The 217,067-nt window shown below is 32.7% G+C and overlaps 2 protein-coding genes across 11 annotated transcripts; one reads left to right on the top strand and one right to left on the bottom strand.

Annotated features, from left to right (window-relative positions):
* Window positions 1-18,291: 18,291 nt before the first annotated feature.
* On the bottom strand, window positions 18,292-93,891 carry LOC139520870 (mRNA-decapping enzyme 1B-like). 2 transcript variants are annotated; one of them, XM_071313883.1, is made up of 11 exons: window positions 93,736-93,891; window positions 84,618-84,658; window positions 58,803-58,930; window positions 54,074-54,137; window positions 52,010-52,166; window positions 32,385-32,496; window positions 31,702-31,855; window positions 29,935-30,439; window positions 25,689-25,809; window positions 25,077-25,201; window positions 18,292-24,774 (listed from the first exon to the last, which is right to left on the bottom strand). In XM_071313883.1, exons 1-11 carry the CDS (start codon window positions 93,853-93,855, stop codon window positions 24,703-24,705), a joined length of 1,599 nt encoding a protein of 532 aa, XP_071169984.1. In that variant the 5' UTR covers window positions 93,856-93,891; the 3' UTR covers window positions 18,292-24,702. The 2 variants fall into 2 exon arrangements, with proteins under 2 accessions (XP_071169984.1, XP_071169995.1); XM_071313894.1 differs by lacking the exons at window positions 84,618-84,658; window positions 93,736-93,891 and adding an exon at window positions 68,575-68,759.
* Window positions 68,714-215,459, top strand: LOC139520827 (muscle calcium channel subunit alpha-1-like). Of its 9 annotated transcripts, none has more exons than XM_071313853.1 (47): window positions 68,714-69,080; window positions 110,359-110,662; window positions 111,669-111,774; window positions 127,776-127,915; window positions 132,090-132,196; window positions 136,630-136,782; window positions 137,970-138,163; window positions 139,101-139,204; window positions 139,508-139,680; window positions 143,612-143,693; window positions 144,366-144,526; window positions 145,211-145,436; window positions 146,194-146,401; window positions 147,035-147,155; window positions 148,733-148,887; window positions 150,032-150,141; window positions 151,459-151,553; window positions 152,211-152,379; window positions 152,687-152,816; window positions 153,393-153,452; window positions 154,487-154,593; window positions 155,092-155,179; window positions 156,203-156,310; window positions 166,295-166,347; window positions 167,496-167,642; window positions 172,593-172,794; window positions 173,007-173,165; window positions 173,759-173,869; window positions 174,397-174,480; window positions 186,404-186,526; window positions 187,214-187,279; window positions 189,812-189,906; window positions 190,772-190,967; window positions 191,710-191,837; window positions 192,371-192,467; window positions 193,000-193,204; window positions 197,899-198,029; window positions 198,466-198,576; window positions 199,550-199,603; window positions 200,531-200,832; window positions 201,015-201,203; window positions 201,434-201,608; window positions 202,193-202,307; window positions 202,733-202,777; window positions 208,499-208,755; window positions 209,541-209,783; window positions 211,587-215,459. In XM_071313853.1, exons 2-47 carry the CDS (start codon window positions 110,538-110,540, stop codon window positions 211,626-211,628), a joined length of 6,252 nt encoding a protein of 2,083 aa, XP_071169954.1. In that variant the 5' UTR covers window positions 68,714-69,080; window positions 110,359-110,537; the 3' UTR covers window positions 211,629-215,459. The 9 variants fall into 9 exon arrangements, with proteins under 9 accessions (XP_071169954.1, XP_071169911.1, XP_071169904.1 ...); XM_071313810.1 differs by lacking the exon at window positions 68,714-69,080 and adding an exon at window positions 93,885-94,355 and having other exon boundaries at window positions 150,029-150,141; window positions 151,459-151,559; window positions 193,000-193,201; XM_071313803.1 differs by lacking the exon at window positions 68,714-69,080 and adding an exon at window positions 93,885-94,355 and having other exon boundaries at window positions 150,029-150,141; window positions 151,459-151,559.
* The last annotated feature ends 1,608 nt before the right edge of the window (window positions 215,460-217,067 follow it).

Genomic DNA, 217,067 nt, shown 5'->3' with positions numbered 1-217,067 from the left:
TACATTGTCTAAGTAACCCTACTGTCGATTTATAATAGAATAATATTGTCCTTGTATTGAGTGTTACCTATAATCATTATTGCTGTTTAAATGCCACAACAGTTTCTTATAGTGCATGTACAATGTTTTTGACATCATATTCCATTTAATTTTCTTAGTATAACGTTTTATGTTTTATCTTTAATATAATCCAAATCAATTCTTCAGGTGAATTCATTTATGTTTATTTTAACAGACTTTTGTCCATTTGAATTCTGTATATTTCCGTTAAAAAATCTTAAAAATTCATTTTTATAAATTAATATTTTTTTCCTTGATGTATGTTAATATATGATATATACGAACTCTGACTATTAATTTCATAATTTTTGGTCAATAGTTAAAAAAAGTTTCCCATTAGTTCTCTATGTTACTTTTATTTTTTGAAGTGTTGATTACCTGATGAAGTAAGTATAAGTAGTGTAACGGCCTTCCAAAACAAAAATAACATACATGTGCTTTTAATGTTTGTTTATTTGTACCATGTCACTATACCAATTTGAATATTAAAGGACACCAATGAAAATGATCATTGCTTTATAGTTTTGATTATTGATTTTATATCATTATACAAGTTAACTTACTATACCCAAGCTTTTCATGCTTTTAGCATGGGGAGTTGTATAACAATACAAAGAGGCTCTGAAAAGTTTATTAAAAAAAAAAACTAAAGTTAATATCATTCAGTTATTTATTAATGTGCAAAATGCACATCTTGGAAGCAAACAATCTAGGAAAATAAAACAAAATGTTTTTATAGCTGGTAAATTCTGTCATAAGTCATGTCTACTAACATAACATATGAAGGTAAACATATAAAACAATATTCATTTTCATATCCTTTGCCTATAAAGTACTATTTAACTAGTTTATACTATATCTAATATTTGTTATAAACAGAAAATGGAAATTGCAGTTTCCTATCATACATAGAACAATTATTACAATAACATGACATGAAATCTAAGTTTGTTTTATGGTCAGTTGAGGTCATCTTAACATTTAAATATACAAAGTCACATGGTACAAATAAACAAACATTAAAAACACATGTATGTTGTTTTTGTTTTGGTTGGGAGGCTGTTGCACTATTTATACGTACTCAATCAGATAATCAACACTTCAAAAAAATAAAATACAACCTAATGGGATTTTATTTTAATTATTGACCAAAAATTATGAAATTGATAGTCAGAGTTCGTATATATCATATATTAAAGATATACCATAGCTCTAACAATCCTAATCTTTCAACGACTCTCCGTAGACAAAAAGAAGACTACTGGATTAGACAATTGGGAACTGCAACACCTTATGGCTGCAATGACAAAATTGATGGTATAGGTATTCTATCTAGTCCTTCGTGTAACTCGGTGAATGTGATGAATATTTTCAACTCGACTCCTCGACGTAGACGCAGTCATGGTCATCGTCATTATACATCACCTTCTCTGCATGATGTCTCTATTAATGACTTGCTGCCATTCATACAAAAGCCGTTAGGTATTCATCACATTCGCACGAAACTTTATTCATTACCCCTTTCGAAACTTCATTCTCTGTTCAATTTATGTTTGGAATCCACTGTTACAAACCCCCATTCAAACCAATACAAACTTGAAGCTATAATTTCGGATATTGCAAGTCACAGACTTTTCAAGCCAGTTCGCATTGGAAAAGATGAAAAAGAGAAAAGATCTTTTCTTAATCTTTCCTTTGCCAACAAAGGTCTCGATGGCGTCAACCTAGGCAATATCCTTCATCATAAATTAGTGCAATCGAAAATACCTCCTTATTTCAAAGACCAGTCTGTACCAATAATTTCTTATACCTATACCAAACCTATTGCAACTAAAATTTTCAATTACAAACGCGTTTTGCAGGATCTCGATATTGACGACTTCAAGTCTAAACCTCCTGATTGCACTTGTGCTAGTTCCAAATTCACATATAATCCTGCTGGCCACGTTATTACCGGTGACCTTAACATTGTTAATAACACTTCTCTACGAAATGTGTTATCGAAAGGTCCCAAATATCGTGAGCCTAAATCCATCAATTGGAAATACAACTTTAAAATTTTGATGGATTCAGTCGAGGATTATGCCAGGCAATGGGCTAAGCGCGAGAAGGAAGACGTAGACACTCTTTCCGAATGGATTAAGGCAGTGAGGTCGTTGATACAAATCAGAATTAAGAAACTGAATGGGTCCATCAATGCCCATGCTACGTCAATCTTTAAAGACCCAAATGTTGCAAAACACCTATCCGACCTCCATGACAAATATGTTGTTGTCCCTGCAGATAAAGCCCCAAATAACATCGTTTTTGTGTGTAAAAGTCACTACATCAACTGCTTGATAAACGAATTAGGTATTGACAATTCACTTGGTAACTCAACATATACCCTCACGACACTTACCAAAGAGGAAATCCTGGATAATCATAGGTCTGTTCTATGTTCCTTTGGAATTTCAACCAAAGATGAAGAACTGGATCTTCCATCACTGTATTGGATACCTAAACTACATAAGTGTCCTTACAAACAACGGTATATTGCTGGGTCTTCCAAGTGCTCCACGAAACCTCTTTCTAAATTATTAACATCTATTTTATCAGCAATCAAAGACGGGCTTCAAAGTTATTGTGAAACTGCCTATTCTAGAGGTGGCGTGAATCAGATGTGGATACTTAAAAATTCAAAAGATCTTTTAGAGTACATACAATCTAACTCTCTTTCATCTTGTAACAGTATTAAAACATTTGACTTTTCTACCCTGTACACAAGTATTCCACATTCCAAACTAAAAGACAAATTGAAAGAGTTGATATTACTTTGCTTCATAAAAAAGAATGGCCAACGTAGATACAAGTATCTTGTCTTAGGGAGGGATAAATCCTACTTTGTAAAGAATCACTCTGATTCAAACAAAAAATTCTCTGAAACTGATATTATCAAGATGCTTGATTTCTTGATTGACAACATATTTGTTACGTTCGGAGGACGTGTTTTTCAACAGACTGTCGGCATTCCAATGGGAACAAACTGTGCCCCTCTACTCGCCGACTTGTTTCTTTATTATTATGAGGCTGACTTCATGCAGGAACTTCTTAGGAAGAAAGATAAGAAGTTAGCAATATCCTTTAACTCTACTTTCCGCTATATAGATGATGTTCTTTCACTAAACAATTCAAAATTTGGTGACTATGTGGAACGCATCTATCCAATCGAACTAGAGATAAAGGATACTACAGATACAGTTAAGTCGGCTTCATATCTTGACTTACATCTAGAAATTGACAATGAGGGTCGGTTGAAAACAAAACTTTACGACAAAAGAGATGATTTCAGCTTTCCAATTGTGAACTTTCCATTTCTAAGTAGCAACATTCCAGCAGCACCTGCATACGGGGTATATATCTCCCAATTGATACGATATTCCCGTGCTTGCATTTCCTATCATGATTTTCTTGATAGAGGTTTGCTGCTCACAAGGAAGCTATTAAACCAAGAGTTCCAAATGGTGAAGTTGAAATCATCCCTTCGTAAATTTTACGGACGCCATCACGAGTTGGTTGACCGTTATGGAATAACCGTTTCACAAATGATATCGGATATGTTCCTTATGTCTTAACTACAATCCCCTTCCCTTTCATGAATATGACCTACCGAATTAGACTATTTACCGGATTTGTAATCACTTAAGCAACACGACGGGTGCCACATGTGGAGCAGGATCTGCTTACCCTTCCGGAGCACCTGAGATCACCCCTAGTTTTTGGTGGGGTTCGTGTTGTTTATTCTTTAGTTTTCTATGTTGTGTCGTGTGTACTATTGTTTTTCTGTTTGTCTTTTTTATTTTTAGCCATGGCGTTGTCAGTTTGTTTTAGATTTATGAGTTTGACTGTCCCTTTGGTATCTTTCGTCCCTCTTTTATTACCACTGGGTCGATGTCTCTGCTGGTGGACATTTTGTCCCCGAGGACATCATCCGCCCAGTAGCAAAACTACAATTGCATGAACTTACGAAGATTAAACAGGAAACTGGCTCGGACGTCGCCCAGTATAAAAAGGTCCGAAACAGACGTCACCATGGACACGGTGTCGTCTGATACGGCAGGTGTCCCCTCATCACCAGACATGACAAATATCTCAAACACGACTCATTCAGATCATCGTCCTAGTGACAATAGCAATATTACACATATACAGCCATGTTCAGTTCTCCTTAAAGACATTTTGGTGTTTGATGACACAGTACAACACTGTCGCATTTCAAAATGTGAGACCAAAGGCTGCAAAACTTGTGCTATTTTAATTACAGATGCTGAATTCACTAGCAATTTGACCAAGAAGTCATATTTTACCAGAAGTTACGATGATCTGAATTGTAAATCGATAAATGTCGTCTACGGATTAGAGTGCAACCTTTGCGGATTGGTATACGTCGGTGAAACGAAAGGAAGGCTTAACAAACGTATGTGCGGTCATAGATCAGACATTAACCTTAATGCTAACGACATTCTATACCAGCATTTCAATCAGCCCGATCATTCCATCGTTTCTATGACAGTTCGCATTATCGAAAAGATATACCATAGCTCTAACAATCCTAATCTTTCAACGACTCTCCGTAGACAAAAAGAAGACTACTGGATTAGACAATTGGGAACTGCAACACCTTATGGCTGCAATGACAAAATTGATGGTATAGGTATTCTATCTAGTCCTTCGTGTAACTCGGTGAATGTGATGAATATTTTCAACTCGACTCCTCGACGTAGACGCAGTCATGGTCATCGTCATTATACATCACCTTCTCTGCATGATGTCTCTATTAATGACTTGCTGCCATTCATACAAAAGCCGTTAGGTATTCATCACATTCGCACGAAACTTTATTCATTACCCCTTTCGAAACTTCATTCTCTGTTCAATTTATGTTTGGAATCCACTGTTACAAACCCCCATTCAAACCAATACAAACTTGAAGCTATAATTTCGGATATTGCAAGTCACAGACTTTTCAAGCCAGTTCGCATTGGAAAAGATGAAAAAGAGAAAAGATCTTTTCTTAATCTTTCCTTTGCCAACAAAGGTCTCGATGGCGTCAACCTAGGCAATATCCTTCATCATAAATTAGTGCAATCGAAAATACCTCCTTATTTCAAAGACCAGTCTGTACCAATAATTTCTTATACCTATACCAAACCTATTGCAACTAAAATTTTCAATTACAAACGCGTTTTGCAGGATCTCGATATTGACGACTTCAAGTCTAAACCTCCTGATTGCACTTGTGCTAGTTCCAAATTCACATATAATCCTGCTGGCCACGTTATTACCGGTGACCTTAACATTGTTAATAACACTTCTCTACGAAATGTGTTATCGAAAGGTCCCAAATATCGTGAGCCTAAATCCATCAATTGGAAATACAACTTTAAAATTTTGATGGATTCAGTCGAGGATTATGCCAGGCAATGGGCTAAGCGCGAGAAGGAAGACGTAGACACTCTTTCCGAATGGATTAAGGCAGTGAGGTCGTTGATACAAATCAGAATTAAGAAACTGAATGGGTCCATCAATGCCCATGCTACGTCAATCTTTAAAGACCCAAATGTTGCAAAACACCTATCCGACCTCCATGACAAATATGTTGTTGTCCCTGCAGATAAAGCCCCAAATAACATCGTTTTTGTGTGTAAAAGTCACTACATCAACTGCTTGATAAACGAATTAGGTATTGACAATTCACTTGGTAACTCAACATATACCCTCACGACACTTACCAAAGAGGAAATCCTGGATAATCATAGGTCTGTTCTATGTTCCTTTGGAATTTCAACCAAAGATGAAGAACTGGATCTTCCATCACTGTATTGGATACCTAAACTACATAAGTGTCCTTACAAACAACGGTATATTGCTGGGTCTTCCAAGTGCTCCACGAAACCTCTTTCTAAATTATTAACATCTATTTTATCAGCAATCAAAGACGGGCTTCAAAGTTATTGTGAAACTGCCTATTCTAGAGGTGGCGTGAATCAGATGTGGATACTTAAAAATTCAAAAGATCTTTTAGAGTACATACAATCTAACTCTCTTTCATCTTGTAACAGTATTAAAACATTTGACTTTTCTACCCTGTACACAAGTATTCCACATTCCAAACTAAAAGACAAATTGAAAGAGTTGATATTACTTTGCTTCATAAAAAAGAATGGCCAACGTAGATACAAGTATCTTGTCTTAGGGAGGGATAAATCCTACTTTGTAAAGAATCACTCTGATTCAAACAAAAAATTCTCTGAAACTGATATTATCAAGATGCTTGATTTCTTGATTGACAACATATTTGTTACGTTCGGAGGACGTGTTTTTCAACAGACTGTCGGCATTCCAATGGGAACAAACTGTGCCCCTCTACTCGCCGACTTGTTTCTTTATTATTATGAGGCTGACTTCATGCAGGAACTTCTTAGGAAGAAAGATAAGAAGTTAGCAATATCCTTTAACTCTACTTTCCGCTATATAGATGATGTTCTTTCACTAAACAATTCAAAATTTGGTGACTATGTGGAACGCATCTATCCAATCGAACTAGAGATAAAGGATACTACAGATACAGTTAAGTCGGCTTCATATCTTGACTTACATCTAGAAATTGACAATGAGGGTCGGTTGAAAACAAAACTTTACGACAAAAGAGATGATTTCAGCTTTCCAATTGTGAACTTTCCATTTCTAAGTAGCAACATTCCAGCAGCACCTGCATACGGGGTATATATCTCCCAATTGATACGATATTCCCGTGCTTGCATTTCCTATCATGATTTTCTTGATAGAGGTTTGCTGCTCACAAGGAAGCTATTAAACCAAGAGTTCCAAATGGTGAAGTTGAAATCATCCCTTCGTAAATTTTACGGACGCCATCACGAGTTGGTTGACCGTTATGGAATAACCGTTTCACAAATGATATCGGATATGTTCCTTATGTCTTAACTACAATCCCCTTCCCTTTCATGAATATGACCTACCGAATTAGACTATTTACCGGATTTGTAATCACTTAAGCAACACGACGGGTGCCACATGTGGAGCAGGATCTGCTTACCCTTCCGGAGCACCTGAGATCACCCCTAGTTTTTGGTGGGGTTCGTGTTGTTTATTCTTTAGTTTTCTATGTTGTGTCGTGTGTACTATTGTTTTTCTGTTTGTCTTTTTTATTTTTAGCCATGGCGTTGTCAGTTTGTTTTAGATTTATGAGTTTGACTGTCCCTTTGGTATCTTTCGTCCCTCTTTTATTACCACTGGGTCGATGTCTCTGCTGGTGGACATTTTGTCCCCGAGGACATCATCCGCCCAGTAGCAAAACTACAATTGCATGAACTTACGAAGATTAAACAGGAAACTGGCTCGGACGTCGCCCAGTATAAAAAGGTCCGAAACAGACGTCACCATGGACACGGTGTCGTCTGATACGGCAGGTGTCCCCTCATCACCAGACATGACAAATATCTCAAACACGACTCATTCAGATCATCGTCCTAGTGACAATAGCAATATTACACATATACAGCCATGTTCAGTTCTCCTTAAAGACATTTTGGTGTTTGATGACACAGTACAACACTGTCGCATTTCAAAATGTGAGACCAAAGGCTGCAAAACTTGTGCTATTTTAATTACAGATGCTGAATTCACTAGCAATTTGACCAAGAAGTCATATTTTACCAGAAGTTACGATGATCTGAATTGTAAATCGATAAATGTCGTCTACGGATTAGAGTGCAACCTTTGCGGATTGGTATACGTCGGTGAAACGAAAGGAAGGCTTAACAAACGTATGTGCGGTCATAGATCAGACATTAACCTTAATGCTAACGACATTCTATACCAGCATTTCAATCAGCCCGATCATTCCATCGTTTCTATGACAGTTCGCATTATCGAAAAGATATACCATAGCTCTAACAATCCTAATCTTTCAACGACTCTCCGTAGACAAAAAGAAGACTACTGGATTAGACAATTGGGAACTGCAACACCTTATGGCTGCAATGACAAAATTGATGGTATAGGTATTCTATCTAGTCCTTCGTGTAACTCGGTGAATGTGATGAATATTTTCAACTCGACTCCTCGACGTAGACGCAGTCATGGTCATCGTCATTATACATCACCTTCTCTGCATGATGTCTCTATTAATGACTTGCTGCCATTCATACAAAAGCCGTTAGGTATTCATCACATTCGCACGAAACTTTATTCATTACCCCTTTCGAAACTTCATTCTCTGTTCAATTTATGTTTGGAATCCACTGTTACAAACCCCCATTCAAACCAATACAAACTTGAAGCTATAATTTCGGATATTGCAAGTCACAGACTTTTCAAGCCAGTTCGCATTGGAAAAGATGAAAAAGAGAAAAGATCTTTTCTTAATCTTTCCTTTGCCAACAAAGGTCTCGATGGCGTCAACCTAGGCAATATCCTTCATCATAAATTAGTGCAATCGAAAATACCTCCTTATTTCAAAGACCAGTCTGTACCAATAATTTCTTATACCTATACCAAACCTATTGCAACTAAAATTTTCAATTACAAACGCGTTTTGCAGGATCTAGATATTGACGACTTCAAGTCTACACCTCCTGATTGCACTTGTGCTAGTTCCAAATTCACATATAATCCTGCTGGCCACGTTATTACCGGTGACCTTAACATTGTTAATAACACTTCTCTACGAAATGTGTTATCGAAAGGTCCCAAATATCGTGAGCCTAAATCCATCAATTGGAAATACAACTTTAAAATTTTGATGGATTCAGTCGAGGATTATGCCAGGCAATGGGCTAAGCGCGAGAAGGAAGACGTAGACACTCTTTCCGAATGGATTAAGGCAGTGAGGTCGTTGATACAAATCAGAATTAAGAAACTGAATGGGTCCATCAATGCCCATGCTACGTCAATCTTTAAAGACCCAAATGTTGCAAAACACCTATCCGACCTCCATGACAAATATGTTGTTGTCCCTGCAGATAAAGCCCCAAATAACATCGTTTTTGTGTGTAAAAGTCACTACATCAACTGCTTGATAAACGAATTAGGTATTGACAATTCACTTGGTAACTCAACATATACCCTCACGACACTTACCAAAGAGGAAATCCTGGATAATCATAGGTCTGTTCTATGTTCCTTTGGAATTTCAACCAAAGATGAAGAACTGGATCTTCCATCACTGTATTGGATACCTAAACTACATAAGTGTCCTTACAAACAACGGTATATTGCTGGGTCTTCCAAGTGCTCCACGAAACCTCTTTCTAAATTATTAACATCTATTTTATCAGCAATCAAAGACGGGCTTCAAAGTTATTGTGAAACTGCCTATTCTAGAGGTGGCGTGAATCAGATGTGGATACTTAAAAATTCAAAAGATCTTTTAGAGTACATACAATCTAACTCTCTTTCATCTTGTAACAGTATTAAAACATTTGACTTTTCTACCCTGTACACAAGTATTCCACATTCCAAACTAAAAGACAAATTGAAAGAGTTGATATTACTTTGCTTCATAAAAAAGAATGGCCAACGTAGATACAAGTATCTTGTCTTAGGGAGGGATAAATCCTACTTTGTAAAGAATCACTCTGATTCAAACAAAAAATTCTCTGAAACTGATATTATCAAGATGCTTGATTTCTTGATTGACAACATATTTGTTACGTTCGGAGGACGTGTTTTTCAACAGACTGTCGGCATTCCAATGGGAACAAACTGTGCCCCTCTACTCGCCGACTTGTTTCTTTATTATTATGAGGCTGACTTCATGCAGGAACTTCTTAGGAAGAAAGATAAGAAGTTAGCAATATCCTTTAACTCTACTTTCCGCTATATAGATGATGTTCTTTCACTAAACAATTCAAAATTTGGTGACTATGTGGAACGCATCTATCCAATCGAACTAGAGATAAAGGATACTACAGATACAGTTAAGTCGGCTTCATATCTTGACTTACATCTAGAAATTGACAATGAGGGTCGGTTGAAAACAAAACTTTACGACAAAAGAGATGATTTCAGCTTTCCAATTGTGAACTTTCCATTTCTAAGTAGCAACATTCCAGCAGCACCTGCATACGGGGTATATATCTCCCAATTGATACGATATTCCCGTGCTTGCATTTCCTATCATGATTTTCTTGATAGAGGTTTGCTGCTCACAAGGAAGCTATTAAACCAAGAGTTCCAAATGGTGAAGTTGAAATCATCCCTTCGTAAATTTTACGGACGCCATCACGAGTTGGTTGACCGTTATGGAATAACCGTTTCACAAATGATATCGGATATGTTCCTTATGTCTTAACTACAATCCCCTTCCCTTTCATGAATATGACCTACCGAATTAGACTATTTACCGGATTTGTAATCACTTAAGCAACACGACGGGTGCCACATGTGGAGCAGGATCTGCTTACCCTTCCGGAGCACCTGAGATCACCCCTAGTTTTTGGTGGGGTTCGTGTTGTTTATTCTTTAGTTTTCTATGTTGTGTCGTGTGTACTATTGTTTTTCTGTTTGTCTTTTTTATTTTTAGCCATGGCGTTGTCAGTTTGTTTTAGATTTATGAGTTTGACTGTCCCTTTGGTATCTTTCGTCCCTCTTTTTTTAACATACGTTGAGGAAAAAAATATTAATTTATAAAAATTAATTTTTAAGAATTTTTTCTGCAAGCATATAATAGTCAAATGGACAATAAGAAGGTATATAGTTACGATAAGGTTGTCAGGTCATTAAAGATTGCATATTTTGGCTTTAATATAACTTCACTTACATGGTCTTTGCATCGGAATTAAACACATTTATTTCAAAGGCACTGGCTACGGTTACATGGAAATGTAACAATAATAACAAATTTATTGTTACATCGGAGACTAATTGCTGGAATGCAAAGTTGTGTAAGGAACCGATTAATTACGAATGTAACAATAATTATTGAGGCTACGGTTACATTGTGTTATTATTACATGAACAACAGCAATGTACGCTAGATTTATTAAATTTAAACCTTCTATGGTTGTGTTGCTTAATTCTTTCATATGTACTAAATAATAATTGTAATAATGATAGATAATATAGGGTTATTGCATGAATATTAGGGAATATTGTCCAGAGTAGAATTTTATATTGCACGAGCTTGCGAGTGCAATATATGTTCTACGAGAGACAATATGCCCTCTTCTAAAAGGAATATCGCAGAATGGATTTGCACAGTATGCGATGCAGACGTTCACAACGCGACATCACTGGTGTGTGATGACTGCTTGGAGTGGTTTCATCAAAAATGTGTCAGACTCTGAAAAATAAAATAAATGTCTTAACTTTTATTATTTAATGACGGCGTGCACAAAGCTGAGTCCACAAACGTAACGTCTTCAAATTACGAAAACCATTTACGACGTCGGCATTTTCCCCCAGAAAACAAGCGCGTCATAAAAACACTGGACACCTTGTTTATCACATAACTTTAAATATTTACGTTCAACATATTTCTTTTTTCTTTCGAACAAAAAAGTGCAGCAAATGCACATTCTGGAAATATAAATAAATATATGCTAAGAGCAGTGAAATGGCAATAGTTAGCGACTATGTCGTGGACCCTTTTCAGAAAATAGCGTTAAAACGTCAATTCTTTAGATTGTAACATAATAGCTGGACATTAAAAAAAATCAGGAGTTCAGTCTGGACTATCGAATCCTTCATATTTTGCAGATTATTTTAAACCTCTGGTTATGCACATTTGGAATTCCAAGTTATTTTGAAAATAAAAAGATTGCAATTACATATTTTTCTTGCCGATTCTTCCACTTCGATTATTAGTCCTTCCAAATTACTTCTTCTTACACATAACGAAGATCATTCCAAACTTATCTACCATGATCGTTTTTGATTTTTTTGCGATGAATTTCGTGATATGTCCGAGTCCGAATCCTAAAAATTCTATTATACGAAAATGCTGGAAAACATGTTGAATTTGTAAAAGTTTTAGGTCAAAACTTTAATTTATGCATTTTTAATGTTACAAGTTACAACGTATTTTTGCCGTTTTCTATATGTCCGTTTCATGCTTTATAGATTAAATTTTAATTTACTTTACTGTTATTGTGGATTTTAATGGCATGCATTCATCATTTTATCATAAAGAAATTCTTATTCTTATTCTTATCCAAAAATATTTTAAACACGTTTGTATAAAACTATTTAAAAAGTGCATTTTACAATTGCCGTCAACTTTGTGCACGCCGTCAGTACATTCGTAGTGCTGTTTTTCGTGTAACAATAACGCTATGGAAACGTAGCTTCAATAGTTATTGTTACATTCGTAATTAATCAGGTCCTTATCCAACCATGCATTCCGGCATTTAGTCTCCAATGTAACAATTATATTTTTTATTATTGTTACATTTCCATGTAACCGTAGCCAGTGCCTATTTCAAAACCAGTTGTTGGCATGACACGGGTTATGTTCTTCTCTATATTTTATGATGGTATAATAATAACACCCTATCAGGAGGGATTGTGTCTGATATTCATAGGATGAAGTTATAATCTTTCAATCAGTTTAATTGAGGTTTTGAGCTGGCATGTCAGTAACTGCTAGTAGTCAGTTGTTATTATGTATTATTGTCATTTTGATTATTTTCTTTTGTTACCTCTTCTGACCTCGGACTTTTTTTAAACTGAATTTTACTGTGTGTATTGTTATGCGTTTACTTTTCTACCTTGACAAGTGATATAAAAAAACATGTTTAACCCTGCCGCACTTTTGCGATTGTCCCAAGTCAGGAGCGTCTGTCTCTTGTATGATTTTAAATTTTAGTTTCTTGTGTATAATTCGGAGTCAAGTATGACGTCCATTATCACTGAACTAGTATAGATATTTGTTTGGGGGCCAGGGTTACTCTCTGCATTGAAGACCTATTGGTGATCTTCTGCTGTTGTCTGGTCTATGTTCGGGTTGTTGTCTCTTTAACACATTCCAAATTTTCGTTCTCAATTTAATTTCTCTTAAAAATGAGTTTTAGTTGCTATTATTTTAGATTTTGTTAAATATCATGACAATTGACAATCATACCACATCTCTATTAGTGGACTCATTGACAATCACACCACATCTCTTTCTTTTTATATTAACTATTAGTGGATAGTGGTCTCATTGACAATCATACCACATCTCTATTAGTGGATAGTGGTCTCATTGGCAATCACACCACATCTCTTTCTTTTTATATTAACTATTAGTGGAAAGTGGTCTCATTGACAATCACACCACATCTCTTTCTTTTTATATTAACTATTAGTGGATAGTGGACTCATTGACAATCACACCACATATCTTTCTTTTTATATTAACTATTAGTGGATAGTGGTCTCATTGACAATCACACCACATCTCTTTCTTTTTATATTAACTATTAGTGGATAGTGGTCTCATTGACAATCATACCACATCTCTATTAGTGGACTCATTGACAATCACACCACATATCTTTCTTTTTATATTAACTATTAGTGGATAGTGGTCTCATTGACAATCATACCACATCTCTATTAGTGGACTCATTGACAATCATACCACATCTCTTTCTTTTTATATTAACTATTAGTGGATAGTGGTCTCATTGACAATCATACCACATCTCTATTAGTGGATAGTGGTCTCATTGGCAATCACAACACATCTCTTTCTTTTTATATTAACTATTAGTGGAAAGTTGTCTCATTGGCAATCATACCACATCTCTATTTGTGGATAGTGGTCTCATTGACAATCATACCACATCTCTATTAGTGGACTCATTGACAATCACACCACATATCTTTCTTTTTATATTAACTATTAGTGGATAGTGGTCTCATTGACAATCATACCACAGCTCTATTAGTGGACTCATTGACAATCATACCACATCTCTTTCTTTTTATATTAACTATTAGTGGATAGTGGTCTCATTGACAATCATACCACATCTCTATAAGTGAATATTGGTCTCATTGGCAATCACACCACATCTCTTTCTTTTTATATTAACTATTAGTAGATAGTGGTCTCATTGACAATCATACCACATCTCTATTAGTGGATAGTGGTCTCATTGACAATCACACCACATCTCTTTCTTTTTATATTATTTATTAGTGGATAGTGGTCTCATTGACAATCATACCACATCTCTTTCTTTTTATATTAAGTGGCAATCATACCACATCTCTTTCTTTTTATATTAAGTGGCAATCATACCACATCTCTTTCTTTTTATATTAAGTGGCAATCATACCACATCTCTTTCTTTTTATATTAAGTGGCAATCATACCACATCTCTTTCTTTTTATATTAAGTTGCAATCATACCACATCTCTTTCTTTTTATATTAAGTGGCAATCATACCACATCTCTTTCTTTTTATATTAAGTGGCAATCATACCACATCTCTTTCTTTTTATATTAAGTGGCAATCATACCACATCTCTTTCTTTTTATATTAAGTGGCAATCCTACCACATCTCTTTCTTTTTATATTAAGTGGCAATCATACCACATCTCTTTCTTTTTATGGTCTCATTGCATTCATGCCACATCTCTTTCTTTTAAAGTTAAACTGCATTTAGTTTAAATGTCCCTGCCAGACCATTAAACTTTGATAAGAGTTATGAAAGTAAATAATAAAACAAAACTTAGATTTTTCTGTTTCTTTATTAAGATCATTGTGAGATGGTCACACACATATGTTCATTAAAGAAAGGCATAGCTTAAGATTCTTTTTTTTTACAAACATATCTTTTCACTCAGATAAGAATTAAGACATCAATAAATACATATAATCAATATTGAACAGTATTTCTATGCCCAACTAAAAACTGTTTTATATCTTTTGTCAAATTTCCATACCATTCCAAGTTTTGCTCACAAGGCATGCATATGTTTATAAGAATCTAAGATGATTTCTTTTATGTCAAACTATTTTTTAACTCAGACAAAATCTTAACCAAGAAAAAGTTGCTAAACAGTGTTAGAAAAATAAAGATAAATGTCTTACAACTGATGTCAAATAAAAATATTGAAGTTTTGGAAATGCAGTATCATTTACTTTAATTCTTGAATTTAAAAACTTTTTTTTTTAATTCAATATCACATGCACAGATGGCAAGGAAAACAAAATAAAATAAGATTAGAAAATCAATGAAAATCAAATTAAAAATACAATACAAAGATTGACAGTGTTTTGTCTTTTCTAACTGTCATTTTTTATCGTCATTGTTTTATAAAGGAGAAAGGTATGGTAAACTGGAACAAAGGTAATGTATTCAAATGACTACAAGAAATCTATATCAAAAAAAGAGAAAGTTTGTTCTAATAAAATAAAGAAAAAGTAATAATATAATTACTTACAATGAAAAAGCACAAACAACTGTTAATATATGAGCTGCTTTGGATAAAAATTGACTTTGAATGATTCTGGAAATGCACTATGAAATAAAGGATGAGTTTTAGTCTGTTTTGTAGGGTTCTTATATTAACTCTATTAACAGTTACAAAGTTTGCCAGATATTTTTCAACAAAAATTAAGTGAACAGATGTATATTATTATTTGTTCCTGTTGTTTTATAATTGATGTGTTTCCCTTGGTCTTCTCTCAATCAATTTATGACATTTGAACAGCTGTATATTACTGTTTCCTTTATTTGAATAAGGTTGATATCTATCGGAGGCAGCTCATATATAGAAATAATTACAAATGCATACATAAATTAATTGAATTTCTAAACAAAAAAAAGTAATGTTTAGAGTTAACTACCACTGTTGTTTAAAGCAGAAAACTAGTTCTATAGGAGACACTAAAGATTATATAAAAGAGGTCACAGTGTAATTACTGTCTTTGTAATTATCTTCTGATTCAACCAATCACCAGTCTAACAATTTTTTCAAAAATATCTCATACAATTGAAATAAACTCAACATATTTTTTTTCCAGAATCTTTAGTACAAAGTCTATAAAAAAATTAATTGGATTACTATTTGTATGTAAATTAACACTTGGCAGGTTGAAGAATGACATGTGACAACACTGACTGTCATATACAAAGTCACATGATGCCTTTTTTACAATGTCACATGATGCATTTTAAATAGTCATACAGGCTTGATTGTTAAAATTGTCTTTAAGCCTCTTCGAGAAATCCATGAAAATCACAGCACCATTTTTCAAGAAAAATTTGAAACATAAGATAGAAACAAAATATTTGCTTCTGACAATACAGCATTATACCAATGAGGTATTACTCAAACACATATCCTGTCATCAACTTGAAGCTATTTCTATAGAAATCTTGGTAACGTAACAATAATAATCAAGAATTCTTTCAACTAAATATCTTTCTTAAAAGCAGTCTAAATATTTCTAAAACAATATTTTTAATACTAATGTGTGAAGATATTTTAATTATTATGCTTGAAGACAAGCCATTCCAGAAATGGAGCATTGAAAATTTTATAATTTATTGATATGGCTAGTCATAACTTGTACAACATAAAATAAAATATGTAAATTAAAATATTTTAAATGTTTTTGCAGGTTGCTTCAGGATTTAAATTATTTTTACATTTTCTTTTAAAATTGAGTGTAAAGTATTTTTTGTGTCCTCTTCCCATTATTTATTGACATTTACTTATAACAAAAACCAATAATACAACATAATGTTAGTAAACCTACTATAACAAACAAATGTATAAAAAATAAAAACAAAAATAAACAATCTCTTGTATGTTCGAGATCTTGTTTTCACCAGGTGTTGTCCAATAGTCCTGAACTTATGACAATGCTTATCCATAATTCACAAATTATCTTATTTAAGTAAACATTATAATTATCAAAGTCCTCTTGTACCATACAGCAGCTTTTATTTCAAAACCTTCAATATCATGACTTCATTACATTTCTCAGTAAAATAATGTCACTGGCACTAACTCTTTAACATTGATGGTAAAGTTACAGCACTATTTTTCTTAATAGCCATAAATGATAATACTTTATAGATCTAGTATTAACATATTTACTTCTTTCACCTTTATGTCTTCCCAGTTATAAAAGTGGCACAGCCAAAATGTAATGCCCATATCTATTTTTCAAATTTATAAAATTTTATCTTTTTGAAATATGTATAATTTTTTGCATCAATAGGAATTTCAATTAGAAACTTTCAAGAAAGTTAACAAAGAACTGCATTATCAACCTCTTTGAAATTAATGAATAGACATATTCGTCTAAAATATTGCCAACATCAGCAAATTAGGCTGGTTTATAGAATCAACCGGGAGGTTCTTTAGGCAAACAAAATAATAAATTATTGGTTGCTCAACATAGTTGCAGTGCAAAAAGCTATAGCGTGATTTAACAAACAAAAACAAATTCCCATTATATTGTAATCTTTCATGTAATTTTAAGTTTCAAATTTAGTCAACTATTAAAGACAAAATTTATTTGTATTCAAAATATTTTTCCTGCCCTTTATTTTAAGAATAACACAGTTGGAAATACATAAAAACAATTCTGTTTTCTCTTTAAAAAGGTACAATTCTAATCACATATTCACAACTATATCAAGTCTCCAACATAAACTTAAAATCTGAAGTTTGATTTTCAGATTTTCTTCCTATAGAATGAAATTAGTGTGCCGATCTAAAAGCACCCTTTTTTTCTAATCAAAATATAATAGATTTAACTAATTTCTTGCCATATATCACCAATTAAGAGATAACTGTATTGTATTTTAAGCTCCGACGGCATCAATTGGGGATTTGATGGTCGCAAATTAAGTTTACTGGCGACGCGTTAGCGGAGACAGTAAACGGGTATTATCGACCATCAAATCCTCAATTGATGCCGTCGGAGCTTAAAATACAATATTGTTATCTCCATTCTAATGAAACTGACAGAAAATAACGTTAAAACATGTATTTAAAATCTGTCATATGCCGTCTGCGCATGCGTGTACGTCCCATAGCATCAATTGTCAATTGATGCCATGTAAGAAAGTGACGTTATCCAATCAAAATGAACGTTACAAACGTTGTTGCATTAGAATTCACCATTAATGTTTTTTTCAGAAACAAATGCACACCTCATGGGATTTAAATTTCATTATTACTTCCTGGATCTTCTTTTCATTTCAACTTTCTGGAACAGTTCTTTTTCTTTTTTTGTTTATCATTTACTCTTTAAGAGGGCTGTTTTAGCCTGTGTGTACTGAACACACATGTGAAGCTTAACTCCACAACAAGATCTTATTAGCATGATAAGAATCATAACAAAAAATGACCAAACTGCTTTCAAAATAATTAAATAAGTTATAAAACTGTTGTTTCAATCAGTTACATATATTTACAAATAATACATGTAGTTGTTCTGAAAATAGAAATATCATTATGCAGTTCCTAACATGTTTTAAGTTTTTTATTACCAAACTTAATAAGTATCCTTTATTCAGTGAAACTGCTCTTTATCTAATGTATTTACCCTTAACAAATATAGAATCAACTTAAACATTTTCAATCCCTATCCACATAAGATGATTTTCTTTTAATCTTTGTTCATTTTCACTTGAATTGCTAGGAACAAGAAATAAGAATACAGATAATGAGATAAACAAATATTTAAGTTCTCTTTAGACTGTAAACCAAACAAACAATTGCCTTATTTACTGAAATTCACAAAAACAATTAACAAAGATTTAAACACAATTCTGTTCATGATTTGAGGACCATTTCATTATTAGTCATTAATTATCAAAAGCAGTCTGGTCATATAAACATAAATTATTAAAAACAACATACATATAACAACTTTCATAAGCAGCAACTTTCAATAACCATCAATATAGTAACCTCCCTATGAGGATTATTTTTGGTTTTTAATTTTTGTAGAACCTACTTCAGATTTATTTGTATGACTATCAATTAATCTCTAAAAATAAAAGTAAATGGGAGATTTAACCACACTTAGGAGACAAAATGTTAAAGGGAGATTTTTTGAAAAGTAAGAAATGTTGCTATATATGTAAGTTGTCATTGTATGAATGAGTATGCCATGTTTCTTTTCTCTCATTGAAATATTTCAATTTAAGCCTGGAATCTCTTTATTTAGCATATAGATTTAATCTTAAAATATTTTAATACTTTAAAATAAGTTAAAAGAAACATATCATCTCTTACAAACACTGTACATTAAACACGATGAATATAAAACTGAATGGTGGTAAATCTTACAAACTATATATAGTCTCTGGTGTAATGTAAAAAATAATGTGAAATAACTTATGTCAATAATTTGATACAAACATTTTTCCTTAATCTTCTATATCCTTTTTTCACAGTTTAATAAAGCTGGAAGCAACTCCAAATGTTTGATGTACAGTGTTTAAATATATAAAATTGAGCACCATTGATATGGCTACTATCAAAAGGTATATTGCATTGTTATAGATTGCACTATACCGGGGCAATAACAAAAACATTGAAATGAATGGATAGAAAACAAAGGTAGACAATTTAACACATTTCATATTTAATAACTGTCTGACCTCAAACAATAGTATTGATCTTGACACTTGGTCTTTGTCATAAGACAACGTTCAGTTTCTTCCTTTGTAATAGGCATTATGCTTATAATTTGATTAAATTAATAAACAATTTGCATATAATTTGTTATGTTTATACATTGTCTGTTTAATAACTTGTTAACCTGCTTGTGTTCTTAACAAACATTTCAAGATCTTAACACTTTAAAGAATATTAAAAAAATAATTGTATCAGATCACATGACCATTTGGTAAAAATGGTTTTCTTCAAACATTCAAATTACTGTTATTAATATTTTTGACCAATGACAATTCTGTCCTTGAATACATTCAAATAAATTGGTTAGTCTATTTGAGGGGTATAATTTGTCACTTGTCTGAATGTTATTTACACAGTGTCCAATAGATCTGTCAAACCTCATTCAATGTCATCTTAGAATAATCATCAATTGATACAATGTAGGAGTTTGTGGTCATTAAGATAGTTAGTTATAATTTATAAATTCTTACAGACTTTAAATATTTCTCTTACAACCTAAATTGAAGATATCAAACTCCTATATTGCAAGTTATTTCATCAAAATAGCTGTTTCAAACTTATCTGCAATCTTACATTTAGTAGAGGGGTATCTATAAGGCAAACTGACCACAAAGAATAATCAGTTATTTCTGTAACAAAAGTTTGTTCCCCACAAGTTTATGACTGTTCTGCAGGTAGGTTTGAAAATCTATAAGTAACAACATAATGTATTAACAGTAGTCCCTCCCTAGGTACATGGAGAAATATAAAGAAAAAGTTTGTGTGCAAGATGTAGTTAGAGAGGGACTTCTGCACTGCAATCATTCATCCAAAAAAAATCCACTCAACAAGACACTTACACACATCATTCAACTCAACAAGAAACTTATACACATTATTTCACTAAACAAGACACTTACACACATTATTTCACTAAATAAGACACTTATACACATTATTTTACTCAACAAGACACTTACACACATTATTTCACTCAACAAGACACTAACACACATTATTTCACTCAACAAGACACTTACACACATTATTTCACTCAACAAGACACTTACACACATTATTTCACTAAACAAGACACTTACACACATCATTCAACTCAACAAGAAACTTATACACATTATTTCACTCAACAAGACACTTACACACATTATTTCACTAAACAGCTCCATGTTTTCTGCCTCTTCTAAGCTCTATGTAAATATGCAGAGGCAGATTTATAGAGGGTCCCCCTTTTCTGGGAAAAAAAATTGGTTGATTAGATAGGGAATCACTGAGGCATGACCAGGGGTCCCCTATAAGGCAGTCACATGGGCCCCCACTTATGAAAATATATGCATCTGCCACTGATATTTATTACAATTAATACCCTACAAATCTTGTCAAATCATCTCTGCCCTTGCATCACTCCAATGTCAGAATTCCTTAAAACAATGAATTGGTTACACTGTCCAAATTTCTTAGCTGACAAATTGAGGAAGTATCGAGTAAATCACTGACTTATGTCATATTACTCAGATACAATGTAAAGCTGCCATCACTATCACATACAGTGAAACCCAGTTTGTCAAAAACATTTGAAAGATTTTGATTGGACAAGACAGAAGGACAAACTTGTTCAAAATGTGTATGATGTTGTATTTATCATAGTAACCAATATCTGGTACACACAGGGATATTGGATATGGTTTACACAAACATGAACTAGAAAGGTCACTGTACAAATCTAGTATCACCATTTACACTAAATAATCTAATGAAGTTTTTTTTTATATTTAGGGAGGCAATTTCCAGTTTTTGAAAACTGTTGCTTTTGAAAACTGTTGCTTTTGAAAACTACAAATTAAAATGGTCTTGTTATTTAAACACTATAAAAGAAATAAGGCCACAAGCCAGTTATTATCAATAATGAAAAGGAAATTCAAATGTATGATTTTCCTTGCATATATAAACTGTCAATACACAGACAAAACTATTGATATTACACATAACTTTAAACACAAACTTATACACATTCAACCATGCATGATAACCACAAATCAATATATATAAAGCATCATAATATACACAAATCAACATTTATGAAGAATACATAACTGAAAACACTATTGAATATCCAAAATGTAATGTGATTTGTGTAATTTACATTTTCCCTTCATCATTTCTGTAAATGACAACAAAGTAATAGATATATGTATCTGTATGTTATTGTCTATTCTTGACTGTCACCACCTTTTATAACACTAGCATTTAATGCCTTTTAAAAAATACACTAAATAATTTATGATAAAAAGTAAAATACACACATCTCTATGTTGACATACACACTTATCATATATGTATGTGTATGTAATGATTGAAATGTTATACAGAGATCTAGGAAATGACAACAATCAAATTATTGTTTAGAAAAAAGCATATCACTAATAATCCCTTCAGTGAACCCCTATACTTCATCATGTCTAACTTTAACTTTGTACATCACAAATATATATATGTACAAACTGGCTTCCTGCATAACAGAATATGTGGTATTCAAACAATGTAAGTTAATTCTTAGTATATTTTTAACTCTGTTTGTGACTGAATTTATATGAAAATGAAAATTTTGTGACGTGAGAATGTTATCAATGATGTCAATTATTGTTCGAACTCTAATCTCTAAACTGACACAAAAATACAGGGGCTATTTTCATAAAAAAAAACTTAATACTATACCATTTTTTTCATTAGATTTTTTGTGAAAATAGTTTTAAACCTTTTACCTTATATTCAGATTCAATAAAAAAAATAACAAAACATTTGTTGTGTTAATAAGCTTGGTCACAGTAAAAACAAAATGCTTAAGTATTAGCTAATGAATAAACAGGTCAAAGTCATACATGGAAAGGATTATCTATATTAGTAAATTTGAAATGCAGTCAACCAGAAATAATTTTACAAGTCAACATTATTCAAAAACTGATACAATATGAAAATAAGAAGATGTGGAATGATTGCCAATGAGACAATTCACCACCAGAGACAAAATGATATAGAGATTAGCAATAGTAGGTCTTGGTTCAACCTTTAACAACTAGCAAAACCCATACAGTTGAATATACTTTCTTAATAAGTTTTGCATTCATTAAATGGTTATGACCTTTGTCCAAAAATAAATCTTCCTTTCCTAACCTCACACATTTATTCTCAAGGAATAACGCTTAATAAAAATACTTAAATTGTATGAATAGCACAAGCAGGTACAGTTCATAGGACACTGTTTAATACCATAATACAAATATAACACCAAATGCCAAAATAGACCCAAGATTTTATTGCACTTGAGAAAAGAGTAATTTGATTGATTAGTTAATTGGTAATTAGCCCAACTTTTAATATTATTGTGCTATTTCCGGCAGTCAGTTTTTATTGATGTAGAAAGCCAGAGTGCATGGTGAAAACCACAACCTTTTAAAGCAAAATTTGACACAATCACTTATGTTTAAACATTCTTGCCAATAAAGTAATATTCACTTGTTACCTATCACAAAATAATAATAGAATATAGTGATAGGTTATATTTACAATGATTCTTAGAATTATACAAATTTGGCATTAAGCATTGACTAGTTTAAATGAAAAAATGTTCAAACATATGCAAATAGTTTATAGCATTTTCATTACTATTGTAGTATATGAAACACTGCAGATACACTTAGAACGCACAATGAATTTATTCTCAAAATATGACTTTTGATGGTAAATTAGGATATGTAGGCCACTTTGATCATGATTATAACATATAAGAGAAATGAACTCTCCTTATCATTGTACCTAAGGGAGATAATTTGATGCTTTCCGTAACAGAAAATTTTTGTTGTTATCTCCCTTATTTAATCAGATTTACATTTTTCAGACTTGTGAAACAAATTATCTATTTTTACAATCATGAAAGCTGAGCTTCCAATTCAGTAATAGTTCTTAGGACTCAAAAAATGACTGATGGTAAGTTATACTTCTGTGAAGCAGGAGGCATGAAAGACAACTAAAATGTAAATGACAAATACAAGTGTTTCATTACTACATATATAGAACCTAGGAGTACAATCAATGACTTCTCAAGGCCTGATCTTCTATGGTATCACATATGTAATGTAACAATCTATCAAACTATCAAAGGACCACAACCATATCATTCAGTTATATAAGTGGCCAATATATATTTTTCATATCTAAGGCATGTAAAACAAAAGCAAATTACACAGCTATTAAACCATCTCTAACACAAAAATAATCAATTAAATTTTGGCAAAATACCTTTAGTTCAAAACTATTTTAACTATATCATGTATATTTGTGGAGCAAATTTCTTCTTACACTGTAATCACATGAATTACAGCTGTTGATAATTCTTTGTATCAAGAGATATTGCACTCGAGCCATAATTTTACAGGAGTAAGCTAAAAATAGAATATTACATGGCAACTTATACACAAGGTATTTAATCTAAATAAAACATGTTCTAAAAGATATGTAAAAAGATTTGTGAAATGTATCACATACAATAATTTGTCACAATGCTGTAGCATTGTAAGTTATAACAATGTCATATCTATTTTTAGTCAACATTGCTATTCTTAAGAGATCTTCATAATATGCTTTTATACTTAGCATCAAACATTTCTTACAATTTTTTCACATGACAAATAATATGTTTACCATCATATACTAACAATTGTATTTATAACAAAATATCATAAGATATCACATTGAAACACAAATAACATATTATGTCTAATACTGATTTGTAATTATTGCTAGAACAATACAAATACCAGCATATTTTCTGTTACAACTGAGATTGTACATTGAATGATTTCACAACAATCAGATAAAACAACTGACTCAGCATTTTTCTTCAATGATTTTTCTCTCATGGTCTGTTGATTTTTTTTCGCTTGATCTTCCTGAAGGGGTAAACCAGTCAAGCATGAAGCTTGTGTTACGATTTGGACAGCTCTTTCAGACTGCTTAAATATGCTTCATGTAATGTATTTATGAAACTAGGATCTGTCTGAAATATATAAAACAATAACTGATGTAACAAAGCCAGAGTTATTCAACATCAAAATAAAAGTCTTAGAATAATGAAAATCTTACAAAAGTTTAATCAAAGTGACGATATTTTCTATATATAACTGCAATGGAAAAGTGAAAATAATCAAAATTGAGGTAAGCTTAATGTCTTTATTTGTATTTTATACAATTTCCATATTTTCTCTCACAAATACAGTTCTCAGAAATGACATGAAATGGGTAAGAAGACTTTTCAAGGGTATTTCAAGGCCATACCTTTATTTTATATGTACTATTTACCTTCATGAGATATACAATTGACTGTTGTAATTGTTCTTTAGTTAAAGCTGCAACAGGAAGTAGACTAGTGCTGCCCTCTGCCGATGAACCTGAATCATTACTTCTATTCAGTTTTCCTTGATCATCTGTTATAATGAAAGTATAGAAATTGAAAATCCGAAAATGTTACATATATATTGCATGGACAACAGTTTAAACACTTAAATTACAATTAGTTGACCAGGTGAAAAAAAGTTTTAATCTTTCACACAAGATGATCTGAAATGTGACATGCAAAATAACTTTTATGTGAGAATTTACTATAGATATTATGATGAAGTTAAAAAAATGGAACCACCTGCTAAAAGGAATAGTCCTAAATTTGGCCATGATAAAATTGTGTCTTATTCATCATTTGTGGCTTCAATGTATTCCTGTTTCTAGCCACATAATTTAATAGAACAAGCATTCTGAACAAAACCATCAGACCGGAACAAAATTCCAACTTGATCTGTAATTTGTCATGGTAAAACAATTCACCAAATATCAATCAATATCTTCAAGCCTGAACAAAAAATATGTGAAAACTGATTTGCGGGATTGACGAATGGAAAGATGAATTACTAGACATACCTGATAATGTTGATGATGGAGATTTTTGTGAACCTCTGACAAACGCCATTGGTGATAATAAGACATCCGAGTTCAGTGAGGCGGCTGCTGCTGTTAGCTGCTTTGTTGATGGAACACTGCCCTGTTAATATACGTATAAAACTTATAAGGTATATTTTTTACTCTGTATATTATAGCAAGTCTTAAGAAATCAATGCAAATTTTATTACATGACAAATGTAAAATGAACCTAAGGTTAAAGCCATATAACAACTGGCTGACTTGGTGGCTGGAGCATGAATATAAGGTTAAAGCCATATAACAACTGGCTGACTTGATGGCTGGAGCATGATTAAGGTTAAATCCATATAACAACTGGCTGACTTGATGGCTGGAGCATGAACATAAGGTTAAAGCCATATAACAACTGGCTGACTTGATAGCTGTAGCATGAACATAAGGTTAAAACCATATAACAACTGGCTGACTTGATAGCTGTAGCATGAACATAAGGTTAAAGCCATATAACAACTGGCTGACTTGATGGCTGGAGCATGAACATAAGGTTAAATCCATAAAACAACTGGCTGACTTGATGGCTGGAGCATGAACATAAGGTTAAAGCCATATAACAACTGGCTGACTTGATGGCTGGAGCATGAACATAAGGTTAAAGCCATATAACAACTGGCTGACTTGATGGCTGGAGCATGAACATAAGGTTAAAGCCATATAACAACTGGCTGACTTGATGGCTGGAGCATGAACATGAGGTTAAAGCCATACAACAACTGGCTGACTTGATGGCTGGAGCATGAACATAAGGTTAAAGCCATATAACAACTGGCTGACTTGATGGCTGGATCATGAATATAAGGTTAAAGCCATATAACAACTGGCTGACTTGATGGCTGGAGCATGAACATAAGGTTAAAGCCATACAACAACTGGCTGACTTGATGGCTGGAGCATGATTATGGCATATGAAGACAAACTCTAGATGGATTAGCCTCTAAAAACTAATTCATCCATGTCCAATTTGTTGAAGGGTTCAAATTACCTTCTGAAAATACATACATTACAAATTTTTTTTCTAATTTCAGTTACTAGTTTTATAAAGAAATTATTTTACAGTCTCTCATAATTTCCTAATAGAATGGTACTTGTAATTTATATTTGTATATTGTCTGTTTTATAATGTGTATATACTCTATATGTACTGTATGTTTATGTATTGCAAGTAGTGAAACTATAATGAAATACTGAATCTGAATCTACTATGATCTAGAACTGAGTTATTAACCTTAACCTTATTGTCCTTATGATGACCATCGATATATTTTGTTCTAATCAAAAGTAATTTGATAGTCTTCAGTTATCAAAAAATTTTGCTATAAAACTTTTCTTCAAAAATATCAATCAACTCTTACTACATGTGAATTAACTTTAGAGATATTGATTTCAAACACTATATAATTTCCTTTTTAAATAAGACCATATATCTAAATTTAGCAGCTATTTAAAATTTTAAAATTTTCTAAAAAATATCAACAAATTCATCCTATAAAAAGATTTTGTTGCTAGGTGTAAAACCTTTAAATTAACCAGGTGCTCCGCAGGGTGCAGCTTTATACGAACACAGAGGTCGAAACCCTGAACAGTTGGGGCAAGTATGGACACAACATTCAAGCTTGATACAGCTCTGCATTTGGATTGTGATCTAATTTTTGACATAAGATGAGTTTCTGACACAAAACAAATGTCAAGATCTTACAACTCTATTGTGCAAGTAAAGATTTCTACTTCCAACTTTTCAAAAATTTGGGGGAAAAAATTGAAAACTACTACCACCCCCCTCTTTTTTGCAATTAGTCCTAAACCTGACATTTCTTTATACATAATTTACAAGTAGTGTAAATCTGAACATACCTAACATTGTATGTTAAATGTTTTTGAGTTACCTCCCTTACACTGCTTTTAAATTGTTTTAATTGTCCATTGACCAAAAACCTAATTTTCCCCCTTTTTTGCCCCTTATTCCAAAACATTTTGAGCCATAACCCCCAAAAGTCAATACTAACCATCCCTTCATAGTATGGAAACTTGTGGTATAATTTCAGAGAGATTCATACATGTAAACACAAGTTATTGTTTGAAAACTACAAAAATGCTTATTTTGGGCCCCCTTTTTGGCCCCTAATTCCTAAACCTTTGAGACCATAACCCCCAAAATCAATTCAAACCTTTGACCTGTGGTATTAAACATTGTGGTACAATTTAAGAGCAATTGAAATACTATTACACAAGTTAATATCCAGAAAGTAGAAAAATACTTGTTTTGGGCCTCTTTTGGGCCCCTTATTCAAAAACGGTTGGGACCATCATCCCCAAAATCAATCCCAACCTTCCTTTTGAGGTAGTGAACCTTTTAATAAAATTTCATAGAGATCCTTTCAATTAAACTAAAGTTATGGCTGGAAACCAAATGTGTCTTCAGACGACAACGCAGACGATGACAACATCACCATTATACGAACGCAAAATTTTTGCGGTCGTATATAAACAGATTATTTATAGAAATTATGATGCATCACAGACCCTCTATCAAAAACATCTTTATTATTTAACTTTACTTTATAAAACAAATTCCTTGAAACATCTGTGTTATTGTTAATACTGTTCAAATATTACATTTGAATCAATATTCTTTTGATGTCAATAATATATGTAATTTACAGACGAGTTATATAATTACAAGTACACAAACACTTTTAATAGTTATGTAATAACCACTAGATCACACAAAACAGGCTTTCTCTCAAAAGACCAGAAAGATATGTAACAATTACTAAATCATAAGAAACAGGTTTCCACTCAAATGACAAGAAAAGTGAAATAAAAATAAAATAAAGATCATTACATAGTAGTTATGTTTCTTTGATCTTGAGTATCTTTTAAATTGATAAGTTCTTAGAAATATTAGATATATATACAGAATAATAGCATTTTTGCTTTTGATACTTACATTATCAGCAAGAATAGCAAGCGAACGTGCAAGGTAGGCCTCATATTCAAGCAAATGAAGTCAGTATCAAAAAAATTAAAATGAAATGTAAATAAACAGCTGCGCCATGAGCGCATGATACGCCCAACGTCTTGTGAGGAAGTTTTATGCAATAATCATAAATAGTTTCTGAGAAAGTTTTAAGCAATAACCATATATTGTTTTTGAGATACGGCAGGACATGTGAAACCCCCAACCCTGTTTTTTTTTACAAAAAACTAAATATCACTAAAATAAAATTTTGAATCAAAACCAAAAAGTATACAGATCTTTAGATTAATATAACAAAGAAGTGTGTAAAGTTTTAAGCAATAATCATAAATTGTTTTTGAGATACAACACAACATGTAAATAAAAACCTCCCCCTTTTTTACAAAATACTCAATAACTCAAAAATGAAATTTTGAATCATCACCAAAAAGTATACAGATCTTTAGATTAATATAACAAAGACATGTGTAAATTTTTAAGCAATAATCATAAATCGTTTTTGAGATATGGTGCGACATGTAAAAAAAACCCTCCCTCTTTTTTACAAAATACTCAATAACTCAAAAATAAAATTTTGAATCATCACCAAAAAGTATACAGATCTTTAGATTAATATAACAAAGACATGTGTAAAGTTTTAAGCAATAATCATAAATCGTTTTTGAGATATGGTGCGACATGTAAAAAAAACCCTCCCTCTTTTTTACAAAATACTCAATAACTCAAAAATAAAATTTTGAATCATCACCAAAAAGTTTACAGATATTAAGATTAATATAACTAACAAGTGTTTAAAGTTTTAAGCCATAATCAAGAATCGTTTTTGAGATACGGTGCGACATGTGGAAAAAACACACCCTTGTTTTAGTTACAAAGTGCCGTAACTCAAAAAGTTTTAATCTTATTTTCACCAAAAAGTATACAGATCATTTGACCATCATAAGAAACAACTATGTTAAGTTTTATAAATTTGGATAAGTCGTTCTCAAGTTACGGTGCGACATGTTTACGCCGGACAGACAGACGGACAGACAACGGACATTTGTATACCATAATACGTCCCGTCAAAATTTTGACGGCCGTATAAAAATGCTGGTCGGAAATTCACACTTGCAATGAAAAATTCAAAAGCTGAACCTACAAAAATGTGTGTAATTTTCAACTCAGCATACTTCAAAACATACATGGATTTATCTTCAAAGGGTTTATTACCTTTTCAGAACTTGATGAAGATGACTTTTCTAATGCTGCAGGAGTTAACAATTCTGCACTACCTACTCTCCCATTTCCTTGCAGACTACCCTGTAATTGTCTATTAGCACTTATATTTTCTGCTGGGGATGCCCTTCTCAAATTATTATCACTTAGTCTATTTATAGTAACAGCATCACCAAATCTTTCTGTCAAATCTTGCGTTACATTTTTTGTTCCAAATTGACAACTTGAGTCAGATAAAGAAAACTTTGCAGGTTCACCACTAAAGTCACTTTCTCCTTGAGACAAGTCTGATTTTGATTTAGAAAGAATTGTATATGAGCCTCCATTTGGTAATGATGAAGTAGGCGTTGTGTCCGTGAGAGATATTCCCCCCCTATGCTGTCGTTCTATATCCTCCACCATTGATCCTGAAGACATAATGTGTCTCAATAATGCTGGGACATTCTGTGTGTCCTGTCCTTCTGTAGCCATCTTAGGTGTGTCGGTCACTGACAGAGATCTGAAATACATAAACAGAGATCTGAAATACAAAAAACATCTGAAGTGTGTCTGTCACTGACAGAGATCTGAAATACACAAACATCTGAAGTGTGTCTGTTACTGACAGAGGTCTGAAATACACAAACATCTTAGGTGTGTCTGTCACTGACAGAGGTCTGAAATACAAAAACATCTTAGGTGTGTCTGTCACAGACAGAGATCTGAATTACATAGCTTTCAAGTCAATCTGGTTGCTTAAAAGAACACTTTACAGCTGAATTTCAAAAAGACATAAATCTTATGAAAAATATTATCACTCATTTTGAATAGAAGTGAGATATGGTATCAAATATTAATCTTTCATATTCATTTCATTGAAAGAATAATATAAATAATATGCGAAAAATAATTTTAAATTTTACTCTTGACTGTGTCTTACAGATGCCTTGCATTTCCTCATTATTGCTCTTTGCTGAGGTATCAGTAAATTAAGATAGCACCAGGTATCAGTAAATTAAGATAGCACCAGGCATCAGTAAATTAAGATAGCACCAGGCATCAGTAAATTAAGATAGCACCAGGCATCAGTAAATTAAGATAGCACCAGGTATCAGTAAATTAAGATAGCACCAGGCATCAGTAAATTAAGATAGCACCAGGCATCAGTAAATTAAGATAGCACCAGGCATCAGTAAATTAAGATAGCACCAGGCATCAGTAAATTAAGATAGCACCGGAATCAGTAAATTAAGATAGCACCAGGCATCAGTAAATTAAGATAGCACCAGGCATCAGTAAATTAAGATAGCACCAGGCATCAGTAAATTAAGATAGCACCAGGTATCAGTAAATTAAGATAGCACCAGGCATCAGTAAATTAAGATAGCACCAGGTATCAGTAAATTAAGATAGCACCAGGCATCAGTAAATTAAGATAGCACCAGGTATCAGTAAATTAAGATAGCACCAGACTGTTGGTTTTTCTCTCTTTCTATTGTTTTACATTTTGTTATTGTCAGGCCATTTATTGCTAACTGCGCAGTACTGGTTTTGCTCATTCTGAAAGCCATGCAATGTTTTGCTCATTCTGAAAGCCATGCAATGTTTTGCTCATTTTAAAGGTCACGTAATGTGTTGTTGTTGTTTTGAAGGCTATGCAATGGGTTTTAGTTGTTTTGAAGGCTATGCAATGGGTTTTAGTTGTTTTGTGTATTGTTTTTTTGGTCTACTGTTGATAGAATTGGTGACCAGACCTCATTTCTTTATTTCTATACTAAATACCTATGAAATGTTGGTGGAGGTTTGCTTGTTTCCACCACTGAAGTCTGACTTCTGATTCTCTGATCCTGGTTCTGTTGCATGCTAGCATTCCTAAACAAAGTTTCTAACGTCAAAGGCCCAGAGGATGGTCTAGCATTCTGTGTATTATCTACGTCTAAAATTACAAAGTGGAAATTATCAAGTTGGGTCTAAAAATCAGCTTTAATCAAAAGACACCTTTAGTGCCCAAGGTAAATATCTATAACTTGCAGGCAAACACAGAATGCTCAATTAAGACATCTGAAAATTACTGATTGAATAGCAAGATACCACTGTAAAAATTAGGCTTATACATGTTGACACAGATACTAAACTTATTGGTAAACTACTAAACTTGTTTCATGCCTGCAATTGCAGCTGTCAGTGTACTGTTGATTTAAAAGTGAGTTCATTTATCAGTAAAATACAGAATTTAAAAAAAAAACTTTTTATGTAAGTGTTCTTTCTGTGTCTTAAAGTTTAGCTTGCGTCAGAGTTTAATAACAATCCATAAAGGTTAACAAATTTATCATGTCAGAATGTGTTTATGTAAGAATTGAACTAACCTGAATCCTCTTTTCCTGCTTTAACAGGTCTGGGCCATATGAGATCTGAGGATTTAGTGACTGGTATTTAATATGTAGGTTACATTTGCAAGAACTTACCTGAATCCTCCTTTCCTGCTTTAACAGGTCTAGGCCGTATGAGATCTGAGGATTTGGTAGCCGAAGCATTAGGATTATCTATGAAAGGCTTAGGATCAGGTTTCTTCTTGGACTGAAAGAAGAAGAGAAAGCTAAAATTTATTTCATGATAAACACATTCACCAAACAATATAATTATAACATTATTATTAAGTTACTTATATTTGAAAGATGGATCTAATAGACACATTATAGACATTTCTGATTTTAATGTACATTACACTAGAGGCTTAGAGCAATGAGCTGTCACTTCAATGCTAGCTAGGGTTGCATGATTTTGTTGCATAGAATATTAGGATGAAAAAAATTCAAAAACTTCTGCACAATTTGCGTTAATTTGTTTGATGTCTAATAAGCTCTGTTTTTGATGGGGTTTGTGTTGCTCAGACTTAGTTTTGTGTACTGTTGTTTGATGTCTAATAAGCTCTGTTTTTGATGGGGTTTGTGTTGCTCAGCCTTAGTTTTGTGTACTGTTGTTTGATGTCTAATAAGCTCTGTTTTTGATGGGGTTTGTGTTGCTCAGCCTTGGTTTTGTGTACTGTTGTTTGATGTCTAATAAGCTCTGTTTAAGATGGGGTTTGTGTTGCTCAGCCTTAGTTTTGTGTACTGTTGTTTGATGTCTAATAAGCTCTGTTTTTGATGGGGTTTGTGTTGCTCAGCCTTAGTTTTGTGTACTGTTGTTTGATGTCTAATAAGCTCTGTTTTTGATGGAGTTTGTGTTGCTCAGCCTTAGTTTTGTGTACTGTTGTTTGATGTCTAATGAGCTCTGTTTTTGATGGAGTTTGTGTTGCTCAGCCTTAGTTTTGTGTACTGTTGTTTGATGTCTAATGAGCTCTGTTTTTGATGGAGTTTGTGTTGCTCAGCCTTAGTTTTGTGTACTGTTGTTTGATGTCTAATAAGCTCTGTTTTTGATGGGGTTTGTGTTGCTCAGCCTTAGTTTTGTGTACTGTTGTTTGATGTCTAATAAGCTGTTTTTGATGGGGTTTGTGTTGCTCAGCCTTAGTTTTGTGTACTGTTGTTTGATGTCTAATAAGCTCTGTTTTTGATGGAGTTTGTGTTGCTCAGCCTTAGTTTTGTGTACTGTTGTTTGATGTCTAATGAGCTCTGTTTTTGATGGAGTTTGTGTTGCTCAGCCTTGGTTTTGTGTACTGTTGTTTGATGTCTAATAAGCTCTGTTTTTGATGGAGTTTGTGTTGCTCAGCCTTAGTTTTGTGTATTGTTGTTTGATGTCTAATAAGCTCTGTTTTTGATGAAGTGTGTGTTGCTCAGCCTTAGTTTTGTGTACTGTTGTTTGATGTCTAATAAGCTCTGTTTTTGATTGGGTTTGTGTTGCTCAGCCTTAGTTTTGTGTACTGTTGTTTGATGTCTAATAAGCTCTGTTTTTGATTGGGTTTGTGTTGCTCAGCCTTAGTTTTATGTACTGTTGTTTGATGTCTAATAAGCTCTGTTTTTGATGGGGTTTGTGTTGCTCAGCCTTAGTTTTGTGTACTGTTGTTTGATGTCTAATAAGCTCTGTTTTTGATGGGGTTTGTGTTGCTCAGCCTTAGTTTTGTGTACTGTTGTTTGATGTCTAATAAGCTCTGTTTTTGATGGGGTTTGTGTTGCTCAGCCTTAGTTTTGTGTACTGTTGTTTGATGTCTAATACGCTCTGTTTTTGATGGAGTTTGTGTTGCTCAGCCTTAGTTTTGTGTACTGTTGTTTGATGTCTAATAAGCTCTGTTTAAGATGGGGTTTGTGTTGCTCAGCCTTAGTTTTGTGTACTGTTGTTTGATGTCTAATAAGCTCTGTTTTTGATGGGGTTTGTGTTGCTCAGCCTTAGTTTTGTGTACTGTTGTTTGATGTCTAATAAGCTCTGTTTTTGATTGGGTTTGTGTTGCTCAGCCTTAGTTTTGTGTACTGTTGTTTGATGTCTAATAAGCTCTGTTTTTGATGGGGTTTGTGTTGCTCAGCCTTGGTTTTGTGTACTGTTGTTTGATGTCTAATAAGCTCTGTTTTTGATGGGGTTTGTGTTGCTCAGCCTTGGTTTTGTGTACTGTTGTTTGATGTCTAATAAGCTCTGTTTTTGATTGGGTTTGTGTTGCTCAGCCTTAGTTTTGTGTACTGTTGTTTGATGTCTAATAAGCTCTGTTTTTGATGGGGTTTGTGTTGCTCAGCCTTAGTTTTGTGTACTGTTGTTTGATGTCTAATAAGCTCTGTTTTTGATGGGGTTTGTGTTGCTCAGCCTTAGTTTTGTGTACTGTTGTTTGATGTCTAATAAGCTCTGTTTTTGATGGGGTTTGTGTTGCTCAGCCTTGGTTTTGTGTACTGTTGTTTGATGTCTAATAAGCTCTGTTTTTGATGGGGTTTGTGTTGCTCAGCCTTAGTTTTGTGTACTGTTGTTTGATGTCTAATAAGCTCTGTTTTTGATGGGGTTTGTGTTGCTCAGCCTTAGTTTTGTGTACTGTTGTTTGATGTCTAATAAGCTCTGTTTTTGATTGGGTTTGTGTTGCTCAGCCTTAGTTTTGTGTACTGTTGTTTGATGTCTAATAAGCTCTGTTTTTGATTGGGTTTGTGTTGCTCAGCCTTAGTTTTGTGTACTGTTGTTTGATGTCTAATAAGCTCTGTTTTTGATGGGGTTTGTGTTGCTCAGCCTTAGTTTTGTGTACTGTTGTTTGATGTCTAATAAGCTCTGTTTTTGATGGAGTTTGTGTTGCTCAGCCTTAGTTTTGTGTACTGTTGTTTGATGTCTAATAAGCTCTGTTTTTGATGGGGTTTGTGTTGCTCAGCCTTAGTTTTGTGTACTGTTGTTTGATGTCTAATAAGCTCTGTTTTTGATGGGGTTTGTGTTGCTCAGCCTTAGTTTTGTGTACTGTTGTTTGATGTCTAATAAGCTCTGTTTTTGATGGGGTTTGTGTTGCTCAGCCTTAGTTTTGTGTACTGTTGTTTGATGTCTAATAAGCTCTGTTTTTGATGGAGTTTGTGTTGCTCAGCCTTAGTTTTGTGTACTGTTGTTTGATGTCTAATAAGCTCTGTTTTTGATGGGGTTTGTGTTGCTCAGCCTTAGTTTTGTGTACTGTTGTTTGATGTCTAATAAGCTCTGTTTTTGATTGGGGTTTGTGTTGCTCAGCCTTAGTTTTGTGTACTGTTGTTTGATGTCTAATAAGCTCTGTTTTTGATTGGGTTTGTGTTGCTCAGCCTAAGTTTTGTGTACTGTTGTTTGATGTCTAATAAGCTCTGTTTTTGATGGGGTTTGTGTTGCTCAGCCTTAGTTTTGTGTACTGTTGTTTGATGTCTAATAAGCTCTGTTTAAGATGGGGTTTGTGTTGCTCAGCCTTAGTTTTGTGTATTGTTGTTTGATGTCTAATAAGCTCTGTTTTTGATGGGGTTTGTGTTGCTCAGCCTTAGTTTTGTGTACTGTTGTTTGATGTCTAATAAGCTCTGTTTTTGATGGGGTTTGTGTTGCTCAGCCTTAGTTTTGTGTATTGTTGTTTGATGTCTAATAAGCTCTGTTTTTGATGGGGTTTGTGTTGCTCAGCCTTGGTTTTGTGTACTGTTGTTTGATGTCTAATGAGCTCTGTTTTTGATGAAGTGTGTGTTGCTCAGCCTTAGTTTTATGTACTGTTGTTTGATGTCTAATAAGCTCTGTTTTTGATGGGGTTTGTGTTGCTCAGCCTTAGTTTTGTGTACTGTTGTTTGATGTCTAATAAGCTCTGTTTAAGATGGGGTTTGTGTTGCTCAGCCTTAGTTTTGTGTACTGTTGTTTGATGTCTAATAAGCTCTGTTTTTGATTGGGTTTGTGTTGCTCAGCCTTAGTTTTGTGTACTGTTGTTTGATGTCTAATAAGCTCTGTTTTTGATGGGGTTTGTGTTGCTCAGCCTTAGTTTTGTGTATTGTTGTTTGATGTCTAATAAGCTCTGTTTTTGATGGGGTTTGTGTTGCTCAGCCTTGGTTTTGTGTACTGTTGTTTGATGTCTAATGAGCTCTGTTTTTGATGGAGTTTGTGTTGCTCAGCCTTAGTTTTGTGTACTGTTGTTTGATGTCTAATAAGCTCTGTTTTTGATGGAGTTTGTGTTGCTCAGCCTTAGTTTTGTGTACTGTTGTTTGATGTCTAATAAGCTCTGTTTAAGATGGGGTTTGTGTTGCTCAGCCTTAGTTTTGTGTACTGTTGTTTGATGTCTAATAAGCTCTGTTTTTGATGGAGTTTGTGTTGCTCAGCCTTAGTTTTGTGTACTGTTGTTTGATGTCTAATAAGCTCTGTTTTTGATGGGGTTTGTGTTGCTCAGCCTTGGTTTTGTGTACTGTTGTTTGATGTCTAATAAGCTCTGTTTTTGATGGGGTTTGTGTTGCTCAGCCTTAGTTTTGTGTACTGTTGTTTGATGTCTAATAAGCTCTGTTTAAGATGGGGTTTGTGTTGCTCAGCCTTAGTTTTGTGTACTGTTGTTTGATGTCTAATAAGCTCTGTTTTTGATGAGGTTTGTGTTGCTCAGCCTTAGTTTTGTGTACTGTTGTTTGATGTCTAATAAGCTCTGTTTTTGATTGGGTTTGTGTTGCTCAGTCTTAGTTTTGTGTACTGTTGTTTGATGTCTAATAAGCTCTGTTTTTGATGGGGTTTGTGTTGCTCAGCCTTAGTTTTGTGTACTGTTGTTTGATGTCTAATAAGCTCTGTTTAAGATGGGGTTTGTGTTGCTCAGCCTTAGTTTTGTGTACTGTTGTTTGATGTCTAATAAGCTCTGTTTTTGATGAGGTTTGTGTTGCTCAGCCTTAGTTTTGTGTACTGTTGTTTGATGTCTAATAAGCTCTGTTTTTGATTGGGTTTGTGTTGCTCAGCCTTAGTTTTGTGTACTGTTGTTTGATGTCTAATAAGCTCTGTTTAAGATGGGGTTTGTGTTGCTCAGCCTTAGTTTTGTGTACTGTTGTTTGATGTCTAATAAGCTCTGTTTTTGATGAGGTTTGTGTTGCTCAGCCTTAGTTTTGTGTACTGTTGTTTGATGTCTAATAAGCTCTGTTTAAGATGGGGTTTGTGTTGCTCAGCCTTAGTTTTGTGTACTGTTGTTTGATGTCTAATAAGCTCTGTTTTTGATGAGGTTTGTGTTGCTCAGCCTTAGTTTTGTGTACTGTTGTTTGATGTCTAATAAGCTCTGTTTTTGATTGGGTTTGTGTTGCTCAGTCTTAGTTTTGTGTACTGTTGTTTGATGTCTAATAAGCTCTGTTTTTGATGGGGTTTGTGTTGCTCAGCCTTAGTTTTGTGTACTGTTGTTTGATGTCTAATAAGCTCTGTTTTTGATTGGGTTTGTGTTGCTCAGCCTTAGTTTTGTGTACTGTTGTTTGATGTCTAATAAGCTCTGTTTTTGATGGGGTTTGTGTTGCTCAGCCTTAGTTTTGTGTACTGTTGTTTGATGTCTAATAAGCTCTGTTTTTGATGAGGTTTGTGTTGCTCAGCCTTAGTTTTGTGTACTGTTGTTTGATGTCTAATAAGCTCTGTTTTTGATTGGGTTTGTGTTGCTCAGCCTTAGTTTTGTGTACTGTTGTTTGATGTCTAATAAGCTCTGTTTTTGATGGGGTTTGTGTTGCTCAGCCTTAGTTTTGTGTACTGTTGTTTGATGTCTAATAAGCTCTGTTTTTGATGGGGTTTGTGTTGCTCAGCCTTGGTTTTGTGTACTGTTGTTTGATGTCTAATGAGCTCTGTTTTTGATGGAGTTTGTGTTGCTCAGCCTTAGTTTTGTGTACTGCTGTTTGATGTCTAATAAGCTCTGTTTTTGATGGCGTTTGTGTTGCTCAGCCTTAGTTTTGTGTACTGTTGTTTGATGTCTAATAAGCTCTGTTTAAGATGGGGTTTGTGTTGCTCAGCCTTAGTTTTATGTACTGTTGTTTGATGTCTAATAAGCTCTGTTTTTGATGGGGTTTGTGTTGCTCAGCCTTAGTTTTGTGTACTGTTGTTTGATGTCTAATAAGCTCTGTTTAAGATGGGGTTTGTGTTGCTCAGCCTTAGTTTTATGTACTGTTGTTTGATGTCTAATAAGCTCTGTTTTTGATGGGGTTTGTGTTGCTCAGCCTTAGTTTTGTGTACTGTTGTTTGATGTCTAATAAGCTCTGTTTTTGATGGGGTTTGTGTTGCTAAGCCTTAGTTTTGTGTACTGTTGTTTGATGTCTAATAAGCTCTGTTTTTGATGGGGTTTGTGTTGCTCAGCCTTAGTTTTGTGTACTGTTGTTTGATGTCTAATAAGCTCTGTTTTTGATAGGGTTTGTGTTGCTCAGCCTTAGTTTTGTGTACTGTTGTTTGATGTCTAATAAGCTCTGTTTTTGATGGGGTTTGTGTTGCTCAGCCTTAGTTTTGTGTACTGTTGTTTGATGTCTAATAAGCTCTGTTTTTGATGGGGTTTGTGTTGCTCAGCCTTAGTTTTGTGTACTGTTGTTTGATGTCTAATAAGCTCTGTTCTTGATGGGGTTTGTGTTGCTCAGCCTTAGTTTTGTGTACTGTTGTTTGATGTCTAATAAGCTCTGTTTTTGATGAGGTTTGTGTTGCTCAGCCTTAGTTTTGTGTACTGTTGTTTGATGTCTAATAAGCTCTGTTTAAGATGGGGTTTGTGTTGCTCAGCCTTAGTTTTGTGTACTGTTGTTTGATGTCTAATAAGCTCTGTTTTTGATGAGGTTTGTGTTGCTCAGCCTTAGTTTTGTGTACTGTTGTTTGATGTCTAATAAGCTCTGTTTTTGATTGGGTTTGTGTTGCTCAGCCTTAGTTTTGTGTACTGTTGTTTGATGTCTAATAAGCTCTGTTTTTGATGGGGTTTGTGTTGCTCAGCCTTAGTTTTGTGTACTGTTGTTTGATGTCTAATAAGCTCTGTTTTTGATGGGGTTTGTGTTGCTCAGCCTTGGTTTTGTGTACTGTTGTTTGATGTCTAATGAGCTCTGTTTTTGATGGAGTTTGTGTTGCTCAGCCTTAGTTTTGTGTACTGCTGTTTGATGTCTAATAAGCTCTGTTTTTGATGGCGTTTGTGTTGCTCAGCCTTAGTTTTGTGTACTGTTGTTTGATGTCTAATAAGCTCTGTTTAAGATGGGGTTTGTGTTGCTCAGCCTTAGTTTTATGTACTGTTGTTTGATGTCTAATAAGCTCTGTTTTTGATGGGGTTTGTGTTGCTCAGCCTTAGTTTTGTGTACTGTTGTTTGATGTCTAATAAGCTCTGTTTAAGATGGGGTTTGTGTTGCTCAGCCTTAGTTTTATGTACTGTTGTTTGATGTCTAATAAGCTCTGTTTTTGATGGGGTTTGTGTTGCTCAGCCTTAGTTTTGTGTACTGTTGTTTGATGTCTAATAAGCTCTGTTTTTGATGGGGTTTGTGTTGCTAAGCCTTAGTTTTGTGTACTGTTGTTTGATGTCTAATAAGCTCTGTTTTTGATGGGGTTTGTGTTGCTCAGCCTTAGTTTTGTGTACTGTTGTTTGATGTCTAATAAGCTCTGTTTTTGATAGGGTTTGTGTTGCTCAGCCTTAGTTTTGTGTACTGTTGTTTGATGTCTAATAAGCTCTGTTTTTGATGGGGTTTGTGTTGCTCAGCCTTAGTTTTGTGTACTGTTGTTTGATGTCTAATAAGCTCTGTTTTTGATGGGGTTTGTGTTGCTCAGCCTTAGTTTTGTGTACTGTTGTTTGATGTCTAATAAGCTCTGTTCTTGATGGGGTTTGTGTTGCTCAGCCTTAGTTTTGTGTACTGTTGTTTGATGTCTACTAAGCTCTGTTTAAGATGGGGTTTGTGTTGCTCAGCCTTAGTTTTGTGTACTGTTGTTTGATGTCTAATAAGCTCTGTTTTTGATTGGGTTTGTGTTGCTCAGCCTTAGTTTTGTGTACTGTTGTTTGATGTCTAATAAGCTCTGTTTTTGATGGGGTTTGTGTTGCTCAGCCTTAGTTTTGTGTACTGTTGTTTGATGTCTAATAAGCTCTGTTTTTGATGGGGTTTGTGTTGCTCAGCCTTAGTTTTGTGTACTGTTGTTTGATGTCTAATAAGCTCTGTTTTTGATGGGGTTTGTGTTGCTCAGCCTTAGTTTTGTGTACTGTTGTTTGATGTCTAATAAGCTCTGTTTTTGATGGGGTTTGTGTTGCTCAGCCTTAGTTTTGTGTACTGTTGTTTGATGTCTAATAAGCTCTGTTTTTGATTGGGTTTGTGTTGCTCAGCCTTAGTTTTGTGTACTGTTGTTTGATGTCTAATAAGCTCTGTTTTTGATTGGGTTTGTGTTGCTCAGCCTTAGTTTTGTGTACTGTTGTTTGATGTCTAATAAGCTCTGTTTTTGATGGGGTTTGTGTTGCTCAGCCTTAGTTTTGTGTACTGTTGTTTGATGTCTAATAAGCTCTGTTTTTGATGGGGTTTGTGTTGCTCAGCCTTAGTTTTGTGTACTGTTGTTTGATGTCTAATAAGCTCTGTTTTTGATGGGGTTTGTGTTGCTCAGCCTTGGTTTTGTGTACTGTTGTTTGATGTCTAATAAGCTCTGTTTTTGATGGGGTTTGTGTTGCTCAGCCCTAGTTTTGTGTACTGTTGTTTGATGTCTAATAAGCTCTGTTTTTGATTGGGTTTGTGTTGCTCAGCCTTAGTTTTGTGTACTGTTGTTTGATGTCTAATAAGCTCTGTTTTTGATGGGGTTTGTGTTGCTCAGCCCTAGTTTTGTGTACTGTTGTTTGATGTCTAATAAGCTCTGTTTTTGATGGAGTTTGTGTTGCTCAGCCTTAGTTTTGTGTACTGTTGTTTGATGTCTAATAAGCTCTGTTTTTGATGGGGTTTGTGTTGCTCAGCCCTAGTTTTGTGTACTGTTGTTTGATGTCTAATAAGCTCTGTTTTTGATGGAGTTTGTGTTGCTCAGCCTTAGTTTTGTGTACTGTTGTTTGATGTCTAATAAGCTCTGTTTTTGATGGGGTTTGTGTTGCTCAGCCTTAGTTTTGTGTACTGTTGTTTGATGTCTAATAAGCTTTGTTTTTGATGGGGTTTGTGTTGCTCAGCCTTAGTTTTGTGTACTGTTGTTTGATGTCTAATAAGCTCTGTTTAAGATGGGGTTTGTGTTGCTCAGCCTTAGTTTTGTGTACTGTTGTTTGATGTCTAATAAGCTCTGTTTTTGATGGAGTTTGTGTTGCTCAGCCTTAGTTTTGTGTACTGTTGTGTGATGTCTAATAAGCTCTGTTTAAGATGGGGTTTGTGTTGCTCAGCCTTAGTTTTGTGTACTGTTGTTTGATGTCTAATAAGCTCTGTTTTTGATGGAGTTTGTGTTGCTCAGCCTTAGTTTTGTGTACTGTTGTTTGATGTCTAATATGCTCTGTTTTTGATTGGGTTTGTGTTGCTCAGCCTTAGTTTTGTGTACTGTTGTTTGATGTCTAATAAGCTCTGTTTTTGATGGGGTTTGTGTTGCTCAGCCTTGGTTTTGTGTACTGTTGTTTGATGTCTAATAAGCTCTGTTTTTGATTGGGTTTGTGTTGCTCAGCCTTAGTTTTGTGTACTGTTGTTTGATGTCTAATAAGCTCTGTTTTTGATGGGGTTTGTGTTGCTCAGCCTTGGTTTTGTGTACTGTTGTTTGATGTCTAATAAGCTCTGTTTTTGATGGGGTTTGTGTTGCTCAGCCTTAGTTTTGTGTACTGTTGTTTGATGTCTAATAAGCTCTGTTTTTGATGGAGTTTGTGTTGCTCAGCCTTAGTTTTGTGTACTGTTGTTTGATGTCTAATAAGCTCTGTTTTTGATGGGGTTTCTGTTGCTCAGCCTTAGTTTTGTGTACTGTTGTTTGATGTCTAATAAGCTCTGTTTTTGATGGGGTTTGTGTTGCTCAGCCTTAGTTTTGTGTACTGTTGTTTGATGTCTAATAAGCTCTGTTTTTGATGGGGTTTGTGTTGCTCAGCCTTAGTTTTGTGTACTGTTGTTTGATGTCTAATAAGCTCTGTTTTTGATGGGGTTTGTGTTGCTAAGCCTTAGTTTTGTGTACTGTTGTTTGATGTCTAATAAGCTCTGTTTTTGATGGGGTTTGTGTTGCTCAGCCTTAGTTTTGTGTACTGTTGTTTGATGTCTAATAAGCTCTGTTTTTGATGGGGTTTGTGTTGCTCAGCCTTAGTTTTGTGTACTGTTGTTTGATGTCTAATAAGCTCTGTTTTTGATTGGGTTTGTGTTGCTCAGCCTTAGTTTTGTGTACTGTTGTTTGATGTCTAATAAGCTCTGTTTTTGATGGGGTTTGTGTTGCTCAGCCTTAGTTTTGTGTACTGTTGTTTGATGTCTAATAAGCTCTGGTTTTGATGGGGTTTGTGTTGCTAAGCCTTAGTTTTGTGTACTGTTGTTTGATGTCTAATAAGCTCTGTTTTTGATGGGGTTTGTGTTGCTCAGCCTTAGTTTTGTGTACTGTTGTTTGATGTCTAATACGCTCTGTTTTTGATGGGGTTTGTGTTGCTCAGCCTTAGTTTTGTGTACTGTTGTTTGATGTCTAATACGCTCTGTTTTTGATGGGGTTTGTGTTGCTCAGCCTTAGTTTTGTGTACTGTTGTTTGATGTCTAATAAGCTCTGTTTTTGATGGGGTTTGTGTTGCTCAGCCTTAGTTTTGTGTACTGTTGTTTGATGTCTAATAAGCTCTGTTTTTGATGGGGTTTGTGTTGCTCAGCCTTAGTTTTGTGTACTGTTGTTTGATGTCTAATAAGCTCTGTTTTTGATGGGGTTTGTGTTGCTAAGCCTTAGTTTTGTGTACTGTTGTTTGATGTCTAATAAGCTCTGTTTTTGATTGGGTTTGTGTTGCTCAGCCTTAGTTTTGTGTACTGTTGTTTGATGTCTAATAAGCTCTGTTTTTGATGGGGTTTGTGTTGCTCAGCCTTAGTTTTGTGTACTGTTGTTTGATGTCTAATAAGCTCTGTTTTTGATGGGGTTTGTGTTGCTAAGCCTTAGTTTTGTGTACTGTTGTTTGATGTCTAATAAGCTCTGTTTTTGATTGGGTTTGTGTTGCTCAGCCTTAGTTTTGTGTACTGTTGTTTGATGTCTAATAAGCTCTGTTTTTGATGGGGTTTGTGTTGCTCAGCCTTAGTTTTGTGTACTGTTGTTTGATGTCTAATAAGCTCTGTTTTTGATTGGGTTTGTGTTGCTCAGCCTTAGTTTTGTGTACTGTTGTTTGATGTCTAATAAGCTCTGTTTTTGATGGGGTTTGTGTTGCTCAGCCTTAGTTTTGTGTACTGTTGTTTGATGTCTAATAAGCTCTGTTTTTGATGGGGTTTGTGTTGCTAAGCCTTAGTTTTGTGTACTGTTGTTTGATGTCTAATAAGCTCTGTTTTTGATTGGGTTTGTGTTGCTCAGCCTTAGTTTTGTGTACTGTTGTTTGATGTCTAATAAGCTCTGTTTAAGATGGGGTTTGTGTTGCTCAGCCTTAGTTTTGTGTACTGTTGTTTGATGTCTAATAAGCTCTGTTTTTGATGGGGTTTGTGTTGCTCAGCCTTAGTTTTGTGTACTGTTGTTTGATGTCTAATAAGCTCTGTTTTTGATGGGGTTTGTGTTGCTCAGCCTTAGTTTTGTGTACTGTTGTTTGATGTCTAATAAGCTCTGTTTTTGATGGGGTTTGTGTTGCTCAGCCTTAGTTTTATGTACTGTTGTTTGATGTCTAATGAGCTCTGTTTTTGATGGGGTTTGTGTTGCTCAGCCTTAGTTTTGTGTACTGTTGTTTGATGTCTAATAAGCTCTGTTTTTGATGGGGTTTGTGTTGCTCAGCCTTAGTTTTGTGTACTGTTGTTTGATGTCTAATAAGCTCTGTTTTTGATGGGGTTTGTGTTGCTCAGCCTTAGTTTTATGTACTGTTGTTTGATGTCTAATGAGCTCTGTTTTTGATGGGGTTTGTGTTGCTCAGCCTTAGTTTTGTGTACTGTTGTTTGATGTCTAATAAGCTCTGTTTTTGATGGGGTTTGTGTTGCTCAGCCTTAGTTTTGTGTACTGTTGTTTGATGTCTAATAAGCTCTGTTTTTGATGGGGTTTGTGTTGCTCAGCCTTAGTTTTGTGTACTGTTGTTTGATGTCTAATGAGCTCTGTTTTTGATGGGGTTTGTGTTGCTCAGCCTTAGTTTTGTGTACTGTTGTTTGATGTCTAATAAGCTCTGTTTTTGATGGGGTTTGTGTTGCTCAGCCTTAGTTTTGTGTACTGTTGTTTGATGTCTAATAAGCTCTGTTTTTGATGGGGTTTGTGTTGCTCAGCCTTGGTTTTGTGTACTGTTGTTTGATGTCTAATAAGCTCTGTTTTTGATGGGGTTTGTGTTGCTCAGCCTTGGTTTTGTGTACTGTTGTTTGATGTCTAATAAGCTCTGTTTTTGATTGGGTTTGTGTTGCTCAGCCTTAGCTTTGTGTACTGTTGTTTGATGTCTAATAAGCTCTGTTTTTGATGGGGTTTGTGTTGCTCAGCCTTAGCTTTGTGTACTGTTGTTTGTCTTTTGGTATTTCCCCCTTTTTTTGTCTCTAGTCATTTTGAAGCCCTTTATAGCTTGCTGTTGGATGTGAGCCAAGACTCTGTGTTTAAGGCCATACTTTGACCTATAATTGTTTACTTTTTACAAATTGTGACTTGGATGGAGAGTTGTCTCATTGGCACTCATACCACATCTTCTTATTTCTTTATATATATTGTTTTTATCCATTAATTCAATTCTGGCACCTTAGTGTTTTGTTTTTTTTAAATTCCAAAATGCAAATTGTTGTCTTAAAAATGTAGGTTTGTACAGAATACAAATCACTAATTTCAAGTTTGGTTTAAATTGTATCAGAAGTCGTTATTTTTCTAATTTTGTAAAGAATATGAGGCAGATGATGGCTGCCAAACCACGCCAAAAGTTCACATGCCTCTTTGAACTTATTAGAGAGCTAATAACATTGTAAAAATTGTCTTCAGTTTTTTTAACGCCATAAAAATTCCTAATCTTACATGCATCCTAAACAACAATTACGTGGCTAATTCTCGGGCTAATCACTACTCGTTAGATAATTACTGTGTAACAATTAGTAAATCACACAAAAACTTTATTTACATTAACTGGCTGTAAAAATACCTCACATGTAGAGCTTTTTAATAGGAAATTATATAGAAAGTCAGAGTATTAATAGTGTTATTCTGTCAAGATGACTTATTTGAATCCCCAACATACTCTATGGTTTTGAAATGACATCACTTCATATTAATATCTGTACTTTTTATATAATTGAAGTTTGGTAATATAATTTTTTGTAAACCATATAATTATAGTTTCCTTAGCAATAATCACTAAATGTGAACAACCTGGTGTGAACCTGTCTTTTAATCTTAAAACCACTAAATGTGAACAACCTGGTGTGAACCTGTCTTTTAATCTTAATGTTTGGGACAAGGGATTTTTTCTATATTTGATTTTATAATGAAATTGTCTAAAATATCCCCTCTATCTGGTAAATGACGTCATTAAGGCGCGCATAATTGACGAGTTTTTTCCAGTGACAGACGAACTTGAAAGTGGTTTATTCCTCAAGCAGAGCTCTTATGATTGTATTGGTGTTTCTTATTCATAAAATGTAAAATTGAAAAGGCCTTATGATATTCTGTGTTAATTCTGGATAACAGAGATTAAGTTGTCACACTGTCTATTTAATAAAAAAAGTAAGGGAAATCAACTTTGATATCAATACAAAATTTGTCAAGAATCAGAAAAATGGAAATACATTTCTTATACAACAAAACAACTAGAAAATAAAAATGGGGCACTAAATGAACTATTTATTTCTTTTCTTTTTTTCTAGATGACAAATGAGCAATACACCTAACATTAAGACATGTTTCCTATTAGCTACAAAACATAAAGTGAATCCTTTATCATACCCTTCTGGTTATATCAAACACATCACAATAATCATAACACTTAACATACAGAACAATGGCCAGCCAGTATTGTGGGGTGGAGGTCTTGACTGGAAATCTATATGTTTGTAAACCAGTCATATATTTTGGTCAATAATGCAAAGTCAACAGTCAGTATAAAACCCAAACATTGAACTGGATGATCAGATTTGGACACCAACATTTTTTTATCAACAGCCAGTCAATTGTGCTAAATATACAGACCTCCTGTGAGTCATTATATAACAAATTCATTTCATTGAGTTTTTTTTTGTTAACTTTTGCATAAGTTGTCCTCATGTTAACATAAAACGAAATTGTTTCCCTTTTTTTTACTCTCTACTAAATGTTTGTCCCATTTCATGAAAATAAAAAAAAAGAACAGCATTTCCAAAGTGTCTACTGATTTTCTATTTATAAAAAAATGATATGGCTTAAATTCGGCTTGACAATATTGGTTGGTTATCACTCCATTCCTTACAGAATCCCCATCCCAGGTTTTAGTGCAGCCTTAATAAGTTAAAGTCTGTCTGGATAATAAAGAAATCACATGAATGTCAAGGGCTTTGTTCCTGGAACTATTTATATACAGTAATTACAACATTTATATTAAAGGATATTTAGTTAAGCGCTTCAGTATTCAACTATGAGTATAACGTAATATAATCGTGAATCAAAGAAGAGAATGAAACTGGTACTAATTACATCTGACAGAACGGTTGCTCTACTTGTCATTATATAAACAGAGAAACATTTCTCAATGTCAACATGACCTTGAAACTCACCATTTAATCCATTACAAGGAACTACATAAACTGACGAAAGTAACAATAAACAGTAATTTAATTTACAGAATCTGATGATACATAACAATGATCTGCACATGTCTGTTTGTTGTTTTGCTTTATACCTGTCAGTTATTGCAGGTTATTATATCATGATCAGATCAAGTACATACAAAACTATCTTATTCAAAGCTGTTATTTTGAAGTGACTTAAGTTCCCATTTTGGCACTATACAATAACAGAAGCTTGTAAAACTATAAGGGCTCATTATTGTATAAATACAAAATTATGCTTCTACTTCAGTAGGTTATATTCTATATATAATGGTGGCCATCTTTGTTAGAATGTAAAATGGTCAGTCTAGGATAAGAATTGAAAAATACCTGGACTTATCTGTGTTTTCTGCACAGTAGGTTTTACTGTAATATTTTCAGACTCATTTGAAACTAACAGTAGGATCAGCAAGAAATAAATGTGTTAAACCCTCGACTATAAGGGCCACTTCTACCCTCAAACAAAGATGGCTTCCATTCTGATGAATATATTGAAATCGTATGTTTTCACCGTGGTGATATAATAGTGCATTAAAGTTTTTGAAATTGGAAAAGGAAATCATCTCTTATAATATGACATAGCATCACAGATAGATGGACAGACAGACAAGCAGACAGAACCCTATGCTGTGTTACTCTTCTCCCTTCAATAATATTTAACAAACTTTGTCAATTCATCTTGAGCTTTAGACAACATTTGCATAATGTTGACCTGATGATTTACCCCAGACATATAATCATATTTAACAAACCTTGTCATATTCAACTCAAGCTTTAGACAACATTTGCATATGTTGACCTGATGATTTATCCCAGACATATAATCATATTTAACAAACCTTGTCAATTCATCTTGAGCTTTAGACAACATTTGCATAATGTTGACCTGATGATTTACCCCAGACATATAATCATATTTAACAAACCTTGTCAATTCAACTTGAACTTTAGACAACATTTGCATAATGTTGACCTGATGATTTATCCCAGACATATAATCATATTTAACAAACCTTGTCAATTCATCTTGAGCTTTAGACAACATTTGCATATGTTGACCTGATGATTTACCCCAGACATATAATCATATTTAACAAACCTTGTCAATTCATCTTGAGCTTTAGACAACATTTGCATAATGTTGACCTGATGATTTACCCCAGACATATAATCATATTTAACAAACCTTGTCAATTCAACTTGAACTTTAGACAACATTTGCATAATGTTGACCTGATGATTTATCCCAGACATATAATCATATTTAACAAACCTTGTCAATTCATCTTGAGCTTTAGACAACATTTGCATAATGTTGACCTGATGATTTACCCCAGACATATAATCATATTTAACAAACCTTGTCAATTCAACTTGAACTTTAGACAACATTTGCATAATGTTGACCTGATGATTTATCCCAGACATATAATCATATTTAACAAACCTTGTCAATTCATCTTGAGCTTTAGACAACATTTGCATATGTTGACCTGACAATTTACCCCAGACATATAATAATATTTAACAAACTTTGTCAATTCATCTTGAGCTTTAGACAACTTTTGCATAATGTTGACCTGATGATTTACCCCAGACATATAATCATATTTAACAAACCTTGTCATATTCAACTCAAGCTTTAGACAACATTTGCATATGTTGACCTGATGATTTACCCCAGACATATAATCATATTTAACAAACCTTGTCATATTCATCTTGAGTTTTAGACAACATTTGCATATGTTGACCTGATGATTTACCCCAGACATAACATAATATTTAACAAACCTTGTCATATTCATCTTGAGTTTTAGACAACATTTGCATAATGTTGACCTGATGATTTACCCCAGACATATAATCATATTTAACAAACCTTGTCATATTCAACTCAAGCTTTAGACAACATTTGCATATGTTGACCTGATGATTTACCCCAGACATATAATCATATTTAACAAACCTTGTCATATTCATCTTGAGTTTTAGACAACATTTGCATATGTTGACCTGATGATTTACTCCAGACATATAATAATATTTAACAAACCTTGTCATATTCAACTTGAGCTTTAGACAACATTTGCATAATGTTGACCTGATGATTTATCCCAGACATATAATCATATTTAACAAACCTTGTCAATTCATCTTGAGCTTTAGACAACATTTGCATATGTTGACCTGATGATTTACCCCAGACATATAATCATATTTAACAAACCTTGTCATATTCAACTCAAGCTTTAGACAACATTTGCATATGTTGACCTGATGATTTATCCCAGACATATAATCATATTTAACAAACCTTGTCAATTCATCTTGAGCTTTAGACAACATTTGCATAATGTTGACCTGATGATTTACCCCAGACATATAATCATATTTAACAAACCTTGTCAATTCAACTTGAACTTTAGACAACATTTGCATAATGTTGACCTGATGATTTATCCCAGACATATAATCATATTTAACAAACCTTGTCAATTCATCTTGAGCTTTAGACAACATTTGCATATGTTGACCTGATGATTTACCCCAGACATATAATCATATTTAACAAACCTTGTCAATTCATCTTGAGCTTTAGACAACATTTGCATAATGTTGACCTGATGATTTACCCCAGACATATAATCATATTTAACAAACCTTGTCAATTCAACTTGAACTTTAGACAACATTTGCATAATGTTGACCTGATGATTTATCCCAGACATATAATCATATTTAACAAACCTTGTCAATTCATCTTGAGCTTTAGACAACATTTGCATAATGTTGACCTGATGATTTACCCCAGACATATAATCATATTTAACAAACCTTGTCAATTCAACTTGAACTTTAGACAACATTTGCATAATGTTGACCTGATGATTTATCCCAGACATATAATCATATTTAACAAACCTTGTCAATTCATCTTGAGCTTTAGACAACATTTGCATATGTTGACCTGACAATTTACCCCAGACATATAATAATATTTAACAAACTTTGTCAATTCATCTTGAGCTTTAGACAACATTTGCATAATGTTGACCTGACAATTTACCCCAGACATATAATAATATTTAACAAACTTTGTCAATTCATCTTGAGCTTTAGACAACATTTGCATAATGTTGACCTGATGATTTACCCCAGACATATAATCATATTTAACAAACCTTGTCATATTCAACTCAAGCTTTAGACAACATTTGCATAATGTTGACCTGATGATTTACCCCAGACATATAATCATATTTAACAAACCTTGTCATATTCATCTTGAGTTTTAGACAACATTTGCATATATTGACCTGATGATTTACCCCAGACATATAATCATATTTAACAAACCTTGTCATATTCAACTCAAGCTTTAGACAACATTTGCATATGTTGACCTGATGATTTACCCCAGACATATAATCATATTTAACAAACCTTGTCATATTCATCTTGAGTTTTAGACAACATTTGCATATGTTGACCTGATGATTTACTCCAGACATATAATAATATTTAACAAACCTTGTCATATTCAACTTGAGCTTTAGACAACATTTGCATAATGTTGACCTGATGATTTATCCCAGACATATAATCATATTTAACAAACCTTGTCAATTCATCTTGAGCTTTAGACAACATTTGCATAATGTTGACCTGACAATTTACCCCAGACATAGCATCATATTTAACAAACCTTATCATATTCATCTTGAGCTTTAGACAACATTTGCATAATGTTGACCTGATGATTTACCCCAGACATATAATCATATTTAACAAACCTTGTCAATTCATCTTGAGCTTTAGACAACATTTGCATAATGTTGACCTGATGATTTACCCCAGACATATAATCATATTTAACAAACCTTGTCATATTCAACTTGAGCTTTAGACAACATTTGCATAATGTTGACCTGATGATTTACTCCAGACATATAATAATATTTAACAAACCTTGTCATATTCAACTTGAGCTTTAGACAACATTTGCATAATGTTGACCTGATGATTTACCCCAGACATATAATCATATTTAACAAACCTTGTCATATTCATCTTGAGTTTTAGACAACATTTGCATATGTTGACCTGATGATTTACCCCAGACATATAATAATATTTAACAAACCTTGTCATATTCAACTTGAGCTTTAGACAACATTTGCATAATGTTGACCTGATGATTTACTCCAGACATATAATAATATTTAACAAACCTTGTCATATTCAACTTGAGCTTTAGACAACATTTGCATAATGTTGACCTGATGATTTACCCCAGACATATAATCATATTTAACAAACCTTGTCAATTCATCTTGAGCTTTAGACAACATTTGCATAATGTTGACCTGACAATTTACCCCAGACATATAATAATATTTAACAAACCTTATCATATTCATCTTGAGCTTTAGACAACATTTGCATAATGTTGACCTGATGATTTACCCCAGACATATAATCATATTTAACAAACCTTGTCATATTCATCTTGAGTTTTAGACAACATTTGCATAATGTTGACCTGATGATTTACCCCAGACATATAATCATATTTAACAAACCTTGTCAATTCAACTTGAACTTTAGACAACATTTGCATAATGTTGACCTGATGATTTATCCCAGACATATAATCATATTTAACAAACCTTGTCAATTCATCTTGAGCTTTAGACAACATTTGCATAATGTTGACCTGACAATTTACCCCAGACATATAATCATATTTAACAAACCTTGTCAATTCATCTTGAGCTTTAGACAACATTTGCATAATGTTGACCTGATGATTTACCCCAGACATATAATCATATTTAACAAACCTTGTCAATTCATCTTGAGCTTTAGACAACATTTGCATAATGTTGACCTGACAATTTACCCCAGACATAACATCATATTTAACAAACCTTGTCATATTCATCTTGAGCTTTAGACAACATTTGCATAATGTTGACCTGACGATTGACCCCAGACATAACGTCATGCATAGTGTCACTTTCAGAAGCTCGTCTGTTTCTTAATGCTGCTTTTGAGGTATGACTTTCAATTGCCACCTGTAAATAGCTGAAAAAACAAAGTTTTCATTGCAAATATTGAACCTGTACCAAAATATTTAAGATATTCAACAATAAAAATACACATCAAAGAATGCAAACGCTGATATATCTTGCCTACTTTACTGATCATGATTGAATTGATACTGAAAGACTTAGAAATAAAGGTTATATGAGTACTACAGGACCTTAAGTTAGCCTATTGTTTATAGTACATGTATCTGAGAAACAGGCTTAACCCTTATAACTTAACATTGACCAATGATCCATGAAAATGGGGTCAAGATTTGATGAACTCTACAAGACAGGTATGAACACTAAGCAATCATTTTATATCCTTGTTTTCAAAATTCCAATAGGGAACATACTTTATATAATTGTATCAATAAACCAATTTTTCAAGACGTTTCGTTTAGAGTGCCGGATATTGTGGGTTTATTCCTGTGCTGGGTCTGAAAACTTGAAATTGTTGTTTTTTCTGCTTCTGTGCTGAGCAAGTAGTATTTAGAACAAAGACTAGTCAGCTGAGAGTCAGAGTAATGTTTCATATTAGAAACTTGAGTGTGTTGGTCTTTTACAAAGCTAGGTTTATTGAGTGTGATTGGTTATCTTTCAGACTGGTCTACTCTTAAATGAGGGTAGTTTATCTAACTTAATAATGACTTCATTGTTCAGCTAGATGTTACCTTCACCTACACAATGCAATTGGCTGTAAATGCTTATCCAACACCAGCTTCATTGTTATTCTCTTATGAGTCTCAGACATATTATTAATGAGGTATACAAACATATACATAAATGGCCACAGACCACAATTAAATTCTCTATTAGTTCTTTTATAACGTTTTGTTTCATTAAAAAAAATACACCTAATCTTTTTGTCAAATTTTTTGTGTGTGTAAAGTACAGTTCTAGTCCAAAAATATATCCAACATTCAGAAAGATTGCTCTGCTGTCTTTTACAAATTTAGCCAATACACATCCATACCCCTATGGACAAGTCAAGAGATGTTCTGAAAACTGTAAATATCACCTTTTTGCACCTGGCCTAATCACTCATTCCATATCAAAATCAGTTAAAACAAAACATCCAAAAGTTTATTTCAGATCTCTTCTTTCATTTCCACTCCAGAAAAACTAAGAAATGTATGAGGAAGGAAAAGAAAAAAGATAAAGAAAAAATACACTATAATTAAAGGGAACTATATACATGGACAACGAAAAGCGGGATCATTAATTGTGGTCTTCGGCCACATGTCATTTGTCATCTATCTGTTTTAATTTTTACAAATGTTTGAATTCAAAAAACTGATTTGTATTTCAAACAACAGACAACATTTATTTCAAAAAGATTTTACTGTGGGGATAATCTCAAATATTTCAGAAATTTTCCTTTTTTTCTTAAAGTTATTTTTTTAAACTGGTTGATGTATACTCTTAAAAATATTAAGACTGAGTAAATACAATTGCAAAATGTATCCCCCCTCTGTAACAACAGTAATCTTTTTTTAATAGGAATATCTATAAGAGCTGTACATGTTTAACATCAAAGAAGTGCTTTATAAAACCATGCCATTATCTTTGATATGCTCCTCATTAGCAGGAGGTAGTTAAAGAGGAAGATCAAATGTCTGGAGTCAAACACTGAAATCAACAGAAGCTAAAAACAGTAAAAGTCCATGGTATTACAACTTATGTCAAATTATTCAGGACAAAACAAAACCAAGAAAAGTAAATTGGCTTTTTTGCATGTTCCCATTGCTAGCATAAACTTACTGAATATTCCACGTGTTTTTAAGACTAAAGATAAAAGTAGATAAAGCTTAACATGGATACAACCTTGTTTTTAAAACAGTATTTGATGAACCCACTAAAGGTTAATATTAGGATCCATAAGATAATCTATATAATATGTACCTATTTATCATCTGTCCAATCCTGGAGCATTCATCTTTATCATAGAACCATATACCATATATTGCTAAAAAATAAAAGTTAAGATATTTATCATAGAATTGAATGCATTATTATCTGCCCTTGTTACTACTCGTATCTGCCACAATGTTAAATAATGTGTTCAATATGACCTCACTAGAGAACCAGTATTGTTTTTCTATGGAAAGTACAGTAAAACTCCTTATTCTCACTTTATCAACCTAAACTTGAACTATAGGATCAGCTTGTTTCAGCTGGCAATCTTAAGTAAATCCTGTTCCTTCAGTCAAATGACTACAGTCAGAGACTCTAAAGAGCCAGCGTCACTAAACTAAATAATTGTTGATACTCATCAATGGTCTGTCTTGAACATGTAGACTAGTTAACAATCTCTATATCTTTTTAATCATCTTTTGTAACTGGTAATTTTAATAAGGCAAATGATCTCTATAGCTTTTTTCCTAAACAACAAAAAAGTCGTAAAAATTTCATTCAAGGATAAAAATTCTTGCAAGAAATGGACTGACAATTCTCTCCATGTTTATCCTTTATGTAGATCAAGAAATTAAAATTGAAAGAGCACCAGTTAAGGAACAAAATAAGCTAAAAATATTGGTAGGTCATGGGACTTCCTTTTTGAGATATTTGAGTTTTTAAAACAGGAGGCTCTTAAGAGTCTGCGTCGCTCACCTTGGTCTATGTGCATACATGTATTAAGGACACAGATGGATTCATGACAAAATTGTGTTTTGATGATGGTGATGTGTTTGTAGATCTTACTTTACTGAACATTCTTGCTATTTACAATTGTCTCTATCTATAATAAACTTGGCCCTTTAGTTACAGAGGAAAATATTTTGTAAAAATTTACAAAAATTTACCAAATTAATGAAAATTGTTAAGAGGTCAACTGACCATTTTAGTCATGTTGAATTATTTGTAGATCTTACTTTGCTGAACATTATTGCTGTTTACAGTTCATCTCTATCTATAATAGTATTCAAGATAATAACCAAAAACGGCAAAATTTCTTTAAAAATAACCAATTGAGGGGTCGGCAACCCAACATTTGATCTGAAAATTTCAGGGCAGATAAATATTGACGTAATAACATTTGAACCCCTTGTCAGATTTGCTCTAAATGCTTTGGTTTCAGAGTTATAAGCCAAAATATACATTTAACCCCTGTGTTCTATTTTTAGCCATGGTGGCCGTCTTGGTTGGTTTGCCAGGTCACCGGACACAGTTTTTTTAAACTAGATACTCCAATGATGATTGTGGCCAAGTTTGGTTAAATTTGGCCCAGCTGTTTCAGAGGAGAAGATTTTTGTAAAAGTTAACGAGGACGGAGGACAAGTGATGAGAAAAGCTCACTTTGCCCGCTAAAAAGCGAGAAAAGGCTGACTCAGACTTTTACCTTACATTTGCATTGGTATTATTTGGGTCTCAAATCAAAAGAACAAAAATTAAGAAATTGCTTAAATTTGGGAAAATGGCCTTTTATGAGCTATTGAAGTCTTTTATACAAAGAAAAATGGGTGTTATGGGGCAAAATATTTTCCCTGTCTTGATGGAAAAATACCAAATAGTCCTAACATTTGACACCAATTTCCAAAACCTCACCTAAGTACATCCTTAAAGGCAAAATCAACACTGAAGGTTCAAGGCCAAATTATTTCAGTGAAAATGAGATATCCCCTTAAACCACACCTGTAGCCAAAGGGGATTTGTACCCAGGGGGTTTGTATGCCCCCCCCCCCCCTTTTTGAAAACAAATAAGCACTGTTAAAGTCAATGTTCTGTTTGAATTGTGACTGTTAAAGTTGAGTTTGTGAGTCCAAATTCCTGGCTACTGGCCTGTAAACTGACCTAATCAAAAGCTTAAACATTTTATATACTATGTACAAATTCCAGTCAATGAATTTTGACAGAAGGGCTAGGTGATATAATCTCTGTGAAATGTGATTTGCTAATTCTTAAACCAATACATACCATATAGCATTGCCTTACAATTAGTGGTTCCCCTTAAACTGACCTAATCACAAACTTGCAAACTATGATAAATCTGTCTGTTACAATCATATCATCTGACAGGGTTTGGGGGAGGGGGGAATAATCTCCCTGGATAAGTGCACACCAGATATCATTGAAATCCCATTAGTGGTTCACCTCAAACTGACCTAATCACAAACTTTAACATTTTAACATAGGCAGTTTATTAACTGTAAGTAATCAATCCTACTTAAAGTTAATAATATGCAAAATATATCACTTAATTCTCGATTCCCGTTAATTTACTAAAATAGTTCTAAACTATAAGATATAAGCATTTTTCACTACTTCACCAACTCTAATAATGAGGTGCAGAACATAAAATGTTTGAATTTTCATTTCAAGCACATGTATTGATACTCATTTTGACAATAAATCAAAAGGTCTGATGATAGTTTTCTAAAGTAAGTAATCTATGAAGCCAAACAATAGTTAATGTAATAACATGCTGTTATCCTAATGCACAAATATTTTTGATACGAGGAAAAAAAAGACAAAATACATTATTGTATGTTATTTTCCTCATCTTTATCTATTACAATGTCAATACATTGCCAACAAGTGACGTGGCAACCAAATCTACAACAGCATCATGTGATTTGAAATATTTCATTTTCCAATCAGTCATTGCTGATAATTAAGGTACTTTGGCAGATTCATCAAATATGCTGTTAATGATTGCTTAATAAAACTAAACATATAACTTTTTGTGCAAGAGTTGTCAATTAGAATGTTATTATTTATTTTTGGTGAAAAACAAACAGCTTGTTACACAGAAGAAATCTCTTTCAAATCATTGGCAAAAATGAGCTGCATACGTTCATGTTTTTTACAGGCCATGTTGGAAATAGATTACGCCAAATGAGTGTTAGAGGATGAGGGAGTCATCTAAGTCTATCTAAACAAAGCCAGTGATCTATTTCTATAATGAGGGGCAAATCACAGAGTCCAGTCCTTGGAATGAACTATTTATACTCATTAGAAGATATTGTACTTTTAGGATGTTTTCTTTGATTTTATGATTCTTTGGATTAATTAAACCATCAAACAAGAAAAGATAACTTAAAGATGCATATTCACTTGTAACTGGCAATAAACAGTAATGAATACATCCTTTCTCCCCATTAAACCAAATGATATCCTTAAAATTGAAAACTCCAGGGTTTAGCAGAAATTCACATAGGGTTTTATTAATTATAAGTTAGTTTTTATTATGTAGTCATTAAAACTATGGCTTGTCTCTGAAATTTATTGCTTTTATTCAATTAAGCGACTTGTAATCTAGTTTTTCATTAAAATCTATCAAAAACAAAGACTGAAAAGAGCTCTGCAGTTTGTTTGAACCAAACTTTCCCCTAAAGGCAACTAAAGTTCAGCTCTCGGTACAACCTTGGCCTTTTGATTGTGAATAATAATAGAAGCTCTCATCACCTTCTGTTTCTTAGTTTAGCATATAATCTTTAAAAACATTTATAAAGATGGAAAACTAGTTTACTCTAAGCAGTGCTCAAATTATTACCTTTGCTTTCCTGTATTTCATCTTTTATTTCATTTTTAGACTATCCAAGAATTATATTGCACTTTTAGCAAAGTTTTCATTTTATAGACTTTTAAAACCTGTATAAAGTGCTCTTAGGGTCCTTAGAGACGTGGGGTTTGTTCAGAACATATTGCCAAAGTGGGTGTGGATAAGAGGTACAACAGTTTCATATCACATACCTTTACTGTTTCTATATAAGACAAATGGATCCTGCAGTTGGAACTCTAGGTCTTTAGTGATTGATCAGAGGTACAGCAGTTACATATCATATACCTTTACTGTTTCTATATAACACAAATGGATCCTGCAGTTGGAACTCTAGGTCTTTAGTGATTGATCAGAGGTACAGCAGTTACATATCATATACCTTTACTGTTTCTATATAACACAAATGGATCCTGCAGTTGGAACTCTAGGTCTTTAGTGATTGATCAGAGGTACAGCAGTTACATATCATATACCTTTACTGTTTCTATATAACACAAATGGATCCTGCAGTTGGAAATCCAGGTCTTTAGTGATTGATCAGAGGTACAACAGTTACATATCATATACCTTTACTGTTTCTATATAACACAAATGGATCCTGCAGTTGGAACTCTAGGTCTTTAGTGATTGATCAGAGGTACAGCAGTTACATATCATATACCTTTACTGTTTCTATATAACACAAATGGATCCTGCAGTTGGAAATCCAGGTCTTTAGTGATTGATCAGAGGTACAGCAGTTACATATCATATACCTTTACTGTTTCTATATAACACAAATGGATCCTGCAGTTGGAACTCCAGGTCTTTAGTGATTGATCAGAGGTACAACAGTTACATATCACATACCTTTACTGTTTCTTTATAACACAAATGGATCCTGCAGTTGGAACTCTAGGTCTTTAGTGATTGATCAGAGGTACAACAGTTACATATCATATACCTTTACTGTTTCTATATAACACAAATGGATCCTGCAGTTGGAACTCCAGGTCTTTAGTGATTGATCAGAGGTACAACAGTTAAATATCACATACCTTTACTGTTTCTATATAAGACAAATGGATCCTGCAGTTGGAACTCCAAGTCTTTTGTGATTGATCAGAGGTACAACAGTTACATATCACATACCTTTACTGTTTCTATATAACACAAATGGATCCTGCAGTTGGAACTCTAGGTCTTTAGTGATGGGTTCTATCTGATTATTTAATCCTAATCTATTTAAGATCATGAAACCATGAGTTGGAGACGCTGATCTGAAAAGATAAAAATAAAATAGAAGTCAAACCTATGATTCCTTATTTGGTAAATGGTTAGCATATGCTAAAAATTGTTGACCTACTGCAATGAGCATCTGAGAATCAGAAAACTATTCACAAAAGGTAATGTACCGCTGTTCAATAGTAAAATCTATTTAACTGACACAAATCTGGTCACAAACTAAAACTGAGTGAAAAACATCAACTTTGAGAGGAAAACAACAGAACAACTGACCTGCTTCAAAAACAGATACATAAGTGTTGTAATGCCATTGACCTTTCAGATATAAACTCAGGTGATCTAAACCAATGTCTTATCTTGGAGAAATTGCTTTTTAATAGATTTGATTGCAAACTATACTATTTTATGTACAAATCCTGGGGAACAGTGTATTGAATGTAAAGAGGCAACTGGTATTTCAAAGCAGATGGCAATGACATAATTGTTTGTTTTGAGTGTGAACCTATGGAAAAATATTGAAGCTTGAGTGAACTTGATGCAGGATATTAAAGATACATTGGTCATATATGCAGTCAAAGTATTTGAAATTAAGTGCAATATAAACAAAATCCTGGCACATTCTTTCTAGCTGTAAGCACTTACCAACATGTGAAAGAAGGAAATTTTATTTACATTTTGATCTTATAAAGTACATACAAATCTTATCAACTTCCATCGCAATAAACAATTAAGTATCTATCGGGGAAAAGTGTTGACAATTAACAACTTTCTTTTGTAAGATTTCTTTAAGTTTTTTCCCTCACTTGTTTGGTTAACCAGACTACAGTGTAGTTCTATTAGTCAGTAATATGAAAGACAGCTGTACACACATATACACGAGTCAGGCAAAGTACAACACATAAATCTATCATTGATCCATGGAAAAAACAATTTCAGACTTTTTTTAATTAACAAGAAATGAGAAAAAAGTTGTTCAGTTGATTGTGTCACTAAGAGTATTTCATATACAAAAGTGCAGCTTAAATTAATTTGGTGGCCAAAAAATTATTGTTGATGGTACAAAGCAATGTCATAAATCTAATCAATGGACAATTGTTTTCTGTGTACTTTGTTTTGTTTTACTACTGATAATGCCAACATGAAGGCCAAGGTCTCCTGTTTCTTGAATTATTACTTATTGAACATGCAATTTAAACCAACATTTAACCAAAGGTCAAGGAAACTAAATTCATGTTTGTTAGTTAAAAATAGTTTATGAAGAAACCAACAGCTGCAAAGTCATTTATTTTTTGAATAAATTTGTACAAATTCCTTAAAAATAGTTTTTGAAAATGCTTGGCTTATATACAACTATGTTAATTTTTTTCATCTTTAATTTGTGTTTATATTATGTTAGGTGCATAAAGCCACATAATTTGTTGGTTAATATTAAGTAAGGGCAATAACTTGTTAGATTTCAATCTATTGATGATTACAGTACTTTATTCTACAGTAATAAAATGTAACATAACTCAATAAGGTAAAATCTTATATTTATAAAAATCAAAAGAAGGCAGATATCAACAATTCACTCAAGTTTCATGCAAATTGGTTGAAGTGTTTTTGAGTTATTGTATGACATGTTGTGACTATACCATACTTCGTCCAGTAAACCAGCATATAAAAACTTATGATTTTGAAAATGATTAAAAATATAATTATATATATTTTGAGATCAAGTCAATACCAAATCCCCCACCCCTACACCTCAAAATAATAAATAAATTCATATATATTTTCTTTAAATTGAACTGTTAATTCTCTCTCCAGTTCTTTCAATTATATATATTATTAATATGGAAAACCTACAATAAACAGAGAACCTTTCCACTCTTTAATTATTGTTATAAACGGTCAGTGTCAATATTTATTTTTGAAAATCTTTAGATCTGAGATCTGGAGTCTGTTAATGATGTTTATAATAAGTTTGAAAAGCAATGAGTTGTTGACCTATAGTTCCATAATTCTTAACCCTTTAGCACATATGAACACTAGTATAGAGTATTGAACCATCTGGTCATTTCAAATTCTTTTCAAAATATGTATCATCACAACATCTTAAACATAGTCCATGCTAATTTCTATATTTAAAATTGAGAATGGAAACGGGGAATGTGCCAAAGAGACAACAACCCGACAATAAAGCAGACATTGTAAGATAGTTTTCTCAAATTCTTTATTAATGTAATAACATATACCGTAATACAGTAAACATGCTAACTGGGGTGGTATAGGGCGTGGAAGTGTTTATATATATATATGGGGTGGTATAGGGCGTGGAAGAGTTTATATATATATATATATGGGGTGGTATAGGGTGTGGAAGAGTTTATATATATATATATGGGGTGGTATAGGGTGTAGAAGAGTTTATATATATATATGGGGTGGTATAGGGCGTGAAGAGTTTATACATATATATATGGGGTGGTATAGGGCGTGGAAGAGTTTATATATATATATATGGGGTGGTATAGAGCGTAGAAGAGTTTATATATATATATATGGGGTGGTATAGGGCGTGGAAGTGTTTATATATATATATGGGGTGGTATAGGGCGTGGAAGAGTGTATATATATATATATATGGAGTGGTATAGGACGTAGAAGAGTTTATATATATATATATATGGGGTGGTATAGGGCGTGGAAGAGTTTATATATATAAATTGGGTTGGTATAGGGCGTGGAAGAGTTTATACATATGTATGGGGTGGTATAGGGCGTGGAAGAGTTTATATATATATATATGGGGTGGTATAGGGCATGGAAGAGTTTATATAGAGACTGATGAAGTTTCAGTTTTTTACATGGATCAGGTTTTTTTTGGTTAATTCATATTTTTATAAATTTCTTGAAGAAAGTCTGAACACTGAGGGTGGGGGTTTCAAAGCCTCTCCCAGCTTCTCCAAACCCATTTCAAGCAAATCAGTCTTCAGAGAAGTATGCATCATACTTGTGAAAGCAACAATATCAAAACAAGAATGATCTGATGTCTGAGTATTATCAGTGGAAAGCACTAGTAGATGTTCAGATATGGCTTATTTTGAAATGTTTTATCACATGTTATATAACTTGTTACCATCCTAAGTAGTTATTAAATTAGTTTTACATCATTTATAAACATCCTTTGGGGGCTCAATAACATATTCTTTGGCTAGCATTGTGATCATTCACTGCCAAACAAAAAGCTGATGGTAAATGCTCTATAAAATATTTATACTTAATGTTGTGTCTAATGTACATTGATAAATTATAGCTGTTACATTATAAACCTCCTAAGGTAACATGCAAAACAGTAAAATTAGCTGCCATGCTTTTTATGAATGACACTTAAACAAAGTCCTAGCTTTGTATTGTTCTTGAAAAAGAAACGTTTAGAAAAGAATTTAAAGGAGCATAACTTTAAAAAGTGAATTATATTACTTTTAACCAAATCAATAATTTGCTGTAATTTTCTAATATAATAATGAGTATTGTATTGTCAAGTGAATGACATCTGTGACGTGGCAAACTAAAGAACAGTTTGAAACTAAAAACCTTTAAGCTAATGATGGATGGAGGGAAAAAGTTACAAATCATAGATTTTAAAAGTTTAGTAGTCTAACTTTCATAGGAGGTAACGTTTAGTAGTCTAACTTTCATGGGAGGTAACGTTTAGTAGTCTAACTTTCATGGGAGGTAACGTTTAGTAGTCTAACTTTCATGGGAGGTAACGTTTAGTAGTCTAACTTTCATGGGAGGTAACATTTAGTAGTCTAACTTTCATGGGAGGTAACATTTAGTAGTCTAACTTTCATAGGAGGTAACGTTTAGTAGTCTAACTTTCATGGGAGGTAACGTTTAGTAGTCTAACTTTTATGGGAGGTAAAGTTTAGTATCTAACTTTACTTTCATGGGAGGTAACGTTTAGTAGTCTAACTTTCATAGGAGGTGACGTTTAGTAGTCTAACTTTGATAGAAAGTAACATTTAGTAGTCTAACTTTCATGGGAGGTAACGTTTAGTAGTCTAACTTTGATAGAAGGTAACATTTAGTAGTCTAACTTTGATAGGAGGTAAAGTTTAGTAGTCTAACTTTCATAGGAGGTAAAGTTTAGTAGTCTAACTTTGATAGGAGGTAAAGTTTAGTAGTCTAACTTTCATAGGAGGTAGCATTTAGTAGTCTAACTTTCATAGGAGGTAAAGTTTAGTAGTCTAACTTTGATAGGAGGTAACATTAACACTATTGATTGTCAATAAGACAACTCTCCACCAGAGTCTTGTCCACCCCAGGGCCTTATATATTTTCTCTCTCTTTTTTAATAATTTCTATGTTTTGAGTGCTACTCTATAGCTGATAAAAGTAATGGAAAAATTATTTTTATTTCCTTATGCTTTATTTTTTTAATTAATTACCTCCTACTGAAACAAAAAGCCAATTTTGCAGTAAAACATAACAAGGTGAACATCTGTGTACTAATCAATGTTAATCATGCACAAACAAACTAAAGGAACTTATAATTAACCTCAGCCAAGGAAGTATTCTCTTTAGAATGCTAAACTGAAACATATTACAATTCATCTTTTTATGATTCAGGAATGAAATAAAAGAAAAAAAAATGTGCCTACAGACCCAAACCATCCACCCCCAAACTCCTAACAGATGATCATCAAAATCAGTATAGTATTTTGACATATTTAAGTATAAATATAATTTTGTTGTTGGCTTTTTTATGTTTCATCTATAACATTTAATGTTGACTTTCCATTCAATTGCATGTAACTTTCATTAAGTAAATATATAAAATGTTTTATAATACTCTTGTATCAGAGTTATCTGTCTTTTAGTGTTTTTTTCCCTGGTAAATGGATGAACTTGTTTAAATTTTATATCATTAATTATAGGACAATAACTGTAAGCTGATTCTTCTTTCATATCGTTTTTTCCACTTTTATAGTTTCCATTCTAAGCAGTTTCATAAGTTTTAAAAATATTGAATCTTTTTTTTTTTTAATTTAATTAAACTGTTGACACAGGGATATGTCTTGCCTGAAAGACATTTGATATTATATTGCTAATGTCAAAATTAAAATAGCAATATTTAAACAATGCAAAAACTTCAAAGTCATCTAGACCATGATTGAGGGAAAGGGGAGTGAAATGTGTCAATGCTAATAAAACTGAATACCAAATATCCTTGACTTATCATAGACTGAGGGAAAGGGGAGTCAATGCTAATAAAACTGCATATCAAATATCCTTGAATTATCATAAGTGGTGCCCTGGCTATAACTGACCTTATCACAATCTTTCAACAAATTGTGAACTGTGGTGTCAGTGTAAACAGCATTCTTAAGTCTGGCTTTTTGACTATTAAGGAGAGACAAAAACTGTGTTTATTTTTTTTTGATAATATAAACATTTCACTTCAAAGGATAAAAACTTATAAGATATAACTGATCATAGAGGTTGTAAGAAACAGTCATATGCAATGATCTTAACATTTCAAAATGGTCTTCAACAGGACATAAAATGTTAAGATGTAGTATTTTAATTACACAAAAACCCAAATATCTTAATATGCTTCCATGCTGCTAATGATGTTCATTTTAGAAATGACTCATTTATTAACTGTCTAATTATCAAAGGCATAATACACATTTTATTTATCATAGATTACAAAGTTTCAAGTAATGTTCAACAGGAATGTGAATTAAATCGTACATTATGTAACACATTATTAATTGCATTACAATTAAAACAATTCATTGCATTACAATCAAAACAATTCATTGCATGTTGTACATGTATAGTAAAAGTCTGTCAACTGATTTAAACAAGAGTAAGACAATGAATTCTGGAGCAAGTGAGGGCAACCATCAGTTTTGGTGTGATTTGTGTTGCTAAATTTTCAATTCTTGTGTAGAGTATGTGAACTGTTTTTTGTCAGTCTTTTATTTGGCCTTAGAGCTGTATGTTTTTGGTCAGTTTTTTATTTGGCCATGGTGTTGTATGTTTTTTGTCAGTCTTTACTCTGAATTTGTGCTATATGTTTTTGTCAGTCTTTACTTTGGCTTTTGTGCTGTATGATTTTTTCCAGTCTTTACTTCGTCCATAGATCTGCATATTTTTGTCAAGTCCTTTCTTTGACCATAGTGCTCTTGTTTTTGTCAATCTTTACATTGGCCGTAGTGCCGAAAGTTATTGTCAGTCTTTTATTTGGCCATAGTGGTGTATGTTTTTTTGTTTGTTAGTATTCTGTATGGCTGTATGTTTTTTGTCCGTCTTTTATTTGGCCATAATCCTGTATGTTTTTGTCAGTCTTTTATTTGGCCATAGTGGTGTATGTTTTTTTGTTTGTTAGTATTCTGTATGGCTGTATGTTTTTTGTCCGTCTTTTATTTGGCCATAATCCTGTATGTTTTTGTCAGTCTTTTATTTGGCCTAAGTACTGTGTTTTTTGTCAGTCTTTTATTTGGGTGTAGAGCTGTATGTTTTTTGTCAGTCTTTTATTTGGCCATAATCCTGTATGTTTTTTGTCAGTCTTTTATTAGGCCTTAGTACTGTATGTTTTTTGTCAGTCTTTTATTTGGGTGTAGAGCTGTATGTTTTTTGTCAGTCTTTTATTTGGGTGTAGAGCTGTATTTTTTTTGTCAGTCTTTTATTTGGCCATAATTCCTGTATGTTTTTTTTCAGTCTTTTATTTGGGTATAGAGCTGTATGTCTTTGGCAGTCTTTTATTTGGCCATAATCCTGTATGTTTTTTGTCAGTCTTTTATTTGGCCATACTGTAAACCAACTTATTTTCTCGAGCGATTTATTTTCACGACTTTCATGAGTAAAAGAATAACGCGAATATAAATCATCGTGAATATGTAAAGCTTGGATCTTTCCTTATTAAACTTCTTCAAGAATATTAGAAAATCGTGAAATTAAACAGCCGCGAATTAGTCAAGAAGGGGTACATCGCGAAATAAAGTATCCGCGAAAATAAATTGGTTTACAGTTATCATGTATGTTTTTGTCAGTCTTTTATTTGGGTGTAGAGCTGTATGTCTTTTGTCAGTCTTTTATTTGGCCATGATGTATTTGTCAGGCCTAAATTAAAATATTGTTTGTTTGCCCTTTTCCGACCCTATTTTTTGAAACAGGGTAGGTAGGTAGGTAAAATATTTTCTTTTTCTTTCCCATAAAATAACTTGGCTCGGTACATTTTTTGTCATGGGTAGGCAGGTAGGTATAATATTTTATTTTATAGATACAATATCTGGATGATATCTTTTTTGTCTGTATTTGCTCTTAATGATCGATTTTACTAATCTTTACTTTTATTAAAAGTTTCTGAATAGTCCCAGGAAGTTATGAAAAAACATTATCATGTATAATGTGAAGTTAATTCATATGCACTTCTATTTGTTTTCAAATATCAAAATATAGGGCTCGAGCATATTTTCAACAATTATATGCCTGGAACTTTTAAGAGTTTTAACTTGCACTGATATTCTGTACTACGTACATGTACCTTGTACGCTTAACTTGACCGAAAGATTTATTAATATCCTATATATCTCCCTAGCATGGTTTGTGAAACAGCTTTACAATGTATTAACGGGGTAGGACCTTTATCAGGACTCCGGGATCGGGTGTTGTTAAGATCGGGATTTCAGGATTTCCAGGAATTGTTTTTTTGAATTTCGGGATGCAGAATTTAAATTTATTTAAATTGGGGAGCTCAGGATTTCGTGTTTTAAAGCCCGTGATTTCAGGATCAGGACCCTCCAACCCCCATCTATAGCATGTGTTATTCCGACATTCTACCAATTTTATCAAAATTTGAACTGGAATTATCAGAGATGATATCTGTGAAATAAAAAAAAAAAATTTGACTAGAATATAAAGCCACTGCCCGGCAGTGCATTTCCAACCATCGTCATCATGCAACCAGTTACAAGAGCTAAAACTAAGCATTTATCTTACTTTATTTACAACCCTAGAGACTGGGTGTTTAAATTTTCGTGTGTCCCGGTGTTATCAATAAAAAGATAAAAGACTTGAAACTCAAATGTCACATATTTTACATCGCATTTATAAATGGTCTGCAAGGAAAACTTGGCGATTTTACTGCCATTGAATTATTCTCCAATTTACAGGACTTCAGTTCATTTCAGATATAAATAAAATGTCAAAGCTGGTAGAAGGCAGCGTGAACATAATCATCCTGATATACGAATCACTAAACGTCATCCTTATATAGGATACAACATCCGGTAGCAAAATATGTTGTACACCCGTTGATAAGGGAGCTACCATTTGATTTTTATGGGGGGCTAGGATGAAAAATTTTGTCCTGCCTTTTTTTTTAGCTGTAATCTCTGTCCTGCCTTTTTATTTTTCACTCTGTTTGGTCCTGCTTTTTTTTAAAAAGTTTATCCTGACTTTTTTTTACCTAAATTGTCGTCCTGACTTTTTTTTTGGCAATTGTCTCATCCTGCCTTTTTTTTTTTTAACTCAAAACTCCTGTCCTGCCTATTTTTTTTTCAAATTCCTAGCCCCCCCCCCCCCCCCCCCCATAAAAATCAAATGGTAGCTCCCTAATTGTGTATTGGACACAACTTTTTTGAATGAAGCCTGCTCTTCAAGTATAAAGGGCAACGTTGGTCATACTTTCAACATCGACTTCAATCAAAAACTTTGAATCTCTTAATGCAAGTGTTAATGCCAACGCTCACGTGATACAAAATGGACTTAGCGGGAAATACAAATATAAGATTTTCGGAAGGAACGAAAAAAAATAAAAATAAAATATTGCTGGTAAATACAAATAATTTTTTTTCAGTCGGAACGAATTTATATGGTCGGTCGGTAAAGGGCAAACAAACAATATTTTAATTTAAGCCTCAGTGTTTTATTGTGCCCATTATTAGGGGTTATGTTTTTTGTCAGTCTGTTATTTGGCCAGTGTTCTATAGGTAGATTGATGATTTACGCCACATCAGCACAAAAGGGAGAATATCAGCTATTCATTCATGACAAACAATGAGTACATGTACAGAAAAAAACACCAATAGCAAAGGATCAGTACTTTTATTGCTGTTCTTCACCTCAAAGTCAATTATAGGATCTAGATGTTACAATTTGCCCCAAAAATAGGATTCCAAATAGAAAGTCAAGATAACAGGGTGAACACAATTGTCTCTTCATTTAAATTAATGTCATTCTGTAGTTATAAAGAATACAACCTATCTCTTGTAACATGTATACAGCATGAAAAAAGTCCGGTCTTTAAAATAATATAAAGTGGGCAATGTTTTCAACTTTTACTAGAAATTTGATAAGTTACGAAAACTATCAAGGATAGCAGACCTACAACTACTAAAGTATATGTCAGCATGTGGCCTAATTAAAAACCTATCATTTCATTCATCAGTTATAACGAGGTTATAACAGTGAAAATTGGAATGCCTTATCCTAGAATGAAGGACAAGTCACAATTACATGTCTAAACTTATCAAATATTCATGTACACAGAAGGATGTAATGATTTTTGAACATAGGTATTTAAATAATCAATTTCACAATATGAAACTTGGCGTTTAAAATATTATAAATTAATAAAAGAGACTGGATCATTGAATGCAATAGTATGGATAGTACCTACCTTGAAAAAAAACTTAATCAAATACTCTCTGACTCTTCTGCCAATAATCAGATAACTCACTCTAACGTTACTGTTACACACAACTCCCGTTATTCCCTTTATATTTGTAAATAACAGTGTCAATACCGGCTTTCTTCACATATTTACATTAGGTTGTAGCAGCTGTACAGTGAACGAAAAATTTCTATTGTGAAAAAAGTAAGTTATGATTAAGCAGGAAGTATTTTTATACTACTTAATCTTCTGAACATTACTTTTGGAGAGAGAGTGCAGTTTGTGTGTTCAACTATCACTAGGGAATTAATCAATGTTTTCAGAAAGGAATATTAACAATATATTTATCTAAAAAGTGTTATGAAATTTGGATTTAAATTCTTATATTTACCAAGGTGATAATTGTGTATGTGATTTACCAGTTTTCTCAGCTTTTAACACAAAATAAAAGATTTCTGTATTGGAGAGGAAATTATCACTAAATTTGTTTGGACTTGTTACAGTTATGTAAGGTAGGTACAGTTAGTTAGGCTTTTATCACAATTCAAGGTCAATACAATGCTATTTTAACAAAAGGGATTTTCCTTACTTGCAAACATGCCTACCCCCTTAGGTTAACAACATTACTATCATTTCTGCTTTCGTTTGATCCTTTGGCATGACATTGTTCGTATTTGTTCTATTTATAAAAAAATCTACAATATATGCAAAATTCATCAAATGGCATATCTGTGGACCAAAGTACAAATTATTATACCATGATGAACAAAAGAATTATTTGTTTTTTCTAAATTATAACAAACATATGACTTTTGCAATAATTCACTTTTCAAAAATTGCATTTGTCATAAAAAACTGCAAACCAAAAGATTATTGGAAAAATGAAAATTTATCCCCTGATCTTTGTGACCTTATTATTATTGATCGACTGATGTTTGTTTTTCAAAACTTTTTCAAATTTGAATGCGTAATCAATATATTCCTTACATAACAACTACTCCTGCCTTCGATTACCCTTATAATTAGTTACCTAGATTATATTGTATGTAACAATACATGTACATACACGCAGGTTGAAGAGGAGAAAGGGTCTGGAATCTTTTCTCTTCAAAAGGTGTAAAAATAGTAAACAACCTAAACATGCTTACAAAATTAGTGAAACTAATTTAGGATATACTTTACAAAGATATATCAAATTAAGCTCCATATCCACTAGGGGACTACAAATTTACAGAAAATTTCAATCCATAGATCCTAAGTAAAGTCAAAAGTAGATCTCCTTAGGACAAACATGATACCTCATCTAAATCAGACTTATGCAAAATAAAATACAAAAAATCACCAAAATGAAAAACAATGCAATATATTTCTTATTTTAATAAAAGAATATGCAAGGAATTTATTTTTGTTTTAGTTTTATTTGGTCCAGAAAAAATTGAATGAGTAACTAACCATGGTTGTATATAAATTATACATATTAAATAAAAAATAATACAAATTGTAAATCAAAATTTGAAATTGATCATTTATAGGACATTGTCGTGTGCATTTATTAACCAATGTTTAACTTTAACAGAGCTTTTGCTCTATACATTAATACCTTCTTTTGATAGAGAAAGTTGAATTAGACAAAATATGGTTCCCACTAATAAGGAATCTGAGGACTTAGGCAGGGGTATTCTTCATTTTACACTCATGACTGAACTGATATCAAAATAAAATAAGGGAATAACTTTTTGTTATACTACTGTAGGGTATACAATTTTTACAATTTAATTTTTTTTTTTTATCAATTTGCCATCTCGATAAAAATTGTCAAAACAAATTTCCTTTTTGTAAATTTAATTTGAAAGGAATATAAGAATTGGGAACAAAACTCATTGAAAGTCATGAAATATATCTCTGCTGGAATACCTCTAACAGTATAACATGAGACCAACCTTTAGCTGTGTATCTACATTAAGAATTTACAATGATGCTGGAAAATGGATTTTAGAATGAATTTTTGCAAGGGTTGTAAATAGATGGTCAGCAGAAATAAGAACTATTATGTTATCTAGAACTACTTATTATACAACTAGACGCTAATAAATCTTTACAGGGATCAAACTTTTAGTGATTATAGAGGCCATGTTTCTTGCATGTTGACGTCATCTGATGAACCACAATTTATCAAGTGGATTTTAACTGTATCATTTCCAGAGTTTGGTAGCAACTGGCACTTTTACAGTCTAGTTCATGATATTTGAAAAGACTTTTTATTATCATATCTATATGATCTATTTATAGATATATTTTGATGAAGCCAAGTATAACTCTAGGTATGAAAAGTTACAAATGGACAATAGCTCATTTTGAGTGCCCAGAATATTGATTAAAACATGATAACATTTCATTCCTACCCTTAATACAACTAAAGATGTACTCTTTAGTTGAAAAAAAAACCAGGCAATGCAAATTTTAGGGCGTTAATTTCTTTAAATTTCTCTTACATTTTTGTAACTTTTGAGCATGAATGGTTGGCACATTTAAAACTGATCAGTTGGACAAATTAAGTCAGTACATCTTCTGTAAATGTAAGGGTAGTTTAGGTTGATATAATGACTGTCTTGTTTGTAAAGATATAACTAGAGTACATGAAATTCTGTTAAATTTAAATTATTTGGTAGATTAGACTTTGTAACAGATTCCTCCCCCCCCCCCCTTTTATATTCAGCAAATAAAATGTTGCCTGTGTGATACGAGAAATATATTTAAAAAAGGGACGAAAGATCTTAATTTTCAGAATCACATCTCTGGCAGGGGGTATATTCATACACTAAAAGATAAAGGCTGAAATATTAAACACCATTTACGTTATAATTTTTCAGATTTTTTTTTCTTCATCAGTTACCTCGTAATCATAAATTGATACCATTATCAATTAACTAATAAATTCCCCATCATTATCAATTATGTGCAATAATGCCAATATATATATAGTAAAGCATTCTGTAAAATACACTGAAAACAGTTTCATTTTTTTTTAAATATTGTCTTTAAAGATTTGAAGAAGAAAACAAACTATCTATTTTTTAAGGCTTGAAAATCTATTCTCTAATCACAAGCTATCTTCTTACCTATCTACCTACACATGTACCATTTCAAGTCTTATCAAACCAAAATGAGCAATTTTCAAATCTTACAAAATCAATTTGGCACCAGATGATGTTTAGTTAAGATGAAAGGAACACAATGACTAAGTAGAATCAACACAAATATTACTAAACATTCAACTGAATTTGTTGCCATAGCATTTTATACTAATTTGATATCATTTGTTTTTTTCTATATATATGATTTATTTCTATGAGATAATCACCATATTAAATGTATGTTTGGTAAAAATGTGTTTTACCTATCACCAACAGGAATACATCAAAATACACAATTACTATCAAACTATCTACGTTTTACATATCACCAACTATCAAACTATCCAATCAGAAGAATATTCACATAATAATTCATATGTTCTTCTGCAAAGTAGGTCGTTTTAACTTTCCCCTTGCCATTCTTGTTAGTTTTAACTTTAAACAAGTTTAGTTTCCATCTATAGGCTGTTCAAGATCAACAAGTATTTTACAGGAAAATTACTAAAATTTTGGCAAGATCTAATGATAATGAAAGTTCTGTGGCAACTTTAAGCATTGATAGTTTATAGGTAAACAATAAATAACTGTGTTAGAATCTGTAGACTGTGTTCCTGAATAAGAGTGGCCCCTCAGAGCTTGGTGATGTGAAATAAATTCTGGGGAATATGTCACTTTTATATTTTATTCCAGTTTGATTTATAAGCTCAATTAAACATTATTCCATGAAATCTATTTCCCATTTAACATTCTTTTTCATCTAAAATTTATGATCTTATAAGTGCTTTCACAATCTCCATCCCAAATCAATAGCTTAGTATACCCCTGGTGCCAAAAAAGAACGTTTTAACACTCAAAAGACATATATACTACCATTGAGAGCCATACAAATAACAACTGATGCTCCAAGTGCCCCCTATGGGGTGCCATATCATCGATTAATGAGTTCATACACAGGAAAAAAGCTGTATTATAAAATACATAAAATGATAAATAGGTTTTATCTCATCAAATATAGTTTATGTTAACATTAAACATAAGATTTGCATAATTTTCAGAGGAATATACAACAGTAATAAAATTCTAGGCAGGAATTCATATTGGCTGTTATCTTATTAATTAATGAGAAAAATAGCTATAAAGTTGCCAAGATTATGAATAATATTGTCATCTTTAATTATTGTAAATTCATCCATTGAACTGTCTGCTCTATACACTCTGGAAGCACATACAAGTTTGAATGCCTTTACTCTTTGGATTTGTCAGGATCAGAAGCACATACAAGTTTGAATGCCTTTACTCTGAATAATTAGCCGTAATATAAAATGTTTTGTCTTTCTTCATTGCCCGAAAAGTATTTGTGAAATCAAAATGTATTTTTAGTTAAATGTCAATCATATTAGTTATTAAAAAGATACCAAAAAGAATTATATGATGTGTAGTTTAATAAAATTATTATTATAGATTTTCATAATATTTTTCAATTCAAATGACCAAAAATCCTTGTTGGCAGATGGTTATTTTATCACCTGCTTTCAACCCCAACATCTTACAGTATCAAGACTTTACTTGATATAATTTTGTAATAAATGTGTTTCAATTTATTTACAATTACATCCCACCTGACAAAAAGAAAATTAAAGACTACCCGGTAAATCATTATGAAACTAATAGTGAAATGAACAAAAATTGCTACTAATTTCTGAATGTGTTTTGACAAAGTACTAAATTAACACAGAATCACACCTGTCTCTTCATAACATTAAGAGAGAAATAAAGATGTTCTGACGTAAAGAATGTAAGCATTGGCACTGTAGATGGCAGTATAACAATGTACTTTAACCACAATTTCTCATTAAATACAAGGAACTGCATCAATATAGACACTTATTAAAAGGTCACAACTAAAAATAAGCAACAGTTCTTTTAATTTATAATCTTAACATATTTGTTTGTAGATTCTTGATGGCAGAGAAAATAAAAAATTGTAAACAGTTGTGGCCCATAAAACTTACTACAGTTACAGAACACTTTTCTGATGGAGAAATAATCAAATTTGAAACAGTTTATCTAATTGTTGATTTGGCAAGTCTTTATGATTGCTCCAATACCAGAGATTACTTCCCGTTAGACTTTGGGAGATATTGAGTTTCTTTAAACTGGACCTTTAGGATTTGGAAGATATTGAGTTTCTTTAAACTGTACCGTTAGGCTTTGGGAGATATTGAGTTTCTTTAAACTGGACCGTTAGGCTTTGGGAGATACTGAGTTTCTTTAAACTGTACCGTTAGGCTTTGGGAGATATTGAGTTTCTTTAAACTGGACCGTTAGGCTTTGGGAGATATTGAGTTTCTTTAAACTGGACCGTTAGGCTTTGGGAGATACTGAGTTTCTTTAAACTGTACCGTTAGGCTTTGGGAGATATTGAGTTTCTTTAAACTGTACCGTTAGGCTTTGGGAGATATTGAGTTTCTTTAAACTGGACCGTTAGGCTTTGGGAGATACTGAGTTTCTTTAAACTGTACCGTTAGGCTTTGGGAGATATTGAGTTTCTTTAAACTGGACCATTAGGCTTTGGGAGGTATTGAGTTTCTTTAAACTGGACCGTTAGACTTTGGGAGATATTGAGTTTCTTTAAACTGTACCGTTAGACTTTGGGAGATATTGAGTTTCTTTAAACTGGACCATTAGGCTTTGGGAGGTATTGAGTTTCTTTAAACTGGACCATTAGGCTTTGGGAGGTATTGAGTTTCTTTAAACTGTACCGTTAGACTTTGGGAGATATTGAGTTTCTTTAAACTGGACCATTAGGCTTTGGGAGGTATTGAGTTTCTTTAAACTGGAGTACAAGATAAGATGCATATCTTCCGAAACTGAACTTTTAGGAAGGTTTCCCGTTTAGTTATTCTAAAGTCTGCCTAAATTTTGACAGTCAGGTGTTTCCTCAAAGTTAAAAATCACTGCAGACCATTTTTATCTAACTTTTAGTGAATGTTATTCTGTAGTTTTTTTAAACATGGGACCAGTTGTTCACCCAAATTTATTATATATATAAGTGTATAAAAAATCCTAAATGACATAATGTTACACAATGCAAATAAAAAAAAACATAAACAAGAAGACATTTACTCCAATGTAAAAAATGTATTACTGGTAAAAAATCAGACAAATCAATATCCCAATTGTCATCATCCTACCACCATCATAAACTTGAGAAGAAAAACACTTAGTTTGGCTCTATGATGGTTATTTTAATGAAATTGTCTCTTCATCATAAATTTATATCTATATTGCATAAAACAGACATAAAAGGAACTAGAAAATAATTTTCAATGACACAAGCCTGACACTACAGACAAGTAATGGACAAAGAATATCTCTTGATAGCCTACAGATTATAACACTGCCTTCTGAAACATTTCCGTATCATAGACAGTGTAACATTAGGATTTTTATTATTCAGGAAAACACAAATAGATTGTAAGTTATACTCAAATGTTCCTCACTTACAAGAAGTTTTACTGGCTTCAAGCTAAAATATGTTTGGCATCATTTAGAAAATCTTCTATTCAAATCATTGACTGAAAATTTATCAGAAAAAATACAAAATTTGGTATAATTTTTTCAATATAAAATTTTGTTTTATTTAATGATTTATCAATCTCTTTCTAACTTTAAGGAGGAAACAAAAATCTACAGCGTCTACTTAAATAAGATGGAAGTATGACTGAATATTTTTTAACCTACGTCAGATATTTTGAATTGAAAAAAAAAATGTTTGGCATGTTGAAGTACATGTATCAATACAAAAATGTTTGAAGGATGTTGATTGATTGTTAGTTGCTTGACGTCCAGTGGTCCAGTGGCAAATATTTCATGCATGTTCAGGACGAGGATGTTGACCATGTACGGCTAAAACTAGCTGATGAGAAAACCTGCTACTCATTTCTTGAGATCAAATCAAGCATTAAATTTTAGACAGTTGTAATTATAAGGTCTATCACAAGCAATAACTAGAATGGACCTCTTTCTGTGTGTAACAGGTTTCCATCCCTTTGAAGAAGATATAATTATATCTCCCCTCAGCTGCTGCTTGTCTCTTCCCCTCATTGAGCAATCCATAGACAATGTATCTACATGTTTTTCATCTGTCTGAGGGCAAATCCATTTACCTTGAAGAACATTGTGTAGAAACCTACCAAGTTGTTAACTATAGGTATTTCCCCAGCTGTACATATCATATTTATAAACATTGCTGCATGGTATATACATATTATACACAGAATATGATTTCAAAATTCTTCAATTAACTTCTGAAGGTACTACAGTCCATATGTTACCACACATTCTTCATAGACCAATCCTCAGCAGGGTATTCAACTCATTGATAAGTGCAAATAATTATAGAAAAAATGTGTCTCCCGAAAAAAGTTATCGGCAATCATTATGCAATAACATATTGTATCTGCAGGTATATAAAAAATAGATTTTATATTAAAAGTTTAACAAGAACATAACAAACGTGCAAGTATGAGACATGGAATCCCAATTTAAGATCATCATTACCAAACAATTGATAAAAATAGAAAAAAAGACAAAAATGTGTCCATAGTACACAGATGCCCCACTCGAACTCTAATTTTCTATGTTTAGTGAACCATGAAATTGGGGTTAAAACTCTTATAATTTGGCATGAAAATAAGAAAGATCATATCATAGAGAACAAGTTGATTGGACTTCAACTTTATCCAAAACTACCTTGACCAAAAACTTTAACCTGAAACTTGCACTATCAATATTCTATGTTCAATGGACCATGAAATTGGGGTAAAAACTCTAATTTGGCATTAAAATTAGAAAGATCATATCATAGGGAACATGTGTACTAAGTTTCAAGTTGATTGGACTTCAACTTCATCAAAAACCCATTTACAAGTTAATCAAAAGCTTTAACCTGAAGTGTGATGAACGGACGGATGGACGAACACACAGACCAGAAAACATAATGCCCTTCTACTATCGTAGGTGGTATCGTAGGTGGGGCATAAAAAATGACAAACTGCAGCAGCCATGTCTGTTTGGTTTAATCTGAATGAAATAAGTTTTTTTTATATACTAATCTTGACATCATTCTGCCAAGTAATTGCTTAAACTTTTAAAAGTTAACATTAAGAATATAACTAGAAAATGTTCATGGAAACATAAAACACTAAAGTAAGTGGACCTATGCATTAACTTTGGTTAACCAAAATCAATCAAGCATGTCATTGAATTTAAAAAATGTTTCAAGTGGTTATTCAATCAAAAGAAGATTTACCTGGTACAAGCCTGGTCATTATATACAAACATTCAATATCTAGAGAAATGATAGGGGAGAAACTCTATGCCATATTGGCCAGTAAGTGGCAAGGGCATACACAAATGGGAATTTAAAGGTTCTACAATGAACAGTACCATATATTCCAGTCAAATTTTTGTTTCCACCATTTTCTCTCTTCTTTAAGTATTCCCTTATTCTCACCTGTAATTCTGTTCACAGGTATGGTAAACAAAGAAGTGTGTGTGTTTGGGAGGGGAGGGATATGATACAACATATATTCAGATTCTATAAGAAGTGTGTGTGTTTGGGAGGGGAGGGATATGATACAACATATATTCAGATTCTATAAGAAGTGTGTGTGTTTGGGAGGGGAGGGATATGATACAACATATATTCAGATTCTATAAGAAGTGTGTGTGTTTAGGAGGGGAGGGATATGATACAGCATATATTCAGATTCTATAAGAAGTGTGTGTGTTTGGGAGGGGAGGGATATGATACAACATATATTCAGATTCTATAAGAAGTGTGTGTGTTTGGGAGGGGAGGGATATGATACAACATATATTCAGATTCTATAAGAAGTGTGTGTGTTTAGGAGGGGAGGGATATGATACAGCATATATTCAGATTCTATAAGAAGTGTGTGTGTTTGGGAGGGGAGGGATATGATACAACATATATTCACATTCTATAAGAAGTGTGTGTGTTTGGGAGGGGAGGGATATGATACAACATATATTCAGATTCTATAAGAAGTGTGTGTGTTTAGGAGGGGAGGGATATGATACAGCATATATTCAGATTCTATAAGAAGTGTGTGTGTTTGGGAGGGGAGGGATATGATACAACATATATTCAGATTCTATAAGAAGTGTGTGTGTTTGGGAGGGGAGGGATATGATACAACATATATTCAGATTCTATAAGAAGTGTGTGTGTTTGGGAGGGGAGGGATATGATACAGCATATATTCAGATTCTATAAGAAGTGTGTGTGTTTGGGAGGGGAGGGATATGATACAACATATATTCAGATTCTATAAGAAGTGTGTGTGTTTGGGAGGGGAGGGATATGATACAACATATATTCAGATTCTATAAGAAGTGTGTGTGTTTGGGAGGGGAGGGATATGATACAACATATATTCACATTCTATAAGAAGCATGTGTGTTTGGGAGGGAGGGATATAATACAACATATATTCAGATTCTATTAGAAGTGTGTGTGTTTGGGAGGGGAGGGATATGATACAACATATATTCACATTCTATAAGAAGCATGTGTGTTTGGGAGGGGAGGGATATGATACAACATATATTCACATTCTATAAGAAGTGTGTGTGTTTGGGAGGGGAGGGATATGATACAACATATATTCATTTCTATAAGAAGATATATTCAGTGAGAGAAATAATCATTACAGTACATAATCACCAAGAAAATCTGGGTGTAGATATAATATTTATTTATATTATGATCTTTTCACTCATTGAACGATCATTTATTTCTTCATACTTGTGTCTATGTAGATATAATATTTATTTATTTTATGTTCACTCATTAAACCATCATTTATTTCTTCATTCTTGTGTCTATCACCATAGGTCTCTCAATACTTAATCAAATCCTCTATACTACTGATAAGATACTTAATCTATTGGCACAGAATAGTATATAGCAATGTAAAAACTCAAATCAAGTCTTTCAAAGTTGTTTCTTTTTCTTTTTTATAACAATAAGTTAAATATACCACATCTGAGTCGTTTATCAAGCTTTAAGTACAGGAAAGTCAAAGTTATAGTTTTCTTGCTTTGTAATACAGAACTTTCAAGGAAAAAGCAAATGTATTTTAATTGAATTGGTGGTCTTAATTAGGCTAAGTAACATTGCACTCTCTCTGACATTAGAAAACTTGTGTATGACTTGAACATATAATCATGTTTAAAGGCATGATTACATGTATATGAATAAGTCGCACATTCTGGCTTTTTCTTACTGTTGGAAAAAATAGTGAACATGGATAAAATAGCAAGAACTAGATTATCTGACAAATATTAAACAAAACTAGAGGCTCTAAAGAGCCTGTGTCGCTCACCTTGGTCTATGTGAATATTAAAGGAAGCAGATAGATTCATGACAAAATTGTGTTTTGGTGATGGTGATGTGTTTGTACATCTTACTTTACTGAACATTCTTGCTGCTTAAAATTATCTCTATCTATAATGTACTTGGCCCATTAGTTTCAGTGGAAAATGTTAGTAAAAATTTACAAATTTTATGAAAATTGTTAAAAATTGACTATAAAGAACAATAACTCCTAAGGGGGTCAATTGACCATTTCGGTCATGTTGACTTGATTGTAAATCTTACTTTGCTGAACATTATTGTTGTTTACAGTTTATCTCTATCAATAATAATATTCAAGATAATGACCAAAAACAGCAAAATTTCCTTAAAACTAACAATTCAGGGTCAGCAACCCAACAATGGGTTGTCCGATTCATCTAAAAATTTCAGAGCAGATAAATGTTGACCTGATAAACAATTTTACCCCATGTCAGATTTGCTCTAAATGCTTTGGGTTTTGAGTTATAAGCCAAAAACTGCATTTTACCCCATGTTCTATTTTTAGCCATGGCGGCCATCTTGGTTTGATGGCCGGGTCATCAGACACATTTTTCAAACTACTAACCCAAAAGATGATTGTGGCCAAGTTTGGATTAATTTGGCCCAGTTGTTTCAGAGGAGAAGATTTTTGTAAAATATTACTTAGATTTACGAAAAATGGTTAAAAATTGACTATAAAGGGCAATAACTCCTAAAGGGGTCAACTGACCATTTCAGTCATGTTGACTTATTTGTAGATCTTACTTTGCTGAACATTAATGCTGTTTACTGTTTATCTCTATCTATAATAATATTCAAGATAATAACCAAAAAAACAGCAAAATTTCCTTAAAATTACTAATTCAGGGGCAGCAACCCAACAATGGGTTATCCGATTCATCTGAAAATTTCAGGGCAGATAGATCTTCACCTGTTTAACAATTCTACCCCATGTCAGATTTGCTCTAAATGCTTTGGTTTTTGAGTTATAAGCCAAAAACTGCATTTTACCCCTATGTTCTATTTTTAGCCATGGCGGCCATCTTGGATGGTTGGCCGGGTCACCGGACACATTTTTAAAACTAGACACCCCAATGATGATTGTGGCCAAGTTTGGTTTAATTTGGCCCAGTAGTTTCAGAGGAGAAGATTTTTGAAAAGTTAACGACGACGACGACGGACGCCAAGTGATGAGAAAAGCTCACTTGGCCTTTTAGGCCAGGTGAGCTAAAAACAGTGGAGGATCCAGAACTTTTCATAAGGGGGCCAGCTCAAATCATGCTTCAGTGATTCCTATATAATCAACCCAATTTTTCGCACGAAAAGGGGGGGGGGGGGGGCTGGATCCGCCTATGAAAAACATCACATCAGTACCAAAAAATAAAAATAGAATATACTATAACTCTTTTCAGATCCTACAATTTTAATAATATTTCTTGAATGTTCAATCTTTTTTTATTAGTTTCATTATTTCTGCCACACGAAGTAACAATGTAAATTTCCCTTCCTATGTTCCACCATTGACATCTGTTTCCTTCATCATAAATTATTCTATTGTAAGATTCTCAAGTTATAGTAATTGAAAATGGATTAAGAAGGAGCAATCTTAATATAGACTCTTGATAGGAAAACCTTATTCAGTTTATCAACTTTTTCAAGACAGCCTTTAAAAAATCATCAAAAAATAATAAAATGAGAACATAACATTCTGACACAGTAAAAACTGTATGTAAATCTCACTTGGGGCTAGATTTATACAGTCAATTGATTCAGAAATCAATATCCCTGTAATTTCATTGAGAAAATATGTTCCTGGATTAAGTGGAAAGCCCCAGTTCTAATCTAGAACAAAACACATGTTACCTTCTCTGAGGTAATGTAGTGTAAATTTATTAAGATAACACAAGATGTTCTGATCATGGCTCTGCCAAAGGTTTACTCAAAAGATGGCTATAGATTATAATCCTGAAAGTCATACAAGAATATAAGTACATCATTTGTATATTTAGGATTAAATTTCTTGTATAACTTCTAATAACTTGTTTTACTGAACAAACCTGCCTGCCATAAATCTTGTAAAAAGAAGATACTGAGAGCCTTATTTTAATGTGTACCAAGCAATCAGGCAACACCAAAGGAACAAAATAAACAAAATAATAGGACTTAATTTTCTAAATCAAAAACAATTCATTCTGATAAGTAGGGAAGTAACTGTATCTATCTAGATTGAGCAGGGATCACCCGAAACTATTTCAGAGATTATAAACAGATACGTTTTTGATCAGAAAAAATATCTTTTGAATTAGAAGTTTAATACAAACAAGATCAGAGTAGATTTCACATTTTAAAGAAATGATTTAAAATTCAATATTCTATGTTGTAGACACTATGTCCTCCTTAAATTCTCAATGGAGAAATAGTATTGTAAAATGATTGATTTTCCCAAAATATAACATTATCTAAGAATTGCTCCATTTAAACAGCAATGAAACATTACAAAGACAGATATCAGATTTAACTATAAACCAGTTAAGCTGTTCTGTTTTCACAACAAAATCTATTTGTGAATATATCTATTTTTCAAATTTCAGGATTTTCCTTAACCCTGAAAAAAATACCCCTTTCAAAATCTTATTTCACAATTTCTAATATTTGTATTTCATAAATAAAACAAGCTCATAGTTATTATACATACTGCTTCATCTAAACAATTTGTCTAGTTCAATAATGGACAAGTTCCTATGATAATACATGTACAGGAGTATGACAGCCAGGACAGGACAGGACATGAGTAATAGGTCAGCTGTAAATTCTGGACATTATAGAAGATATATGGCTTTTTTTTTATTATTGAAACCTCCATTCCCAATATAGCTTACAACACATACCTTCTATAACTGCTGGGATTTACTAACATATATATGACTTTTTATTAGTTTTTAAATTTAATTAAATCTCCCCTTTCCAACATTTCTTACAGCATACATCATTCATATCCATGAACCTTTTGCACTAATCAAGGAAGTCTACATAACAACTTCACCGATTTCCTTTTCAAATAAAACGTATTGAACTTCTTGTCAGTAATAAACAGAGATTCACCAGTCAAAAGACTTTTCTCTGTCAGCAATAAACAGAGATCCACCAGTCAAAAGACTTTTCTCTGCTAAGATTGTTGAAAATGCTAAATTTCCTTCACAGGACAAAGACAAAGTAATTACTTCATAAATCTATCTGTATTTCTGTATGTACACTGTGTGTTGTCTTATATACTATGACAGCTTCTTTAATCCAAGTTCAATAACTCATTCTTAATTGATTTTTTTGGGGTAATATAAAACATGTTGAGGTTGGATTCATTTCCACAGAAGATAACTAGTCATTTCCCAGGAAAGCTTCTTTGTTTTCCAAACATAAAATCTTTACCACTGGGAATTAAATAATATACTATGTCCCATTTTATACTATGATTGACACATGTGTTTATTACATGGCAAGGAAGAGCCCTGATTAGCTACAATGATTAAAGTTAAACATTTCTCCTTTTTAAGGGTGATAAACTTTCATGTCTACTTTAAGAACATAGGTTTCATTATCTGCAGAGGTCTGACAAGTGACAAATTGGTCTATTTCAGTAATGCTGTATTGATCTCTATTTTGGAAGTTAACATTAAATCTATTGAATGACATGAATTGAGCCTTGTTACTATTAGATGAAAAGAAGTATAAGTATATGTAAGAAACTACACTAAGGTTTTAACCAGAATGTTCATATACATGTGTCACTATCTGCTAGAAAGACTCACTAAGGTTTTAACCAGAATGTTCATATACATGTGTCTCTATCTGCTAGAAAGACTTACTAAGGTTTTAACCAGAATGTTCATATACATGTGTCACTATCTGCTAGAAAGACTCACTAAGGTTTTAACCAGAATGTTCATATACATGTGTCACTATCTGCTAGAAAGACTCACTAAGGTTTTAACCAGAATGTTCATATACATGTGTCACTATCTGCTAGAAAGACTCACTAAGGTTCTAACCTGAATGTTTATATACATGACATACATGTGTCACTATCTGCAACTGGAAGACAGACATCTATTCCCTTTAGTTGATTAGATATGATATCAGTTTGGATGGTAACTGTTGATGTTCAGGTGTAAGTCATGTGCATTACTGCACTACAAAATGTATATATCAGGGAATAACACCCATATGATGTAATTATTATCTGATGGAGAAGATCTTAAATTTTATTATGAGATGAAATCAGATATAAATTAATAGGCCTTTTTTTGTTTGTTTTTGAATTGATTAATTATAAGAAGTAGAACCTGCTTTGTTAACCTTGTTAAAGCAACATTTGGGATATCTCAAAACTTGATTAAAGGTTTTTTCTTTGAGATATTACTATTAATAGAAGGAAGCCAAATTTACAGGTTCCAACGTGTTAGATTACTATGTTAATCTTGAATTTTTAACAAATTACAGGTCATGAAACTTTCAGATCTAGATCCCACAAAATTTACAGAAAATTAAATTATTAGGTTTCGAAAATTGTTACTTATAAATTATTTACAAAGCTTGAACCTACTAGATTTGTACAAATTTCACTTAAAATTTGGCAAATTCAACTTCATATATAGAATTTTAAAACTTCAAACTCTCTCCCACCACAATTAAACAAAAATCCTGCAAAAATCTAAAACAAACCAAAATTTCACTTAACGATACAAACTGCAGCTAAATCACTCATTTTCAGAATAAAATCCAATTTCTAACTAAATTTGTGAAATCACATCGCAGATGAAGTCAGGAAATAAGGATAAGAAGAGAGAATCTTAGATCAAGTCAGGAAATAAGGATAAGAAGAGAGAATCTTAAAACAATCTAATTACAAAACTATGATTGGAAATGGTGTAATTAAAGTCTCATCTTTAATTCATCTCAGATTCTTAGAAGTTATATACTATAGAAGGGTTAATTGAAAGGTTTGTAAACCATAATACAACACCTAGGTGTAATTTACTTTATAGCCCCTAGTTTGACAGAATGTTGGACAAGATGAGAGGGTTTTACCCAGTTTAATTAGCATCTCATTATATTACCTATCTACCTGTCTGTGTATTCCCCTGAGAGGCTGCCAGCAAATGTAATACCTGCTGTCTACTTAAAACTAGAGAAAACACATTCACTTTAATATACAGGTATAAAAACATCAAATTCTTAATTATATTGCATTGATCAAAAGTGCTGTCTAGAAACAAAATAATTTACATTAACAGGTCTGAAATTTTTCTAAGGGGGGGCGGGGGAGGGGGGGCACAAAATGTTCCTGGATTTTTCAGGTATAGGCATACTTTGAGGAGACATCAGGTGTTGATGGATGATATAGTCTGTAGTACTCAACAATAATTTTGGTGATTATTTTAATACCTTTTACATATCATTTCATTGATTTTTTATCCTATAAGTGAACTTACCTTTTGTATACAAACAATGATCCCTCTATTTCTGTTCTTTCCTGAAAATATACAAAGAAAAGATTGAAAAACAAGTCTTTATAACTAGCAATAATATAATACAGTTCCAAAAAGAGGTCAGGGTATCAATTTTTTAAAAATTTATATCACATCATTTAGAATTCCAGCATGTGATCATGAAATCCAAGAAATAAGCAACATTAAGAGGGGATCATACCGTCATCAATGTCAATAAATATTTCCAATAACTATATGGCATACATGTGGTTTAGATGTGAGGATGATATGCTCATAAGGCTGAGAATTCTAACTGGACATTTGGACATAGACAAACTTAAATTTATCTAAATGCAGATGATTGATTCATGGAAATGAACAGGACATATTTTTATTAGTGACACTTCTCTCCTTAAAAACTGATCAGAATTTGAGGTTTTTTATAATTAGTTGTTGTTAGGTTACTGTATTTTTTAACAGCAAAAGGACACTCTGACATTTTAGGGCTGTATAATGTTAGTGCAAGTGTACTAAGAGTCCTTTGTGACATTATTAAACATCTGAACTTTCAGAATTTATAACTAACCATTTCAGACACTATCATATTCCATGTCATGTTGTATACAGACGACCATATAGAACATAAGACATACATATCACGTATTCCTCAAAACATTCCAGACATACAAAATACTATTCAATTGTTTTGGGACTCTTATACATTATAATTTAGAATAAAAATTGTTGATTAATATGTCAAATAACCTATTTTAAGTCAATTCTCACATAAAAAATAAAAGTTTCAAAAAGTGTATCCCTTGAGTATTTCTACAGCTATAAGACACACTGTTCTATCAGTGACCTTGTATGACCTCTGTATAAATAATGATGTGTACTTTACATCAGAGGTAATACTCATTGTTCATCAGCTGTTTCATGGCTTATAACTAGATCTATATTGTATTCTATTAAAAAAAACTGGCAAAAAATCAACTGCCATAAACAACTATAAAGCAATTTTCAAAACCACAAATTCATCATTGTTCAATGCCTTTGCTCAGAGTATAGATCTGACATCATTCTTTGTCCTTACACAGGGTTGTGAGGCCTTCGTTATTGAGCAAAAGCTCACACCTCACTATAATTTCAAGATAGCTGCCCCTTAGAAAAGGTTGTAAACAGAATTGTTTGCTCATTGTTGACTACACTCTATCTGTGCACTAGAGACTTGTGAACTGATGCAGGATATTAGAAAATAAAGAACTTTAACCAACAATTAATGATGTCTAACATTTATATACACGTCTTTGTCTCTAGATCTATGTATTGTAATTTATGGCATGATTAAGGCCTCTTTCTCTCTCTTTATAAACCAATTAAAAACATTCTACACAATTATCTTCCAGTTTTTAATATTCCTCCAAGGTTTATACCATCGGGACTTACTACAACAAAACACTAGGTCTACCACCAGTATTTGATAAATCATTTGTCATTTCTTGACTGTTTCCCTCATTACAGATTCTGACCTTTCATGACCTCGAATATTATATTTTGATCAGTGATATCCTTATTGACATTTCCTTTTCAATGCAAGTGTAATTAGCCATATTTTTTTCAGGAAAAGAAGCATCATTTTCATTTTAACAACATGTTTTCCAATAGCTAAGCCTTAAAACATGACATCATTTTTGAGAAAAGAAATTTTAAATGAACTAATGATGTTATATGATGTATTGGAGAAGGAAGAATTAATCATTTTAATCCAAGGCTAACTAATGGCATGACAAGATAATACACAAGCATGTTTGCTTGATCATCTATTGTATTTTCAAAAAAATAAATTAGCTGTATTGAACATAAACAAAAAATACATTTTAAAATTTAAATAGGTTATCCAATTATATTGAACTGTACGTAGTGTAGACTAAATTTATATATGTATACTAAGAGATACATTTTGTACAATGTGTACTGACTTGTATGCTTTAAAACCTGTGCTAATGTAACTATATAATCTATGTTTTAAGCATGAAATATAGCACATCAGAGCTAAGGGACATATTATCTTTCGAATATATTTGAATTTTTGATAAAAAGAAAATATTCTTATAAATAGTATATAATGTGTATGTGATGATCAAGTAAAATATTCATAATTGTTCAAATTATGTGAAGTGAATGAAAACTTTCAATCCTTATGAACCACAACCTACATACATTTGTAACTGTAAAAAATATGAGATAAAAATTAAATTTGTGTGCTGAATAATTGTATTTCTATTATCTTTAAAGAAGAAGTCTTTCAAAAGTCTCCAATAAACCGTATGTCAACCAAGGGAAATAATTTGTCAATTTGTGTATCATTTCTACAAAAACAAGTTTCCAGAAAAGGGCTTTAAAACAATGTTAAACATGGAAGTTTTACATCTATAATGGACCATGTATCATCAGTAAAATATTTATACATGTATTTTAATCAGCTTGGCTAAATTGAAAATATATTGTTTTAAAATTAATCTACATATCATTGATCAAAATCTAATTCAAACAAGAATGTGTCCAAAGTACACTCATGCACCACTCGCACTATCCTTTTCCATGTTCCATGGACCGTGAAATTGGGTAATAATCTAATTTGGCATTAAAATTAGAAAGACTATACTATAGGGAACATATGTACTAAGTTTCAAGTTGATTGGACTTCAGCTTCATCAAAAACTACCTTGACCAAAAACTTTAACCTGAACAGAAGCACAGACGGACGAACGAACAATAGGAACGGAGCCACAGACCAGAATACATAATGCCCCTCTACTATTGTAGGTGGGGCATAATAAAATTGAGCCCTGTTATAGATAACAAGAACATTTTCCAATTTTAGAAGCCTAAAGTGTATGCATCCTCAAGAACATGTTAAGCACGATGTTTGTCGCAACAAGGGTATCAAATTATTGTTGTCTCTTTGACACATTCCCCATTTCCATTCTCAATTTTATTACTTCTGAAACACCTATTTCCAATGATTTTTTTAGTATTTTTCAGAAAATTTCCCCCTTTGAATGATATTTTAGTGTATATATTCCTCCTCTTTTGTAAAAACCTGTATGTTAAATCCAGAGGATAAAGTAACAGGGTCATTTTACATTATAAAGTAAATGTTAGCATACATTGGACAAAGGGAAAGAACTCTATATAAGAAGTAAGAGATGTAGCAGAGTTATCTTTCTTGCAGTACACATTTTAATTGCCCAATACTTTAAAGCTATGAGGTACGAGAAATATTAAGTTTTGAATATTTAAAAAATACCAAGCACGTTTTATCATTGATATTGCCATGAATTTTGCGATGTTTGTGTACAAAAATGTCACAAATTTCAAAAACCACGGAGTAAGTAATGAGTATTATGGCAAAGAATACATTGATGGGAAATAAGATGTATATAAATCCAACAAAAACTACATCTATGGTTATTGGTTCTAGACAGAAATTAGCAAAAACAGACCATGTTCTTAATTTGACTGTTGGTAACTCACACATTAGAGATGTTTATTGTGAAAAGCTCCTTGGGGTTTTTATTGATGAAAATCTTGAGTGGACAGCCCAAATTGACATTTTGTGCACAAAAATCAATACCAGACTAAATCTTTTGTCTAGGATAAAGAAATCCCTCCCCCTAGAAACACGAAAGTTATACTTTAATGGTTATATTCTCCCTATTTTGGATTACTGTTGTACAATTTGGGGAAACACCAGTGACCAAAATACAAATAGATTAGATAAACTTCAAAAACGAGCAGCTAGAATTATTCTTGAACTTCCTTATGATACCCCATCTAATACAATGTTTAAAAAGTTATCATGGCTTCGATTTACTGATCGTGTAATTTACCACAAGGCCTTATATGTTCATAGATGTTTATATGGATCTGTCCCAGAATATTTGTCTAACAAAATCTCCTATGCTACAAATAAAAATGGAATGCAACTTAGATCAAATACTACCCAATTACTTAATATACCAAAGGCAAGAACAAACGCATTTAGAAGATCTTTTTCATATTCTGGCCCAACTTTATGGAATAAACTACCAGAAGCACTAAGACATATGTCAAACATAAATACTTTTAAAACAAACTGCTTTAAGTTTTTACTTGAAAATCCAGGAATTATTTAAATGACTACGTATCAATTTTGATTTATGTTTTCTTATGTTTATCTTTGTTATGAAGAAATTGTGTGAATTGCATTGTGAGTGGAGTGTGAGGGCCTCAAGGGAGAATAGTGTTTGTACTAATTGAGCATACCCTCTTGAAATAAAGATTATTATTATTATTATTATTATTATTATGCAGAATATGCGAAGAATAGATAGTGGATTTTCTTTAAAAATATTAATTCCTTACTGTCAAAACTCAGTGTTACACGGTGTGTTCAATTCGAACGTGTCAACGTCCGGTTTCATCTGTATCGGGGTTATACAGGGTGAATCTACACAATATCATGTAAAACACTGTAGGTATATTGTTTTATTGCATATATAATATAAAAAATTAAAAATTGAAAATGGGGGAATGTGTCAAAAGGACTACAACCAGACCAATGAGAATACAACAGCCAAAGGCCACCAATAGGTCTTCAATGCAGCGAGAAACTCCCACACCTGGAGGTGTTCTTCGGCTGGCCCCTAAACAAAAAAATCTACTATTTCAACTTCAGTGAAAATGGACGTCATACTAAACTTCGAAATATACACAAGAAACTACAATTGAAAAACATACAAGACTAACTACATGTATATATATAACTATATATTTATATAAAACAATGTCCTTATTGCATATAAGTCATAATGATAATAATCACAAACAAGAATGTGTCCCCAGTACACGAATGAACCACTCGCACTATCATTTTCTATGTTCAGTGGACCGTGAAATTGGGGTAAACCCTCTAATTTGGCATTAAAATTAAAAAGATCATATCATAGGGAACATGTACTAAGTTTGAAGTCGATTGGACTTCAAATTCATCAAAAACTACCTTGACCAAAAACTTTAACCTGAAGCGGAACAGACGGACGAACGAACGGACGAACGAACAGACGGACGAACGGACGCATAAACCAGAAAACATAATGCCCCTCTACTATCGTAGGTGGGGCATAAAAACAAGGCAAGGTATACAAACATAGACAAACATAAGCTCTAATGAGCTTTTAACCAACATAGATGGAATTTCACTTCTCAAAGAAGTTGACAACATCCCTGTACTCTCTCATGGAAGGAGAAGTCATTTCTCCCTCTCCAAAATATAAGATTAGACCCCGATTCATCATATTGAGCAAAGACATCAGTTATGATTGCTGATATGTTTGTGAAAAACTCCTACAGAAATATCCAGTCCAAAAATTGAAACTTGTTCATTTAAAAGAACAGGGCATTATGAAAAATGTCAAGATCACTTTCACATAATTTTGTCTAAAAAGTCAACAGTTGTAAGAAGAGATTGCACACAAGATTTACACATTTCTAGATCAAAAATCTATTATAGCAGAACTTTATTATAAAGCACAACACTGAACACTTACAAAAGTATATATGCTAATGTTTTCCTTATAAACTAGTTTTGATAAAGGAGATTGAATTGTCTCCCTTTGTACACTTAAAAATTGTGACAAGCAATGTGATGAAAATGTAAGTTAAGGATGATAATTAATACTTTTTTTAATTAATAAATGTATCTAAAAGTTATATTAACAGGCTATTATTTCAACTTGGATTTTTTTTAAATTATGGAATTTGCACAATTGCTTAATTTTTAATAAATTCCCTGTTTATTCTGTATTTAATGTTCTGTGCGGTGCACAACACTTTCTATTACAAAGACGATAGCACATTTTCAATAGAATGTCCTGCGCCACACACAACACTATCAATACGAAAAACATTGTATGAAAAGTGTAATGCACCACTCAAACATTAAAGTAGAGAACAAACATGGAATTTATCAAATATTTCAAGCACAAGAAATTATCCTAATTCCATGATTAAAAATAATTCTTAGTTGAAATAACAGCCTGTTTATTATTACTATCAATCATTAATTAACCAATCTATGGTTTCATTATAAAATTGCTGTCTTTTATCAAGTATTTTGTCCCATCTTACAATCTACAGTGATGGCATATTTTAGAGCCAGGACTATAAAAACACAAGTAGTTGTCTCCCATCTAACAGGAGAACAAATAAATTTGTATATTATCTTTTAACCAATTGAACCTTAGATAAATACATTCACCTATTGGTCAAGAGGGAGGAAAACATGTTCAATGATTAAAAAATCTTTTTGTTAAATGGCATGTTCTCAAATTACGTAATTATACCTGTTCAATTAGATATGCTGAATTATGCAATAAATTAATAATCACCTAAACAAGTTTCATGATTTACTTATTAAATCAATTAATATGCAACATATGTTCCGTCATTATATAACAAATATATTTTAGAGGAGTACATGTATTTGAAAAGTCACTATGAAACAAAGTTTATCTTTTTGCATATACCTCGTCCTGTATGTATATATAATTCGTATATATAATTAGTCTTTCCTAAATTGAGGTAAATTTTATGGCCTTCCAAAAACTGTTTGGATCCCTAACATCACAGAAGAGACATTAATTGTCGAAATCTGGATATTGTGTTCTAATTTTTGCATCTTTTGTTTGCAGTATACTATCTTTTCCCCAAGTTTTATATTGTTTTCTGTTTGGTATTTAATTCATAATAAAGACACATTTTGTTACACATTGTGATCCATTTATTTAGCAATCACCAATGTCAGTCAGCAGGGTTTAAGAACATCAGCTGTTCGACCTGTTAGTCAAATACGCTTTGTAAAACTTTTGTTAAAGTATACTTTTCACTTTTTTGGTCTTTTAGAAAATGTTATTTGTGCTGTATTTAGACCCCTCTACCAAGAAATTTGTTTTGCATCCTCATATATATATTCAAAAAGTACTATCATAGGTTTATGAGTTAAAAAAGACATTTCAATTTTAAAGCCAAAAAATGGCATTTTTCCACCAAAGGGAGATAATTTGGAACTTTTTCAATGATGTATACATTTTAAAAGTCATCTGGGGCCAACACAAATTGTTTGTATTGAATGATTTTTGTACCATATAATAAGTAACAACTACAAAAGGTAACAAATAAAATTTGAAATGAAAAACAAATGTTTATTTTTTTTCTGAAATTTTTATACCCTCGAGCCTCCTTAAGTCTTTATTGTTGGTCCTACATGTTCTGCAACATCACCTGTTAGTGCTTAGAAATCTTCACATAGGCAGTCTGGTATAGACCAATCATGGAAAAAAGACTTCTCCTTGGGTTTTAACTTTTATACACAGATACATGTAATATGAAGATTATAAGAATTTACAAAAGAGAAAAATACTCTTCTTCTATATCCAGATATTAACTATGGTCAGCAGGGTTCTCCCCAGATATTTCATTTGGCATCCTGGTAAACAGGGAAAATTTAAACTATCTTGTTTCTAAAAATTATAGCATCACATCCATAACATTTATATAATCTATAATAAAACCATTTCAAATAGCATCACATTTAAGATTATAGCATCATATTACCATGATGTTAAAAGGCCCTGGGGAGAACACTGGTCAGGTTGTTGACTTTTTGACACATTTCCCATTTCCATTCTCAATTTTATTTTGATAACATTAACAAACAAAGGGGTAACTTCCATGAGTATGATGAGGACACCAATACAAGAGAAAACATCAATAGCATAATATAAGAAAAACACAAATTACAAATCAATTTCAAACAAACTGCGCGCCGTGACAAAGTTACTGAGAATTGTCGGAAATTACGCGCTTACCACAGCGCTATCCAAAAATCTTGGGGAGAACACTGACAGAGATATCAGTTAAAGGCCGATTTTGCGCTGAAAAATGGTAAATGTGATCTGTATTAATATATATTACATCTGGCCCTATTGAAGCAAAGGGGAGGTTGGGCCAGGATGCAAGGCAGCTTAGGCTAGTAGGAAAGGGGATTAGATTGCAGTTTAATGTAAAAAAACAATCATATTTGCTACATTCCCCCCACATTATTTGGTTATTATTTTAAAGAATACTGCTACTTTAAATGCTCATCAGACTTTATCATGTTTATGTTTGTATGTTTTTCCTCTGAAGAATCAAAATAAATGTTTCTGTGCCTTAACAAAAACAACTGTCATCTCAAACAGAGATCAATAGTCAATACATACATTGCTGAACATCTATGAGGGTAGTAATGGGGTACATGAACCTTTATGACAAATTAAACAGTTAAAACTCTGCACAATGAAGTAAACGGTTTTTTGGTGCATGAGGATTATTTTGACGCATCACATTAATTGTTTCAAAAAATAATGCATACAATAATTATTTGAAACCTCTCGCAACATAATAAGGATACTGTGATCATGGTAATGAATCATGATAACATTTTTACCAACTTGACGCAAACTGTAGCCAAAAATACGTTTGAAGCCTGACAGTAAGGGGCATTACTGCCCACAGGCTCATGTATACAATGTAATAGGGCTCTTCACGGTTAGTTCGGCCATATTGGATAGGGGGCAGATTTTTTGGAAGGAGGTGGAAATGGTATGAAAGTGTGGGAAATCCTATGTGTGTTTCCAAGCAAAAGCTCTGTTTTAATGATGTTTTCCCGTATTTTTCACACCATTTTTACCTCTATTATGAAAATCTGCCCCCTATCCAATATGGCCGAACTAACCGTGAAGAGCCCTATTATATGGTTCAGTCTTCAGATAATCTAACACTATGAATTTTGTAAATTGTAGTGTTTTTACCTATTGAATTAAAGTCACACAAATAAACTAATATCAGAAGTTCAAATAATCTATAAAGACATCGTGGGTGACAGTTTCTCAAAATGTCATATAGCAATTGCAAAGAAAAACTTCTTTATTCTTAAGTTAAAAATAGAAGATTTATCATAATAATATGACAAGCAGTAAAAGTAGAGGGTGTTTTTACAGAAACATGCTAATTAATCAGTGAAATGATTAACACAAACCCATTCGCTTGACTTCGAACTAAAGGAATATAAGGCAACTTGAGACGCAGTGTCAACTATGTCCGTTATATACGGATCTCTTTGCTGCAAAGCAGCCAAATTCATTCGACCTTCCGCCATTTCCGCTGATCGATGAAGCCTCGCATTGAATATTTACTCCGTTACATTTATTATAAATAGCATTGCTTTAAAATACAAACAAATAACAACATGCAAATAAGTATAGCTCTTTACAAATGTTATATTTTAATTAATGATTTTCCATTATTCAATTAATTTTTGGTGACACACTTACTTAAATTGAAAACAGGTGCCCGAAATTTGATCAAGCGGCACACTTACGTTTCACGGTACAGCGAACACAAGTGTACCTTTACTTCAGTGTCGTATGTCGATGGATTACCGCAACATATATTTACCGTGAAAAGAAGTGAAAAATAGTTTTTCCCCGCAATTTACAAATGGAAAGATGAAAAATATACCAATAATATGGAAGAAAACCCCGGATGATGATGATACAAGAAAAAAGACAAAAATGGACGAATTTGATGATTTGTAGCAAAAATTATTTTAGGATTTTTCTCAGTTTTAAGATCCAAAAATGGACAATAAAGGTCCAGGTAAGAACTTAATATTCCGTGTGGAAACCTTTATTATAAAATCTGTGTAAGCATTCATAAATTATTGATGTTTTATCAATGGATGAGTGATAAACATGGCACCCTCCTGTTGGTTACTGATGCTTAAGTAAAGATGGAAATAAAATGTTTGCATTGTATTTTCTACAATCAAAGAGGGCTAAAGATAAACTATTTAAAACAGCTCTCCTCAATTAGAGAAAATAGTTTGCTGTAAAAAATATGTTTTTTATTTTTGATTTGAAAAAAAATTAAGGACAAAATTAGCTGTAAATTTAGGGATAGATTTTTTTTTAAATTTTGTTTTATAACATTTTTTCCAGAATATTTATCAATTTATACAAATTTGCATTTAAAAATAATAATAATATAACATGTAGCCTCCAAAGTCAATGAGTAGACATCAATAAATTGATTATGTAAAAATGTAGATTAGAAATGTTAAAGATGTTCATACATTGTAATGATGTAGGGAAATTCCCAGTTATTACAAATTTAGTGATCATGTTTCATGAGTTAGAAGTGTTCTATTATACAATGAGAAAGTGACCATTTCCTCATTTCATAATGCTTTTTGCTTTAGAATGTTATCAGAAGTGTGTATTGCCTAGTTTAAATAAAAAGACAAGATTTTCATATTTGATTTGATTTAGGAGTGCAAAACAAAAATATATTTCATTCTGATGTATATGAAATGTTTATTTAATTATTATTTTAAAATTTGGTTAAAAATTAATTCCATTTTCCTATTAAAAGTAATAGTAATATATACATTTTCTATTATTAAAATCTACCTAACCAAAAAGGCATATATACATATTATAATAAAAGAAGATGTGGTACATGTATGACTTCCAATAGGACAACTCTCCACAAGAGACCAAAATGACACAGAAATTAACAACTATAGGTCACCGTACGGCCTTCAACAATGACCAAAGCCCATGTACATATATACTACCAAGGATTTGTATCGTAAGAAGGATTGCAATGTTGTGGACTTTGGCATCTAGACTGTTTACAATGTCTTATGCAGTTCAAGATCACTATACAAATCCTTGGTACTACTTATTAGAATTCAAATAATAAGGAATAATACAGTTTGACTGTAAACTACATTGTACATGTACTGATGTAGCAGGGACGGAACCTGGCATTTGTATAATGGGGGGGTTCCAACTTTATGTCCCCATTCAAATGCATTGATTGTCAAGAAAAAGGGGGGTTCTAACCCATTTAAAGGATTATTAATATCTATCCTGGACCTTTTTTATATAGATTAGACCGTTGGTTTTCCCATTTGAATGGTTTTACACTAGTAATTTTGGGGCCCTTTATAGCTTGTTGTTCGGTGTGAGCCAAGGCTCCGTGTTGAAGGCAGTACATTGACCTATAATGGTTTACTTTTTTAAATTATTATTCGGATGGAGAGTTGTCTCATTGGCACTCACACCACATCTTCCTATATCTACTTAAAATTATATTTTATATGATATCTTGGACCTATAACAACGTTTGAAAGATAGAAATATTGCTCTTCTGTCCAATCTTCCTGCAGAGAAGTTGCACGCAGATAAAGGGGGCTCATGGGTATAAATGATTTTTTTTTTAAATATATAGGATTTTACTATTTTTTTTATATAAATGAACTTTATCATATACTAAATAGAAAAATAGAATAGAAAAATAGAATAAAAGTGGGGTCACCGTTCATTTGAGCTCACAATCTGCTATCCTAAGAAGCATGCATTTTTGTTTTAAGGTACTTTTTTCTGTTGAACTACATGTATAATAGGAGAAAAATATGTACATTGTAATATCGAAATAAAAAAAGAACTAAATTACAAAAATCCCATAAATTTTACAATTGTCTAGTTTACAAAATGTAAGTAGTTTATTTGAAAATAATGGGGAAAAAATATAGGTCAACAATGAGTTTAAAAAGATATCAGAAATGTCATTTTTGCACCAAAGGGAGATAACTTGAGCTTTTTCAATGATATACATATGTTTCAACTCATCATGGCCAAAAGGAATCAATTTTTGGGGTTGATTTTTGTGCCATATCATAAAGTAAGAATTAAGTGTAATAACTAAAATTTATAATAAAGAAAAAAAACAAGTTTAAAATTTTTCTAAAATTTTTGAACCCTCCAGCCTCCTGCTACATTTGTGTACATGTACTTCAAATTTTGTTTGTCACCACATATTTTTTGTTATATATTATACTTGACAGTGAATTCAAAGATGTTTAACAAGTTATTTCAACAGTACCATAAATATATCTGCAACAAATGTACATGTATCAATAATCTGAACACTTTTGTGACAACCCTTCAAAGGAACTAATAGGGAAGTAGTTATTTGAGAGCCTTTGGGCCCCAACTGGGAATGTGCTTTAGTCAAATTTTTATACATATATATGCATATTTTTACATAAAATTCAGAATGGAAATGGGGAATGTGTCAAAGAGAAACAACCTGACCAAAGAGCTAAAGACAGCTGGAGGCCAGCCCATCAATGCACATCTACCCTACACCCTACAGAAAATATAAGAAACTAACCAAAAACGAATAGATTAAACAAACAGATTTATTTTTAAATTTAGTTTTTAAATGTTTTAAAGAACAATTCTCTAAATAGTAATAACAAGATGTGGTATTAGTGCCTATGACACAACTCCCCATCCAAAGCCACAATTTATTAAAAGTAAACAATTATAGGTCAAAGAACGGTCTTCAACACTGAGATTTGGCTCACATCGAACAGCAAGCTATAAAGGGCCCAAAAACTAGTGAAAATTTATACCAATTCAAACATAAAAGCCAAGGTTTATAAATCTATATAAAAGATATGAGAAAGCCTGATTTCTTTTTGGCAGTTTTTTATACATGTATTTTGAAGGAAAAACAATTGAATAGCAAGCTTGTTTTTCTCATCTATAGGGTGTTTTGAGAATTAAAGAAAAAATATGATGATTATATAAACATAAAATGAGTTTTACTGTATTTACAGGAAATGATCTGTATTAATAATTAGGATTATTATGATTAGATACAAAATGTAACTTAAATGTATTGATTATTTGATGAATAGAGGAGGAATGTATGATGTAAGAAGTATGGAGGGATTGTCAGCTAGAGATAAACATTCTTAATTAGAACCATACTACACCAATTTAATGTAACGAAACAGTGGGCATCTCTGGATGATGGTCTATCATCTCAGTATCAGACACACATGCTATTTATATTAATGTTCATATATAAGAATGTAAACTCTGTGAGCAGGGGGATGTATACTTTTTGTCAGGGTGGGTTGGATGTTTACTCTGTGGTTAGAGAGTTTGTCCACTATTTAATTTATATTCGGTGGCTGCAACAAAGAAAGTATTCTTGAGACAGGGTGATGGAACACAATTGTGAAATAATCTGTTCTCTCATGTTCTCTGATACTCCTTGATAGAACTAATTTTATTTTAACACAAATGGGGTCAATTAAGGAAAGTTTGTTCTGCACAATTATTAACCTATAATTCTTAGCCAGAGTTGTTCAAGTGCAACTGAACTACATGTTTATTTGTTTCTGACAAGTAAAGAATTGCACAAATGGGGTATGACAAATTTCACCTTTCACCAATTAAAAAAATCTCAATGTTTATGAAAATCAATGGCAGTTTCCTCATTGTTCCTGTGGTAATTTGAAATTCTACCATTATTAATAGCAGCAGAGGCGGATTTAGGGGGGGGGGGGGCAAATTCATGAGCAGGCTTAAGAGGGGGCCCACTCCAGTTACGCTTCAGTGATTCCCTATATAAGCAACAAAAATTTTGGTTGCTTATATAGGGAATCACTGAAGCGTAACTGGAGCGGGCCCCCTCTTAGGCCAGTCATTGGGCCCCCACTTATAAAAATTTCTGGATCCGCCACTGAGCATAATGTGATTTTATGAACATATACATGTATATACACATTAAGATAAAACATTAAAAACTTGTAATGATAAACTTAAAGTATAGAAATAGTTTGGAAAAAAAACCTATGCACATTTTAATGACATATATACACATTTGTACATGTATTATCATTTAAAAGCATATTGTTTAGTCATATTAGTCTTTTTTTTGTCTCGACTTTTGTAAGGTGTAATTTACATTTTGATTTTATTTAAACCTACATGTACCCTTAATTTGGTTAAATAACATAAAATCTTGGAATCAGAAGTGACAGCACGATGTTAATGTTTGTATATACTTGTGACAGTTTTCTTTGTTCAATATAGAATAATTCTTTGTTCACTGTAGGTTCTGTTAATAATTGATAACTTCTGATTAGCAGGTTTATAGCTAACAACAATTAACTGGTACCTTTGTTTGTGGTTACTGAATCAGTACCAGTGGAATCCCATTACTAACAATAATGGAATTTTGGTCTTGGAATTACATTAAATAGACATAAAAACTCATTCAGCATTAAGAATATTTATTGTTCCAATTAAGGGCTCTTGACCGACAGCTTGACATAAATTTATACACAAAACATTATCCTATGCTATATATGGAGGCTGCAAGCATTTATACACAAAACATTATAATATGCTGTGGTGGCTGCAAGCATTTATACACTGCTATGGTGGCTGCAAGCATTTATACACCAAACATTATATGCTATGGTGGCTGCAAGCATTTATACACAAAACATTATCCTATGCTATGGTGGCTGCAAGCATTTATACACCAAACATTATCATATGCTATGGTGGCTGCAAGCATTTATACACCAAACATTATCATATGCTATGGTGGCTGCAAGCATTTATACACAAAACATTATAATATGCTATGGTGGCTGCAAGCATGTATACACCAAACATTATCATATGCTATGGTGACTGCAAGCATTTATACACAAAACATTATAATATGCTATGGTGGCTGCAAGCATTTATACACAAAACATTATCATATGCTATGGTGGCTGCAAGCATTTATACATAAAACATTATCCTATGCTGTGGTGGCTGCAAACATTTATACACCAAACATTATAATATGCTATGGTGGCTGCAAGCATTTATACACAAAACATTATCATATGCTGTGGTGGCTGCAAGCATTTATACACAAAACATTATAATATGCTATGGTGGCTGCAAGCATTTATACACAAAACATAATATGCTATGGTGGCTGCAAGCATTTATACACAAAACATTATCATATGCTATGGTGGCTGCAAGCATTTATACACAAAACATAATATGCTATGGTGGCTGCAAGCATTTATACACAAAACATCATATGCTATGGTGGCTGCAAGCATTTATACACCAAACATTATCCTATGTTATGGTGGCTGCAAGCATTTATACACAAAACATTACAATATGCTATGGTGGCTGCAAGCATTTATACACAAAACATTATCCTATGCTATGGTGGCTGCAAGCATTTATACACCAAACATTATAATATGCTATGGTGGCTGCAAGCATTTATACACAAAACATTATCATATGCTATGGTGGCTGCAAGCATTTATACACAAAACATTATCATATGCTATGGTGGCTGCAAGCATTTATACACAAAACATTATCATATGCTATGGTGGCTGCTGCGAAGCCTTAATACGCAAAACAATATGCTTTGATAAAGTTATTGAAAAGGGGGAAATATGTATGAGATTAGGGACAAGGTGAAAGATGACGATAGAAGAATCAAGTAGTTTTATGAAGATTCCAAAGAAATAGGTTTTGAGGTGGTAAAATTGAAAGTGTTCAGTGAATGTACCCAATTTGTCACAATTTCTCAAAGTATTTGTCTGAAAGTAAATTATTGAAAAGCCCACTAACAAAATATATACCTACCATATTATAATATACATGAAAATATACTTCTGTTTGTCATATTTAAAATGTTGTTACCAATAGTGGTCCATGTAAATACCAACTACAAGGTTATATTATATAAAGTAAAACCATGCACCATAAACCTATATACAAATGTATTCATGTAAATGCATGAAGTATTTGCCACTGAATGCTTATAGCAACCAACAATCAATCAATTGAACTGATTGCTATATTTTGAGTAATTTTGTGGTTCAGTCCCCTAGTACATTTGTGTATATCTTTTGATTGCTTATGTATATCTACTCTGTTTCTCCTTTTATTCATTGGTTTTCTACTATTTTTATATTTTATATATATATATATAATACATATTCTAGTGAGTCTTCAGAAGTGTCAGAATTAGAGAGATTCCTAAATCAATGGAAATGAAATAATGATCGACCAATGATCAACCAATGAGATGGCTAACCACAAAAAAACATAAATACCAATTCCTAATAATGTCAAATCACACATAATAAAGGCTGCATTTTTGTGGTGATTAAAATTATATGATATGAAATGACAGGGAAAGCAATGAATTTTAAAAATGTCTGATCCTTGGCTTCTGGTATATATGTTGTACACGTATATAAATTCAATCATCATTTTGTTAAACATATTAAAAAGTCTGATTCTTCTTGTTAAATGTTAAATCAATAATCACACTTTGTAAAAAAATATCTAGAATATATATATACGGTAGGTGACAAATAAGTCAACCATATTTTACTGAGAATAAACAAGTGGTTAAAGTGCAAAAAAACAAGACCATTTAAAGATGTATTCTTCCGATGTTTCAGTCTCAGTAATTATTTCCTAAAACAAGTGGAAATGAATATAAAAATATTATAATCAAACTAAATTCTGTGAAATATATTTTTCATAACGTATTAAGTTAATAAACCACCATTTTTTAGTTATTAAAATGATAAGCATTGCATTATGAATAGTTTTGTTTAATAGTAGGTAATTCTAAATTAACTCTTGTCCTGAATTTGGATGAAATATTTATATTTTCACCTTAACAAAACATAACCCAGTTGATCATTTGCTCTCTTAATGCTTTCATGTATAGCACAGATCCTTTTCATTTGGCATTAACAAGATCTGGTCCTGAATATGCATTTGAATTGCCAGTCTTGATGTAAATTAGCCATCCATCACTCTCTCTCTAAATACAATGTACATGTAGCCAAAAGTTAAATCTGGAGTATTTCAGCTGATTCTTAATATGTCAGTTGAATTATGAGAAGCATTAAAAAAATCAGTCTAAAAGTTCATAGAAATTATATAAGTAAATTGGTTGATTGTAAGGATATGCAGTCACTACATGTACATGTATTGTTTAAATTGGTTTATTGTTGAGATAATATAGACCAGACATTCTCATTATATTTACCAGTATACATTCTTTACAGCATAGTCATTAGCCAGAAAAACACAGTCAAAGCTTTTTTACCTCACCAATTTTCTTTGTTGTGAATGACTTCTTCAAAAAGCAAAATAAGAGATAAAAGGCTTATACCAGAAATTCATTTAAAACATATTTTAGTAGTAAGCTGTGTTATACAGATTTGTTTTCTCTCTAAGACTTTAGTTATCTGTATTTCTTTGTCCTGCCAGCTGAGTTATGGGCCTTGGACTAGTTATCTGTATTTCTTTGTCCTGCCAGCTGAGTTATGGGCCTTGGACTAGTTATCTGTATTTCTTTGTCCTGCCAGCTGAGTTATGGGCCTTGGACTAGTTATCTGTATTTCTTTGTCCTGCTAGCTGAGTTATGGGCCTTGGATTAGTTATCTGTATTTCTTTGTCCTGCCAGCTGAGTTATGGGCCTTGGACTAGTTATCTGTATTTCTTTGTCCTGCCAGCTGAGTTATGGGCCTTGGACTAGTTATCTGTATTTCTTTGTCCTGCCAGCTGAGTTATGGGCCTTGGACTAGTTATCTGTATTTCTTTGTCCTGCTAGCTGAGTTATGGGCCTTGGACTAGTTATCTGTATTTCTTTGTCCTGCCAGCTGAGTTATGGGCCTTGGACTTGATCCATATTCATTTTCTGTAAGTTGCAGATACTTGTCTCTTACCACATCTTATCAATTTTATTAGCAGTGAACATGGCAAAGAAGCTGCAAATACTATGTGTACCATACATGTATATATTGTAGAATTTAACTATTGCCATTTTTGCCCTGGCCTTAATGTATTATAACTAAATATTCTGTGTAAAATTTGCTGGTTTTTTGCCCTGGCCTTAATGTTTTGTAACTAAACTAAATATTCTGTGTATTAATTAAATTTGCTTGTTTTTTTGCTCTGACCTTAGCAATTTTATATATACTAAATTTGTTTGATTTTTGCCCTGGCCTTAAATGTATTGTACAGTAACTAAATATTCCGTGTAATAAATTTGCTTGTTTTTTTGCCCTGGCCTTAGCATTTTCTTCATCTTACACCAAAGTTGTAAAAAGTGACAAAAAAATAATTGAAATGTTGATTTGAGCAATAAGAACATCTTATTGATCCGATTAGCTTCTGGACAAGTACATCAATCATTGGTTAACTCTACCAATTGACATTATAAACAATACGCTGTTTTTGTCCAGAAAAAAACTGGGTGTAGATGATAAAAGACACGAGATGTGACATGTAAGGATAAATCTTTGAAGTTCTCCCGAATTTGATTAAATGAGACAAGTGAAAACAAGAATTATCTCTGAATTTGTCATACATTTGAGTGATAAACAGATTGTCAAATTACTATAGGAGTGTCCAGTTGTTCCTTGGACAGTTTTCTGCAGCGAGTAATAGGTCTTTAATAATTTAATCAATATGTAGGCATTTTTTTCACTTACCCAAATAATTCTAATTGCAATTGGGCATCAACATCTGAGAGAAGTTGTATTTTGTAACAAGAGCTTAAAATTGGTCAACATTAATAAACCGTCTGGTTTAAGAACTGTAGGAAAGCAGGCTATTAATACTTAGTCTCCATTAAATTATGGGGTCAGTCTCCCTCCTGTTAACAGGTTTGTACTGTAAAATGGTGGACAGTCTCCCATCTCAGGATTGCACTGTAAAATGGTGGACAGTCTCCCATCTCAGGATTGCACTGTAAAATGGTGGTCAATTTAATCTGCTCATACGGCATTTCGTATAAAGATAAGATGGTGTGTATTTCACAACCAATTACTGTATAAAGGAGTAGGTCCGGTAAGGGCCGATTTTGGCCTCAAATTTCAGGTTCATATAACAAATGATGTTGGACATTTTTTAAACACGTAAATGTGTATTTCAATTGATTCAATTAGTTTATGTGAAAGATTTTAACTGATTTAGTATTTAAAAGCGCTCCGATTCAAGCTTAAAATATATGTAAAATCTATCAAATATATGCCAAAAAACGTCACTTTTCAGATGGTTTTTAAAGCAATTGCTTTTATGCCGTCGCGTATGGCCATCTTTGTGACCCAGATCAGAGACTCCGCCCAGATCAAGCCATAGTATTTTGTTAAACAGGCTCCTGGTCAGTCATTCTTTAACACATATGTATGTTTTCTAATGCAATACATAGCTTGAAACTTTAAAAAAAAGTTAGTGGATTTAAGAAGTTTCAGAATATGTTCTTGTAGATGTATTTTTGTATTTAAAGGGTCAACCGTTTGACTATCAAATAACATAGAAGTCCGAGTGAAAAAAAGTACATTTTTATAAATGCGATTCCGTTTTCCGCCGTTCGTACGATGTTTCAACAAAATATGGATTCATTTCTGTTGTTGATTTAGTATTGAAAATTTAACTGAATTATCTCCCAATAAATACGTTTTTTTATGTTTAATTTGTGTTTCTTTAAGAGGTCAGGTGCTCTTGTTCATTCATAAAATTATCGTTCATTCATACATTTATCGTAAAATCAAAATCACTACACAGGTTAATGCGTAGTGTCAAATTATTACCTGTAATCTAAAAATAGACAAACTTTATTTGCGCAAATAATTTAGCGGAACGAAACCCTTGTTGAAAACACATAACAATAAGTTCGTTTTCCTTTTCTGTCAAAACTCCGTAATATTTATCGATCACCTTACTAATGAAATGGACCCGTCCAAACGTAGTAGATGCCAAGTCGGTCCAGATGAAGAGATATTTACAATTTGGAATTTTCTAGTTTATCAATACATAGATTGAAAAAAAGTACGTCTTTTTAAATATCATGATCAAAACTGGGTTTGCATAACAAATGTCAGATGAAACCATTATCCTCGTCTTTTCAGTGAACAAGTCTACTACGTTTGTTGACACTCGACGGTCCACCGTGTTAGCAATTTTATTTCACATGTTTTCGAAATATTGAAGATCATTTTTCGCAATGTTTCCTGAATATTGATAAATATCAAAGCAACGTAGAGCTGTTTGTTCTTGTTCGTATAATAAAATTGAGAATGGAAATGGGGAATTTGTCAAAGAGACAACAACCCGACCATAGAAAAACATACAACAGCAGAATTAAGGTCACCAACAGGTCTTCAATGCAGCGAAAAATTCCCGCACCCAGAGGCGTCCTTCAGCTGGCCCCTATACAATATATATACTAGTTCAGTGATAACGATTTAATGTCATGTTTGTCTGTGGTGACCCCCCCTTTTCGGGATTGCATGAGTATTGTAGTTATCTCGTACCCACATGCACTTGTTTCTATCCATAGGAAGGTCGACTATCCATATAAAACTATTTATATGGATAATCGACCTTCCTATGGATAGAAACAAGTGCCTGTGCTCGTACCGCATCAGAAGGACACATATCAACTGAGCAATAATGTTTGGAACTTAGTTTTAAAAATGATGACAAAGTAACATTATGAAAATATTTTTATTAAGCTGAAATATACATTTATTCTTTACATGTTTATGTCTTGTAAGATATTTTATTTCTTTCCCGTTTTTTAACATTTGCGTCTGGAAAGTTCAAATGTTTTAACTTAATCATTTGTGTTAATGGTTAAATATAAATTAATAATGAAAATTGTTAAAATTAAATCAATAAAGGAAATTTTTGCCAAGGAAGTTACAAACACTACCAGGAGATAATCCATGATGATTTCTTTTTGAGTTATATGTTTCAGCACATGTATATTTGACCCCAACTTTAGCCTGGTAAACGTGTTGTCTCCTTGTGAAATATAAAACATATTAAAAATGACTTTCTGCTAAAGTCTTTTATTTATATAAAGTTAAAACCTTCTTACTTTTAACTAGACAACACTCATGTCAGGTTTAATTCTTGTATATATGTGGATGAAAAATAAAAGTCCCCAAACATTAACATGGCAGCAATTGCTTTTACAGCCTTTAAGGCTTTGATTGTCAAATATGAAAGTGGCCGCATCCATGTTCATCCTCAACCTTTATATATGTTATGTATTATCATCAAATACAACTGAACTTACATTTCAATATTATGAATGAACACGAATGCAGCCACTTTTATTTTAAGACGGAAACCGTCTTAAATTTTACTAAAATGCTAAAATTGTTAAGATTTCAGTAATAGCATGACTTAATGATGCTAGTACCCGATATATGTGCATTGCATTGTCAAAAACAGCCTATATTTATGTAGAAGAAGCAGTCTACTTTCCAGTATATAGCTAAAAGATTACATTTTCACAATTTTGTAAAACTGCTATATTTTGGGGCCAAAAAGGGGTCTTACTGAACCTACTCCTTTGCTCAAGTGACCAAAATTTGTTAAAATACATTTTCCAACCTGTTTGATCTGAAGATAGTGTCTAGATTTGAGACTCATTAACACTAGACACTAAAATATGTGACCTTTACTGAAGTGACCACCATCATGTAACCATGCAATCTTGACCACCATTTTACAGTGCAATCTTGTCAGCAGATTCAATGCATGCACACTGACGCCCTGGGGACGGCATTTTACAGTACAATCCTAGAGTAGTGTTAGCTGTTTATTGGGACCAGTATTTTTTCAAGACACCAGCATTTTACCATTTAAATATTTCCTTTACAAAACAATAGAGGGATGTAGTGAGTGTAGGAATTAAAATACTTTTTAAATATCAAAACAGTGAATTAGACAGTTTTGGCTCTTGGCTTTGGTTTTGATTTTAATACTTCCAAATGTTCATGTTTTGTTTCCTGAGCTTACAAGAATGTAGGATATTTTATAAAAACAAATTGTGCACACTTTAATGAGAAGTGTATTGACTACTTTTATGATGCACCAGACTGTTGACAAGAATGCAGAAAGATTGACACAAATTCTATCTATTGATTGGTTGAATTCAGGTCATATTGATTACATGGACAGGCCTGGTTAACTCACCAATATCTTAAGGATTAAACAGATTATTAGATTAAGAAGCTACCAGGTCATGTAAATAGATTATCATATATTTACACAATATCCATACATAACACCATAAGCAAATAAACATATATTTCAATCGAATCACATCAGTTGCTGAAAATCTGTAGAACCAGATTTCTAGGAAATGCCAGATATTTATTGAAGTATCTTGAGGCCATACAAAATGGTCAATTTGATTTGACTTCCAATGATTTTTAAGCATTGCCGGTTAATTATTCTCATTCTATCATCAGAATACAGGTTTTATGTTGCCCTCTCCACATCTTTTATTAACTTTCATTGTTAAGGCCCATTTTAAACTGGATTTCAACCAGAGTATTACACTAGTTTGGATTTTTTTGTACCAATCTGGGTTATCATCAAGGGGTTGGTTCATAAGAGTTATTGCAATGTTTCTATTAGGATGGTTAAGCAATTTATTTAGAGTGAATCTGAGATGGCTGATGACATTTTTAAAGATGGTATTTACTTAATATACATTGATCTAGCTGTTGAGCTATTATTCTTTACTTGTCTGGGAAAAACTCTGTGGCTTGATTAATACTGGGCATCACTTAACCAGAAATGAAAGAGTTAAAGCTTGAGTCAAGTTTGTATTGTTAGACATGTCACACAGTCTGAGTAATACATAATGCTGTCTTAAAACAAAAGGATTGTTGTCTGTGATTAAAATAGCATCAGTTTTGTAAGAGTGGGTGTTGATATTTTTAATATTAATAACCCATGTTTTTTTCCTTACACCTGCTGCACCGAGTTAAGATTCATTAGACAGTAATTGATATTTTGACGGTTTCTGGTGTTTCTTCAGTATGTACTCAATGGCTGGTAAAGTTATTTTGTTATTCTATCAGTATTGATGATCAACTTTCAATCGTTTTTTAGTCATAGAAAAGGGTGTGCATAAGTGTATTGTGTTTTGTGATCTGGTGTTGTTTGGTACCTAGTTACTGTCTCATTCATGTTCTCCATACACATCTCTTATTCAGATTGACTGGGCAGTCTGAGTAATAGAAGGTTGATCCTCCACAATCAATCAATCCAGTTGACACATCTATAATTCCTTTTTGTTTATAATATAACTTACATGGGTCCCCATCATGTTGGATTTAAATTGGAGAATTATTAAAGTCTGCATTTTAAACTGGAATTAAAGAATGAATAGATATAGGAAGTTGTGGTGTGAGTGCCGATGAGACAACTCTCCATCCAAATAACAATTTGTAAAAGTAAACTGTTATAGGTCAATGTACGGCCTTCAACACAGAGCCTTGGCTCACACCGAAGTACATTTTGGGGACAAGTCAAATTTACATTTGTCATTTAGGGTGTTTTTATAGCTGGCTATGTGGTATGGGTTTTACTCATTGTTCAAGGCCACACACAGTGACCTATAGTTATATATAGCTATAATTTCTGTGTCATTTGGTCTCTTGTTAAGAGTTGTCTAGATGGAAATCATACCACATCTTCTTTTTTTTTTAATAAATAATCAAGATTTTTCTGTATTTTACCCATGAAAATACATAATTTTAAAACCTTAAGTGCAATATTTGATTATTTATGTACATATATGTAAATTTGAATCTGGAAATCAGAGATACTCTGAGCATAGATGAGGGTGGTAAAGGGTTATTTTCGTGCAACGTGATCGCTGTTTTTTATTTCACGTTCAACATGTTTTTACTTTTTTATTTGACGTTCAGTCGTGCAAGACGGGTGCCTCGTTCAACGTGTTCTGCTTATTTAATTTTACGTGCATCGTGATTTTCAAAGGATTATTTTGCGTGCTCGGTATTTTTCAAATAAAATTCAAACACTTGGCAGGGATCTTCAAGAAATACTTTTTTAAACGCCGTAAACCAATTATAACATTAATGTGTATACTAAATCGGGAAAAATCAAGTAAAACAAAGAGTTAATATATACATGAAGACAGTGATTCAGTCATAAAAGGTTCACATAAAAGTATTTATTTTTCGTGCAACGTTCATTACAGAAATTATTTCACGTTCAACGTGAAATTATGTCTTATTTCACGTTTTTTTCGTGCAAGCAACCCCCCTTTACCACCCTCATAGATGTTGAGCATATTTGATTTTGTAGACAATTTTACCCTGAATCTTTCTTTTAAAACCCTAACCTGAATAATGTCAGTGTTATATTCCGCCCATCTTAGTCTAATCTCTGATCTATTTCTAATCTCTGATTGATACATTTACCATGATAAGCCTCTATAGGCTTTAAGGCTGCTAGAGGGTGCAGAATTATTTGAGTTACCTTTGAAACCCAGGCTTAAACAAGGGCTCTATATCACATTGTTCTTAATTGGCCTAATGTTTGTGGTATATAACTGATTTTTAAAAGTGACTTTTTTTTTAATAATTATTCAATGTATGATGCTTTATTTAATTTTTTATGTGGAGATGATTTCTACACAACTTTCAGTCTTTTAGACTTTATATCTATTTACTCTCAATTTTTAAAGTGACTTTTTCTTTTTAATAATTATTCAATGTATGATGCTTTATTTAATTTTTTTATGAGGAGATGATTTCTACACAACTTTCAGTCTTTTAGACTTTATATCTATTTACTCTCAATTTTTATTCAGTTATGACTGAATCTTTAAAGATTTTTAATCTTTGCTGATTACCAGAAATCAAATAATTTTTCATGAATTTTATATTTCCCATAAAATCTTATTTATTGAGTAGTTCATTGTGTGGTGATCTTTGTAATTCATCAATATGGACATTAGGTTGATTTCTATTGTGTCTACTTGAGGGGCTACATCTGTCAGCCACATCCCTGTCTGATAATTGGAACCAGATTGTCTATTTAGCATGTTACACAGTGAGATACATCATTAGTGTGTCATGTGTGTAATCAATACTCATATATTGATGTTTGTATTGTCATTAGTGCTATATCAAGATGTGTTCATTAGGTCTTTTATAAAATGTATGTAATCAAGGACAATATGAGGGGGTGGATCAAATCCGCTCTAAATTGGCTAATATTAATTATATAAAGTTAGTAGAGCTCTGGAAATTGTCATATAAAATGTATATATATAAGACATTATTTACTAATCTGACATTTGCCAACAAAACCTTACATACACTAGCTAGCTGAGCTATATTGTACAATATAACATAGAAAAAGTCATTGACACTCAATACAGTTTTAAAATATAATGGGAAGATGTAAAATGTATATATATTAATTTCTAACAAAAAAGAATTGAGTTTGTGTGTTGTACCAGTCACCGATCTTGATGATACATGTACATGTAATGTAGACAAATGATTAGGTTATTATATACTGTAATCAAAACTACCAATCTGATCTACTTCACTAATTAGTTGATACTATATAATTATTATCATACTTCACAAAAGTATATTAATCAGTGTAATAAGTTTCATTTGACCTCCATTACACTCTGAAGGACCTTGAAATGACAACATTTGGTAAGCTCTGCAACATGTATTTTATTTAGTAAATTTTAAGTGGTAGATCCAGAATACTGCTCCTTCTGGTCACTGAAACAAACACACAAACACCTAGCTGTAGTTATACTGTTTAAATCCTTGAAATGTTCTGGAAAGAAGACATTCGTATGATTCAAACGTGTTATAAACCAAATAATATATAGATAACTTTCAGCTATAAGATATATGTTTTTTTTTCAGGAGAAAATTATGATAGGATCGGGGAGAGCCCTCCAGGAAAGGACTTGCCTTCCAACCAGACTGGTGAAAAGTCTGGTGGGCAGGACGGAGGATCGTCACCAAACTCTCCAGAAAAAGGTCCCGCTAAGCCTCTCAGTACGGCGTGGGAAACAGCAATAGGTGCTGCCACAGCATCAACAATGACACGAAAACGTGCTAATGCACGGAAACAACAAACTCAAAATGTGCGACCACAAAGAGCTTTATTTTGTTTGACGTTAAATAATTCTATGAGGAAACTATGTATTCGTGTAGTAGAATGGAGATATCCTTTATAATATAATGCATTCAAGGAGGAAATTCTGTTATAACCATTTAATTATTTTGAAATGGATTTTTTTATACATAAAAATGTAGTTCAGATGATTTTCTGTACGTAAGTATGTGATAAGGGAATATGCATTTATTGATTGTTGTGTTTCCTGTTATCTTTTAGGTTCAAAGAGATAAAATCTTTAAATAGTGAAGATCATCAATATATTTGTGCAATGTGTAGGGGACATATTATGGTATACTGCTGTCCTTCTGTCTGTCCGTCTGTCACCAACATGTCCGACAATCTCAAGATTTTTTAACCGATTTCAATCAAACTTTGTTAACTTCTATTACATGTATTAATATCAGCTCTCTATCAATTTCATAAATTTCAAATTTTCTTTTTCCAAGTTTAAGTTTGAGCATATTACATGGAATTCTGGTGACTGGTTTATATAGATATTAAAATAAGCTCTTTTTAGTTTTTTTTTTTTTAATAAAATTCTGGTATGGTTTTGAGGAGTTAACGAACTGTATTTGATAAAATAGTAACAGGTGTATCATGTATTCATGGCACAGCTCTTTTATATTACATTTGTCCTGCAGACTCTTCCTGTTTGCTGATAATAAAACTTGTTTGTAGGTAATATTTACTTAAGTCTGGCATTTAATTATTTTAGACTTCCGTAGCTCTGTCAAACTTTCATACAATGTTATGAAACTTGGATAGATTTGCTTATTTAAGGCCATGATTATAGAAATTTTTTAACTTTAAAATTTGGCAGAAAACTCTGATACATGTCCTTTTTGGATTGTTTGCTATGACCATACTGTACAGTCTGTACTGTTAATCTGATTCAACTGTTTTTCTTGAGATATTAAATTAAAAAAAAAAAGTTTTTACTATTGTACCGCTATGACCTTTGTGAACTAAAATCCTCTTATACCGTACACCCCACAACTCTCATTTACAATTGTTTATATATGTATAATTTGTTTTCCTTAATGATATTTACGCCTTTTGAGTTTTTAATTCTGCTGACCATCTTTGCCAACTGTATAGCACTGGCTATTTATACTCCGTATCCAAAGGGAGACTCAAATACAATCAACCAAGCTTTGGTAAGTATTATTTTTAGATGATATGTAAGCTTGGCTAGTAATCGATTATTCAGAGTAATCTCCAACTCAATATCATGATGACTATATTAATTGTTTAAAATTTTGTAATCAAACTTTCAAAACTGGAGTCTGAGGTTTTTCCCAACTTATGATAATAACATTGGAGGAAAAAGCTGTATGCATTTTTTTTCTTCCCAAGAAATATAGGACTATGGACTTTTTTAAAGGTAACTGCAGAAAATATTCAACATAAGATCTTGTAGCTGAGATATTAGATTCATTTGAAGATAATGAAGGTATCTACTAGAAAATTTGGTGACATTTCAAGATTTGTAAAATATATCTTTTTTATAATCCTATCCATGTTATCACTTGAGTATAAGGTCTTCATATGTCATGGCAGTTTCTTAAAAAAATTATGCCAGCAGGCCACTATTAGTTCTTCTCTTTTGTATGGACAGATTGTGTCATGATGTATAAAGAAACTGTAATTTATACAAGCAAACAGCTTTGATAAAGTATTGAAAATTGAATGTATTTAGCTAAAGCATATAGCGATGAACTGTTTATTTGTTAATTCTTAGTGCTTCTGCTGCTAATATTTCCTCTATTTGTATGGCCTCAATGATAAACCTAAGCTGAATCAATCATGGTGAAATAAGGTTTACAAACATCCTGATCTAAACTCATTGATTGAGTCTAATCAAATTCTCAATTAAAAGAAATTCATCAATGTGAGGGATCAAGTTTAAACATACGTGTTTGTTCACTCCGTTATAATCATCACCTGGTTGTTTGTTCTAAGAACTTTCTGTAACAGAGTTGTCTTTGGTTTGTGTACATAAGACAGATTTTGGAATGTTTTGGAAACTTTACAAGATTGAGCCATTTACATTGTGATAAACACCCTTGGCATATGTTTCTTAAAACCTTTCATTCATACAGAAGTTAGTCATTATTATCCACTGGGCAATACAGAAACTATGTTGGTAAATTCCTACTTACAAACATTAGGCAACACAAGTAAAGCAGGACTTTCCCTTATGTAGTAAATGTAAGCTTGAAAACTTCCCAAAACAGTTATATTTAGTTTATGGTAGGAACATAACAGCAAGTCTTGCAATGAATGATCAATCGGACTCTTCACAATTATTTTTTTGTCGCACTAATTGGCTTTACACAGTTTTCTCATCTGGTTATGACCCAGTCATCACTTTATGCTGCAAATAAGATGCTTCTTATCACTATGATCATCATGTTCACTATCCTCAAGGTTTTTTACAAAATGGCAAGATACTCTTTTGTAACTTTCTTTGGTGCTCATAATCTGCACTAAGATGTCCTTTTATAAATATTTTAATAATTTATATATATATGGTTCACTATATAGCTACTTGAGCTTGATTGTTTCAATGGAATTTGGGATTGAAATAGGAACATGACCCATCCATTGTTATTCAGCCTGGATCATTGTACTTACAACGGTCACTATCACACCTCTGAATCTTAACTGATATAACATTGCTCATCCCTATATTTGTTTGTCAGAAGCTGTTGATTAAGCTTCACAGTTATGTTTTTCAGTTTTGCATTTTCACAGTTTGTTCGAACATAATAAACATGATAAACATGTGTTCTTGCAAAAATTAACAGGTTTTACTAGAAATGTACTCATTAAGCACTACATGTGTATGTTTTTCCATTGAGTACCACATATATGCAAAGGTTTGCGAGGCCCCTTTACTATACTCTTTATAATACATGTTTAGGAGTTACTAGGATTACTCAACGAGTACCACATATGTTTTTTTTATGTCCCATTAAAACGTTTTTGAAAAACATCTGTAATTATTCAGCTTATCATGTGTAAAAAATTTCTATGACTACTCTTTTAAGTTACACATTTGTGAGTTTTTGCTAGGACTGTACTCTTAAGTTACACATTTGTGAGTTTTTGCTAGGACTGTACTCTTTTAAGTTACACATTTGTGAGTTTTTGCCAGGACTGTACTCTTTTAAGTTACACATTTGTGAGTTTTTGCTATGACTGTATTAAACATACTCTTTTAAGTTACACATTTGTGAGTTTTTGCTAGGACTGTACTCTTTTAAGTTACACATTTGTGAGTTTTTGCTAGGACTGTACTCTTTTAAGTTACACATTTGTGAGTTTTTGCTAGGACTGTACTCTTTTAAGTTACACATTTGTGAGTTTTTGCTAGGACTACTCTTTTAAGTTACACATTTGTGAGTTTTTGCTAGGACTGTACTCTTTTAAGTTACACATTTGTGAGTTTTTGCCAGGACTGTACTCTTTTAAGTTACACATTTGTTAGTTTTTGCTATGACTGTATTAAACATACTCTTTTAAGTTACACATTTGTGAGTTTTTGCTAGGACTGTACTCTTTTAAGTTACACATTTGTGAGTTTTTGCTAGGACTGTACTCTTTTAAGTTACACATTTGTGAGTTTTTGCTAGGACTGTACTCTTTTAAGTTACACATTTGTGAGTTTTTGCTAGGACTACTCTTTTAAGTTACACATTTGTGAGTTTTTGCTAGGACTGTACTTATTGAGTATCCTATGTCTAATGTTTTACAAGTAATAATGTCAGATTATTTTTGTTTTGTCCTTCAGGTCTAAATATATTTTTTACATAAGTTGAATTTTCACAGTTCAGCCAATATAAATATGAACTTTAGTTGTCCATCAGTAATCTTCAAAGGTCACCTTACATGTGCTTTTGAAATTGATGACATGTAAAATGTCACATTTAATTATCATCTGTCCAGACAAGTTTTAACTGATGTTTAAACCACATTAAAAAATGACCAATTGTAGTCTGTTATATTCCGAGGTTTATATTGATTTATTATGTATTTTGTTCTATGGGTCTTGGCATCAGATCACACAACTGTTTCTGTGGACTCTTCATAGTCTATATATATATAGATAGATCTGTATCTACTTGATAACACTTCAAGATCCTGTGTTTTTATTTCCACTTCTTTTGCAGGGTTTCATCTAGTAACCTATCCTGCTTTTTGTGGTCCCTCCTTGCCAAGGTCATTCATTGTCAAGTGAAACATACAGTGAGAAAGCTGCACTGGTGGTCTTACAAATAATATCTATTCCCCTGTTTGTATTTTAACCATAAATAATATCTATTCCCCTGTTTATATTTTTACCATATTTTGTAGAGTAATGTCTTGCCTTTACCAATGGTTATTGTCAATGGTCATCTAATTAAGCCATTATTGTCATTGTTTGTGACAATAGTCCTATGATAACCATCCATACACAAGGGATATTTGAAGTGGTCAGTGTTTATTAGGAGTGATTGATACATTCTGTTAATTATTGATTAGAAGTCATTGATCTCTTGCCTGATGGACAGACTTAGCTGACGTAATCAATCTATATCAAAATTATAAACCATTGACGTAAGTGTCATAGTATGGACAAGATTCAATATTATCCTGCAGTTAGTTAAAATAACATGCTTACAAGTAGATTCCATTTACTGAGATTTTTATAACATGAGGGTAAATTAGCATACTTGCTTAAATTCACATCCATCAAAATCAAACACAATACCATTTCTCTAATTTTTTTTGATAAATTTGACATCCCCCGTTAGCTTGTTATTCATATTTTAAGGAAAAATTTCTCTCAGTTTTAAGAGTCGACTTTTATTGTCAGTTAATTTTACTTTTATCTTGGGATACTTTGTCTGCTGATATATGACCATACATATTAGAATATATTGTGCATATATGTTAAGATGTTAATGGCACAATACTACAGGTGCGGGAATTTCTCGTTGCATTGAAGACGGGTTGGTGAGATTCTGCTGTTGTCTGCTCTATGGTCGGGTTGTTGTCTCTTTGGCACATTCCCTATTTTCATTCTCAATTTTAAGAGATGTCCTTAATTCTAGAAATACCAATTATTGTTTGATTTTGAGGATTTTCCTTTTCTGGAGTTATTGTCCTTGCTTGGTTGGGATCTGGCTATGTACATATTTATGTCATTTCTATGCAACTGTGCAACTTGGGAAATGTTCAACCAAGGCTTTTCAGTATCTGACATGTTGTGTCTGATGACAAATTTAAACTTGGGAAATGTTCAACCAAGGCTTTTCAGTATCTGACATGTTGTGTCTGATGACAAACTTGTGAAATGTTCAACCAAGGCTTTTCAGTATCTGACATGTTGTTTCTGATGACAAAATAAAGGTGATTATTATATAATTGATATAATGGCACTTTTCACTTTTGTCTTGTTAATTAGAAATGGTCTTTGATTGATATGAAAATGGCTTTTTATGTTAATTATGTGTAATGAATTCTTTTCTTATTTTTTACATTGACCCAAACTTTGTTTTAATGATTTTCTCTTCTGTTGTCCAGTGGTTGTATGTGGCCCTTGTTCCTTTAACAATGACACTAATAAATGTACCTGGTTTGCTGTCATTTTGTCAGTCTCTTGTATTATGCTACTCAATTTAAAATTTAATTTCAATTTGTTCTTCTTTGAACTTTAAATCAATTTGTTAACAGCTCATTTACTAAGTTTACAATAAATTATTTTAAAGAATATCCTTCCAGTAGCTAGTTTATTCTGTTTTAACCTGTATCTAATGATCTTTGTGTGTGAATACATATTGAATATTGAGGAATCCATCGTCAAGTTTTGTAAGAAAATCCATCTCCAGTCAATAAACAGTTGTATACGATTGATACCCTATTCAATGCTTCATAGACTTCTAAATATCAATTATTATTCAGTTTAAAAGTGCTGGTACAATATGTCTGGGACAATTACAGTCTTGAAATCTCAACATATGAAAGTCATCTCAATGACCTTGGAAACATATCAAAAGATAATATACAAATTAAAGTGTTGTAGAATGGTAATTCTATAATAAAAGTTTTCTTCCAAAAATTTGGTTACTTTTAACTGCTTTGAGGAGTTTAACAACATTGAATTTCAATGAGGGTCTCACACATGTTTTGTTACACTGTCTACCAATAAGGGTCTCACACACTTTTTGTTACACAGTCTACCAATGAGGGTCTAACACACTTTTTGTTACACAGTGTACCAATGAGGGTCTAACACACTTTTTGTTACACTGTCTACCAATGAGGGTCTAACACACTTTTTGTTACACTGTCTACCAATGAGGGTCTCACACACTTTTGTTACACAGTGTACCAATGAGGGTCTCACACACTTTTTGTTACACTGTCTACCAATGAGGGTCTAACACACTTTTTGTTACACTGTCTACCAATGAGGGTCTCACACACTTTTGTTACACTGTCTACCAATGAGGGTCTCACACATTTTTTGTTACACTGTCTACCAATGAGGGTCTCACACACTTTTGTTACACAGTGTACCAATTAGGGTCTCACACACTTTTTGTTACACTGTCTTCCAATGAGGGTCTCTAGTTAATAGTTGTCTTTATTGACACTCATACCAAATCTCTGGTAGAAAGTTGTATCATTGAAACTAAAGAGTATAAAATTGCTCATTGTAGAAGTCTGTACCATGAGCTAGTCTGATCTCTGGTTAATATTATTGACACTCATACCACATTTTTTAATTAAGATGTTATCTAGATATATAAAGAAAGAGACTCGACCTTTTCCTCCCTATAATAATAGCACAAAGTAAGAACCTTCAGGACTGTTTCCATTGTGATGAGAATAGAACATTGGTATGGAGCTAATAAACTACAAATGATAGACATTTGAAAGACGTATTGCTTTCTCTCTCTATGTCATGCCATGTTAGAAATCTTTTGTGTCTTTCTTTATTTACTTATAGCTAATGACAGTTTAGTCAGATCAATACGTCTAAATCCCTGGCAACATTTTATAATGAATAAAGACGCAGGTGGTTTGTAGTGAAGACATCTTGTTTAATGAAGGAGTAACATAGCTACATGATAGAGAAAGTCAGCCATATTGAGGAGGATAATGGTTTTATTTTTTCTCATATTTTTCTACTTGTGTGCCCAGAAACCATTTTTGATAAGCCTAGGCACAGACCATTCATCTTTTCTTGGAGTATATGTTGGTGTTTTTATTTCAGCACAATATTTTTTAAACTAAATCTTTTATTAAATCAAATGTTTTTATTCTTTACTAAATTTCAATAGAAACCATTTACCTTTCCATATATCCCTTCAGAAGCAAATTAATTGTTTGTCTTATCCCTTCTGGGATGAAAGACTCAAATTGCAACACAGATGGGGTCTTAATCGGGAAAATTTTCTATCAGTCACCAATCCTGATTGTCCTTGACCTAATTTTTCATGGTTCTGGCACTGTTTTGTCATGAGAACATTCTGACTTATTATGAGTTAAATCGGATAACTATGTATAATTGGTATTATAGGATCATTACATTTCCACCAGACCTTGACCTCATTTCATTGGTCAATATTATGTTTCCAAGGTCTTTTTCTCAGATACTATTAGCAAAAGCTATATATAGGTTAATTATTTTTGGTGAAGTTAAGATAGCAAGGTGTACAATTAGGAGATAACTGTATTGTATTTTAAGCTCTAACGCGTCGCCAGTAAACTGAATTTGCGACCATCAAATCCCCAATTGATGACGTCGGAGATTAAAATACAATATTGTTATCTCCATTCTAATGAAACTGACAGAAAACAACGTTAAAACATGTATTTAAAAACTTTCATATGATGTCTGCGCTTGTGCGTACGTTCCATAGCATCAATTGACATGTAGAGATAATTGACGTTATCCAATCAAAATGAACGTTACAAACGTTGTTGCATTAGAATTCTGTTTGGCTGTTTCGTCTGAACATGCTGAACTTGACTTCCTTTTAATGCTTCAAAAGTCAGTGTTATGCTTTCATGGTTAAGTTTGTAATGTTGCTTTGATAATATAAGCAAAAGGTGAATTTTTTTTGGTGTACAGAAGAACTGCGAGGCATACATGTCTGTCTGGCAGTATTTATCTGACCTTGACCTGAACTTGGTAAAAGTTTAGTTTTGATTGTTTGGACTTTTTTTCATTGTCTTTTTCTTAGATACCACACTTCTGGGAGGGTGTTCATAAAAATATTTAGGATTTCTTGTTTAGAGGTCATAATTTCCTTACGTAAGTACATCTTGGTTTGGAGCTGATGTTGCCAAGAAATACCAAATGTATCCTATTTTATTGTAAGAAAAGGGGGGATGTGATTTTAACCAGGCATAATTTTGATGAACAGGTAGAATCTCTTAAACTTGTAACTAGAAGCCATGTATATGTAGGAATAAAAGTAATAATTTGTGTATTAGACAATTATTGTATGTTCCGATCTTAGTAGTAGAGACATGACTTAGTAATTATCCATTGTTTGACTATTTACCTTGGCACATAGAAGATATATGGTACAACATTGGAAGCAGATGTGCCTTCATTGCATGTCCCTTGCTAATTTGTTCTATCTTTTTGAGTAGCTGGGGGTCTGTGAGGGGGATGTGTCTTCATTGCATGTCCCTTACTAATTTGTTCTATCTTTTTGAGTAGCTGGGGGTCTGTGAGGGGGATGTGCCTTCATTGCATGTCCCTTGCTAATTTGTTCTATCTTTTTGAGTAGCTGGGGGTCTGTGAGGGGGATGTGTCTTCATTGCATGTCCCTTACTAATTTGTTCTATCTTTTTGAGTAGCTGGGGGTCTGTGAGGGGGATGTGCCTTCATTGCATGTCCCTTGCTAATTTGTTCTATCTTTTTGAGTAGCTGTATCAGAAATTCTAAGGATCTATAGGCCTGGTGTCTTCCCTTGTCTGTTATCTGTATCAGAAATCCTAAGGGTCTATAGGCCTGGTGTCTTCCCTTGTCTGTTATCTGTCTCAGAAATCCTAAGGATCTATAGGCCTGGTGTCTTCCCTTGTCTGTTATCTGTATCAGAAATCCTAAGGGTCTATAGGCCTGGTGTCTTCCCTTGTCTGTTATCTGTATCAGAAATCCTAAGGGTCTATAGGCCTGGTGTCTTCCCTTGTCTGTTATCTGTATCAGAAATCCTAAGGGTCTATAGGCCTGGTGTCTTCCCTTGTCTGTTATCTGTATCAGAAATCCTAAGGTTCTATAGGCCTGGTGTCTTCCCTTGTCTGTTATCTGTATCAGAAATCCTAAGGGTCTATAGGCCTGGTGTCTTCCCTTGTCTGTTATCTGTATCAGAAATCCTAAGGGTCTATAGGCCTGGTGTCTTCCCTTGTCTGTATCAGAAATCCTAAGGTTCTATAGGCCTGGTGTCTTCCCTTGTCTGTTATCTGTATCAGAAATCCTAAGGGTCTATAGGCCTGGTGTCTTCCCTTGTCTGTATCAGAAATCCTAAGGTTCTATAGGCCTGGTGTCTTCCCTTGTCTGTTATCTGTATCAGAAATCCTAAGGGTCTATAGGCCTGGTGTCTTCCCTTGTCTGTATCAGAAATCCTAAGGTTCTATAGGCCTGGTGTCTTCCCTTGTCTGTATCAGAAATCATAAGGGTCTATAGGCCTGGTGTCTTCCCTTGTCTGTTATCTGTATCAGAAATCCTAAGGGTCTATAGGCCTGGTGTCTTCCCTTGTCTGTTATCTGTATCAGAAATCCTAAGGTTCTATAGGCCTGGTGTCTTCCCTTGTCTGTTATCTGTATCAGAAATCCTAAGGGTCTATAGGCCTGGTGTCTTCCCTTGTCTGTTATCTGTATCAGAAATCCTAAGGGTCTATAGGCCTGGTGTCTTCCCTTGTCTGTATCAGAAATCCTAAGGTTCTATAGGCCTGGTGTCTTCCCTTGTCTGTATCAGAAATCCTAAAGATCTATAGGCCTGGTGTTTTCCCTTGTCTGTATCAGAAATCCTAAGGTTCTATAGGCCTGGTGTCTTCCCTTGTCTGTATCAGAAATCCTAAGGGTCTATAGGCCTGGTGTCTTCCCTTGTCTGTATCAGAAATCCTAAGGTTCTATAGGCCTGGTGTCTTCCCTTGTCTGTATCAGAAATCCTAAGGGTCTATAGGCCTGGTGTCTTCCCTTGTCTGTATCAGAAATCCTAAGGATCTATAGGCCTGGTGTCTTCCTTTGTCTGTTATCTGTATTAGAAATCATAAGGGTCTATAGGCCTGGTGTCTTCCCTTGTCTGTATCAGAAATCCTAAGGTTCTATAGGCCTGGTGTCTTCCCTTGTCTGTTATCTGTATCAGAAATCCTAAGGGTCTATAGGCCTGGTGTCTTCCCTTGTCTGTTATCTGTATCAGAAATCATAATGGTCTATAGGCCTGGTGTCTTCCCTTGTCTGTTATCTGTATCAGAAATCATAAGGGTCTATAGGCCTGGTGTCTTCCCTTGTCTGTTATGTGTATCAGAAATCCTAAGGGTCTATAGGCCTGGTGTCTTCCCTTGTCTGTTATCTGTATCAGAAATCATAAGGGTCTATAGGCCTGGTGTCTTCCCTTGTCTGTATCAGAAATCCTAAGGGTCTATAGGCCTGGTGTCTTCCCTTGTCTGTATCAGAAATCCTAAGGGTCTATAGGCCTGGTGTCTTCCCTTGTCTGTTATCTGTATCAGAAATCATAAGGGTCTATAGGCCTGGTTTCTTCCCTTGTCTGTTATCTGTATCAGAAATCATAAGGGTCTATAGGCCTGGTGTCTTCCCTTGTCTGTATCAGAAATCCTAAGGTTCTATAGGCCTGGTGTCTTCCCTTGTCTGTTATCTGTATCAGAAATCATAAGGGTCTATAGGCCTGGTTTCTTCCCTTGTCTGTTATCTGTATCAGAAATCCTAAGGGTCTATAGGCCTGGTGTCTTCCCTTGTCTGTATCAGAAATCCTAATGGTCTATAGGCTTGGTGTCTTCCCTTGTCTGTATCAGAAATCCTAAGGTTCTATAGGCCTGGTGTCTTCCCTTGTATGTATCAGAAATCCTAAGGTTCTATAGGCCTGGTGTCTTCCCTTGTCTGTATCAGAAATCCTAAGGTTCTATAGGCCTGGTGTCTTCCCTTGTCTGTTATCTGTATCAGAAATCCTAAGGGTCTATAGGCCTGGTGTCTTCCCTTGTATGTATCAGAAATCCTAAGGTTCTATAGGCCTGGTGTCTTCCCTTGTCTGTATTAGATTATATAGAAAAAACTCAGTTATATGTTTAAAATGACATTTTTATAATCAATTATATTTCTGTATTATTTTTAATGGCCTTTTGTGTGTTTATACACATTAAGTTTGTTAAACAATACCATAACACAGTTATTGATGGCATCTTCATTAGTTATTATTATATAAACTCCTCCAAAGAAACCATAATTACATTTAAGATAAATGCCTACAATGACCATATTCACCACAATTAAATCAACAGGAGAAGAAAAGACACCAATAGGTTAAAGTCCTAATCCAATTGATGGCTTGTGTGAAATTTATGTTTTCCTTCTTAGCTCTAAAATCAATACTGGAAGAGATTATTTGCTGTAATTGCAGAGCAAAGTTATTTACTCTTCAGGAAAAAAAGAATTATTTTCTGTCTAGTTTGACTGTAATTGTTTCCTTTGGTTAGTCTCACTCTCACAGTTTTCAATCAGATTGAAGACTTTAATTTAATTGTTTTGATCATGATTCCATTAAATAGGTTCTTGATTGTATTTCCACTTAATTAGCAGTGACTTTAAGATGTTCTAGTTCTTTTCTGACTAAATCAATGTTTTCAGTCACTAGAAGAAACATTTTAACCTCAGACTTAGGTTTTAGAAATACATTTTTTTCACAGACTTTCATACAATTGTACATGCATGTTGTTTTGGAGGTCTTCAATGATGAATAAATGAACTATGTTGCTGGTAGTTCAAAAACTATAAGTTTGAATAGAATTTAACTCTACCAAAATTGAGGCTTATATGAAATTATGTATGTAAAACTGATTCATGCTTATAAATTTCTCTCAACATTGAGGTTGTGAGTTTGATGAATTCCTGCTCTTGTAAGGCATAGCCACATACTCAACTTTTATCTTTATTTACTAGGATTGCCGTTTTTCCCAACCAAACTTCATTTCTCTGCAGGCTCTTTGGCTTTTTCCACCAATAAAAACTGGCTGCCCCAACCAAACTTCAGTTCTCTGCAGGCTCTTTGGCTTTTTCCACCAATAAAAACTGACTGCCCTAACCAAACTTCAGTTCTCTGCAAGCTCTTTGGCTTTCTCCACCAATAAAAACTGGCTGCCCCAACCAAACTTCTGTTCTCTGCAGGCTCTATAGCCAGACATGCAAAAAATTGGTGTAAAACACAAGCAATCATCAGTTTTGTTGGACAGATTAATGCAGTGTCTGTAAAGTAACAATTCTCACTTAGTAGTGGCAACTATTTTAAACTAAGTATGAATTATTACCTTTGAGTTTAATATTTCCTGTGATATTTTACATTTAATGTGTTCATGCATATTTTGTTTTTTGGAAAGATTTCAAATGTTGTAGGAGGTACTATTAATAGAGTTTCACTACAGACTTTAACTCTATCCATGACATTATTATCAGTTATATATAATTATGTAATGCTATGATCAATAATCAACTCTTGGATTGCCAATGTTTTATGATTAATCAGGGTAGCTCAATTATTCCTCAGTTATTTGGAAAGAATTCTAAAATGATCTGCCATCAGCTTCTTATAAGGAGAGTTTGATTCATCAATCCCATAATAATATCATATGCTGAGGATGAAAAATACAAACAAAAGATTACTACTGGCAAAACAATCTGTTTCTTACATAAAATAATTATATGAGATAGATATGTTAGACCATAGAAGAATTACAACCACCTCAGTAGTGTTAAGGTGACATGCCCCTCCAGAGTTTGGGTCAACCCCTGGCCTGGTCAAGTCAAAGACTGAAAATCTGTAGTTGTTCAGATTCTCCATTGAGCACACAGAATTTAGGAGTCAGAGCTAGAAATGGAAGACTCCTTATGAGGTTGGCCTGAACTTGATTTTGAAGTATTCATCCCTCCTTTGGAGTTATGATCTTTGTCTGCGCCTTAATAGATTTTGGGGTATAATAATACTTTATTGCAATGTTGTTTTTTTAAATTCCTTCATCTCTAAATCCATAAAAACTATTAACTAAATTTTTAAATTCAACAAGTTATACAGACTTAAGATTTCATATGATTGCAAATAAAATAACTAGCAATAAATTCATAAGAACCAGTTAAGGAGACTGTTTACTGTATAAGCAACCCTCCCCAGGAATTATTCATCTCCACCTGGAGTTACTACGATCTCTCTGCTGTAGTTATTCTGATCTCTCTGCTGTAGTTATTCCACCTTCCTCTGGAGTTACGATGTTTGTCTGCATCTTAATAGATTTTGGGGTGTAAGCAACCCTCCCCAGGAGTTATTCATCTCCATCTGAAGTTATTCTGATCTCTCTGCTGTAGTTATTCGACCTTTCTCAGGATGTTTGTCTGGATCTTAATAGATTTTGGGGTATAATCAACCCTCCCCAGGAGTTATTCATCTCCATCTGGAGTTATTCTGATCTCTCTGCTGTAGTTATTCGACCTTTCTCTGGATGTTTGTCTGGATCTTAATAGATTTTGGGGTATAATCAACCCTCCCCAGGAGTTATTCATCTCCATCTGGAGTTATTCTGATCTCTCTGCTGTAGTTATTCCACCTTCCTCTGGATGTTTGTCTGGATCTTGATCAACAAGAATTGTTTGTTATTCATCTTTCATCCTTATTTATCTTAATGATTATGAATATTTGTCTTATTGACCTTTATGTGACCTTTACATGACAGCACCTTTTGTTTACAGTTGACGATTGGTTTCAGTGCTGTGTTGGCTCACACTTATTATCTAGTCTATCAATAATTCCCTGGGGTCACATCCAAACGTTTTTTATTTAAGCAGCAATAAATTGGTTTCCTACGATTATTTTAAAACTGACATTTCAAATTTGTTGTTAATTGTGTACTTTTGTGACTTTTCCTTTAAATGGTAAACAGTATGATTAGTAATGTGTCAATACGGTTTATGTAGGATTTACTACATCATAAACTTAACAGCATGTCTAAATCTACTAATGTAACTCGTCAACTCAGGCTTATATCATCAGTCATAAAAACATATTGCAATATTCCTGTGAATATTAAAGACAAATCAGATTCTGTTCCAATGTAGAATATCTCAATCCTCTCTGATTGGTAGGCTTGTCAGTAATCAAATGCAGATTAACTTTAGCTTTATTGCTTTTTATAATCTTATTTATTGATAAATTTAAAAGGTCTAAACAAAATTTAGAGACAAATGGCTAAGGATGCAATCCTTCTCCTTTAATTCAGACAACCAACATGGCTGCAATCATTAAAACTGAACATCAGGATAAGGCAGCAATATTGATTGCTTTCTATGCAATTATACAGATTTTTTAAACCCAAAGTACCTACAAAGGTTATCTAGCTATATATATATATCAAACCTTTCTCATTATTGTGTAAGGGGAACATGTTCTTTAACCTCAGTATGTTCCTTAGCTATCAAACTTTCACTATAGTGTTTGGGGAACATTTTTTTCAACCTTAGTATGTTCCTGAGCTATCAACATTTTTTAATTGTGTAAGGGGAACATGTTCTTCAACCTTTTAAGTTCCTTAGCCATCAACGTTTCTTAATTGTGTAAGGGGAACATGTTCTTCAACCTTTAGTATGTTCCTCTAAGCTAACAACCTTTCATTATAGTGTTTGGGGAACATGTTCTTCAACCTTTAGTATGTTCCTCTAAGCTATCAACCTTTCATTATAGTGTTTGGGGAACATTTTCTTCAACCTTTAGTAGGTTCCTTCTTACTATCAATCTTTCTTTATTGTGTAAAGGGAACATGCTCTTCAACGTTAGTATGTCTCCCAACTATCAACCTTTCATAATTGTGTAAAAGGAACGTTTTCATTTGCCTGTACCAAGTAAGCAGCCTAGTCATTAGTTGTAATATGTCTTAATCATAAGAAAGGTGTAGAGGGGGGATCTTTGTATGTTTCTCTTCAATTTTAAACAACTTTTATAGACTATGTGTGTCTTTTGGTTATTGTTTTACTTTTGTTGTTGTCTCATTGATAATTGTACTCTTGTTTTGCCTCAAAGGGATAAGAATAATGAGACTACTGGTATATAAGTCCACAATTATGTATATATGTCGATTCTTGGCCAGGAAGCACACAATTTCAATCAAAGGTATGGTTGTATGTTGACATCATATAAAAAATACACTACTTTGGTAATAAGAACAATAATTATACATGATTATGATAGTAATGCTTGGATATCGGTCTCCTTAATTATATATGGTATGTGATAAAATATGATGAACTTTGAGGGTAATGAAAACATCATTATTGTATATTTTGAAATAAATTAATTCATTTCTATCTTCTGATAGCCAATCTCCAATGAAACAATATAATATTTCAACTTAACATAAAAATCATAGAATTCTTATTTTATCAAAAAAGAAACTGCTAGATAATTGAAAATTGACTGTAGAGATTTTTAACATCAATGCACACACAGTCTGCTTAAACAGACACAGCAGATGATCTTATGAATGGAAAAACTGAAATTATTTTGTTACTTGGTTTCCATAGTAACTGATTATAAAAGTGTATCAATATATTACTGTGATTATTGTGTTATGGCTTACATCCAGATAAAGGTTTGGTTGTACTCGATAGGGACATCATGGATCTCATTAGCTAATAAAATAACTAGGCTTAAAGTAAAATATTCCCACAAGAAAAAGGTTCTGTTATTTTTTGGATGTGACATGTTTTATTTAGAAAACATCATTGATGTCAGAGTTGTTGATAGAGAAATATTTTACATGCTGGTTACAATGTTCAGACTTTCTTACTAAAACCCCTGTGTGGACCCCCTTGATTGCTGTTCAGTATACCAATATAGGTCTCTCTAAGATGTAAATTGAATGATATGTGACAATTATATTATCTCCTCCTCATCAAACTTCAATGATGCTGTAGACAGCCACTTCACCACAAAATAGATGATTTTCAGTCTGTATATAACCAACCACAGATATCAATAATTTAGGAGAGGGTCTTTCAATACTTTGACATTATTTATTGGTGATTTTAGCATTATAAATGCAGGATATCAAATCAGAAGCATTTATATATATACATTTATATCTTTGTGTATTTACATGCATTTATTGACATCTTTGTGTAAATTACTGTTTGAATATTGGTTATATAGGTCACCGTATATCCTTCTCGATTGAGCAAAACCAATACTGGTTAATAAGCTATAGATGTAAAACATTTCAAAAAGAACTAACTGCTTCATTTATATTCAAGACATAAAGGAAAACAAATTTGATTTGACCCTTACTTCACAGTTCACAGAACTTGGAAATGAAATGGGTCAACATTTTGATTGAAGGTAGTTTGGGGTCACATAAACTTAAAACTTAGTGTACATAGATATATGAAGATGTGGTATGAGTGCCAATGATACAACTCTCAATCCATGTCACAATTTTCAAAAAAGTAAACCATTATAGGTCTATGTACAGCCTTCAACACAGAGCCTAAGGGCAAGCTATAAAGGGCCCCAAAATGACTAGTATTAGTAGTCACTCTATATAAAAAAATTAGAAAAGAAAACCACTTATGAACCACATCAACAAACAACCACCACTGAACAACAGGTTCCTGACTTAGGACAGGACAGGTAAAACAAATGCAGCGTATTCAAATGTTTGAACAGGCGCCAACCTCATATCCTGAAACATAAATAGTTTTAAAAGTAATATGGTTAATATATATATATATATACTGAATTGGGGAATTTTGTCCAAAAAACATGTCCCAAAACATGAAAATGTGAAACTTTACCAGCTGTGAGCTGGACATGAGTCTTTGGTGGACACATATTTTTGTTTTATTTTTTTGATTATTTTTAATTATATTTTCTTTATAATTTCAGGAGCACGTAGAATATATTTTCCTTGTAATATTCACATTAGAAGCCATAATGAAGATAATAGCATATGGTTTTGCATTACATTCTGGTGCATACCTACGGAATGGCTGGAACATTCTAGATTTTATTATTGTAGTTATAGGGTGAGTAAGGGAGATAATCTGACAATAAATGTTTATTTGTTACGCTTCTGCCAAGGGAGATAATCTGACAATAAATGTTTATTTGTTACGCTTCTGCCACTTTTGCATACAATAATGTGATGCTTTCTTGTGGACAATTAATTGTATGTCTTGTCAACATTTCTAACAAATCTTTTTTCTAACTTTTTTCATCTAAAGATGCAAACTATAAAATGTTTTGTGAATTCTTTGTATTATTAACTCTGTATTTATTCTTGCCTTATCCAATCATATAATTATTTGAATTCTGTAATAAGCAGGCAATGATTAGTATTAAAGGGTTGTTCACTAACAGTGGAATCATTTATTTTGGGGGGTACCAATTTTATTGAATTGATGAATATTTAATTTCATGGCTTTAGTAAAGTGTGCATACGTTCCTTTGAAAAACTTGTAATTTGTTGAACATTTAAATTAGTGGTTCCATCAGAACCCATGAAATCAACAAGCATCCTACGAGTACTAATGAATCCACAGTATATGTATTTCCTACGAGTACTAATGAATCCACGGTACAAACAATTATATATGTATTTCCTACGAGTACTAATGAATTCACAGTATATGCATTTTTGCATGAAAATCAATCATCTGAAAGCAAAATATAACATTTAGTCATATGACAGTGTATCATAAAATTCATAAAATACATGAACAAATAACTTAATGAAAATTTTTAAAAAATTCTTGTGCTTAATATGGTGGCCATTCATAAAATGGCCTTATTATTAATGTTTTTGTAATTATTGTTTTAAAAAAAAAATAATTGGACCTTCTTTTATCTGTAATAAATAGCAATGCTTTAGCACTTACTTTGATGCTTCAGGTTCACAAGGCGAAGATGGCAACATTACGTTAAATCCTGGCATTGTCACTTATTACGTACTGTTAAAACAGAAAATTCTCTTATGTATATCTTCATATTTCATATACGTTTCCCTATAATGGTTAGCCCAAATTAATCAAAATCATCTATTTTCCTGTGTGAACTTTATTTATTTATTTATAATATTTAAATTTGTTGCAATGGTTTTGGTTGGGGGGCGACATTTTTTAAAGTTTACTCGTGAACGTGAAAAATTTAATTTCCCATTTTGATACATGTTTTTTTAAACAAAATTATTCTTCTATATTGAAAGTTAAAACGTAAAATGTTGACAAAATTATTAGGGTTGCTGTTTTAACAGTGTGTGATACAAGGATTTATTATTCATGTTGATAAAATTAGTACTAAATCAAAACTATATTTTCTTAGTCTTTTCACGGTAGTTATAATGTGAGTACAATATATGATTATTTGAGCATGCCATAAGTCATCGTAATTTTGTCGACTTCCCTGGCGCTTTTATCATTGTCGTGTAAAAGCTGTGAAACAGTTGTAAAGAGTCAGTGGATTTCCCTATAGTTTATATAGACTTACACATATAGCCTATAGGACACACGTTTGTTGATACACTAGTAAAGCACTCACTTATAGTCACCTGACAGTTCTGACAAATCATCAATAGACTTTACCTCACAATATTTGATAATAATTTTTTTCAATTTTATACAAAACTTTTTAATCTGCAATTCATTTAATGTCAAAGAATTAGTAAGTTTATTAGGTTATTTGCGTCCATACAATAGAATCCCAGACATCAGACCTTCAATTCATGATATAGATTATGTTGTACGCAGAGTGTTGTTTTTGTAGAGTAGATGTTCGGTTTTCTGCAGTGTTTTGTTTTGTATTGCTGTTAAATGAACGTAAATATGATAAAATTTTATGCTATTGATATAGTCTATTGAAATTTTACAAAACCATGTATAGTTGTAGCTCAGTTTCATGCATAAAATAATTGTATTGTTTCAGTTTTGAGTCAATACACTTATTACATATGATATTATTGAAAATGAGCATTGATCCACAAAACCAATAGCAAAAAAACCCTCACGTAGAAATTATGTAACAATTATGTAATATTGTACTGTATTATCACCAGAGTAGGTGTAGACATTGGTCTTATACTTTATACAGACAGTAATCAAGAAACATCACATTATGGTTAGCCAGAACAATCTCTCCTATTTACAGTTGTTTATTTGAGATTTGAGTTTTTATATAGGACAACATCACATTTTAGCCCAGTTAATTCATATTGTACTTCTTCATCTTTATCCTAAAAAATGTATACCTAGTCATCTAGTCTTGTCTATGCCATATTTGTCACCAAGCAGGGTCAACAGGTCATCAGACCTAAACACGGAAATATAGGTTATACTTCTGCTGTGTTAATTATCCTAACTATCTTTTAAGGAATTCTTTTATAAATCAAACGAACTTTCCTGATGTTTAAGCTGTGAATTCTAATACCCCTTGCAGATCATATATATATTGTAAAACAGACAATAAAAACCTGCACCATATTTATAAAATGTGGTATGATTACCATTAAGACAACACTCTACCAACGAACAAATAATGTAGAATTCAACAACATACAACCTTTAACATTGAGTTAAACACTCATACTGCTAAGCCTTTTAGATAAATGACCAGTTAAACACCCATACTGCTAAGCCTTTTAGATAAATGACCAGTTAAACACTCATACTGCTAAGCCTTTTAGATAAATGACCAGTTAATTGACCAAATGAAATGGATGCAAAATGTGACTTTAAAGGCAGAGATAATTGTTGAATTTATGCATCTTCTCAAGAAGAACAACACATCACATGGAAGATGTCACATATTTTTGGTAACAAAATTGTTCATTTTTGAAAAAATACTTTTTAGGCTTCTTTTAAACTGCCATTTGTGGGTTTTTACATTTATTTAAAACCGATGTGATTACTGGGTAGTCAGTAAGTTTTTTTGTGTCCTAAACATCGTTATAAAAAATGGTAAATAAGTGAGGATTCTTTTACTGGACCTAGATATTGATGTAAAAGACATTACACCTACTGTATCCATATGTTATTTCACAGAACGAGTTGATAATCGTAATGTAATGTGTACTTTTTGTTTCCTACAATGTTAGATATAGATGAATCCCTGGATGTGTTTTTGTCTCTATATTGTATACAATTATTTCAGTCCTATATATTTTTTTGTTTTATATGTGTAATAAGATTTTTGTTGACAATCATCACAAGGACCACAATGGTTTTATATCCTGTATTTAAAGCATTGTTTCTCAGGGTCAGCAATCTAAAAAAAATATCTTGTGTCTCAAAACAGCAGTATATAACTCATATAAAGCACCTTAGTTGGTAGATATCAAAGCTAAATCACATTTTGTGGAATCAGGTTGAAGTGAAGACCCTTTATCAATACTTTGTTTACAAGGATCTGACCGAGCTCAATTCTACTTTCTGTTTGATTCATCACGTCTACAAGGATCTGACAGAGCTCAATTCTACTTTCTGTTTGATTCATCACGTCTACAAGGATCTGACAGAGCTCAAATATACTTTCTGTTTGATTCAATTTGTCTACAAGAATCTGACAGAGCTCAATTTTACTTTCTGTTTGATACATCATGTCTACAAGTCTAATTATTGCATTCAAATTTTGAAAGGGTTGTACCATTCAACAAATTATCAATGGAATTCCAAAAGGTTTTTCAGAACACAAATGATCTAAGGAACCCTCTGAATTTATCTTCAGAACACAAATCAAAACATGTTAGAATCCTAAAACCAAAGTATTGACGCAGGATTTGTATTTTAATCAGATAGAGGTTTTAGTGGTGCTATTCAGAAGTGTTTGTGACGATTTTATAAACGGAAAAATTGAAATCAGGTAGAATTTTCAAAAAATAAAACCTTCCATTTCAGGTTTTGACAGCATTTTTTTCAATAAAGTGTTCGCTGGTGTTGCAATACATCTCACATTTTCAGCATTATCAACAGAACTTTCTGAATTTACAGTACTGACTGCAGGCCTATAGTTTACACCTCACCTAATTTTATAACATATGCAATTAATGTTGTACAAGTGAATGTCAGAATCAGAATAAACGGAGTGACATGCCTCTACCAGCAAAACATTCATATACATGTATATTAAAAGTAGTGTCCACAAAATGTTTGGCATCTGACTGAACATTTAAAGAAATATGCTATTGATTATTAATGTTTTTTATTTCAGTATTTTTAGTTTTGTATTTAAAGAATTAGACCTTAAGGGTTTTGACGTGAAAGCCCTACGAGCGTTTAGGGTGTTACGACCTTTACGTTTGGTATCAAGGGCACCTAGTAAGTAGGCATGCCAGGACAATTATTTACCTGCTTGTTTTGCGTCATTAATCCTGCATTGATTAAAACAGTTTGATGATCAAACATGGAAAAAATGTTATTTGCTTATAAGAGTGTTGATTGACATATAAGAAGAACTTAAATAAAGAGCTTTTTTTTACTTGAAAATTCACTCCTGAAAATATCTTTTAGGAAATCTATGAACATTTTTTCGGTGAAAAAAATATTTCATTTAATATAGGAATTAAAAGAACTTGGACACGCTTTCTGCAGCAAATAATATGTTTTTCATGAATATGGAAAGTACCTGAATTATACTGGGTAAAAATTTCATTTATTAATAACACAGGTTTGCATGTTGGTACTATACATATTTAATTTCAGTCTAATATAAATGACTAACATATGTGTTTTATAAAATATATTGTGGTGTGCATGTTATACTAATTGAGTGGACTGGTTTTCTTGCAGTATAATTAGCACTGTTTTCTCCACACTGAACTTCAATAACTTTGATGTAAAGGCCTTGCGGGCATTCAGGGTATTACGACCATTAAGACTTGTTTCTGGTGTTCCCAGTAAGTACATGTAGGTGTTGTCCATCACTGTTGTCACCTTTTTGTTTCATTGTTAGAAATGTTTTTGTATTTTTAATTTGCATTTACTTTTTAATGTTTTACTATTTAGCTTACCTGGTCCAAGGGTCTGAGTATCAGCTAGTCTCATCAGCTTGAATCCCTTGTCTATCATTGTCTATCCACTTTTACAAAAAATTAAAATGACAATTTTAATAATCCTATGTGTGTTTGGCTATGATATTGACAGGTATAACTGATGGAGAGAAACTAAAATAGAATAGTAAAATATATCATGATCTACCAATAATTCATCATAGCAAGACAATTCTTTATAAGAGTTATTGCCCTTAAATGACAATTATTTGTTATTAGTTGTTGTCTGGAAAACTATAATTGATGGATGAAATTATTAGTTGGCCCAAAAATATCCATTCAACACATATTTTCTTATTGTTTATACGAATATTCCAGATAATTGGTCAATACCAGCTCCTTGGAGCCTCTAGTTTGCATATGTTTTTCACTGTGTTTAGGTAAGGTTGATATATCCCATCATAGATAACTCTGTTGATGGTTTTTATGGAGTTCAATTTTTAACAAATAATTTATTATTTCCTTTTTAAAAGAAAGTTTGTCTAAGGAAATTGAGCTTCTTGTAAAGTTAAAGGAAAGAAGTAAAATGATTTATAATACAATAAGTAAGACAATGATTACGTTAGACTGTCTGCTGTTTCATGTCCAGTCTCAATCAATAACTGTTCTACAACCCTTTAAATACAGTATTGTAAAAGTGTATTGTCCTAGATTTAGTATCACAACACAATATTTTATCAGTTCATTATTTTTATTTTCTCAAATTTTGAATCAATAAACAATTTTACTGGATGATAAAGTACAAATTAAGACCTTTTCTGCAAAAGATTTTTATTTTCTCTACTAAAGTACAACATGATGTTAAAGTAAATGATAAACGTGTAACCTACATCACAACACATTAAACTGCATCATAACAGTTGATTAAAAAAAAAACCTCTGTTTCTTTCAAACTTCATTTATATGAGGAAATAGTCAATACACTAACAATTTCTATTTTCATGCTTCTTATAGAAGGGAAAACATTAAAACCTAAACATTCCCTTAGGGGAAATACTGTTTTCTGTGATCTAACATTATAGTTTAGAATCTTAATAACAATCAGAAAAGTACCAGTAGATATCTTGGACTTACTCAGGATAATAATACCTGCCTTATCTGTTGGAGTATTTGACCATTCCTTCTAGAATATTTAATTGTGTTGATGCCTTTTTACATATTTGACAGATTTTACTGTTAAAGTTGAAGTCTAAATTTCATTTCTGTTCAAGTTGAATGTCAACTTATTTTTGTTTGGGTCCAGGATAGTAAATGATATATCTTCATGAAGTTTGAGACACATGACATTTAATAAGAAAAGTAATATTTATCGGCAGGTGCACATGTTTCAAAAATCAGTTATATAATTTATTTACCTGTTCATTTCAGTAGATGTCAAAGGAAATAATTCTATCTGAAAGGATAAGATAAAATACTCATTTAAAGATTTTGAGACCTTGCCTTCAAAATTCTTGCTCTTCAAGTAATAATTAAAGATATGTTATCTATTTCCCTAGAAATCAAAAACTTGTTTATGCTTGTAATAATTCTAATTTGAAAAAAATGACCCTGAATTTAGTGGAAAAATTTGCAGACCTTTTTTTCTGGTGATCAAATACTATTTGAACTATGCATCTCACATTTGACTCATTTTTCTAACTTTACATATTTCCTATAGTCCTAGCTGGCAAAAATTGTGCAAATAAAGATTTGAATGATTTGGATTATACTTACATTATACATATTCTGATTATGATTGACGTAGCAATGAAAAAGGGTGCATTCAGTGTTAAGAATATGTGTAACTGACTTTGAAATTCTCCACACATAATCATTCATACAGTCCCACTGGGGTTTACAAATACAGTTGTTCATAAATTCTTATCGATCACATGACATGTTTTGACGAAGACTGACAAATAAATTAATACCTTGATATGACCATGAGGGACGTAGAACTTTATCGTGTGTGGCTTTTTACAGATGTAATGCATTGTGGGAATAAAGTGAATATGACACCCAGTTGTCTGGTACAGTGGCATATATAGATTTATATAAGCAACATAATAACTGACAGATTGATATCACTAGGGTTTCCAAGTACAGGAAAGGAATTGTACTAGCTTAAAGAAAAACAAAGAAGAAAAAAAATGCAAGGTCTAATCAACCATTTAATATATGCTTATATAGTTACATGACATTAAATTAAACAAATACCATTTTATAGATGACTGATTTGAAATGAACAGTGAGAAAATTGGAAAGTGTAGGATGTTCTGTATAACTGGAAAATTCTGAAATTTATTATAGATAAAGCTAAACACTGCAAAATTTAATTTCTAACAAATGGTTAATTATTTAGTTTATACATGTTAAAGGTCCACAATCATTTGAGACCAACTTTTACATCGATTTGTAATGATTCACTGTTGAATCTTCTCATAAAATTTACTTGACCAATCAGAAATTGAAAAATGACTTGGCCGATCAAAATTTGTATTGTCTATATGCAGACTTCTTTCAAAGTGCTGTTCTCTTCAGTTATCAAAGATGGCCACCATAACAGCTGTGTTTATAATGTTTGTTTTTTTTCATTTAGGTTTTATATAATTTCTGAGTTTTTACTGACTTGACAAAATTGTTTTTAATTTGTAAAATAATTGGTGAGTTTCAGGTTTTGACTTCTGAAATCCACATGACAGTTCCTTCACAGTAAGTGACAAAAAGGAACATTAAAGAGATCCACCCATCTTGTGTCAATACACATATTATTCCAGAGAAATTAAAGTTATATTGCATGTTGTTGGAATTTTCAGATTTTATTTTTAGCCTGTGCTTTTTTTTTATTTATACCATTAATCCAGTTTTTGGAATAACTATTTATTGTGGTGTTGGTATATAAATAACATACCTGATTTTAATGATAGTAATTACAGGCATAATACAGGTGTGAATTGCATATTGATCATCATTTTATATTCATCTATAATACTGGAATTTTCTCTATTGCTTTTTAATGAAGATGAATTGATTGAATACTATCATGTGTTATAACTCTTTGACTATTGACCTTCAAGGTTCTTTAGAAATGTATGTTTACTTTGAATATTATCTAACAGTGTTGTCCATCAAAGTTCTGAAAGAAAAAAACTATGTGTTTATAACTTTTTATGCCCCACCTACGATAGTAGAGGGACATTTAATGTTTTCTGGTCTGTACGTCTGTCTGTTCGTCCGTACGTTGTTTGTCTGTACGTCCGTTCGTCCCGCTTCAGGTTAAAGTTTTTGGTTGAGGTAGTTTTTGATGAAGTTGAAGTCCAATCAGTTTGAAATTTAGTACACATGTTCCTTATGATAAGATTTTTCTATTTTTAATGCCAAATAAGAGTATTGACCCCAATTTCACGGTCCACTGAACATAGAAAATGATAGTGCGAGTGGGGCATCTGTGTACTGGGGACACATTCTTGTTTTAAACTACTATGTTGCCAGTGAATGATAATGATGTCTCTTCAAGTCATTCAAATAAAAGTTCTGCCATTATTGAATCACTCAGATTGAACATCCTGATTCTGTTGATTTAATCTTTGGCCCTCACTCTCATCCAGTTCATTCATTTTGATTATTCAGCATTTAAACTTACTTATATTTGAATTTACTGATAGATTTATTATTTTGTTTATTTGTATGCTACTTTTACATATATTTTATCTTGTTTTTCAGGTTTACAAGTAGTTTTAAATTCAATTGTGAGAGCTATGGTGCCTTTACTTCATATAGCCCTTTTGGTGATCTTTGTAATTATTATATATGCCATTATTGGGTTAGAACTCTTCTCAGGAACATTGCACAAGACCTGTTATAAAAGGGATTCAGGTAAGTGAAGACACAATTAACATTTAATGGTTTATAAATAACTGCAGGAGGGTCAATCTGTCCTCAATCAGTAGGAGAAAATCTTAATAGTAAGCAGTGGGATAAACACCAATGAGACAGCTACCTAACAACAGAAAGAACCAGAATGACATCTTAAAGTCAGCATACAGGTCGTTAACAATAGTCAGGTGTCTCTTCATTATGTCAAAGTCTTAAGTTGTTACGTCCAACGCAACATTGTTGTAAGAAATTGAATAGAAAATATCAACTATTTCCTGGACCTGATCGTTTATCGTTAATTTCTGGTAGGTTAGAAGCCACCCCTACTTGAACTAAAAAAAGGCTATCAAAGTTGCCATATTTTCATAAAAACACATCTGGAAAAGTTAATAATTGCATGATTTAAGTCCCTGCTGTCAAGACAGTTCAGCTGGGGCAGTTCTTAAGAAGTATGGAGGGTCATTCAGGCCATCATAGAGTAGTGGTCGCCATCAAAGACTACAGGCTGGATTGGGGGAAAGTGAAGGACATGTGCAGTTGATACTTTTTTCTCTACAGGCAATCTAAGGACTAACAATTGGTGTATGAATTATACTTATCATATAAATATATACAGGTCAATGCTTAGTAGGATACTGTGGACCTTGTAAATACACTAATGGTTCCTCAAAACAATTTAGTATGAATAAATAGAGTTTGTGGGTAAATGTCAATGAGACACCAATCTAAAAACACTTTTGATCCAGGAAACACCAATCTAAAAACACATTTGATTTAGAAAACACCAATCTAAAAACACATTTGATCCAGGAAACACCAATCTAAAAACACATTTGATCCAGGAAACACCAATCTAAAAACACATTTGATCCAGGAAACACCAATCTAAAAACACATTTGATCCAGGAAACACCAATCTAAAAACACATTTGATCCAGGAAACACCAATCTAAAAACACATTTGATCCAGGAAACACCAATCTAAAAACATATTTGAACCAGAAAACTCATCCAGAAGTAGACAAAAGGTTTTGTTTTCTCATTTTAGTGTTGTGATTGTAAGCGACTCTTTTCGAAAGTTGGACTCTTTATTTTTACAGGTTTAGTAGAAATTGTGTTCCCTGTTTACATCTCTTATTTCTTTTTGAACAAATATTGTAACTGTTACTGTTTTGTGGCTATTTTAGATGAAATGATGGAAGATCCACATCCCTGTAATTCAGATGAAAAAGGATTTAATTGTGATAATGCCACCTATGAGTGTAGAGACGGGTGGATAGGCCCTAACAATGGAATAACTAACTTTGATAACTTTGGATTTGCTATGTTGACAGTATTTCAGTGTATAACTATGGAAGGTTGGACAAATGTTTTATATAATGTAAGTTTGAATGTGTTTTATACATCATTGTACATTGTAAGTTTCCTTATATCACTAGCCTGGCTACAAGATTATTGGTACAAATGTAGATGAATAATTACACACAAGATTAGGTTCAGATTAACAAATCAGGGTTGATTAGAAAAGAAAAAAAATTATGAGAAACTGTACTTTTCCTCCGGAGGAAACTTAGCAATACTGCCTTCAGAGAAAACTTCTATCGTAATTCAGAACGAGATTTTGATCTGATTACATATATTTTGAGAGGTTAAAATCACAAGTTTACATCCCAAAAATTTCCCTCTATTTTTTCGACACTTTTTTCAATAGATTGCTAGTGAACTGTAACAGTTTTGATATTTGCCACTCTCAATCTTAGATTTTACAGAAGCAAATATCCTTAATTTATGACCAAAAAAATCGGCAACAGATGTCAGCAAGTATAACAAATCAGTTCAGATATTCCTTAAAGGTTCCCTCTTGTTATCCTTAATTTTTCACTTAATTGTGACCCCCAAAAGTAAAACTTTTCATGAACTTCATGGGACCTCAAAGGTCAGAAAATTGCACTAGTTTACTGAGAGCCTCCATCATATAAATAGATTGATTGTTGCTGTTTTATCCAACATTCAGCACTCTTGGCTGTATCATGCCTGATAGTTATTATTGGTGAGGAGTATCCAGAGAGAACCACAGACCTTAGGCATAACTTCTGGCATGAGTCAGAGGGAGGTTCAAAAATACAAATGAAAAAAACAAAAAAATTAAATGAGATCAAATTTGCTCTCAACTCCTTACATGACTATATACAATGTTCTGGTAATGTAATTATGTAAATCGAATTCTTTGTTTCATCCTTAAACACATTATGTTGATGTTTTTACTTGAATAACTGATTGATTGTCTTAGAATAAGAATTTTAACTTTTTTATTTCAGATAAATGATGCGGTTGGCAATGAATGGCCATGGACATATTTTATAAGTTTAATTATTATTGGATCATTTTTTGTACTCAACTTAGTTTTAGGTGTTCTTAGTGGGTACGTATGTCATTATATCTATTGTCTCCTTGCTCCAAGTATTTTCAAGTTTATATAAAGGCAAATATTAAAGCCATCAAATTCATTGCATTTTAAATTACTCAAATGAGAGAAAGAGATGTAGTTTTTCAATTTGATAGACTAAATAAAAGTCTTAGAGTTTAGGTTGATACATTTTGTAATTAACATGAAGGATTCATATGACTAAAGTTTTCTTTCTTTGTTGGAATTTTAGAGAAAATATTTGATATGGAATATTTAGCTACTCATTTGTCAAGTCTTAATGTCAAATTACTTTAACAGAGAATTTTCCAAAGAAAGAGAAAAAGCAAAAGCGAGAGGTGATTTTCAAAAGCTTCGAGAGAAACAGCAGCTAGAGGAGGATCTGCGTGGGTATTTAGATTGGATTACCCAGGCGGAGGATATCGACCCGGAGAATGAAGATGACGGAGAAGAAGGTGCTACTCCCCGCCATAGTGAGTATCAGAGGTCCCGTAACACAATGGCCAAATATCATGTATGACTTGATGACATTAGAAAATAAACAAGTTCTTAAACAGAGGTTAATAGGAGGAGAAAATTTTACATTTATATACTAGAGTCAAACTGTAAATCAGTAGCATAAACATATGGAACTATTTTTAGAAAACTATGTCTGCCCTTCAATGCAATACATGGTTTAGTATACAGTTTTATGTGTCATTGTGTTTATTGAACTTATCTGTACAGGGGTATATATAAATAAACAGACAAGAGGCCACCATGGACCTTGGCTGAGTTTGTATAAAATGGCATGGACTTAATTAATTTGATTGTTGGGTGTTTACTGTCCTGAGAAAAATATAATACATTTTTGTACATGTATATTTAGGATAAGGATTTTTTTTACAGTATTTACAGAAACAGTTCAACAAACACACTAACAACTTAAAATGTATCTCTAACTTTGATCATTTTACATTAATAGTTGATTCTATCAAATCCGACACAGTGTAGGGAAAAAGCTTTTGATACCTGTTTAATATCCTACACAATGTAGGGAAAAGCTATTGATACCTGTTTAAAACTTTCATGCATCATGCCTTGTCAGGTCAAACAAAAACAAATTACTTTTTCATTTTCTGTTCATTTGCTTATTTACTAATTTACTGTAAAGATTGGCTTTAATTTTGTTTTGTTTATTAAATTGGTTTTATTCTTGCTTGAATTTTAAATTTGTTTTGGCTTTTAATTAAGACAGCTTGTTATATCTAATTATCTTGCACTAATCTGTATTGATGTTTTACTTGTTTTAAGTAAGAAATCAAATGTGCATTTGAAATGATGAAAGCTTATGGAAGTCCTGCAAAAGAAAGTCTTTGGTATAAGCCATTGTTTTGGCACCTCTGATTATGGTGTGTTTTTATCCCTTTTGGTAGAAGCGTTTGTGTATGGGTGTGTTTTTTACCCCTTTTGGTATAAGCCTTTGTGTATGGGTGTGTTTTAACCCCTTTTGGTAGAAGCCTTTGTGTATGGGTGTGTTTTAACCCCTTTTGGTATAAGCCTTTGTTATGGCATCTTTGATTTTAGTGTGTTTTTAACCCCTTTGGTATAAGCCATTGCTTATATGGCACCTCTGATTTTGAAGTGTTTTACCCCTTTTGGTATAAGCCATTGTGAATGTCACCTTTGGTTTTGGTGTTTTTACCACTTTTACCTGCATGTGGTCCTCTTGCTTGTTAAAACATGTCTCTATTTCATAAGATTGACGATTATTTTCACTTGATGGAAGCTGTCAATCTGTCATCAATCAAATCTGCTGTGTACTGCACAGAATACATCTGCATGTGTTTGGTATCTTTATGCATAAAGCATTCTGTCATTTAAATATGTCCAATCAAGGATTTCAAGAATATTGACTTGAAATATAAACCATGATCTGGTAGAGAGTTGTCTCATTTGGCAATCATAACACATCTTCTTTTTATTCCAATTGGAAATTTAAAATCTAAATTGTAATTTTTATTTGAAGACATTAGCTGTGATTTGAATATCTAGTTATTAATATTTCGGATCAAACTTGTCAGTTGCAGCAGTGATTTTGACAGATAATAGTAGTCTCTATGATTGATACAATATTATATAGCTATAACCTTGTGAAGTAATAAGTGTCAGCTTTTAAAGGGTAGAATTTTCCCTCTGAATAAAAGGGGGAGAAGGGGGACAATCAATTTTCATGAAATTTATACATGGCTATTAGGGGTATAACTTGTCTTGTTGATAAAAGAACTGGACAAGATTTAAAGCATACTTCACGATAAACTTCTAAATGTATAGGCCCTGGGGTCAAATTTTGGAAAATTTTAGTTAGATACTGTTTGCCTGATTTTTACATGACTGAAGTTTGACAATGGACTGCCATTCTGTTATAAAAAGAAAGTATTTTTTTAGTTTTATCTGTGCTCTTCTGTAGACGAGTGCTTTGCCTGGTTTCTAAGAAGACTACCATTTATCAGAGTTTTTATGTCAAACAAGACATATGAAGAATATAAAAGTATTTCCACTTAAACTCACATCAGCTATGTAGTCTGTGTCAATTTAGGTCACATTCAAGGGAGACAATTTGTAGAATACACATCAAATATGTAGTCTGTGTCAATTTAGGTCACATTCAAGGGAGACAATTTGTAGAACACACATAAGATGTGTAGTCTGTGTTAATATAGGTCACATTCATGGGAGACAAGTTATAGAAGTCAACATTTTTACTAAATATTCACCTTTATTTTTGTTCAGTTATTATAAATGTTTGCAAACTATAGAGGGTTACATTGTGTTGTGATGTTAATTTTTCGTCTAGAAACATACATTGTTTTCCCAATTACTGAAGATCATTATTATGTTTATACAACACACAAATATTTTGAATCAAAGCTAAGGTTGATATTTATTTTAGGGATTGTGAAAAGAAGCCTAAGTATATAGACTAATACTTTTATTGCTGAAAATTTTATGAAAAAGGAAACTAAAAAAGTGTTTTCAGATTTTAAATTGTTGAAAAGTTTTGATTACATACTTGAAATAGGTGCTTACACAAAAACACATCTATAAGTTAATAAGCAGAATCAATCTTAGTTAAACTTCAATCACGTTGTTCTTTTTGTAAAATGTTTTGTGTTTTAGTGTGGAGGACATTTTAGTGAAAAATCAGACATTATAGGGCTAAAGTACAATGCGTTGTAGCGCCAGATTAAAAACCTATTTTAGCAAACTGAAATTTTCATTATGAAAATCAAAAGATGTGATATGATCCCCAATGAGACAACAACCCCCCAAAATTTAAATGAAGTTGACACAATTACACTGCCTTCAGCAATGAGAAAAACCCATACACTATAGTCAGCTGTGAAGGGCCCTCATATGGAAAATATGAAACATTTCAACTACAGTCAGCTGTGAAGGGCCCTCATATGGAAAATATGAAACATTTCAACTATAGTCAGCTGTGAAGGGCCCTCATATGGAAAATATGAAACATTTCAACATACACTATAGTCAGCTGTGAATGGCCCTCATATGGAAAATATGAAACATTTCAACATACACTATAGTCAGCTGTGAATGGCCCTCATATGGAAAATATGAAACCTTTCAATTGAGAAAACTAGCAATCTTATTTATAACAAAACTTTTTACTTAAAAATAAATTTGATAATCATGAATTAAAGACAATCACTGAATTTCAGGCTCCTGACTTGGGACAGGCATAGCACATAAAGAATGTGGAAATGACCATTTTAGACAAAAGTTAAATTATCAATGCTCATTTTAGCAAAAAAAGTTCACAAAAATTAATTCTTTTTAGAATAAAAACATTTTGAAAATAAGAAGTCAGCACAATATAGAATAATAACATGTCCATTCAAATAATAAAGCATTAATGTACAAGTATGTTCTAACCTCTTATTTGTATTGCTCATTACCTAAAGGGCATGGAACAACTGACCATTATTTGTTCACCTTGAGTTACAAGGAACATCTGCCCAATGCCTTTGTAGAAATCAGAATTATAAAGGTATCCTTTGAGAAGGAAATCTTTTGTCATAGTAATTGTCATATTAAGAAATAAAATGCCAATAAAACCGAATAAAACAGATATTTTCATGGTTTTAATATTTTAATTGCAATAACTGTCTTTGTAAGTTTATGAAAATTATGTCGCATGTATTTATTTAAATTTTGAGATGCAGAACTTTGACTTATTTAAAATCTATTTGATAAATTTCATTAGCAAAAAAAAAGTGTTTGATAAACAAATTATTGGTAGCAGAAAAGTATTGTTTGATCAATTACAGACCTCTCTTACATAAAAATGCATAAACATATTTTGTCAGCATGATTTAATTGGATATTAATTAATTTGAACAGAAAATGCCAGTGAAACAGCTTCAGACAAAACAGAAGATGTAGAAAATGGTGAAATACAACAAACATGGTGCATAAGGAAAAGGTAGGTCATACAAATATATCTTAAGTCTTGAGTCCTAATGTTTATATTATGTTCAAGTGGTAGGTACTGACATGGCTATTACAGGAGGATAACAGTTCAGACTCCCACCATCCTGTCCACTGTCACAGTAAAGATTACAGTTGATACTATTGTGATAAGGTTAATCATTTAATTTAGATATTGTTCAGACTCAGAATTATTTTCTTTTAGAAAACATGACAAATTTTAATTTCACTAAATGGATATGTTATGCTGAGATGTTCTTATAATGATCATGTTTATCAGCTTTTCAAAAGTGCATTTTGTATTTAATAATTCATATGATGCAAAATCTTGGGTCTCTGAAGACCAAATAAAGGTCATATAAGAATGAAAAGCAGTCTTCTGAATACCAAATAAGGTCTATATACCAATGAACAACAGTTTACTCATAGTATGAGAACATTTGTATAACAATTAATTTATCATTGAAAGTTACAAACTATGTGATCTCATTGCAGTATGTTAGCCTCACATACTTGAGGTCATGAGGTCCAATGTAGGTCAAATCAAAATATTGAAACTGTTTGCTGTTTTCCACTATGAACACTGCATTTACATGTTATAGCATGTCTTCTTGTTTGAATATATCATGATTTAATTTTTGTTAATTATGTTTGATTTATTTTGCAGTCGTAGATTACGAAAGTTAAATAGACGTTGTAGAAGATTATGTAGAAAATTAGTGAAATCTCAAGTTTTTTATTGGCTTGTCATTGTGATGGTGTTCCTGAATACATGTGTTTTAACATCAGAACATTATGGACAACCTGATTGGTTGGATGATTTCCAAGGTAACGTATCTCATATCTTTTAATGTATTTACAAAATACAATTAAAAAACTGTGTGTAACAATGTTATAGATACACACATAGGCTGACATCATTGTCCTATATATATATAGATATAAGAAGATGTGGTATGAGTGCCAATGAGTCAACTCTCCATCCAAGTCGTAATGTGTAAAATGTAAACACTTATAGGTCAAAGTACAGCCTTTAATACAGGCTCACAGTGAACACAAGCTATAACCAACCCCAAAATGACCAGTATATGGAACAAAAAGCCCCCTACACAACACATTTTCGAGAGAAAAAAGTGAGTGAGGAATAGACAATGATAGACATAGATCTAATTTTGACCACACCATAACGATATTATCTGAGAAAACTTCAATGACGGCACACTACAATGTTATAAATAAAATGCGAAAAATCTGATTCTGTAGTTTTTACCACCTCAAAATTCAGCCATTTAGGAATATAGGGTGAAAAGATTAACAAAATAGAGAGATGATTTCTTTATTCCTGACATCTATGTTTGCCTTTAAGCTACAGAACAGCATTGCAAAACTAAAACCACTTTCTTGAAATTCAATAACTCATCAAACATATTTTTGTTATATTATGAATATTTGAGTGGAGAACATTTTTTGATTCTGTATATTACTAATTCCTTTTTTTCTTTTCTTTTTCAGAAGTTGCCAATTTATTTTTTGTTGTGCTATTCACATTAGAAATGTTTCTCAAAATGTACAGTTTAGGCTTCCAAGGCTATTTTGTGTCTTTATTCAACCGTTTTGACAGTTTAGTTGTGTTATTCAGTATAGTAGAAGCCATCTTAATTTTTACAAATGTAATGCCTCCATTAGGAGTGAGCGTGTTACGTTGTGCAAGGTTACTTAGGGTATTCAAAGCCACCAGGTATGTCATGATATATAGAAAATTTTCAATCTTAATTTTCTAACACTTGAGTATTTTATGATATAACAGAAGGAGATTTGGTATGATAACCAAATGAGACAACTTTCCACAAGATATCAAAATAGGTGGATGTAAGCAATTATAGTCCACCATATAACTTTCAGCAATGAGGATACACATATTGTGGATGTAAGATCTGTTTTGATATTTGAATATGATGAGCAATACATTAAAGTCTTCCACTATATTATAAAACCATTAGTGATTTCAAAGTTAGTAAATGTTGTTTTTACAATTTTAAATGCTTAAAAAGAAATTACACATATTTATGTATGTACATGGATATATGAGACAGTAAAACAAAGTTTGATGTAGACAAAAATTAAAATACAATACAATTATCTCCACTCTTACACAAAACTAACCAATATTCAGTTAGAGACATTTCGAGGTAAAATCACTTTAATCCAAAAATTTGCATAAGATTGTTCTCGTCTTTTGAACCTTACAAAAATGACATCATCTATACATCAGACATTTCGTATCTATATGCATGCTTCAGAATGAAATAAGATGAAAAAAAAAAGATAATTTTATGCGAGACAATTGCTTTTTCTGTTATAATTGAAGGAATCACATACTTAATGAATTCAAAAGACGACTATCCTAATTCACAAACTAATACCGTATTTATATATTTGATATTGACGAATCAAAAATCGCATTTGAATATAACTAAATGTTTTCTCTGCCACAGGTATTGGGCATCACTGCGTAACTTGGTAGCGTCACTGTTGAACAGTATGAGATCTATAGCCAGTTTACTCTTGTTGTTATTCCTTTTTATTGTGATATTTGCCTTATTGGGGATGCAGTTATTTGGTGGGAATTTTAACTTTGACAATGAACCTAAACCTCGCAGTAACTTTGACAGTTTCTGGCAGTCAATGTTAACAGTGTTCCAGGTAAGATTATTCTGTAGACATTCTGTGATGGCTGTTAAATTCATTTATCCTATCTGTTCATCTTTATGTCAATTAAATGCACAGTCTTGAAGGGTGAGCTGACTTGTGAACTCAGAGGGATTATAGTAATTAGAAGTATAGCCAAGTCACTCATCACATACAACGTTTTGTTTAATTTCTATACTGACAGACTGGATATTTGTAATTTTAACAATTATTAAACTGTCATAAGCATGCACTTTTTTGTTTGATTTTAATATGATGTATTCATTACATGTAAAAAGTGTTAACCTTAAAAGTTGGTGTGCAGTATAAGTATTCAGTATCCTATTGATTCAGTATTTTTTATCCATTTATTGTACGTTTATTTTCTCATTTGTTCAGATCTAATTTGAGTGATGAAGAACAATTCATTTTTTTTTTAGCAACAAAAGGATGAAAAATGTAATATAAATGTTTAAAAAAAACTCATCATAGATGCCAGGATTAAAGTTTGTATTTACGCCAGACACGTGTTTCGTCTTCAAAAGACTCATCAATGACGCACGAATCCAAAAAAGTTAAAAAGGCCAAACAAAGTACGAAGTTAAATTTTTCAGTAAATCTTAAAAGCTAATAATTTTTGTATTATAGATCCTGACAGGAGAAGATTGGAACGAAGTGATGTATAAAGGAATTGATGCTTTTGGTGGAGTGAATAAGATTGGTTTTCTTGTCTGTTTTTATTTTGTTATATTGTTTATTTGTGGTAACTGTATCCTTTGTTTTCACCATGATCATAGTATATGGGATATGACAAACAGACAGAAATCCAACAACACAAAATAACCAAAATACATCTACGGGGCTATATACAGTCTTAACCTATAGGCAATAAATTAATAACCAAAATACATCTACAGGGCTATATACAGTCTTAACCTATAGGCAATATATTAATAACCAAAATACATCTACAGGGCTATATACAGTCTTAATCTATAGGCAATATATTAATAACCAAAATACATCTACAGGGCTATATACAGTCTTAACCTATAGGCAATATATTAATAACCAAAATACATGTACAGGGCTATATACAGTCTTAACCTATAGGCAATATATTAATAACCAAAATACATCTACAGGGCTATATACAGTCTTAACCTATAGGCAATATATTAATAACCAAAATACATCTACAGGGCTATATACAGTCTTAACCTATAGGCAATATATTAATAACCAAAATACATCTACAGGGCTATATACAGTCTTAATCTATATGCAATATATTAATAACCAAAATACATCTACAGGGCTATATACAGTCTTAATCTATAGGCAATATATTAATAACCAAAATACATCTACAGGGCTATATACAGTCTTAACCTATAAGCAATATATTAATAACCAAAATACATCTACAGGGCTATATACAGTCTTAACCTATAGGCAATATATTAATAACCAAAATACATGTACAGGGCTATATACAGTCTTAATCTATAGGCAATATATTAATAACCAAAATACATCTACCAAAATACATCTACAGGGCTATATACAGTCTTAATCTATAGGCAATATATTAATAACCAAAATACATCTACAGGGCTATATACAGTCTTAATCTATAGGCAATATATTAATAACCAAAATACATCTACAGGGCTATATACAGTCTTAATCTATAGGCAATATATTAATAACCAAAATACATCTACAGGGCTATATACAGTCTTAATCTATAGGTAATATATTAATAACCAAAATACATCTACAGGGCTATATACAGTCTTAATCTATAGGTAATATATTAATAACCAAAATACATGTACAGGGCTATATACAGTCTTAATCTATAGGCAATATATTAATAACCAAAATACATCTACAGGGCTATATACAGTCTTAATCTATAGGCAATATATTAGTAACCAAAATACATCTACAGGGCTATTTACAGTCTTAATCTATAGGCAATATATTAATTTCTAAATCATTCTAAATAGAAATATTAAATTTCTACCATCAAAACCAAATTCTCCAAATACTTTATACTATGACTTTTATGATGACGCCAGGAAAAAGAGCTGTTTCTGATGAGATTAAAAAGAACAGTAAAAAAATAGAAAAGAGAGACTTATGGTATATATGTTGACCTAATGAAACTTGAAAGTTATTTATATTGTTAACATGAAGATGGAGAAAGATATTTTAAAACAAACTGTGTATACGAGACAATAAAATAAGCCCACTTTAGTGATACTCATTGGCAATAATACCACATCTTCTTTTGTTGATATTTAGTATGATATGTATTTGCCTTAACCTATATGTTAGATATATTGTTGAATGTGTTCTTGGCCATTGCTGTTGATAACTTGGCTGATGCTCAGAGTCTGACGGAGATTGAGGAAGAACAAGAGGAGGAAAAAGAAAGAATGAGATCTATACGAAGGTCAAAAAGTAGAACACCAGATGGAGAGAAAGATATGGTAAGAGTTTGGTCCTATTTGACAGTATTACAAAAAGTATATACAATAGGAATGTTATTGAGACAATGGTAAGAGTTTGATCCTATTTGACAGTATAACAAAAAGTACAATAGGAATCTTATTGAGGCAATAGTAAGAGTTTGGTCCTATTTGATAGTATAGCAAAACGTACAATAGGAATCTTATTGAGGCAATGGTAAGAGTTTGATCCTATTTGACAGTATAGCAAAACGTACAAGTACAATAGGAATGTTATTGGGGCAGCAAACTAAGTTAAAAACAAAAAAACAAAAAAGACGGACATCTTTGTACACTTTATATTTTAAAATCTCAGATAAATGAAATGTGACAATGAAATTAATGTTTTGATCTAGCCAATTAAATTAGTGGAAAAAATACTATGGCGTCTAACAAAAATTATAAGATAAGGTTAAACAAACAGCAGCCAACAAAACTCTTCACAGAAAAGTAAATATTGAGCAACATTTTCCTCTGAAAAAAACAGTAATAAAACTTAGTAGAGGGTATGAAGGTAAATGAGTTATATACAATTTGATATTTTTATTTAGCTTTATTTCTACAAATTTACAAAATTTCACTTTATTGCTGAAAAGTTGAATGTTTTCTTGTTTATTATAACCCAATGTTGATATTTTGATTATCAGCCTGATGAAGATGAGCTAGTAAAGGGGGAGGGGGGAGCTGTAGGGTTGAATGTTTTCTTGTTTATTATAACCCAATGTTGATATTTTGATTATCAGCCTGATGAAGATGAGCTAGTAAAGGGGGAGGGGGAGCTGTAGGGTTGAATATTTCCTTGTTTATTATAACCCAATGTTGATATTTTGATTATCAGCCTGATGAAAATGAGCTAGTAAAGGGGGAGGGGGGAGCTGTAGGGTTGAATGTTTTCTTGTTTATTATAACCCAATGTTGATATTTTGATTATCAGCCTGATGAAGATGAGCTAGTAAAGGGGGAGGGGGGAGCTGTAGGGTTGAATGTTTTCTTGTTTATTATAACCCAATGATGATATTTTGATTAGCAGCCTGATGAAGATGAGCTAGTAAAGGGGGAGGGGGGAGCTGTAGGGTTGAATGTTTTCTTGTTTATTATAACCCAATGATGATATTTTGATTAGCAGCCTGATGAAGATGAAGGTGTAGGAGGGATGAATGAAGAAGGTACAGTGGAATGTGAAGACTTGGGGAGACTCTCCAGGAAACCAAGTGCAAGGTCATCTAGATCTTACAGGTATATTGGATTCTAAATCTTTGTTCCTAGTCTCTTTTTCCTGGTTAACAAATTAATCTTTCTATTAAGGCCAACTAAAATTAATTAGTAGATTTTCATCCAAATTTCTGAAAAAAATGGGGCGGGTGGGAGGATTTTATTTTTTAAATTTTATTTCATATGAAACCATTTTGTGACGAGTTCTTCATGTATGCAAGTGTAATAATAAGCTTATATCATGTATACACAGGTATGAGGAATCTTACATTATTTTTCAAATCCTAAAATAAATGTCTCTAATTGCGGCTTTACTGCGAAACTAAACAACAAAGACGTGTAGAAATGCTCTCTTCAGTTGGACTTTCTACACCAAATGTATTTGGGTTCCTAATCGATTGTTTTTAGTACCCATAAAATGAAGCAAATGCATTGGTATGCAACACAATTATTATGAGTACAGAATAAAATGAAAACTCAAACAGTGTTTAAAATAATAGGGTTGGTACTTATGCATTTATGCAAGATGAAAATATAATTATGGGTAAAATCTAAGGTCTTCTGTAAATAAAAAGCGTATGTTAGTCGACTTTTTAAACTCAATAAACAAGTTCGTGTTTGTGTTTCAATATCTTTAATCCAGTCATGTTTTCTGTATCAATGGGTTCCACGATTTTTGCGCTTTGGATATCTTTCACATTTAAACTTCCTGACACAAAGTTATTATCTAAAAAAATCCAGTTTTCTAATCACAGAAATTTGTGACATACCGCGATTTGTGGTCTAGGACACAGCGTTTTTCTCGTAACACGAATATTTCACGTCATTATCGTTATCAGTTTTTACTCTCGAAAGATGATGTTGTCATAGAGCAGCAGAATATGTCGACAATCATTTTGGTTAGATTTACTCGAGGTACAAAACCGAAAATTGAAACAGGAAGTCATAAATGAAACGAAATTTTAACGGTTATTGGTAACGGAAACGAACAAAATCCGTAAATCGTAAATTTTATAAAATAAAAAAAATCGGCGGGACTATTTCAGAGGGGCGGGCGGGGATGAAAATCTATCAATTAATTTTAATTGGCCTAATAGATTGATAAGCAAAATAAAAGTGGTGAAAAATTATAAATATTTGTTTCATATAAATTAACATCGATGAACAATCCTCTCTATAATACCAATCAGTGAAACAAACTTGCTGAAATTGTGTTCAATTAGCACAGATAACAATCACTAATACTGACATTCTTATGCTGTGCTCTTTTCCCCCCATGTATAGAATTATACCTGCTCCATTATATCTATGAGAATAATTCCCAATAATTCTGTTTAACAGGAAAGATGACAGTCCTGAGCCACACAGAGTACGAATGGATAACAGCGATGGATCCCCAGGGGAGTTCCGTGACAGCCACCAGATACCCATAGAGGGTAATGGTAAACTCCTCTTTCTATGTCTCTTATACTTACATACCAAACTATTAACCATCTGAACTCAAGGTTACAATTTATAATATAACCCCAGGGGAGTTCCTTGACAGCCATCAGATACCAATAGAGGGTAATGGTAAACTCCTCTTTCTATGTCTCTTATACTTAAATACCAAACTATTAACCATCTGAAGTCAAGGTAACCATTTATAATACATGTATAACCTACTGGTTTTTGTAGATCTTGACTTTAAAGTAACCAGCTATAATTGGTTCCCTACCGACAAAGTCTAAAGGGACTATAGGTTTTCATTCTGTTTGTCAGTCTGTCTGCCTGTCTGTCTATCTGTCAGTCCTTCAAATCAGTTTTCCACATTTTTTATGTTACTGCCATAGCGGAGGGGGCATTAAGTTCGTACATACATAAATTTTCACCTATTAGCAGTGAGTAATTAGAAAACCTGCAAATTTGAAGTTGAAATAATGGTCCATATGCACCATAAATAGAATCATCAGTAAGGAAAAGGATTTTAACAACATAATTAAGAAATCAGTAATGATATAACTTAACTTTTATTTAATAATGGTGAATTAGATGGTACAAATCTTGCTAACAAAACCCTTCAGTTTATTCAGAATTATTTATATATATTTCAGAAGAAGATGAAAATCAGAATGATATGGAAGATGACGATGAAACAATTGATGAGGAAGATGAATCTCATCATTCTACAGCACGTCCTCGTCGTATCACAGAAATACCCAACGAAAAAGTCAAAATGATTCCGGAGGCTTCATCATTATTTGTCTTCTCTAAAACAAACAAGTGAGGACACACCAAGTTTTACTTTTGTTTCTTCCATGAATAATAGTCCTTGATTCATTGGATATTGACATTATCATAATAGAATAAAACATTTTGTGGGTTTTGTTATTCCATGCCCATATATAGAATACGATATTGTGTGGGTTTTTTTAAAGTCTGTACAGTGACCTGTTGTTTATATCCATATACTTGATTTAAACCAAATAGTTCTTTCAATGACAATTGTACCACAATATCTTCATTTTATAGTGTCAATTGTGAATTATTTTGTTGTTCCTTTCCTTAATTGAGGTGTTTTGTATTTCAGATTCCGTATAATATGTCACAAGATCTGTAACCATCCATACTTTGGCAATGTGGTATTAGCCTGTATAATAATCAGTAGTGGTATGTTAGCTGCTGAAGACCCGCTAGGCTTTGATAAAAAGAGAAACAGTGTAAGTATTACTATTATGTCTGTTGTTCAAACCTGTATGGTTCCTAGGGGGTCAGTAGTGAACCTTATAACAAATTTATCGCATACAGGACTTCGACTGAAGTGTTTTTTGAAAAATAAACAATGAAATACAACAACATCAATAGAAGACTTCACAATTAACAGGAGATGTGACTTTATGAACCCCCTATGAGTTTTAATAACCCACTATATACTGATGCATAGGGGTCACCAATGTTACCAATGTTACGATGTTTAACCAATCACACTTTCATAATTTACCTGCGGATTAAAATTGGCATTAAGTTGGTTTACTGTAACCTTTTCAAAATTCTTACTAGACATTGGACCATATAGATCAGGATTACTAGACATTGGACCATATAGATCAGGATTATTTCTTCCTAAAATACAAACATGTACATTAATGAAATAATTTGTTTTGAATGAATATACCATATCAAAACATTTGATCTGTTTGAATGTTAAATGTATGTCTCCATATTGTTAGGTTGTCATTATGACTCATTTTCTTCAATAAATGTTAATTTAAAAAAGTTTCTACTTTCTATTTCAGATTCTCAATAAATTTGACTATTTTTTCACCACTGTATTCACTATTGAAATTCTCATCAAAGTAAGTATTGTAGGATTACCTAGCGTAGCATGTGATAGCTTGAACATTAAATTATTAGATATATACACAAAGGGAAGTAACTCAATTGAATTTTATGTTCCACTGATACATTTTACAGTGTGCATTTGAATTTTTCTGATTTAAGCTAGAAGACACATTAATGTAAGATTAAAATTAGAATGTTGGATAAAAAACTTCAAAAGTTTCTCATCATGATTTTTCTTCCTAATGTAATTTGAGAAGTTTGGTTTAGAAATTTCTGACTGTTTTTCCAGTCATTTTGGTAACCATAAGAATGATACAGGCAATATCATCATTGTCATTCCTTGTACAAATTACAGATGAATCCCCAGAAAACAAACTTGACAATCAGTGTTGAAAAAATAGAATGACAGTTAAACAGTCCATGGTGAACAATCTTATTTTGAACTAAACTTTGTTTTGTATCTTATTTTAATACGATGTGCTTCTTTTGCTTTAAGAATGCTCTAAATCCAATAAAATGTGTTTGCACATGCGTATATTGACTACTGCAGAATAATGAATTCTATCAAATTGTCATGCATTTATTATATTTCCTTAACCTAAAACACTTCCAAACTCTTAAATGATGCACATGTTGTTACTAATTCATTTATTATGACTGTAATGTGTTGCATTGGGAAATTGACATATTTGACCTAGATGCTTGCTGTTCAACACTTCCCCCTCTGAAAAATCCCATTGCCAGTTGTTTGCTGGTTTACAAACAAAAAAAGGAGGTTTGTGGAAGAGCCTACTTTAACAAACTACACTGATAACAATCTGACCTAGAAATTGCCCTAATTGTCCTAATCAAAATTGAAATAATTGATGCAAGCTATACTTTATTGTAGTTTTAACATAGGTAGGCATTATATTCGTATAATTTTAGCCCTTACTATCGCTCGGGCAAAAATATTCACAAATATAATGCCTATCCTGACCCATGTTAGAACTACAATAAAGTATAGCTTGCATCAATTATTTCTTAAATATGTTTTTTTTCTTTTCAGATTGTAACCTATGGTCTGATATGGCACAAGGGATCATTTTGTCGTAGTTTCTTCAACATCTTAGATTTGATTGTAGTTGCTGTATCGTTGATATCTTTTATATTCCAGTAAGTAATTCAATCTATGGTCTGTCTATTGACCAATGTCAAACAGAATAAACACATTATCAGCAATGCCCTCTAAATATCTTCAGACTTATTACTTAAGACTTTAAAGTGAAAGTTGAAATCAGTTTCATGGATATATTGGCTGTAAAATATTAATCCATCATTTTCTTTTATCTGAGTTCTGGTAGCCTCAAGTATGAATATTCCTATGGCCATTTTGGGCATTTATCCCTCTAACAAACTATATTCAATCAATTAGGAAATGTAGATGTTTTTCTTGTCTTATATAAGATTGTAAATATTTTTGAATATCATTACAATTAGTTATTATGAAAAGATTTTAATTTGAAAGAGATTTATTTATAATAATAATAATAGTGTAGAGAATAGGTAACATGCTGTATACCCTTTGTTTACAGAAATTAAATAAGTTAAATGTTGTATATCTTTGTTTACAGAAATTAAACAAGTTAAATGTTGTATATCTTTTGTTTTTAGAAATGAAACCATATCTGTAGTAAAGATTCTTAGGGTGCTTAGAGTATTGAGACCATTGAGAGCTATAAACAGAGCCAAAGGATTAAAGGTAGGCAACACACTAATCAGATCACTCATTATAACAGCTTCCAAATGAGAGGTTTTCACTAAATTTACATGTTTTTGCCTCTATTTAAAAACCTGTAATTGTTAAGTAGTAGTTGTGAGAGCAAAAATGATAAAAAACAATATATGATCTATAAAAATAAAACCGAAAATGACTGAAACCATTGGAAGACACTTTATAGGAGTTATGGCTTTAAATTTAGGAAACTGATAAAAAAAAACAAGTAATTTTTTATATACAATTTTTGATTTGCATTGACAAAGTCAAAAAGCAAGAAATAGGTATGCAGCTACGTCAACCGTGTCATCAACAATGTATTAATTTGTGATTAGAATAAAAAAGAAGATGTGGTATGATTGCCAATGAGGTCTAGTTTATGGGGAACCACTAGTGGTAGGTCAATGATATTTGGTATGCAGTTATATTTGTATTGACAAATCTCATTGCCATGGAGAATATCAGAGAGTCATGGTCTATTGGTTTTGCAACTTTGACTAAGTTAACATGTATTAGTTTGTGATTAGGTTAGTTTAAGATGAACCGTTTATTGTAATTGATATTTGGTATGTAAATGTATTGGCGTTTGCAAGTCTCATTTCCATGGAAATGATATGGCCCCACCCCTTCATCATGGTTCATTGACTTTAACTTTTACAACTAAATGTCGGTGTTAAGGTTTGTTTAAAGGGTATGACTTATGATTATTAAATGGTATTTGGTATGCAGTTGTATTAGCATTGGCATACCTCATTTTCATGGAGATTGTTTAGCTATCTACCTTCAGTCATGGTTCATTGACTTTGAATATTTGCATAACTTAATTGTTAAAGTATTGTTATTTTGATTTTGAAAATTTACATTATCAAAATTACAAAAAAAGTGAGACATATCTCTGTGTTCACAGTTTTTTTTTAGTTATGGAGAACATTGTATATGAGTTATTGTGTTTAACATTTATAGTTTAAAAGTTGTACAAACTAATGTGATATTTGTTTTGTATTTTAGCATGTAGTACAGTGTGTGATAGTGGCAGTAAAAACTATCTACAACATCATGTTAGTCACATTCCTACTGACCTTCATGTTCTCCGTTATAGGGGTACAGTTGTTTAAGGTACGTATAAACTATCTACAACATCATGTAAGTCACATTCCTACTGACCTTCATGTTCTCCGTTATAGGGGTACAGTTGTTTAAGGTACGTATAAACTATCTACAACATCATGTAAGTCACATTCCTACTGACCTTCATGTTCTCCGTTATAGGGGTACAGTTGTTTAAGGTACGTATAAACTATCTACAACATCATGTAAGTCACATTCCTACTGACCTTCATGTTCTCCGTTATAGGGGTACAGTTGTTTAAGGTACGTATAAACTATCTACAACATCATGTAAGTCACATTCCTACTGACCTTCATGTTCTCCGTTATAGGGGTACAGTTGTTTAAGGTACGTATAAACTATCTACAACATCATGTAAGTCACATTCCTACTGACCTTCATGTTCTCCGTTATAGGGGTACAGTTGTTTAAGGTACGTATAAACTATCTACAACATCATGTAAGTCACATTCCTACTGACCTTCATGTTCTCCGTTATAGGGGTACAGTTGTTTAAGGTACGTATAAACTATCTACAACATCATGTAAGTCACATTCCTACTGACCTTCATGTTCTCCGTTATAGGGGTACAGTTGTTTAAGGTACGTATAAACTATCTACAACATCATGTTAGTCACATTCCTACTGACCTTCATGTTCTCCGTTATAGGGGTACAGTTGTTTAAGGTACGTATAAACTATCTACAACATCATGTTAGTCACATTCCTACTGACCTTCATGTTCTCCGTTATAGGGGTACAGTTGTTTAAGGTACGTATAAACTATCTACAACATCATGTTAGTCACATTCCTACTGACCTTCATGTTCTCCGTTATAGGGGTACAGTTGTTTAAGGTACGTATAAACTATCTACAACATCATGTTAGTCACATTCCTACTGACCTTCATGTTCTCCGTTATAGGGGTACAGTTGTTTAAGGTACGTATAAACTATCTACAACATCATGTTAGTCACATTCCTACTGACCTTCATGTTCTCCGTTATAGGGGTACAGTTGTTTAAGGTACGTATAAACTATCTACAACATCATGTTAGTCACATTCCTACTGACCTTCATGTTCTCCGTTATAGGGGTACAGTTGTTTAAGGTACGTATAAACTATCTACAACATCATGTAAGTCACATTCCTACTGACCTTCATGTTCTCCGTTATAGGGGTACAGTTGTTTAAGGTACGTATAAACTATCTACAACATCATGTAAGTCACATTCCTACTGACCTTCATGTTCTCCGTTATAGGGGTACAGTTGTTTAAGGTACGTATAAACTATCTACAACATCATGTTAGTCACATTCCTACTGACCTTCATGTTCTCCGTTATAGGGGTACAGTTGTTTAAGGTACGTATAAACTATCTACAACATCATGTTAGTCACATTCCTACTGACCTTCATGTTCTCCGTTATAGGGGTACAGTTGTTTAAGGTACGTATAAACTATCTACAACATCATGTTAGTCACATTCCTACTGACCTTCATGTTCTCCGTTATAGGGGTACAGTTGTTTAAGGTACGTATAAACTATCTACAACATCATGTTAGTCACATTCCTACTGACCTTCATGTTCTCCGTTATAGGGGTACAGTTGTTTAAGGTACGTATAAACTATCTACAACATCATGTAAGTCACATTCCTACTGACCTTCATGTTCTCCGTTATAGGGGTACAGTTGTTTAAGGTACGTATAAACTATCTACAACATCATGTAAGTCACATACCTACTGACCTTCATGTTCTCCGTTATAGGGGTACAGTTGTTTAAGGTATGTATAAACTATCTACAACATCATGTAAGTCACATTCCTACTGACCTTCATGTTCTCCGTTATAGGGGTACAGTTGTTTAAGGTACGTATAAACTATCTACAACATCATGTAAGTCACATTCCTACTGACCTTCATGTTCTCCGTTATAGGGGTACAGTTGTTTAAGGTACGTATAAACTATCTACAACATCATGTAAGTCACATTCCTACTGACCTTCATGTTCTCCGTTATAGGGGTACAGTTGTTTAAGGTACGTATAAACTATCTACAACATCATGTTAGTCACATTCCTACTGACCTTCATGTTCTCCGTTATAGGGGTACAGTTGTTTAAGGTACGTATAAACTATCTACAACATCATGTAAGTCACATTCCTACTGACCTTCATGTTCTCCGTTATAGGGGTACAGTTGTTTAAGGTACGTATAAACTATCTACAACATCATGTTAGTCACATTCCTACTGACCTTCATGTTCTCCGTTATAGGGGTACAGTTGTTTAAGGTACGTATAAACTATCTACAACATCATGTAAGTCACATTCCTACTGACCTTCATGTTCTCCGTTATAGGGGTACAGTTGTTTAAGGTACGTATAAACTATCTACAACATCATGTAAGTCACATTCCTACTGACCTTCATGTTCTCCGTTATAGGGGTACAGTTGTTTAAGGTACGTATAAACTATCTACAACATCATGTAAGTCACATTCCTACTGACCTTCATGTTCTCCGTTATAGGGGTACAGTTGTTTAAGGTACGTATAAACTATCTACAACATCATGTAAGTCACATTCCTACTGACCTTCATGTTCTCCGTTATAGGGGTACAGTTGTTTAAGGTACGTATAAATTATCTACAACATCATGTAAGTCACATACCTACTGACCTTCATGTTCTCCGTTATAGGGGTACAGTTGTTTAAGGTACGTATAAACTATCTACAACATCATGTAAGTCACATACCTACTGACCTTCATGTTCTCCGTTATAGGGGTACAGTTGTTTAAGGTACGTATAAACTATCTACAACATCATGTAAGTCACATTCCTACTGACCTTCATGTTCTCCGTTATAGGGGTACAGTTGTTTAAGGTACGTATAAACTATCTACAACATCATGTTAGTCACATTCCTACTGACCTTCATGTTCTCCGTTATAGGGGTACAGTTGTTTAAGGTACGTATAAACTATCTACAACATCATGTAAGTCACATTCCTACTGACCTTCATGTTCTCCGTTATAGGGGTACAGTTGTTTAAGGTATGTATAAACTATCTACAACATCATGTAAGTCACATTCCTACTGACCTTCATGTTCTCCGTTATAGGGGTACAGTTGTTTAAGGTACGTATAAACTATCTACAACATCATGTTAGTCACATTCCTACTGACCTTCATGTTCTCCGTTATAGGGGTACAGTTGTTTAAGGTACGTATAAACTATCTACAACATCATGTAAGTCACATTCCTACTGACCTTCATGTTCTCCGTTATAGGGGTACAGTTGTTTAAGGTACGTATAAACTATCTACAACATCATGTAAGTCACATTCCTACTGACCTTCATGTTCTCCGTTATAGGGGTACAGTTGTTTAAGGTACGTATAAACTATCTACAACATCATGTAAGTCACATTCCTACTGACCTTCATGTTCTCCGTTATAGGGGTACAGTTGTTTAAGGTACGTATAAACTATCTACAACATCATGTAAGTCACATTCCTACTGACCTTCATGTTCTCCGTTATAGGGGTACAGTTGTTTAAGGTACGTATAAACTATCTACAACATCATGTAAGTCACATTCCTACTGACCTTCATGTTCTCCGTTATAGGGGTACAGTTGTTTAAGGTACGTATAAACTATCTACAACATCATGTAAGTCACATTCCTACTGACCTTCATGTTCTCCGTTATAGGGGTACAGTTGTTTAAGGTACGTATAAACTATCTACAACATCATGTAAGTCACATTCCTACTGACCTTCATGTTCTCCGTTATAGGGGTACAGTTGTTTAAGGTACGTATAAACTATCTACAACATCATGTAAGTCACATTCCTACTGACCTTCATGTTCTCCGTTTTAGGGGTACAGTTGTTTAAGGTACGTATAAACTATCTACAACATCATGTAAGTCACATTCCTACTGACCTTCATGTTCTCCGTTATAGGGGTACAGTTGTTTAAGGTACGTATAAACTATCTACAACATCATGTTAGTCACATTCCTACTGACCTTCATGTTCTCCGTTATAGGGGTACAGTTGTTTAAGGTACGTATAAACTATCTACAACATCATGTAAGTCACATTCCTACTGACCTTCATGTTCTCCGTTATAGGGGTACAGTTGTTTAAGGTACGTATAAACTATCTACAACATCATGTAAGTCACATTCCTACTGACCTTCATGTTCTCCGTTATAGGGGTACAGTTGTTTAAGGTACGTATAAATTATCTACAACATCATGTAAGTCACATACCTACTGACCTTCATGTTCTCCGTTATAGGGGTACAGTTGTTTAAGGTACGTATAAACTATCTACAACATCATGTAAGTCACATACCTACTGACCTTCATGTTCTCCGTTATAGGGGTACAGTTGTTTAAGGTACGTATAAACTATCTACAACATCATGTAAGTCACATTCCTACTGACCTTCATGTTCTCCGTTATAGGGGTACAGTTGTTTAAGGTACGTATAAACTATCTACAACATCATGTTAGTCACATTCCTACTGACCTTCATGTTCTCCGTTATAGGGGTACAGTTGTTTAAGGTACGTATAAACTATCTACAACATCATGTAAGTCACATTCCTACTGACCTTCATGTTCTCCGTTATAGGGGTACAGTTGTTTAAGGTATGTATAAACTATCTACAACATCATGTAAGTCACATTCCTACTGACCTTCATGTTCTCCGTTATAGGGGTACAGTTGTTTAAGGTACGTATAAACTATCTACAACATCATGTTAGTCACATTCCTACTGACCTTCATGTTCTCCGTTATAGGGGTACAGTTGTTTAAGGTACGTATAAACTATCTACAACATCATGTAAGTCACATTCCTACTGACCTTCATGTTCTCCGTTATAGGGGTACAGTTGTTTAAGGTACGTATAAACTATCTACAACATCATGTAAGTCACATTCCTACTGACCTTCATGTTCTCCGTTATAGGGGTACAGTTGTTTAAGGTACGTATAAACTATCTACAACATCATGTAAGTCACATTCCTACTGACCTTCATGTTCTCCGTTATAGGGGTACAGTTGTTTAAGGTACGTATAAACTATCTACAACATCATGTAAGTCACATTCCTACTGACCTTCATGTTCTCCGTTATAGGGGTACAGTTGTTTAAGGTACGTATAAACTATCTACAACATCATGTAAGTCACATTCCTACTGACCTTCATGTTCTCCGTTATAGGGGTACAGTTGTTTAAAGTACGTATAAACTATCTACAACATCATGTAAGTCACATTCCTACTGACCTTCATGTTCTCCGTTATAGGGGTACAGTTGTTTAAGGTACGTATAAACTATCTACAACATCATGTAAGTCACATTCCTACTGACCTTCATGTTCTCCGTTATAGGGGTACAGTTGTTTAAGGTACGTATAAACTATCTACAACATCATGTAAGTCACATTCCTACTGACCTTCATGTTCTCCGTTTTAGGGGTACAGTTGTTTAAGGTACGTATAAACTATCTACAACATCATGTAAGTCACATTCCTACTGACCTTCATGTCTCCGTTATAGGGGTACAGTTGTTTAAGGTACGTATAAACTATCTACAACATCATGTTAGTCACATTCCTACTGACCTTCATGTTCTCCGTTATAGGGGTACAGTTGTTTAAGGTACGTATAAACTATCTACAACATCATGTAAGTCACATTCCTACTGACCTTCATGTTCTCCGTTATAGGGGTACAGTTGTTTAAGGTACGTATAAACTATCTACAACATCATGTAAGTCACATTCCTACTGACCTTCATGTTCTCCGTTATAGGGGTACAGTTGTTTAAGGTACGTATAAACTATCTACAACATCATGTAAGTCACATTCCTACTGACCTTCATGTTCTCCGTTATAGGGGTACAGTTGTTTAAGGTACGTATAAACTATCTACAACATCATGTTAGTCACATTCCTACTGACCTTCATGTTCTCCGTTATAGGGGTACAGTTGTTTAAGGTACGTATAAACTATCTACAACATCATGTAAGTCACATACCTACTGACCTTCATGTTCTCCGTTATAGGGGTACAGTTGTTTAAGGTACGTATAAACTATCTACAACATCATGTAAGTCACATTCCTACTGACCTTCATGTTCTCCGTTATAGGGGTACAGTTGTTTAAGGTACGTATAAACTATCTACAACATCATGTAAGTCACATACCTACTGACCTTCATGTTCTCCGTTATAGGGGTACAGTTGTTTAAGGTATGTATAAACTATCTACAACATCATGTAAGTCACATTCCTACTGACCTTCATGTTCTCCGTTATAGGGGTACAGTTGTTTAAGGTACGTATAAACTATCTACAACATCATGTTAGTCACATTCCTACTGACCTTCATGTTCTCCGTTATAGGGGTACAGTTGTTTAAGGTACGTATAAACTATCTACAACATCATGTTAGTCACATTCCTACTGACCTTCATGTTCTCCGTTATAGGGGTACAGTTGTTTAAGGTACGTATAAACTATCTACAACATCATGTTAGTCACATTCCTACTGACCTTCATGTTCTCCGTTATAGGGGTACAGTTGTTTAAGGTACGTATAAACTATCTACAACATCATGTTAGTCACATTCCTACTGACCTTCATGTTCTCCGTTATAGGGGTACAGTTGTTTAAGGTACGTATAAACTATCTACAACATCATGTTAGTCACATTCCTACTGACCTTCATGTTCTCCGTTATAGGGGTACAGTTGTTTAAGGTACGTATAAACTATCTACAACATCATGTAAGTCACATTCCTACTGACCTTCATGTTCTCCGTTATAGGGGTACAGTTGTTTAAGGTACGTATAAACTATCTACAACATCATGTAAGTCACATTCCTACTGACCTTCATGTTCTCCGTTATAGGGGTACAGTTGTTTAAGGTACGTATAAACTATCTACAACATCATGTAAGTCACATTCCTACTGACCTTCATGTTCTTCGTTATAGGGGTACAGTTGTTTAAGGTACGTATAAACTATCTACAACATCATGTAAGTCACATTCCTACTGACCTTCATGTTCTCCGTTATAGGGGTACAGTTGTTTAAGGTACGTATAAACTATCTACAACATCATGTAAGTCACATTCCTACTGACCTTCATGTTCTCCGTTATAGGGGTACAGTTGTTTAAGGTACGTATAAACTATCTACAACATCATGTTAGTCACATTCCTACTGACCTTCATGTTCTCCGTTATAGGGGTACAGTTGTTTAAGGTACGTATAAACTATCTACAACATCATGTAAGTCACATTCCTACTGACCTTTATGTTCTCCGTTATAGGGGTACAGTTGTTTAAGGTACGTATAAACTATCTACAACATCATGTTAGTCACATTCCTACTGACCTTCATGTTCTCCGTTATAGGGGTACAGTTGATTAAGGTACGTATAAACTATCTACAACATCATGTAAGTCACATTCCTACTGACCTTCATGTTCTCCGTTATAGGGGTACAGTTGTTTAAGGTACGTATAAACTATCTACAACATCATGTTAGTCACATTCCTACTGACCTTCATGTTCTCCGTTATAGGGGTACAGTTGTTTAAGGTACGTATAAACTATCTACAACATCATGTAAGTCACATTCCTACTGACCTTCATGTTCTCCGTTATAGGGGTACAGTTGTTTAAGGTACGTATAAACTATCTACAACATCATGTAAGTCACATTCCTACTGACCTTCATGTTCTCCGTTATAGGGGTACAGTTGTTTAAGGTACGTATAAACTATCTACAACATCATGTTAGTCACATTCCTACTGACCTTCATGTTCTCCGTTATAGGGGTACAGTTGTTTAAGGTACGTATAAACTATCTACAACATCATGTAAGTCACATTCCTACTGACCTTCATGTTCTCCGTTATAGGGGTACAGTTGTTTAAGGTACGTATAAACTATCTACAACATCATGTTAGTCACATTCCTACTGACCTTCATGTTCTCCGTTATAGGGGTACAGTTGTTTAAGGTACGTATAAACTATCTACAACATCATGTAAGTCACATTCCTACTGACCTTCATGTTCTCCGTTATAGGGGTACAGTTGTTTAAGGTACGTATAAACTATCTACAACATCATGTAAGTCACATTCCTACTGACCTTCATGTTCTCCGTTATAGGGGTACAGTTGTTTAAGGTACGTATAAACTATCTACAACATCATGTAAGTCACATTCCTACTGACCTTCATGTTCTCCGTTATAGGGGTACAGTTGTTTAAGGTACGTATAAACTATCTACAACATCATGTAAGTCACATTCCTACTGACCTTCATGTTCTCCGTTATAGGGGTACAGTTGTTTAAGGTACGTATAAACTATCTACAACATCATGTAAGTCACATTCCTACTGACCTTCATGTTCTCCGTTATAGGGGTACAGTTGTTTAAGGTACGTATAAACTATCTACAACATCATGTAAGTCACATTCCTACTGACCTTCATGTTCTCCGTTATAGGGGTACAGTTGTTTAAGGTACGTATAAACTATCTACAACATCATGTAAGTCACATTCCTACTGACCTTCATGTTCTCCGTTATAGGGGTACAGTTGTTTAAGGTACGTATAAACTATCTACAACATCATGTAAGTCACATTCCTACTGACCTTCATGTTCTCCGTTATAGGGGTACAGTTGTTTAAGGTACGTATAAACTATCTACAACATCATGTTAGTCACATTCCTACTGACCTTCATGTTCTCCGTTATAGGGGTACAGTTGTTTAAGGTACGTATAAACTATCTACAACATCATGTAAGTCACATTCCTACTGACCTTCATGTTCTCCGTTATAGGGGTACAGTTGTTTAAGGTACGTATAAACTATCTACAACATCATGTAAGTCACATTCCTACTGACCTTCATGTTCTCCGTTATAGGGGTACAGTTGATTAAGGTAATTATAAACTCTTGTTAGATTTACGGGGGTAGTTTTCATGAGTAAGGGTTATCCACGAAATAAAGTGCTTGACATAATTCAAATATCTTATAGGCTTGTATGCATAGCTTCCATAACGATCAATTGTCCAGACAAGACTGATGAAATATATTTCAAGTACGGTTGCGCTGAACCTGAAACGTACATATAAAATAGGTTTGCCATTTTAATATAAATTGGAAGTACAGCTACACATTTCCAGTCACAAAAGTGTCAATTTAATACAATCTTGTAAATGGTAATTGTTATGTGTGTTGTATTTTTATGTGATTACTGTTGATTTCAGATTTATTATTGCCTCTGTCTAATGTATTTGTGAGGCCCCTCATGGGGGGGTCCTAGTAATCACATAATCACCATTTTTTTGCCAATATAATCACATAATCATTAAATATTTGCTTATCTTTAGTAATCAAATAATCATAAACTAAAAATACAGTCCTAGGTAATCAAATAATCATGAAATATTTGGCTTAATAATCAAATAATCATTAAAAAAACGGCCAAGTAATCACATAATCAAAAACCCCATGAGGGCCCTCATTTGTAACTTCAGATTTCAGATTTATTATTGCCTATGTCTAATGTATTTGTAACTTCAAGCTTGACATTTATATTCCTTAAGATAGTGTGTTGAACTCGTGAGGTCTTTTGGACTTTTTGTACTGTTGGGTTAAATAGCATTGAAATATACCAACAATTTATCTTATTCCTATAAAGGATTTTAAAAACTTATTGTGTCCTTTAATACATAGATTACCTCAATTTTGCATAGATTGATTTAATTAGTTTAAAAGTTTCCTTCTGATCTGTGAGGTCAAACTTTTCTACATTTTTGCTTCCTTTGATTGTGTTTAAAAAAGGAAAAAAGTCTTCTGTTATAATCTTGTTATTTCTGTCTTTATTTATTTAAATGTATGATTTCTGTTGTAGGGGAAATTTCACAAATGTACAGATGAATCAAAAGAAATACAAAGTGAATGCCAGTAAGTCTAATATATAAACTTAATTCTCTATTCATGCTGTTTTTCAATAGAAGCCAAACAAAATATGTTTTTAGAATATACTTTATAAAAAAGTAAAAATTATAACTGAAATTACCTAAGGTATAAGATATGATACAGCAACCACCAACACAGGACTCATCAGATAGATTAGAACTACCATTACTATCAACAATAAATAACGTTTGGTCCAGCTGGCTAGACTTGGTACAGGCACAAAATGTGGGAGATAAATCGTTCTATGTGCACACAAGGGCAGATAAATCAGTGTATGTGCACACAAGGCGATATAAATCAGTTTATGTGCACATAAGGGGATATAAATTGGTTTATGTGCACACAAGGGGAGATAAATTGGTTTATGTGCACACAAGGGGAGATAAATTAGTGGGGTGCAATCAACAGTTTTTTCTATGATGTCATATTTTGAGGGACCATCTATAATTGACCCTTAGTGGTGTTAATGTTAATAAAGATACTTGTATAAAACTAGATATCATTAGAATTAGAATTTTCTCTAGTTTATAATGAAATAAAAATAAATTGTACTTTTAAAAGTATCAAAAAGTTTTATCCAGAGAAAATGGGAAAAACATCTATGCATAAAAACCCTGAAATCAGGTCATGTGCACACCCATGAAGACATGATACATGCACATTTTTCATAATCAAAACTGTATGAATTTTTACCTGGTCTTTCAAAAAATTCTTGCTTCAAGGTACGTTCGCCTGCTCCAAAAAGAGCTACAGTGGCTGCAAATAAGTTTTCAATTTTCTCTGCCAAAAAAAAAGTATGTTTACAGTGTTGTCTCCCTTCAAGACATGTATATCTAATCTATTTTTTTTAATTATTTTAATCATTCAACCTGTTTTAATTGAAGCTAATTGACTTATTTTTACAATCAAATACAAAAAAAATGATACTTTTTCACCAATTATAAAAATTGATAAAAAGGGACTTCCCTCCATGTCTATTTTTAGTCGGGGGGAATAACCCCTAGTTTTTTTATACGAAACTGTTTATAGTACCCAAAACTAGATAATAAATACATTTTAAAATTAAGATAGATCTTTAACCAGATTTACACAGTTAAATAGATAATATACATATATATATATCTTTGTTTCAGTGGTAAATTTGTAGTATTCCCTGATGGCACTATTGATAATCCAAAAGAAAGAGACAGAGTCTGGACAAATAATGAGCTGAATTTTGACAATGTACATTTAGCTATGCTGACTCTGTTTACAGTGGCTACATTTGAAGGATGGCCACAGTATGTACTTTTATATAAAAAGTAAAATCACAAAAATACTGAGGGCCCTCATGGGGTTTTTATACGACCGCAAATTTTGAAAAAATTTTCGTCGTATATTGCTATCACGTTGGCGTCGGCGTCGTCGTCGTCCGGCGTCCGAATACTTTTAGTTTTCGCACTCTAACTTTAGTAAAAGTGAATGGAAATCTATGAAATTTTAACACAAGGTTTATGACCACAAAAGGAAGGTTGGTATTGATTTTGGGAGTTTTGGTCCCAACATTTTAGGAATTAGGGGCCAAAAAGGGCCCAAATAAGCATTTTCTTGGTTTTCGCACTATAACTTTAGTTTAAGTTTATAGAAATCTATGAAATTTTGACACAAGGTTTATGACCACAAAAGAACGGTTGGGATTGATTTTGGGAGTTTTGGTCTCAACAGTTTAGGAATTAGGGGCCAAAAAAGGGCCCAAATAAGCATTATTCTTGGTTTTCGCACAATAACATTAGTTTAAGTAAATAGAAATCAATGAAATTTAAACACAATGTTAATGACTACAAAAGGAAGGTTGGTATTGATTTTGGGAGTTTAGGTCCCAACAGTTTAGGAATTAGGGGCCAAAAAGGGACCCAAATAAGCATTTTTCTTGGTTTTCGCACCATAACGTTAGTATAAGTAAATAGAAATCTATGAAATTTAAACACAAGGTTTATGACCATAAAAGAAAGGTTGGGTTTGATTTTGGGAGTTTTGGTCCCAACATAATAAGGGGCCCAAAGGGTCCAAAATTAAACTTTTGTTTGATTTCATCAAAATTGAATAATTGGGGTTCTTTGATATGCTGAATCTAACTGTCATGACTGTGTATGTAGATTCTTAACTTTTGGTCCCGTTTTCAAATTGGTCTACATTAAGGTCCAAAGGGTCCAAAATTAAACTTAGTTTGATTTTGACAAAAAATGAATCAGTTAGGTTCTTTGATATGCTGAATCTAAAAATGTACTTAGATTCTTGATTATTGGCCCAGTTTTCAAGTTGGTCCAAATCGGGGTCCAAAATTAAACTTTGTTTGATTTCATCAAAAATTGAATAAATGGGGTTCTTTGATATACCAAATCTAACTGTGTATGTAGATTCTTCATTTTTATACGACCGCAAAATTTGAAAAATTTTTCGTCGTATATTGCTATCACGTTGGCGTCGGCGTCGTCGTCGTCGTCGTCGTCGTCGTCCGGCGTCCGAATACTTTTAGTTTTCGCACTCTAACTTTAGTAAAAGTGAATGGAAATCTATGAAATTTTAACACAAGGTTTATGACCACAAAAGGAAGGTTGGTATTGATTTTGGGAGTTTTGGTCCCAACATTTTAGGAATTAGGGGCCAAAAAGGGCCCAAATAAGCATTTTCTTGGTTTTCGCACTATAACTTTAGTTTAAGTTAATAGAAATCTATGAAATTTTGACACAAGGTTTATGACCACAAAAGAAAGGTTGGGATTGATTTTGGGAGTTTTGGTTCCAACAGTTTAGGAATTAGGGGCCAAAAAAGGGCCCAAATAAGCATTATTCTAGGTTTTCGCACAATAACTTTAGTTTAAGTAAATAGAAATCAATGAAATTTAAACACAATGTTTATGACCACAAAAGGAAGGTTGGTATTGATTTTGGGAGTTTGGTCCTAACAGTTTAGGAATAAGGGGCCCAAAGGGTCCAAAATTGAACTTTGTGTGATTTCATCAAAAATTGAATAATTGGGGTTCTTTGATATGCCGAATCTAACTATGTATGTAGATTCTTAACTTTTGGTCCCGTTTTCAAATTGGTCTACATTAAGGTCCAAAGGGTCCAAAATTAAACTTAGTTTGATTTTAACAAAAATTGAATCCTTGGGGTTCTTTGATATGCTGAATTTAAAAATGTACTTAGATTTTTAATTATTGGCCTAGTTTTCAAGTTGGTCCAAATGGGGGTCTAAAATTAAACTTTGTTTGATTTCATCAAAAATTGAATAAATGGGTTCTTTGATATGCAAAATCTAACTGTGTATGTAGATTCTTAATTTTTGGTCCCGTTTTCAAATTGGTCTACATTAAGGTCCAAAGGGTCCAAAATTAAACTAAGTTTGATTTTAACAAAAATTAAATTCTTGGGCCTATTTGATATGCTTTATCTAAATATGTACTTTGATTTTTGATTATGGGCCCAGTTTTCAAGTTGGTCCAAATCAGGATTCCATATGAAATATTGTGCAATAGCAAGAAATTTTCAATTGCACAGTATTGCACAATAGCAAGAAATATCTAATTGCACAATATTGTGCAATAGCAATTAATTTTCAATTGGAGTTATCTTTCTTTGTATAGAATAGTAGTTGATAATATATGTTGGAAATTTGCCAGACATGACTATGATGTCATTTTCTATTTTTATTTGCCAATAACTTTATGTAAATGACTTCATTGGAAATTTGCCAATATAAAATGTTGCTGATGAAGCTTTTTTTCCTTATCTTATCTAAAATGTTTTTAGATAATGTATGTTGGACATTTGCCAGACATGACTATGATGTCATTTTCTATTTTTATTTGCCAATAACTTTATGTAAATAACTTCATTGGAAATTTGCCAATATAAAATGTTGCTGATGAAGTTTTTTTTATTGTTTTATACAATAAACAATGTATATTCACTTTTACTACCAACCAATCTTTACCATTCAGTGATAACAAGCACTTTATTTTACATTTTAATATTTTATGATGTATTTAAAAGAGAAGTTATTGTTGCAAACTCCATTAGAAATTTGAATTGATATCAGTTTTGGAAAAAGGGAAACGGGGATGTGAAAAAAAAGGGGGGGGGTTAAATTTTTCTCATTTCAGATTTCATAAATAAAAAGAAAATTTCTTCAAACATTTTTTTGAGAGGATTAATATTCAACAGCATAGTGAATTGCTCAAAGGCAAAAAAAAACTTTTTAAGTTCATTAGACCACATTCGTTCTGTGTCAGAAACCTATGCTGTGTCATGATCAACTATTTAATTTTAGATTTAAAAAGTTTGAAGAAGAAATCTTTAATTGATTTGTAAAATCTTGACATTTGTTTTGTGTAAAAAAAAAACATGTAATGTCAAAAATTTGATCACAATCCAAATTCAGAGCTGTATCACGCTTGAATGTTTTGTCCATACTTGCCCCAACTGTTCAGGGTTCGACCTCTGCGGTCGTATAAAGCTGCGCCCTGCGGAGCACCTGGTTGGTCCTGTTTTCAAATTGGTCTACACTAAAGTCCAAAGGGTCCAAAATTAAACTTAGTCTGATTTTAACAAAAATTGAAATCTTGAAGTTCTTTGATATGCTGAATCCAAAAATGTACTTAGATTTTTTATTATGGGCCCAGTTTTCAAGTTGGTCCAAATCAGGATCTAAAATTATTATATTAAGTATTGTGCAATAGCAAGTCTTTTCAATTGCACAGTATTGCGCAATGGCAAGAAATATCTAATTGCACAATATTGTGAAATATCAAATTTTTTTTTAATTAGAGTTATCTTTCTTTGTCCAGAATAGTAAGCAAGAAATATCTAATTGCAAATTATTGTGCAATAGCAAGATTTTTTTTTAATTGGAGTTATCTTTCTTTGTCCAGAATCAACTTAAATCTTTGTTATATACAATATACAATGTATATTCACTTTTTACTACCCACTGATAAATTAAAATAATCTTTACCATTCAGTGATAACAAGCAGTTTTTTTACATCTTAATATTTTATGATGTATTTAAATGAGTAGTTATTGTTGCAAACTCCATTAGAAATTTTAATTGAGATTAGTTTTGGAATAAGGGAAAGGGGGATGTGATTAAAAAAATTGGGTTCAATTTTTCTCATTTGAAATTTCATAAATAAAAAAGAAAATTTCTTCAAACATTTTTTTGAGAGGATTAATATTCAACAGCATAGTGAATTGCTCTAAGAGAAACAAAAATTTTAAGTTCATTAGAACACATTCATTCTGTGTCAGAAACCTATGCTGTGTCAACTATTTAATCACAATCCAAATTTAGAGCTGAATCCAGCTTGAATGTTGTGTCCATACTTGCCCTAACCGTTCAGGGTTCAACCTCTGCGGTCGTATAAAGCTACGCCCTGCGGAGCATCTGGTTGATTATGTGATTACTTGGCCGTTTTTTTAATGATTATTTGATTATTAAGCCAAATATTTCATGATTATTTGATTACCTAGGACTGTATTTTTAGTTTATGATTATTTGATTACTAAAGATAAGCAAATATTTAATGATTATGTGATTATATTGGCAAAAAAATGGTGATTATGTGATTACTAGGACCCCCCCCCCCCCTCATGAGGGGCCTCAATACTGAACTCTGAGGAAAATTTAAAACAGAAAGTCCCTAATCAAATGGCAAAATCAAAAGCTCAAACACATCAAACAAATGGATAACAACTGTTATATTCCTGACTTAGTACAGGCATTTTCTTGTGTAGAAAATGGTGGATTGAACCTGGTTTTATAGCTAGCTAAACCACTCACTGGTATGACAGTCGAATCGAATTCCAGTATATTGACAACGATGCATGCACAAAACAAACAGACACTTCAGTTAATTAATCAGAAAAATACAAAGCTTATTGAATCTTTACAGAATTCTGATCATTAAATACTGTCAACTTTTTCATACTAGAAACATATTAATATATTCAGTTCAATAGATCAAGTCTTCATTTCCTTTGGTTGAACAATATTTCTCAAATAAAATGATAGCTGTCTTTCATTTGAAGCTTGACCTTGGTAAAAAATAAACTAAGTTCACATAATTAGTGCTAACATTTTATCCTTTTTCTTTGTAGATTACTGTATATATCTATAGATTCACATTTTACCCTTTTTCTTTGTAGATTACTTTATCTATAGATTCACATTTCACCCTGTTTCTTTGTAGATTACTGTATATATCTATAGATTCACAAGAAGAAGATCTTGGTCCAAAGCACAACTTCCGTCCAATAGTAGCTGTGTTCTATTTTATCTACATCATTGTGATCGCTTTCTTCATGGTTAACATCTTCGTAGGTTTTGTCATCGTCACCTTTCAGAATGAAGGAGAGCAGGAATACAAAAATTGTGAATTAGATAAAAATCAGGTGAGAAAGAAGTTATATAACAATAAAACTCTGAGGAAAATAGAATAGTTCATTACATAACTACTTTTAAAACAAGATCTAATTATAGATGTTTATTTCTAAGTCATTTGGGCAATGGTGAATTGTAGTCTCATTGGCAATCAAACCACATCTCCTTTTTATATTGGTATGAGGATACACACAATTAATGAACTGTTTTTATACACTTGCAGAGAAAATGTATAGAGTTTGCATTAAAAGCCCGACCAATGCGTCGATACATACCAAAGGCAAGGTGGCAGTACAAGATATGGTGGTTTGTCACATCTCAAGCATTTGAATATGGAATTTTTACACTTATTATGTTAAACACTGTTATATTAGCTTTAAAGGTGAGTAAAATATATTGATAGAAATAAATTTCTCACTGTTTTCTACAATTTTGCTTTTGATCTGTTTTGGTGATAATGTATCACATCACACTACTCAAGCTGGTTTTTCTTAATAGAGTGGAAAGAGAATGAATGATGTTTTAATAAACCCATTACCAATGGTCTTTCCAACCTTACAATGGTTCTTGGCTGCATTTCATCATAGGACTTCCATCAGATGGTAACTAAGAAGCAGACCCAATAATCTATAAATCTGTGCTTGTGAATATAGTTTGAAACCATCATTAGTGCCCTGAAGTTTGTGTCACTACTAAAGCAAAATCAAAATGAATATTACAAATAATTAGAATTACTTTGTATGCTTAAAATTGATCATTGCAAGATATCATATGTAAAGTTGATATCTTCATATGAGTCACAATTTTCTTTTTATTGAGCGTGCAACTTTATTGTTTCTGTTAAAAGATTGGTACTCCTGAAAAAAGTGTATTTGAAGAAGAAAAAATGACAATGGATATAATATACTTTGACTAAGAAATTTTTAATTACTTCATTAATGAGTTATCTGTAGATGCTATATTTATCTTTTTCAGTATGACGGACAGTCAGATACTTATTCCAAAGCATTAGATTATCTGAACATGATCTTCACTGGTGTATTTACAATAGAATTTGTACTTAAACTTATGGCATTTAGATTTAAGGTAGTAACATATTTTCTATTCTTGATGAAGTAGTTCTACTATTGTAATCATTAGCTAGTCAACACTGTGGTTTTGAGTTTGTATCCTGCCCGTTCAGGTGTACTTGACTCCAATCTTAATTGACTAGGATTGTCAGTTTTCCTATTGAAAGTCTGGATTTCTTTGGCACTCATACTTCCTCCACCATTAAAAACGTGTTGCCACGAAATAGCCCAAAAGTGGTGCTAAGAGTGGCATTAAAATACCAACAATTCATCAATCTATTCTTCATGTATAAGAAGACATCATGGCTGACAGTCAGATTCCAAATAAAAATAAAACCTGAACATTAGATGACACCAAAAGATGATTTTATGAAATATTGTTTTTAAATTGTAATTGAGGAATTTGTTTTTAAATTTTAATTGAGGAATTTGTTTTGTAATTGTAATTGAGGAATTTGTTTTGTAATTGTAATTGAGGAATTTGTTTTGTAATTGTTAGTTCGTCAACTGTTTTTCTTTAAGTTTTATATGACTGCTTTTCAGAACTACTTTGGAGATCCCTGGAATGTATTTGATTTCATCATAGTCCTAGGAAGTTTTATAGATATTATATACACAGAAGTAAATGTAAGTATCAGAATGATTCAGATCTTAAAGAGTTGATGCACATCATATGAATTCATCTTGCACTTCATTTCTTGTCTTGTTGAGAGTTTTGTCTCTTGTACCTGATTTCACTCAGCCATTGTCATGCAGAGTATCTTTAGCTTACCTTTCATATTTGAATATTTTGTTTAATCCTGTTGATTTTATAATAACATACCTATCTAAAAATGTAAGTAGAAAGTTCTCGTGCAATAATTCTTTGCTTAAAAAAATCTTATCTGCTTAACTGCATTCACGTCATCAAAATATTTCTATTGTTTGATATAAGCCTGTTAATTGACATTTAATTGAGAAGACATCCCACAACTTGGAGATTGACTAGCTATGTATGATATTTATATTTTTATATGTTAAAAATTGAAAAAAAATCTTGACAAAAATAGTAAATTTTGCCTGCCTTGCCTTGTATTTAAATCTTGACAAAAGTTATAAATTTTGCCTGCCTTGCCTTGTATTTAGACTTCTAAGGTAAGTTATTTCTCTATTTCTTTTTTCTTCAAGTTTTTAATTAAATCACTAACGTATCCCAGTGAGAATGGTAGAAGGCTAGCTGCATCTTCTGCCTAGAGCAAACTACAAATCTACTCTCTATAGTTTAATAATTCTCAGCGCCACACAAATAAATTATCTCTATCAATGAATTAAAAAACTATTACAAAAAATCATGATATTAATGATAATCCTAATAGAATTTTCCATAGCCTTGATATAAGAAGAACAGTATGAAACATATAGAGGGAAACTAAACAAGTGCTTGCTATTTTACTTTTAATTGTTCAATATGAAATAGCTGATAATTACCCATATTTAAAAAGTTTTACTTATTTTGAAAAGTAGCTGTACAACATAGAAGGGAGAGAAGGTTCTTACATATGTTTATGTCAAAGAAATTATGAAATTTGATCATAAAAGGAAAGTTGGGATTGATTTTGGGAGTTTTGGTCCTAACAGTTTAGGAATTAGGTGCCAAAAAGGGCCCAAATAAGCATTTTTCTTGGTTTTCGCACAATAATTTTAGTATTAGTAAACAGAAATCTATGAAATTTTAACATCAGGTTTATGACCACAAAAGGAAGGTTGGGATTGATTTTGGGAGTTTTGGTCCCAACAGTTTAGGAATTGGGGGCCAAAAGGGTCCAAAATTAAACTTTGTTTGATTTCATCAAAAAATGAATTATTGGGGTTTTGATATGCAAAATCTAACCGTGTATTTAGATTCTTAATTTTTGGTCCTGTTTTCAAATTGTTTTACATTAAGGTCCAAAGGGTCCAAATTTAAACTTAGTTTGATTTTAACAGAAATTACATTCTTGGGGTTCTTTGATTTGCTGAATCTAAACATGTACTTAGATTTTTGATTATGGGCCCAGTTTTCAAGTTGGTACAAATCGGGGTCCAAAATTCAACTTTGTTTGATTTCAACAAAAATTGAATATATGGGGTTCTTCAATATGCTGAATCTAACCATGTATTTAGATTTTTAATATTTGGGCCTGGTTTAATATCAAATTGGTCCACATTGAGGTCTAAAGGGTCTAAAATTGAACATTATTTGATTTCATCAAAAATTGAATTCTTGGAGTTCTATGATATGCTGAATCTAACCATATATTAGATTTTGGGTATTATAGGTAAATGTCCAATTTAAAATTTTATTTTTTTTGTAAGTTTAAGTTCTTAGACCATTCAGTCTGTGTCAGAAACCTATGTTGTGTCAACTATTTTATCACAATCTAAATTCAAAGCTGTATCAAGCTTAAAAGTTGTGCCCATACTTGCCCCAACTGTTCAGGATTCAACCTCTACAGTCGTATAAAGCTGAGCCCTGCAGAGCATCTGGTTATTGCATATTATGAGTATAAAAGACATAATCCAGCAAATAATTTTGACTAATAAAATATGTGCAGTTTATTTTCCTTTGATATTATGTTTTTTAACCGGATTTTTGTGACAAAAATGTCGGTTATTGATTTGGGGATGTACGGCGGGCGGGCGGGCGGGCGGCAATCAAATGTTGTCTGTGCATTAACTCATGAACCGTTCAACCAAAGCTTTTAAAATTTGAATATGTTATTACTGACAACTATACGAAGGTCAAGTTCAATAATGGCGATTTTGACTTTTACCGTTCAGGAGTTATGGTTCTTGAAAGAATGAAAAATGGAGCTTCCAGTCTTGTCCGTGCATTTACGCATGAACTGTTCTACCAAAGCTTCCCAAATTTTAATATGTTGTTACTGATGACAGAATGGAGGTCAAGTTCAATAATGACGATTTTGACTTTTACCGTTCAGGAGTTATGGTTCTTGAAAGATTGAAAAATGGAGTTTGCAGTCGTGTCCGTGCATTTATGCATGAACTGTTCTACCAAAGCTTCCGAAATTTTAATATGTTGTTACTGATGACAGAATGGAGGTAAAGTTCAATAATGACGATTTTGACTTTTACCGTTCAGGAGTTATGGTTCTTGAAAGATTGAAAAATGGAGCTTCCAGTCTTGTCCGTGCATTTACGCATGAACTGTTCTACCAAAGCTTCCCAAATTTTAATATGTTGTTACTGATGACAGAATGGAGGTCAAGTTTAATAATGACGATTTTGACTTTTACCGTTCAGGAGTTATGGTTCTTGAAAGATTGAAAAATGGTGTTTCCCGTCGTGTCCGTGCATTTTCTCATGAACCATTCAACCAAAGCTTTTGAAATTTTAATATGTTGTTACTGATGACAAAATAGAGGTCAAGGTCAATAATGACGATTTTGACATTTACCGTTCAGGAGTAATGGTTCTTGAAAGATCGTAAAATGGCGTTTCCATTCACGTTGTTGCATTTACTCATGAACCATTCAATCTAAGCTTTTCAAATTTTAATATGTTGATACTGATGACAAAATGGAGGTCAAATTTAATATTGACGATTTTCACTTTCACCATTCATCAGTAATGGTTCTTGTGATATTGCCAGGACACAAATAAATGTTAATAAATCCGGTTTGCTGTCGTTGTGACAGCCTCTTGTATAAACATGAAGTGTTGCACAGGCCTTCAAGTGACGCTAATACAGAACTGAACATGATGTAAAAATAGCAGATTGGCTATACCTATATAAGGAATGATTTGTTTTCTTGGATCACAGTTTCAATACAATAGTTACCATGGCAATCTTTTTCATAGACTAGATAGAGAAAAAACTCTATGTCTGTTACTTGTGCAATACCTCCCTTCAACACCCCCCTTTAATTTTTTCTACATCTAATACATCTAAAAAAAAAGAATTTTACTTTGAACAGCTCATTGTAATTGGACATTAGGCAATCAACAATCAATCTTATAGATGCCACTTCTGTACAAACTTACTGTTGTGATTGTCAAACTATCACATAAGGTTGTGATTGTCAAACTATCACATAAGGTTGTGATTGTCAAACTATAGAGAGAGTAAAATGTAGATTTGACTAGGTTTTTATCCATCACTATATTTTGCTTCTTTAAGGCAGCTGCACATATATATGTATTAATAGCTCTTAGATATGATGTTGTGGTTTTTTTTCTGTCATTAGATCGACGTAAGCTTTTCAATCATTTTCTAAAACTTCATATTGTAACATTACTCTAATAATAAAAAAGTTTTATTTCAGAAGTGTTGTAGATTTTTTTAACATAGAACTGTATATATGTATTAATATTGACTTATATATTATATAAATAGTGTGTTGAATGTAAATTGTATTACTCAGAGTCTTGTTGATTTATATTCAAACTTTGTTTGATCATTTTTGTTACCACGCTACAATTTTTTCCATATCAATGATGGTATGATTTTTTTTTACAGTTTCATTAAAACATTTAAAAAAAATATTTCATGATTCTCATCTTCCTTATTTAAGACATTCCATTCAAATGAAACACAAGGTAGCCTCTGACTTGTTTAAAGAGCTACACATTATTTCAAATTCTGACTACTAAATATGAAAAATCATACTTTATTTTACATTTTCCCTGCAAAAGTAATGAATGCTGTACCATTACCTATAGGACAGGCCATTCTAAATGTTAATATGACTGTCACAGTTAAAATGTAAACTTGAATTTTTTTTACCAAGTGTTTTCTACTATTTTATTGACATCAAATTATATCAAATCTTTAATAATTATGTTTGATAGTGAAGAACTTCTTTATATAAACATGCAGTCAGTTTTACAACAAAGCGATAGAAATAATGAGTTACAACAGATAACTCAGGCTCATTATTGGAAAAATGGTTTCTTACCAAATAATAACCTTATCTTCATAATTTTAAAATCAATATTTGGTTCTTGATCAAAAGTGTTCTTGAACATTGATTTTCTGATTCACTTTTGAACATTGATATCTGATTCACTTTTGAATATTGATACCTGATTCACTCTTACTCATTTGATACCTGATTCAGGGGCTGCTGGCAGATACAATCTGAACATGGATACCTGATTCACTCTTACTCATTGATACCTGATCCACTTTTGAAAATTGATACCTGATTCACTCCTGAACATTGATTTTCTGATTCACTATTGAACATTGATACATGATTCACTTTTGTACATTGATACCTGATTCACTATTGAACATTGATACCTGATTCACTATTGAACATTGATACCTGATTCACTTTTGAACATTGATACCTGATTCACTCTTTCTCATGGATACCTGATTCACTTTTGTACATTGATACCTGATTCACTTTTGAACATTGATACATGATTCACTTTTGTACATTGATACCTGATTCACTTTTGAACATTGATACCTGATTCACTCTTTCTCATGGATACCTGATTCAGGGGCTGCTGGCAGATACAATCTGAACATGGATACCTGATTCACATCTACTCATTGATTCCTGATTCAGGGGCTGATGGCAGATGCAATTGAACATGGATACCTTATTCATTCTTACTCATTGGTACCTGATTCACCTTTGATCATTGATACATGATTCAGTTTTGAACATTGGTACCTGATTCACCTTTGATCATTGATACATGATTCAGTTTTGAACATTGGTACCTGATTTACCTTTGATCATTGATACATGATTCAGTTTTGAACATTGATACCTGATTTACCTTTGATCATTGATACATGATTTAGTTTTGAACATTGATACCTCATTCACTCTTACTCATAGATACTTGATTCACTATTCACTGCTTGTAGATTCACTCTTAAACATTGATACCTAATTCTTCATTTCAAGTATTATTGATTAGTTGTGTTTTATTGTTGATATGAGTACAAAGTTAGATATACTATTGAAAAAAGTTACCAGTTGCCCAATGTATTAAATGTGTATCTAAACAGCTGTTTGCTACTGCAATATTTAGTCAGCTGTTTATTGACTGAATTTGGTACATTTCATTCCTTTAATGTAGTATTTAAGTTTGGTATTATCTTTCATTTTCAAAATTACAACAGTTGAGTACAAATAATTATAATAATGATGTCAGCTGTTATGAAATGGCCATATCTCGAAGGAGTGGAGTCGGTTGTGAAAAATAGGTTGATCTTGTCAGTCATTATGAATAAGTACTTTCTTATTTTCTGCTGTTAAAACCTAGGGAGTTATCTTTGGGAGGTATTGATTGTGTTATTATGTCAATGGTAATTCTGCTGTTAAAACCTAAGGAGTTATCTTTGAGAGTATTTGATTGTGTTATTATGTCAATGGTAATTCTGCTGTTAAAACCTAGGGAGTTATCTTTGGGAGGTATTGATTGTGTTATTATGTCAATGGTAATTCTGCTGTTAAAACCTAGGGAGTTATCTTTGGGAGGTATTGATTGTGTTATTATGTCAATGGTAATTCTGCTGTTAAAACTTAGGGAGTTATCTTTGGGAGGTATTGATTGTGTTATTATGTCAATGGTAATTCTGCTGTTAAAACCTAAGGAGTTATCTTTGGGAGGTATTGATTGTGTTATTATGTCAATGGTAATTCTGCTGTTAAAACCTAAGGAGTTATCTTTGGGAGGTATTGATTGTGTTATTATGTCAATGGTAATTCTGCTGTTAAAACCTAAGGAGTTATCTTTGGGAGGTATTGATTGTGTTATTATGTCAATGGTAATTCTGCTGTTAAAACCTAGGGAGTTATCTTTGGGAGGTATTGATTGTGTTATTATGTCAATGGTAATTCTGCTGTTAAAACCTAGGGAGTTATCTTTGGGAGGTATTGATTGTGTTATTATGTCAATGGTAATTCTGCTGTTAAAACCTAAGGAGTTATCTTTGGGAGGTATTGATTGTGTTATTATGTCAATGGTAATTCTGCTGTTAAAACCTAGGGAGTTATCTTTGGGAGGTATTGATTGTGTTATTATGTCAATGGTAATTCTGCTGTTAAAACCTAGGGAGTTATCTTTGGGAGGTATTGATTGTGTTATTATGTCAATGGTAATTCTGCTGTTAAAACCTAGGGAGTTATCTTTGGGAGGTATTGATTGTGTTATTATGTCAATGGTAATTCTGCTGTTAAAACCTAGGGAGTTATCTTTGGGAGGTATTGATTGTGTTATTATGTCAATGGTAATTCTGCTGTTAAAACCTAGGGAGTTATCTTTGGGAGGTATTGATTGTGTTATTATGTCAATGGTAATAACTAAGTGTTATAATGTTATTGATAATAACTACCAGTGAGAGCAATCTTGTGTTAGTCATAATGACTATGTGTAATCTTGTGTTTAGTAGTTATGACTATGTGTAATCTTGTGTTTAGTGTTAATGACTATGTGTAATATTGTGTTTAGTGGTACTGACTATGTGTAATCTTGTGTTTATTGGTAATGACTATGTGTTATCTCATCAGTGGTATTAAAACTGTTTGTTATTTTGTCATTGGTAATTACTTTGTTATCTTGTCATTGATAATTACTTTGTTGTCTTGTTAGTTTCAGTTACTGTGGTATCTTGTCATTGATAATGACTTATCTGTTAAGTGGCAGTAGCTGTGTTATCTTGTTGGTGACCATTACTCTGTTATTAGTCATTGGTTATGACTGAGTTATTAGTCATTGGTTATGACTAAGTTATCTTTTCAGTGGTTATGACTGAGTAATCTTCTGTCAATAATAATTAGTAGGTTATCGTGTTGGATGTAATGCCTATAATTCAGTGGTAAAAATTGTATGCTATCTTTTCAATTTTACTGCCTATATGTTATCTTGTTCATAGTATGTGTAAAGCAATCACAAGTTATTCTATCAATCTTGTCAGTCTTAATGACTATGTGTTATCTTGTCTGTTGTAATAACTATAAAAGATTATTTAACATTTGAAGAGTTGTAAATATTAGCTGATTAATTTCTATTTGAATTCCGCTATATTTTGTTTAAAGGATACAAAATATCACAGAATAGACGTATTAACTACTTTAAAGAGAATATTGCTTTGAATTGCTTGTTGAATGCCGATGTCAGTTGTGTTAAATCATTTGCATGATTTTTCTTGGCATGAATAAAATTGGCAGGTATCCTGGGTTTTAACTGAAAAGAGAATTACATCATTGCATGTTTTGTATTTTTTTATTTTTTTTCAATGACAATTGCTTGTATCAAAGGGTTGCCTCACAGTGTGACACCTTTCACAAGAGGGCATCATGACATCATTTGTTTTCATATTTAATGCATTATTTATACAATTTTTTTCCTAATTTGGCACAAAAATAGAGGGCAAATAAGGTTTGTGATTTAATGTCTTGATGTTCTGCCATGTCTCAATGACTGGAAAAATGTCCCAGCATGCTCCCCAGTCTCCACCAATCAAAATGCTTGTTGAAGAAAAAAGCATGTATTGCCTGCTATGTTGTCATGACAATCATCAATTTTATTTTGTGTGTATTTTAGCACCTGTGTGCAGAAAACTTTTTATAACAAGATTGAAAGCAGGAATATGCATACTTTCAATGAAAACGTTTTGTAATGTTCTAAATAGAAATTTTGTTACAGGAAAAATATCCTTTTGAATGTAATCAGAAAACCTGTGTTAATAGATACAGCATGTTGGTTCATATATTAGTTATCTCACAAAATGTCCTTTTTATTTTCTTTTATGTGTTTTTGTATAGTTCCTTTTGTAACAAGACACTGACAGTAGCATATAAAAGATGCTGAGATTAAGATTGGCCAACCATTTTAATCTCAACAAAGTAGAGCAGAAATTCAACAATTTGTGCATGACCAGCCTAGTATAACTGTGGATTCATTATTTGTTTGATAAAATTTTTACTGGATTTCATGGGCAAAGATGAACCACAATTTAAATGCTCAATGAATTATATACTTTCTGTGGGCTTTATGTAGACTTTTGTGAAACACTAAAATGCAAATATCCACTATCTATAAACTATTGGTTTTCACCCAAATGAATGAATCCACAGTACCTGTTATCTCTATAACACGTCCCTGTGCACAGATGCTGTTTTATAACAATGACTACTTGTTATTTCTATAACACATCCCTGTGCACAGATGCTGTTTTATAACAAGTTATTTCTATAACACATCCCTGTGCACAGATGCTGTTTTATAAGTTATTTCTATAACACATCCCTGTGCACAGATGATGTTTTATAACAATGACTACTTGTTATTTCTATAACACATCCCTGTGCACAGATGCTGTTTTATAACAATGGCTCGGTGATTCTGTAAATTATTATGGTCTTCCTCAGGCCATGCATTTCTGTCTGACAGAAAAAAAGACTATATCTTGTCTTGTTTTTGCTGTTATTTTCCCCAGTTTTTAATCCAGTATTGGTAATCAAATTTAGAATTCTTTATAATTGCATGAGTTAAAGAGTTCATAATTATATCACATATATTGTATGTTAGATACTTATAGTATACATCTTTGAAACTTGTTATACTTGTAAGATATTTAGCACCCTTAACAATAGAAAATGAAAACAAAGATTGAAAGAAGATTGTACATACCAAAACATTTAACAGCAGCTGCTGTTGTGACCAAGTTTAATTTAAAAATTAGAAATTCTTGGAAAACCTAGAAAAATTTAATAGCTGTATGAACTGCCTTATTTGTTTACTTTTCATGATTCTATGTTGATAGGTTGGGATCTATAACATATTTATGAATGTTAGAACTTGTGCAATAGTTTAATACAAATGCTTCCATTGGTTCAATAATTTCCTTAACAGTTTCTATACAAGAAATTTGTTTCTTAGGACTATAATCCCCTTCTCATAGATAATTATTAAGAAACACAAAGAGGTATAATGTGGGCAGAAAAATTCTGCTTTGTAAAATGATAGGCCACTTTTTGTCAGATATTGCTGAAGGTGGAAATTTCGACAGATATGGCTTGTCATGTATATATCCTAGCAGGACAATGATATCAAATTTTCTTGCAGTGAAAAGGGATGGGTTGCTGTCATTTCAAGGTAACAAATAACAAAGAAACACAGCTTTGTTAAGCTGTAAATATCACAATACATCACACAGCTGTGGTATTATGTCACCCAGCTCTTCCATCCACCCCAAATCACAATACATAGTTTAAGAGGTCAGCATCAGTTTAATACATTATCAAGAGTCTAATAGTTTGGCATATCAAATTTGTTAAAACGTCCGATATCCCTAAATTCTCCTGATGTGAAATCAGTTGAAGATACTTTGTAAAAAAGAGGGACAACAAAAGTTGTTGATTAAGCTAACTTGACTTAATATGAAACACAAGTAAACTTTATTCTGAAACTTGAGCTAACAACCAATGCTTGTAGACGTGATACATTGTATTTTTAACTATTTTTTGAGTCCTATTACAAATATTGAACTTTTTCAATAGTCGTGAAATTTTTTTTATCAGTAATAATGTATTCTATGTGAGGTTTTTAATGTTTTTTGGGAGTGGAAATGTATTTTTGCTCTGCACTGAAATGAATTAAACATGTTGTAAATGATAAAACTTGCTATGATAATGCCTTTTGAGGAGGCTTTTCTTTTTCATGTTGATACATTTTTTTCTTCTTGTTTTAAACATAATTATGACATTATTTGCACAAATATTAATACAAAATATATCATTTAGTCGATTGAAAATACTGAGGTAAAAATGCACTGCAAAAATCAGAGATAATTTTATGATATTAATTTTATATAGTAACAAATGAGTTATATTTGTTACTGAAAACAATTGCACCATATTATATGTCGTCAGCTACAATTGCAGCTTACATGTTTTATTTTGCTGGCTTTATTTATTTTCTTTGCCAACTTCACATTGCAGATAGAGATGCAATATCTTTTGTTTTCATATTTTACGTTTGTAAATATTTCTGTGTATATATTGTGGTAGCCCTTCTATGGTTCCCTTCACTATGATATCATGTGCAAATTTATATTTCATTTCTAGAAAATTATGAACAATGAAAATAGATGTGAAAGTGAAATGGAAATGAAAGCAATTAAGTGCCTATATAAAAAAAAATTGAGACATGTTGTAAAGCGCAAAATTTTATTTATGAATTTGCATAGAGTTCATAGTTAATGTATTTGTAACACATATATTGTATGTTAAATATATATAGTATTCCCAATTGAAACTTGTTATATCAAACTTTTTTATTTTTTGTTTTCTATTTTGTACATGACTAAAAGGTCATGATTTACAATTATTTGTAAAAAATATTAGTTTTCCTCTTTAAAATTGATTTTTTTTTTTTAAAGTCTGAGTTTGAAGTCATGATCTTAGATGACATGTCATTTTGATCAAAGTTTGATATAGCAAGAACTCATTACAGGTGACAGGTGTATTGAGCAATCTAATAAGATATATATATTTATTGACAGTAGATACTGATCTATATTATAGTATGTATATGTTACAACATGTTGACCCCAGTATGCATCAACTTCAAATATAATTTTTAAAATTAAATACTACTGCTTGAAACTAGAATATTTGAATAGAGGAAGGTATTAATTATAAAGAAGAAGATGTGGTATGATTGCGAATGAGACAACTATCCACAAGAGACCAAAATGACACACACATTACAACTATAGATCACTGTATGGCCTTCAACAATGAGCAAAGCCCGCACCGCATAGTCAGCTATAAAAGGCCCTGATATGACAATGTAAAACAATTCAAATGAGAAAACTAACGGCCTTATTTGTATAAAAAAATGAACGAAAAAACAAATATGTAACACATAAACAAAAGACAACCACTGAATTACAGGCTCCTGACTTGGGACAGGCACATACATAAATAATGTGGCGGGGTTAAACATGTTAGTGGGACCCCCCCCCCCCCCTAACCTATGACAGTGGTATAACAGTACAACATAGGAACAAACTATAAAAATCAGTTGAAAAAGGCTTAACTCATGAGATGGAGAAAAATTAATAACCTTTTTGAAACGTTTGTCTCCTATACATTAAGGACATGCATTGAAATGAAGACAAACATAAGATCCTGATCAACAGCCCTTTCCCTTAACTTATTTCATCAATTAACCAAATTAGTTTCATTGCTTTGTGGTAATGAAGACGGATTGGGATGAGCAGTGTTTAATACATTTAATAATTTCATGCATGTTCAGGTTGAAAATAGATGTATTGTATAAGCATATGGTTTTTATCTCTCTGTGTAGACCTGTGACAAACATATAATTCAACCATCAAAAGAGTATTGTGATTAAAGAATCAGATCCATTATTTCAGTATTGGGAAAAATTCATAATAAGTGGGTCAATATCTCAATAATTTCTAGGATATCAGACTGTATAAGCATTTTCATAATAAATGATTGTATTTAATTATGTTTTCTACTTAAGAGTGCTTTTAGAAGTTAATAATGATTTGTTTTTATTTTTGTAGCCTGGTCAAGGTATAATTAGCATCAACTTTTTCCGGTTGTTCCGCGTGATGAGGCTGGTTAAATTGCTCAGTAAAGGGGAGGGTATTAGAACACTCCTATGGACATTTATCAAATCGTTTCAGGTAAAATATACAATCAAGACAGAACAGTTCATATTATAAAAAAGATAACTTATAGATAAAAAAACTAATTGATGATGTTTTAATACTTGTTTCGAAAGTAATTTTTTTAAAGATTGAACTATTGTTTCAATTCTTTCTTATTACAGGCATCAGCTTTGTCAACCGAAATATAGTGGTTAACTTATAAATCTATCCACACAGAAATATAGCTATCAATAATTCTTTTGTCTATGAACAGAGGAACAAATAAACTTTTAAACATTACAGTACTGTTAATTTAGAAATTGTTGCTGGCATTTATTATTGCCATTGTTGAACAGTTTTATTTTTTCAACACCTTTCTCAATAATAAGATCAACAATTTCTAAATTTACCGTATTCTTTGAGGTATATATGTAATTATTTTTGTCAATTTGCTGGGTAGCTTGATCATTTCTATTAAGAAATAGTACAGATATCATACAGTATGATTGACAAGTACCATGACAAAACAGAGACAAGGTGGAGCTTTAATTGGAATCCTCTTATATGGCAATCATATTGACCAAAGTAGCCAAATTTTGTATTGAATAATTAAAAGACACTTGCACAACTACTTAACCTGCTCATACATGATTGTCAATGCTGTTTAACTTGCTCTGAACATTTATATGAGAGATATTAAAAGGTGTATATGTTATTTTTCAGGCTCTTCCCTATGTAGCACTGCTGATAGTTATGTTATTCTTTATCTATGCAGTAATTGGCATGCAGGTATGTAACAAAGTTTCTCTATTATTCTTTATCTATGCAGTAATTGGCATGCAGGTATGTAACAAAGTTTCTCTATTATTCTTTATCTATGGAGTAATTGGCATGCAGGTATGTAACAAAGTTTCTCTATTATTCTTTATCTATGCAGTAATTGGCATGCAGGTATGTAACAAAGTTTCTCTATTATTCTTTATCTATGCAGTAATTGGCATGCAGGTATGTAACAAAGTTTCTCTATTATTCTTTATCTATGCAGTAATTGGCATGCAGGTATGTAACAAAGTTTCTCTATTATTCTTTATCTATGCAGTAATTGGCATGCAGGAATGTAACAAAGTTTCTCTATTATTCTTTATCTATGGAGTAATTGGCATGCAGGTATGTAACAAAGTTTCTCTATTATTCTTTATCTATGGAGTAATTGGCATGCAGGTATGTAACAACGTTTCTCTATTATTCTTTATCTATGGAGTAATTGGCATGCAGGTATGTAACAACGTTTCTCTATTATTCTTTATCTATGGAGTAATTGGCATGCAGGTATGTAACAACGTTTCTCTATTATTCTTTATCTATGGAGTAATTGGCATGCAGGTATGTAACAACGTTTCTCTATTATTCTTTATCTATGGAGTAATTGGCATGCAGGTATGTAACAACGTTTCTCTATTATTCTTTATCTATGGAGTAATTGGCATGCAGGTATGTAACAAAGTTTCTCTATTATTCTTTATCTATGGAGTAATTGGCATGCAGGTATGTAACAACGTTTCTCTATTATTCTTTATCTATGGAGTAATTGGCATGCAGGTATGTAACAACGTTTCTCTATTATTCTTTATCTATGGAGTAATTGGCATGCAGGTATGTAACAACGTTTCTCTATTATTCTTTATCTATGGAGTAATTGGCATGCAGGTATGTAACAACGTTTCTCTATTATTCTTTATCTATGGAGTAATTGGCATGCAGGTATGTAACAACGTTTCTCTATTATTCTTTATCTATGGAGTAATTGGCATGCAGGTATGTAACAAAGTTTCTCTATTATTCTTTATCTATGGAGTAATTGGCATGCAGGTATGTAACAACGTTTCTCTATTATTCTTTATCTATGGAGTAATTGGCATGCAGGTATGTAACAACGTTTCTCTATTATTCTTTATCTATGGAGTAATTGGCATGCAGGTATGTAACAACGTTTCTCTATTATTCTTTATCTATGGAGTAATTGGCATGCAGGTATGTAACAACGTTTCTCTATTATTCTTTATCTATGGAGTAATTGGCATGCAGGTATGTAACAACGTTTCTCTATTATTCTTTATCTATGGAGTAATTGGCATGCAGGTATGTAACAACGTTTCTCTATTATTCTTTATCTATGGAGTAATTGGCATGCAGGTATGTAACAAAGTTTCTCTATTATTAGCATAAAATTCAGTACCCTTTTACTTTTTGTCAGTGCAATATCTTCAGCCTCAGATTCATACAAAGATGTTCAGCCTCATAGTCCAGCTAGTCATACGTCAGATACGGAGACTTATCCTCCTTCCTATGATGGTGCTAATGACAGTAGAGGTGGCATTGTACTAAGAAGATTTTTGCATGTAGCATTGCAGGTTCAGACACTGTATTGGTCTGGTTTTTATGTGAAAAGCATTGTAAATGGCAGCAAAGACACTTAACTTAAGGAGGTGCCAGAGAAAAATAATTTCCAAAAACAAAAATTTCTCATTACAAATTTGATTTATTACTTTATCAAATGGAACAAAAATCATTCAAAAAAATAAATTCGTTTTGGCCCCAGATGACTTTTAAAATGTATATATCATTGAAAAAGCTCCAAATTATCTTCCTTTGGTGCAATTTTTTAGCATTGAAATTGAAATATATTTTCAACTCATTGGTGACCTATATTTTTTATTATATTTTCAAATAAGCTGTACTTAAATAAACTATTGTAAAATTTGAGCGATTTCTGTAATGTAGTTCTTTTTTATTTTGATATTACCTCTATTTCTCTACTATTAGTTCTACAGAAATAAAGTACCTTTACAAAAATGTATGCTTTTTTCAAAGGCAGATTGAAAGCGTTAATGAACGGTGACCCCTTTTTTTACTGTTTAAGTATAAGATAAATAAGATTGAGAATGGAAATGGGGAATGTGTCAAAGAGACAACAACCCGAGCATAGAGCAGACAACAGCCAGATAAAGTTCATTTATAGAAAAATATATCGAAATCCTATATTAAGAAAAAAAATTGATTTAGACTCGTAAGCCTCCTTAAAATGTTATTTTTATTCATTGATATAAGACGATGTGGTATAAGTGCCAATGAGACAACCCTCCATCCAAGTAACAATTTGTAAAAGTAAACATTATAGGTCAAAGTACAGCCTTCAACATGGAGCCTTGGCTCACACCAAACAGCAAGCTATAAAGACAGCATAAAATGACTAGTGTATATTGATATTTTTCAGATATTTGGGCGATATATTTTAATAATGAGGAGAATGTTTATTTTCAGATATTTGGGAAGATATCTATAAATAATGAGGACAGTCAGTTACACAGAAACAACAATTTCCAAACTTTCCAGCTGGCTGTTTTAGTTCTATTCAGGTAAATCTATTTATTATGTATCATAATACCACAGGTAGAGTTCTATTCAGGTAAATCTATTCATTATGTATCATAATACCACAGGTAGAGTTCTATTCAGGTAAATCTATTTATTATGTATCTTAATACCACAGGTAGAGTTCTATTCAGGTAAATCTATTTATTATGTATCTTAATACCACAGGTAGAGTTCTATTCAGGTAAATCTATTTATTATGTATCTTAATACCACAGGTAGAGTTCTATTCAGGTAAATCTATTTATTATGTGCCATAATATCACAGGTAGATGGACTAGTTTAGTATAATATAATAAATGTTATTTGCAACATAACTTAGTGATTGGATGCTAAGGGCAATAAAATCTTTAACAGTTGTTTCAGTGACAGGAACAATGCAGAGTATGCTACCACTTCTGTCTTTAAAGGTTACACACAAATAGAACTGTTAGCAAATTATTAATTTTCTAGTGATTTTAATTTTGTTGAAAATCAAGTTTGTTTACATTTTTACAGCTGAAAACATGCTAGTTTTATATCAAAGCTGCAAACAATCAGAAACATGAAAAACATAGAAATCAAAACTTTGCTAGCTTCCTTGACTTAGGCAGTAAAATTAAACAACGAGCCTTTTTTAAAACATTCTATAAAATATCTGGTTATAAGTACAAGCCAACTGCAAATATCTGGCTGATACATAGTGGTATATCTGAATTGGAAAAAATAATTTACATGTACTTATGTTATCATGTGTACATAAACTTTAAAATCAATGTTTATCCTTACAGATCAGCCACAGGAGAGGCGTGGCAAGATGTCATGTTATCATGTGTACATAAACTTTAATGTCAATGTTTATCTTTACAGATCAGCCACAGGAGAGGCGTGGCAAGATGTCATGTTATCATGTGTACATAAACCTAATGTATTATGTGAAACAGGTCCACCCCCAGATGATCTGGTCAACCAAGTCAACAGCACTTTCACAGCAGCTGCCAATGTTTGTGGAACAGATTTTGCCTACTTCTATTTTATATCTTTCTATATTCTGTGTTCATTTTTAGTAAGTATACCCCCCCCCCTGAATATATGTAGACATAGTTAGATATGACCTGCACCTTTAAATTGAGGGCTATTCCATTAAAATGAACAGGGAACAGACTTTCAAAATATTCCTACAACCAAGAACCATTTTTTAGATAATTTTGCATAATGGTAATAGATGCATACTGCAAAAAAATCCATTGTTAAACTACCCTTCCTACCCTCCCACATACAATAGAATAGCCCTATTGATGGTATAATTGTATTATGTCTTAATTATGGTCTGCTGTATGCAAACCATTTTACGATTGCCAATGAGACAACTCTTCACCAGAGACCAATTGACCTAGATGTGAGTAACCATAGCTCACCGAACGACCTTCAGCAATGAGAATAACCCATATCAAAAAGAAAGCTATATCTAAAAGGCTCCAAAGTGAGGAAAAAAATGGCCTGATTCATGTAAAAAATGAATAACAAATATAATATACAGCAACAAAGTAAAAAGATAGTAACATGAAAATTAAAAGGGATGATATGAAAAAATAGATATTTTCTTATTTCAATACATAAACTCTGGTATAAAATTGTAAATTTTGTTCTAGTTGACTAGTCATCTTTAAATTTTGACACCACAGGTTCAACCATGAATTAAATTTGTAATACTTACAAATTAACGTAGCTTTTAGAATTGATGAGATAGTTATATGTTGAATTTTGCTGTTTTGAAAATTTGCTTATTTCTGCTTTCCATTTTCTAGATTATAAATTTATTTGTTGCTGTCATCATGGACAACTTTGACTACCTAACAAGAGATTGGTCAATACTAGGACCACACCATCTTGATGAGTTTGTTAGATATTGGTCAGATTATGACCCAGAAGCAAAGTAAGTGTATCAGCCGTCATGTAGTTTTTGATCCTTCTTCTATGTGTATGAAGTAGTAGAGCTAACTTGGGTCTGCAGTGTTAACCTTGTGTTAAAATTTGTAGAGAATCATCTGTTAATGAGATCCTTATAATTTGAAGAGAATGCTTAGAAAATAATTTCCTTACAATTTGTAAAGAATGCTAATTAAATCATTATCCCCATCCACCCTTTCATTTTTACCAATCTAGAGTTATACCTCTTTATATACATAAAAATTGCTGAACTTTTGGTTTCAGTTCTCTCACTTTAGTTTTCCTAAACCAAATGTTATGAAAGTTATACACAATACTTCTACCGTCCACAGGTATGTCACTTTTTAAAATGATATGATATGCAAGCAGGGGCATCATCTGTGTCCAATGGAAACATTCCCCATTTATTTCTTTTCAGCAGGGGCATCATCTGTGTTCAATGGAAACATTCCCCATTTATTTCTTTTCAGCTTCACCTCTTTATTACAAATTATAAACTGTGTCTTTGTTTATTTTCAGGGGCAGAATCAAACATTTAGATGTAGTTACTTTGTTAAGAAAAATATCACCACCATTAGGTTTTGGTAAATTATGTCCACACAGAGTGGCATGCAAGGTTTGTAGTTTTTATGTACACTTCATACAGTATTATGATCAGAGTGGAAATAAGTTGACTGGTTGGAGAGAAGATTATAATATTAAGAGCTGGCTTTCTCTGGTGTTTATTTTCCTATTTTAAGCAGTATAGTTATAGCTAGATATAAAATGACATGACACTGATAAGTTAAAGCTGAAGAACATACCAGGTTTATATTAGGAATGAAAACCAAATGATTAAAAATTAGAAGCCTGTGTATGTTCTCTAGGTAATCTTATTTACTGAACAAAAAGTCATTGACTAAGGAGTATAGTTCAGATAGGTCAGATTGCTATTTATAGCAATGTGATTGCTGGCTTAAATTATACATCTGTGAAGATTCATAACAATGTTTTTTTGAAAATCGATAGATACAATTTAATGGTACATTCTGTAGGAGTTCATTTAAAATGAGATGATGGTTTTATATTACAGCGGTTAGTCAGTATGAACATGTCTTTTAACAGTGAAAGTACTGTCTTATTTAATGCGACTCTGTTTGTTATTTCAGCGCTTAGTCAGTATGAACATGCCTTTAAACAGTGATGGTACTGTCATGTTTAATGCGACTCTGTTTGCGTTAGTTCGAACATCGCTGAAAATTAAAGTGGAAGGAAATATTGATGATTGTAATGAGGAACTACGGAAAGTTATTCTTAAAATCTGGAAGAGAACAAATCAGAAACTACTGGACCAAGTGGTCCCCCCTGCTGGTAGTAAGTTTGTTATACCTTCCTGTTAGTACTAACATCAAAGTTACTTTATGTCCGATCTAGGGAAAAAATTAAAAATTCAAAGAAAATTTTTATATATTATACTTATAATTATTAAAAAAAAATCCAGAAAATTCTAGAAGATTTAAAAAAAAACATATTTAAGAAAAAGGATATATGTATAAAAAAAATGCAAAACTTATAAGGAGAGAAAGAGTAATGTTATCTATACAAATGTATACTAGATTTGATATACACTTCAATATATATTTGAATACTATTTTAATACAAAAGCATTATTTATTGATAACTGAAATATAAGGTGACTATGATGTTGAAATGTTTTTATAATTTAGAGCACTCTTATTATTTGTAAAGAGTGTTATTGATAGATTAGTCATTTTAGCTCCTTTTGATGTTATATTTGAAGTGGATTATTTTTTTCTTTTTGATTGGTGTTATTAGATTTATTACAACTCAACTTATTTTTTGTGAAGATCCTCAACATGGAAGTGAAATCTTTTTAGACAAAGCATTGACTTGAATTGTTTGATTTTTAATGGTAAAGACAACAGCCAGTCTTTTCACTGTTATTTTGACACCTTGATGCATAATTTCATTGTTTAGATATATAGTGACCATAAATGATATATATCACAAAAAGACCAAATGGATTTTAATGGTTAGAAAAAATAATTTAGTTTAGTGTCACTAAATTGGTGTTCAGGTGAAAAAACTTCCACAAGATCCAACATTTCCAAATAATTAAAGTATTACAACACTGTATAGCACATCTTCGCTAGCCAAGGGTTATGATCAGTCCCCTCCTCTCAGTATTACAACACTGTATAGCACATCTTCGCTAGCCAAGGGTTATGATCAGTCCCCTCCTCTCAGTATTACAACACTGTATAGCACATCTTCCCTAGCCAAGGGTTATCATCAGTCCCCTCCTCTCAGTATTACAACACTGTATAGCACATCTTCGCTAGCCAAGGGTTATGATCAGTCCCCTCCTCTCAGTATTACAACACTGTATAGCACATCTTCACTAGCCAAGGGTTATGATCAGTCCCCTCCTCTCAGTATTACAACACTGTATAGCACATCTTCGCTAGCCAAGGGTTATGATCAGTCCCCTCCTCTCAGTATTACAACACTGTATAGCACATCTTCACTAGCCAAGGGTTATCATCAGTCCCCTCCTCTCAGTATTACAACACTGTATAGCACATCTTCGCTAGCCAAGGGTTATGATCAGTCCCCTCCTCTCAGTATTACAACACTGTATAGCACATCTTCGCTAGCCAAGGGTTATGATCAGTCCCCTCCTCTCAGTATTACAACACTGTATAGCACATCTTCGCTAGCCAAGGGTTATGATCAGTCCCCTCCTCTCAGTATTACAACACTGTATAGCACATCTTCGCTAGCCAAGGGTTATGATCAGTCCCCTCCTCTCAGTATTACAACACTGTATAGCACATCTTCGCTAGCCAAGGGTTATGATCAGTCCCCTCCTCTCAGTATTACAACACTGTATAGCACATCTTCGCTAGCCAAGGGTTATCATCAGTCCCCTCCTCTCAGTATTACAACACTGTATAGCACATCTTCGCTAGCCAAGGGTTATGATCAGTCCCCTCCACTCAGTATTACAACACTGTATAGCACATCTACGCTAGCCAAGGGTTATCATCAGTCCCCTGCTCTCAGTATTACAACACCGTATAGCACATCTTGGCTAGCCAAGGGTTATGATCAGTCCCCTCCTCTCAGTATTACAACACTGTATAGCACATCTTAGCTAGCCAAGGGTTATGATCAGTCCCCTCCTCTCAGTATTACAACACTGTATAGCACATCTTAGCTAGCCAAGGGTTATCATCAGTCCCCTCCTCTCAGTATTACAACACTGTATAGCACATCTTGGCTAGCCAAGGGTTATGATCAGTCCCCTCCTCTCAGTATTACAACACTGTATAGCACATCTTAGCTAGCCAAGGGTTATGATCAGTCCCCTCCTCTCAGTATTACAACACTGTATAGCACATCTTCCCTAGCCAAGGGTTATCATCAGTCCCCTCCTCTCAGTATTACAACACTGTATAGCACATCTTGGCTAGCCAAGGGTTATGATCAGTCCCCTCCTCTCAGTATTACAACACTGTATAGCACATCTTAGCTAGCCAAGGGTTATGATCAGTCCCCTCCTCTCAGTATTACAACACTGTATAGCACATCTTAGCTAGCCAAGGGTTATGATCAGGCCCCTCCTCTCAGTATTACAACACTGTATAGCACATCTTAGCTAGCCAAGGGTTATGATCAGGCCCCTCCTCTCCACTCTTTTTTGCCCATCTTTGCTAGCCAAAGGTTATCATCAGTCCCCTCCTCTTCACTCTATTTTGCCCATCTTCGCTAGCCAAGGGTTATCATCAGTCCCCTCCTCTCCACTCTATTTTGCCCATCTTTGCTAGCCAAGGGTTATCATCAGTCCCCTCCTCTCCACTCTATTTTGCCCATCTTCGCTAGCCAAGGGTTATCATCAGTCCCCTCCTCTCCACTCTTTTTTGCCCATCTTCGCTAGCCAAGGGTTATCATCAGTCCCCTCCTTTCAGTATTAAAACACTGTATAGCACATCTTCGCTAGCCAAGGGTTATCATCAGTCCCCTCCTCTCCACTCTATTTTGCCCATCTTTGCTAGCCAAGGGTTATCATCAGTCCCCTCCTCTCCACTCTATTTTGCCCATCTACGCTAGCCAAGGGTTATCATCAGTCCCCTCCTTTCAGTATTAAAACACTGTATAGCACATCTTCGCTAGCCAAGGGTTATGATCAGTCCCTCCTCTCAGTATTACAACACTGTATAGCACATCTTCGCTAGCCAAGGGTTATCATCAGTCCCCTCCTCTCAGTATTACAACACTGTATAGCACATCTTTGCTAGCCAAGGGTTATCATCAGTCCCCTCCTCTCCACTCTTTTTTGCCCATCTTTGCTAGCCAAGGGTTATCATCAGTCCCCTCCTCTCCACTCTATTTTGCCCATCTTCGCTAGCCAAGGGTTATCATCAGTCCCCTCCTCTCCACTCTATTTTGCCCATCTTTGCTAGCCAAGGGTTATCATCAGTCCCCTTCTCTCCACTCTATTTTGCGGTCGTACTTTGGTATTATGTTGTCAAAGGCATTTGGTTTTTCACACAATTACTTAAGTATTAGTGGATAGAAATCTATTAAATTTAAACACAAGGTTTATGACCAGAAAGGAAGGTTGGATTGATTTTCGGGTGATGGTCCCAACAATTTAGAAATTAGGGGCCCAAATAGGCACTTTTCTAGTTTCCAGACAACAACTTGTGGAATGGTGTATGGATCTCTCTGAAATTATATCACAAGTTTCCGTACCACAAAGGGATGGTAAAAAATGGTTTTGGGGGTTATGGAACAAACTGTTCAGGAATCAGGGGCCAAGAAGGGGGAACAACAAATGTGGGCTGGTTAATTGACAATTACTCTAGTACAAAACATAGTATTAAATTTTGTGACATTTATGGTAACTTGGCCCTTACAGGTTTTCTAATGTCCTTTATATTGGAGTTTAAAAACCTTAGTGTCCTTTTTGTTTTGACATGTCAACTTTTTATATGCTTTTTTTATGCACAAATCTTTCAAAAACAAAATTAAATATATATTGAAAATCTGTTTGTCAAAAATTGACTTTTGTTGTGCCATTCAAAATAAGTTAATAAAATTTAAGAAATGGAAAATCAGAATTTCAAAAGTGATACATTTATGAAAGGTTGTTGTAGTATAGTGTTTTGAATGCATGATGTGTGGTGTTTTTGTAGCTTGTGTCTGACCACATATCATTCTAAAGTCTTAGAGACTAATGACTATTGTGAGTTGTGCAGACCAGACTTTTGTGAATTAGTTTAATATTTTATTGGTAATAGTAATTTATAGATACATCTTGTTGCAAATTGAAACATGTCCAATATCACTGCACAGAGATTTTATGATAACAGAAGATTTTTGAGTACCTCACTTTGAGTCCCCTTAGAGATATTGACTCTTAGTTCTCATTTTTACAAATACTCTTGTGTGATCTTATCCTTATGTGGTCTTCTCCACATTTTAGTGGGTCCACTCATGAAATATTTCCTTGCATTCTTTATATGAGAGACATTATTGTGTGTCCACTCATTTAATAAATATTACCTTGCATACTTTATAGAGAAATAATTTAGTGTGTCCCCCTCATGTTATAAATATTGTCTTGCATTCTTTACAGAGATATATTTCAGTATGTCCACTCATTTTATAAATATTGCCTTGCATACTTACAGGAGAGACATTTTAGTGTGTCCGCACTTATTATAAATTTTGCCTTTCTAAATATTGCTTTGACTTTACAGGAGAGACATTTTAGTGTATCCACTCATTTTATAAATATTGCCTTGCATACTTCACAGGAGAGACATTTTAGTTTGTCCACCCATTTAATAAATATTGCCTTTACTTTACAGGAGAAACATTTTAGTGTATCCACTCATTTTATAATAATTGCCTTGCATACTTAACAGAAGAGACATTTTAGTGAGTTCACCCATTTTATAAATATTGCCTTGACTTTATAGGAGAGACATTTTAGTGTGTCCACACTTATTATACATATTGCCTTGCATTCTTTACAGGGGAGGATGATGTGACAGTAGGAAAATTCTATGCAACTTTTCTTATACAAGATTATTTCCGACGCTTTAAGAAGCGTAAAGAACAAATGCAGAAAATCCAGAAAGGGCAAGAGCATACAAATGCCTTACAGGTAAGAAAATATTAGGTCAAGAGCATACTAATGCCTTACAGATAAGAAAATATTAGGTCAAGAGCATACTAGTGCCTTACAGGTAATAAAAGTCAAGAGCATACCAATGCTTTACAGGTAAGAAAATATTGGGACAAGAGCATACCAATGCCTTACAGGTAAGAAAAGGTCAAGAGCATACCAATGCCTTACAGGTAAGAAAAAAATCGCTCATTGAATTTGACATATCTACATCTTATCATATATTGGTCTTTACTTAATGTCCAGTGACAACAAAAATCTTACATGTTTGCCTTAGTACAAAATGTTTATTAGACATTTTCATATCTTAATGGTTCCCATGGATATGAGGAATAAATTGGATAGTATGACAAAGAAATGACAATTGAATTAAATAATAGCTTTGAGTTCTAAATTACAGAATTGTTTTTCACAGGCTGGTTTACGTGCTGTTCATGACTTAGGACCAGAATTACGTAGAGCTATTTCTGGTAACCTAGATGAGGAAGATTTCAATGAAAAAGATGTGGAGGAACCAATGCATAGAGTAAGTCTTTTCTACATTCTTGGTACTGACAATTAGTCAGTTCCAACTTGATCCGTCTTTGTACTAACAATTAGTCAGTTCCAACTTGATCCGTCTTTGTACTAAAAATTAGTCAGTTCCTACCTGATCCGTCTTGGTACTAACAATTAGTCAGTTCCTGCTTGATCCATCTTTGTACTAACAATTAGTCAGTTTCTGCTTGATCCGTCTTGGTACTAACAATTAGTCAGTTCCTGCTTGATCCGTCTTGGTACTAACAATTAGTCAGTTCCAACTTGATCTGTCTTTGTACTAACAATTAGTCAGTTCCTGATTGATCCGTCTTGGTACTAAAAATTAGTCAGTTCCTATCTGATCCGTCTTGGTACTAACAATTAGTCAGTTTCTGCTTGATCCGTCTTGGTACTAACAATTAGTCAGTTCCTGCTTGATCCGTCTTGGTACTAACAATAATAAAACTGAGAGTGGAAATGAGGAATATGTCAAAGAGACAACAACCCAACAAAAGAGTAGAAAACAGCCAAAGACCAACAATGGGTCTTCAAAGCAAAGAAAAATCCTGCACCTATTTTTTGAGTGTTTTTTTTTTTTAAAAGGGGGGGTTTTCACATGTCGCACTGTATCTCAATAATAGTTTATGATTATTGCTTAAAACTTTACATACTTCTTAGTTATATTAATCTAAAGAACTCTATATTTTTGGGTGATGATTCAAAATTTTATTTTAGAGTTATTAAGTTTTTTGTAAAAAAAGGTGGCTCATTTGTCTCTCTGTATCTCAGAAACTATTGATGATTATTGCGTAAAACTTCGCACACAAGACAACAGGTATATCATGCACTTGTGGCATAGAAATAAATTCTGATTTTAGTATGCTCAATTTCAAAATTAACAAATTAATGTCAGATATGTCATATTTTAAGTTGTATGCATATAAAATGCGATTTTTATTAACATTGTTTCTCCAAATTAGGATCAATATCTGATTATAAGTGGACCTGAGGGAGAATTTTATGAGTTACACCCTGTAAGTTGGTAGTTTTCTATGCACAGTAGAACAATACACAAACATAGGGTTTAATTTCAGGGAACAGCTGTAGTTATGATTTTAAAAACTTTTACCAAAAATAATTCACATCCCTCTTTGTTTTGCTGGTAGTAGAAAATAAGAAAGGAAGAATATATACAGCATTCTTGGCAAAGTACTGACCGACTCTGACAAAATTTTATGTTTTGCTGTAATTTAATGTGTAGTTCTATTAGACAAATCCTTTAACATTATTTGTATTGATAAAAAAAAATCAGTATGATATGTTAAAAGTGAAGAAATATTTTTCAATTTTAACAAATTTTCTGTGGTTGCAGGAAAATCCTGACAACTTTATTTTTCGTGTTCTATCTTTATACAGCAAACTAGAAAATAAAAACCTCCAATACATATAAAGGTGTTGCCTTTTAGCACATGATATTCACCACTCTATATTCCTCCCTTACAGCCTGATCCACACTTTATAGTGCTTTTTCAGTATTGTTCCACATTAGTTATTTCTGTAGAAAATGATATATTTAACAACTACATGCACAAAACTCAAATATATAAATCATTAGCTATGTTTGAAACATTTTTAAAAAACTAGAACGTAACTTTCTGAAATCTGGAAAAATTTGCATTTACGATGGGAATCTAGTTGTGCAATATTTGAATAGTCACTTTAATTGGAGGGTTTTCAATAATTACTTGTTCTTCACACTTGTGATGATTTTGTGTCTCACCCAATCTCGTGGATTGGCAATACATGCTCTATTAAGTTTATATTCTGAGGGCACACAGGTTGTCACCTAAGTTTACAGATACCTGTTCCTACAAAATACATATAGATATAGATAATAGCTTAGATTAGGACTTGAATAGGTCACTAAAGTTGTTCATAATTATTTTGATTTTTTTTCTCAGAGAAACCACAGCTTGTTTGGCAGTGTGATGACAGCCATTACGGGAGTCAACAAAACAGCATTACCGATTGCCGGCAAAACTCCTCAGTATCTTGCTAATCAAACGCCAAAAATTATTCCTGCCAATTCTCACACCACTATCTCACCACAGAATTCAATCAATGGTAAAGTGACACCTGGTGGATCCAGTAATCACCTAAATGTAGAATATCGTAATGCCATTAATCGTTCACCTTCACCTTTAGCTCCAGTCAAAGTGTCGCCAATTATGTCAAATGACATGCGACGTCTCAGTCATACAAGGTATGTATTAGTTGCCATTATGATGTCATTGTGATATCACAAGTGACGATTTGTACTGAAATGTTCAGATTGAATTAGCCTATTGATTTAACCAGTTATAAATAGACGACAAATAATGTTTGGTTCTTCTCAGTAATTAAGTGGTAGGCTGATACATGATTGTATCACTTTTGTACTTTTAGTGCGATATCTTCAGCCTCAGATTCCTACAAAGATGTTCAGCCTCATAGTCCAGCTAGTCATACGTCAGATACGGAGACTTATCCTCCTTCCTATGATGGTGCTAATGACAGTCGAGGTCACAAGGGCAACAATATAAAGCCAGGGGCCTCAGAGCTCACCAAAAAACAGGGCATTTATGTATATAGAGAGTATGTATTTATTTTACACTTCTATTAAGTTTATGAAACATGGACTTAAGCTTTTACAAATCAAATTCATCCCTGATTTAATATATAGGATTGAAAATTATTTTGTAAATATTATCTTCAAATAGTCAGTTGTTGAAGCAAGTATAATTTGATATAATGGATTTTTCATTAAGAAAGCCATTGATTATTGCTGATTTATTTGTTCATAAGTGATTTTTTTAATTTTGCAGTCTTCCACAAGAAGACAGTGATTTTGAACGAGAGCATACACCACCTACACCTCCACCGAGGAAACTCAGTCGGAAAGGAGCGTCACTGAGACTGCGGTGTTTAGGGAAACAGGAGAGTGACGAGAACCCTCTAATGAAGAAGGTAGCAGAACCTCTCAAATTAACACAAACTCAGGTAGTCAAGCCCTGGATGTTGTTCATTTGACAATTCTTCATATTGATTTAGTTTTCAAAATTGATCAGCAGTCCTATTATTTGACTTTTATTGCTTGGTGTAAATGTTTACTGTAAACATCCATTGAATGTACTACATTGTATTGGTGTACTAAACAAAATTTTGCTTTTATAATCATTATTATCTTTTATTTTGACAGAATTTATTTGCTTATAAATTTGATTTGACTACCTAGTGTTGTGTTTTTTGTGTGGTTTATAATCTTTTTTATTGTTTTACATAACTTTCACTAATTTATATTTCCTTTTAAGCATATTTAAAGTAAGGACATATATTTTTCTGGCATAATCATAGGTTTATTTGGAAAGAAGATTAATCACTTTTATCTTCATTTAGGAAGAAAAAGTGCAATTTAATAAGACTACCCTTCTTTTATAAAGTTTGGTCAATTTAAAAAAGCCTGTTATTTAAAAGAAGTGCTCATTATATCCTCTATCAAATGTCCGACCTTGAAATGTTATCCACTTGTGAAGACGACTTAAACAACAAAATAAATTAAATGTAATTCAATTTGATGATTTCAGGCCATGGCCGTGGCTAGAATGGCACCAGATGGACAACCAAGACCTCTGGTACCAGAACATAAGAAGACACCACCTAATTCTCCAGGCAGCATGAGACAGTCTTACCTGTCACAAGGTACACACCAAATCATTGTTTACAATTAAAATATAGATTGGCATTATTTTCTGAAAACATGCCCAATTGGAACTTATTTACTGTTTTTTTTCAAACTGTACAAATTGCATGTTTTATTATCTTGCCAAATATCTGATTCTTTCACCCAGTTGTCATGGATACATCCAATTGTTTATCAATATAATATTGGCTGCATGTGAATCCCCAAATGATCAAAATTATGGAACTCCTTATCTGTTTTATATTTCATTTTACCCCCAAACTAATAAGAAGAAAGTTTATTTGACAGAAAGTTAAAAGTATTGACTTGTGTCTATTAGAATTTCCCTGATTGAAGCATTTTTTTATGGTGTTGATTGAATGGTGCTGTGACCTTTACATGTCCTTGAACCATGCTATTCTCATACTGAAATGTTGTTATTTAGGTCTTCAGAAACTTTTCCAAAGAAGAAAATCCAAACCTCCATCAGGTTGGTGTTCCCTTTTGCCATAGGCTTTATAGTGAAGGCAACTAAGTGTTGTGATTTCTGTATGCTTTTGTGTAATTTCTCATTTATATGCACATGATATATGTTGCATTGATCAATACACGCTTTTCAATCATGCTACCTGCATATGAACTACATCTTAAAGTGTGGAACAAAATTGTAAATGTAAAAATAATTTTTTTTTAATAATTATAACTTATAAATTATTCCTGATTTTTACTGAACAATATCAAATCCCCATTGTCTTTCAAGCGAAATTTTAAAAAGAAATCATCAAAATTACTTCTAAGAGTTTTAATTTAAACAGTAGATTTTGCCATTCTTTGCTTTAAGAAGTTAAGTAGGATGGGTTATGCCTTTGAAACATCTGCTTATAATACTTTTATATAACTATTCTATGTAAATTATCAGTTTGCATGACTTACCACAAAACAGGAGTATTTAAAAGACTTTTCTAAATGTTACTGCGTGGTAACAAATGGAAATCATATCTACAATATAGAATAATTTTATTTGACATCTTTTAAAAATACTATAAAAAGATGAATAAAACAAACCTGATAAACTTTCAAAGTAGTTGCCTTCATTGTGAAGCCATTGTCAGTGGGATTTTTATATTTGTCAATGTAGCTGTCAAAAATATGAAATTGTGTAGTTCATGAAATAGAAATGAGTTTGGCTTAATTGACTTGACTAGTAACTAGTTTGGCTTACTAACATATTGTGATCCCATCCCTCATCATTGTAATGTGGCTTAATACAATTGGACAGCCAAAATTGTCTTTGTTATGATTGTAGACTTGTTAATTATGTGCAGTAAAGCATACAACTGCCAAAAATCAGTAAATAAAATTTGAAATTTTTAAAGAAGTTTAGCACAGATCCATTACCTTTGTTATAAGATATATTTTGCATGTTGTTTTTTCATCTTAATTGTTACATGTCACCTGCATGCAGTATTCCTGCAGAGTTAAATATATATAAACGCACATTTTTCAGTGTAGTTGAAAGAGAGAAAAATAATGTCAGTGCAAAGCTGCAATAATTTTCAATCTTTGTACCTCTAATGTATGACTTGTGTTACATTTTAAAACTTGTGAAATAAAACTTCATGAAATACCAGAAGTCAATATTAGAAATGATTAAATATTGGTCATCACCAGACTTTAGGAAATAAACTTGTTACTCTTTTGATGACATCAGAGAAGGTTGAGTCTTTAGCGTAGTTTATGAGGACAGAAGTTGATCTTTTGAATTAATTGTTCACTATCTTAAGAAGTTGTCAGTTCCCAAGTATTTCTGTCTATGGATTTACATTTCTGCAGCTGTTATTTAATCTCAACAATGTTCACTGCTTTGCTTTGTTTATTTGCAAAAATTGATATGGAGGTTTATATAACCATATCAGATCTCAGTCAGATTGTCAGGCAAATATGGTTTACTCAATCATTACAGCTAAAAGTTATCTTACATCTGTGGCTATCTTAGATTTTTGTCTCCCCTTGTAAAGCTGTGTAGTCATGATAGTTATCAAAGGTACCAGGATTATAATTTAGTACGCCAGACGTGCGTTTCGTCTACATAAGACTCATCAGTGACGCTCAGATCAAAATAGTTAAGCCAAACAAGTACATAGTTGAAGAGCATTGAGGACGGAAAATTCCAAAAAGTTGTGCCAAATACGGCTAAGGTAATCTATTACTGGAACAAGAAAATCCTTAGTTTTTCGAAAAATTCAAAGTTTTGTAACAGGAAATTTATAAAAATTACCATATAATTGATGTAAACTCCGAAGTGCTGACTCTTGGGCTGGTGATACCCTCAGGAACGAAACGCCCACCAGCAGTATGCATTCTGTTTATGAAAGTATTGTGTGCTCTCAGATCTAATATGTTATGTGCACTTGTATTAGTATTGCCATATCTCATTTCCTTGGATACTATTTGGCCCTACACCTTTAGTCATGGCCCATTGAATTAATGTTTTTCTTAGTTTACAGTTTTAAAAATTGCCATTTTAATCACTTGCATTTTACTATTAGAAAACATACAGTCAATGAATAACTCTTCTGTGTAAACATTTTATGTTTTTATACGACCGCAAAAATTGAAAATTTTTTGGTCGTATATTGGTATCACGTTGGTGTTGGCGTTGTCGTTGTCGTCGTCATCCGAAGACATTTGGTTTTCGCACTCTAACTTTAGCAAAAGTAAATAGAAATCTATGAAATTCAAACACAAGGTTTATGACCATAAAAAGAAGGTTGGGATTGATTTTGGGTGTTTTGGTCCCAACAGTTTAGGAATTAGGAGCCAAAAAGGGCCCAAATAAGCATTTTTCATGGTTATTGCACAATAACTTTAGTATAAGTTAATAGAAATCTATGAAATTTTAAAACAAGATTTATGACCACAAAAGGAAGGTTTTGGTCCCAACTAATTATAGGCCAAAAGGGTCCAAAATTAAACTTTGTTTGATTTCATCAAAAAATGAATTATTGGGGTTCTTTGATATGCCAAATCTAACTGTGTATTCAGATTCTTAATTTTTGGTCCTGTTTTCAAATTTGTCTACATTAAGGTCCAAAGGGTCCAAAATTAAACTTGGCTTGATTTTAACAAAAATTGAATTCTTGGGGTTCTTTGATATGCTGAATCTAAACATGTACTTAGATTTATGATTATGGGCCCAGCTTCCAAGTTGGTCCAAATCGGGGTCCAACATTATTATATTAAGAAGTATTATGCAATAGCAAGAAATTTTCAATTGCGCAGTATTCCGCAATAGCAAGAAATCTTCAATTGCACAGTATTGTGCAATAGCAAGAAATTTTCAATTGCACAGTATGGCGCAATAGCAAGAAATCTTCAATTGCACAGTATTGTGCAATCGCAAGAAATCTTTCATTGCACAGAATTGCACAATAGCAAGAAATATCCAATTGCACAATATTGCACAATAGCAAGAAATTTTCAATTACACAGTTTTGCGCAATAGCAAGAAATATTCAATTGCACAGTATTGTCCTGTTTTCATTGTGGTCTACATAAAAGGTCCAAAGGGTCAAAAATTTAACTTTGTTTGATTTCAACAAAAATTGAATACATGGTGTTCTTCAATATGCTGAATCTAACCATGTATTTAGATTTTTAATATTTGGGCCCGGATATCAAATTGGTCCACATTGAGGTCTAAAGGGTCTAAAATTAAACATTATTTGATTTCATCAAAAATTGAATTCTTGGGGTTCTATGATATGCTGAATCTAACCATGTATTTAGATTTTTAATATTTGGGCCCGATATCAAATTGGTCCACATTGAGGTCTAAAGGGTCTAAAATTAAACATTATTTGATTTCATCAAAAATTGAATTCTTGGGGTTCTATGATATGCTGAATCTAACCATGTATTTAGATTTTTAATATTTGGGCCCGGTTATCAAATTGGTCCACATTGAGGTCTAAAGGGTCTAAAATTAAACATTATTTGATTTCATCAAAAATTGAATTCTTGGGGTTCTATGATATGCTGAATCTAACCATGTATTTAGATTTTGGATGTCAAATTTAGAAATTTTAAGTTTTTAAGTTTAAGTTCTTAGACCACATTCATTCTGTGTCAGAAACCTATGTTGTGTCAACTATTTAATCACAATCCAAATTCAGAGCTGTATCAAGCTTAAATGTTGTGTCCATACTTGCCCCAACTGTTCAGGGTTTGACCTCTGTGGTCGTATAAAGCTGTGCCCTGCAGAGCATCTGGTTTTTGTTTTTTACTTTCATTGTGCATTGTCTTGAAAGATTAAAGGGAAGGTGTGTTTAACTGGTTTAAAGCCCTCACAAATTGTTCCTGTCGGGCTATCTGAACTGTTGTGTTGTTCTTTGTACTGTTATGTGTTGAGGAGGAGTGTTGGTGGTTAATATGGTTGTGTTGTTGGTTGTACTGATATTTTTTTGGGAGGAGTGTTGGTGGTTCCTGTCGGACTATCTGAACTGTTGTGTTGTTCTTTGTGCTGTTATATCTTGAGGAGGAGTGTTGGTGGTTGGTATGGTTGTGTTACACTTTTTTATGTACTTATAGGGAATTGTATCCCTGTTGTTAAGAAAAATAATAAAAAATATCTGAGTACTGTCCTATCAGAGTAATTAGATACACATTAGATATATTACCATTAAAAAAGTTCTATCCTTCTGGTAAAATTGTAATTTATTCTTATAGTTTTTCAGTAAAAAAATTGATTAGAAATGATATTGTCATTTATTGAAATTGGAAGTTTTAAGTGAAATAAAACATATACATAAAAAATGGTTCGTCAAAGAAAAGTCTAGTATGCATATAATTAGGATTTCAGATTGATTCATATTTCATGAATTTAATGATATTATATTATGTACCATATTCCATTCTCCTTTCCTAGAAACCTTAGTATCTTTCCCAATTAATTCCTTTCCAAATGACCATATTTGGTTTTTTTCATATCTACCCACCACATTGATAAAGAACTAACAATATTCTGTAGGGTGTTGGACTATTGCATGACTTGTACTAACAGTACTAACTTACTGCTTTCATCATAACTGTGATAATTCAGTGTAAGGGGAGAATTCTGTGATCATTCAGTGTAATGGGAGATTTCTGTGATCATTCAGTGTAAGGGCAGATTTATGTGATCATTCAGTGTAAGGGCAGATTACTGTGATCATTCAGTGTAAGGGCAGATTACTGTGATCATTCAGTGTAAGGGCAGATTTATGTGATCATTCAGTGTAAGGGCAGATTACTGTGATCATTCAGTGTAAGGGCAGATTACTGTGATCATTCAGTGTAATGGGAGATTTCTGTGATCATTCAGTGTAAGGGGAGAATTCTGTGATCATTCAGTGTAAGGGGAGATTTCTGTGATCATTCAGTGTAATGGGAGATTTCTGTGATCATTCAGTGTAAGGGGAGAATTCTGTGATCATTCAGTGTAATGGGAGATTTCTGTGATCATTCAGTGTAAGGGGAGAATTCTGTGATCATTCAGTGTAATGGGAGATTTCTGTGATCATTCAGTGTAAGGGGAGAATTCTGTGATCATTCAGTGTAATGGGAGATTTCTGTGATCATTCAGTGTAAGGGGAGAATTCTGTGATCATTCAGTGTAAGGGCAGATTTCTGTGATAATTCAGTGTAAGGGGAGATTTCTGTGATCATTCAGTGTAAGGGCAGATTACTGTGATCATTCAGTGTAAGGGCAGATTTCTGTGATAATTCAGTGTAAGGGCAGATTTCTGTGATAATTCAGTGTAAGGGTAGATTTCTGTGATAATTCAGTGTAAGGGCAGATTTCTGTGATCATTCAGTGTAATGGGAGATTTCATATACAATAATTATGTAACATTTATACTATTTTGCTGAGCATAGTTATAAAAATTTAGATATCTTTAATAAAAAATTACTAAAATAAATGAATAACACTTTTGATCATTTTTAAAGACATAGAAACAAATTTAATTCATAGGAAAGTCAGTCTTATGATGTTATTTGTATATGTCTTAGACTTTTGGCAAGCTGGGATTATTAACAGGGTACTATTGATGTAATATTCCAAATTATCCTATTACAAATGAGATCTTCCCATTAGATTAGAGGAATATGATATGATTTAAACACAACCTATAATACCTTCACACACTAAATACTCTTTTGCATGCTTCAGCACTTCCAACGCATATATTTACTCGATCCAACTCCATCTTTGAAGGGAAAAGTATAGACTCCTCACCTAGACAGACAATGCATCGAGCCAGTGATTCTGCATTTATGAATGCCTCATCTGGTGGTCCTTATGCCAGAGGTGGAGCTAGAGGTCCACTAATTATACCAGACCATGTGATGTCCCAACAGCAGTCCAATAGACATGGAATGTTTCCCTCATCTAATCTTAGGGGAAGTGCAGAAGATCTCGTAAATCAGGTAAAAAATTAATCTGTATCAGAAAGCAGTTAATAACCAAAGCTGTATAATTAACAAACCAATAAATTTATTACCAATAAAGACCAAAAAACCTATTACAAATCATTAATATTGATGATGCAATGTATATTTTTATGTCATACTTAGCGTCTTAGTAAATTGTTAATCCTCATTCAACATCACCCAAATATCAGATTGTACTTAAAATTTGATTGGCAGGATAGTTGTCCATGAGGAGAAATCTAGGAACACTATTTTTTCTTGTGGAATTTATGATATTTAGGATTTTGGCCTGTTTTACCAAAGCATTTAGTATTATGGGTTGAGGCATGAAAATTAGGAGAGGTGGAAGGTTTGAATGATAAACAAACAAAAAAATCAACAAAAAAGTACGCAAAAAGACAAACAACTGTTCCAAGTGAGACAGCAAACCAATGACACAATTAAAAGACAATTAGATTACAACATTCATTTAACACTAGAAAGGATTTTTTTATGAAACACTGAGGTTATACTAATTACAAAAACATCATGAAGGGGAAAGGTGACAGTGAGATGAATTGCCATTTGAATCTCTTTGTATTAAAAGTGATTTGAATAAGAAATATTTGAAATTTGCCTAACTATGACTTCTATAGGTATTACATTAGATATTTCAATATTAACATAAACTTTATACTTCTGTAGTGCCTTACTTCTATAGGTATTACATCAGATATTTCAATATTAACATAAACTTTATTTCTAATATGATTTTGTCATTAAATGTATATACTATAAAACAGGTGCTAACTGAGGAAGGTTTAAACAGATTCATTGATGCTAGAGCACTACAACAAGAAATAGCTGAGGCTGGCGACATGACAAGGGAAGAAATGAACAATGCAGCTAGGCAACTTCTGCAAGGACAAAATACACCATATTATGATCACCATATTGGTGGATTCAAAGCTGAGGAGCTGAAAGATTATAATAAATATTCTGACAGGAAGAATCAGGAGAGTTTTGACGATGCTGAGGAACAAACGGTATATGTCACGGCTTTATAAATATTTTGTATCATACATGTAGAAATATTTAATTCAACATATTGATTGCAATCATTATTATAAATATTTATTAATGAGGAAAATTTAAAAAGGGCCAGTGAAATTAAGAGCTAACATCTTACATTAGCTTCTATTGATCTCACTTAAACTGATCATTCAAAATATACCACCTGGATAATTTGTCCATTCCATAAGTTCATGAAACAGACTTGTCTAATGGATGAAATTCAATTACTGGACTTCAATATGAAGAATTATTAGCAAAGGATTCATTGATTTCCATATTTGAAACTGCATATGAATTTTTTCATTGTGTTAAAAACATGAAGAGATTTATGCACTATTTACGCATTATTGTTATGATGAAGGATTTTATGTCAAAACAAAAAAATAAATATTACCTCCCTTTATAAATCTATAGTGAGATGATAAAATGAAACACTGTACATTTATTTCTGAATAAAATTGATTGTTCAATGGGCTTTGATCGATAAAATCATTTTGTACATAATAAATTCCATGTTCATAACAAGACTTGGTTTATTTACCAAATGACATTGTATGATAATCATAAAATAATGTGAATGAAATAGATTTTTGCATGATGGTCTGATATTGTTTTGTACATAGTTTGTAAATCTGAATCAATAGTTTTGTAAATAGAAGTAAATTTGACAGATTTGTTGATTAATTCAGATCAGATCATGATGCAATGAGAAAATAAACTTTCCATGTCAAAATTATGGCTGTGCTATTTTCCATTGACGATTAATGAATTGTATAATATATTCCGTTTCTTGAAGAGTGTGAAGGTTTTTTGTTGTTTTTAACGAATTGTTTATTACAGTGCTATAAAACCAGCTGGCTCTGGTATTTGTAAATAATTTATATACTAATTGTCAATGAATTATATTGCTCATTTAACAAGCATGTAAGTGGTATGCTGGGAGCATGTGGTTTGGCCCTTTTTGTAGTGATTAAAACATTGTATGTCATGTGATTAAAATATTGTATGTCATGTGATTAAAATATTGTGTATCATGTGATCAAAACATATATTATGTGATTAAAATGCATTGAATTATAATAAGAATGAATTTGATGTCTACCATTATCATTATTTTTATTGTGATCATGGTGAATTTTAGTAGGTCATCAATTTATTTGGCTGTAATGTAACTGAAAATAATGTGTTTGAATTTTTTTTTAAACTTTAAAGATGAACTGCAATTCATTTATAAAAAAAAGTCTGTAGTGCACCATTTAATCTTTTGTTGACATTCTGATTACCAGAACAAAGTTTCATTATAGTTTTGGACATTTTGAAATAACTTGACATGACTCTGTGGAGCCCCACCCCTGACTATGGATACAATAGAGCCCCATGACTATGTTATCTCATTATACTAACATATGTGTCTTTTGTTAATGATATGTTTTGTTAATGATATGGAATGTGATGGCATTGTACAATGAACTAATCAAGTATCAAATACTATAAATGACCAAATTAGTTATCTTCAAACATCATGGAATTGTGTAGTAGGAGATACTAGTTTGATGTTTGGTTTGGAATAAAGTAGTTATGGCTTATTGGTGAGGATTGTGATTTGTGCTTTTTTTATGCCTGTCTTTTAGCATGAATACATTCATTTATATGCTGCTTGCTTTTAAAACCTTTCCTTACTTTGCATGTAGTCATCTTTGATTGGCATCTCTCTGGATAGTACCTTTGCATTGTGCAAAAGATTCCATACTTATATTTGGTTTTGAATTTTACAGAGTCCCAAACGTGGTCAGCGTCCCCATAGCTACAGGAAGTGACACTATAGAGGCAGCACTGTTATAAGACTGGATGTGCTCAGTATTTGCAGGTCTCAGTGTTAAATACAGTAGGACTGTTGGATAATGCAGTTCTCCTCATGGTTGGAGGGGTTTTATTTCTTTAGTTGTTTATAAGATCTGTGTGTTACATTGTGAATTAACTATATCCAAGTCACAACCAAAGCTTTTTAAAGAAATGACATTAAAAGTGGAGACTTTGTGATACACTTTGATGGTAATTTATGGTTGTATTATAACCAGAATCCTATGCCCCTTTCGTCAATACTTTTTGAATTCATAATACTTGAAGACATACTTGCATGGACTTATAGAACAAAGCAATTCCTTGTTCAGACATTCTATATTGTTTACACATAGTCCCTTTCAACTTCAAAAAAGGTATCAATAAATGTTTCTAGAGGACAATATAAAAGGGGGAAATTGATAATTGGAACCCTTCTTTCAGATCATCCTTTGTACAATACATGAACTGATTCCTCTCAATTATTAATCAAGCTTTTTTGGAAGCTGCTAGTTTATTGTGATTTTTGTTTTTCCTATTGTCCCCACTATTTTGTTTGTTTTTATAGATATTTTATTATACACAATTGTACACTCACAATTTAATGTGTTTAGCACGTGATAAGTCCCAGTGTTGTGACAGTATACATATTTTTCTTAGTTTTGTGATCTCTGGAATATTTCTTGTGTTTTTTTGTATATGTTTATTTATTAGTTACCTCTTTGTTTTTTAACTTGCATACAATATGTTTAATATTAAGTTAATTTACATACAATATATTAAGTTAATTATTTAAAGTATAATTGATTTCTTAAATGGTTGAGGAATAGAACAAAAATGCCCTCATATAATGTCATAAGTGAAATGTTTTAAGATGATGTCCATTTTGATTTTAATAAAAGGAAACTTTCAAAGAAAATTCTGGAATTTTAAGATCTGCAAGTTGTTTTTACAACAATAGTGATAATTTTTTTTAAATACAGATATTTTGATGTTACTCTTACATAAGAATAATGAAAGATAGAAGAACATATTGAAAGGACAAGATATTAGGAAGTTTATAGATAGAGTAGACGGAGTATCAAATTCTCCCATTTAATCTTTCCTGAAATCTACACATCAATTACCAGAGTCTGTCTTTAGTAGTGTGTTCAGACAATGAATTACCATATTTGATTGGTCTAACTGAAGGAATTGAATGTGTATTGTAACTTTACACAATTTGACAATTGTGGGTTTTATTCATAAAATAATATCATATGCATTGTTTTTATTAAGCAGTCCATTAAGAAATGGTGCTCTTGAGAAAAAAAACAATGGTTTAAAACCAATCATGTTTTGAATACTTCACCAACATTAATTTCCTAATCATACATAACATCACTGATACAAGATAACTGGTGTAAAGATTAAAGCATTATAATTTATTCTTTGTTGTTGTTTGTATTGGTTGTTTATATGTTTCTCATGTAATATTGTATTTTATAAATCCATCATGCCTTCACCTAGCAAATATTGGTTCCAAACCAAATGCATGAGTTGTGAATCATTCCACTTTAAAGAATACAAAAGTTTCTTTTCCTGTTTTCATTTTTGTGATTTAAAGAGATCAATATTTAGTAGCAACATTTTCATCATAACATTTTTCTAAATGATAGTATTCACTGTTGTTCTGATATTTATATTTCATGTTTTTGGACCCTTTTTTGTCTTGCGTTTTTAAGAAAACAGAAAAGGCAATGTTTGTAATACATTTTTACTATATATCTCCACCATTTTACACCTAGGACATATTTTTAATGTACATTGCATTAAAGAAACTTGCTATTGAAGTTGTATATATTTTATTGCAACAGCTATTTATAGTTATCTCCCCTTAGATTTGTTTGGCCAGTTGTGTCCCTTTTGGAAATTAACGACTCAAGTTTGAAGTGTTTAACTGTTTCCATTTTCATATTTCATATTTATAATTTTGAAGCTTCTCTTGTCTATAATATGAGAAGAGCTCGAGCTAGATTGTTAGTTTAACAGAATACCATTGGTCAATTAATGATTGCAACTTTGATGTGAAAAGACTGGACAATCTTTAAAATGTGTTCAATTTCTCTTGTTTGATAAAATTTTGTGTTCACATACCAAGGTGTTTATTCTTTTTATTTGTTCATTTAAAACATCATGTTTTAACAATAGTTTATAAGTCGTTTTTATAACTAAGTGATTAAAACTAAAAACATGTTGATTTTAAAGTTAAATGAGGTATATAGTAGATATGCAATTTGTCATCACAATCAAGTCATAGAATGTTGATTTGTTCCAGATTTTGTCTGCACTATAATATAAATTTTTAGCTGTTGTTTAAAGTTACAGTTGCATAGAATAATGTTATTAACTTCAGATGTGTTTTAAGATAGTAAAAAAAAAATTGCCTCTGATGAATAACTTTTTTATGGAAAATGTTTTTCTCTCTGTCACAGATTGCAGGTCATGCATGCTTGACTGGTGATTTTTTTTTATTGTGTAAACTTTTAGGTGATTAGGTTCTCATTACAAAAAAGTATGGGTCAACTATATTTGGTTTATATGATGGGTGCTTATAGCTTTCAAATAAATGATTCAGCAGTGCCATCACTTTCTCATATACTAGGATGTCAGCTATGTTTGGTGTATAGTGGGAGGTTTATATGTTTAACTGTCATCTCACAATCACATCATTTTCATGGTTCAATGCTTTAATGTTGAGATTTCTTGAAATTATCTGGTTTTACATTGATTTGATTTTTCTGTGTGTGTTGTAGTTTGCAAAACAAGAAAAAACACACTTACAACAATTTAGCATAGTTAAAATTTGTTTTTATAAGTGCATTTGTTATTTAAAAGATTAAATGTTGAATTTGCATCCCTTTTCCTGGCTACCTACATGTTTGAAGTTAAACATTTGATATATCTTTGTTTTTCATGTCATATTTTTCATTTATTTAAGATATCATTGTTAGATTTTGTATATAAAGAATATTTTCTGTGTACATGCATAAATTAATTTATTACAAAATTATATTATCTGTTTTGTGAATAAAATATTTATAAATCAAAAATATTTAAGTTGATATATATTTATTTGTAAGAATTGTTTTAAAGTGATTGTTCATGTCAGGATATACAAACAAGGGAGACAACTTTTGTTAATTGATTTGTGATGAATATTCTATGATACATTAATCCAAGTAAGTTATTCATGTTTATTAGTGATTAGTTTTAGGCAATCACAGTCATATTACTTCCTTGTGAAAGCATCATTCAATTTTGCACATGTGACACTTTTTTCGATATTGTCATCATTGAATATAATATAAATTTTGGTACACTTTGGAAAATGGTAAACAGTTTTCAAACAACTGTTTTTAAAAAAGATCCCTTTTTCCCCATTTTACTTTTTGTTTAAGTTTATAATTGCGAAAATTAAAAAAATCTTCAAAATTCAATTCTTGATATAAAATACAAAATTTTTAAACGTAAGTATAAATGTCTATTTGTATTAGTATTCATCTCATGTTTGAATCCTTGTAGTAATCATTTTTGTATTGTCATGGTAACAATGAGCAGCATTTATCATGTGAGTTAGAAGGGGAGTTGTGATTGGTTGTATGAATGTTAAGCATACACCTTTTATAAGCCAAAACAAACCCCACCTTTGTGTATGTATAAATGAGGAAAAAATAATGAATGATAAAGAATTTTTAAAACCTGTAAATTGATAAAACCAACATTGCAAGGATTGTTTTCTTAATATGTGCAATAAATAATGAAAATATTGTAGATTTTGTTTTATTTTTGTCTGATTGTGTTGTTGATGTTTCTGGTAAAATAAAGAATTAATGGACCAAATTCCCTGAAAACACCTTTTCAAGGTAGCTTCCATGTCATGATGTCTTAATGAGATCAATTTGATTGTTTAATCATTTCCTGTCACTGAACTGAATGATTATTGCTTAAAAACCTTAAACTGTGACATTTCAACTCTTCACCTGTTTATTTTGACAGAAGCATATTTGTATGAAACGAACCTCAATTTTATGCTCAAACATACAGGTAAATTTTTAAGATGGTTTCTTATCCTCAGTCACAATTGAATTTTCATGATAATGACAATAATATCAGATTTGTACATTGGTTGCCATGGGTATAGATCAGTTTGATAAATGTCATATGGCCTTGACCTCATCTGTATGTAATGATCAAGTAAAGATCTTGATGTGAGGTATGTTGTTTGGTAACTATACACCAAGTTTAATCCACCATTTCTAAATTAGAAAATGCCTGTACAAAGAAGGGAATATGACAGTTATCCATTCATTTGATTTGTTTGAGCTTTTGATTTGTCATTTGATTAGGAACTTTCCGTTTTAAATTTTCCTCAAAGTTGAGGATTTTTGTTATTTTATTTTTAGTAGACAAGTTCCAATAAATCCAGATGTCCATGATGAGTTTGTTCGATTCAGAGACGTGTATAAGACTTTAGATGTATTCTCATGTCATTGGGTTTTGGAGAAGTTACGCTATGTGGTATTGTCACGAAGAAAGGGCTATCTTTGGGATGATAACTAAGCTCGAGAGACCCAAGGTAATATGGATGACACAAGGTAAATGATGCTGCGTTCTATTGTTGTGGTCTATGTTAGGGTCTCGGTGGCTGAGTGGTAATGAAGATAGAACCTGAAAAGAGATTCCGACGTGTTGTTGTGGTCTATGTTAGGGTCTCGATGGCTGAGTGGTAATGAAGATAGAACCTGAAAAGAGATTCCGACGTGTTGTTGTGGTCTATGTTAGGGTCTCGGTGGCTGAGTGGTAATGAAGATAGAACCTGAAAAGAGATTCCGACGTGTTGTTGTTAGGGTCTCGGTGGCTGAGTGGTAATGAAGATAGAACCTGAAAAGAGATTCCGACGTGTTGTTGTGGTCTATGTTAGGGTCTCGATGGCTGAGTGGTAATGAAGATAGAACCTGAAAAGAGATTCCGACGTGTTGTTGTGGTCTATGTTAGGGTCTCGATGGCTGAGTGGTAATGAAGATAGAACCTGAAAAGAGATTCCGACGTGTTGTTGTGGTCTATGTTAGGGTCTCGGTGGCTGAGTGGTAATGAAGATAGAACCTGAAAAGAGATTCCGACGTGTTGTTGTGGTCTATGTTAGGGTCTCGGTGGCTGAGTGGTAATGAAGATAGAACCTGAAAAGAGATTCCGACGTGTTGTTGTGGTCTATGTTAGGGTCTCGGTGGCTGAGTGGTAATGAAGATAGAACCTGAAAAGAGATTCCGACGTGTTGTTGTGGTCTATGTTAGGGTCTCGATGGCTGAGTGGTAATGAAGATAGAACCTGAAAAGAGATTCCGACGTGTTGTTGTGGTCTATGTTAGGGTCTCGGTG

Source organism: Mytilus edulis, chromosome 1 (assembly GCF_963676685.1).
Source record: "Mytilus edulis chromosome 1, xbMytEdul2.2, whole genome shotgun sequence".
NCBI classification, from domain to species: Eukaryota; Metazoa; Mollusca; class Bivalvia; order Mytilida; family Mytilidae; genus Mytilus; species Mytilus edulis.
This window is presented reverse-complemented; position numbering and strand designations above follow the sequence as displayed.

Coding starts and splice junctions, on each gene's coding strand:
- LOC139520870 (XM_071313883.1), bottom strand. CDS start 93,855: ATGGCGGAAGGTCGAATGAATTTGGCTGCTTTGCAGCAAAGAGATCCG. Junction 84,659..93,735: donor GTTCGAAGTCAAGCGAATGG/GTTTGTGTTAAT, acceptor GTATATTTTCAG/GAAAGAACAGAAATAGAGGG. Junction 54,138..58,802: donor GTTATATAGAAACAGTAAAG/GTATGTGATATG, acceptor TTTATTTTTTAG/CAATATATGGTATATGGTTC.
- LOC139520827 (XM_071313803.1), top strand. Junction 186,527..187,213: donor CATTTATCAAATCGTTTCAG/GTAAAATATACA, acceptor GTTATTTTTCAG/GCTCTTCCCTATGTAGCACT. Junction 189,907..190,771: donor GCTGTTTTAGTTCTATTCAG/GTAAATCTATTT, acceptor TTATCTTTACAG/ATCAGCCACAGGAGAGGCGT.